Consider the following 245,846-nt stretch of genomic DNA (forward strand, 5'->3'; position numbering starts at 1 on the left):
CACACCTTTCCCATGATTCCAAAAAAACTCCACAGACTCCAGCTGCAAAATCCAGATTCTAACGCACATTTCCAAGAGCCTGACATTTTTTAATTCAGAGTCCAAATATCTTTACAGCGCAGTAGGTATCCAGGCCAGATGTCGATTTCTACCTCCTTCTCGAAAGGAACATTCGGATCTGAGATCATCAGAGATAAACTTATGACACTTCACCTGCAAATCCCAGAGAACTAGAGAAGGGGAGGGAAAAGAAAATAATCCCAGTTTTTCAAGACAAGAATCTGAGGCACAAAGGAAAAAAATACGATGTCAAGCATAAGAAAGGACCGCAGAATTCAACTGTATGTTTCTTAGTTTTTATTAGATTATTCTTTTTCTTTTCCTAGAAATAGGCATTACCACCAGGCAAGCTTGCTGCTGCCTAGTGGTAATACAAAGCCTAGTGGTGAATATAAAGGAAAACTACTAGTCAAGTGACCAAGCTGTTTAAATATGAAGAAGACAAGCCATGTCCCAAAGCATGTGGTAATTCCATGGACAAGATAAAGCAAATGAAAGCTTTAAGCAAGTGACCAGATTACATCTGTATTTGCCATATTAAACAGAGGTAGTTTTTATGCAAAACCGCTCCAAAAAAAGCAAATCATCTGCATATTCCACCACTAATTATCCAGGAAAAGCAAAGATGCTGCTTTACTCATATTTTCAACAAAATATTTTCTCAGTGTGCAGCGTGTCCCATTATTATGTGTGAGACCATATGTGTGGCAGTGCAGGGGGCCAAGTTAAGGTTCTCACGTTCACACCAAGTGCTACAGAGAGTTCACCGCATTGAAAGGGTTTGCTTTGGATACCTTTGCTCACTTGCTTTGTACTTTTTAATTATTTAAAAGCGATTTGAACATGCATCCCCTCTGCCAAGCCCTGTCTTCAGTTTTGAGGTCTCTCCAACAATTGTTTAAAATACCAACGACACCTGGAACTACACTAAAGCAGAGTGCGTGGTTGTGCTCATTTATGCTGACTTACTCTCAGAGTCAGTGCAATGGCAGTTGCAGCAGAAGGCAACGGACCAGAATACAAGCAAAAGGAAAAATCAAAGCACGTTAGACTCAAAAGCCAAAAACTGCAAAAATACCAAGAATTTATTCTCATACTAATAGGACAGAAAACTCAAGTCTGACTGAGGAAATGTCCTTTTTTCTTTTTTTCAATGGAATTGTATGCATTTGGAGGAAAAGAAACAAAAAATAACTAAAGCTTATCACAATTTTTGTGTATTTTTATGATATTCACATTTTTTTTTCAGAAATTCTTGTGCTTGATGGTTAGCTTGTTAGATATTAGATACAAAATATAACTTACAGAAAAAAAAACCAACCGACTTTTACAGATAATCCACTGTCTGAAATGGAATTTAATTAACGAGGAGCTCTCAGGGCAGTTCTTTGCACTGGGGTCAGTTTCATCATAATAGTGAAATAGAACACTTTGATTATGAGGTCAATATTGCATCATTTGTACTGCACTGGTACTACCACTGCACTTATCAACCGCAAAAGGAGTTGCTCCTCCCTTGGAGCATAATGCCTGTGGTACTTACGGAGGGCACAGATTACACACACACACCGAATGCAGCAAGAAGAACCTTAGAACCAAAATTTGTTCTTAAAAAAAAAAAAAAACAAACCACAAACAAAAAGCAACCCTCAAACTTTGACAAGTAAACACACTGCGGAGTTCGGAGACTAGTAGAGTGAAAGAATTCAGCCTGGCAAATTATTTGCCTAGCTCTGCTATTTGCCCAGGAGCACGCTGTCAATGCTTACATAGTAAAGAAATCTAACCGGCTTCAAACAAGATAGAAATCTTATTTTATTGATTTCACAGAACACGTTGGGGTACAGTGGTTAATAGTGAATAGCATCACAGTGAAGAACTGTGGAATTACATGGCAGCTAGGTTTCTTATTCAACAATTATCACTAGTTCATATAACTGGAAGATAAACTACATTAGAAAACAAGATACTATTATACCCTTGATCTCATATCTAATACACATATTACTAGAACCCCAACAAAAGGACACGTATATTTGTGTTAAGATCATGCTTACTCATAAAGTTAATGTAACGATACAGTTTTAGAGTGTATAGTTACCATGAACCTCCACTCATTTCAGCATATGTACAAACACTGCGTGGACAGCGTAATTGTAATAGTGGAAGCCATCTGTTAAGAGCCCTGAAGGCACAGTATTTTTCTTTAGGCATAGACGAGGTATCTTCCCTTACTCAGCCTGTGAACAGAACTCTCTTTTTTTCCGAAAGCGTTTTATCTAAGGCAGAAAAGCCAAGGAAACCATGGCCATCCATTCCCACATCTCCAGCAAGAGCTCTGTAGAGATTAACACTGAAGCAGACGTGCCATCCTCATAGGTCTGGACTGAGCCCTCCTACACAAAGCATCTCCTACACAAGCACAGCAACCTCTGCACGCTATATTTGAGATTGAAAACACAGCTAAAGATTCTCAGTGCCTCATACATCAGTTGCCTGACATAAACGGATTTGCCTGATTTTAAGGCTGCCTTCTTTCCTTGTTTTGGATATTAAGCCTTTTTAAAGGTCTTGGATTCAGTACCTATAATCAAGGGTTACTGTTGAAAATCTTGGCCTATGGTCTCTGGCTAGAGTATAACTATTGATACTAAAAGACTTGAGACTCCCCCACAAAATCTGACTGCTACAGTCCCCCAAACTGGACAGACTTAATCAAGTAACTGACATTCTGATATCAAGATGATTCATATGTAAGCGGATATACGGCTAGGACCACTACGCGGGCCAAACCCTCTACAGCTTGCTCGTCTGCCAGTCAGTAGGACTTTTCTGAATAAGGTGAGCAGGTTTTGGCCTCATGGTGAAGAACAAGATCACCAGCTGTGTGCATTCAGTTTAAATATTCAGCCAGTCTTTCAGTGAAGATTCATTTGTCATGTCCCTTGGCACTTTCTAGTCTAATTATTGAAGGCTATACATCCCCCCCTCCCCACCCAAGAGTCTATTGTTTTTAAAGTGATAGCATACAGCTCAATCTAAATAAAGAAAAATCACAAGATGATCCTAGTTGCAAATAGTTGTGGAAGTAGGCAGAATTTTCCATTTCTAGCCTGCACTTCTGTAGATCAGGGATAAGAGATAATGGCCTCAGGCCTACACAGAAGATGTATCGCACAGACAGCTTTTGCTCCCTAGCGGACAGGGCTGAAGTCCACCTGAAGACAAAATTGAGAATACCCTCTTGGCTCTCGTGACAGAACAGCTTGGAAGATGTACGTGCCTCAGTAGAGATATTCCTTCCAGGGCAGTTGCAGGAAAGGTATTTCTTACACTGTTCATGCTTTTGATTCTCAAACATACACTATGGTATTTTGCCACTCCACAGCATCTTTCGGCAAGCTGTATTTTTAAACTCCCTTCACATATGACCTTCTAAAAAACCAAGCAAACAAACAAAAATCCCAGCATATGCTCAGTCATCTTACTCATATAGCAACATTATGGTCCAGGTTTTCTACAGGTTTTTCACAAAAATAAGTCATGAGCATCCCCATTTTACAGGTGGGAAACTGAGGCTGGGCAAAGAGACAGGTGAGCAAAGAGACACCCCCCAAGGTCATATCTTAAATTGCTGGTGAGTTGGCAATGCATCCTTTCCCTCAACACATGAAATGACAGCCCTTTCCAAACAATTCTACATGTGCAAAGGGGATAAAATACCTATAAGAAAATTTGTTCTACTGGTGAGCTTCCCAGGGGGGTTTGAATGACAGAGCGTACACCACCTTGACAGTGTCTATTTAAACAAAGGAAGCACATTGTACATGTCTCAGACATTTCTCCATAGAGTTCAAGGCAGCAAAGGTCACTGTATACTATACCTTTAAATAAAGTCACCAAGATAAAGGGGAGAAACCTAAACTAGAGACTGCCAGTTGTGAGAAGAGAGAGCTCTGTAGGTAGCTGTCTGTTGCCATCTAGTGGACAAAAAATATATGCCAAAATGAGAGCGGTCCAGAGTCCCCTTCTCAAGAAAATTCAGTATCTTTCCTTTTGGATTATCTCTGAACTCCTACTCCGCTATGTTATCAGCAGCTTGTTTGTTTTTAAGATAAAGAGAATTTCTTCTTGTTGACTGAAAAATCCAGTGAAAGAACAGCTTGGAGCACATCTAGAATTCCTTTAATTAATTTGAAAGACAGGCTGAGAGGAAGAAGGGGGAGGGATGAAGAAGAAGGAGAAAGCAGATGAAACTCTTGCGCCAAATGGCAAACAAAGGGTTTGCTTTGCAATTTCATGGATCAAGCAGTGGTCAAGGGGTGAAAACCCTAACTGAAAAATTTTAAATGGCACTACATGTACATACACTGGCAAGCTGGCTAAAAGTTTTCTTTTGTCATTAACAGTTGTGATTCAAGTTACCTCCTGGCTCTTCCTCTCCTGTTAGTTTACCCAGGGATGAAAGTGTTTAGCGTAATTTATGCAATGCCAAGCCATGGGACTACGTTGACTAATTCTGTAAAATAGGAGCTTTTTATGCCTGGCAGCCCTTTTCAAGTCAGGAGTTCACAAGAGAAAACAGCAAGAGAGGGAAGCGGGAACTCTGCTTGTAGGAGTTGTTATTCCTAATCCCACCCTTTGAGATTTATGCATATTGGCTTAGATCACAAGATCAGACCAGCTCAGCAGTCTGCCAATAAAAACAGCTAATATAGCTACATCATTTGTCATATAATCCAGAAAAAGTCTCCCTGCCTCAGTTTCCCCACAGAAGAAATTGCAACTGATACTTGATTTATTAAACGCTTTGAACTTTGCAAGTGCAGAGTCCTACTAAGAGTTAACCATTATTAACATGTTATCTTTTGTAAAGATCCTCTAAACTTTGGTGCCAACATGAGGTCAAGGAGACGATAATGTCAGTGATAGTATCCATATTAGAAAAATAAGGAATGAGGAAGATATAAGGAACACGCCGCAAGTCAGAGAGCGACAAAAATCCAACAGAGACTCATTCATATTTAAGCAGTCGAAGAAGGGACCCACCAAAGCCGTAGGCCATTTTTGACCCCTTGGGTCAGTCACATAGAAACCCAGCTGCAACGAGTATGCTTTCGAGTGCACGCAAGGGAGAACAAGGAGATTAGCCAAGTAATGTCAAGTCAAGCTGGTATCCATACATGGCATACCTCTAAGCAGAATTTTTAGCTCTCTGTCAAAAACAGGGGGGCTAACGCAGTTCCGTGCCCAAGTCGGGAACATTACCATGTAGATGTAATAATATACTAAAGTAAGTGTGATCTTCACTGGCGGAGAATATCTGTCCCACATACCCATGTTCCGAATACAAACACACAGAACTCCTACGTCTTACCTGGCAGTAGTAACTAGGGCTCACTCATATGGTTTATTTGGTACTTCTAAAGCACTTCTGGTGTAAAAAAGGGGAAAGGCCTTCCTAAGGGCATCACTAGCCTCAACCGACATGCTGGGAATGCACAATACAATATCATTTAATGAAAAATCTTCATTTGAAATGACCAGATCACCACCACTACTTATTAGCCAAATATCGAACACCCACAGATCTCTGAGAATAAGCGTATTGATGTTTAACACTGTTTGTTCTTTAAACAGAATGTCAGTTAAGTAAATTAATGTCCAATGGACAGTATTTAAGGAGTGGGGAAAATGTTTCCCCATTATATTATGTCCCCAGGCAATGGAGATGACAATTTTCTACCCTACTAGGAAGGGCATCACACCGTTAAATTGTGACAAATTAAGTTTTGGGTTATGTGCTTTACCAGTCCCACAAGGTAACTAAAACTTCTACGTTATCTGACTGCAAAACAAATTAGAAACAGTTCTGAGTATGCAGTGGGACAGATTCAGACAACAGTGATTACTCCTTGCTCATTGCTGGACCAGAATCAAGCCTCAAAATGGCTTACACAAGAACACCCTCGCTTACCTTAGTGCCCTACTCTGCAAATATGCCATCAGGTTCAAAGGGAGTACGCACCAAAGAACATGCTATTCAGCAGAATCTGGTTTTTATTCACCTTCCTTTGCTACCTGGCCTTTCAACTAGCTGAAAGCATCTGAAAAAGCCTGGTCCAACAGATAAAACACCAGAGCAGAAGTCTATGGAACTGTGTTCTTCTCTTGGCTTTGCTGTATGATCTTAGGAAAAAAAGAAATACAACATTCTTTGTGTTGCCTGTGTCCTTCATTTCTTGAGGTGCTAAGCTGTTTGGGGAAGAAATGCTTCTTGTTGTATGGACAAAATAACACTGTTCTTCTTCAAATGCAAACTCATTAAGAGGCAGTGAACTACCCTGAAGAAGCCAACTGTAGAACTGGAAATGGAAAAATGGCCTTGCTGTACTGCAGTTGAATGTGTTGCATGGAGAAACTTGAGCTAATAACTCAGATGAACTTGCTGCAGAAACCTGGACAAATAACTAAAATCTTCATTCATACTCATTTGTCTTTCAGCTGGTACTATTTGTGGGGCAACCTAGGCTCTAACTTCTGAAGAGGGCTCCTGACCTCAGATCTAGCTCTTGGTTTTACTGTAGAGGTCTCCAAATATTCACAGAGCAGCTGTTGAACTGATGTAGTTCTCAGCTCACTGTATTAAGATAAATGGGCACTGATTTTGGATTACCCTAATACCTAAGATTAGACAGTTGAAAAGGGAGTTGTCACAGCTATTTCAACTTAAATTCATCAGCCAGCATCCTTACTTTGCCAGAATGGAGTGGATTCCTGGCATGCTTATTTCCATGTGATTTAAGTGTCCAGGAACATTTTCAGCTGGTAAATCAGCAAGGTTTTCACTATTCCCCCAAAGCTCAGGGAGTTCTGTTACCCTCAGTCTAAGCTGACACAGGAGTAGGAACCCAGCTGCACGGCATCTCAAGGGAATGGACCGGTAAAGTAAAATGTCCTAAGGGAAATGTTTTTTGGTGACCCTAGCGAGTTCCTCGTTGATGATGCATTCGATATACGTGCATACAGGGGTCAAATGCGCAACTGAATCCATCAGCATCAAATGAAATAGCCCTCTCTAATCAGGTAGCTCCATTTACACCACTGCAGGATATAAACCTCAAACCTTTTACCCAGGATTTGCACACACCAAAGAGCACTTCAGCAGTGGACGGTGGTAGTTGAGTTCCACCAGTTGACTTCCTACATGCTGGGAAGTACAAGAAATCTAATAAGTAAACCTCTGTGGCAAGATCTCCAATTCAATTTCTGCAGATGTCCTGATAAATATCCAAATGTTTAGGCAGTTCTCCAAACTTATGCGGAATTACAAACCTTCTCAAGACCTGCTCCATTGTTATTCTTCAAAATTCCATCCAATTTGGACAGTGAGGCATTTAAGACTTTTTTTTAAAAGTGCAAAGTGAGTGAAAGGAAGGGGAAACAAAAAGTTAGCAACCCACCCTGCCATATTTATTCTGTTTTGTATCATTTAAAAAATGAGCACTAAAAGGCTGAGTGGAGCTCACCCAACGTTTTTTAATGTACTGTAATTTCTCAGGAAAACGCTTTGTGAAAAGTAAGCAATATATCCTAGTGCATAAGTATGTAACCATAGTTTCCCCCACCATGCAAAACATCTGTGACCTTGCACAGAGGTCATCACTGCAGTAGTGTTTCTCTTTACTTTTAAAGAAATGTCAGGCCATTTTTTATACAAGACTTATGACAGGGTGCTGTTTATTGTATCACAAAGCCACTATAACTCCAGCACAAGGAAACTGCTATTATTTGGAGAGTATATATCTTTCTGACTAGCAGTAAAGATGAAAATAAGAAGGGTCCTTTTTAGAGAGTAAAAGTCAGAGTCTCCCTTAATGACACCAGCATCTTCTCCATGACTGAAAACTGAACCATTACTGGACTGCTCAGTCTGAATAAGGCTCAAATTTTATGCTGGGATTTTCTATTAGGTCACACAGGGTTTGTGCTCATCTTCCACTGAAAATGGTGTCAAATTCCAATTTTTTGAGGTCTCTCACGTGACCATACAATCACTGTAGCCACTAGACTTAAAATTTCAGCTCCCTTCAGCAGAGATGTCCTTCCCTCCCCACACCATTTTCCAGTGAATCAAATTTTTTGTTTCATGTGGAAAGCGATGGAGAAAATGCTAAGGACAATTTGGGACAGAATAAAAATCATTCCCAGTCACCTCTATTTCCTTTTTACCTTTATCATGGAAAATTGCTTGTGGCTTTTTCTGGTAGCTCTGTTCAGTCCTGAACGAGTACACTGTGGGGGCACCAGGCTGTGAGGGCTGCATCTTTTAAATCAGAAGTCTAACTGAGATCCTAACTAGTTGTGTTCATTGAAGGTCCCTCGGTACTTTTCGCAAGACTAACCTCTGTATCCTGGCCAAATTCCAGCTCAAGTAATTACAATCTACTTTCCCAAACACCCTTCTTCTTTCCCTGCAGCACTTTCAATTGCATATGAAATTATTCTATTATCTAATTATAATAGTGCCCACAGACTCCCATCAAGCCTGGGGATTCTGTGAGGTGCTATAGAGAGAACCGATGCATACAGAGCCCTCTGGTTTCCCAGCAGCATAGTGTGCAAGCGTTGAGACCTGTGACTACCTCGCCATGACTCTGAAAGGCCAGACTGAAGAACAGGGTTCAATTTGAACTACAATACAGTAAATTAGTATAAGAAAGAGAAGTGAAAGAAAGAAATATGTAAGCTTAAGAAAGAAAGCAAAAGAAGGACAGGTCCCTGCTGGTGGTGTTTTAGGCTGACTGTGTGCTATTTAATCAGTACCACCCCCCACAGTAGTTGAAAACAAAGCTGCTTAGTGTACATCTATACTGTTTAACAAAGCGCTGTACAGGAATGTCCCAGCTAGCACCACGCGTGCTGGAAGAGCCACCCAAAGTTTCGTCATGTAACAGGTCCGTCCTGCAAGTGGAGTATCCGTGCTGTCTATAAATCATGGATACATTGCTTCTGATTCAGCCGTAATTGCATGGTGTAATCTGTACTCCACACACTTCATATAGCTGAGATTATGCCTTTCACAAGCAGATACGAGCTTGCTTTGCCTATGCTTCAAACAGACCATATGCCAGTACAGTTCCGAGTTCAAGCTAGGAAGCGTTGCCAAGAGGTAGGATACATCAGGTTGGTCTTAACACCACGTGAATGTAACTACGCGCCTAGGTGCTTCACTGAATTACGAAGCCTTTGATGTCTGGAGTGAAGGGGGAGGTGGATTGGAAGGGATCACCTTTCCTCATTACATATTTGCACAAGCAAATGGTAGTGAAGCCGTTAAAGGGGAAAGACTAGATTGTTTAGGAACTCCGTTCCCATTTAGGCAGCCAGATTTTAAAAATGAAGAAAACACAAATGGAAAAATGCCTAAGAAGTTTGAAATATCTTTTCCAGAATATTCAATGAAGTCAACTGCTCACAAATATTACATGGCTTAAATTCAGAGAGATGAAATTTAGGAGTATGGAATTAGATGGGACAGCAATTTTTTTTCCTGACCGTTTTGGGAAATTATCTTTGAGATGTTTAACACAGAACTGACCACAGAACATTCATTTGCTACAAACTGCATCCCAGCACCCAGTAATATGAACAGCAGAGTAAAATAAAGTGATCAGAAAAATGTCATCAGCTCTTTTGAAATGTTTGTTTGTGGTTCATTGTCATTAATTGGAAAAAAAAATATTTGTGGTTCTTCGGGGAGAAGAATCGTTTGTTCGCTTTCTTCCTGCTATCCATCATAAGTCTTACATAATAGCTATGAAGACATTTCAGCTTAGATTGTTGTCGCCTTTGTACCTTTAAGCATAGGTTTTGAAGTGTGTTTCCTTATAATGCTATAACTTAACTTCAATGTTTTTAAATGAAAATGGCAGCAGGATGCAGCCAGCATATGCTATGTAGTCCACAGAGGGCAATTATTAATTTCCCAGTGGATACCTTTTCTTATGGTGACTGGCAGTGGGTTTTTTTGTTTGCTTTTTTATATTATTATTATTACTCATGCCTTTTATTTAAAACATTGCTAGATGTCTGTATCTCAATACACCTGCTGTGCCAGTGATTACACTGTGTTTAATGGCATGTCTATCCTGGGAGAACATAGCCGAGTATAAGAGGGGACTGGAAAGGACAATAAAACAGCTGTTGAATTTGTACATCCCTACATTGCATTTGAGGAGCTGTCACCAACCTGCAAGGGCCTGGCAAGGGCCTTGGTAATATCTGAGCTTCAGCCCTGGTTCTGACACTAACAAACTGTTAGCTGGAGTGGTCTTGCTCAAACCTGTAGCTGTCAAGCAGGCCTGTAGTTAAACGCTGAAAAGTGCAGGAAAGAAACAAATACGAAGTTTTCCAGGAGTGTCTTGTACTGGCCTAATTTTTCTTCTGCTGAAGATAATAATGGACAAAAGGACAATGAAGCTCCAGTAATAACAGCACCATCAGTGCTAACGGAAATGTTTCAACAATATATTTCCAAAATACACCTTGAAGAACTTCCCTAAAAATGGAAATCATCAGTACAGGCCAAACTCACAATTTCACACCTGATCACAGACTCTGACAATCTGTCAACTTGGACTAGGAAAAGACACGCACAATGGTAAAGCAAATACATAACTGCAGGTCTACCAGAGTGGAACTAACTTCACTTTAGTCCATGCTTGACATTTTGATTTTGTTCCTCACCTCAAAAAAGTCAAGTTTGGAGACGGATTTTTTGCTTGTTCCAAACTTAAACTGTCCAGTCCTCTCTAGCTAGATATTCAGCAGGTAGCAGTGGGCTAAAAAATACCATGCAGACAGTACCAAGATCCATGCTTTAAAAAAAAAAAGAAAGAAAGAAAAATCAACCAAACATGTTTTAAACGAAGTGTGAACAGGTCAGTGACTCTACAATACCAAACCACTGCTACCCAAAGTGCTACCCGGGTTTGTGCATCTCTAATGGCTTCTCATCTGCAGGCAACAGAAAAATGCCAACAGAAATTCTGCTTTTTTCTAGGATGCAGCCTCAACTCTGCAGCGAGATCCACGTGGGTGGATCCTTGTATCTACATAGAGCCCCATTAATTTTAACAACCAGTAAGTGAAACAAAAGAAACCACTCCTGCAGATTCACCCAGAACTTTTTTCTGCTGCTCTTGAAAAGAGTAACTCCAAAAGGAGGTCCAAGTTCACACACAGCATGCCAACACAGTGATAAACAAAAAACCAGGGAAGTTTCACAGACTACTGAAGATGTGTCATCAGAGCTGGAAAATAAGTTACATGTTACAGATACCAGCCAAAGAATTGGTGGGAATAAAGATTTGATTCTCATAATACTTGGACAACTCTTTTTTTTTTTAAAAAAAAAAAGTATTCCATTAACTGCATTCATTTCTAAGCGGCCTCTCGTCATACTTGAGTCTGAAGTAGTTACTGAAGAAAGATCAAGGGTTAAGCTGCACAGTGCACAATAGCACAAGACTTTAAAAGAAATAATAAAAAAAAAGCTTCATCCAATTTTTTTTCCAAATTAAATCAAGAACATTCATAATTAGTTTTTACACCGGAGACATCTAGTGGGAAATGAAAGAACTGAAAGAGCCATAAGCTGCCTTCGCCCTTTCATTAATATTTGCTCCCAAATGCAGGTCAAATAAATCTAACTCACAGTTTGAAATGAGTAGCTTTAAAACTGATGTATTACTTTCTGCTCGGATTTATGCCACCCATTTTGGATAATTACTCCCAATGCTTTTTCCCTATTGTATTCAAAGCTTCTTCATAAGAATGAAACGAAGTTGGGTTCCTTGAGATCTCTTCTGCTTTTAATAACTTTTCATTCCCCTCCACCCCTCCCCATCCTCAAAGATTACTTCCACCTTTGCAATTTAAGGCAACTGGATTTGTGCTGGCAGACACCTTGCACTCATTTATGTATGTGTTTTGTTCCCTGCTATGATAAATTGCACTGTCCAGGCACACAGTAAAAGACCATCCTGCCCTGCATCCGAGGCCCTGATCCTGTGAAAACGTACCCATGTGCTTGAGTTTATACACTGAATAAATTTACTGAAGCACATGTGTAAGCCCTGTTCTCGCAAGATTTATGCACATCAGTAGGGTTGCGCACAGTGCATAAAGTTAAGCACGTGTTTAAGTCATTATGAGACCAGGAACAAAACACGCAAAGGGTGAAAGGGAAAATAGATGGACAGAAAGGTGAATTAACTTGCCCTACGTCATGGTAGTCACGTCCGCATGGTATAACGCAACAACCGTCCAGAGATACCTGAACTGGTTCTAAAAACCTTGCTGTTAGAGGAAGCGGTTTAGTCCCACTAGCAAGCCATTCTGCTCAGGCTAATATACCTAGCAGGCAGAAGGGCTAATTAGTCTGAGCAAAGCATCATGCCAACACAGCTCTACAGCTTTTAGAAGCTAAACTAAAACACGTATCACTGAACAGCACCACATTATACTTTTTAAGAGTTCCCAGAGAAAGCCAGTAGGGACAGAACTATATCTTCAGCACCGCTACTTAGCATTTTATTTTTCGGCTATTTTGCTACCTCAGTACAACTGGGGGGAAGTCATTCTGCTGAAATCCACTGCAGGAGTCTGTCTGTACCTCAGTGCAATGCAAGAAAATTAACCAAAAGGGAAGCACCTACCAACTTTGGTCGAAACATTCTGACGTAGAGAGAAACGGAGGTAAGTAGTGCACAACTGTAAGAAAATGCAACACAACTTCGCACCTTACTCAGGGTGTGGTGCTGCAAACAAGGCAAGAAAACGTGTCCTCGTAAATTCTCTAGGCCCATGTAGAAGAGCCAAAATACCTACAGAAGTCCTTCCCTACAGATCTGGGAGCAACACTGAGGCCTTCGAAGTTGATCCATTAGAGACTTTTAAGTTTCCATTTCATTACAAATCAATATGGGAAATAAAGCCTTCTCTGCTGTCTCTCCTTCGATATCTGTAGGCTTTTAGATGTTTCATCAATATTGTACAGTGATGTAGTTAAATCATCCTCTTTCCACAAAAGGCAGTTCCTGTTTATTACTATCTGACTCCTGCATATGCAGAGGATGAAGGACAGGTACGTGCTACCAACCTTTTACAGGCTATATTTGGAGTTAACAACCGCATAACACTGGATCAGCTTAGTGCTTAACCTTCTACTTCATTATTTTCACTTCCCAGATACATATAATTGCTTAGTTATGGCAATTTTTTTGTAAAAAGTTGTTCTTCATAAGATGTGTATCTGCTTGCTTCCCTCCCCTTCAAAATACCAAGTACCCAGGTGTCTTACATCTGAAGTAGCAGACCCCTTTTGCAGCTGGTGATTTGCAGCCCAAAGGGTGGAGGAGCGGGTAGAAAGACAAGATGGTTGCCTGAATTCAGCTTACCTCAAACCCAGCAGTGTGCAGAGAACGTAATGCTACCTAATTTTCCTAGGTCTTATGCTAAAACCCAAATCAAAAACAGGCCTCTCCTTTTGCTCTTTCACAGACAACATGCACCACAGAAGCAAAAATGTGCCCTCTAAGGCCTTCAAAGCTCAAATTCATGTTTGAAATTAATTCAAAGCCCAAAGTCACGTTTGGCTTATATCTTTGCTGACCAAACACCCCAATACACTGCTGTCCTAATTGCAAGCAGACTGAAAAGAGACCTCAGACTGAAATTTGGGGAGAATCTGAAAGTGGATTTGGTGGCTTGCTCTGGAAGGAGACAGCTTCCAGCAGAAGAGACTGTGAACCCAAGGGGAGTTAAACCAGGACTGCAACTGGAGCAAAATGACTGGAGATGAGCCAAGGTACTACTGAGAGACACCCCATAGCTTATCATGGCTGTGGCTAGTATTTAAGAGCATTCTGCATTGGAGTTTTTCCACTGCATGGCCAGGAAAATTTCATAGTTCCTCTGCGACCTTCCAAGAAGGAAATAAGTGTAGGCAGCCTGGTGAAACCAAATGAAACTCAAAGTAGGATAAAGGTAACCCTGCTATCAGAGCTGGGGTCCTTTTTATTTCAGGCATTATTTAGTCAGGAAGATCCCTTCGAGGAACAGATTTCATGAAAAGCCAAAGAGCCACACCATTCAAACCACTTCCAGCACCCACTGAGCGAAACTATTGTGGGGAAGAAGACAAACATTATCACTGTTATCTAAAACTATGACTTTCTTCACACACAAAGCAACACCATATCCCATTCACCAAGTGCAAAGCAGGATTTGCTCTGAGCCAGCTCCGGGGTGACAGTCTGTCCCCCATACAGCACACCCAACAACAGGAAGCTTACAGCTTCTCCCCTCCTGCTTTCAGCTATCAACACTACGTTCATTATGTCCCAGAAATGGGGAAAAGGTAAATATAAAAAGCAATTTGAGGGGAAAATCCTCTCAGAGAACTTACCTTCTGTAAAGCCCAGCGTCACCAGACCCAGTGCTGAGGAGGAGACTGCAATTAGGGGTAATCAAAGGCACCTGAGCCCAGCCTGCTCCACAGGTGACTCAGCAGGTCACAGCACAACTGCCATGTCTTGAATTTCCTTCTGGCCTCACCGTTCCCCTCCTTTGCAAAACGGGTGGGTTTGGGCCATGAAAAGTATCCACAAGGCCATACAGCCACAAATTTCAAGCAGAAAAAAAGGAGAAAACGAGAATATAGTTTGCTTTCTGAATTTTAGCATAACTGGAGTTACAGCCACATCTGTTGTGAAAGGGGGAGTTAAAAACTTGTGAATTTCTTGAATCTGTTTTGGGTTCATCGCAGTCATTTAATCATTACATTATTGATTTCTATGCATGTGTATACATCTCTCTGTGCGCATTACTCTTTGACTTTGTTAAATCTCACTGAAACGGACAAAGTTAAAGACGTCCCCATGTTCTTTTTCTCAATGCATAGTCGCTACTAAAACTTTAAGAAGCTTTTGTCTGCAGAGATGAACTGTTTTGAGGCGTGGCTTTCATGCAGCACATCACAGAGGAAGTGCACACCCTTGGCAATCATGAAAGTTTGGTTTCTGTACTTGTTTATTTCTTTGCTTCCCTTCAGCACATTCAGTAAGTAGCTGTGAAGGGAAAACTTGTCTTCTCCCAGAATTAGAAGCTGCAGGATATTTGAAACACTATAAAGACAAAACAAAAAAAAATTGCATTTGCTTACTTCTCTGGAGAGATTAACTGAAGTCCTGCCAGCTAAAAGAAAAAAAAACTAAAGCGTAAGAAGAGGCTACCTGGAGGGGAGGATAGGAACATACCCTTTATTCAGGCAGACAGACTTGTTCCACCTGCTGCAGAGAGGAAATGAAATTAATTCCGCTTTGTTTTGTTTCTTCCTCCTTTATAGGAGAGCTAATGTCTTGTATTCCCTGTCCCCACCTGCTGGTAGCAGAGGATTACCTATTTTCTTTCTGGAAGAAAATGCTTAAAATGAAAACTCAAGTTGTATGGTGACAGGAAGAAGGGAGAAATTTGAGAAAGACAGAGAGAGATATTAAGCACTTTGGTGAAGTACAGCTTTGGCTGAAGCAGGTAAGATGCATATGGCACTTGGGCTTAATTGTGAGTCAAACTGGCCATTTTCCACAGGCCAGCGTGACTTGCAGCTGCCCTGAATGAAAGCAGGAAATTGCATTTTTGCTATTTATAAACTGTGAGAGTGAAATACCATGAATACTGTATGCCTCTCCTGATCCCCATCTGTGGGGTTTTAAGTATCTTATAAGCCCCAATAGATTGTGCTTCTCATATCTTATAAGGGCATTCTCATCATACCAACCCATAACAGGGTTCAGCGTAATTACACCATTGTCTTTCATTATATTAAGTTGGAGAAATTACCTTTTGGGTCACAGCTCCTGCACAGCTCAAGCTAAAGTGGTTCTCTTTATTGCAAATAGTAGGAGCCAATGTTTTCAGAACAAGATGGCTGTTTGAGCTGCATTGACTTTGTTACCACATGGCTCGTTGAATGACAGTCATAAAATCCTGACAGGGCTACAAGCTTGTTTACAGGGCTTATTTTCTCCTGGACTTATTCACACTTTGTACCTTCATGTATATCAAAAACACAACATAAGAACAAAGCATACAGTCTCAGGCAAAGTCAGCCTAACACGGCAAGGATTATCTCTAAATCAATCCGGTTTGTATGTAGCCTAATGCAAAAAATGTCTCAGAAAAGAAATCTATGTGACACTGTGATATAAATGTTGCGGCAACAAAAATGAATGGGTCTGCTTCCACTGTACGTGTGGGGTTGCCCCACCAGCTAAAGATTAGTAACACGTATCACTTCATGCTGCAAACAAACATTAAACTTAGGCTGGCGTTACAGTAAAATGTATACATACAGATCCGATACCTTGTAAAGGGGGTAGCTCAAGTTGCAAGGCAGACCCTTTATTCTGTAGCATTTCTGTTCATTGCAATTTCCCAGATGAGTCACCTATGAGAGTTTACAACAAAGCACTAACTTACCCAAGTGAGTTGTTCAAACAGATTACGGCTTGTAAAATTTCCCCAAGTAGAGCACTGTTAACTAGAGACTCTGGTGCTGCACTACTTACCAGCTGGGAAAAAAATTTAGTTTCTACTAGATATTGTAAAGTTCAGCTTTTCAGGGCAGGGAAATTCCCACAGGGATGGGAAAAGCTACAGCTGATGAGCACATCCATAAAAATAATGAAAAAGGCACTCGTGATTGTACCAAGATAATGACAGGAAATAAAAAGATTTCATGCACTGAACACTCCAGTATATTTAATCAAAATGCTTCTCCAAAGCGGCCTCCTAACTAAAAACTTGCTCTGGCATTTTGGAGCTTCTGAGATCCCTCCTGTCACTGTCATATTTGGTAATCAACCCTACAACCTATGTAAGTCTCAACTCCTTCCATGTCAGATACTTTTTCCCTGTCTACAGGAGGCTTATTGTCTAGAAAGCAATTGGAAAAGGGACAATGCAGTTTCAGAGAAGTGCTAACCATCACTTCTTTTCACAAGACTTTATCCTTAGGTCCCACAAAATGTGCAAATGTGCTTTGCAAAGCAAACGAAGAGACTACTATCACTTAAACAGATTGTAGGCTAAACTCACACTTTTCATAAACGGAGCAAAATGGGAGAAAGGGACGAAGGAAAGGAGTTACAAAAAGATAATGTTTCATGGCACAAAATGTGCAAGCAAAACTCCCCATCAGCTGTTGTAGGTGAAAATACAGTCCCGAGAGTGTCCGCTGACCTAACCACCATGATGGAGTCCTTTCCCAGAACTTGCTCCCAAGCAAGAACCCATCACCTGACTTCTGTCCTTTTCATTCTGAAGAAATTCTCATGAGAGAAGCCTACAAGGTGTCTACAGTCTCCTTATCTTAGAAAAGGTGTAGATTCCTCTGACAGCATCCAGTTTCAAGTTGTACGGCCATGTAGCAGAAAAGCCCCAGAGAACTTTCATCCCAGGACTCTCAAACGCTGCCTAACGGAACAATGCAGAGGGCCATCAGGCTGTGGTCGAGCATGCTTGATGCACCTTTAAACGGGTTAGATCAAATTAGAGTCCAAAAAGAAATGATCACCTCCCTTCACTTAAACATCTATTCTTTCTTAATAAAGTATCCCAGGCATTGAATTTCAGGCCCAGTGTTTTCAGGGATATACGGGTTATTTCCAAGCCGAGCTATTACCAGTGAATGCGGTGACATTAATATGAGTAAATGCAGGAAAAAGGATGAAATAAAACATATCCTATTGAAGGAAATGAGAGCTCCTTAAGAAAGAAAAACACACATAGGAAAGACGTGGGCATATCAGGATACAAATGGGACACTGGGGAGTGCCGGATTCCACAAGCATGATGTTATTGAAGTGTTTGATACCAGAGTAAGCACCTGCAGATATGAATTACATCCTTGTTCAGACCACTAACATCGGAGTACTGACATCTCAGGAAGTGCTTATGTTATATTTCAAATCCCACTGCCAACTGCATAAATATCAAATAAATCAATCATAGATATAAAAGACATTATCTTAAGGACTTTAAAAAGCTGAACAAGCCACCTCTCTTCTAAAAGCAGTACCACCCTTAAATCATTTGGGCTTTTTCTGTCAGTTGCACCTGAACAGCAATAACATTAATGCTGTTGATCATCAGACATTAAACGTTTCACTGCTATACAGAGATAGAATGGGTACCGAAATAGTTAAAACCAGCAATAGCTCAGTGATTGTGTCAAAGGTTTTGCACACTGTAAATATACTTTCCACCGCCTTCAAGAGGTGGACATCTCATTTTACACATGTAGAAACTGAGGCACCAAACTATGAAAGGACTTGTACAATATCAAGAGAGCTCTAGAAAGCCATGAGCAAAACGAGCTCAGGACTAGGAGTCCTTGCAATGTTTATTAGCCCATGCAGTCTTTATTTTCAGTGTATTTTGAGAAGGTATTCCTGACCAAGATAGGTGATGCAATCTAGAAATGAAATGTTCTTGTGGTAGAAAGACATTTTGTCATCTGCGTGTATCAGGTAAAAGGACTACTAAAAACAGACTACGAACATGGTTCATGCCATTTTAAAGACATCTTGTGATTTAACTGGAAATGTCTATTCTGTGTTGACAAATTCAGGTCTTAAGCTTCTGCTACATTTTTAATAATTTTTAAAATTAAAAGTGTACAAATATCAAAATATTAAAACAAATATACAATAAAATTAATCTGGATTTTAATAATTCTGCGAGCTTTAATAAACTAAGATTTTACTAGTGTTATGAAATTTTGGATTTTAGGAACACTTCCCAATTTCAGAGTTTCCCCATAAGCTCTTATTAGATTAATTTGTTATTTTTCTTTGCTTGCCATGGGAGTCTTAATTACTATTGCTCCAAATACAGCTACCATCCATCTTAATCAAGCAGGGACTATTTGGCCATACCGCTAAATCATCTGGTGTAATCAGTTTTAAAAAGTTTGTTCTGCAGTGAAAAAATGGCTGAGAAAGGAAGCAAAAGTAAATATATCTTTTTACATTTTGTTAACAGCAGCAGGAAGATTAAGTGGCCATTCTACTAAATATTCATCAGAGTTCAGAATTTTTAAACAGAAGTGTATTATGAGCCACATATTCTGGGAGACATGAAAAAAAAAAAAAAAGGTCTGCTGCAAAAGACAATTTTTGCATTGGAATGAGTTTGTGAATTAAAATAAAAGTGTCAGTAGAATCTAAACTTAATTGCTGGTCATAATTTCTCCCAAACTCCTAAGAACACAAATTCTCCAAACACAGGTAATTTCCAAGTGGAAACCTTTGCAGGACTACATGCATGGAGTATACAGGGAACTCCAGTAGAAGTTCTAGTCCAGCCTCACAGCTGATTATGCTGTGCAGGTGACCGAGCTTTATTTTTAGAGAAGCACCAACAATGACGAACACTAACGTGACTTGTCACTTGCTCTGGAGATGGCAGAAGTATTGCAGACCAAACAGCCCATCTGCTGCATTAGAGGCTTCAGAAGCACTGGGAATTGCCAGTGTCAGAAGTCTGCACTGTCATCGACTTTGCTGCATTTGTTCTATGGCAGAAACATCTAAATAGCTGGTTACATCAGGGTTCTGGACAACAGGTCCAAGTGCTGATCTTACAATCATGCCATTTTCCAATAATATAGTACCACTTACATGAGCACAAGAACACAAGTCTCATGAGGAGCGGCTGAGGGAGCTGGGGGTGTTTAGCCTGGAGAAGAGGAGGCTGAGGGGAGACCTTATTGCTCTCTACAACTCCCTGAAAGGAGGCTGTAGCGAGGTGGGGGTCGGTCTCTTCTCCCAAGTAACAAGTGACAGGACAAGAGGAAACGGCCTCAAGCTGCGCCAGGGGAGGTTTAGGTCTGATATTAGGAAAAATTTCTTCACCGAAAGGGTTGTCAAGCTTTGGAACAGGCTGCCCAGGGAAGTGGTTGAGTCCCCATCCCTGGAGGTATTTAAAAGCCGGGGAGATGTGGTGCTTAGGGCATGGTTTCGTGGTGGGCTTGGCAGTGCTGGGTTAACAGACTTGACGATCTTAAAGGTCTTTTCCAATATAAATGATTCTATATGCTCTCATCTAGAACCCACTGCAGCCAGCATGAATATTTCCACTGATTTCAGTATGCTTCACAACAGTCTCTCTCTTCTTACAATCTTGCATTATCTACTCTACACTTCATTATTGAATGATTTCATAACCTGAATGTAGCAATAATATGCACAGTGTAATTAGTGTGTGTTTAATATGATTACATAATTTAAATATGTTTGGCAGAAGTCTTTTACAATCCTGTGCCAATTTCCAGTCACAATTTTAGTGCCAGTCCCTCAGCAGCCGGACCAGCTTAATGGTCCTTCTTGTTATGAACAGTTAAAATGTGCCTGTAATTTTTTTTTCTTTAAAAAAAAACAAAACCACCCTACTTTTTAGAAAGATTAGATATCAAACAGAAATAGAGAAAGCATCTGTAGGGCTTGACCCTCTCTTCGGCCTCTTATGATTGTAGAGTATCGTACCCTTTGAGTGAGAAAAACAAATTCAATTAAGCTTTTGCTTGTTTTTATCTTTCTAAGGAGTGACTGAAGGTGCCAAACAAAAGATCTGGGATACAAAAATCCTCTCTTTGCCCATCAAGCAAATCTGGGGCAGTGGGACATGGTTTGCCCAAAATACTGATGGGACCACGACTCAGAAGTATCACAGGAGGCTCCTTTCTAATTCAGCTCCATGGTCCAATTCAAGCCACTCATGAACTACTAAGTGTCCTGCCTTGGGGCATGTTTGTCCAGGAATTTATTCTTTTAAGTTTTATTACATTGGTATGTATTTTCATTTTATATCCTGTAAGGTAATTGTGTGAACTAAGGATGAACAATTCAAAGCTTTCCAAATCCAACTTGCACCTGGAATATGCTTTTAGGTCCTTAACTGTCTGCAAAACAAAATGCAGACCTTTGTGAAATTGCAAGCTTATCAGCTTTCAAAGAATAATTCGACAGAGTAGAACTGCCATATTAAAAAAAAAAAAATAAAAATCTGTTGATCTGCACTGCTAAATTTAAGGAGTATATTTCTCCTTGTTCTGAGGTTTTCATTTGATATAGGAAACCATATCAAGTGCCTCCATCGTTGATGGGGAACCAATCCATACACAAGAGGAAACACAATACTGGTACAGCTCAGACATTGTTCATATGGCTGCTGTCCCATTAATCCACCCAAATCCCTCCATCCTCTGGTCTTCTCAGAGGTTCCTCTCATTTTAATCCTCAAAAAACCCTAAATGCAGAGTTTCCAAGGAAACTTTCATAATTAAGATTTCATTAACAGTTTGCATACAAACACTAATGCGTCTTTATGCAGCATTACTGTCAAAAATGAGACATTCCATTACCAGAGTTCAGTTCACAAGATACAATAAGAGCGGGGAAAAAATGTAATGACAAAAACAAAGAAGGTTCAAGTTTCCTTAAAAAAGTCTAACCACCCCCCCTTCCCTCTGTTCAGCTGCAGTAAGGTGAAAGGCTAAATGTGGACAGAATAGTAATATGTAAGCGGTTTCTAAGCTTTCTGGTGGGAATACTTAACAGCATAAGTATGTTTCCCCTGGAGACCTTCTCCACCATTTGGTCCAATTTCTTACTCCAAGAACTGAACCAATTCATGATGTAATGCTCCAGGGAAAACATTCCTCTCGAAAAAGAGTATCTTCCTAGGGAGAAGTTTGAAGAAAACATCTTAATATTGTTTAAACAGCTTTTGGCACGGTCATACTAGTTGCGCTGCATTCAATACTGAAAGCTGAAGAAAGACAGGCTAAAAATATGGAAATGGAAAGTTTTAGGATTTAGTTTAAGACTTCTCCTCAACTACCACCCCAAGTCCCTAGCCCTTGCTGATCCTTAGTGGAATGAGAAAAAAGAAATGTTCAGAAGCAGAGATTTTCTTTGCTAATAAAAGAGGAACAATTTAAGGCTTTGGCTATTCTGTGTGTCAGTATGAAACCACATATTTAATTCTGCCTATAGCCATATCATTTTCTTTAACTCTTATACAAAGGTGCAATTCCAAGGCACTGAACACCATGGATCTGGCTGTGACTAAGGCTTTTTGTGGCTCTATTAAGAGGCACTATGCCAAGCATTAGAAAAAGTTCCTGGCAGCAATGCTTTAATTTGCTTAACTTGCAGTATCTTGTGTGTACATACATTCTCTGTGCTACCAACTGCTTTGCTTCCCTTTTTGGATCATCGCTCTGTGAACCTACTTGTCGTTTTTGTGACTGGCAAGAGCCAGACATCGGTGTATTAAGCGAGAGGAAGAAGTAGTGGGAAGACAGAAGCAAGATAAGCAAGGCAGACCAGAAGGCGGCATGCTCCAAACTCGAAGCAGTGGAACACAGCAACGCAGGAAAACTCGGCAAGGTACAATAGACTTTATGTCCTGTGAGAAGCAAGCGACGGGAGAGATGCAAAAGACAAATGTAGAGCAAACATTTGAGGCTTATATTCCATAGCTTGTATTATGTAACGCTTAGCATTCAGATAAGCTACGTGTACATTACCTATTCCTTATATAAACCTTAAAAAGCTATCCTTGCAAAACATACCATGGGTACTTACGATTTTTTCTTGAGGGGAGAGTAAAATGACCTTTTTATTCTCCATTAATATTTGTACCCACACAATTACTTTTTCCTCAATAGCACACATGAGGATACTCAACATATCCAAGTCACAGTTCAAACATGAATTCCCTTACAACCTTAATAGATCTGCATTAGTGAATATTATTTACTACCAAAACTCAGCATTACTGACCTTCTAACCATGGAACTAAGTGCATTTGTTTGTCCAAACATTTGTACGACACAGGCAGGTTATTTATGACAGAGTGAAGCGTGGCTTCAAAAGTATCTTCAGTATAACTCAGTTGATTTAATGGATAGTGATATTAGATCCATATTTTCCACCCTGATGTTAGAAGTGCTGGCAAATAAATGCAAGAAAGAGCAAGGAAACTGAGTAACAACTTAATTCAAGAACAGCACAAAACCAAACCCAGACCACAGAGGGAACAAAAAGCCCAGTTTTCTGATTCCTAGCTTGTTTAGTTTACTACATCGTTAGGGCTTTCAAGGAATGATCACTATTTGTTCTTGCAACTTCTCTTCAGACTTTGAGATACCTTGTTTGTAATCTTTAATGATTTAATCATAATGATTTAAAAATTTGGGCTCATTTAGCTACTTAAAAACATTAAGAGTTTTGCATGTTATTTGTTCAAAGGGATTTTTGCTTGTAGGGTGGGATTCTGAGGAATAAAAGATTGGTTTGCAAAGCAGGGGTTGTCCAGGCACGGTGTCTGTTCTGTTAATTTAGTTTTAGTCCTTTATTGTTACAATACTCAGAGGCCTCTGGACATCGGTCACTAAATTAGAAGTTGTTGTTATTATTATTAATAAATATGGTTGTTCAGACTATAAAACATGTTGCACAACATGAATTATCTTGGTTACAGTGCAAGGTCTTCACTGAACTGATTGGCAATGCTAAAAAACAGCAGTAAGCCTGCACCATAAAGAGGGTATTTAAACTAAACTTTAGTGGAGTTGGAAGCCAGTCCATAGCAGGCTTCTGTCAAGAGGTTTTACTGCTAGTTTGCTGGGTCTTGTGTTTGTAGAATTTTCAGTTTCTTGGTAGACTCTAAACTTTTAAAGCCTTGAATCACAACTATTTATCACCCATCAGGGAGCTACATAAAATGTATTTTCCTTCACAATGACTATTCTCATAAAAAAACTAATTTAAAAAAAAAAAAGACAATTAAGAATATTTTTTAAAAATCTACAATATAGCCCAACTAACAGGGATTCTTAAAACTAAAGACTATGAACCACAAAAATTAATGCCACCTGCAAGCTGTAAATATGTGTATTATTTAATTTTTTTCCCAAGTATTTTCTTTGGCCGTTACATTCAGCTGAACAAGGCCTAAAAATTGTCAAACTAAATTCTTGTTTAAGAGTAGAGCTCTAACTACTGCCAGTTTGAGTGAAACACACATCCAGGTTTAGGGAATATGTTTTGTTTATTTTGGCTGCAGCGCAGGGTAGAACATTTTCCATCCCATCCGAATGCAGTCAAAAAGGTTTTGAAATATTGCACAATAAAAGCCATTCATTATATCTGTCTCCTCTCCCTTCCAAAAACAAATATGGCTGACCAGTTCCAAATCTGTGCAGGGGGCAGGAAGATGGGAGTCAAGGGGTCACTGGAAATAACCCAAGACTAACACCAGGTTTTTCAGGTTTGAGTTAGGGAATATGTTCCATGCCCTCATTCCCAGTGCACACAGGTTTTTCTTCTTCCCCCCTCCACAGCTTGGTTAAAGTAGTTAATTGCTCTGTTATGCACAATTTACAGGACTTAATTACAAAACTAATACATTAGCCTTCTTGTCTATAAGTCACAAGCACAACTTCATCTTTTCCACTGGGACACAGTGAAATTAGACCTTACCCTATTTTAAGTTAAAACATTTTGATTTGCACTGTTTACCTCCTAATTTTAAAAACGTGCAATTTGAAGGAATACCCAACTACACTTCACAGTTTGTTTTTAGATTTATTTCCATTGCTTACCTACCTGTTAGCAGCTTGAAAATGAAATTTCTTTCACTGCCCACTCCTGTTCCTGTGTGCTTTAGCTATACTTGGCATACTTCGATGGCTTTTTTTTTTTTCCTCTCTCCATTTCCTTACACATAGATCTAACAATGCTTTTCTGTTTGCTTCCTTGTGCACAGATCAGTTCGTCACTAAAGTCCTTCCAGGTCTAAGTGAACTATAAAAGTGCTAGAGGATTCAGAGTGAGAAGGAAGAAGAGTAGAGCACCAACATTTTAGTGCATTTCTAAACAGCAACTAGACTAGACAACTTAGATGAACACACAATAGTGACATTTATATACAACCCTTAGGTGTTTCAGCATCCCCTTCTATTGCCCAATTAGTCAGAAGCAAGTAGAGAAAACTAAGCTGAAGACTAGATGAAGCTTTATTTACAACTGATTAAAGTAAAAAAAAAAAAAAAAAAAAAAAAAAGGCATTTACTAGTCTTAGTTATTATCTTTCCCCTGCTTACCATGAGTGTCAGGTTGAAAAAACTATTTTACTCCTGTTAACTCACATGTGAGTTAAACTTGGTCATATCATCTCCACTTTTCTAACTTATATGCATCTTAATTATGGCAAAATATTGGCATAAAATAATTCCTGGAAAACACTAACCTTTCCCCTTTAAAACTTTCTGAAGAATTCAAGTTTAAGTATTATTGTTCTTTGTATCTTCAGCTCACTAACATTAAGCAAATTTAAGCGAAGACCATTCCAACTGTGAAATACTCCTTACTGCTAGTTGTCAGATAACTCAGATATCTGAAAACGTATCAGGACTGCACTTCATAGGATAGTGCAAGCAAAAGTGATATGTAATTACTCTTACTTATTAACGACATCATAATTACAGAGTGGCAAAATAATCAGTCTTTCTAGGACCCACCACTTATCCTCTATGTCAGTCAGAGCATGATAATTACATGGCAATCTGCTAAATGCAATTATTCAGCAATATACACTTAGCGCGAGCTATTACCATACTTGAAGCCATTTCAAGTCTATACAATACGGCACTTAACGTTAGTGAAATACTTTTAAACACAAAGCAATCTTTATAACAACCCTCTAAAGACAGAAAAAGCCTCCCTTTAGAAGAGTAGGGAGAGTAAATGAGAGGTGAAAGAGACTGGCCAACACCACAGATTTATTTACGTGCCACTATAATACACAGAGTGACATGGATCAGTACTGCACAAAAAAAAGTCAAAACGGTGACTTAAATTGAAGGCTACGAAGGCTAGCCTTCACACTGGGAGACTGCATCAGCCGACTCCCCGGTCTAACATACTGCATAGTGAGGCTTCGCTCAAACAAAAACACGACTGTTGTACGCTGCTGACTTTGTGCGCTCTTCTGTCCAATGACTTGGTTGAAAATAAAACTGCAGGTTGTATTAGAGTGACTAAGCTAACCTAATGTGACAGAACACCATTAAAATCTATTCCAGATAGTGCTGCAATTAACAGCTGAAAACTAGAACCACGAACTCAAAATATCTTGACTCGAGACCTGTCTGCACTCACACACAACATACCTTAATTTTAATTCTTACAGCCCCACATGGCAATGAAAACAAGAGCCCACTTCAGAAAGTTCTTCTGTTGATTGAATAGAGATAGTAAAGTTGCTGGCCATTCAAAGGTTAATGTTAACTCAATTTTAGAAAAGCAAATCTGAAAATGGAACGGCATTGTTCACTCTGCTGTTCCCACTTCCTGCACAACAGCATGGCCACCAACTTACAGGTTACGCTCTTTCAGGAGTCCGTAGAGATACTCTTCTGAGGAAGAGCAGCGAGTCACATGAGATCTGAATGTTTAAAGTACTAAGACCATTTTGTTAGCCTTACACAAAGAGCGCTCTCCCAAATTCCCCAGTTCCTTCCCATGCTAAACAGTCCCCAGTGTTAGCAATCCTCTGGCTCCCTACTCCATGAGATTCTATCTCAGGTCTTAACCATTAGGCAAGTCCCAAATCACCTCTTGCAACCCTAATCTCTAGCAATCAGAAAACACAGCCAGAAGAGACCTCAAGAGGCCATCTAGGCCCTATCCTTACCCCTAGGAAGGATCATATGTCATTCCTGACAGATATTTGTTTAATCTGTTCTTAAAAGCCTCTAGTGATGGAGATTCTACAACTTCCCGAGACAACGTATTCCCATGCTCAACTATCTCTGCTGCTGGAACTTTTTCTTAATATTTAACAGAGACAGTTATCTCTAATTTAAACACATTATTTCTTGTCCCATTCAGTACAGATATGGAGAACAGATTATGACCCCCCCACTTAGAACAACCTTCTGCATAATTGAAGACTTGTCTCCTCTCCAGATGAAGCCCCGTTAACTGCAACCTTTTATTTCCCTGTGGGTTCCAACTTCACCCTCATGAAAGCCATGCAAACTGCCATCAAGCACCTACATGTAATTTCCTAACAACCCTTTATCAACCAAGCTGTGGCAGGAGGAAAATCCAAGCGTTTTCTTCTCCTTCCCCTTGCTCTTCTATTTCTGCCTTCACTCACACTTCCCATCTAAAGTGCACTTAGCCGATCCACTAAAGAAACCTCAAGGGAGAATTCTCTTCCAGTGCTGCTGTGACTGATGCATAGGACAGCAACATCACAAAAAGCACATTCTAGACAGCATTTTAGATTAAGCCCTCTAGCATCATACATACTAGTTTATTGCCTCTTCCTCCAGGACAACTCTTTACTTGACCTGACTATTCAAGTCTGGTATTCAGTATCAGACACCCACAGGCTCCAAAGGTTTCACTCACTGCTAGATTTGATATCTAAAACCAGTCAGGTAAACCCTAACATCTCAGCTGCAGCTGTTTAAGAATGCAATGTGATTTCCATATAGAGTCATATCTGAATACAGTGCATAAGCATTTCACTTTTACAGATTAATTTCAGTGCGTAGTTCAGTTGCTGGTTTGATTTTTTTTTTTGTTTAATGTTAGAAGTAGCAGCTATTATTAGTTTTTAATCTCAAGGAGCTTTAGATTTTAACCCTAGCTAGTATCTCTTCAAGGATTTTGTACATGATGATATTATTTTCAAATTCAGTCACAACCATAAAAACTCATGTCAGACTGCCCTCTCCTGGTAAGCCAACATACTGCTATCACAACAAGATTCAACACAAGTAACTCTTGCCATTCTGTTTCCAAACCTAAAATTTTCATCATGACACAAAAGCAAACCCCAAAATAAAACATCAAGGAGACTGTTTTGATAACTTCAGTAATGTTTCTAAAGCAGCATAAGATGAACAGCACTTAAGAAGTGAAGTTTCTTTCAAGTTGCCTTAGGAGTTCTTGTCTTGGGAAAAAATGATGATGTCTGTAGAGAAAAGCAAAACGTGCATAAAAATGAAACTGTTCTGTTTGCTTTTAAGCTTTATAAAAGCAGCCAAGTACATAAAGTATTTTATTCCACATCAATAATGTTAAAAACAAGGTCACAGAAGAGATTGTTTTCAACAGAAAGCTATTTCCTTCAAGCTGGCACAGGTATTTCACTAGGGCTGAAACAGAACAGTATGAAAAATGAAAGCAACAGCAAATGTTTAAGTAGACCGCCTACAGTCATCACTTTTTATTACATTGTTCAAACTAGACATATGAAAACAGTAAGATGACAGGTCAACTACTGAATAATATGCACTGTATTTAGTACACATACACCAAAGATTGGAAGTGTCTAGAAATGAAGTACTGCTTTATTGTATAATGAATGTATCACTTTCCTTAGCCAATTTAATTTTAAAATTGTTATATACAACAAAGATTTAAAAGCGCTTTTTTTTTTTTTTAACGACCAACCTTCACACCAGAGAAGCAGAATTCATTAACTCTTTCTAACACAAAATCTAGTCTTCGTTATAGGAACGCTACCCCTGCTTGTGCCCAGAAGGTAAAGCAAAGTCTTTTCAGAAGATGGTAACAGCTTCCCCGCCTTCTACTCTTCCCCTTCAAGGCAGAAGTGACTTCCTTCTTATTTGCAGAGAATCTCAAGGGGGTTTTTTAGGATATTTTTGAAATCTGGAAAAAAATTCATGCAGATTTCAAAAGCAATTTATAAAGAATGATCAAGCACATGGGAAACATCAACACTTCAAGCAATTCTAGCTGAAAGGGCATACTTTACAACATCATGATTTAACTACTAGAGACAAATTCACTTTTTAGCTACTTCAATTAAACTTCAAAAATGTAACAAAATCTTAAGCTTGGATCCTGTTCTTTCAACAAAAGGAAAGAGCCCTATCAGCAAAATATGGATTAGCATCAACTCCCAATTGTCTAAAAAGTAACTTGTCACCACAGACCATATTTTTAACAAACTATCAAATTTGTTCCTCTTTACTTAAAACAGCTGAGAGTCACACGTTTGCTGACATGTCCCCATTTAGCAACTTCATACCCTGACTGCATTTGAGAGTGGAGCAAACGTAGCAAGACGGTCTACCAAACACATCCATCTAACAATCATGACTAAGTTTCAAGGGCAAAAATCCCACACTGCTGTGCAGGTACCGCAACTGTAAACCTATTCATCTAAACCCAAGAAAATCCCAGACTGTGATAACATGCGTACAAATGCATGCATAAGCGTTATTTAAATTCTGTATATTGTCTTACTGCTGTATCTTGCAACAAAATTCACTGGCCCCTAGAGCAATCCCTCCAGCTGAGAAAAATGAGTCTTTGCCTTCTTGAAATGACTCAACTCGGCGTTGCAGAGAAAGTCGGTCATTTGTCGAGTTGTTTCATAATATTAGCAGTGTTTAATTGCTCTTGCTCTATAGACAGCACTAAATTATGAAAACATGTAAGCAAGGATGTAGACTACAACAAAGAGGTGATGTCAAATTCAGTTTATCATGGGAGGAAAATTTTTTTTATCCGCTTGATTACCTGCCATGACTGTCTACTAGACCAATGCTCTGAGCCAAACTAGGTTTTCCACACAGTTCTGATCTTCAAGCATTTTAGGCACCAAGACAAGGAAAATCAGTTCTAAGTTATCCAGAAAATGAATAAGGAAATAACAAGTACGGAAATGTAAGTGTGAGAGAGAAGAAAACAGCACTTAAGAGAGAGAGAGCATAAGAATCTAATACTGACCTTCACTTTAGAAAATCAGAGGCAGCTGAAACCTTGCTAAATATTAGAGTTATTTTCAAGAGGTATTTCTACTTCTTCAGAATGTTTTTGGTTACTTCTGTCCTTCCTATATAGAGAATTTGTTATGCTCCTTTTCCGGGTCTGAGACCAAGTTCTTGTTTCTTGAGCTGTGGATAGAGACATGCTTTTCCTCCTCCATCTTTTGCACGGACCACCAGCAAGAGCAACAGAGTCATTGTTCTCCTTCCCTGGGGCTGAAAACTGGATGAGATTTTGCTCTTTACGATAAATATTCTCAGATTCTGTAAGGATGGATGTGCTTATTGTTCTCCTGATTTTGCAAGCAGAAGCTAGCAGGGGAGGGCTCTTTTGAATCTCATTGGGTACTTGAATCCATGCAAGTCCTTCAATTTCTGCATCTTTATGTAGTCTCATGCTGCGCCTCACTCTTTTTTCGCCACTGTTACTACTCTTTCTTCTAGAAGGCTTTAAGGAGTCATTTTTTAGCTGAGGAGCAGATAAAACTTCTTCCACATTAAAAGAAAAAGCTGGAATGTTGCTTCCAGTTATTTCCAGTTTTTCAACAGGAGGAAAATAGATGGCACTACTTCTTCTTCTTCTTCTTGGTGGACTACCTCTTATAGAATCTTGTGGACACTGAGTTCTTTGGGCACCCTCACATACACTAGTGTCCTTTTGTTCCAGAAATTCTAGCCCGGTTAGCTGCTCTGCCTTATTTATGAGATCGCCTTGTAATTTCTCATTTTCTATCAAGGAACGACTTTCTTTTGCCTCTTTTACACACGCAGTCTCTTTACTTTGCTGGAAATAGTCAGATGTATCAAAACCACGCTTTGCATCTGGCACAATATTTGAAGACTGGAAAAAAAGACCAAAATGTTTTTGTTTTTAAATATAGGCAAAAGGTAATCCACAAAAAACTGCTTTCAAACAGCTGACAACTAAACAACTGCTAGTGTTTTCCTCACCAAGTCTAGTCATTCTCAAAAAACCCCAACCAACCAACACATAGAACCCTGTATGTTGGCATCTGCTCCAATGTGGGGCCAAACTTTGGGGCCTTGTTCAGTTGAATTCTGAATACCTCCTTCCAAGGACGGAGATTCCATGGCCTTTCCAGGCAGCCTGTTCCAATGTTTAATCACTCTTAGAGTTAGGTTTTTTCTTCCCCCAAAACATTACTTTTTTGATCCAACAGTACCAAGCACAATTCTGACTTATTTTCTAGCAGTATCCTTAAGCATATCAGTTACCTTATGATCAAGGCCAGAAACAGACTTCAGAGCACCATCTGACACCTGAAACACGGTATCATTGGAGCTGCTGGTTGCTACAATGTCCAGGTCCTTAGAGCTTGAACACATATGAACTGCACGGATGTTTTTTACTCTCATTCTTTCAACCACTGGCTTCTGTTGAACATCCTTGTGAGCATTTCTGGATTCGGTACTATCTAAAAACATGTCCTCTGAATTAGAATAAACACACGGTTACTTGACTCTACTTGTGAATTTGTACAAAATCCTTTTTAAAATATTACAATAAAAGCTTTATAGTATTTTACTTACATAAAAGTAACCTTCTAAACAACCATTCCAGATAAGTAGTGTTAAAAAAAAAACAAAAAACCCCCAAACACCAGAAAGCTACTGCACATCACTTAACTATTCATGCCCAACTTACCAGTTTTGAAGATTATGAAAATATCAGTATCCAGTCAAAGTACAAATAGGCGGGGTTTTTTTGTCAGCTTTACACTGGAGGCCAACAAGAGTTACATTTATCCAGTTGGAATTTATTGCTCTATTAGAGCCTCTACATTCTATTATTACAGAAGCGATTAAAAGTAAAAAATGTATACTGGGCTCTTTACCTATGCACAGAACTCAAAATAACTATCAACAGGTTTTTTTTTTTAATATAACTGTTGAAATAAAAAATTAGAAGCAACAGAAAGAGCAAGGCAAAACAAAACTAAAAACCACATTACCTGAAAAAAGTGCATTTGCCTTTGGTAGGCTTGGAGATGAGGCAGAAGAGAAAACCTCTGGAATTTCAGGGATAGGGCTGAGAAGAGGTTTCTTAGAAACCATCTCTCTTTCCCCATATAAAGATTTTTTTACTTTTTTCTTTTTTCTTTTCCCATAGCTTGTATGTTTTATTTTCTGAAAAGATTGAGAAGACTGAATAGAGCACAATGTAATTATAACGATGCTGTACAATATTTTCCAACAACTAAGTGACGCCATTACTGGACTTTGATGGATAACAATTGTTTCCCCTAAAATGAAGGTTCCACTCATTTTGCCATCTACAAAATTAATCTAAAAACTCAAAAAAAAAGGAGAATTACTTCTCAAACATGAGATCTGGTTTTTGTTTCATTCAACCAAATCTAGAAGTCAAAGAAATTAGTCTTTCAGCTCAAAACTACAGATTCTTCAATCATGCTTAGTTTGGAAAGGAACATGTGCTTCCCCTTCCAATACATGAAAGCAAAACTCTTCTAGAAGTCTCACACCTTTACAATACACTTAACTAGCATATAACCGGGCAAGTTCAAAGAACCACTACTGCATACACTTGGGAAGAGAAGAACCATAAACTCATTTTCTGCCCCTGAAGTCTGAAAAACGGCACTCCCCCCTTCACCTCCATAAAGTATCCTTTTTGCCCTACAAGCATTTAAACCCTGCCAGTCAGCCTTAACAAGCAGTAAGAAAGAAGAGTGTGGCAGTAAGTGTAGGAAAACAAGATCGGCACGAAGAAGGGAATGTTGGCAGCCACAGGAAACATAACACCCTTTAGAAAATCTTTACTACAAAGATCAAATTAATCACATAAAACACACAAGGAGGAAGAGACACTTGGACAGAGAAATAAAGGCAGCATTCACCAACTGCAGTGGGCTGTCACTTACTTGCGTCTTTTTTGCAGCAGATGTGGTTATATTCTTTTGTCTTTGAAACTTGGTCTTTTTAGTGTCTTTAGCATTCTTTGTATTTGTGGCTCCTGAGATGCTAAAATCAGTCCCCTCTGAAATGGTGCTACACTGTTGAGGAACATGAATTTTAAGTTGTCAGGGTGCATGTGTATGTGCACATGCATACACTTGCTTTTTTTTTAAAAATACACCACAGTCCAACAGTCCTAAGAATCACATTGTAATTAGTCTCCGTTATTTCATATATGAGGTCATAAGAGCTAGACACTCACAGCTGGAAATTAAGACTTACAGAGCTAGGCTCTTCACACAGTACAATATGGTTCTATTTGTACAAAAAGGACATTCTAATGAGAAAACAGTAAATTTTCATCTTCAGCTATTTTTTTTAGAGAAGATGGGTTACTTTTTTCAAATTACTTCTTTTTTTTTGGCCTTCCCTCTCCAATAAAGCACACCAGAACTCTACGACACTCGCCTGAAAGCAGTTCTTACAGAAATTGTTGTACAATAAATTCTATGCACCTTAAAATTCCAGCAACCAGAAGAGATAAACGTATGATATGCTGTCTGCTTTATGGCTAGCAGACAAAAAGGTTAACAATACTGAAGATCTTTAGCACTGGACTTGGGAGCACAACCACGTTTTCATTGATACTGAAAGTCATCACAAGTTGCAGAATAAACTTCACTTTATTAGCCTCTCTCTCATGTGCCTGTATCTCAAATAAATTAAACCAAATATAAAAATTAGACACAAATCTTTGTTTCCAGTCTCCTCAATTTTCTGTGATTATAACTTTTTCGATTCCCATGAATGAAGCCCCTGATCCTATGAATGAAAGTCTATGAATAAATCTCTTCCAAATTTTGTCAGACTATTTGGGAAAGTTCCTGGAACATTCAATAGAAATAGTAATTTAAGTATCACGCTATAACCAGAAGTGTTTTTAATAACTGGAAAACCACTTTCGCTCAAAAATGAGATTTCCTTAAGACAACTACCTACACTAACACGAGTTATTTCCATATACCTGGACACATACAGTCCTCACACCTGAGGCTGTAAAAACTCTTATAAGCATCAGGAAGTACAAAAGATAACAATTCTTCCTGAAGAAGTTAAAAAAAAAAAAAAAAATCAATCACCATCACTAAAGAAACTTACCTTCCTTTTAGTAGAAGAACGAGTTGTTATCCTATCAGATTTGTCAGTTTCTGCTACTATATATGAAGAAAATAAGAATATTGATTCAGTTCCAACACAAAAAGTTCATCACTTTTTGAGGAAATTATCCACATAATTTCTAATATTATGCACAGCGTGTTTATTCATCTAAGTTTTGAGTAATGTTTTCTGCATAAAGGACTATCAAACACGGCAAGATAAAAAAAACTTAACAGCTTGGTTTACAAAACAGAGGAAAAAAAACTTGTGAGAATTTGGTAACAAAATAATTAGCACTTTCACAGCTTTCAGAGAGATACATACACACACACACAACCCCCTTTCAATTTTTTTTTTTGTTGTCTTACTTGCTATTTTAAAAACAACAAAATTACAATATCAGAATCAAGATAGTAAGTCCAGTTACTTAAAGCAGTAAGTCTGATTAGATCAGCCACTTTCACAGGAAAATACCACAACGTCAAATACCATTAGTTAACCTAAACAACACCTAAATACTGCAGCTACTGCAAAGACCTTTAGAAGAAAGCAAGAGCATTTAAATTTTAGCACAACTGAAATATATCCCCTGTATAAAAGCAAACAAAACAAAAAAAAACCCTCTGTCATCTCTCAGTTTTCAGATACAGAAAGATGCATTAGTGACAAAACTACGAGTTGGGGTTACCTTCCGCATTTGCAACAGGTAAGAGGTCTTCAGCACCAGCAGAACCCTCCAGTAACTCTTGAGGAGGCTCAACACATTCCTTTAAAACAAAAAAGTGACATTTTTTTTAGCAATATACTATACCAGATATATACTGAAAAACACCTTGTCCATTAGTGTTTGGAACAGAAGGCGATTTTATTTTTTTCCCTTAAAGAATGCAGCAGCTCATTTACTCTATATACCGCAGAAAGAAATACAGTATCAAAAGTCTGTGAATAAGCTAAGACAAAACCACTCCACGTGCTACCAGTACTAAACTTTAAACATAGCTCTACACGCCAAAATTCTATTTAGAATTCATAAAAAGTTCTCAATGTCATTCTAATGCTTCAAGCAGACTGTATTTTAATATTTTAGCAATTTCTTTTCAAAGCCAAGCAGACTGGTGAAAAAATTAAACAAAAATTGAACATTCACAGAGACTGAGAGGCTGTTTTTATAGCTTAAAAAAAAAACAACCCAACAACAAACTTACATCATTGCAATCAAAATTCGGCTGGGATAATGGCTCTTCAGTGAGACTTAACCTTGGAGAAGGGCTGTTACATTGTAATCCTGGATGACGGACTGGTGTTGCTCCTTTGCGCAATGGAGTATTTGCAGGCAAAGTTTCGTCAAATATTTCTGGGCTTAGAACCTCTCCAAAAGTAACTCTTTTCTTCTTTGGCCTTTCAGAGCTATGTCTTTCAGTTTCCTCTATTGTAATAAAATACATAGACTGCTTACCGAATTTGGAACTTCCACAGAGCAAAGACTTCTCAAGATCTTTTTATGGGTCTTAACATTCTCTTAAAAATCACCCCCCCCAACCAAACAGCAAAATACCACCTTTACACATCCTCTGGATTCAACCAGGTTTTTCAGCGTAGCTTTCTTACTGTATCAAGAATTTAGGAAGAAAGAAAATAGAAGACTAGAAATGACTAGCTGTTCCACAAGTTCCAGTTGACAAGTGTAAAATTTCTTGAAAAATAGGTGACTCTATTCTGGTATTAGAGGCTTCCTGAAGTTTTAGTGCAGGATTTTTTTTTTTTTTTAATAAACATTATTTTCCTTGGCAATCTTATTTTCCACTTCATGCAGTAGGATGTCACACATGAGCTACTTCAGTGGTGGTAAACTCATATCATTTTTCAGATTTACCACAGAGGCAAAACATTGTGTTTCCACATAATACTTTGCTTATTTAAAAAACAAAAGGGGAATCTGACCTGTTTGCAATGCTTCAAAGATTTTTGCACAACTGGAGACTGAGAGAGATTCACCTCCTCCTCCGCCAACTGCAGCGTTCGAGTATTCCTATCAAATTTAAGTGATACAATCATCTGTTCAATACTGTTTAATTAAAATATTGTCCTTGTTCAAATCAAAATTGAAAATAACTTTTTCTGTAAGCAATATTTAATAATCAGTCCTATTGTTTAAAAAAACCTACTTGTTTTCTAAATGAATAAAACTCAACAACATACATACGGATCTTCTCATAACATGAAAGCTTCAAATACAGCTTCCAAGATGACCAAACAGCAAATAGACGTCCATTGATAACATTAAATTATTTCTGATACTTTTTGACTGATTGATATGTATCTTTAACCACAATTCAACTTCTGGTAGTTCAATAATGACTGCAAAAGTTCATCCTTAGTATTAGTACCTGCACTTAAGTCAGTTAACCAACCTTCATGCTATCCATTAGTTGTTTCACTGGCGTTTTCTTCAATACAGATCGCAGATGGGAGCCACTCTGTGTACGGTCATTTAATGAAATGTTTCCTGTTTGCAGTGGTGTGATAGGTGGCTTGCTTTCATCAAATATTTCCAGGCTCAGTTCTTCCACAAAACTAACTTTCTTTCTGCTTAGATCTGGTGTAACATTACTTTCAATGTCTTTAGTGATGCGGTCAGAACTCAAATCTTTAGTGCAAGTAGACAGATAATGACAATTAAAGACTGCAGTAAAATTGAAAAGACTTTAGTATTAGAAACGTGAACTATAAATGTACACATCTCGATAGATTCTGTGCATCAACATCACCTAGCATCTCAAAAAAAGTCATTAGTCTCTAAATTTCTATTATTGTGCCACATTTCATATTTTGAGAAATTTACAAAACATACAATAGTAAAAAGGGAGAACTGCATGAAGGAAAAGACATTTTGCATGAAGGTTTCTCTCTCATCCATGTAAGGGGGGGGGGGGGGGGGGGCGGGGGCGGGACACGACACGTATTCTCTAATGTACAGAGAGGGACTCTGTACATGAACATCCCTCTCTCTTTCACAGGCATGAACTACTCAGCTATACTTTTCCCTAAAAATGGCCTGACTAACAAAACGCAGAGAAACTCTAAACAATTATTCCCAGCCTGTGTCTCAGTTTGAGCTTGCTTTTTCTATCAGAATGAAACTGCTAATATACCACCCAAGAGGCCCTACCCCACCTTCCAAATATTTCAGCTCCTCTCATAAAAGCTATTTCCTTCCTATGAACTGTGCTTAAGTAAAAACATGTTTAATGCTGTACTGAACGAGCTCTAAATTCAGTTTTTAAACTGGGACTTGAGCATCCTCTGCAGCACTTGAATAGATCATTATTTGCAGTACTTTTTTTTTTTTTTGTTCCCCCATCAGCCTTTATGTCAAAGTTATATCAGCTTTCTACGGCATTATAAATTGTAGACAAGATGACGGACATGGGATGACTTCTTGTGAAACATTTCCTTACAAATAATTCTAAGTATTTTTACTTTCAAATAACAATATAACAAAGATTATAACAGTGATGAATCCTCTTACCATGGCCTGTTTCTAAAGTATCTCTAATTAGAACAGCCTCCGACTCAATAGGATTGCGTTGCTCATAAGCCCATTCCTAGTGAAAAAGTTACAATATTTTATATATATATATACACACACACATATATATAATCTATTCATATATACACCCACGTAACATGATAAAGAAATAACAAAACATAGTCTGCTGAGTTTTTTGTGAAGCACTTGACATAAATCTGTTTTGTCTCTGTCCTCATTACTCATTTGTAATATCTGTGAAGGATACTTTTAAAAGTTGTTCCTCATTACTCATTTGTAATAGCTATGAAGGATACTTTTAAAAGAAGTGTTGCTTCAAGTGATTATTTATTAGCATCACAAGTATCAACTGCAATCAACACAGCAGAATAATACTGAGGTCTCTCAATCCTCAACTGAATAAACAGTTATTGAATAGAGTAGAAAGTATTTTTCACCTGGTTCCTGAACTTTTTAATCCAAGAACACGTAACACTTATCTGACCAAACAAAGAACCTGAAGTTTTTGAAGTCAATCTCAATATTCAAAGATGGGGGTGGTGGTGCTATAACTACTTGCAAATGCTGCCTTTTAAAATCGCATGAACTATGGAGTTTTTTAATCCCATAGGCAAGGACTTCAGGGGTCTCTCAATCACGCACTACTTTAGTTGAATTCATTTTCCCAAAACACCAAGGCTAAATGCTTAAACAGATTAGACTTCAGAAATGAAAAAAAGATGGAATGAAAAAACTGTATGTTTTAATCACGAACTTAGGAAGTTTCTTCCTAACCTCCATACAACTGTTACACTATCATAGCTGTTTTACAACTCAGAAGCTGCTAGGTCCGGCAGCATCAGAGGACACACCTAGCAAAATGGACCCCATCTTCACCGTTTTTATATATGACACTAATTAAAGGATCAATAGAGATATTTATACAGAAGACAAATTAACTCCTCCATCTGTATACAAGTACATCGGGTTTTTTTGCATGGAATATCAAATAACTGCCGAACAGATATAAGGTGAAGATTAAAAAATGCATTCAAAGTCATCCCAATGATCAATAAAGTTGGTTCTGACATCTGGAAAAAGCTGTATTTGCCACATCTGTGAATTTGACATCTCACATAATGACAACTGCAGATTCAAAAGAATGAAGACGTATTTAGATTTTATTAATAGAATAAAACAAGCTTTTCCATGTGGTTATCAGAAAAGAGTATAATCTTATTGACTAGAACAGCTTACAGCACCCACATTGAACATTTGCATGTAAAAGAAAACTGAGCATAGCCTCAGAAGAGCCAGCAGCAGGTATCTGAGGTTAGGCTATGTTTCCTGTCAGTCCAAGTGGATCAGTGTCCATGCCAGATTTTGCTTCCCTTGACTTGTCATAATAAGGCGTAAAATTCTTACAAGGGAGATGTGCTGTGCTATTTGTTTTCCCCATGTTCTTTGCCCACACTTATGTAAGTACCTTTGAAACAGCAGCAGCAGGTTCAGCGATAGTCACATCTTGGTGGGAAGACAAGGTGGTGCATGTCGTGGTATCAGACTTACTGCTGCTGGTCAAATTTTGTCTTAAATTTTCTTTCAAATCAGCTCCGTTGTTGTCTGACATGAACTTTTCACCCCACTGATCCAGGTTCCACTCATTTGTAAAAGGTCCTTTGTTCTGAGCTGCATCAATTAAAAACAAAACAAAACCCAAACAAGAAACCACAAAGACAAACTTCAGATTTTTCAATGAATGCTCTTTTTGTGTTTCTTCACCAAAAGGATGGCGAGATTCAAAAAGCTAGGTAATTTTCTAATCGGGAAAAATACATGCATTTTTTTTTAATTCTACTTTGAAAATAACATTACCAAATCTTCAAAACAAAGCAAGTTATTCTTTTCATATAAATGTTAAGACCACCAATACCAGAGAAGCATTGTAGTTTGTTTTACACTGACATCTTCTCACAGTTAACACAGCACTGCCCTGACTTGCTTTTGGAATACTTACTATTTTCATTAAGAAATAAGGATGTTAACACCACAGTAATGTAATGTGATTTCTAAAATTACTGCATTTAAAAGTTACTAAACAAAAGTTTGCACATCACGGTCAAGACATATAGCAGTTACAACAGCTAAAACCAGTTGTCATAAAGCCCATTCCCAGTCTCATGGAAAACGTGTGAACACACTAATGCTTAGTGAAAAGTAAATTAAAGGCTATAAATCTAGAAAGTAAAACTATGAAAACAGTCACCAAAAAAAATTTTCATTTTTCTTTGAGGGTTATTCTGAGAAACCACTATTCACAATGCACTAAGAAATAAGTTAAGTTTAAACAAATAATAAACCTCAAATCAAACCCAAAAACACTGTGCCGACCCTCATAAAGGAATTTTTTTTGTTGTTTTATATTAAGTGTTTGTAGTTTTAAACTTTTTGGCCTAAAGGAAGACCTGATGTTTAAGATAAATCATTGACCAGAAATAGAAGTAACTTACAAGAGCCTGCTTCCTGGGAAGCATCATCCACTTGTGACAGGCCAGAGAAGCCAGTCTCCTCTTCAGCTTCTTGTACTGATTTAAAAGATGTTTGAAAGGCATCTATTTTGTCCTTCAACGACCTGCCAGTTTCATATTTAAAAGGACTAACCTGCTAAAATAAAATTAACCTCATGAGACTTATTTTTCCCCCCCAAGATGACATGGGCTTTATTAGTTTGTATTTGTACTTTGGCATAAAACAAACTCAGAAAAGAAGCAAATCTTGTATTTGACCTAGCTGCAATTTTACTTGTATGGTAAAAACATGCAAAAAAGGAACTGTATCAAGAAATCTGTTAAGTTGTACTGCCTTTCATAATCTGTCCCTCTAGACCATATCCAGAATTTGTTTTCTGACAGTCTATGCTAGTTTGAGATAGGAACAAGTCTGATTAAAAAACAAGTCACTTATGCTAGTATTTACTTTACTTTGAACTATCAACACTTTAATTAGCCAAAAATCAAGCATGGCAAATGCAAAAAAGTAAAGGTTATGGTAAACAAAAGTTAAAATACATGAGCAAGCTAGACACGGAGAAAAGACTCCAGACTCTACTCAAACAAATCTGTAACACCCCCTTATTCTAAAGTAAGGTGTCCAAGCAAAGGCAACAAAATTAAGGCCATGGTTATTCCTTTTACTGGCTTCTTCCTGAGACTTGCCTTCTCCTTCTGCCAGTATATGTTGATTCCTTGGGGGAACTAAACTGAGACAGACTCTCACCTGTGTAAGAGCTTCTTTTTGCCTGTCGCTTCTCTGTTGGGCAAGGTATCGAATAAGGGTGTTATTTTCTGGTGACCCCCGTACTCCAATTGTTGATCTTCGTCTAAATTTTAATGAAGCTGGAGACTTCCCTGAAATGGGGACAGGAGGAGAGAAGGGGGGTGGGGGGAAGCAAGAAATTTTTTTGGTAAGAATACCTGCAGCTTTAAAATGGTATTTTTTTTTTCTTTTAAGAGTGATTTATGCTATTTATGAAAACATTTGAAGTTAGCTGCTCAGCTCAAGAAACCTTCCTGAGCAAAAGCAGATTAACTTCCGAAAAGCAAGTTAATGTTTCGCTAAGCTATACACCAAGTGAGGAGCTGTCTTTCTTTTACTTTTTCAATTGCTAGTTAAGGAACTGTCTACCAATACTTGCAGAATTTGTCTCACTACTCCCTTGTGAAACTCACTGACACCTAATCAACTGGACAGAAAAAAGTTAAACAGGGAATTGAAGCATCATCCTATCACAGTCCTATCCCTCGACATAGTCAAACTCCGCCAGACAACCTGAACTTGACCTAAATTGAAGCTTTTGAAAAGAGGTTGGACTAGATGACATCCAGATAGCCCTCTGAGAAGGACAACAGTCATTAGTCACTCCAGCCTTACCTACGGATCGTTTAGTAAAACTTTCTTGAGTGATCCCAAATTCAGCAATTGTTACAGTTGTAAAATCAACAGGTTTTTTGCTGTGTGTCTCTGATATTCCACAATCAGATTTTTCTTCTGCTTTGTCCCTACTAGGTGTCAAGTAGCATTCATCCCCCAAAGAAAGAGGTCTACTCCTTGAAAAATTTTCCTTACTGTTCAAAGGCAAGGTAGGTTCACCAACCATATCCCCTTCTAGCGTATCAAAAAAGCATTCAGTAAACTGAAAGCTAACAGCATCCTCTTTGTTGTGGTATGATTCCTTCTCGAGGCCTTCAGGGTATTTCAGGGTGCATTTTTGCAACTGCGCCTGGTTCCCATCGCTTAAATTCTCCTTCTTGGATGCCTTTATCACTTTTGATTTAGTCACTTTGCAAATCTTCTGGTCTTTTGACAGATCAGGGAAAGAGGCCTCTTCCTTCTCTTCAGCATATCTACTCTCATTTTCTTTAACTTCCAGGGGAGCATTTATATTCTTAGATCGTCTGTGCATTGTTAACGATTTATTTTAAGAAACATTCAGTCAGCCTTTGCTCTCCTGTAATTACAGGCACCTTCAAAAAGAGAAAGAGATTTTAATAGGTATTTGGTAAGAGCAAGAGATCACTACCGTATCTAGGATTTTCTGGAACAAGGTTTTTAACAGCGTGGTGGAAAGGCGAAGTCATTGCCTCCCAAAAGCTACACAGAAAGGACGCAAAAGGCTAGCACTATAAAGAAAAAGGCACAGCAAGATAAACCTGCAACACAAGTGTTTCACGAGTAAGGAAATACAAGGTTATGCTTTCACTCTTTATCAAACTTAAACTTCGTGTTAGTATAACATATGTTAAGCACAACCACACTGTCATCGCTTTGCTCCAAGTGTTGCAACAAGTATTGGCAGTTTAATTGGAAAATGTAAGACGCTAACATTTTTCGCATTTAGTTTCTTGGACTTTAAGCATGTAGAATTCAGTAGTGTCACTCTGAAACTTTGGTTCCACAAATACATGCATTTTTCTGTATTTTGCGTAACACGAACGAAGCTGTTAAAAAGCGGGTGAGCCTTTTTTGAGCCCACACTAAAAGCTGATGCCTACACCCACGCGGTTGTACGAACGAGAGACGTGGTTGTGCGAGGAGGGGTCGGTGTCCAACACCGGCCGCTCCCGGGGCGCCCCCCCCCCCCCTTCCCTCAGCACTCACCCCCCACCCTCACCAAGGCCCCTCCTTGTCCTCGCACCCCTCCCAGCGCCCCCCCCTCCTTTATACCCCCTCCCCAAAGCACGCCACCTCCTCCCACCCCCCCAGCACTCCCCCCCTCTCCCCGGCTCACCCCACCTCACCGCGAAACCCCCGCGCCCCTCACCTCCGCCCTCACGCCCGCCCCAGCGCTTCCCCACAGCCACCAGACCCGTGCCCGCCTCCGGCATTCAAACCGCGCCGCGCTACCGCGTATTCCTCCGCCTCCTCGCTCCTCTCCCCGCCCCGCTCCTTGCGCCCACCGACCACCAGGCACCACGGCCAAAGGGCCCACGGAGGGAAAGCGGCTCACCGAAAGCGGCTCACCGGAGCCGGTCCCGTGCTGTCCCTCTCTCCGGGCGCCGACGGGGGCTTCACGGGCCGGGGGGACTCTTTGACTCCCTGCGCGCGGAGGGATCACGAAACGTTGCCGCCGAGTCCAAGTACCATTTTGAAAAAAAAAAAAACAACGGTCCATTCAACGAACCGCGCCCACGTGACAGGCCGCACCAATCAAAGGCGACTCTACTCCAAGTCCCGCCTTATGCTAATATAGGGCCTTATTCTTCCCTTGATTGGCTACCGGCAGTGCCGCTGCCGGCCCGCCCCCCGCCGCTCCGCGGGCATCTCCCCGCCCAACCCCCCCACCCGCCCTTGCCCCGCCACTCCGGCGGAGCGCGTTTCTTATTGGGCAGCCGGCTCGGCGCGGCGCTGCCGCGATTGGCCGCGGCTCATGTCGGTCAGCGATCGCTGCCTTCCGGGTTCGGCAGGAGAAGCGGGCTGCCGCCGCCGCCGCCGCAGCATGAGACGGGTCACGCTGTTCGTTAACGGCAGCCCCCGGAACGGGAAGGTGAGGGGCGGGGAGGGGGGGGGGCGGATCGGATCGGCGGTGCCCGTGTTTCGGCTCCGGGATGGGGCCGCGGCGCCGCGGGCGGGGTTCCCGCCTCTGGTTCGGCGGGAGGGAGAAGCCCTCAGCCGCCCCTCAGGGCCGCGGTGCCCGTGGCTGCGGCAGAGGAGCCTGGCTGCTCCCGCCGTCCCCTCCCCGGGCTCGGTGGTGGCTGCCGGGGCCTGGTGCTTGTGCTGCTGAAGCGCCCGAAAGCCTCGCACGGCCTGCGGGGAGCGGGTGTTACTCACCAGAAAATAACGCTCGGCGGCTGCTGCCCTTTCTGCATGTGAACGCCGAGGGGAATCGCGACGAGCCAAGAACTTCGTGCTGGAGTCGCGGTTAAAGTCACCTTCATAGCGTCATGATTGATTCAGGCCCTGCTGTACATGCCATAGGTAACGGCGGGAAGCATGTCAGTTCAATGCTGCAGGGTGTCAGGTCTCTGCCCTGTGGGACTCGTACCGCGTACGGGCACTTGTGGATAGCCAATGAATAATCTGGCTTAAACTCTGCTCGGTTGTTTAAAACCTGTGCAGTAATGTCTCAAGAGTGAAAATAGTTAAGATCTGTAGGCCCAACCAGTGCACAACTGGCATAGGAAAAGGCCCTGCGGTGCAGTTCTACTAAATGCTGTCCGTGATCCCTGATCTTTCCCATCTGCATCTCTGGAGTGAAGACAGTTTATGTGACTGTAGTTTAATTTTTGGTTTTAGAGAGGGAAATAAATTCGGGAGAGACCTGGAACAGAACAAGTAGCAGTGTTTCTCTAGAGAAATAAATACTTGAATCATAATATTGTTATAGTACCAACACTCATTCTTTCACTGCTGCTGCTACCTCCGTACGTTGAGTCTTGGGCAGGAGGTGTGCGAGTCACCCCATTCTAAGGCAGCTATGTTTCTGACATCAAAGTTCGTCTGTTTGTTTCCTTTTTTTAGTAAAGATCCATACATGTCTTCCTCCTCCCCCCTCCCTGTAAGAAGATATTGATAGCCCTGGCAGTAAGTCTGAAATGGCAGAAACTATATGAACCCAGTGCCTAGAAACTATATGAACGCACACCTCTCTCTTCCACAGGTTGTGGCTGTGTATGGGACTTTATCAGATTTGCTGTCTGTGGCTAGTAATAAGCTTGGAATAAAAGCGACCAGTGTTTACAATGGAAAAGGTGGACTCATTGATGATATCGCTTTGATTAGGTAAGGCTTATCCAATAAAAGTCAAATCACAGATGCGGATTAAGAGACTTACTAGCCTATTAATCCCCTGACCTTAATCAATAACCAGTGCTCTCCTTAAAACCAGAAATTATCATTTCTAGCCAGTCTGCCCAAAGGTGCTTTCATGCCTCAAGGAAAAATAATACTGTCTTTTGAACTTCAAAGCATTTCTATCTTGATGAACCAGAACTTGATACAAGGTGTATTTTATGGCTTTTAACATCCTCCCGTGTTGTTTCACAGTGCAACGTAGGTACCAGGAAAATCCCACTATTCTAGACAGCACTTGGATGAGGTTTTTTTGAAAAGGAGACAAACTCTAGCATTGCTTTTGCTTCATAGAATACTCCCAGAGTGGGGAAAAAAGCAACCATTTTGTAAAACTAAACTGGTTGAGTAACAGAAGCGATCCCTACCTGGTTGATACAGATAACATCTCTAGTGAAGTCAATCATATTACAATCCACTGGAACCTGCAAAAATAAGATAAACAGATACTGAAGTTCTAACTAATGGCAACTGATTATCGTTTACCTGAAACTAATCAGGAGGGGTTCCCACTGCCAATGAGATGAACAAGAAATTACAATTCATCTTTTTTGTTTGTTTGTTTTCTTCTTTCTCTTCCCCCTGCCCTCTCCTCTCTCAGGGACGATGATGTTTTGTTTGTCTGTGAAGGGGAACCATTCATTGGTAAGTCTCTAATTCTTATGTTTAACCTTTTGTTTAATGGAAAGAGGTTTTGTTTTGCTTTAATGCAAATCTAAAATTTTATTTTCTGGTGTTTTCAGAAGATACCTGTTACCATATGGAGGATTCAGAAATATTCACAATTTTTCTAATAATTACTGTGTCTTTCTTATCTGTGTAGATCCTCAGACTGACGGGAGACCTCATGAAGAACTAACAGGGTCACACACAGATTGGTTAACACTCAATGTTGGAGGCCGATACTTCACCACTACACGGTAAAAACGCAACTAGTTGGTTTTGTTCTTAAAGGACTTGATTTCAGTAGAGTAGTTAGAGCAGCTGGTAGTGTACATTCAGTTGGTGAGGCTTCAGATGCTCTTGCAAAAGAGCTAGAAAAATAGCTTATTATGGAGGAGGAGGTCTTTGACTTCTGCAACTTTCTCTGTATTTTGTATCTGCTATCACAATTTCGCAACAAATTAATTCTTGAAACAGTTTACATATGAAGTAAAGCTGGCACAAGGCCTGAGAAGGCCTGGATTTATCCTTGGAATATTTCAGTTAACAAAGCGCTTTGTATTTAAAATACCTTTACGATACCTCAGGTCAGAAACATATTTTGCTATCACACTATATGAAATTTTAAATCAGTACAGTGTTGTAGCTGTTGGAATGCGTATCACACAGCGTTATTACCTTCAGGCTGCGAAGGGCAGAAAATACACTCCAACCAGCGAGTTTGTCTCTTGAACAAAACATTCCATTGTAAAAATAAAATTGCGCTGCCTTTGTTTTCTAGGAGCACTTTGGTTAACAAAGAACCTGACAGTATGTTGGCCCACATGTTTAAAGATAAAGGTTAGTATATTGAAATAAACTTTATTTTTTAACTAACAAATTAGCAAATGGCACTATCAAGTTGAGACTCTTGTTCATAAGTTAAAATACCAAAAGTATGTTAAAGTGTCAAAGCAGAACATATAATCTTTTCTTTATAATTGTTTATTTCTCTGTTGCCCATGTAATGCTTATCATCTCACAAACTGAAAATATAACTTCCAACCATAGTTAATATTTTGGAGTCTTTCATTGTTTGTTTGATTGATTTTAGGTGTTTGTCCTATTGTTGCATCTTGCTCAGTTTTGTCAACAGTATCAATGAGCAAACACTGGACGAGACAGCCTTTAGGAAACAGGGGCAAACTAAAATCTTAATGCTGCTTTTATTCTAGCAATGATTCTTATGGACGTGATAAAATGTTTTAGTTAATTATAGCAGGAGCAAGTTCGTTTTAAGGTGATTTCTCGCCCCCCGCCCCACTCCGCTTTTCCTTCCTTTTCTCTAAGAAACGCCCCTTCAAGTGGAATGTTTCATAATCCTGTACCCTTCGGTAATAAAAATCTGAAACTGAAGCAAATGCTCTTCTATTAATATATCAAATTTAATTATATATATGTTGTGGAAACAGATGCTTGGGGAAATAAGCAAGATCATAGAGGAGCATTCCTAATTGACCGCAGTCCAGAGTATTTTGAACCAATTTTGAACTATTTGCGTCACGGACAGCTCATTGTAAATGATGGCATTAATTTGCTAGGTAGGTATTACCTGTATAACATCTCCTAAATTATTACTTTTTGGAAGTTAAAATTTGCCCTCAGGTAAACATGATAAAGTCAGTAGGACTTCTGTATGCTCGTCTGAATGTTTGGGGTTTTTTCTTTGGTGAATTTATTCTCAAGCATTGCAATTCCACGTGCTTGGTTTAATGAAGATACACTGTTTTAACTTATTTATCTTGAGAGCATTAAAAATTCTCCATACTGGATTAATATCTGGCTGTAATTCTGGATTTGATATCTTTAACCTAACACTGGTATTGGAAACATCCTTTCTGAATTATTTTTTCCTTTTAGCTGCAAGCAAGCTTGCTTTTCCTCTCTGTGGTTACATCTAATATAATGTATGTGGTTGTCAGTTTTATTAGTTCATGCATTTCTTCAAGACTCCTTAAACTTTAACAAGTGATCTATTCATCAGTGTTAGTATAGCTAATATGCATAAAAGGTATAACAAGTAGGGAAAGTCAATTGAATTGATGCTCCTCCAATAGTAAGGATGGATTAATCCAAACTTTTTGGCATCTTCGTGGTGTGACTATACCCTGCCTTCTCCAGTAAGGGAAAAAGAGTGCTCTCTTGTTTAACGACTCCCTGTAAATAACAAATACTGCTTTGTTTTGTTAGGTGTTTTGGAAGAAGCCAGGTTTTTTGGTATCGATTCACTAATTGAACATCTAGAAGTAGCTATTAAGGTAACTCGTTTTCTTTAATACGTGAATGTGTGTGTCTTACTCTTCCAGGCAACATATAATTTAGTCCTATCTGTTATTAGCTTTTAAACAACTCTCTCAACAGAATTCACAGCCAGCTGAGGATCATTCTCCTATCTCTCGAAAGGAGTTTGTCCGATTCCTGCTGGCAACCCCAACCAAGTCCGAGCTGCGATGTCAGGTGCGAAAATGCAGGCTTTGTCTTGATCTGTAGTGTTGGTGTCTGGTGGTGAAATATCCTGCAGCATCATGTGACAACCCAAAATTCAAACTATGTGTGCTTCCCCACCCTGCCTGCTTTTTAATTGAGTTTAGGTTCCAAGCTGTGGCAGAGTGACCTTAACATGAAATTCAAGTGTGCTGTTTGGGCTGCTTTCCTTCTTTAGGTTGAAGGTTTCTTGGAGGAGCGGTTTGTTAAGCTCTTCTATTTAAATGTAAAATGCCCTAGCATAACCAAGGATAATGCTCGGTAGCTTTGCATTTACATTTCATTATCTTATGTAGGAGAATAGGTGGTTTTATATGTGTGTATATATCTATATCTCTGTATATTTATACACACATGCACATGTACACGGTTATCTTAACTATTTTGCGTTCAGAGCTACACCTTCTGTAACCTTTTGGGGCTTATCATTTTGTTTTTAGGGTCTCAATTTCAGTGGAGCAGATCTTTCACGTCTAGATCTTCGGTACATAAACTTCAAGATGGCTAACCTAAGCCGTTGCAACCTAGCGCACGCCAACCTATGCTGTGCAAACCTCGAAAGAGCTGACCTCTCTGGATCAGTGCTTGATGTAAGAATTGCTGCGTCTTGGAAAGTCTGGGCTGTCCTTTAGTTACTTTAAGGGAAGAGGAATTGGAACAAGCAGATAAGTGTAAAACATGTAGTTCTTCAATATTTTCTGCAATTGTTCTAGTTAAATGACTTCAAAAGCTTTTTGAAGCTATCGTAAGTTAAAAAAAGGAAAAAAAGGGGCAGCGGGTGAGAATTACCTGCCTTCCTGATGATAGAGAAGTAATAGTATGGCAAGTTCTTACACTTTCTCACAGTAACAAGGCTGTTGTGCTTTAAGAGGATTCACTTCCAAAACAGAAATGAAAACCATACTTCGGTCTTTTTTCGGTATTGTTCATCTTTGCACTTTTATGAATCTCACTGACCTGTCTATCACTATCAGTGTGCAAACCTTCAAGGGGTAAAGATGCTGTGTTCCAACGCAGAAGGAGCATCTCTAAAAGGGTGCAATTTTGAAGATCCATCAGGCCTTAAAGCTAATTTGGAAGGTAAGAAGTGTTAGGTACTGTGTGGAAACTGAACAGTGTGTTTGTAAGTCTACATGGCAAGTGAAAGGCTTAGCTGTGGTTTGTACAACCTACGTTTTCGTGAGAAGAGGCCGCAAATACCTGACTGAGTGCGTGACTGTCTAATCATTCAATTCCAAGTTCTACCTTGACCTCGATCAATTTGCATGGCTCTGAGGAAGTATCATTCTGCAGCTACTGTGTTTCTGACTGTTTTTCCTCATAAAACTACTCTTTGTGTGTTTTAGGTGCTAACCTGAAAGGTGTTGACATGGAAGGCAGTCAAATGACAGGAATTAATCTAAGAGTTGCAACGCTGAAAAATGCCAAACTAAAAAACTGTAATCTTAGAGGAGCAACTTTGGCAGGAACTGATTTGGAAGTGAGTTATGACTCATTTGATATACTAACTCGTCAACTGATAAAATTTCGGGGATTGCTGGCTTTTGGCTGAGTTCTTCAGCTTCAAACGAGACAGAGTGCACTAGCCTTTTTTCAGACTTAGTGAGATATGGATGATCTAGGGAATCACATTTCATTCTAGCCTCAGTTTGGAAGATGAGTCTAAAATCTTGGATTTGCCAGCATCTCAAAGCCGCAGAAATGGCTCGTATCATCTCAAAAGTGATGCGTGGTAATACTGCTAAACTTCACTCTTAGTCTGAGATCATGCCATCACTGAAGAACTGAAGAGAAATGCAGTTGCCTGGGGTTGGTTGGTTGGTTGTTTTTATTCTGGGACATCATTTGTAGAGTAATTACGGAATCTTACCTGACTGGTGGCACAGGATACACTGCTGTCTCTATTACTTACAAACTAGCTCATTTTGCAAGCTGCGTACATGGCTGTTCTTCCTCAAGTACTAGAGAAGTATTCAGAGTAATGTCTGGTGAGATTGCAAGAGGCAGCTTCTTTCTAGCTTTGTTCAGCAAGCATTAGTAACTCCTGGAACATAATTTGATATAAAGAGTGTAAGTCTAACAACTTAAAGATAAATCTAGCTGTTACTGCGATAAGGAACTACTCTCTTACAAGAAGTAACTAAAACTCTAAACTCGAGTGACAGACTACAAGTTTACACTGAAATTCACAGAAGTATATGTGGTTTCTGTATAAACGTAGTTAGGTAAAGTTTTGAACTACATTCTGGGTATATTCAATTAACATTTAATTTTTCTTTTACCCTTTAGAATTGTGATCTATCAGGTTGTGATCTACAAGAAGCTAATTTGAGGGGATCTAATGTAAAAGGAGCTATTTTTGAAGAGATGCTGACACCTTTGCACATGTCCCAGAGCGTCAGATAGGGAAGAGAATATGCCGAAGAGGAAGGAATCAAAACATTTATTGTGACTTTCTTCACCTCCTCCCCTTATTAAGTTAGAAGTAATGGTTATTAGACAACTTACATTTGCAGTAGTGCCTAAGTAAACTCTTCTTTGGGGGAGGGAGTTTTTGTTTAAGAGGTAGAAACAGCGTCTGTTCTACCTTTGTGAACAGAGCGAGGAAGTGGGCTGGTTCTCGAACCAGAACGTGGGGCTGGTTTGGGGGAGGGTTAAATAGATTCATTGTTTAGCATTGCCTCACTTTGGAATGCATTTTAATTTATAAAGCACAATATATGCAATTCTATTTATTAATCTGTAGCTGCAATATGAATAGAAAATGTTATTCATGTATAGTAGCAACAAAGTTCAGGTTTACAGTTAGACTAGTGTATTTACAGTTAGTTTCTTCATTCATGCCCAGTGTATTAAATGACAGATGTGGTTTTAGATAATGTCCACAGGATGTTTTCAGGTACTCTCTTCTTCTGGGGTGAAAACAGTAGTTAAATAATATATTGCCTTGTAGTAGTTTGAATGCAGGTAAAGAACAGCTTTATCATCATCTAAAACGTGCAGTGGAAGCTGCTTCCCCTGAAGCGATCTGCGTGCACAGCAGATTGCATTAGAACTAAAACATCCCTGTTCAGAAGTTGGATGGCTTATTTAATCCTTCCCAAATTAGTGTGAAATTGCACTATCAATCACAGCTGGTAGGAAAAATTCTCTTGCTTTCAGATGTCCTAGCCACTCCAAACTGGAGTGCCTGTCGTTTTTTCATTCGTTGTGGAGAATTTATTGTCCATAGGAAAATACGGTACTGTCACCAAAGTAGAGATAAGCAGCGGGGCCACAGCACATGCTCCATCCTCCCCTCGCTACTCCAGTATATGAATAAATGGCACCTGTTTCCCCTCAATGTACTATGCAAATACTCTTGTACACTGAATCCTTGAAAGCATGGGCATAATCCTTTTCCCAGCCAGATCTTAGTATTCCACTTTGGGCCTGCTTAAAGTGGCTGTAAAAGCGTCTTGCACAGGGCAAAGTGCCCTTTCCACAACTGCTTTACCTGTGAGCAAATAGGGAACTGTGCAACTTCTGCAGTGCAGAAAGCCTCACAGCATCTCTTTGAGTGGTGGTGTACTTCATCTAATAAGCTGTTTCCACTGTAGTATCAATTTAGTTCTCACCTAACAAAACATTTATTTTATACGCAATCAAAAAGCACATGAAGAAACTATACCAAAAAAAAAAAAGGTGCATCAAGAACTCTTACCTCAGATGCTTACTTAAAACACCCCAAAGTTAAAACTAACCTTGAATCTAAGGAAATACACTGGTTCTTAACTTCCAGTGATAGCTGTATCCCAAAACTGACAGAACGTGACACTGTTAGCAGCGGTTTGAGTTCCACAGTTACTTCAGTGGGTTGCCTTTTACTTGCAGTGCAGATTTGCAGTCCTCTGAACAGAAGTCTTCTTGTCTCAGTAGCTGTTATGCAAATGCTGCTTTGCCATCAATCTCGAAAGATTAGTTCAGGACCAGTATATGATTTGTTTGGGGGGAATTGCAGGATTCTCCCTTATTTTCAAGCTGGGTTGACTCAGGCATATGACATGAACTTCTGGGACTCAAAATCCCATAGCCATGTGGTTCAGAATTGGGACTTTATTTCCTCCTGGTTCCCAGGCCTCTTGATCTGGCTCTAGGACAACACCGTCTTCTTGGTGAAATAGACCTATAGATTCAAGGGAAATATTTCAGCCTGATTTTTGAGTCCTTTCTCCCACCTCATCGCTTGCATTAAGAGTGATGTATATGTTGCAGTAGAAGAAGATTCCTAGGGCTAGAGGAATAAATGAATTATTTTTCTTTATCATATTTTGTAGCTGGCAGAAGTAAAATATTGTATGGAAAAAATTATTTTCATAATCACTGTGTATAAAATATATTTGAACTTTCACTGAAGCACTATGTTTTGAATAATCACAGCACGTGGCATCATTCATTCACAGATGAATTTAAGGTACCTCTTTTGCTATGATAAAGCTGTATGAATAGCCCAAAGTGGCCTATTCAGAAATTGCAAGTTCCAGCCTAATTTAAATTGCATTAATAAAAGTGTGAAATACAAAAAGTGTCTTGATTGTCTTAATTTAAAAAACCAATCTCAATCTTACCTGACTTCTACGGCAAGGACAGCAAGTTAGAAGAAAATGCCATTTTTAACTTTGATAGCTCTTTGTATACAAACTTAAAAATACTGTAGCTATAGTTGGTTTTGCTCTTCGTGAGACCTTGACTGTCACCTTAGCCTGGATTTGTGTGTAACCAGTGCTTTCTCAAATGGACTACTTATTGTAAACTAGGAATTACCCACGCTTGAGTACTTACTTTATGAGAAGACTGAGTTTTAGATGTCTTTGCTTCTGCACAGGCAATTTGCAGTATGGCAGAAAGCAAAAGAATTTTTGCTTTCAAGGATAAAGCTTGCCTGCTAGGAAAAAAAGTAAGCGTACCTTGCGTTGTGGGGATCGCTGCAGTGTTTCTGATACGGTCAGTTTGAGAACTTTCATGGGGGTTTTTTGACTTCTCATTCATCTGCAACACTTCTCAGCTTTTCTTTGTCCCCACCCTTCATAGTTGCTTAATAAAATAGCTGGACTCAGAAGTTAACCACAATTTACGTAGGTCCATGCACTATTTAAAACTCTTTCCACGTTGGAGATGACCATCACACAGCACAAGCAGCTAAACCATGTCTTGCTTAATAAGGAAGTGCTAAAGCACTGCTGGAAGGAAAAAAAAAAACAACTGTCCTTGACTTTGGTCTGTAAAGTGCTCATGATTTCAGTCTCATAAACTCTGTGGCACAACAGTGATAACACAAATACAGCGCCTCTGCCTAAGTGCCGTAGAGCACCCCAAGAACAAAATGGGAAAAATCTAGTTCCTTTTTCAGTGTCTCACCTCCAGTACGCTTCTTTGGGTTAGGAATGCTGTCTAAAAAGCCTAAGAGACTCAAGAGATTAGGATATGCCTTTCCAACACTTCTGATAAAAGAGAGGTCTTGATTCTGGCAGTGGGAATCCACAAACCCAGGTTTTCCTGACAGGTCCTTGACTTCCATGTAGGTACTTAACAGCATTGGCAGGCATTAAGGTTTCTCTCACCTAAAAGAGAAAAAACTAGTGCGCTTGAAGGTCTGGGAGCTCTTCTGAAAAGCCTGCATCAACCACACTCCAGTGTCTGAAAACTAAAGAGAGGCCACGTGATAAAAACCCAGCTTTACGCATTGATTTTTCTTGAGAGCACAAAGCTGGCAGCTGCCTGACAAGCCCAGACTGAAGCGCTCCCAGACCTCGGGTCAGACTTCCATTCAGACTCTGCCTCTGCCAAAATCAGAGTAGTTTGTTGGTTTCTGTTACACGGGGCCATAAAATGTATTTGTGGGCAAACAAAACCAGCTGTAATTTTATTTTTTTTTTAAACCTCCCAGCTCCTTTACGTAACTTACAACCGTGGCCTAGAGTTTAAGAGAAGACACGGAACAGCTCACTACCCAGGGCAGTTAGGTGCTCTTTCTGACGTGCTTTGGTAGGTCAGCTTTGTAGCTGTAACAGAAACCTGTGGAGAAACGTAGTCGTGGAAAGGTGTTAAGGGTACGCTGTCGTTAAACCCAGCTTAAAATGGTGGGTTAATAAGAGGTACAATTATTGGGCTAAGCAGGCCCCCTTCCCTCTTTAAATGTCATCCCTCAGGAGGAACAAACGCTTCTGTTTATCTTTAAATAACCTTAATTTTTCTAGGCTCATCAAGGAAGGAAGCAGTCTTAAACCACTGGTACAGGCAAATCTCCCTTCTGAAGGGATGTGCCTACGCTGAAGTAACATTTCTCCCACTGAAACAAACTATTTTCACAGCTTGATCAGTTTATCAGCTGAAGTTAAATGTTGGCTACTCTTGCCATGAGTAGGAGGAGCATTAGAGGAGGAAGAATTACTCTTTGCTAGAGTCACTAAATCCTCTTTAAATTATTTACTTATTAAATTGCTTTTAATCCATTAATCTCAAAGAGGTCATGGGAGCAGGAAGAGAGGATGTTTGAAGAACACTAAACACGATACATTCAATTGCACATAAAACAGCGCATAGCAAATCAAAATAGCTGCCAGGTGGATTAAAAAAAAAAAAATATCAGATTTCTGCAGTCAAACTTACTGAATTTAACTCCTGCATGCAAATAGCTATCAACCCTTTTATAAAACTAGAGTGCATAAACTCTCAAGAACGAAGAACTCTCAAAGTACTTCAATGCATACGTTAACACACACACGCGTATGTATAAAACGCAAAATAATCTAAGTGTCTGGGAATCCTATTCATGAAAGAGACCCCATCATGACAACAAAGAGGTCCCTTCCCCAGCATATTTACAATCTAATATACTTGTCTATCTGATCAGTTTAATACTACTTTGCATTTTATAGAGGAAAGAATATGAAGGCACTTTAATTTAAACATGAAGGAGAAGGACTTTCAAAGGAGCATGCAAATTGTTCTGTGCACTTGTGCGATCATAGGCTTTTGTTTATGCACCAAACGACTGTTTTCCTTCATGCCTGATATACAGGGACTAAACTGAATTCCTCATTCATGTCAACTCTTGTAAGCCCCCCTCGACAAATTCAAACTCACCCAAGAGTTTTTACTTCAAAATTAGAAGCCAGTGAAAGAAAAGATTGTGTTTTCTCCACGGGGCAACAGCAGTCAGCTAGATTTGAATGTCAGATTTATAGCCTCTTAAAAGAAAGGCTGTTACTTTTATGGCTCTTAGAGAAAACAGCTGAATTTAATAGCTACACCAAGGGTGTTCCAATTATGTGCTTTACTTCTGCTGTATTACAGCAATTTTAAGAACAAAATTGCAGCCTGTGAGATAGAATCAGATAAAGTTACCTGCTGTGAAAGGTCTGGTGTTGGGGTGGTTGTATATAAAAAGTGAGATGACAAGCATACTTGCAGGACATTTTCAAACGGAGAAGAGTTGGAGCTATTCTGCAACCTCTCTCAGCAAGCAGGTAATGTGCTCAAACAACATACCAGATTCCCTTTTTACTTATTCAGTGCTTACAGACGCCTGTATTGGAAGAAACTTGCATTAGAAGAGACTGCAAAGAGCACTTTTTAAGGAGCAAGGACATTGGAACAGAAACCAGCTAAACTGAACACATCTGTCAAGTATCAACAGGGAGCTTCATGGAACCTTTGAGGTCCAGACATTCCTAAAACTCTGAAAGGCTGTTCAAAAATCCTAACTTAGATCTTCATCTGAATTTTTCAGATGTTAAATCTCTTTATAGTGAGCTAAGCCACACTTTGAGAGGCTCAAAATCCAGCTGTGGCTCACACATAGGCACAACGCCACTGGGGTGCAGAAGATCAGAACTGGAGATTCAGAAATGTAACATGTTCATAATTCTATAAGATAAAAATGGAGCTGTAATGTCATTATGATCAGAAACATGTTTTGTTCTCTCACAGGATGGAGAAGTCCAAGAAGATCTTTGTCAGTGTCCTCCTGTTTGTCATGTCTGTGGAAATCTGCTTGGCTCAACACTGGTCTTATGGCCTGCAACCAGGAGGAAAAAGGAACGCCGAAAACCCGGCAGAATCATTTCAAGAGGTTAGTTCTAGACTGTAAAACAACCTTGTCGCTTTAGCTAGGATCCCTTATCTGTAAAAGATAAGCAAAAAGGAGCTGACATAGGCTTTACTGTATATGTGTGTCTCTTTCCCTCCAAATGTACATACATTATATATATATATATATATATATAGACACACACACACTTTTTAAAAGTAGTAATTGGAAAGTAATTGGCATTAGGGTAAGATGACATTTGACAGCCTTCCATAAAGAACAGTGCTGTGTATTGCAGACAGAGAGCTTGGGCAGCCTGCTCTAAAGGAGAGATGGAAGTTTGAGCTCCAGGTTAAACCCGATTTCATCTTCTCCCTAAATTTCAGCCAGTATTCCGGTGGGCTGTTTTATGACAACATTCATCCACTTCACTGAGAATGTCACAATGGGCAGCTGTCATGTGGTAACCAATTAGATGGTAAGCACTTACATGACAAAGCAAATGTGAAAAGTTCTGTCCACCAGTGGTTTTCCCATCCTTTCTAATACTTCATGTGTAGTCCCTCGTAACAGCAATTCTACCATCCTGATTTTAAGTTTGCTGTAGCACGAGCATAGCACCTGGGAACGAGGTGAATTTAAATTGTGCAGTGGAACAGTTTCATCTTCATCTGTAAGTAGGATAGAGTTGCTTTAGCAGAAAAATCTCCCTTCATAAAGGCTGTATCCCTTCCCAATTCAGACTGCAAATGAAATGGAAAAACTAAGGGACGTGCAGAAGACTGAATGCCCAGGCTCCTATCAGCGTTCCAGGTTCAGTGATCTGAAGGAAGCCATGGTAAGTAACATGTTTTTTTCTTTTATCACTATGGGAAAATTAGAGGATCGGTCCAGGCTGGGAAAGTTCAGGGAGGGAAGAGAAAAAAGGTGGTCAAAAAGGAAGAGGCGACATGTAAGTTCAGTTCACATGTGGCAATACTGGCTCTGCCCTTATTATCTGCATCACTCTCAAGTACCTGAGTTACAGCCCTAGGACAGGACTACGTTATTCTTCTGCTCCCGTTGTAGTCATGTCCTTACCCACTAAATTAAAACCAAAATAAAGTCAAACACATTCTACCTTAATACAAATCTATGCAGCATTCACAGATGCTTAACTTCAAAGGCGCACTTTGCCAGCTGAAGGATCAAGCCATATGGAAGCTGCTGCTCCCAAGGTCCCTAGACTGGGAAATGTGTTTTCCATTAGATGCTCCAATGCAATGACAGCGGAGACTTCACACACAAACTAACTGCCACAGAAAGAATACTCTCAAGCAAAAATGTGCTCTTTAATTAATATAGTAACACCTTGATCAGGCCAGATGGTCACCACTTTCTGGAAAGTGTCTCTGAGCAGTCCTAAAAGTTGAAATACTCAATCTCTACTTCATTTTTGAAGCCAAGACCAAAAGTTTCAAGGGAACACTCTAGCCTTTCACTGGGAACCTGGCCTGAATAAAGGCTCATAAACTCAGTAACAGCAATGCAGACAGGTCAGAGTCTGACTTCCATTGGATTTTCATGCAGAAACTACCTAAAATCCATTATTTTTTTTAGGTCATCTTTAATCCTATTTGTACTGAACATAAAATGGAATCTTTGTCCATGACTCTGGCTTCCAATAACAGTACTTGCAGAATGAAGAGCCAGCAACAGTAACTTACTATGTTTAGATTATTTTTTTTTTTACTGCAAGCGACTGTGTTAGGCAGGAAAAGATACCGGAATATTTATCAGGATAGTTGAAATGAGTCCTTGATACTTCTTGCTCACTGAGGGAAACTTGGCCTTTCTTTGCGGAGCTGAAGGCACCCCCACCAATCGGATTCTTAGGTTTGCCCGGAAACTGCTGGTAAACGTGCACATAAATGTAAAAAATTCTAAGCCTCTGCATCAAACACTTCGTTTGCATGTCTTATTCCTGTAGCATAGTCTGAACTACGTCACCTTCTTATTTCTAGCTGCTTAATGACATTGAAAACAAATTAAACTTTTTCCAGATGCAGCTTTTCCAATGTAACCCATTCCTGGAGTTGCTACAGGAATATTATGCAATGAAAGGGGAGGTGTCTGGAAATGGTCCACCTCATGGAAAAACTTTTCAAATTATCTTCACCATTTCCTGGAGAAGCTGGTAGTGAGCACAAACAAAAATACACCTAGCTAAGATACAAAAGGGAAAAAAAAAATAACATATTCAGACAGCACATCTATCCAAAACACCTCAGGCTTTCAACTCAGAGGTAACAACATAAATAAATATTCAAGTAGGAGACCAGATCCAGCAGGACGTGCCACAGGAACATGGTTTCCATTCGAGCAGTGCTAAGGTACACAGAGAATGGTAACAGGGCAACTGTGCCACTCCATAGTGACCCTGTAATACTTTTGCAAGCGCAGCTTTCTTGTCTCTGGTTAACTTGGCCAACTGCTTAAGCTCACAGAGACATTCCACATACTGACGCTTTGTGCACGTTCATGCTTCTTGTCCTAAACTGCTGTCAAAGTGTAGTGTTCAACAGCTGTTGGGTTGCGCTCCAAGAACTGCTGCAGTGGTGGACCCATTAACAGATGTAAATTTGGTCATGCATTTTGGGATGAAAAGGGCTATTATAAGTGTCAGTTACGTTATATTGTATGATCAGATCCACGGGCAGGTGGCAGAGATATCATGTCGGGTCAGATTTGTGTCATTCTAATCCCCCTTCCAATGGAGACCACAATATGAATATTTTAGCATCTGACCAGGCTCTAAAATTCCACCATCAAAGTTATTTCTTCTCTTTAAAAAAAAAATATCTGATGTGTGTTTACAGGAAAGTCTGATCGAAGGAGAAGCTAGACGAAAGAAGATTTAAACCCACAAAGCCAAATGGAACAGTGGACCCAGAATAAAATTTCAAAGCTATGTTAAAAACAATTCCTCTTCAAATGGCCTTTGCTTAGATTGCGTTATGTGAATAAATACTATGAAGTTGCATTTAAATAGTAGAAGATAATTGTTGTGTAGATTACTAGCTTATATGTCAAAGAGAACACATTCTAGTCCACGGCGGGGACTCAGCAGCACAGGGTCCGCTTCGTGTCCTGCAATGAAAACTTGGACGTGACAGCTTTTGTTTCACACATACAGACAATGCGTGGACAAAGGCACTGTCTGATCTCACTAATCTCGGGATAAAACAGTGATACAACTTTGTTAAAAATCAAGAATAAACTTACTGTTGGAATGTAATTCCACTCGCAGTAGTCCATGTACGAAAGACTTTTATATCCTCTTTTTTACTGGTTCACCCATAAAAACTACATATATTTTAAAAAGGTATTTACAAACTTTACAATAGTTAATGCATTTTAAAAAAACAGGAAAATTTATACACCTTGCTTTACAGACTTAGCGATTCGTATGTCATTTATCCAGACAGTTGCAGACTCCCTTTCCAAAGCTTAGCTCCTACTCTTTCTTCAGAGCCAGTTTAAGAGCTGTATTTTTTGCTGATACAATTGCAGAGGACTAAAAGAAAGAAAAAAAGAAGGTATTTGCAGTCTGCAGAGGTGGGTTTTATAACTAAATCATCACATCCAGGATCTCAAAACACTCACAAAAACATGTTACACAACACCCATGTTCTCCTGAATCCAAGACAAACATGTCCCAAGTTTATCATGTCATTAAACCTTTATAATACAAATTGACAGAGTTTTTCATTGTCAATACCATACATACTGGGGCTGAATTTCAGAGCACCTCTGTCTTAACACCTCTGTTTAAAAAAAAGACAAAAATTGCAGACCATGCCTGTGAAAAGCAAGTTCAAAGTATGCAGTCATGCACGTCCAGGGATTTCAATGACAGCCTTAAATCAGAACAGTCAGACCAATACAGCATATATGGATGCTTTTCACCTTTTGTTAAGCATCACTATACTCCTTTGTGTACTCTCTCGAGTGTCCAGCACACTGTCCTAAAGGTGTTTTAATGTTAATAGGAGCAGAATTAGGTGAACCTCATGTGCTTTTGAAAAGCCCCTCTCCTGCCATGCAATCAAGGGAATCACATTATTTGTTTACTTTCTCTTTCTGATATAGTCCTAGGAAAAACTCACCCTGGTCCACCAGATAGTTTGGTCTGCAACAGTAAATATAAGATACAGGAGTTTTTAATTAAAAGAAAAAATTGAAAGAAGGTAGCAGTAATGGGTCAGGAATGTTTTCACTATAAAAAAAAGATTACAGTTAAATTACAGACATCTTAAACTTATTATTTCCATTTACAATTATAAAAATAAATAAGGAGAGAAAATCTGAGCCATTGTCACCACAAGTCGAACCCACTGTTAATCTGTGGAACATACACCGGGCTGCGTAGTGTGAAGGTTATTAGATAGATGCAGTTTCCCAAAACCCACTGCATATACATTACATTATTTTCTGCCACTGCAGATCACAGAGCTATTCTCACTGGAATCGGTGTCCTTTCCTAATCCAATAATCCACTGAAATGGAAAGCTGTCTGTTTCTCTCTTCCCCTGATGTGGATTAGAGCCTGTAACATTTTTAAAGGAATTTATCACAGCATGACAAATTTTAATTAAAAGCTCCAGAAAACAAGTGTTGAGCATATTTCTCCAAAGAAAAAAAATCCTCCAAGACTTGAAATTTAACACTAGCTTTGAACAGCATGGCTATGAAATGGGATTAGATTTTGTCTTCTCTGCAGACTGGATATTTAACTTTGAGATTTGTTTTATTCAAAACTATGAATTGGGTAGAAACGCTGCTGTTTGCTTTCATTTCTGGTATGCAGAGATGACATCATTATGGACTGTTCCCCACTCCCATTTTTAGCCCTCCAGTTTAAAAGACATTAGATGACATTTCCAAAAGCATCTAATTAACATGGAAAGATGATTCTCATTTTGAAAACTAAGTAGTGAGACCTTCAATTGCCTCTGAAAATTAAATCTCAGCATTTAAGTCAGGTAGGTACTGAAGCAAAGAACAGAACACTTAAAAAAAATCAGGGGTCTGGTGGGATTTCTCATAAGACTGTGGGCACTTAATTCCACTTAATTAAAATCAGTCAGGCCCCATGCTTATTCACACACTCAAATGCCCAACTGCCCTTAAAAATCTGACACTTAGAAGACAACGCTTTTTTCTAAAACTGGCACAAAGCCCTACATCATTTAGGCACGGTACAGAAATTCCATCTTGTACCTCTAAGCAAACTACGCTGACTTATATCAGCTAAGAACATAACTCTTCACATACCACAGTCAGTAACGCATTTAAGAAAACTCAACTCCTGTTTGTGAGTTAGTTTGCCAAAAGGCAAGAAGGAGAAGTGGGAAGAGTTTACAGCACTTCAGACTCTAGAAGAAAAATAACGCTAAGAAAGAAAAAAATCCCCCAACCTTAAACCCCTTTTGGCATAGAAAATTTGCCAATGAAAATGCCCAAAATATCTGGGGAAGGGAAATCTCCTCACTCTGTACTCTTTAGGCGTCAGCTGTTCCTTGCCTTCCAGTTAGGGTGATGGCTACAACAGTCTCCAACTGGCCAGACAACAAAGGCAGCAAGAAGAGAAGCCTGAACTGTGTGGACAGCATACCAAGATGAAGTTTAAGGAACCTGCCAGGTGAGACATTGCAATTGCAAGGCAGAGCATACAGGAAGATAATACCTTCACTGCTTTTTAAGGAGCTGGCTCTACAGTAAAAGCCAAAGATCAAAATACAAATGAAAGGCCTGTTTCAGCCACTGCTCAAATGACACAGAGCACTGAAGCTTCCTAGACTTCTGCCAGCACTGGGGTGGGTTACAGCCACCACCCTGCTTGCTCTCCTGACTCTCTAGGTGACTTGGGCACCTTGCTAGCTCAGGTACTAGCACCTAGGATCAGCACACAGGAGAGACAGCAACTGTTCTTATTCCTAATGGCTGGCAGCTGCACGATCCAAGGAAGGAAAGGAAGGGAGAAGATAATTAACCACTTACATGCTAAGTACTCTGTTCAGAAACCTAGTCTACAAAACTGCAAAAAAAAGCAGTCAGAACCAAGTCTCCTCAAGTTAAAGAGCATTATGTAAAGGGTCATTAAAGATCAGCTGAGAAATTCTTCCCAAGGTCAAACTTCCTCCCATGAGGTTTTTTTGCATGGACTAATTTCCTCCTCCAGGAAAAAAACCTGCTGAATGTACGAGGTACATCTACAAGTTAAAGTTATTAAAGCAGATCAAACAGGTAAGGAAATAAGACTCAAAAAAGTCCCCTGGAACCAAAATACACAAACTTGATAGCTAGTTTGTTTACCCACACAGACAAACCATTAGCTGGGATTCCAGCAAAGTCTCCTTTGTTTCTGCTGACTTACCAAAGGAGTTAAAAGCAAACCTGCTCTGAAAAGGAAATGCAATGGGGAAAGGCAAGGGGAAACGTACTTTTCTGCAATTCGGACTGCATCCTGCTGTTCTGCCTAAAGCAAAGTTTTTGCCGAAGACAAAGTTCTTGTTCAAGTGAAGAGCTTCAGAGAGTGCTTTAATTCATGTGTGCAGCAGAAGGAAGACAGTGGTTACAAGAAGAGGAAGAAGTGGACAAAAAATGAAAGACAAGAAAACCCTGAGGTTTTCAAGTCAAGCAGCGTCTACATCCAAGAACATAACGTGGAGCTGACAAGTCCTACAAAGCACCAGAGAGACGGGGTGAACCATGGTCAAGTTGTCCAGAAAGGTTTCAAAGATTTCCCCTGAGAAGGCAACAGCCCAGAAGACAGTTGCATGTGCGCTATAGCAAACACGACTGCGGATGTATGTGATGTGACTGCAGTGCAACTTCCAAAGTGTCTCCAACCTGTTTTGTGATGTGAATCCAATATGACCCTTTGATGAAAGCAATCTGTTTTACAGAGCTGTGCAGGCAGCAAAGGAAACGCAGCTTCTGCAGGTTTCTTTAACTGGAGTCACACTGACGCCAAATGACTGTAAAGTCAATTATGACAAAAAGACAAAAATGACAAGTCAATTATGACAATTGAGACAAAATGACAAAAGAAAGGACTACTTCAGTCCCTAGGGTTTCATTGGTTTTGTTTTTCCCTGAAAAAGGCTTTGCTGAGAAAAGTTTTCATTAGGTTTAACAAACTTCAATTTTTCAGTAAGGTAATGAAACCCATTTAAGTCATGTGAGCAGAATAATGATGCAGTGGCCTGCAAAAAACCCCAACCCAACAGTATTTGTATTTACTACTGTGAGCAACATCCTCAGCAGGGTTTTCAGTGTGCCTACCAAACTTCTATCAGATCATCAGAAGCTAAATGACAGTCACAGGTAATAAGCAAAATTATTTCCTGGAAGAGAGAGCCCATGACGGAATCTTCATCAACACCAGTGATAAATAAAACAGGCCACAAGCTGTAACCAAACAGACAAAGTTTTGTATAGGTTCAGAAATAAACTTGGATCCAAATTCCTCAGCTGGTCCCTCTTTATGATGAGTTTTAAGAAACTTTGAACTTTCCAAAAAGTCTGAATCTGAACTTTGCGGGTGAACTCCCATGTTTCCTGCATTCCACAGTGAAAGGGAACAACGAGTGATTTTTTTCCCTTCCCCAGTAAGCATCAGTGAAAAATAACAGCCATGACGAAAGCTATGTTTATAAATAGTCACACAGGCAGAACAGCACAGCAAAATATTCTGTCTGAATGTGACAACAGAATAATTCTTACAAATCAAGAAAACCCCGAACTTCACTGGCTTTTCAGCTGCTGGGAATGTGGCACCAACAGGCAGCTGCAACTTTGGGGGGGATATAAAGTTTCAATTATGTAGCTTTAGAAGAAAACAGTGAAGTTCTTCACAATGCATTAGTTCTGAAACAGGCCGTTCAGGAAAGTCCTGCGTGACACAGCAAAACAAGAGCTGCTGTAACTATCTTTGGAGTCATCTAGAGCGTCTAAGAGTAGAACAGGGTAGCAATACACTTTGCAAGGGAATTTTACACCGACTTGTCTTCTGGCTCACGTGCTGCACGAACTCCCTGTAAGCCTGCTGCAGAAGAGCAGTCCCCACCCCAGGGTTGCAGCCCTTCTAACAGAGCTCGGAGACAAGTAGCCTTGAGAGGTGCAAAATGGATCTGCCAACAGTAAGAGTATTAAACACAAACGGTGACGTTCTGGTTTTTACCAGCAAGCTTCCAGTGGCAGCTCAGGCACAGAGGAATGCTGTGTCTAAGGCCCATCTGGTCCATAAATAACAATGATATTTGTGTTGAATTTTCCGTCACTATGCAACTGTGAGGACAGGCTATTCTAACAGCCGCCTTCTGCATGGATCACGTGAATTTAAAAACATTAAAACCTAAGATCATGTCCTTTTTTCTCTAGACAAATAGGAAGATTGATGCTGACATCCAGACAGAGCAGGGAATAAATAACTAAAAGAAAAATTAAACAGATTATCCCATCCTCCAAGGAAAGAAAAGCTGCAGAGAGCTGGAGTAATCCAAGCAACAGGAAAGCAAGTGGTTAATTGTCAAGTCTTTCACATGCACCCCAGGTCTAAACAGCTCCTTTAAGTCTAGTGGCTGTTAAAAACCTAGATCAAGGGAGGCTATAAAACAAAGTGCAAGTACTGCCACAAATGGGTGCAGGGGAAGAAAAAAAAAAAAAAAAGAAGAGGATGAGAATTATTTATATTTGTGTGAATTTGCCCAGCCAAAGTAAAGGTTACAGTAACTATCAGACTTTGTGTCTGAGGTCAGGATGTATAACTAGTTTTGCACACTCCATCCTCTCAAAGTTGCTGGTACCAGTACAGCGCTGGTATCAATGCAGCTTCTATTCTTCTCATCTGTTCACAGGAGAGAAGCAACTTTTTACACCCCATTAAAAAGCCCAAAGATGAAATATTGTACCAAGTTCCAGATGCAAGCACAAACCAAGCAGGTAACATAATTCATAATATCAACTGCTCTGTAGGGTTAAAACCAGAATCAACAGTGAAATTATGACAAAGTAATGGTAAACCTAAACTCTCCATTGGGAGTGAGCAACTGCCACTACTCGAGCAGAGACGGTGTAAGGCAGAATGTCTGCACTTCATCTTCAATACATATGATGACTAGCAGAAAAAAAGACTTCTTATTCTGCTAACGATGCTCAGGTCTCTGCCTGCAATCGAGAATCTTAGGAGACTGCACATCATACACCGGCACCTGACATCTTCAGGAGCCGACATTTCACAACTTAGGAATGGCTGTGATCTGTTTCACTTCACGCACATCAGGGCTTGGCTACACTACAGGGGCAGAAGGAGGGATCGGTGCGTAAGTACAGCTGTAAAGCTGTAATGAACTTATGTGAAAATACTGTAGGACACATCTCATACCAGTGTGGCTTACCTTGTTTCAAAAACTGGTGCAAATCACTACTGTGACAGATTTACACTAGGAATGAGCTGCTAAAATTGCATCAGTGAAAAAACTCAGGACAGACAAGAATTCCAGTAGGGTGATTTCTCCTGCTATGTGATTAGTGTCTCAGTACTGGAAAGGTAAACCACAGGTTGGGAGTACAGTCACAATAACAGTTCCTTTTGGTATTTCCCAAAGAAAACTCTAAGGGGAGTGAATGGAACGGCAGGTGAGATCACGAGTCTTTAGGGTCAGAGAACCCCAGCACGTCAGTAAAAAGAAAGCAGTCGTTTCACTCTAGGTGCTTGCGTTACACCAGCAAGTGATGATCCTCACTGCAGTCATGGCTCTGAAGAGGCAACGCTGGATTTTCTGGTTTTTGGGGGTGGAGGGGGAGGTTTGGCTTCACGTCTGCTGGGTAGTGGTGGAGCAACCTGAGAAGATAGAACAAAAACACACACAATAATAAACCATTACTGGCAACTTAAGACATTTTGCTTTACCAAACATGAAATCCAAAAGGTCCTGTACTACTTGATGTTTCTTTCAGGACCAAATCTTTGAATTCAGCCTCTCAGTACTACATGCAATTGATGACAGGGGCAAACAAGGACACATCTCCAGGAGGTAACAGAAGCAGATACATTTTAGTTGCTAGAATAAAGTATATCTGTAACTAAAAAGTAGTTATTTCTGACCTGCAGCCTGACTTCAAGTCAGAGCCATTTGTCCCTCTGTCCCACCTTTTGTTTATCAGTAAAACGGCAATAAATCCACTTCCCTCAAGGTTTCAAAATTCAACTGTTTTTATCTTGCTGGCTTGATGAGTTGCACCATGCCAAAAGGCTATAAAATGCTTCCAAATCAGAATGGTACCGCTAATTCCATAAAACGGTAGCAAGTAAAGTTCTACTAAAGCAAGCCACAGCCTTCCTGCGCAGTGCAGGGGCCTGTAAGGCGTTTCTTGTTCTTGCAGGAGACTGCACCAGTGGGTTCTTTCAAGCTGGCTCTCTGCTTGTTTTAAGGGGCATCCGGTAACCAAATGAGATGTTCACCTGCCTTTCACAAGAAGCTTGTGTGGCTCACCACTTGCTTAGCCAAAACTATCAAGATTTCAGGGCTATTTTAACTGGAGGAGGACAGAGTCAACTTTACAACAACAACAAAGTAACAAAACCCTTCAGAAAATACTTTTACAATCTCTCTTTACAGCCCTTCAAATCCTTTTTATTTGGCTGCAAGCCAAGGTCAATGTTGCAAGCCAGAACATGTTAGTAATTAGTTTTCTTACAAGACTCAAGGGAAGGAGGCTCTTTTATTAATCCTCTTGAACCAGCGACTCCCATAGCATCCCTAGAGCTGGCATATTTCCGCCATTCACACCACCTACAGCAGCTATGCTGCCCCTTTTCAGCAGCACAGTCAATTCTGACCAAATGAAGGGCAAAGTAGAAAACCTCCTATTTATCCCATGCTTCAGGGCTTTATGTCAGTGTCATCTCTCTCTCTAACAGAATTAAGCCATCAGCTGTTTTGTTGTCTCCCCGTGTTGTCAGAGGTAATATATTTTGTTAAGTGCGACCATTCTTTCAGTTCTTTTTGGGCAAATTCCAGTTCATCTCACAAAGGTACTCCGTAAATCCTCTTTGCAAATTGGACCGGGGAAGACATTCTTCCCTTTCACAGTTACAAAAGGATACTTTCTGTTGCTGTGCATGGGTAAGCAACTACAGTCTCATATATTTCAGGAGCAGATGAAATTATTCTGACACAATGACCAGAGTATTTGCATGTTAAGTATCTGCAAGTTTGGAATCCCACAGGGCAAGAGAAACCATCAGTGATACAGAAAAAAAAGTGGCAATTTGATGTTCCTAGAAGGAAACCAACTTGATGAAATTGAGAAAAAGGCTGTGGCTAAGATGGTTGTATAATACAGGCTGGTTTAAGTGACTAATAATGCATACTTTGAAAAATTAGATTCTTCTAAGCTGAGGACTCAGGAGGAGACATTTATTATTTCCGAAAATGTGTGTATTTTTTCTTCCCCTTCTTTTTCAGGACCAGATTACTGTGCTATTTTACATTGATCATGTTTTTGAAACTTTTTAATCCTTGTGCTTGTTTGTTTTCAATATATCTTCCCACCCCCAGACACAGTTTGCCTAACCAAGGACAACATAACTCCCACTTGAAAAAAAAGGGACTGCACTTGATGGCCTTCTCTTGAAGCAAAAAAATTTTTATTCTTTTGTGGTTTCAGGGAGTGAACCAGTAAAAGGATTAGACAAGTTTCAAGTAGCACCACCCTAGAAGCAGCTTGGAAAATTCCACTGGTGTCTCTTTCTCAAAAGCTCTTTTCCAAAAAAGTGTCAGCTCTCATTTCCTTACCTCCACAGAATTCCTCGGGTTGCTATTCTCATAGGGTTTGCTTTTGGGCGGAGGTGGGGGTGGGGTGCTCTGTAAGCTAGCAGTTGCCAATCCATCAGCTTGCAATGAGGGAAAACCTAGAAGCAACAACAATAATAAGAAAAGACATTAAAGTAGGCGGAAAAGGAATGGGAAATGGGATTGACCATGTAGAATTTTAAGGGAGAACCATTTAATATCTTGTGCTTTTGATCTGCTAACAGTTCTTTGCTTTAACAGCTAAACATGAATGGATATGTCAAAGTAGAGTCGCAGTTGTATCTCCCTTAAGTTCAAAATGCCCAGAAGAGTTCTATCTTCATCAAATGAATCTAAGTCTATGTGAAAAATGCATGCCTGAGAGAACAGAAAATTGAATCCATTATCACATCTGCAACGTTCAGTGGGGTTTCCTTTCAGCCTGGGCCTCAACCTGAGAATTTCACTCTGATTTTAACCCCAGTTGATGGAGTAGATAAGTACCCAAACTTCAGAAGAATTCCTGGGAAGCTGTGCTGCTAGTAATGGCAATTAAAACCACTTGCTAAGTAGAAGAGCGAGGTTTCACATTCCTTTCACAGATCTCTCTTCATATAGTATTCCTGCATTTGTTTGTGTTTCTGGTTGTCTCCCCACCCTGCCCCCCACCCCAATATGTATTTTTTTGTTTTAATCCTCTCAGAACAGTTTTATGCTAGTTTAGATCACTATCTTCGCTGGATTCTGAATTTATATCCACTTAAGAGGAAGGACAGTCAGGTCCTACATTTCTGTCCCTCTAAAAAAGAGCAACAGAGGGAGAAATGCAATGGCAAGCCAGGAAGTTGGCAGTGGTGACACTACAGTTGTATTTTTATATCTTAGCCGTATTTATATGTTGCTTCAGAATTAACTACAGAGCTTACTGGATACGCAAGGAAGGTAACTGCACAAATCATTCATTTTGCTCATTCTTCAAGATAAATTCCTTCTTTTTCAGCTGTAACATTTATTAGCTGAGTTTCCAAGCTGCAGAGCAACTTCTCCTAAAACTTTTTGCCATGCGATGGGAGTTATTGTTCGTTAATTAACAAGCTTTCGTGGCTTGCCCAGAAAATTTAGCCATAAACCTGATCAGAAATACCATGCTGGATTGATGCAGTTCCATCCAGTGAATTCACAGGAGATATTCCTCTAGTATGTGCTGTAACCATCTCACTTGATGCATTTACAAGCGTCTACATTGATTGCACGTGGTGTTCACCTTGAGGTTTAATATACCTTCCCACAAGTCAATATAAGAAAGAAATTGAAAGAAATAAAAATTGTTCTCTGGCATTCATCTGATACATATCACTTGTTAAAATTAGTGTAAGTCACAAGTATGATCGTAGTGCTTTCGGTAACACTGCCAAATTCTGTTATCTGACAGAAACATCTACAAACACTAACAGCCCAGAGCCGCTTTCGGTGAACTACCTCAGAGCAGTTCCTCCCTCCCTCTCTCCCTCCCCAGTGAGGTTACCTCAGCAAATATGTACTAATGCCTACTACTGCAGATGCTGCCCTGAAGGATGTGGCAATTGCTCTATATAGAACTTACTTTGGGTTCTTGGGGTTTTGGGAGTGATAGGTGGTGGGCTGCAAGGCGTTGATTGCTGGAGTGAAGAACCCTGAAGCAAAGTCAGTCTGTTGTCTCCTAACTGAAGACTCTTTGGCCTTTGTGCTTTTCCTGACATGCCCTGGTTGAAACAAAGAGTAAACAAAACCTTCAGAAGTCGGCAAGATTGCTGCACACGTATCAGACAATCAGACCTGTCACAAAGACATCAACATGCTCCAGAAAAGTCATGCGTAAGAGAAAGGTGCATTCAGGTGAAACGTAAGAGTGAAACCGCTGCACTGGCTAAGCCATGTCAAAAAGCACACACTGTGCTCCTATGACACATCCAGTTTTCTGTGGGACCTTACTAACCAGGTAGCAATAGTAAACTGTTTTTAACGACCTTTGTGTGTATTAACTAAGAAGGGAAGACGACAAGCTGAAAAACTGCTGCATTTGACTAGCAGTTCTGTGAACAAATCTGGGGGGAAAAAGGTCTTTCCAAGATAAAAAAAAAAAAAAAAAAAAAAAATTGAAATTCTGGGTGCAAGTCAGGACTGCTAGTATCATCCAGCTCCTTAGGTCTGTGAAACAAGTCTACTTCAGGCTTTACAGAGGAAATCTCTTGCATTTGGGACTCGGGAGGTGTTGTTCCAGTTCCTTCCAGTGTCACGCACATCCTCTGTGCTCTTCACTCAAATTGTGAGGCTATCTGAGTACGGTCCCAAGAGTCCAGTGCATGAATATTACGGTCCTTCTCACTGTGCAGAAGGGACCACAGAGAGTACAGTGAATATAAAACTTACAAAGACCAAAGCTGCTGGATGTACAGCAAGCCTTTGGTTCCCTCTGGCTTTCTAGCTCCCAAGCAGCTTAGTCAAGAGCTGCATAAAACCAGTCTGTCCAATTCTGGTGCTGCACTATCCAGCTTTGGAACAGACTAGCTATAAAAAACAGCTTTCTTTGTACTTCGCAATGTTCTTAAGCATGAATATAACCCTTAACTGCTCATTCCCTTCAGTAAGCCGATCACACATGTAATTTGCCCTCAGAGATATGGGGGGAGAGGGCAGGGTGGGTGTTCTGTTTTGCATCTCTCAGCTGTCTGCAATGCCAAGTCTTGGCCAGACATGCCTTACTGTCCTAGAGAACTGGTCGATACAAATGGGCTTTCTCCCAGATCTTGTCCCTCTAGTTTTACTCAATAAAGTGATCAGCAGCTGACATCACAGTTTGTGGGTTAAACCCATTTAATTCTTCCAGAGGCAGAGGGCCAGGCCTCCTGAACCACTAATATTTACAACCCCAGATTTGCCTCTTGAGTGGAAAGCCTGTCAATACCAAATGACATGATTCTAGAACCACAGTTCCCCTTTTTATAAATATTCTGCAGACTCCAACTGCTGGCAGCATTACTCAGAATTGATGAGAATTCCTGAATATATAGCAGCATAACCTGTTCCCGCCAGATTCAGTTGAGATCTTGGGAGGGAAAGGGAAACAGAACTACTCATGTTTTCTCATTATTTACGCAGTCTGTGTTAAGTCAAATTATCACCGAGCCACCGGTTTAAATACTCAGATGCCTAATTCTCGCATACCCTCTGACAGTGTAATATAGTCTTAGCATAAATCAGGATAATACTCCAAGGTCATACAACTCTACTTTTGGGCTGAAACTTATCCGTTTGTATTAGGTGATCATGCTGAATCCCACTGTCAACCTGAATGCCTAACAGTCTCCAATATATTCCTCGTTAAAACACTCCTGTGGGGGTATAGATTCTCCTTTATGCCTCTTTTGCAAATAATTTGCTCAAGGAGTAAACACTCCTGCCCTCACGCAGGAGGTCTGGAGCAGAGTACAGACTGGAAGATCCAGTTTTTCAAAGTCCTAAGCTGGTGACCTAACTACCAGACCATCTTTTTCAACTCCTCAATCCATCAAACTGATCTTCACCTTGCAGTATATTTGATTTGTGCAGTGATGCTGACTGACAGCAGCTGAACATCTGGCTTGCCAGCTGGATTTTTGAGTGGGCTAGCAGTATCTGCTTGCTCCAACAAAAACAGAACAATTCTACATTGTGCTGAGAGCATCACGCAGTCCTCCACGCCTATAAGAAATGAGGGCACTGAGCACCTAAATGAAACATCAGTGCCTCATGCTTCCAGTTTGCACCTTAAGCCAAACTGCAGTTCAGTCTGTGACACAAGTTTTCCAAATAAAAAAGTAAGAATTACTCAGATGACCAAGGCTTTTGGTATTTGAACCCCTCCTACTATTTAATGAAGTTCCCAATGACAAGCATGGCTGAAAGCAACGGAAACACTAAAATCTCCTGCTGTGGATTTTATTATTGCTATTATTTTATTTTTTTTTTTTACCATTTTGGAAGTCAGTTCCATTTCTGGCTCCTTCTCTACAATAACCTGAGATTTGCTAATACTCCAGTCCTTCCTCTTGAGTTTGCTAATCCGGTTATCACCATCGTCTTTCACGGGCAGTTCCTCAGCTCTGGAAGCTGTTGATATCCTTCTCTCCAAGAGAGGCTCCAGAATAGATCTGCAGCCCACACCAAAAGAGTGAAAAAACATGAAACATTAGTCCACCAGACATTTAAAGCGCTGTCTGTTAGAAAGCTCCGAGTTTGCATAAGAAATTAATGTGAAAAACTGAGCTATGACCATGGAATTTTCAGTGAGATTTGTGCTCCTAAGTTACCCCAGGAAATCTGAGTATAATGCCTTACGTACAAGATAAAGTGTGATCTACTTGCAGAAGGAGCCAGACCTGCATTTTATGCTGAACCCTGCCACCGAGTCTGCCGTGTGACCTTGAGCAAGTCACCTAGACTCCCTGGCTATCACAGATGCAAACTAGATGGACAGAGAAGTAACATCAGGAAATGTTTCCGTGTGTGGCAGCTCTTTTTAATGCCATGTATGCAGCTGCAAACAGGTAGGTAGAACAAGTACCATATGACTATGCACCTCTTTGCAGACCACAAACTAAATTACCTTGTAGTATCTTACACCTCTGTTTTCCAGCATTCCTGGGAAACAGAAATAGTGTGCATCTGAAATACACCACATCCATCCCTCTTCAGTATCATGTAGATAATTGGGACCCCAGAGACAAACAGTCGTGGGTTCAATTCCCAGACCTATCCCTACCTGTGCTTCAAACTCCCTGTCCGTAAAACGGAATGACAACATTGGCCTCCATTTAAAGTTTTAAATGCACAGCTATTACTATTGTAATTGTATGGAATCGATGTTCATTTTAAGAGTAACTAATTCTAGCAAAGGCATATCCCTGGTCTTGTACATCACATGTAAAGGCTGATTACTAACCCGTCTGAACCTGGTCTGGAGGAAGTGCTATCAGATGACGTGGAAGATGTAGAGACCACAGAAGATGCCACAGATGTGACAGAGAGCCTTCTCAGCGTGGAAGACATGATATAAGGCAACACGACGGAGCCTGACCTGCTCTGTTTCCTTTCGGTGAGGGAGGGAGGCTGCAGACAAATATGCTTGTGGTAAATCATGTAACACTTAACTCAGTCACAACTGGGAAAGGGGAAAGTTGTGTTTCTTTAAGGCAAAACGCTAAACAACCAGGTACACTTACCAAGGTTATTACACCATACTGCTTCTCCACTTTCTTCTTCAGCTCTTTGAAACACGCTATCAGTCTGTCATGTAGAGGCTTCAGCTGTTCCGTCAGCTTCTCACCATGGATCCTAATCCCTTCTGCCAACAATGGCATCTGAAAGGAGGAACAAAATTAAGCTACGAAAGGGCAAATCAGCTCTCCTGTTCCAGGAAGGAATTTTCTATGCATGTTACGCATCTCAGATACAATCAAAGGCCTTAAATCAATGTGTTTTGAGTTTGCAGAGGCAAAAAAAGCAATTATACAGTAAGGAAGCTCAGCTACTGACTCATAACTTATGACACTGTAGTAACCTGAGCTCTATGTGTTCAAGAAACATGAACATTTTCCCCATCTATACGTATGGTTCCCTCTTCCCTACTCAGATTCCACATTCTGCTTTGGAAAACACAGTATGTTAAATGCTGGAGTATCACTTCTTAGCCCCCAAAGCTGTGTGACTATGAGGTAGCTTTAACAGGGCTCTGTTGTGTGGAAATGTGTAAAAACTGGTCTGCAGGGATGCAATTTGCATTACAAAAAAAACCTAGGGCAATTTTTCATTGCTATGCAGGTCAAAATAGACAAACTTTCAATGGTCAGACTGACAAAACATTAGGTCTGATGATTTCATGAAAAGGTAACAGATATTTCGTTACACTCACGAGGGGAAAAAAACCAAAAAACCAAACCAAACAACTATGCCACGTTGGCAATTATTCCAGAATAACATTTCAGAGCAACACAAGATACATGAAGGCCACAATTTTAGAACATGACAGTTTCCTCAAAATAAAAAAACAACTGTACACACATCCAGAATGTTCTTATAGTATTTATCTGCATTATGTCTCCAAAACAATGATGCTGGAAAAACATCTGCACTCATACATAGTGCTTTCACTTCTTTCCCCATATGATACCTGCAGAGCGATTAGTTGCTTAAGCAGTTCAATTTTATCTTGATCTTCAGGATGTTCTTGAATATACTTCTCTGTGAAAAAGGCCTGAAAGCAAAGAGAGACGATGATAGAGACACTACGTTGCTTTCACAGCTAACTCTGAGTGAAAGATCCTTGTACTTTAAAAGCAATTAATTAGCATTATTCCTCATAGCAAATTTTTTTTTTTTTTTTAATATCTCCGTGACACAAAGCTGAAGGAGAAAGAACCATTTGTTGAGAACTGGGAAAAGAGGCTATTTTTGTAAAAATAAAAAAATAAACAAACCCCAAATTTTACTCTTTTTTGGGTAAAACACTGATATGTAAAAAAAAGTTACTTTATCACAAGGGTTTTCTTCAATTCCATTTCCATTCTCATAAAATAGTATCGATTTGAATAATCAAGGCTACATTACTTGTCACTCAAATGCGAGTAGCAGATCCAGTTGAGTTTTCACTTCAAGGAGTCTCTTTAATTTTTAGCATTCAATGACCTACAGTACACAATGACAGGCAAACAACCTCAGCGGCAGAAAGGTGAACAGGGCATCTCCTGCCTGCAATTTCCTTAAGTTCTATGATTTAAGCCCTTAAGTACAACATTTTCACGTGGGGCTTGTTACAAAGATTCAGTAGAAATAAAGACCATGTTGAGAGTTTGACTCACAGTTTGATTCAACAAAGCACCTTTAGTCTACGCTTCTAATGTGTTTACCTTTAATCAACAGAATCTGGTATCGGTTTAAAGTTGAACAAACACAAGGACACTTTCCGGGACTGAAGCCTTCAAATTGTGCCAATTCACATTATGTGCTACAGTATATTGCGTTGAAATGTATCACGATTCCTGGTCAGAAGAATTTATTTTTTCTTTTTCCTAGATAAAACCCCTAATAATTTTTCATTTGGTTTTAAAACGCATCTCTGATCCATTTCAGTCTCTGCATATATTTCTTCGTTCTGCGTTCCATTAACTGGACTGTATGTACAAGTGTTTATAGGCCTAGCGGTACGACTCTGAAAAAGGCTGATGTCAAGAGGAGGTTAGCCTGTGAAAGGACTGCCGGGTAGCTCCCGGTGGATTTTTCTTGAAAGTGTTTAATTATTGCAAGAAGAAAGCGCATGTTGAAAATGCAGACTTTGGCTTTTGGCTACAATGAAACAATTAAAACTCAAGATTTTAGCCGCCCACAAAAGCCAAATGTTCTGTACTGATCTTCAGTTGGAATAGGAAAATATGAACCAGAAATGAGTGTTTCCAGATGTGGTTACAGATACTTTGTGTTTCCTAGCTTTAACTGCTTTCCCACTTTCGTGATTCTAAACTTTATGTCAACCTTAATTCATAAAATAGGAGGATTTAGGGCCAAATTCAGCCCTGGCAAAGTAAGCGACTCCTCTGGAATCAGCAGAGTTAGACCCCAGATAAATCAGACCCTCTCCCATTTAACTTTTGCACTTCATTTCATGTGACTGGAACACATCTGAGAAGAATTAAATGTGTTTTAACACCGTCCATTCAGTTTATGAAAATAAGCAATATATTTTGTGCTGGGAATACCATCATTAGATACTGGGAATAAACAGCTTAAGATAAACATCACAATAAAGGAAGAACATACACTGTTCAGCTGAAGTCAACTGAATAAACCTGGATAAGAAACACTGTTTTCTTCCTGAAATATATGCTCTTTGCTGCAAAACTCCACAGACAGATTATCTGCTGGAAAGAGAAATCCTTACCATTCTATATTAACACAATGGAGAAACGTTACCTCTTTTGCTTTTCTTTGTTTTTTCTGGGCTGACCAAGAACCTCAATGCCCCCATGAGGTAGGGCCATGCTATTATCACCACCGTATGAGGCCCAAAAGAGCTGGATCACTCATCTCTGTGGCAATGCACAGCACTAAAACTAAACACTAAACCACTAAAGATGTGGGGTTTTTCCACCTTCCAGTCTAGGGGAAATCTCTTTGTTTTTTTCTCCTCCTTTTTGAGCTCTGAACAGACAGATATAGCTACAGAACACACTATGTCTGAGTAACAGCTGAAAACTGAACTTGAATCTCCCACATTTCAGTTCAGGTCTTCAACACTGCAGAGGTCAGACTGAGCTACAGATAAACGTGAAAAAGACCTTTTCATAGTTGGTATATCCCCCCATGACCGCTGGGTCCACAATCCCATTCAGGAGCATAGAGAGAGGATGTACAGGAAGACTCCGGTCCCAGACATGCTGTTGGACAATGTTGCTGATTTTCTCATTGGTTAGCTCCATCGTTTCTATGGCGTTCTCCAAGGGGCTGATCTCTTCCTGACGGAAAGAAGAAACAGAATAAACCTTCATTCACCTCCACTGAATATGAAATTACGTAACTCCTCGTGTATGAACGGCAGCCCAATAGTTTCCAGCAGAGGATTTTGGACTCCCTGTGCTAACTATCTTGCCATTCAGAGATCAGTGCAAGAACGATCTTACACCTTAACCCGAAGGAAAAACAGTTTAGGACTTGGCTGCTGACTGTGGAGTATGTTACAGAATTAACCACTCTCCCAAGCATTATACAGTCAATGTAGAACTTCGCTGCCTTGGGTAGAGCTGTCTGCAGAATAGCATAAAAAGACAAGCACATCAAAGAAGATACACATTTGCTTTTATCTGAAGCAGAAGTTATTGGTGTGCCACATCCAACAGTGGAAGGACTAGTAGTCCTAACTGTTGCAAGCCTCTCTATTCCATGAAAGATTGGAGGGAATGAGACCCAGACCATATGCAGAACTCACCGTTGTAATCTGTTTGACTTCAAACCACTTGAGGATGCCTGGAAATGAATACGCTGTCGTGTAGGTTGTCCTTTCTATCCACATATTCTAGTTAGAGAAGGAAAAAATTCCAAGATGTAAGGAAAATATTGGCCTTGCAATTCAATTCCCTTCTGTGGTAGAGCGTGGAACCAGGCTTTCAGCACTAGCTGGCAGGACTTACACAGTGACTTTCACCTTCACTAACTGGGATGGAACCCAGTGTTTTTGGCAACAAATACCACCTCTACTATTTAAATGGTATCAACATTAGCAGCAGTAGGCTGTTACCCTCCATGTGGACCACTATTAGGAGGACTGTGTTCATGGCATATTTAGCCAGAGTTACATGCAACATGCTCAACCACTACATGAGCAACAGTATGCCTCATAGGCAGCAAGGAAACGTGCTGTTACACTACACCCAAGGCTCCCTCTCCACTGAAAATCTTCGAAGTTGGTCTGAAGTTGAACTGATCCTTCATGGTTAGAGGCTGGCCTCCTTAAGGACAGCTACATCATCCACAATCTACCAGACACACAGGTGCACTCTGTAGGAAGCTGGGGTTAGACAGCACAATACTTATGGATTCTAGATCAAGGATTTTGAGCATTACAACTTCAGCTACAGAGCCCCTTGACATTATCACACTGGCTTTATGTAAAAATTGCAACGCAAAGTGCAATTTTTCTCCTACATTTGAATAGCAAAATTCCATTGCCACAGGTGGAGGAAAAACAATTCTGACAGTGCTGTTCAAAATGCCACCAACAAAATAAATAAATGCACAGAACCATTTTCTCATAGTACAGAAACCCAAACCAGCTAGCATCAAAAGCAAAGGACTCACAGCAAACTCGTTGTCTGGATCTTTTTCTCCTTTCCTGACTGGTCGGGAGTGTGTGAACTGCTGTACCTCGTTTGCTCTGTAGTAGCTAGAAAGAAGCAGAGTAAATGGTGAGTTTTCTCACCTCCCGTCCTCCTTACAGAAAGGTTCTTCTGTTTCCTCTGAAAACCAACCACGCGTAAGCTGGACTATGAAACAGATTTACACAAGACACAAAGGCACTGCACCTTGTGCCTAGGCTAGTTGAGAAAAATACAGAGGACATGTTGAGGGAAAAGGAAAAGAAATTACTTTAAGATCTGTTCAGGAACAGGTTTGTCTTTATAATTAGGTGGCAGGTTCATCACAGGCTTCACAATAAAGCACTGCACATCTGAGCAGCTATAGTTAAGGATGAAAAACTATGAATCCTTTTAGGAAAACAGGAGAGGGAGAGGAATACCCTTCCTGTTTTCAAACACCAGACTTCTCAACAATTCCCTGTGCTCTTGTCATGTTTGAAGAAAAATACCTAGTAGTTCATCAACAATCACAGGCATTATATTGCTTCTTGTAGTTTGTATGCTACTCATGAACTAAAAGCCCCAAAAGATAAAGGGCTATACGAATATTTCCAGCTATTGAAATACCCTGGTGAAAGGCCTGGGAAGCCTGGGTGCTACCCATTTCTACTCTGGGGACAGGAAAACAAGATTCTGCGCTAGGTTCTGTAACAGATGCATCTGTTTCTTCTCTCTCCCTCACCGCCCCATGGTTATTTGTCAGATTCTTCCAGCACGGTGAAGCTGCCCCTCCCTCCCCATTTTTAGGGCAATAAAGCTAACTGAAGAAAGTAGGCTGTTTTTAACCAGTGAATATCTACTTCATCTTCAGCTTTTGCAACTGTGAACCATGACAGAAATTAAAAAACAAAGTTAGTAACAGTATTCCCAAGCACAACAGCTTACAGTGTTGTTCCTCCAGAGTTCTAAGGACTGTACTGAAGGCTTTACAGAAGTAAAAACCTGCGTGGAAAAGGAAAGCATAAACAATATGACCCACATTAATAGATTATTTCTGTGAATCACCTGCCAGTTGCACTCTGAAGTGGCAATGTTTTACTGGCAGGTAGGGTAGCCCCATACATCCTTTATTTCACTGAGCGTAGTTCTAAACAGTATTTTGAAAGCAAAGGCAAGGTCATTCTGCCCGCACTGAAGAGCCAGATGGATGCTAGCCAAACCTGAACCCAAAACCACACAGCCACATTAGATCAAGCACTGAGCCCAAGCTAATATATTCCTTCTCTCAGGAGAGCTTATTAGGTTGGGCTTCATGCCATGCTAAGCTTGCTATACAGCTTCTAGTTCAGAGCTGGTGGAAGACTAGCCTGTTTAACTGTGCGGGCATTCCCTGAGACTGCGTACAGCTCACTCAATTTCACCAGTCCACTATTATGAAATAACCAAGGGAAGAACAAGGCATTTTGTCATAAAAGAGCAAGGAAGCGTATTCTAAGCAAAAGTAAAAAAGAGCCTAAGACAACGGAGGTTAAAAAAGCATGAAATTAAAACTAACTCCAGAACTAGCAACCCCTGCCTAACACAACAGTGATTTGGACACTCAAACTCCTCATCTTTTCCGAAGGTGTTTGTAAGAGTCCGAGAAGAACCTGTACCAAATCCAAGCTATGCAGCTGCTCCCCTTTACAATGGGGCTATGCCAAAGACCCGGAACCAAACACCCCCAAACTTTTAGAAGAGTTCAGATCTGGATCCAAATTTTGCGGTTCAGGCTCATCTTGAGCCAAAAACATTAGAACAAACACAAACAGATGCAAAGGAAGTAGCTGAAACAAAGCAGCAACAGAGGAGGCATTTTTTGATACCAAGTTTGGTCTTGAATGAATTTTAATTTCCTATGTGGATTTAGTGCTTGGCAGGCTTATTGCAAGGGAAGCATCTGGTATCACTGCTTGAGTTGTGCCTTTGTACACAGACTTTTAAGGCCAAACTGGACCATCAGATTCTCTAATCTGGCCTGTATAACACAGGCCAGAAGCCCAGTAACTTGGTTTTTACTGAGGTACATCTTCCAGGAGCACATCTGCTATTGACTGGAAGTCACAAACAAGAATCTGAAGCATCTTCATTAGGTTGCACTTGGTGATGCTCACAATTAAGAGAAAGAGGATCTTAAGCCTAGTGGTGTGCTGTGTCACACACTTTGGAGTTTCACCAGCAGAAAGAAAAAAATTTAAAAAAAAAAAAAAAAAGGGTTGTTCACCCAACAACTTTCATCAACATAAATAATCACTTCTCACAAAGTGACTTCTAGGGAAAAAAACCCAAAACCGAGCCATTTCATAAATGCTAGTTCATCACAAGCAAGAAGAGAGCATATTTCCATTTTCTTTATATCCCACTTTCACTGCCTGTCTTTTACTGCTTTCACCTAGAAATACCCAACTGGATCACATATATACTACAGCAGTCAGCACCACCTGCTTGAGAAGGCAGCACAAGAAATCCTGACCTGCCATCTGTTAAGGTTTCATCCTAACAGCACCTCGTTTAACTCTGACAATATCAAGCTGTCTCTCTTTTTCAATATGTTTAAGTTCACTATTGCAGTTCTGGATAGTCTTATTTTCATGCCCACTGCCTGCCTTCAAAGTCCCCCTGGAGCAGTAAGGTCCTTGCTCATTACTGTTTTTTACAAATTCTCTTATTCTAGGAAAGAGGCAGACCTTGAATGTGCCAAAACATATTAGAACCAAAAGATACACTGTTTAGGAGAAGACTTGATCTCTTCTCCTGGAGGGGCAGTGCTGGTCATCTTCTCAGCACTAGGAAACTGGGTCAACAGCTTCAGGTTGAAGTCTTCCCTTCGTTCATACTCTTTGCCACGGTAGATAAAAATTTTATTCTGTGGGTAGCAGAAGAAAGAGAATTAATGCTAAACAAAGCGATGAGAAAGAGCTTTCTGAACATACATAGAGTAGTCTCAGAGATCTAATTTATATGAAGGGCTGTCTCCTAGCTTAACAGACAGTCAGAAGACATGAAAGAAGAAACACAGGCTAAAGTGACAACACAGCAACTCTCAGGAGCAAGGCCCCGCAACGGCATCCTCATTTGTGTAGAAAATTCATTGTTCCACACACAAGTGTTATTGAACATGTTCATGCTTTCTAGCACTCTAAGAACTCACACATTCAACACATGAAATCTCAGTCAGGGGACTGGTTTTAAGTAAGAGAACATGTGTCCCAAAAAGTTCTTTAATGCAGGGAACTGCATGCTCCTTGCCAGACCACTTATGATACGAGTTAACTGAGGGACCTCTCTATGCACAAAGACATGAGTTTTACCTCTGTTCCCTTGCTGAATCTCTTCAGCTACCATTAACAAAACGGTCAGCTATGGCAGCTTCGCGCTACAGGCTTAACAGTTAGACCATGGCCAATTACTTTTCCAAACTGGCCACCAAGCAGTGGAGGTTTCTGGAAGCGATGGATTTCAAAACATGACCTGGAGGTGAAAGCCTTCTATGCCATCCAGTTCCACAGTCCTAAGTTAACATTTTTCTTTTTTAATGAGCTTGGCCTCCATTTAAGGCCAGTAACTTCAAACAACTCCAGTCTGAAAATGTAAATGTTTCTCAATTTTAAATAATAGTTGGGAATATTTGCTAGTATGCTGCACCCTGCCCATCTGACTCACTTTGGCTAGATTCTTGTATTACAGCTAGCATAGATCCAGAAATGCTTAGCAGCAATCTCAAACAGGAAGCATCTTTGCATTTTAATTCTTCTGCGTGGGACAGACTCTTACTAATGTGCTTGAGCATTGAAATGATCCATGTCCTGAAAATTAGGCTGATTCAGGCTGAAAAGCAATGGGATAAATTCTTTACAAGCTAAACATTTTCTAACGGCAACAATCATATTTTGGAGGAAGTGTATAGGACACAAATACAAAAGGTAGATTCTGTTTAAGTCCGTATAAGAACATACCAATCATCTAACAAACCCTGTTAAAACACTCTGACTTTATTAAAGCTGTTAACACAAAAAAATCCAGTCTCTTACTTGTCTCTTTTTATATGGCGAAGTGTTTTGAAATACTTCAGGGATTTAGATCTCTCAGTATCATTCAAAGGAAAAGGAGTTTGGCACCTGAATTTTCTCAGAAGCTCTGTGAAAGTTGTGACTTTTAGGGTACCCACCACTCCAGAACTTGAGTGCTGAAGAATTCTTACCCGGAGGAAAGAGGGGAAACCCTGACCATAGTATCCAACAGCAAAGTACTCTGGTTGAGGTCTCATTGCCTTCATAATATTCTCATAAAAAGTAGCTCGTTTTTTCTGGAAGAAAAAAAAAAAGTCACCAGCATTTTCACTTTGGAGTATTCAAGGACACTGCCAGACAGTGTCTGTCAGCTCACATTCCCAGTGACAATTCCTCATCTAATATTCTCCCCTACAGAATACTTTTTACAATTGTTTTTTTTTGATACAGTATCTCATACTTATCCATTTACTTGGTTAAATACTTGGTTTGTCTGGGCCAGAATCAACTTCATTTCCTGGTTTGCAGACATGACAGCAATGCCATGTTTTTTAGGATTCCAAGAGGATACCCGAAATCCTTAACTATTGCACCACAAATTAAAAATAATGTTCTGAAACTGAGCAGACACAAATGGTGACAAATGTCAGAGAACTGGCAGAAATAAAACTGGGCAGATGATTCTCATATGAAAGAACATAAAGACCATCTGGTTACATCTTTAACCACTACAAAACATAATTCAGAACCAAGATGATTCTATAGTTCTGTGTTGATACACAGTAGTTTTATCACACAAATAACAAGGTGATGAGATTTATGGAGCCTGAAAATGCACCATGCAAATGTTACCGTATTTGATTAACAGTAAGAATGTTAAACATCTGTACATGATATTGTCATGCTAATTACAAGGTCAAAACCACACCCTGTAAAAAAAATTATGAAAACATTCTTCTAATATTAAGCTTTACAAAACCATGGGGGTTATGCTGGTTTGTCTTTAACATAAATGTATTTTGGATTTATCCTGCTCAACAGTATTAATTTAAGCATTCAGCAGCCTGCTGAAAATGGAGAAAAAAAAAAAAAAAATCTTACCAGGAGATTACCAAGGCCCTCATAATCAAAGACCTTGTTTTCATACATGTCAGCCAACTCTTTGCTTAGCTGAATGGCTTTTTCCCACATCTCCATGGAGGGTGAAGGGAGGCAGGTGGGGGAAGAAGAGCACAAACAAAATAAAAGACTCAGTTAAAAGCATTCATTACCACAGATAGGTAAACAAAAAATTCAGCTGATTTTAATTCAGGCAGTACTTTAATGCACTGCCAACTTTCCCTTAGACTCCATGCTGTACATTTTTTTGCAGTAATTATTATAGTCACACAGCTCTTTTGATTTGTAGATCTGAAAGTGGTTTACAAAGCCAAGGTTTCCATTGTTACTCCTGATAGGGAAAACTGAGGCACAAAGAGGTAGAAGGACATGTCCAAACAGCAAGTGAGAGAAGCCCAGGTGGTGTCCTCCACTAATACTTCATCCCCTGCATCAGGCTTCCTTGGGTTTGTCTCATGTAGCTCTGGTAGAACCATCTATTCAAAGCGCAACTAACACAAGTTCAGCATCAGCCAGACAAGCCATACTCACTGCAATGCAAAAACCCGACAGAAGCCATTACCCAGAAAAAGAAAGGAAAACACCTATAGTTTTCTCATCTACCCAGTGTCTTGAACAGGGTTAGTTTTTCATATGCTCTTTGGCTAACAAGGAAAATAGAAGGATTCAAAGATCACCAGGACAAATAGATACCCTGCTCATATGCCAGTACTGTGGTCTTTATTAAAAAGCATCAAAAGCCCGTTATGGAATCATGTCTGCTTTTAACAGAAGTTGTTTTAACAGCTTCTGCCAGCTACATTCACCAAGCCAAGTATCTACCAGTGAACTGTAGGAACACTACAGAGATACTCACTTTGCCCCTGTCAAAGAAGGAGATAATTTCTTGGTAGAGTTTTTCCTTGAGTTCCTGTTGTGAGTAGACATAGTAGCTGTCCCTCTGCAGGAGATGAGGGACACATGGCTTCTCGGACCACTAGTACAGAGGGAAAACAGGTAAAGTTGAAAGAACTGGAACACTGTTAGATTAACAAGTCCTTACAGTGGATAGACTCACCTTCTGCAGGGATGCATTCAAGACAAATCCATCATCAATGCAAAGGGAGAATGATATAAGCTGAGCTGGCTGACTAACGTAAACTAGGAATGCACACACAAACACTGCATCTCAGCAGCATGGTTAGAATAACAAGTAGCTAGTACGCAGTAACTTCTTAAACCACTCCAGCCAGCTGCTCAGAAAAACATCTGAATATGCTCTCTCACTGCACATCTAAGCAGCCAGAAAGCTAATATTTTTCTACATTAAAAGTTCATGTCAAATCAGTTTAAGAATTCGTCTGAACTTGTAAAATTATTTTAGTCATATTTAAAAATCACTCTAAAATGTTAATAGAAGTTTAATTATATCTGCAAAACTGGCATGATTTTTGGCTTAAGGTCTTACACTGAGACACTAAGCGAATGTGTATGCTTTATTGATCTGTGGAAGAAATGAAAAGGTTGACTTAAATCCAAATTAAGATGGCTTAGGCTAATGCATTTTACACTGTCCACACAGAAGTGGGAAAACACTGTATTACGACCCCTAAAACAGTGTTTTCTCCCAGCTCACTATAGCACTCTGTTTCACCAAGGGTATGTAACAAATCGATGCTAATAACATTTTTGCTTTCATCCATTTAGCTGATGTGCAATCTGCAAAATTGTGAAGCTCCTTAACGACCACTAGAACCCGGGTAATGCAAAGCCACATTAAAAACAAACAAACAAACAAACAAAAAAACCCCAAAGTGAATTGTTTATTCTGAGCTGTTTGCACTTCATTTAAAACCCATATCCTGACAGTGCAAACTAAAATTGGCTTTAATGTAATACCTGGAGCAGCTCTGCATGGAGAAGAAGAGTGTATGCTGCCTCTGTGAAGTTCTCACAGTCTGTGTGCAGGTCCCGGAGTTTATATAGATACCTAAACAAATGAAAAGCAATTCTTACTTGATGTGAAGGACTCCTGTATCAGTGTGCAGAACATCAAGAGAAATAAAGGCTTCTATACAGGTTTATGGAGCGAAACAGACTACCTGATATAAATGTCCTCTCGTTTCTTCTCCTTATAAAAATTCTGCCAAGAATAGGAAAAGAAGTCAAACTTTCACAATGTAAAGTGCCATGGATTTGCATAATCATCTCTAGACAAGTAACTTAAGCATCAGTTTTAGATATTTCAAAGATCTTCGCTGTCACCTTGTCTGCTTAGGTGCATACATCCCTACAACCATCCCTTTAACATAAGGTGGAGCTACTGTCACCTCTAGAGAAGGGGTAAGGCAAAGAAAGCGGCTTGTCTGAAGTTATACAGGCTCTCTGCAGTGGAACAGGGACTTAAGCCCACATGTCCCAAACTATCAGCTACCCATCTTTCCTGCCTGTATTTCAGGGCTTCAGATTACCATGTAGACAAGGACCAGCCATGTGACTTGATTTTGGACTGTACAGCTTTCTATGCTTTATAGCTGTCAATGGCTGATAGCCTGATTTAGGCCCATCATTAACCAGAAATGGCATAAAGCATTACTTAAAATCCTACAAAAAAAAACCCCCTTCAGAATCCACAAAAGCCAGGTCAGTAAAGAAGCACCCGTATCCAAATCCAGCCTTCCCCATACCAGCACATTGACAGTGCAGCTCATGCGGTTCTCCTTGCTTTCATCATGCATGATTGTCCTGTAGTCCAGCAGGTTCTCTAGCAGGCTGCTGACCAGCAAAGCAAACACTTCTCCAGAAGTAGATAGATATTTATGCTTCCGACAGTGCTCCAGGAGGCTGCAGATACACCCAGAGAGACAGAAGGGAATACTCAGTTACAGTTCTCAGTGGTGTTAAGTAGAATTTCAGCGTAAATTACCCAAACAGCCACTCAGCAAACAGAGTCAAATATGTTTCCTGAACAGAGACTCACAGCGCAGAACAGCACACCGCATCCACCGACTTGAGATGCCCATGTCAGGCAGGTCAAAGCCTGCCTTAATCAAAAACCTGGATTCTACTCTTGGTGCTAAATGAAGGCTCTGATTTTGCTTTAACTCTGAACCTGCTGTTCTCAAGCTTTTCCATTTACAACCCCCTTGCCAGTTTGGCACCTGCCTCTAGGCTTTCATCTCCAACTTCAGGGTAGTTGTGCAAGTTGCTGCTCCAGAATAAAAGCATCATTTTAAGGCAATCAGTCTCAGAATACCCATAAAGCATTAAGATTGCTGTCAACTACACTGTCTCCCTATTCACTGGAGCAATGAATTAGGGTTTCTTTGCATTAGAAAAATAGCCAACTAAGCTGTAAAAAAGAGCCTCTATGTCCTTCATAAAACTTACAGTTTCTCCAGCAAAATCTTGTACTGTTCATCCCCTCGGCCACCCTCCACTTCCTGGTCCAGTCTGGTTATCAACTCATTTTCGAACTGAAAAGGCAAAAAACCAAAATCAAATAGACAGCAACTCTCAAGAGCGTGGTCTGAACATCAGTAATGCTTGTGGCTGGCATTTCTGAACTTCCCCGCCATCAGACACTGGTTTTACACGCACAGCTAGAGTACGCTTTCATCGTTGGAGCAGAATAAAAATGTTAAGAAGCCAAGATGACAAGATTGGAGCAAGGAAATAGAAGTCCTCCCTCTCTCACCCTACAGTCATTGGAAAGTCATGCTCTGGGGTAATGCTTCCTCTTCTCCTCCATCCATTAGCACCTCAATTTTGCTACGATGGAGAAGCATCTTAGCAGCCAATTTACAGATGATAATGGTCATTCACTCACCCTGAAGAAACTGAACTACTACCATCAGTTAAGGGAAAATCACAACTTTCTGGGCATCATAAATATTTGTGACCACTAATTAAAGCATCTTCTCATGGTGCAAGAACCAAGTCCTGTGTGATTATCTAGCCATGAAGATATGCCCTTTTATGTGCAAGCAGGTCAACTACATAGTCTCAGTTATAACCGTGGCTACCATATAAATACCACTGGAATGGAAAATCCATGCCACACACATCCTGTTTCCTTCTACCAATTCCAAAAACCCCTGAGATCCTGGAGCCAACCACACCAAAGACTGATGACCCCAAGGGAAGAAAGATCCCATGTGCGCACTGAAGCTGGGGTCTAAGCTGGTGTGAGCATGGTGCTTAGGGAGATGCACGTCACATTTGACAACAGTCTGAAATGCCAAGGTGGCTGCCTTTTGGACAGATGGCTCCTACCTATCTCCAGGGAGAAGACTGTCTACAGCATAACTACAGTGTCCCTGGCCTGCCAGTTGAGATGTTAACGTCTGATATCCCCAGAGGAAAGCTGGAAGAATAAGTCCTTAGAAACTGCAGTGAAAACTTAACCTCAGGGCAAAAGCAAAGATCCTTTTTTTTTTCCTTCCTTACTTTCTGGTGCTTTCTCGGTAGCAATGAAAGGCAACTTCTGGAGAAATTAGCACAGGGTTGGAACTCAGGGATCTGGGTCCTGTTCCCTGCTCTGTCCTTTTACTTGTGTAGCCTCAAGCAAATCCTGCCTGTCCTTTGTATCACTGTTCTCCTTTCCATAATGGTGGCATCAGTATTCACAAATGTGTTGCCAAATTTGAAGTTGATGAGGGATTTAGTCAGTATGTAAGCAACCGCATACTCCCAACACTTGATTGTCCAGCAATTTTCTTTATAGTAACTTACATTTACAGCCATAGATCTGTCTTGGTGGAATTTATATTGTTATTATAAATGTACATAGACATGACTTTTTAGAGTACTCTCTTTGGGTCTTTGAATTGCTTCACAATTTAGATGTGGGTATTCACACATCTGCAAATGCAGAAAGGTATGAAAACAGAAGAATTCATTAATTATCAAAGTCATGCAAACGTACAGTCAGGGACAGAACTGAAGAGTCCTGACTCCTACAAACCACTTAACAATAACTTCTCAAAGTGTTTGGCAAAATGCTTGTTTTGTGTGGGGGTTTTTTTGTTTGTTTTGTTTTTGTTTAGATGCTCTCTTCTCCTTCTTGCCCAATGTATACTGTGGAACATCTGTACTGAAGATACCACGCTCCCTTACCATATGGAAGTTTCTGTTCCCACTGAAGTTAAACTCGCACTGCATCATATCAAAGAAGATGGGAATGGTAGCTTTCCGCAGCTCAGGCTCTGGGACCAGCGTTACCTCCAGAATTGGGCCTACCATTGCGGGAATGAATTTTATTTTGTGGGGACCTGCAAGAAAGTCAAAGTCAGATACATCCTAATGGCAGGATTTGGATATCCAAATGTTTAAGCACATTATTCATATAAAATACAGACCATAAAACACAGACATTCTGCTTAGAACGCACACTTTACACGGAAAATGGCTACTTAAAGTAGAATTACCATGTTACAGCCCCAAAATTCAGGAATAGTCCAAGAAAATTGAACTGAATTGCATGCAATGTTGCAAATCACAAAGGCTCTCTGAAAAATTCTACTCTTGTCCTTCATATGGTAACACATCCTTTGTAAAGAATCTGAGAAATTATTTCAGCAGCTGACGTGAGATCAGCTTTTGCGAGCTATTCACAGAAAAGGGAAAAGAGATTCTGTGCTCTGAAACAGCTGAACCTTAAGTGTATTTCCCCACATTAAACATGAGCAGCTTTTAGAAAGAAATAAAGGGTTTGAAACCCAGCTTGAGAGCTTGCATAAAGATAATTCTTTGGCTGGAACTCACCCAGGTTATACCACATATCCCTTATTTTGAAGCCAATTTCTTTCCTCATGTCCCCGTACCTAGGAAAAAGTATTAGAAAGAAAAAGATGAAGAAGTCCTACACACTGAAATTACCTTTGCAAAGTTGCTGAAGAAATTTAATGGCAAAACCACAGAAATCCATTACCCTCTCCTTAAAAAAACCCACCACACACAAACCTGGATATGCTGGGCACTTATACCAAAGGGTCTCACAGACTATCTTCCGTACTAGGAATCGATCAAGAAGTTCCTCAATATTACTTACCTTGCGTCAGATGTTCACCTTATCTTTTTCTTCCTTACCCTGCCCAGCACTAATGCTCAATGCACAGAGGAAGAGAACGGCCATGTGCCATTATGGCAGAAGACTGCAGACTCCCTGAGAGCAGAATAAAGCTGCAATTCTGCTGCTTCATGCAATTCTACCCAGAATTCTGTTGTATTTGGTGTTTTTCCCTAAAGCTTTAACTGCTGACATCGAGAGTATGCAAGAATATTTAATTATCATGCTTCTTAAAGCCCTCATTATCGCAGAAAAAAGATGGTAAACATTAACATGTATGCCCTAACAAAATTCTACGTCAAGATCTACAAATATATTTAGGCACTTGATTCCAGCTAAATGCAGAAGTAAAAGCTGTTTGGTGTCCTTGGGAATCTGGACAAGGTACTAAAAATTACTGCTTTTGGGTTGATGAATGCCTCTGAACTGCTCTCACTTTCAAAAGAGAAAAAGCAAAGAGGGGACTAAAGAACTGCAGGGCTTTTAGGATTCTTGCTTAACTACCTTACACAATGGCTGAGGAATTGCATAAGTTATTGCTCTGGGAACTATGGCAAGCTTTCTGTTACAGACCTTATAGTGGAAAGAATCTTTTGGCAAGGTGCTTAAACCGACCTCAAACAGCTCAGGATCTGTCTGACCAGACTTAGACATCCACAGTGTAAAGACCTGACATCTGTCCTAGTCACCCCTCCTCCCTTTATCACCATTCCATTCTAAGACTGTATGGGGTATGACTGGAACAGTGCAAATGAAGCTTCTTAAAAGCAAAAAGGCCTGGCAACTTTTTAAGTGTAAACTCACTTCTTGATAATTTTGTTGCGTTTGGCTTGTGAGAAGGTCTCCAGCTGGAGGGATTCATGAGTGAGAAAGGCCACTGCCAAATGGAAATAGTTATTCCAGAGCTGTGGAAGAGAAACAAGTCTAAAATAGGAGAAGGCAAAAGAAAAGCAACAACCAGCACAACAGAGCTACACAGCCCTAAGTGCTGTAGTCTCTCAGGTAAGTGTTAATGAGAAAGCGTACCAACAGTGAGCTGGTAGATGAGTCCGTGTTCTTGGCCGTAGCAGGCAAGCTATGAAGCATATAGCAGCTTAAAATTTCTCACTCTTTTTTAGCTTGTACTTTCCAACTAAAGGAAGCGACAGTGGGTACACCCATACAGTATTTTGTTCCTAACTAGTCAACCACAAATCAGCTATAGCCAGCATGCTGCTCAACTTGACCTTGTAAAGCCTGCAGCAGTTGTATTTGCTTGCAACTTATTGCTGCACTAACCACACTTCTGTAATTCAAAACCGCTTTGCATTCTGCTGCTTTTCTATAAAAGACTACGGACATTTTCCTCAGGCATGCTCCATATCAACAGATCTGTTAACAGCGGAATTTGTTTGTTCTTCCTGCCTTTCAGGACTGCGGTCCATAAGAAAACCCAGAAACAATGGAACTACTACCTGGAGTTCAAAACTTGTTTGATCCAGAAAGAAACGATTGAGTACAGAGGTAAATTGGTTCACCGCCCGGAGGAAAACCCTGGAAGAGATAAAAACATCAAATAAAAGGTGGCTCTTGAAAAAATAACATTGCAGTTCCGTGTTTACGACTCCTACATGTAGGCTCAGGAGACAAGAACAGATTCTCCCAAACAAGACAGGTATTCCTCTATAATGCTATTTCACCGCTTTCCCAGTAGAGGGACATTCAGGGAAAGTTATTCCTCTGTTTCTGAACAAAAGAAACCTTGACTGGAGGCAGACAAAAAACAAAACACTTTTTGGATCATCCAATCTCTTTGACGGTGCAGTGTCATTGCAGATGGTAGTTTCTCTTAAGTTTAGCCTATCCTCACCACTGAAGCATTCAAATAACTTGCCACTTTGACGCCCTTCTCCACACTGCACCCCTACGACACAGCAGAGCTACGCTGCATCCATTTTGAAGATGACTTGCATGACTGTGCCATGCAAACAGGAGTTACACACTTGTTGTTTCTTCATTCTGTCCCCAGTTCTGTTGATAGCGCCTGTGGGAACATTAAATTCACAGGCGTATAGGCCCTGCTGCGTCATGGATAGCAGGTTTGGCCATGCTTTGCTACCTAGCACAGCAGACAGATAGCGAGCCAAAGCCATTCGAATTGTACAGACTTAGCAGGACAGATTGACTCACACAAGGCCAAAGTCCACAGCAGAGGACAGACGTGAATCTGGGTAGTTCTAGTTTGCAGGCCAGCACACTAAACCCTAGACCACACTTACGTCCAACTCTAGCTTTACGTTTGCCACGTGATTCCTCCAGAATTGAAACGAAAAAGGCTTCTCTGATTTACACTGCGCTCTCCAGTAGATAAGTGACTGGATGAAAGACTGCATGGTTTTGATTGTGTGCCTTTAGGCAGCAAAAGGAAGATTTCCAGTTCCATCAAGAGAAACGCACAGGCACTACAATTTACTGAAATCTAATTTAAATCACCCTGAAACTGTAAAAGAAAATAAGCCTATGTAACTCCATTGATTTGCAAGCCTGCTTGTGTGAGTCACCCTCCTTTCAGAACCAGAAAGGCTCCAAAGCAGTAGCAAGACTTAAAATAGCACAACTATATACCTGCTCTGCATCATATTCATGACCATCCAGTCAGTTGCATAGACATTTTTCCCAATCAGATCCTTAAACATAATGAATGTTTCCATCAGGAAGTCCTGTTGGAAAAATAAAAACCACAACCCATCAAGTTGAATATAGTAGTCTTTTATCCACATGAAAAGATAGGGAAATGCAAATGTCTGCAATTGCATCGATTAACGACTGCATTGATTAGTCATCAATACACTGTACCTCCTAAGAAGGTTCTCTTATTGTGTAGGTATATTCCAGTAACTAGATTATTTCTGATGTCTCATTCATTCAGTTACAGAAGGAAAAATAATTCCACAGAACATGTTGATCTGTTTTATTAAACCTGTCTTTACTGCTCTGAATTAAGCTGTGTTGTAGGGAGTTCTGGTACACAAGCTGGATTAAAAAGCAAATCCAATATTCAAGGACTTGTTTCCAAATGTCTGAATGATGACAGCGTAACAGCCCTATGCCGTATCTTCTATAAAGATGGAAATTGTAATCTATTTTCACTTCCCCAATTAGTTAAGTCTTTTCTGATCCAGTTTAAAAAGGATAGTTAAACAGAGGTAGTGACCATGCCGTCAGACACATTGTTTAGACCATGACTGCAGAAAAGACTTTTTGCACAAACACTAAACTGCTCCAAACAAAGCTACGTCACACCTTAAGACTTGGGCAAGGCAAGGTTGAATTGTAGAATAAGAAAAAAGGAAAAAGAGAGATGAGCAAAAGAAGGTAATACCAAGAATATCGATCTCTCTATTGTGGTCGCTACAGATATAAATGCTACCTATGAGCATTTAAATGGATGCTGTTCTCTACAAAGACAGCACATGAGCACTCAAAAATGAGAAGGACACAAAGAAGGTCACATGAGAAATCACCACCTTGCAAAGATCACCAGCAAAAAAAAAAAAAAAAAATTTTGTTGAGCTGAACAGCTTGCTCTAAAGAATTGGCAAGCGACATCAATGGAGAGAGAGAAATGGGCATTTGGTGCTGCCTCAGTAAAAATCCTTTAGGCATTATTAAATCGGAGCTTGATGGAAAGGTTTGGACTTGACACGGGGCACCTTGAAGATACGAATTAACTTATAACAGCGTTAAACCAACCAAGTAATGATGCAATGCCAGGGCTGAAAATACCAAAGCAAATAAAACCCAAGAACAAACAACAAAAATAAAAACAATTATTGCAGTAAAACAAAATGCAGCATTGTATTGGTATTAACAACTACACCACCACAAATGTGGGCTTGCTCCTGTAGATTTAAGAATTTGTAAAAATTAGGTTACAAATTGTTATTTTCAATCAGTATCTGTTTAAATTATGTGCAGGTAGTTTTAATAATTACATAATTTACCCTCTTGATATGTCTTCATGTAGAAAATTTATGTATACACACAGAAACACAAAAGAAACATTCTCCTACTTGAGTCAGAAGATGCAGAGCTATATGGTAAAACAAGACATCTTCAACTTGCAAGCTGAGGTTCAATCTGAAGTTTTATTTCAGGAAAGCTTCTAAGCACCTGTTTAACCTTACCTCAAACTTAAGTTATGATGGTCTCCCACTAGCTCAACTGCTCTTCAGGAGAAATTCTGAATTGAGGCCCACTCAACATAAAATTTGTTTCAATTTTGCCTTGAATCCACCTTTTTCCAAAATCCATCAGATTTGTCTTCCTAGCACCCTTCTTCCTCAGACACAGTATTTCTACATAACCCTGCTGAAAACCTTTTTACTCGTTTACTTAACGAACACTAGCAGAATTCCTGAATCTACTTCAGTTTTTCTTCCTTCACAAAAAATTATTTGGGTAATATAAAAAGCAATTCTAACACTAAATGATGAGTGCTCTCTATAAACAATGCAGCCGAGCAGCCTTTCAGATGCAGAAGTGACAGAAATGTGTGCGTCCTGTAGGTGGCCATGTTGCTCAACAGATTGCAAGCAATTCCAAACACACAAGGCAAGAGAGATCACCTTGCCATCCAAAATGAATTACAGACACCTTCTTGTGGTTTTTGATCTAGCTTTTACAGGAAGAACAGAAGTCCAGGCTCTTCCCCAGCCAGTATTTAAATAAGCAAGAGCTTCTAAGTTGCAAAACAAGGAGTACGGGGACCAAAAAGCCAGAACAGTTGCTGTGTCATGCTTCAGAGACCTGCATAAATACTGGTTTTGGTTCCAACTCGTTCTGGGCAGTCTGGGGAAAAATCTGGACAGAGCTGTTAATTCTAAGGGCCTCAAAAAGAAAAAAAACCCAAAACCAAAAAAAAAAAAAAAACAAAAAATAACCAAAAAGAAACCCTAATGTTTCACCTGGTTTCATATTGGAAGTCCCTGGGGACATGAATTGTACACAGTTTTTAACATGAAGGGAACTATCTGCATTGCTGCCCACTAAAGCAAGACTAAAGTCTTTTTAATTAATTTAATTAAAGTCTAGAGGAGGAGAAAGAATTAGAAAGAAACAGAACAGGATCACAAAGAGATACAGCGAGAGCAAGAGAGGGGAAAATGCTTTTCCTTTCCATCTTCATTCACTCTTCTGGTTCCTGACTTTTTACTTGCACAAACTTAAATAGTCATTAAACGTGTATTTACTCAATGCTACAAATGCTATTCTCAGGCTCTACTGAGTCAGCAAGATCCACTGTGTATACCCAGCAGGGGTGATGTGAATATATCCCCAGGGGCTGTGGTGTTAGGTGCCCATAAGTCATTGCTGATGAATGCAGTATAATCACTCCAAACTGAATACAGGAACTTGAAATGACCTTTCAGAAGCAGAGTGTAATTCTTTATGGACTGAGCTAATCCCCCAGCCAGGCTGACTTACAATAATGTCCTGCCTGGTTTTGAAAGTATTGATGTAATGGTTGTAATGGAAATCATCCATCTGCCTCAGGATGGCTGTCATGCAGGCCACAAAAATGCCCTAGAACAGGAAAAACAAGACATTTGATTATTTTCCTGTATTAAGCACTGTAAGTTCAAAGTGTGGCATATGCTTTCACAGTTCTGCCTCATCAAATATCACTGATCACAATCCTGCTCATCTATGTCCTGACATCAGTCTGTGAGACTGTTTAGTCTTCTACCCTAAACCAGTCAAGACTTCCTAAATTTCAAGTATGGAGTCTGGGTATAGCTTTCTTTCTCCCCAGGGATCACAGTTTGCCAGAAAAACACCTCCTCAAAACAATGGAATATAGGTATGTATACGAACCACTTCATTGTATCTTAAGAGTCTTTTCCAACCTAAATGATTCTATGATTTTCAAATTTACTACGGCCAACTGTAATTCTCACGGCTGACATACTGGCAATAGCATTAACTTGACCTTAGAGTTATCAGAAATAAGACATTGCTATATACACCCAGCTCTTGATTTTTCCATCTTTCTGTACATGAAGTACAGGGTAAATTAAAACACACCACCTTGCTTACACCTTCTAAGATGCCACACAGCAGTCAGAAACGCCCCTTAGACATGCCTCATCCTTCAGCATTTAATCCTATTCAGCCAAGGTGACAAAAGAGCATTTTTCCAGCAAAGACTCGTGTATTAAAAACTGCACTGAAACCAAATTCGCTGTGCACAAGGGCCCAAAGGAACTTGAAGTCGCAGCAAACTGTGACTCAGTTCAAACTGCTGCTGAAATAGGACAATTTGTATCCTAATACCCAGTCTCAGAAAACCACCAAAAGCCATGTTCTAGTGGCACAGAAGCCCTGCAGGAAATGGAAAGATGATTTCATAAACCACTGCTACACACTGAAATCTCCCAGGAGAATCAATTCCACTATAACAAATGGTAAAGTAATAACTGAAGCAAGTAAAAGGCTCTCACAATGTGTGGAGACTGTCTGCTCATTCCAATCACTGTGCGGTTTATTCTCCTTAGCAGGCGTTCCATGATCAGCTGGATGTGGACAGCAGTGGGTCCCTGGGGATATGCAATAAGGAAAATTTGAGACAGTTCTTGATGTATACTGTTCTACAGAGTGCTCCCTGTGTGGGAGAACTGCCCTGACAGTGGTTAATTGTTATTAGAGGATGCAAAAAAGGAGATTTAAAACACACGAGCAATCGATTAAAATACTGTAGGTATACACTTGGTGGACAGCTAGCATAATTGATCTACACCAGCTTCATTAGTTCATCCTGGCACAGCTAAACTGAACAGCTCTTCAGTTCAAACTATTCTTTTCACAGCAACTTAGAATCAATTTCCATGATTAATGTGGCGAGTAACTGTATTCTCCTGACTGAATAATGATCGTTGTCCCTATTTCATAGCAGAGAAAATGAGAAACCAAATACTTTTATGACTTGCTCCAAATAATTCAACAAGCCACCAAAATAGCTGGGAATAACACTTTGGTCCCTAGAAAGGAAAGTAATTGCTTTTTGTACTGTAGTGATAACCACTAATTCAACCTTTCATGGCTGCTTTTTAGACACAGCTACTTTATGTGCAAAGAGGTTCAAAGAACCATACAGCAATGCAACACAATTTCTATAAACATCAGAACTTCGTAATTCTTTAAACCATACGTTGAGAACATTTCTTTGCCATAACTTCTCAAAAGAAGAATTAACCTTAATTTGCACCCTTGACAGTTCATGCTCACCACATCTTTCCGATCCAGGACTTCAAGAACACTGCTAAGTAGCTGTGAGCAGGCCTCATGGTCAGGCTTGTTTGAATTGTCATCCAACTGGCCACTTAGCTGATCTATTAGTAGTGGCAGAAGAGCATCTCTGCATTCTAAAAAAAGAAACAGCACCATGTCTTGTTCGTCTCCAGAAGTTCTTCAGAATTCAGTATATGTGGGTACCACACAGTAGCTTTCTGCTCATAACTTTATCTAGGACACCAAAACATGCTTATATCCACTTGAGTTACCACTAACAGACTAGTGACAGTCATAAATTACCTGTAATCACATGTATTGCATCAAATAGCGTGCACTCACCTTCTGCCTCTTTCTAAATCAACTCACTAGATCAGGATCCTACAGTATTAGGCACTGCATAAAGACTGAACAGCAAAAAAGTTTCAGTTGTTCCACGGCAAGGAATATTTCTAAAGATGGGTTTAATGGTAGACAACCACTGATGACTGACATAAAGGACATGTGAACTTGAAAGACATTTTTGTTATTAAGGGTGTGTGGCCCCATGCAGAATCCAGAGACTTGAATTTGCTACTTACCAGACTGTTTAAACAGATCACTCTCGACTATCTTGGTCATGCAGTTTAGCTTCTGTCGAACTAACTGGTTGTCGGGAATACTTTGGATAAACTTGCTGAAGAGGACACTAGCGTGCAAACCACAAAGCAAGCAGATGATCAGCATTTTCACCCAATGTGATTCCATCCTACGCTTACACTGTCCTGCACCTGGGCAAGTCAAGCAGTTTTGTCACTGTGTGGACACGTTACCTGCAAGTGGTGTCCAGGCAAATTACTATGGAGCCCTAACTTATTTTCAAGAAACTTAGCACAGGACTTTCAGTAAAACTCAACAGTATTCAGAAACTGCAGGCTTAAACCTCTTAAAATGAAGCTTGCAACCCAAGACACACTAGACGTATCACAAAAGCTTATAAATAGACAATACTATCTGCCTTCCAGTGCCAGCATAGGATAATCATACTTACTTTCATACAAAATGAAAGCAGAATTTTGCAAAGCTTCAGCAGACCACTGCTGAAACTGGAAATACTGCTATATACAATTGCAAGAGCATATCCTTCCAGATGCCCCTTTCATCAAGAGTGATGACTCATTTCAATGTGAGATTCCATTAAATTAAATTCCATGTACATTTGCTGTCTGTCTACTGCTTACGAGCAAATTCTTTGTGTCAGAACAAGGAGGCATGGTTGGGAGGTTCTGGGCAAAGCTATGAGCACCAAAGAACAGATATCCACACAGTGTTGTGAATTTCCTGAATAAATACAACATTTGTTTTCCTGACCAAGGCTGAGCCTTTGTCACACATTTTGGTTTACCTCAGAAGCAATCATTAAGAACTAGTGGAAACTTGCATAACATTTCAACATATCACTCCCAAGTCCTCAAATTTTGGCTTTCAGTAAAATCTCAAAGTGTCTAAGAAAGAGCAGTTGCGATGCATAAATCCCTTTGAACTAAACTGACCTCCTTTAAAGCCCTGCAAGCGCTTCCTCAAATTCATGCACAGTACGAGCACCATCATGTCATAATCAGAGTGGCTGCTTTTAGGAAAGTTTCCAGAATCCTTCCCAACAGATAAGCTGGGTTTAGAGGTCAAACAAGCTTAATATGGTTACCTGAGCTCAACAGGGTCAAATACTAGTTTGACATCGTTTATGATACTTGGCAAATACTTTAAAGCTGCACCCTGCAAGAAGAAAAGACAAGGACATGAAACCCACATGGGAACCGGAGTTACACCAGCTAGCTCATTCTAAAAGGGTGTAAAGTCTCAACAACAATGCCCACAGCTCACATGGCAAATCCAGGTTTTGTCAAGAGCAAATATGCAGACACTTGTAGAGAACGGGCTTAAGATCAAATTTATGCATCCAAAGAGCCTCCAGCAACCACACATCTGCAGTGCAGAGAGGAAGAGGTGAAGGAGGAAGGATGTGTAGCCAAGTTCTTTAGTTTTTGCAAACATTCTGCAGTTCCAGGATTAAGCTCCTTATAGCCTGCCATGAAAAGCACTAGTCAGTTAAATTGACTCAGTGTTCCGCATACTTTAGCATGTCCACATACACACTAATAAGTTAAGTAGGTACTAGTACAGCTTTCATAAATGTAGCATCCAGACAACTAGGTGCAATAGCAACTAAAGGTCTGTCTATGATGTTCTATGATTGCTGCCAGCAGGTACTCTGACTGTGTGAGAATCAAAGTTGGGCTTTAAATCACCCAAGTCCTAATTAAAAGTTTAGAATCAATCTTTCCTTCAAACAGAGAAAAGCATGTTGGCTAGACGAACTGAAATAAAGAAAGTAATCTAAATCGCTGCCTTCAGCAATTTAGCAGCCTCATTGCATGGCTGCTCTGCTCCTCCTCAGAGCATAAACAGAAGGTTCATAATCTAGTTGACACCAGAAAAACAAGCAAGTATAAAATCTAAGATACGTTTAGAAACCATTTGTTTTTTCATTACTTTCGTTCCCAGCATTACATTGATTTTTGTAGTGGTTTAACATTGCTATCTCCATTACCCTCAAGCTTGGTGTTACACTAGTTGAAGTGTCTTCCACACTGCAGTAGATTACATCTGCATTGGTTGTTAGCTTTCATCCTAGGTGCTGAAGGGTTTTCAGCAAAGCCACAGCTCTCATCTGTATTTGATAAACTTTGGGGTTTAAATATTCCTTTCCTGCCACACACAGTTCATTAAAACAGACATTCAGAGGTGGTGTGACTCATCTGAATGGGTTTTTATGTGCCTCAAAGCTTGTCCCTTTTTCTGTCCCCTCTCCCCTGCCCCGCGACTGTATCAGTTGATGTAATAAAAGATATTACCTCTCCCTGCAAATTACGCATACCTTAATCTTGACAGCCTCCTCTAAAGGCCGGTCCATGAGGACATTGAAGGAGAGGAACAGCTTGCGTATTGCATCATTAAATTCATCCCCATCTTCACTTTTCCCATAAAACCTACAAAGAACAGAAAGAGCTAGTTATACACATAAATCTAGGCTAACAGTGTCACAGTAGCCGAAATATGAATATGATTTTATCCTGTGGAACAACATCTTAAAGCAATCTCCTCCTACAAAGACATGAGTGTAAAACCGGCATTGGGGATTCTGCAGTAATTTCCTGCTAAAATCTGTTAAAAGGGAAAAGCTGTACTTTTTAAACTGCCATTGCATCAAACTGCTTGGGTTCCAAGAATCAAGTAGCTCATTCAGTATTAAACAAAAAAAGCCAGAATGAACATGAGAAGAGGACTCCAAACATTCACTGTCAATCTTTGAAAACATGTTTTGAGGCTATGTTAGAACTACTGTCATTGACTATATCCTAACTAAACGTGTCACCCTCACCTCGCCTAACAAGTAACCATGTGTGTATTTGTTTCTTAAAGTTTCTTAAAATGAGGAAGTCATTCCATGTTTGTTTGTCTGTTTTTTCATTAGTAACAGGTTCCTTTTCAGTGCTACCATATGCTGCTTGTAGCATGTTACAGGTGACTAAAAGGATTTTTTCAAATTAGGTATTTCAATTTTTACTCAACTTATTTTCTCCAGCTGTAGACAAAGGGCAGAAAGACACTCTTCTTAATAATTCAAGGATAGAGGATATGCTGAAGAATATCCCCTCTAGTGGTGTTGACTGGAAGCAACTTCAGTGACTTCCAAAAGGAGACATAAGGATGGCAATGACCTTGGTCTCACCTCAGGTACAATATCCGTGACTGAACAATGAATCGGAATAGGTACTTCAAGGCTTTCAGAGCAGCAAATAGCAATTCTGTCTTGCTGGAGTCATCAGCATTTCCCACATAACAGTTCAGTACTTTGGTGAGTTTCCTATGGAAATAAAATGAAAAGGAGAATAAATATAGACACAGTTAAGTTTCTGTGTAAGTCCAGCTTCCTTATTCCAGAAAGCAGCTACAGGCTAATAAATAGATAACAGACAGGGATTCCTCTTCACAGCCTATTTCCTTCTGAAGTCTTTGGCTTCACGGGATGCCAGATTTTCATAACCAGTTCATGAATTCTCAGAAAAGTCTACAAATTTGTCTACAAATTCCAACTTCTTGATCCGTTTGGTTTTTTTCCCTTCTTTAAAAGGAAGTTTACAGGAAGCTGGAAAACCCATTACTACTGAAAGTGGACTGACACCTTCTCCACATGTTCGCATTCTCATGCGTGGAGCGCAAAGTTCTGAAGCAATACTTGCCGAATGCTTTGAGAACTGTGGACAGAAGTTGCATAAACACATTATGCGTATTTGCTATCTAGTCTCTGCCAAAGCAGATCAGGATCTTCTGCGAGTGTTCCAGCAGTTAATATTCAGGCAAAATCCTCTTCATTAAACAACTCACAGCACCCAAAGTAGTGTGAGAGTGATAGCCAAGTATACAAGAGCTTTTGCACTTGCTTGCTCTACTTGCCACACTGCCAGCATCCAATCCCCTGCTTTGCCAAATTCTGGCACGTGGAGCACGCCAAGGAGACTATATAATATTATAGTCCACTTGGCATTACGCAGATACCACGTTGTCAAGCTAAGCTGGAAAGAAAGGCAAGGGAACAACAAAGCTAAGATACAGTGTGCTCATTAATCAGACAAAGAAGTTTATTTATAGTGAAGAGAGATAAGAATGATGATTCTTCCATAGGTTACAGGGAAGAAGGAAAGGAAATCATATGCAAGCAGTGATCATGTGGCCAGGGCAGGGAAGAAGGCGGCAGGAGGCAGGGACTTCAGAGCTTTGTGAAATCATGTTTCCTCACAGAATTATCTTTAGGTTGACAGCCATCAAAAGAGGCTGAATACTCAGGACTAGGAATTCATGCGTATCGGTAAAAATAACAAGAGATTTTGAGAGGGGAAAAGGAGTTTGGTTTCTGGTTTTGCCCTCCATATTGGCTCCAGTTTTAACTTTTTAGTTGCTTGTTACCATGAGGTAATGACCTTTGGGTTGAGGGGCACTAGATCAAGGAGCTGGGAAGTCAAGAGATGTGGGTGTTATTCCTGGCTTCTCCACCAACTTCCTGGGTATCCTTGGGCACGTAAGCCATGACTAGCTATAGCACCTAAACAACTGCCTTATTTTTAAGCGCATGAAGTCAACAGGTTGACTGAAAGGACTAAGTTTTCACATGTACCTAAATAAATTCTGCGCATCAGCTTTTTCCTTCCCTGATAAAATAGGGCTAATGATTGTGAGCTGAATTTTTTAAAACTGCTTTGAGTTCCGCAGATAAAAACATTACAGGGAAACAGAATTACTCCCGCTGTCCGTACACACACATCCAAATGTGAAGAATTGCAAATTTCTTCTAAACACATGACAGTCTATGTGAGAGAATTTCAATATGTAAGTGTAATCTCATGTAATCGACATGTTTAAACCCCACCATGACATTTAGCCCTTTTCTGAAGTCTGTGGCCTCCTCAACCTGCCTGGATGTAGGTAGACAGTGGAGGTGAACACCATTCTTATCTCTGCTACCATCAACCACAATGTCGCTCCTATTATTTCAGCCATGTACGGTTCTGCTTCTGCTCCCCGTGACCCCGTTCAAACATACCCCTAAAATAGCACAGAGTACAAAGTATACAGACCATCTAGAATTTTCTTCTGCTCAAAGTAATTCTGGGGTAGGGTGGATTGAAAAGGTTGAGGCAGATACTGGCAAGACAAAACAGTTCCACGAGCAGCAATACCTATCAGACCAGATTTCTTACGAATTTGTGTTCTTTCAATTTCCACCACCCTCCCACATACCGACTTACGATACTTTCCGTTGCCTTCTGCATATACCTGTAACCACCACCCCTACCCCCCTGCCCCCACCAACCTTTTAGCAGCAATACTAGACCAAAGCACTCGAAAGTTATACGGGAGAGATGTACACTGACTGACTGCACGAACCTGTGTTCAATAGGAAATCAGGCTGAAAAACATGAAGAGGCTTGTATAGCACAAACACACACAGAGGACTACAAAGATAGTCTGAACCACAGTCTGATACAGGATTTTCCATGATAGCAGTCTCTTTTCCTTACAGAAAAAATTCTTAAAATAGAAACTTTTTACAGGGTAAGAGTAATTACAGGGTTTCTTTCTCTCCTGAAAGCAGAGAAGAATAGGGCGGAACAGTCATCTGGTCTATGCTGCCTTTATCACGTTAGTGTAGTTTGCCAAAATTAACAGTGAGACACTGCCTGAATGACAGCTTGTGGGTTTGTGGTGACCAGTACTTACACGTATGCCAGGGTTGCGCTGAAGTGCTTATAAATATAAGTTTCAAGTACAGGGTTGAAATGCTGGAACTTGATGTCTCCGATCAAAGAAATAATAAATACCTGCCAAAAATTCAAAAGCAAACAGATGTACAGAGCCGCACAACCTCTAACACGCACAAACATAACTCAGTCTCTAATTGCATGTCATTTATTTTGCTGGGTCATGGTTTTTGTTTGTTTGTTTCTCTAATAGCATTAATGCTACAGATAGTGTTGTTCATATTCTAACAGTGACTAAATACCGTGGGGTGTGTGACTACATCATTGCTCAGAGGGAAGGTAGGCCATAGCAGCGTTTAGATAGGAAATCTTAGAGAGAAAGGGAGCTACTCCACAAAGCAACAACAGTGATACAGGAAGCAGCACTACTTACAGTCTTTGTGTGACACTGTCATAGCACAGGTCAAATAGGCACAGACCTGCTGAAGGCCGTTTTTCAAAGCTAAGAAACGATGCTTTTCAAGCTAGAACTTGAGATTCTGATCATTCATACTCATAGCAAACACTCAGTCCTGTTACTACAATAACATGTACCAGAGCCAGGACATTCTGTCCCCCTATATGCACTCCCCCCACCAATGCCAGCTGGATACATCTGACTTCACATTTCTCTCTGAACTGTCAATTACATATTTGCTGGCCAGCATGAAGCACACAACTTTGTTACTGCACACCAAATTCAGTGCCTTTAACAAACCTACTAAGCAGCCTCTCCAAAGATGCAGAATAATCCTTGCGGAGTCTTTTGCTCAGTCATTACAATCCTTCTATAAAGGTTCAGAGGAGCAATCATCCCTACTGCCTAAGTACCAGGCTAGGATTTAGGGTGCATAGGTTCTATCCCCACCACAGCCACAAATCCTCCTCCGTCATGACCCTGAACAAATCATTTCACTCTGTGCTTCAGACAGATAATACAGCTTTTCTCTTTTGTAAATAGCCTTAATGCAAGAAGTTTTTTGAGGAAATTACTATAAATTATGTAAACAGTTATTACTGTTCTCACTGTGGTCACTAAAAAGCTCAATGCATATCTCAGTCCTAGCTCCTGAAAATGCCTTTAAGAAGTGTTTAAATATAGTTTATTTCTCAGCGCAAAATACCAATCACTCATCTAAAGGAAGCCACCAGGAACAGACTGAAAATGTGGCTGAAAAACAAATACTCTCAATGCACACACACACACACACAAAAAAAAAAAAGACTCACTAACCAGTGCATCAAACACAAGGAAGTCATAGGTTTCATTTTCTGACATTTCCATCATTATGTTGAAAAGTGCATCAAGGGTGTCTTGCAAAAACTAGAGGGGAAAAAATAAAATAGTAAAAAGGCGGGAAAAGACTACTACTTCCGGAATCCTGCAGACGAGCCTACTCTTTTGGATCATTTTTCCCCCTCCAACCTAGCTCAGTTGAACTGTAAAAGCTGTACATGAAAGAACATTTTAAAAGGGATCTTAGTCCTGTATTCATTCACATGCTTGTCATAATCATCACACTATTCTCCCTCACTACAGCAAGGAGGATCTTGTCTTATCAGCTCTAAATGGCCTCACTTTTTCTGTTTTGTGTGTTTACCTAGCAAGAGACCTATTCAAGACACTTAATTCCGTCCATACAGTTTAAGCTTGCACTAGGCCAAACCAACCACATACACTGTACTAAGGCATAACATTTTACGTAAAGACTGGTTTGCAACGACACAGCATTTACTTCAGTTGTTCAGCAGTTAAGTAAAACCATGACCTTGCGTAATCCCAAAAGATCCCCACTTGGAACTACGGGAAGTCTTACCTCCTAAATCCTCCAGACGACTATTTTCTGTGGTGCTTCAGCACATTTCAGGTCTATTCCCCATGGTACTCTGATTATAAGCTCTTTAAGCCTTCTCTGCACTCTGTTCCTAGATCCACAGCAAGTCCCTATCCACAAAGGAGGCCCAGAGCCACTACTGAAAATTAAGTTAGGCTTTGAATGTATCTTCTATTTCATAAGGATGCAGGGGAAAATAAAGTCACCACTATCTCCCCAATCCTGGCAACATTTAACTTTGTAATTCTGGTGAATTCCACTAAGGAGAGCTTGGGGCAAAGCATACTTTTTGTTCTCCTGTTGCTCAGCAGCTAAACCAGCTCTCCTAGCCTATATAGAGAGCTTTTGGGTTCAACACAATTACAACCCTTCGAGGTCAACATCAAGAACGTACAGAAGTGTTTGCATAACAAGGAGACTCAAGTCTCTATGCATACCTTTACAATTTCTCCTCCTTCCACCTCCATTAGCTTCCTTAGGTTGTGAGCTATGTTCTGAGAGTTAGAACGCCAGTTCAACAAACCCAGCAGGTCAACTAGCAAGGAGAGAACATCAGCAAGATGTTAGAAACAGATTACAACAACACAGCTGACTTAATGGCTGAAGAACAATACAGAACAAGTACTAGAGGTTATTTTTAGAATCGGCTTACAAGGAAAAGTCACACTGACGTATAGAATATTACCTTGCGATGGTTCTTTTGTCTTGGCAAGAAAGTTAAGTTTTGCTATAAATGGAAACCTCAGTGTAATTTGATAACGCAAGGCATTTGGTAGACAATTTTGCAGGCTTCTCATTCACTCAAGAGAAGGTATCTCAAGCTAGGAATGTTATTAAGAGTGCATGACTTTTCTTACTAATGCTTGTGTTTACTTTAGAGCAGCCTCTTGGAGATTGTTCTTAAAGTTAAAATTGAAACCTCTTGTATAAATTACATTAAGCTGCAGAGCTGTTTATCATAGTTCTGGGACATCCCAGGACCTCAAGTTTAGTTACAAACTACAGTTGAGGCGTTCAAAGAAGTCTAGCAGGTTTCATACACATCTTCCATGTTAATGAAATATGTACATCATCTCCATTCTGAAACTAAATTAATTTACTACCTTCAGATATAAGAATACATGTGAAACTTAACAGCCTTGGTAAAGAATGCCACATTCAGAAACAGGGGTTACATGCAGGAGAGCAGAAAGATGCAAACGTGCTTCGCCTGCACGTCAGACAGGATAATGAAAGTCGGATTCACTCCTCATGCACGTGGATGTATCAGGATGGTGTTTAACTTAAGCTAACTGGCCAAGCTCAAACTGCAAGCAGAACAACAGCTCATACCCATCTCCCAGCAGCTACACAGGTACACCTTGATGAAGCCACAGCTGGTGTCATTTTCACATTCTTTCCCAAAGTCAGAAAGTACGTTATACCAAGAGCCTTCCAGAGCTACCAGAAATCTCACATCATTTACCAGCACGTACTGTATTCATTCACATATATACATCATCCTTCATTTTGACCACTTTGGCAGCACGCAAAGCAGAGTTACTGCATAACAGCATGCTGAACAGTTCAGTTCCAATTGCGACATTCTTAACAGGCAGAGGACAGAAGATAATTAACCTTAAACATAAAGGATTCTGAAAACACATATACACTGTCACAGACAGGTACCATTTCTATACATGCCGACAAACCTGTTGGATTTAACACTGGTAGTTTGGATAAAATATTCATGTGACATGGTCTCTCGTGGCTTCGTAAACATCTTTGTAGCTTGTAAAGGCAACACGATGCCAACAATGTTGGGATTGGGCTGCCACTGACACATGAAACAGCAAGATTAAAGCTAAAGCACCATGTCCACACATGCTGCAATGCCAAAAAATTTGCATAAGGAAAGTGCCCTCTTCACTTCAAATATACAGCATGACACCGCTAGGCTGCTAAGGCAAGACCTACCATTCTGGGTAAGTTTGGTGGAGCAGATCAAAGTGGCAATCTGGAAGCTGTCTTTTGTACTATCTTTAGTGGGTGTAAAGTTGGCTAGATGGTGCAGATTTTTCCCCGAGGGGGCCTCCTTCTCCTCCATCTCCGTTTTGGTACAAGGAAGAGTTAAATAGCATTTAGCATCTTCCATTTTCTTGTTATCACCCTGTTGGTTGAACACAGCCAAGACAATGGTTATCTCACACTGAACACACCTCATCTGACCTCTTGCAGTTCTCATCTGCAGACACACTTCAACACAGTGACAGCCCGAGAGGGCTTTAAACACCTTTTCACGTCTATAGTTGTTTACTCACATTGTCCATTTTGGGCCTCTAACTTTAGGGAACAGATGTTGCCCATACTACCAATGAACTAAGCTCTTTTCAGAGTGATTCACGCCACAGAGTTTAGGAGGCTTTCTCACTTCATAGCTTTCTGCTGCAATTCATTATTTTTTTCCTCTTACTGTGACTAAAGGCACCAGGTCTCTCTTCCCATCACACACTGATCCTCCAAAGCAAGTGTTCACCAGGCCTGTTTGTTGCATGCCATCTAGGTGAACGATGAGGAAAAACGCTCTATACAGAGACGTACAAGGATGTAACAGATCTGTGTACTTGCACTCAGAAAACCCATTAGTGAAAGCAGAGCTGAGAGTGCCTTATTTAAAAAAAAGTTACTGTCCTATTATCCTAGAAAAATTACTAAAAATTGCTGCAATGATGACGTTTACATTGCTAGGAAAAAAGTCAGCCAAGAGTTTTGATTAGTTAAACAAAAGTGAAAACTGCAAATGCCCAAGCTACCTTGTAAACAATCAAATTGTGTTTGCCATCTTGCAGTGTTGTTCCATCTGCATTCATCAACTTCACAAAGCCCACGCCAAAAGCTCTCTCAGACTTATCCCTAGCTGTAAACAGAAAGAACAATCTTTATTAGGAATAGTCTTGTTTATGCCCATGCTACCCATAATGCAGCTCTCTAACTACATGCAGCTTCTTTATTTAATAGCATCACACAATGATGTGATGGAGCTAGCAAACTGTGATCCACAGTAGAAAGAGCTCTCTTTCTTTCCCCCTCATCTCAAGGCACTTAGTAGGTATCTGCAACTACACAGAAACCTAAAGCATCTCTTGCCACACAATTTTGGTGGTTAATTGTGCTGCTAGATGGACATATATAAAATTGTATAGATATTTTGGTTGGGATTTTGCAAATCTACTTGTGAGGTGTGGATGTGGAAGTATGTCACTGCATCTCCCATGTACCTTGAGAGAATTTTTTTTGAGAGCCTTTGAAGGGCTTAGTCTCACGTTATTGATCTTGTTTCAGGGCTCTTAAGTCATTTGATGAAACTTCCGGCTCTAACTTTCTCATTAGCCTTTCATTAACCTAATTAGAAATCCTCCTATAGGAAGACCAGTAGAAGTCCACCAGGCCTTGCACTGAATTTTGTGAAGACCCTGAAATAAATTAAAAACACCACCATACACTGAGAAGCCAAAGCATCAATAAGCGTTGACAACTGTCTTTCAAGGGGGCTAACGTTGTTCCCTATCTAATTTCAGTTTTGGAACAAAACCAGCACCAAACCTTTTTTAAGGCTGTAAAAAGTTTGAATTCTTTTTCTTTGCTTGCAAGAAAATCCACAACACTGGAAATAAGTAGAAATGCAAGCGCTACACCTTTGGCGGATACTCAGAAAATCTCAATGAGGGTAGGAAGAGTACAGTACTCCTGCAGATCTTCGTTTCTGATACTTACATTCCTGTGATGACCGATGACGGAAAGTGAATCTTAAATGGCAACGACTGACTTCTTCTATTGCAATGGACACCTGCACACGATAACACAATGAAAACCGCAGCACCAGCATTCTCTATCTCCAGTCATAGAATCACAGAATCATTAAAGTTGGAAAAGACCCTTAAGATCATCAAGTCCAACCGTTAACCTAGCACTGCCAAGTCCACCACTAAACCATGTCCTCAAGCACCACGTCCACCCGTCTTTTAAATACCTTCAGGGATGGAGACTCAACCACTTCCCTGGGCAGCCTGGGCCAGGGCCTGACTACCCCTTCAGTGAAGAAGTTTTTCCTAATATCCAACCTGAACTTCCCCTGGCGCAGCTTGAGGCCATTTCCTCTCATCCTATCGCTTGTTACTAGGGAGAAGAGACCGACCCCCACCTCGCTACAGCCTCCTTTCAGGGAACTGTAGAGAGCAATAAGGTCTCCCCTCAGCCTCCTCTTCTCCAGGCTAAACAACCCCAGTTCCCTCAGCTGCTCCTCATACAACTTGTGCTCCAGACCCTTCACCAACTTCGTTGCCCTTCTTTGGACACGCTCCAGCACCTCCATGTCCTTCTTGTAGTGAGGGGCCCAAAACTGAACACAGTACTCGAGGTGCAGCCTCACCAGTGCCAAGTACAGGGGCACTATCACCTCCCTGCTCCTGCTGGCCACACTATTCCTGATGCAAGCCAGGATGCCATTGGCCCTCTTGGCTACCTGAGCACACGGCTGGCTCATGTTCAGGCAGCTGTCAACCAACACCCCCAGGTCCTCTTCAGCCAGGCAGCTCTCCAGCCACTCCTCCCCCAGCCTGTAGCATTGCCTGGGGTTGTTGTGACCCAAGTGCAGGACCCAGCACTGAGCCTTGTTGAATCTCATGCAGTTGGCCCCGGCCCATTGATCCAGCCTGTCCAGGTCCCTCTGTAGGGCCTTCCTACCCTCCAGCAGATCAACACTTCCACCCAACTTGGTGTCATCTGCAAACTTACTGAGGGTGCCCTCGATCCCCTCATCCAGATCATCAATAGAGATACTGAACAGGATTCGCCCCAACACTGAGCCCTGGGGAACACCACTCGTGACTGGTCGCCAACTGGATTTGACTCCATTCACCACCACTCTCTGGGCTCGCCCGTCCAGCCAGTTTTTAACCCAGCGCAGAGTGCGCTTATCCAAGCCATGAACAGCCAGCTTCTCCAGGAGAATGCTGTGGGAGACACTGTCAAAGGCTTTACTGAAGTCCAGGTAGACAACATCCACAGCTTTCCCCTCATCCACTAAGCGTGTCACCTTGTCAGAAGGAGACCAGGTTAGTGAAGCAGGACCTCCCTTTCATAAACCCGTGCTGGCTGGGCCCAATCCCTCGGTTGTCCCGCACGTGCCACGTAACGGCACTCAAGATGATCTGCTCCATGACCTTTCCTGGCACCGAGGTCAGGCTGACAGGCCTGTAGTTCCTCGGATCCTCTTTCTGATCCTTCTTGTAGAGGGGCGTCACATTTGCTAACTTCCAGTCATCTGGGACCTCCCCGGTTGACCAGGACTGCTGATAAATGATGGAAAGTGGCTTGGCAAGATCCTCTGCCAGCTCCCTCAGTATCCTTGGGTGGATCCTGTCTGGCCCCATGGACTTGTGAGCATCCAGGTGGAGGAGCAGGTCGGTGACTGCCACCTCTTCGACAACTGGGACTTAATTCTGCATCCTATCTCCATCTCCCAGCTCGGGGGCCTGAAAACCGCGAGGATGACCAGTCTCACTATTAAAGTCTGAGGCAAAGAAGGCATTAAGTACCTCAGCCTTCTCTTCATCCTTTGTGGCAATGTATCCCTTCACACCCAACAAAGGAGAGAGATTCTCCTTGGCCCTCCTTTTGTCGCTGATATATTTGTAGAAACATTTTTTGTTGTCTTTAATGGCAGTGGCCAGTTTAAATTCTAGCTGGGCCTTCACCTTTCTAATCTTCTCCCTGCATAACCTCACAACATCCTTGTAGTCCTCCTGAGTTGCCTGCCCCTTCTTCCAAAGGTGGTAGGCTCTCCTTTTTTTCCTGAGTTCCAGTCAGTTTACAGGACATTCTGATACTGATGCACCTACTGATTTTAAATTAGTTCCATTTTCTACACAACGGAAGCAAGACTGTAAATTACACTCTTACCTTTACAGTTTCATACCAGCAAGGTTGCTTGACCTGATAATAAACAACAGACTTATATTCGGAGACACCTTCATAACCAGCACCAGGATGGATAGCTTTCTTTGGACAAAAAGACAAGGGGAGGAGGGAAAAGGGAAAGGTAAGGTCTAGAATGAAAGCAAAAAGTATCTTAGGTCAGAAATTTTCAAAGCATGTAACTGTCAGTTACTCAAAGTCTATGCCTCACAGCCAAAGGAACGCAACGTGTGTCACCTCTTTGAAAGTTTTACAGAATCTTTAAAGATTTGCTCACATCTCTTATTAATGTAAAAAAAAAAAAAAAAAGTCAGTGAGTATTCAAATTTGGTCACTGAGATCACCTATAATAGCTCTTGTTCATTATCACACAGTCCTTGCATAGAGTTGATAAATAAGATCCTACGGACCGGAGCTATCATCTAGCAAACACACAGCCCTGTGACCTCCTGCAAAGGCCATCATACCTCTTGGAGATTTCCATCTTCATCATGTACAGACATGGTGACTTCTACATTCTTGGGAGTCTTCTTCTTCCCTTTGTCAAACTCCCCTTGTATCAGGGTGACATAGATATCATTTCGAACATCACCTAAAATTCATAGTGCTTAATGAGTTGTTTTTCTCATACAGACGGTTATACAGGTTAACATTTAACATCCTTGGGTACCACCTTATCCTTTTCTTCTTCTTAGCCTTTACTGATAGTAGGTAATTAATGACACCCAACATCACACCATTTCATCTTCATCTCAAATTATACAAAAAGTCTTTAAAAATGTACCATTCTCCCTTTTTTTAAACCTCTGTCTTTACATAACTTTTTTTTTTTTTTAATGCAATGAGCTCTATAGGGCTAAATCCACTTTGAATGGATTAAATAAAGCAGGGTCAAACCTATAGGCAACAAAAATGTCTCTTGGACGAAGCAGAAATTTTCCTCCAAAAAGTACACGCGCTATCATTTTTCAGGACAAGAAAGGAAACTTACATTTTCAACTTCTTTGACAAAAAAAATAAAAGACTGGCTGGATGTTTCACGAAAAATGAAAACAAATTTTCTGATGGCTTTAAGATAAATCTGTTTATAGCAGAAATTCTAGAATTTCATCTGGCTCTTTCGCTCCACAGAAGCGTGGAGGCATATGGTACCTACCAGGAAGGATTATCTCAGGGAATCCCATTTTGCGAGCCACAGCAGTGGATCTGTCTACAAGGTGGGAAAAATCCTTTTGAACCTGCACTAGATCGCCAGGAAGCAGTTTCAGGGAGACCCAAAGACCTAAGAAAAGAAAGGTAACACTTGTCTACTGAAAAGAAAAAAAAAAAGAAAGTACAAACCCATGAAATTTAAGCCTGTGCTTAAGAGGAACCGTTTCTTCATGTGATCTCCATGCAACAACGCCTTAAATATCCCAAGCTGGTTCTCAGTTGGCCCAGTTCTCTCTCTCCCTAACGCTGGAGAAGACCTTACAGGGTAGATTCTCTGAAGTAAAATATAAACTTTCTGAGATGAATCCGCTCGTGTATTTGAGTAAGGCCAGACACACAAGCAAGAGCAGAAGAATCCTGAGTAATGCAGTTTAAAAAGCCATTTAGAATATGCAATCAGCCATATTCACTTAAAAATATTTTATGTCCATATAAACAGGTTTCTCTTAAAAATATCACATTATTTGCTAAATAAGTCACAGCTAGAGAAGTTCTTTTCACATAAGAACAGCTCCTGTTTTGATTTTTTTTTTAGCTCCCAATGTGCTGGGATGACAGACAGCCATTACAAAGACCACACGTTTGGCTCAGGGAAGGTAGCAAACTCCAGTACGGCTTGATCTCTGGACTTTCAACAGGTTATTTATTTTCCTTTGTAAGCACGGGGAACCCTTCCCCGCACCAGGTTTTTACATTAGCTTCTCGCCCGACTGCTGTACCTTGCCCTTTATGATTTACTTCCTTTGCAGCGATGACTTTGTTGAAGACAGAAGTGAGGGGCTCATTTTCTCCAATCACATGAGAAGTTATCAGTGGGGACATGATTAGCTGTCTCTGTCTGATGTATGTTTCCATGGCAATCCTGAGAAGAACAACAATAGAGACTGGGAAGCAGACAGACTAACATCAAACATGTGCTCTGCAAGAAGAGGGCTGGCCAACAGCTGACTGTTTTCCAAAGACTTTTTTTTTTTTTTAAAGGATTCCATGGGAATTTTTTTTTTCTTTTTCACCTGCACAAACCCAATGGAAATACATTTAAACTCTCAAACTAGGAAATACATCACAGTGCTACTCACGCTTAGGATAAGTAACATTGACCCAAAGACTCCATGACTACATTTGTATCATACTGAAAAAGCAGCCTACAGGACAACCATAAACATAGCCGGCTCTACTTTGTCCTTGTTTTCCATCCACAGACCGACTGCCTTGCCGACCTGTGAGAACAAGTCCAGCTACGGGCTAGCATGCAGGAACAGCTCAGCACAGAGCCTCGTGCTCCCATCAGATGAGCTGAGCCCTGTCTTCAGGTGTGCCTCAGAGCCGCCCCTAAGAGACTATGTAGATTAACTAGGGATACGTTAACATAACTAATGACTGCTGTGAGAACACAAGTGATGAACCTATCCCTAGTCACAAACACGCGTATTGAGCTTTGGATCTTGAACCCGACTTCACTCCTGTACCCACACCCTCAATAATGAACCAAAGCATACACAAAACGAGGTCTCCACAGTCTCCCCATCCTTGTAGAGGTGTTCAGGTTTGGATGTAAACTTAGCCTCATTAGAACAGAAGCAAAATGAGGTGGGGGGGAAGGTAGCAGACTAACATTATTTTGCAAAGGAAAAGACATCCTTCTTTCCAGCCTTCCAGGCCCTGAAAAGGTGGGAGGGAAACAAAGCCCCACACAATCTCCCCTGAAAATACCTTGTAATAGCATACGGCTACACCAAATGGATTGCTATATTTAGGACTGTAACAACACGGCTAAGTCTACCCAAACAAGCTTCATTTTAGTTACTGTAATGTGCCGAAAGAGCAGAGAGCAGGCAGAACACACAAGTCTAACTAGCAATACGGGAACGCAAAAGACATTTGGGCTTGAATTTCTTTCCCAGAAAGAGGGAGAAATCCCTTTCCTATTGTCCTCTGACTCACCCTTAGAAGGTAATCTGGAAAGTTAAGAGGCAGACAATACGCAAGGGTCCTGCACAACAGTGACAAGGAGGAGTTGCGTTCTCTGTGCTCAGGTCTTTCTGAAAATCTTGCCTCTCAACCCCGTAATGCTTTTGAAGGTCACATCCCTCAGACCCCACAACATTATTTTGCACTGTGCTCTTCTTTCTTACCTCAGATGATAATGGGTACCTAGCAATTTCAGCTGCATTGCCAAAACTCCCTAAGCAATTTAGGCTGTCATACAGACTGTAAATCAAGGGAACAAAGGCTTCAGAGGACTGACAAAAATCTTTTCCTTCAAAGAGCTGACTACTGCCATAAGCTAATCTATTTGTAGAGACCTTGGTACACTGCCAGGCTCCCATACAAATTCGTCCTTCTCCAAAGGACAACTGCTTTAAATAAGCCAGATGTGATGAACTCTGAAGTCCAGTACTTACTGCTGAAATGGAATAAAATGTTGCTTTTCCTCATCATCCACCTTTCCGTGTATGATATCAGTGATGTCCATCACTGCAATGACACAAGTTCATCACATAGTTTTGCCAAGTTGCTAAAGAATACAGAGAGAGCTTTCCCCTATCAGAATGGAAACAACAGTTGCTTATTTTGGACCAATGCCACTCATGACAGCAACAGAGAGCACCACTCTCATCTTAACTTTTTAAAATGCACCTTTTCATTGATTCAGCCTATGATAGTGAATGTGAATATACTCTCTGACAATAAACAGGTGGGACGCAGGCATTTCAAGGCAAAGAAATTACACTTAGATTTCAAATGCTGATTATTTTTAAATTGTTTTTCACCACAAACTTCAAGCAAGTCTCTTCACAAGAGATCACAGGAACTGAACAGGAATTGGATGTCTCATTCACCAAGGCTCCTTTAAAAACTCCAGCTTTACCCCATTAGTCATGAGGAGAAAACCCCTCTTTGATAAAGATCTGAAAAGCCTACTACACTGATGGCAGTGTCTTATCTTTTTAGGCGGTGACAAAACAAAAAGTGAACAGTAACAGGGTTTCACCTTCATATACAACTTTCATTAAAAGGTCTTAAAGAGGTACTATATGCAGCTCAGTATCAGAATCTCCATTTTGAAGCCAGAGATGCTGACACTAAGAGATTAGTAGGCTTTGCTGACATACAGCATATATTTCCCAATTCCTAGCCCACTGTCCCAGTCACTGGGCCGTGCTATTTTCTCCATTGATGGAATTTGTCATACCTGCCACACCAAAGGGCCTCCGGAGTCCACAGGTATGTTTCTTCCCATCTTTCAGCTCCATATGCCCCACCCTCACAATCTGACACACCAAGCTGATTTTTGGTCTGATCAAGTCAGAACTGCTTAAATCCTAGAAATTAATTAAAATAAAGTTGTATCAATCTGTTTTATGAATGGAAGAGAAGACGACAGAGAGAGTAAGACTTTTTTGTTAGATTGTACACACATGTAAGAGGAAATCTATTATTTTTTAGAAAGTAAAACCTGCTCCCTTTGAGCCCTAAGGAAAAAAAAAACAAACTAAAAAACCCAAACAGAAAAAAAACCCAACAACAAAAACCTACAAAAACACTAGCAATTTCCACACAGCAATTTCTAAACATCCCATTACTCTTTGATAACACACCCCAGCAACAGTACTGGAAGGAGAGTAAAGGATGTTAATTGCCAAAGTACTAGATCCTGATGACGAGGCAGGTAGTTTGTGCCACCTTTGCTACTTGTCAGAAGTTATTCCATTCATGTGCAGTTCTTCGATTAACATCTTGTTGCAAATAAACTCCAACACAGAAACCAATCAGCAAAGCAATGAACTGAAAAACAAACAACTATGATCTCAAGCTTAGATTTTGGGTACAGTTAGGCTCCAACAGAGAAGTGTTTATTAGGATTTTCAGAAATGCACGGGCGAGCAACAGCCACTGACAGTACTATCGCAAAATAATACACCTTTACTAATGCTTTGGACTGACATACGAAAAAAATACCTTTTCAGCAGCATTCCTCTGAGGCTGCCTATAACATCTTAAGTGTCCATGAAAACACCCCAAAATGCCACTTGTGACCCCTCCCTGCTGCATGGGGAGAGGGAAAGAACCCAAAACTCAGATGTCTGCAGCATGGGGAAGAATTTCCAGGCTGTAAATACAATAACTTACCGTAAAGACTGCGTGAAGGTTATTTAGTTTCTCAATTTCTTTAGGCATTCCATTACTGCCCCAACGAACCAGGTAATTTTCACTGCAAATAAAGGAGGGGAAAAAAAAAAAAAAAAAATATCAACACCTGACATTCCCATTACCTGGCAAAAGCTCAAAAGCATTTTAATCTTTTAGGAATATGTGAAAAATTCTGCCAAAATCTTCTATCCCAAAGCGATTCTGAAATGACTCATTTCAGTGAAGGCAGAAGGCAGGCACGATGTGAATGAGTACTCTCAGTTACTTCCCTATGTAACTCTGACTGCATGTCCACACCTGATAAGCTTCAATGATGGAGGCAGAGGGTGCCTGACACGTACATGCTTCCTTGATAAAGTTCTTCATATCTTCTCCTATACAAGATGCCCAACTCTTAGGTGTGAATTTGCACTGACTTGACAGCAAACATCATGCATATACATGATTTAATGGGAAGCAATTAATCAAATGCATCAAGCCTAGTGACAACAGTAGGAAAATTTAAGAACGTAAAGAGACAATCTGGGATTTTGACTAACGTATCACAGAAATGCCCAGCTTTAAGAAGGAGAGTGCATGGACTCAGAACCTTGACTTCCTATCTCATCTGAAATTAAATAACCCCCTTCCAAATCACCACTGCAGCAGCAACCAACAGAGCTTTAAAACTTATCTGCTGGATCTTCCTTTCTAACCTCTATTGGCTTTTTTAGAATGACCACAGTGATGACTAAATTGGTTATGCAGCTACAAAAAAAACCCCTACCTGATGAATTTGGAGAGATCAGGATCATAGAGGCTCATTAACAGCTCTGCATCTTCCCCAATATTGCAGACAAAATTCTTGAAGTTTACATACAGGCTATATGTATGTGTTGTGTTGAATATTGGCTGCCCTCGGAGGTCCAAAGTCTGTTGCAGGGACTGCAAAGAAGGAGAGTACTCCCATTAAAAACAAACACAGAAGAATTTAGTTCTGCTGCCAAAGAGTAATGCACAAATACAGTGGGTACTAGTTACTTGAAGAGGACAAAGCCAGTGACAAGAGATGTACCTTCTCTTCCTGGATTCTTTCATCAATCCTTTTGGATGCAGTTTCATGGGACTTGAAGAGAGAGATTGTGCTAGTTTCGTCTGGGTCCAAGATGTTCCCATTGTCATCTCGTACAACCAGGTCCAAACCTAGGATCCTGAGTAGCATGCAAGTCATGAGGACGAAAGAAGCAACACAATATTTAAGAAGCAAAGGTGACTGAAAGAGCACAAACCACAGATCAAACTGTGAACTGCACCAAGCACCAATGCACACCAACTCCATTCCTTGTAACAATCACATTGCTAGTTTTCCTGTCCTGAAATACTTACCCCTCACTCCCCATTTTCCCATTAAAGGGAAAAATAATTAGTCAGGTAACTTAATTCTAAGATGACATCTTCTTTGTTCTCTCTTGTTGTTTTTTTTTTTTTTTTTTTTTTTTTTTTTAAAAAAGGTATGTGTATCTATCAAGCTTATGGATTATGGCTAATTATTATTCTTTGCCATAAGCTTTCTTCTTAATTGACTTATTTGACCTGATCAAGTCTGACAGGCAGATAAATGAGTTCTGGAGACAATCCCTGTTCTGTACAAACCAATGAAAGGTGGAGTTTTGGTGGCCTATAGAACTGTATTACTCAGTTGCTGATAAAGCAGTTTAGTTCATAACCAGCATCCAAATCCTGGCTCCAGCAAGCCAGGCACAAATTGTACTCTGTGGGAAATACCATCATGTGCCAGCATTTCTGCAGAATTAAGACAGGTAAGGTTTCCTGCCAAGTCAAAGAGATTGCTGGCATATGAAGAACCAACCGCTACATGCCCACCTGCCAGGCTAGTCACATTCTGATGGGGACTGAAAGCTGTAATTATCCCCTTTTCCAAGGAAAAATGTAAAGCCTAGTTCAGTGTTCCCTCTGCGTGGTCATTTACACCGCTTTGTATTAATAGCCATCTAGAGCCTTTACTGGGATTTCAGATTCTCCCGTGCCCTCAAGACATAGTTTGGAGTTTACCTGTTGCCATAGTCAATCTTAGCAGTGACTTTCTTCTTGAGCTCAGCTAGCTCATCTTTGGGAAGAGTTCCAGACAGTATCTGTGACCGCCATTCTATCAGGCTATAAGTCATTTGTTGGACATGCCGAAACTGTGTTGTCTTGTTATCCTACAGGAAAAAAGGGACAATTTTAAGCTAGTGATAGCCTGAAAACAATGAGCTCAGTAAGCTTTCTGAAATGTACTCAATTGAATCTACCATACAAGCTGTATTTAACTAAAAATATCTGAGAAACTGGCACCATATGACACTACAAGATTAGACCCATGGAACAAATTCTCCAGTACTTTGCACTGCCAAGGTTTAAGTGTCTCAAGATTTGGGGTCTTCACCTCAGGACATTATTTCAGAAAAACCTCACAGACAAAAAATAGACTTCTGGTGTTTCCCAGCACTTAAACTGCTATGATGCGTGCTTTTTATATACAGGACAGAGAGGTGATGTTAAATGATCGCAATTGTGTTCCAGCACATTGAGACAGGAATGCCAACTTAATATCATAGAATCACAGAAGGGTTTGGGATGGAAGGGACCTTTAAAGGACACCTAGTCCATCCCCCCCTGCAATTGGCAGGGACATCTACAACCAGATCAGGTTGCTCAGAGCCCCGTCCAGCCTGGCCTCAAATGTTTCCAAGGATGGGGCATCCACCACCTCTCTGGGCAACCCATTCCAGTGTTCCACCACCCTCATCGTAAAAAATTTGTTCCTTATGCCTAGTCTGAATCTACCCTCTTTTAGTTTAAAACCATTACCCCTTGTCCTATCACAACAGGCCCTGCTAAAAAGTCTGTCCTCATCTTTCTCACAAGCCCCCTTTAAGTACTGAAAGGCCGCAATAAGGTCTCCTTGCAGCCTTCTCTTCTCCAGGCTGAACAACCCCAGCTCTCCCAGCCTTTCCTCACAGCAGAGCTGTTCCACCCTCTGATCATTTGTGTCCCTCCTCTGGCCCCGCTCCAACAGCTCCATGTCCTTCCTGTGCTGAGGACCCCCGAGCTGGACGCAGGGCTCCAGGGGGGTCTCCCCAGAGCGGAGCAGAGGGGCAGAATCCCCTCCCTCGCCCTGCTGCCCACGCTGCTTTTGATGCAGCCCAGGGTACGGCTGGCTTTCTGGGCTGCGAGAGCACATTGCTGGCCCATGTCCAGCTTTTCATCTATCAGCACCCCCAAGTCCTTCTCTCCTCAGGGCTGCTCTCCATCCCTTCATCCCCCAGCCTGTATTGATACCAGGGATTGCCCCGACCCAGGTGCAGGACCTTGCACTTGGCCTTGTTGAACCTCATGAGGTTCACACAGGCCCATTTCTCCAGCCTGTCCAGGTCCCTCTGGATGGCATCGCGTCCCTCAGGCGTGTCACTGCACCGCTCAGCTTGGTGTCACCTGCAAACTTGCTGAGGGTGCACTCGATCCCGCTATGTCATTGATGAAGATATTGAACAGCACTGGCCCCAGTACGGACCCCTGAGGGACTCCACTCGTCACTGTTCTCCATCTGGACATTGAGCCATTGACCACTACCCTCTGGATGTGACCATCCAGCCAATTCCTTATCCACTGAACAGTCTGCCCATCAAATCCATATCCTTCTAATTTAGAGAGAAGGATAATGGGAGGGACTATGTCCAGGTAAATGACATCCATATACGAAGGCTCTTTCTCCTTACCTCTGCCACTCTTAGAATGCGTGACACTGGGCAAGTCAATTTTTTATGCATGTTTCCCATTTGTTTTGCCTATTTAGATTGTAAGACTCTGAGGCAAACATTATATTTGCATTTCAAAGTCTAAAGGTGGTACCAAAACGTAAATAATGTCAGATGACCAACACTGAAGCCCACATAGGCTTTTTCTCATGTCTGTTCCTCCTATAGCTTTCACCAGCCTAAAGAACTCTTCAGCCTCTTTGTTACATATAAAAAAGGCCTCTTGTCACCAGAATACAACACCAACAACATGGTTAACTGGAATCTCTGCCCTCAACGCTGTTTACAGCGTTAGCAACTATGTTTTAAAGCCATAACTTCAAGCAAATTGAATCCATGGACTCATTTGCATGGCTGCCTGCTCTCTTATCCTGTCCCATCATACACTCAAAATCCATTACATTAAAAAAAGGAATAGCAACAAAATGCAGCGATATCTGGGATACACTGCTTCCCTGCCAGTACGCATATTATATTTCAAGGTTCATGTTCTACCTGCTGGTAACTCACACATGGATTGTCGTGTCCACGTGCGACCTCCAGACAAGAGTTTCATGGAAATCAGAGTAGCTCTGTGGAAACACAATGATCTCTCTGGCTGGTGTCTATCAGCAAATAAGGCTGAAGATTATCTGCTCTTCAGAGGACTCATTTTTCTTTACATTTGTACGGAACTTAATGCAACGCATTCTTGACACATCCCATGCTTTTAAGCAGTAGTTGCTCAGAACCCACCATGCCAGAGGTTGTCCACAAATGCAATAAAAATATCATGTCTGGATTCCACACACCACCTCCCCAATCTACCCAGGTACTCGCTCGTGTTTCCTGCAGTCATTACATTTTCATCTTTTGCTATGAATGCAGCACCTGTAATTATAAAGCACCGACTGAACAGGACATCAGAACCTGCTTCGCTGAGAGTGTCCTCCTGCCATTTCTACTGTTATCATCTTTAATTAATGAAAATACTTCTCACGCTATTTACTGGTTCCACCCTAATAAAATGAGTCACACACCTATACACCTCTTTCCTATAGTTTCAGACTCCAAGGCTGATGCTGTAATTAAAAAATAGATAGCTATCTGGTAACCTACTATATTTGCAGCAATACGCACTTAGGTAAGTAATTAAGCCTTTAAAAGTGTCAGCTATACCATTTGCACCATTCAAAAGGGAACCCAGGCCTCGTCCCCTCTTCACCACCACATAGGGAGCCAGTCACTAGGATGATTTTGATTTGCACCGAGTGTCAAGTGCAGCTCGTTTTCGGAGGGTAGTGCCACAAATCAAAGGACATTAAACTTTGATCTACTGCAACAATGTTTATGGTTATGCAGCTCCAAAATGACTATCAAGAGGTTTTTGACTGTATCTCACCCAGCAGCTAGTGGGAATTGGCCAACGGTATATTGCTGGTACATTCAGGCAGCAGCTGACTAGCGTCAGCTCTTGATCTGAAGCTGTTAATGTTTGACTATGAAGCCCAACTGCTCCCACACAACAGAGACTCATTCAAATTATTTCCCCATTCTGGTCTCTGCAAAGAGCATGAATGATATAAACCCCTCAGAATTTGCCCCCTGAGAACACAAATCTATAAATAGCCATCTTCCTTTTAATTTTGGTGAACGCGAAGGGGCTGACAGAGGCTAGATAAATCGTTTAGTTCTTATAGGGAAGATATTAGAGATATATTTAGTAAACAAAGAAAAAAGTGTGTTCTTGTGTAAAAATAATTGCTAAGATAAAGCAACTTGTGTTAGCTTTCATGGAAATATAGAGCAGAACTCAATTTGACAGTTAGATAAAGCTGAATTATCTCTACAGCTGTTTACATCGGCTAACTCCCATTAACTAATCAAAGTTAAAAACTCTCACCCATTTTTATATTTATTTTGCAGTGGAGATATACCCACTGGTGCAATGTTTGCTGAAAGAAACTGAAATTAAAGAAGCGAAAGGAAATGCTACCAAAGAAAAAAATCCCCTGTATTTCCTTTTTCTCCTCAAATACCTCCTTCCTCCTTCAGCTTTTTTTGGTTTTTTTGGGGGGGTTGTTTTTGGTTTTTTTCTTTTTATACATACTGCAGGGGAAAATAAAATAAACTCAAATCCATTTCAAACCACAACATTTTCCAAGACTATTATAAGACTTATGATGGTCAAGCACAGGCACATGAAAGATTTCTGCTCTTAAGAAAAATAGATTCAGGGGAAAAAAAAAAAAAGAAAGAAACCAGGAACAAAACTCTCTTTTCACACAGTAATAACATCACATACAGCTCCTCATTAAAGTAAGAAGGCGGAACAAATTCTCGTGGCTTCGTGGTGCACAAACAAAACGTACTTGTGGCCTGGTGAAATTTTCAATAGAAGAGCTTGCGCTGGGTAAACTGAATGGCTAGAGCTAATTTAAACCCATTATCTCGTCTTAATTAAAGTCTCAGAGCACATACTATGCAGGCTGAACTCACTACTAACCAAAGAAAAATCAAGTTTGACTCTCTTTAATGTGCCTTAATAACCACCTTCAAAAGAAGGCAATTCATTGTGAACTCCAATTGTGTTTCTTTGAGCAAGAATGCATCCACCTTAGCAAAACTATCAAATCCATGCATTACCTTGGCTTCTGACTTTTCTGAGGTGGCTACCATACGGCCAGGCCACTAAACAGATTCAGTAGATGAAAGGTCTCTCCCCAGCCTTATGGGAACTAAATGTGTTATGTGACTTCTGACGGGTCAAATCTTCCCCCACCGCACATGGCCCTAATTCTCTTCCCATCCTTTGTCTACCTTGCCTGTTTGAGCTGTAAGTACTCTGGGGTGAGGATCAACCATTCTATTAAGCACCTACAATACTTCTAGAAAAACACACTTCACACTTGTTAAAGGTTCTGTTAAAACAACACCACGGTTTCTCGCACAACTTTCTCACACAACTGAGACATCTTGCCCTCACGCAGACAGACGCGTGACAGGCAAAGCAGGAACCCTTATTTTACTAGTGAACTGTGACTCACACACACAGCCCCAGCCAGCTGACACGATGCTGAGGGTGACTTGTGCCAGTCAATGCTTCATCAGTGCTGTGTCATCAATTACTCAAGAACAGTGAACACTGTAGCGTAGACCAAACTGCAGTTCTGTCTGTGATCACACATCCCATTCAGTGGGGAGCAGACCATTTTTAGCCTCTCTTAAGACCAATTTTACAATAATGATAGTTTTACAATTCTGTTTAACTTTCTATTCAAAGTCTTAAAGCGCGCTGCAAAAAGCCCAGTCTCATCTCATCTGATCTGAGGTCATTTAATAAAATACCAACCACTGAAGAAACCTTACCACATATAACTTGTGCCAGATAACTGCCCACTCCCTCAGGGTAGAAGTGAGTTCTTGTCCAAGGGGCAATTCACTTGGAATCACTGTTTCATGTTGCCTAGGGAAAAAAAAAGGAGAAAACAGAAAAAAGTGTTACACTCGAGATTAAAACTTAGTAGTAAAACATCCTTTTTTAATAAACGCGTAAACAGAAGTTTCAGAAGGCTGGCTATTCACAAAATTCAGTCATGATGCCAAGACTCTTAAATTGTTCAACTGGTTCTCCAACAGACACGTGCGCATTCATTACCCATGTTTCAAGTTTCTTTCAGTCTTGTTCGTTTCAACTGATCTGTTCCAGAAACATAATGCTAAACAGACAGAAATTAAGTTTGGAAGAATCACCGCTTGCAATGGTAACTTGGCCACAATAACTAAAAACAAAAAAACCCCAACCAAAACCAGAAGAAAAAAAAAAAAAAAAAAAGTACTTTCTAAAGTCTCTTCCTTTGCAACTGCTGTTTTCCTCTCACTCTAACGATCACAGAACCAGCTCTAAGAATCAAATGAGGAGTCATTTCCTTACATGTTTTCCAAGACAGGAAGGAATTCACACTCCTGCTGGCTACTTGGCTGCGAGCAGGAGTGTGTTATGACTTGCAGAAGTCCCCAGAGGAGCTAAATGTAACTTGATTGACCTGCCTCACTACTAACTTGTCTAGCAGAGCTTTCTTATTTTTACAAACAGTATTCTCCTGCACCTATGCCTACAATTGTGGTATCTACGATACTCTGAAAAAAAAAGTTATGCAGCTCCAGAAGTCTAGCGCAGGCGGTATGCCCTGCTGCACGCACAGACCAGTAGCACTCATTACAACCACCACTGCTTAAGTTTCATTTAAAAAAAAAAAAAAAAAAAAAAAGTAACACCATTCCATTGTTCTTGCTACCAAAAGTATACCTCAAGAAGCTCCAACCTACCCCCGGTCCTTCACAATTGCCTCTTTTAAGTGGATATATGTTTCTGGGAAAATGCCCTAAAAATAAATACAGAAATAAAATAAATAAATCACACCATAGGATATGACTTGACAAAAATGCATTCAACAGAAAGCAGGGGAAGAGGGTAAGAGCATGATCAGCAGAACAGTAACTGTGACTGATGTTTACTGTTTACCTATAAAACAGAAACATGTTAGGTCCACCAGTCCCAGTATCACAGGAAAAAAGCCAGTAAGGAGCATCAGGTTGCATGCTTGAGCACTGTATTTGATATTAGCACCTCAGAGAAGTTAATTCCTTGTTTCACTGTAATGACACTCATCTTGCTGTATGAAATGTTGTAAGCTCTTGCAAACTATCAATCATACTCATTTGTTCTTGTTACAAAATACTCTTGGAGTCATTTGTCAAGTTGCCCTGGACCTGTGGTTCTCTAGAAAAGCTCACAACACATGACAGCATTTGTAGGAATTCACCAGTCCCAAGTTTCCATTATTTAAAAGAAACCTTCTAGGAGCGCTACAATCCTTTTCTATTTTCTTGTCATTCCCCTTTACGCCTGAAAAGAGGTGCCAGAATTCCTATGGGAAACCAGATTTCCATGCAGTTTTCAGACTGGTTTCACAAACCTCAAGAAGTTTGGCCGAGGTCCATGCGTGCATAATTTCTTGGAATATTTTCCAAGTCAAATCAAAACTCTAGTCTTACCATTACATATAACTAATACTGGACGTGTACAGGTCCAAGACCATAATAATAAAACAATAAGCTAGCGTATGCAGATAGGCAACAGTCAATTTTGCTAGTTCAAACTACATTACGCATGCTTACAATGGAGGAGTACCCAGTTAATGGTTCTGAAACATTTACCTCAAGGGCATTTATTTCTATCACTAAGGCAAAGGACATAGCAATGAGGAGACCTGCACAATATTAAGACAAGAAATACAGCAGAAGCATAGCAGATTACAGCACCGGATGGGGTCTGGCAAGGTGTGAAATAAAAATTAGAGTTACTGAAAAGTGAGGTCATACCTTCTTAGATTTATTTCGGAGTGTGTATCCTCGGTACCAGCCTGTCAAAGGGAAACAAAAAAAAATTTTTTCTCCTGTCTAAAGCAATTAAATATACGTTGTCATGCTCACCACGATTCTACAACATAGATCTATTGATCTTGCTCATTTGAGATCTACTATTGTGAAGACACATCTGCTCTCGTTGTAGGAGGCTTGGTTCCTACGAGTAGGGCAGAAGGGTGTCTGTTCCTACCATGAACTGACACCCTCACTTCTACTCTGCATATCCATTTGGGTTGTATTGATAGGGCTCAATGGAAAAGCGGGCCACTCCGTGCTGCACATTTTGAAAGGGACAATCCTTGTCCATAAAGCTCACAAGCTATAGACACAGCACAGACCCACTGCTATGATCATTTGACAGATGAGGCGGAGAGACACAGACATGCATGCAGAACTACTAGCCCAAGGTCATATAGCATGTATCTGGCAAAGAGAAATATATTCAAGTGTCCCAAGTCCAATTCCACGCCGTCCCTTCAAAATTTTCTTCTCTATGAAGTGCATTTTCATCCAAATCATCATATAGATTGTGGTTGAGCTCCACATTGTATAGGTTCATTATCATCTTCTATGACTCAGTCTAAAGCCTTCCTTCAAAGGAAGGCTGAAAGAGAATGTTTTATTAGATAAGGCAAAAAAACCCAAACCCCAACCTGCTTGCCCTGGTAACGATATTGTTTCTCAATCTTATCTTGATGAGATCTAGTAAAGTGTAAGATACAAAGTAATAACTGTGATCCCCACGACTCAAAAGCATATGTCACTTTCAGATGTATGTGTCTTCTCTCTTCAGCACCTGGGGTTTGACCAGTATTTTGATTTCAATGTCAATGAAATGCAAGCATATGAAAAAGTCGCTGTATTTCTTGCATCCTCAAGTGAGCCTTGCTGAACGAGCAGATAGGAGAGAAGCAGAGCTGTGGGCCAGTCACTCCCACTCTTCTCCCACCACCTCCAAACTGTGAGAGACAAAGGGATTTTTTCTCTCCACCCTCACCTTCATCGTTTGTCTCAGCAATGGAAAAGCTGTGCATCATCGAGTGCACTCTTTCCACTGGGTGCCTGTTCCTTGCCATAAGCAACAGTTTCCATCACCTTCAGTCCTCCTGAAGTTACTGCACTGGAAATAACAAACTAACCATTTTAGAAGAAGAATCTGCCCTGTTTTGAACACTGATGTGCAGGCATAATGTCCCTTGTATTGTTCTGGGGTAGGATGCAAACTTCCGTTTTCTCACTGACTCTTAGCCACTAAAAACATCATTCCAAACGTGAAGACTCTCTGCGACCCCAACTCTCAATTAACCCTGCTCCTAGAGCACCGTTTTTTGACTCTTAAGGTTCTACTTGCATTGAAACCGAAAACACTGACGCTACCTCTTAGCGACCATGAAGGGTTGCTAATCTATAGATTATGGTCTGCAATGCGTGAATGATGTTCAGGGCTATCAAGACAGACAACATCACTGATCCAAGATGATTATGTCCAGCTGACTGCCAGAAGGAACAGCATCAAGAAGGCAAAGGGATTTAAGGGAATAATCAGGCAAAGACGACAGGAGGGGAGGGTGGCGTTTTGTTTTGGTTTTTCCCACCATATATTTATATATTTAGCAAAGAAGGTTCCACGAAGAACCATGGATTTGAAACCCCTCGACCATAAATTAGAGTTTAGGGTGAGGTTTTTTTGTTTTTTGTGGGGGGTCTTGTGTTTTGTTTTGGTTGTTTTTTTTTTTTTAATCACAGTTTTGTCCCCTTTCTCTAACAAGGAGAAAGCGAATCAGCTTGACCACATAAATCCCAATATTCCTGTAGTAAGTTAGAAGGAAAGACGAAATTCCATTCCTTCCACAGGATGAAGGTAAGATTATACATTGATCATGGACCAATGGATAAGGTACTGGATTAGGGATGAGAAGATTTAGGTTCTATTTTTATCTAAGTTGTAATTAATTGAATGGTCAAGTACAAGTTATTTAGGGTGTGATACAAAGCTCTTGGAATTTAACAAGAGTATTTTCCCAGTGATTTCAATTCCATTTGAGACAGTCTCTCAGCTGTTCGATACCACAACTTCCTCATATTTAAAATGGCCTCTTGGCATTAACCATATTCCTGTAAAATATTTTGCAATCATTGCATAAAAGCATGCTGTATATTATTACGCAAAACTATTTCAGCAAGCATCTCATACAATTTTTTCAGAATTCTGCCCCAATTTTCAATGAACTTATTCATCATTTTAAAAGGAACAAAAGCTTTTGGCAGTGGTCAATTGATTACTTTATTTCTTCTTAAAAAAAAAACAAAACAAAAAAACAACAAAGCAAACAACAAACCAACAACAAAAAACCACCACAAAGCAAAACAAAAAAAACCCAACAAAACCTGCCTAAAGCTGCAGAGGAACGATAGACTATTGAAGTGTTTCTCTTGAGTATTTTCCCCAAGCAGAGATGTGCTAAATGGAGAAAGGCTTTTCAGTTGAAGATGACATGGCAAATTTCAGCTACTACAATACTCTTTCAAACCGAAATCTGATTAAAAACGCAAGGATAGCAGACTGAGTCTTGCAAAGAAATGTCATAAAGTTTGGTTTGCGGGGTTTTGGGGGGGTTGGTTTGGGGGTTTTTTGGTTTTTGTTGTTTGGTTGGTTTTGGTTTTTGTTTTTTAAATGGAACACAGGTCCTCAATTTTATGTTTCATTAAATGGATTTTATGCAGTATGTAAAAGATCAGAAAATCTAAGAAAAAGATATTCAAATTACAACAGTTTAGACAATGAAAAGTTATATACAGTTATGCAATCCCAGGTCACGTGCTTAACCACAAGGCCTTTGTTCCTCTTCTTTCTGTCTCTCAGTACCACAACATACATACCGCTGCACTGTACCGAAATAAAACAAGGGATTGCTTCATTTATCTACGGCGGTCAGAGGAAAGATAGAAGACTGAAACTAGGAACAAATTCAATGCAAACTTATTTTCATCAGGAGAAGAAACTGATCAGAATCACGGTACGTGGGCACATTTTACTTCTATCCACAATTTGGCTATTTCCCACAGCTTGCATGAAATGATAATATACATTGCAGATTAGAAAAGATTCCCCTAAACAGAAACGTATCCTCCCCAGCTCACTACTCAAGGACAGATTCCCAGAGAGTAAGTAAATCCTGCACTGAAGCAGCCTTCACAGTACTGGACACAGCAAGTTTCCTTCTTTTCTTGGATTTCGCAGTATATGCCCAGTCTTTACAATATTTGGCAAACAACAGGAAAAGCATGCACTGCTTACCTTGTTATCAACTGGAAAAAGTAATTCATGCCCTTCTGCAACCAGACAGCCAACCAGAGAAAGGAGGAGAAAAAAAACCACCTTGCTTTGCAGTTTACAAGAGCGTATCATGACCAAGACATCTGAACTAACACCACCATGCTTTGCAGAAGGTATATGTGTATTTGTTTTAAAGGGAAGGTACATCTAAGAAAACTGGTATCTTCCAGATCTTCATGTATAATAAATACACCATGGTGTTTCACAGCGTGCTTGGAGCCCAACTAAGACATTTCAAAAGGTATTTAAAATCAGTCTCAAAGTAAAACACTGAATATGCAAATTTAGACCCTATCTACAGTGCAAATCCTACTTACAATTGCACCCAATGGCAGATTGACAAAGATGCAGTATGCCACAATCTTCATCTTCCTGGACTGAAAGAAATGCCGCATAATCTAGACTACGGAGTTATTCGATCCAAGAGCAAACAGCTCTCAGGTTGTCCCTATACGGATTCGAGCTGCATTGGACATCAGCATGTTATAGTGCGTACTAGAAATACCTGAAACCTTTAGTTCAAACTGCTCAGTTTGCGGTTTCAGCTCTGATGACCTTCACTTCGATGTTGCGTACTTTGTCCAAGTTGAAGCTACTCTTTACAGGGTTCATCAGCCTTTGACGAATCCTTGACATAGGCAAGCTGCAGTCCAGCAGTACGAACAGTCTACCATGTTATCACTCCCTTATCTTCTTTTGTGCACTCACAATCCAAGCCTAACTGTGCAGTTGTAACTGGAACTTATAATACATTAGGCAAAGCATCTGTTTAGAGTGTGAGAAAAGAAAGCTTTGTTAACAGAAGTGCAATGCCAGAGCCTCACCCCAAATTTGGCCAACTTTCCAAGGACTTCCAGCCTTTGCAAGAGGCCTCTAACTCCTGATAGCATGAGCTAGCATAAATGAGCAGGGATTTTGCAATTTAAAGGTGCCTTCTCTCATTGCGAGGCCATTAGGCAGTACACCAGCAGCACCTGACTGCAGGCACTCCACCTTAAGAGTCTGCAAGACACTACGGTCTGTGGCAAAGCCACATAACATTAGAAGTTTGTGTAGCACAGAGGCCTGTACCAAACCACATCCATACCTTCTGGCTTGCACTTTAATTCACTTTATTGCTCTTTGCTTCTCACACACCTACCATAATGGCTTAACTGTATCAGTGTTATGTCTCAAAGCTATTCAGCCAGTTCAGAGTCAGATAACATTCACTCTTAACACCAAAACCCTGCACAAGCTTCAACCTTGCTGCCTCGCTGTCAAGGAACAAACTGTGCACTTCAATTCTTGCAGACAGAGCAGAGCCAGCCAAAACCCCAGATGCAGAATACAAAGAGCTTTCAAGTGAAGGCTGTCTGATACACAGAGAGCCCTCACTGAACACGGCTGAGGAATGAATACCTGCTGTCTTCAACCAGGAGGAAAAAGCAGGCACGTTCTAGATAACTGAAAGAGCGGTAAGCGAACCGTGGTGCAACTCACAACCCACTGGTAACTCACAAAAGATGCTCCTGTGCATCCTGAGGTAGGAACAATAGCAAGCAGCAAGATTTTCCAAGCAGCTATTACCATTACATGAGAGCCTCTGGACAATCCTGAAAAACTCCCTTAATTCCCTAAAGAATGTTACCGATAGCCTAAGGAACGGCCTCAGCCAGGAGCTGCAGGGATAACTCACACCAACTAAAAAAGGACTTCACAAGGCACCTCTGAGCCTTTCTTCTTGCAAAGCCAACGCCCTGCTTAAACGGAACCTTTTTCTAAATTGAGACTTGTGCATCCAGATAAGAACAGCGATTAGCGGAACAAAAAACCCCACTTTTATCAGACTGGAGTTGTATTTGTAAGTATACATCATTAGCATGAGAAAAAACAGAAAAGGCTTCTTGTGAGAACGCTAGTTCTCAAAAGCACAACCCACAGATGTCTGGAAACAAAGCTGAAAGCTGATGTCCCAAAAGAAAGAAAAATTGATATGATAAGACATGAGAATTTCCTCCCAAGCAGACAGAATATCAGAATTTGGAGTTTTTAAGATGAATTTATGGAAAATAAGACCAGACCCACAGCAGAGTTACCATCTCAGAGACAATCCGTGCCTTTTCCTTTAGATTCATAAGTGTCTGGCCTGAATTTTTGGCTGGTCTTTCCAGGAAAAGTATTTAGTTGTACTGCAGTAATTCCTAGGTGCCTCAGTCACAAACTAGGATGCCACACTGATGGCTCAGCGTAGGAAAACAATCAAAACACCTTCCCAAACAATTTACAATCAATCCTCTTAGGCTGAAGTTCCATTTCAGGTAAAAAAGGGATGCCATTTGGGTATTCATTTGTATTCTTGACTGTCTCTCTGTTAAAACAGCTGATTACAGACCACGTAGTAGGATTAAACAGTGATGCTGCTTTAAAAAAAAAAAAAAAAGAGAAAGGAATACCTAAACATTTTGGGAAGTACAAGATGCATCCCCTTCACGAGGACAATTTTCATCCCTGACGCTCCCTTATGAACTAGTTTTGCAAAAAGACACAAGTTAGTACTCTCACATACGGATTTTTTCCCCTTTCTCCCTCTCTCCCCCTCCATCAAACACACTCACCACTATCACACACATCAGTGTAAAGAACACACATTGGCAACATAATCTGCTTTGACATGCAGGAACTGGCTACCTGTTTCCAGTGACAAGGTCAAAGAGAGGTGGAAAGAGAACAATTGGCTAAGAACGAATTGCTAAACAAGCAGCTTGACGTTCCCAGCAGAGATACTAAAGAGGCTTTGTACGCTGAGTCTTTTTCAATCTGATGCTGCTTGTAAAAACGACTGAATTTATATTTTGGAAAGAGTATTTGAATTTTGGAGAGCCTTCCAAATGAAGCAGTGACTACTACATTCTTTAAAATAATTAAATGGCTGTGTTCCATTCCTACTATTGAAATCTTCATTAAACAGTCTAGTTTAATAAGTAGATATGAAACACACAAGCGCAATTTTCATCTTTTTTAAAACAGGAATTTTGTTTTCCTTTCTGCAAGATGTTTTACATTAAGGTATGTATTATGAAAAACTTCCCAGTAAAGTACGGGGAGAAGCAGCCTAAAAAGGGCATGGAAGCTCCAGAACTGGAGGCTTTTTAAAACATACAATGCCAGTTCATGATATTACAGCTTAAACCAACATTACTTTTGAAACAATTAGACCTGCCCTCCCCTTTTCTTTCATCCACTGCCTCTGTTGTCTCAGATCAAAGACCTTATTCAGGTTAAAAGCTGTATTTTTTTTAATTATTATTATTTTCCAGCTGGATCAGTTCATCACATGACTATGCAAGCGCTGGGCCTGACACAAGGAAGAGCCAAGGTAAACAGGTATGGTGTGAAAACAGGAATGAACAGCCAGAAGTGTTTCTTTCTCTTGCAGCACTGCCTTGAGATGCTAGTGAAATCTTACCTTGACAAACCTCTGCCAGGAACAGCGTAGATATGATTGCCGCTTCTGTATTTTATGTATTTTTAATACCGTTTTAAAAGTCAAGTGCATATAGCAAACACTACATAGCAAGCTTTGTGCTTTTGGGCATATCAGAAGTTGAAAATCTAGATCTGACATTTGTATTATTTAAAAAAATAATCTTTATTTGTTATATTTGCTTTCAAAAACTATTGCAAAGTACTTGGAAGCGATTTGCAACCTACCTTCATACATCTCCAAAATGTGAACGGTATCGCCAACTTGCAAGGAGAGCTCCACATCTTGGACAGCGTCATAATTGTATATTGCTAAAAAGAGGAAGAGGGGGGAGAGAGATGAAAAACACAATCATGAAAGCTGTGAGGTAGTCTGATTTTGAAATCTGGTCTCATGGCACCTGTCAAAGGCAGAATATGACTTTGAAAAAGCACTATGAAGTTACTAAGCTATCCCGTGTATATAATACACTGGAAAAGTGTGTAGCGTATCTATTTCCAGATTCTATCATCAGTTCCTGCAAGGATAAGAAATATTATTCTTAACAGCCAACAAAGTTTGTCTTTTACCTTTAAGAATACAGGCCTGTGACACTATATTAAGAAGCTGCATCTTCCCCCTTTACTGACAACGTGCCCAGCAAAGGTCACTATTATCCCAGGCAGAGGTTATGGATCAATTAGGTAATTGTCATTTTTTATTAGTGTTTCACAGGACTAACTGCAATGTAGCACTCAAACACTGGCAAAACAACATAAATTAGATGTCATAAGAAAAAATGCCACTGTTCTGTATTAAATGCCTCAGACTATTTGCTGCTAAAGGCTCTTTCCAGACAAGAACAATCTTAGCACAAAAACTTGAGATTCCCTGCAAATTTAATCCCTACCAAAGACAAAGCTAATCTGAATGCTTATCGGATTTCCAGTAGGAATAGGATTAAGTCCAAAAGCCCACACTTCTAAACTGCCTTTCCTCTGGAACTTTCCTGAGGTGCACAGTTTCACTGGGCAAAGCAGAAGAGCCCTCCTTAGAGCTGCTGGAGGCTTGTCGAGATGAGAAAGTTTAATTTGAATTTGCTTTCAAACCAAGGCAAGTAAAAAGACATAAAGCAGTCAGGAAAATGCTTTGCTATGGTTCAATGAATTGATCATCTAAGTCAGAACAGACCACTCCTCAACCAAAATGAGATTATCTTATTTATTTATTTAAAACACTGGTTTAAGTACAGATCACATCTTAAATGCAGCAATGCAATCTTCTCACACACGCAAGTGTCATATTTACGTATCCAAATCTGCTCCGCAAGCAAATGTATTAGTGAAGTAAGCACAATGTTTCTTTTTAAGAAGGCAAATAAATCATGCAAACATTTCCAAGGGGCTTTGGGAAAATTCTTCAGAGGGTTTGTATTTGAAGAACTCTCTCTGAAAATTAAATAAATAAATAAAAAATTGAGCTCTTATGTCAGGAAATTTGCATCGAATGCCTAGCATTTCCGTCAAGATGAGGTATATTGCCTCCTGGCAAGGATCCAGTATAAACAAATGACTGTGGCTTACCACACCGGAAATTCTCTCACATACACTAGGTTTCTTTAAAATATTCTAACTATAAATAATCCAACAGAAGTAGGCAGGCAATGCGAATTCCCTGCGGTATCTGAAATAGACCCTGATCACAAACAGATACTTATTTTCTTACGCTGCAGAGGCAGTGTTTGTTCACGGTGGCCCTAATTCATGTCTCCCATAACTTCAGTGCCTGCAGAGATACACATAGAGCGTGCATTGAATCTATCACATCGTTTTCCAGAGGGTAACAGGAATGTTACTGGACTTTTGCTCCTAAGGCGCTAGCTGCTTCGACATCCAGCTTCTTCTCCCTCCCCGCAACGGTGTTGTAAGCCAAGATATTAAAAAATGACTGGTCATCTGGATATTCAGTTTAGACACCTTAAAGGCTCCAGAATAGGCCCAAAAGTAAAAATCCCATCAACATTTTTGCAGAAAAATTTGGATAATGTTTATGGCCAAAAACAAGGACGAATATACACAGGAGTAGATAAGAGTAATCCATTAAGAACTACCTCGTATTGACAGACGCCACGATCGTAAATTGACAGAAGAACTGGTTAATATTGTATTTGATTCAGTTAAAAAGAAACCGTTCTGCCAGATACAGAAAATAATTCTGCAAGGTTTTGCAGAGGTCAGCCTAAAAGCGCAGCGCCCAATCCAAAGGAAAGTAAACTCCCTGCGGCCATGCCTTCTGTTGCAGTAAACCTGCCAAATCACTAATGTTAAGCAGGGATGTTGCAAGCCATGACTTGGATGGGACATCTCCAAATCTCCCCAAGGTGCAGCAGGAAGCGGTGGGGATGGATAAAACAATCCAGGCTTCCTTTGGAGTCACTGCTGAACTGCTGGCCCACAACGTGCTACGGGGACACTGCGCTACACAGGAGGTGTCATTCCTCAGGTGAAGTCCAGGCATCAAGCAGTCTATGGACATTAATAATCCTATAGCCCTGTCAACAGACTTAGAAGATTTAAAGCACAGTGTCTTAGCCAATTGCTAACTTGGCCGATTACATTCTGTCTACTGAAGTTTCCTCCTGTGGTTACAGCTGGACTGCCTTACTTTCTGTCTTAAAATGCTGTTTGAGATTCCCATTTCATGCCTGTGCTCACCATGAGAAATGGCTGCTGTTTAGAAATGCATGTGTGCTTATATGTATAGGGATTCCTACATACAATTTCTAGATGCCTTGGGTTTCTTTGGGACAAACAGACATCATGTAAATACCAGCCTGTATTTTTCCATAAAATGCCGCTTTAGCTTCAGACAAAAGCGGTCTGAGCAACACCAAGTGTCTAACAGAAAGGTGGGCGGGCATCAGACACGCCTTTCTTTTGAGAACACAGACAGTTAATTCAAAACCAAAGAGCACAACAGCCACAAGAAGAGGGAGAACTAAACACTGCAGTTCCCCTCACCAAAGATCACAACAGCCACAAGACAGAGAACTGAACGTTGCAGTTGCCTTCCCTTCTCTTTCCCTGCTTTACCAGAAAGGTTTCACATCCCAACCTGCAGCATTTACAAGCTAAAGGAACACGCTTCTGCCACTACACATCAAAAAAAGGCAAGATTTGTACCATCTTGCTTTGCTAGACTGAATTGAGCAAGAACAGAGGGTCACTGTATATAAAATCTCCTACCCAATGGTTATGCACAAGGTTATAAAAGACAAATTGCTGGCATATTTTCCCTGGGAGCTTTACTGTTTGCAACTGGTGCTTCCTGCTGCTTGAAGTCAGTCCTGTCCGAAATAGTCCATCTGCAGTTATTTGAACTGCTTAGCCTCTTTTTCATTGTGTGTATTTAATCTGACCTCTTTCAGACTTAAAAGAAAAAGGACGCTGCGCATAACAAACATGGTCACGGCATGAAAAAATAAAAATAGTTCATATAAAATCCTGACAGAGCAGCAAGAAAGGAAGAAGGAAAAAAAAAATAGAGACTTTTGTCCCCAAATTTGCAGGAATATCGGAAGTTAAGTCTTTTTGCTTCAATTTAAACTTCAGCTGAGATTTTGTCCTTTGAAATTCACTTTAGAATGGTGATCCTGTTCCTTTTATCAACCCGAATGAAAAGCAGCACTGAAGTCTAGCAAATTTAATCTAAATAAAGAGGCAGAGGTAGAAAACATGATCCAGAAGAAGGAGATACTGGGTTTGTTTTAATGACCATATTCTTTGAGCATAACTAGAGGCAATGTATCATATTATTTAATTTACAGTCCCCCAGTTTGATCAGTGGAAAGTTTAAGAAATGTTTTTTTCAACAGTGCATCCAGCCTATGGAATTCATTAGGAGGGAAGGTCAGAGGAGTCAACGCTGGAGCTGGTTTGAAAAGGGCAACAGATAACTTCATGACTGATGACAGCAGCCTGAGTAATGTAGGTAAAGATAAGGAGAAGCAATTTTCATGCTTCAGGGCAGAAGGTGATGCCTCAAAACGGATGGAGAAGGAACTCCAAAGGCATTGCACAACTGGGCGTGCACGGTGGGTGTCGGGGGATACGCTGTTCTGTGCTGAAGCATCACGCAACGGGCATCACCAGAAACAAGGACTACCCGAATGGCAAAGGAAACCTGAGATAGCCTGGGCTTTCCAGGGTAGCAGGGCTCTGAGTAATAGCTACCGGTGAGCTGGAAGTTTCTGAAAAGGCAGAGTTTGATGCGGGCTGGCACAGGACAGTATTATGATGGGGAGAGCAGGTTTAGTTATGTCACTCCCTCGAGTTGTATGAAGGCACAAGATTAATCACCGGACACATTCCTGATCTGTGAAACACCAGACAGCGGCACTTAAAACAGTAAGAAGCCTCAATGTCACGCACGGGGCGGAAAATGAGAAGCAGCACAATTATATCACAAAAACACACCCAAAACACACTTTGAAAAGCCACAAAGTTTCACTTTGTCCAAGAGGCCTGGGAGAAACCTTAATTTGCAAGAGGTCTGTCAGCAACTCATTGAGCCTGATCTAGCTTCTAGTGAAACCAGTGGGAGATGAGGCACGTTTCCATGAAAGCAGCGTCAAGCTTATTTCTTCAGTGCCTACCAACAACATTAATTTGTAAGGAAGGTGATGGTGCAGTCAGCTCCAATGCCACGTACACATCTGGCTGCACTTTAAAGAGCCAGTGCACATCTGGACAAGTGATCTCCTGCACCAATGCAGTGTCTTTCACACAGTACCACCGACATGTATTAGAAAGGTAGCAGTTGTTCTCTTTTGCATGCAGAGAAACTGAGGACAGAAAAACTGAACGTCATACTGTTCATCTGCAGCATATCCAAAGATGAAAACCAAGCATTAATTCCTAGACCCATTTTATCCACAAGACTGTAACTCATTTTCAAGAGGGTTCTAAAAGTGAAACGCAGGTAAAATGTCCGAAACTAACGTGAACGAGGCAGAAACTGTCACATACCATTTTGTGCGTAATTCTAAGCAGAATGAAATGGAATCCTTCCCTCAATAACTTGTTTAAATGCATTTGAAATATGGATTATTGGCCTGAAAAACACAGCCACTGCAAGATGCGTTATCTCTAACTTGGCTCAAAATAACCACCCCTCCACCCATTACAAAGACACTATAACCGCTTCTAAATACCATGTCCCACTTGTCTGAAGTCTGCCCTCACCACTATCTGATAGGAGAGGGCTGTGCCTTGCTTCCTCCGAACAAAGAATCACATTCAGTGCTGTTGCAATAACCAGACTTCAATCTGATTACATCTTTCAACTGAAGAGTCGAAAACTATTGTACGGAAACAGAAATATGTGCTTTTATGCTGCAACAACCCTGTATTAAGAAATGGCATTTATGCCGGACGGCCCCATTTGGAGAAGCCTGGTATGCTATCTGTTGCCAAGATATAACCAAAAAAACAGTGGCTTTATTTAAAAAACAAGGAACTGCCCAAGGAATTAATTCTTAATAGGAACAAAGGCTTTTTGATGTTTGAGCAAAAACGTTCTTGTAACTTCCCAGGAATTTGTGTCTGAAAAATTGAGAATAGCATAATTAAGATTTATATGTCAGACTACTACTTCAAAAACAAAAAAAAGTAAGTCATGGTTCAACACTGTGAAACATGCACATTAACTGACTGTTATGAAAAAAATTACTACTCCTGAACTGGTTGATGCTGACATTCAGTCTCAATTCTACAAAGTTCCAAGTGATTGCTTAGCATTTTGAATGCAAATAATCCAGAATAACAGGATTATGTGGATGGGAATGCTTTAATTAACAGCCATCATTAGACTTCAGAGTCAAACATCTGATGAGCCACAGCTAGAGGTGGACCATTAACATCTTGTGTATTTATTGTTTCAGGCTGACCTCACATACAGGAATACACCCGGAAGGACTTTTACTTATCCTTAACATTTTTAAACTGGGTTATCTTAAAAATGGGCCTTAAATCAACTGAGAAATTATACCGACTCCCTGTGCAGGAGGATACGGCACGGCCTTTCTAATTTGGATTCTGTAACTGTCAGTTTCTATATTCACTTCTTTCTTTTGAGAACCATGAGAAAAGCAGGAGGATCCACTGTCCTAAACATGCTTCCAACACCTGCATTTCCAGCCTTAGACTATACCAATAACCAAACCCAAATAAGGCTGTGACCTGCTCACCTGCCGAGGACAAGGAAGTGTGTCTGCCAGACGCACAGTTGATCAAAAGTCTGCTAAGATTTTTCTTATTTCCTCCGAATAACAGAATGTTATCCTGGAGATGGGATGGACAAATAGTCTAAGGTTTTGCAGAGTCTGTCCTGCACAAACAATCTAAATCAAACTAATTTCCAAATTTAGAACTGGGGAAGATTTTCTCTTTCAGTCGTGCCATCATGAACTTTTGGATATTCCTGGCTCTCTCTCTCTCCATCATAGATTGGATCAGATTCTAGGATCAATGGTTTAATCTCTTAAAGCCTGGATTGCTTTGGAAAAAAACAACTTAACAACCTCAGCCCATGGGAATATGGATGGCTTCACAAGCGTTACACAAGTGCTCCAACTAGATGATCTAATGGTCTCTTATGGCTTTAAACTCTACAGACTAAACCCACAGTCAGTTCCACAACAACGCTCTGGAGCAAGTGGCAGACCCAATGACAAATTACCCCATGTATTTTAATTAGAGCTTCTTAGTAGATTCAGATCAGGCAAACTGAGATGATTCAGAACTGTTGAAGCAAGAGACATACTGATTATAAAAGAAAAAGAAATAATCTCCATCTTTTCATGTCTGCAGAATTCCCATTAGTCATCTTCCCCTCAAATATTTACTGCAAAGTGTTTATACCACAGTAGCTGTATGAAAATAAAGGAGACCCTGTTCTCAGAGTGCATCTATACTGCAATAAAGGACAGAGATATACATCCTAAACATACACTGACTGGGATACCAGTAATAACGTCATCATAGCATAAACTGTTTTGTGTCTCTGTAAGTGTGCTTGGGGTAGAAGCGGCCAAACTGTAGCTGCTTCTGTGACCTGAACTGCACAGAAACCCTCTGTTATACTGATGAGACTCTAGAATAAGCTTTCGTGATGACCAGTGGCTTTCCTAGACTTAATTTTATGTCAGTGGCTAGCAGAGCAAGGCTACAGTGCATCGGTTATAGCATTATGGCATATTAACCCAGACTTTGCTGTATACGAGCAGACAGACACTTGAAAAAAATTTGGAACCTCTTTCTGGCACATTTTTAAGTAGCTCCACATTTTAAAGCTCCCAGAGCTTTAAAGTCTCGGCTTCTCTGCCTCCTCCTCACATGGAGGCCATGGAAACCAATGGCAAAGAAAACTTACAGTGCAAAAACGACCAGAAAACAAGTCTCTCCACATACGCTTAGACAGGAGGTCATATGGACACCCTCGGCAAAATCCTGCTACGGTAGAACCCACTCTGCCTTCCCCCACTGACTAAAGAATCAACTCGATTCAGAGCTTCTAGGATTCACAATAACCCACTCTGACCTCAAAAGTTACACGAATACGCCCCATCTCCAAAAGTCCAATTTTCCCTTCTACCCATCCCAACGTGGAGTTTAAAGCTCTGCTGGTTTTTACACATGCAGTGATTTTCTAAACCATTTTCCTGAAAGCACGTACCAGAATAATGCATAGCAGCGTCACAGTACATAATAACAAGTATGCATTTTATTTTACACATGGGTAACACATACACAAATCGTTAGCTGTGTAATTTTCTTCACTAGGCTCTCTACTTCCTTTTATTATTTTCACTCTAAAGGGCCCTTAGGGATTTTAAGCTCAGATAAAGAATTAATCTACATTAGCTGTCTCAGCTTAGGTCTGGAGTAAGAGGGAGTGCTGTGAGCCAATGGAGGAATAAATCAGTACTAGCAGTGTAGGAGCCAAACCACTCTTGAATATGTACTACGCTCAACTTAATCCAGTGCTTGATAAAAAAAAAAAAGAAAAAACTAAAAAAAACTAGACCCGCAATTCCAGTTTCCTTGCAACATCATGAAATGTCCCCTTTTGCAGATAGACAGATGAAAAAAGAAAATAGCCTAGCCGCTCTTCTTGAAGATTCACACTTCCGTGAACTTTTATCAGGCTGCCTTGATACATTTTTTAACAACAACCATTTAAGGTTGTCTGAAAGATTACCTAGGCTGTGGTTTAGAGGAATGCCCTTGGCTTTTGTTCCCACTGCATTGCCAGCCTCCATCTACTTCCTGCCGTCAGTGAGAATGGTGCCCGCCTAACCGTGTTCAAACATAAAAAGGGAAGATAAAATAATGAAGTGTTAGCCACAGTGTAAAGCAGTTTTTAAGGCTACAGTCTGTTTCAGGTCTGGTTGATTCAAACTAAACAACATGCAATAACATGTCAGTCTTCAAATGGAACGAACAGATGCAGGAGTACCCAACTTGGAACTCACGTGCCAAAAGCAGCTTCCAAGTGCAAAAAGATGACAACACACTGCTTGTTGGGCCTGGAAGGCGGTCCTTGACTTAATGGTTCTCAACCCAGCTGCTGGAAGATCTTGCAGTTTCATTGAGCCAACCTTCCTTCAGTTGACACAGAAGAAAAGAAGCCAGTGACACCAAATTGCCATTCCTGTTTTAGTGGTACTCAGTTCTGAGCAGCCTAAAGTTGGCTCAGGGAGGAAAGGTGCAGCAACAGCTGCCAACGTTGTTATTACTACTGCGCCACAGAGAAACCTCAGATCCTGGTGCTATCAAAGCTGCACTTTTACCAGCTCTAATTTCACAAAACACATCTACCCAGCGCGTTTAATTACTTCATTCATTTACCAAGATACACATTCAACTGCTTTCACCGTGACGCAGCGACCTTCTCAACATGCACGATACAAGACAAGACAGCTCCTTTTCATCTACTGGCGAGGCTACAAGAACTAGATACCATAATGACAGGTGGCTTATAGATCTCATTAGGTTAAAGGGTGCTTGATATTATTGTAAGGTGCGTATCTTCCAAGCCCTGCAGCATTATTCTGCCTCTTTGAAATCCGAGCAGTAACATCTAGCCTGAACGATTAGTATTCTCCCAAAAATATATTAAATCATAGTCTTGTCCTTCAGAGCAATCGTTCTAACCCCGTAACACTGTTTCAACTATCATATGACCACAGAAATCGACAGTTTTGCCATTGGCTTTAGCTGAAGCAGAATCCGATTCGCATTCAGGTTAGCCTATTGGTATCACGAGAACTCAATAAACTTAAAATATTATGCATCTTCTCTGTATTATGCATTTTGGAGAGAGAGACTTGGAAGAAAATGGGCACATAAGCACTCTTTGGGTTGTCCTCTACAAAAGAAAACCAGAATGTAGGTACGAACCCCTTAACAACTGCATATACCTACCAGAGGTTTGAAATCCAGTTGTCAAAGGTAACCTCTGATTTTGAATGTTTCCATTTTTATGGCTCTTCTATGTGAAGAAACAGATGCCCATTTACAATACACATACAATTGCAACTGAATTTTACCAAGCCTGTCTGTAATCACCTTTTTTATACTCCAAGCCTGCAAATGTGCAACTTGTGTTTGGATACATTAAGTACAAGAGTAACTTTTGCAATTAATTTTCAAGCAGATTTGTAAAAGCAAAAAAACCCAAACTATCACTTGATAAATTGGACTACTCAGCTAATTCCCAACTTGAAAGCGTGTGGCACTTTCAAAAGAATTAAGTGAATTTGCCACTGGCTTTAAATTACTGTCCTAGTTCTTACTGGGCAAAACATCAAAGGAAGTAGAAAGAAAACTTGGAAATACTACTGTACAGAACTGTGAGTGTTACTATCTAATGAGTTCTGCTGTATGCATTATTGCTTCCAGAGGGAGTGAGGGTGGAGAGATGAGAGGAGGTCTAACGAGTAAAACATTTGAGCATGGAGTCCAACTGTGCCTACAGGCTAGCCTTCACCATGAAGTTCACTTGAGTTAAAACTTCAGTACTGTCTCTTGCTAGCATCACACCTACACGTATCAACGCCAAACTCAAGCTGATAGACCCACAGAGAATATAAAGCTAAGGCATCCCACTTCATCAGCTGCAAACATAACCCACCAGAATTACAGCCATAAATTTTTGTACAAGTGTTCTCGGGCCTCCAACACCTTCCCCTTTCCATCCACGTGCTCAGAAAGAGGCAGACAAGCCCTCCCACAATTTACACGAGAAGAATTCATTGCATGGCTCAACCCACTGCATTTTAAGAAACTTGGGGTATGCTGCCAAGAAACTCTTTACCTCCACTGGATAACACCTCTATGGAAACTAGCGCTTGAGCTAACTCGTGCTGGCAGGGCTAACACAAGTAGAATTTCTAATATGCATAACCATAGGGATTTCAGTTGGCCTCTGTACCTTCAGTCCTTCTCATTCAACACAGGCTTCATAACAGATTACTCTCCCAATGGATGCCTGTGGTTTCATTGATTCATGTTTGCAAAATGACACAAGCCCCATCAGAGAACTGGCACTGCATAGCGAGATACACAGTTAGTTTCACATTTCCACAGACCTTTAATTCCAAAGCGTTTTTATCTTGCCACCTATCTCAGGTAACAAGCAAATGGCAAACAGGGGAATAGTGTTGAAACGAGGAACAGGAAACTTTGGCTGGGAACTAAGGGTCTTAGTCTGGAATGAAAAAAGCCAAACAAGAATATTGATCCCTTTGCTGTCAAGAAGAATGAAGAACAAGCTACTTCCAAATTTGAAGTAAGCAGATCAGTTTTAATTAAACTGCACAAGATGCAAGGAGATGAAGAATTTGGAACCACGTACCATGCGCTGTAGCCTTCCCTTCATTTTCTAGAGCTACTTTATTCCTTTACATTAAGCTCCATCTCTCTGCAGCTTGAAGCCCCCACTACATCGTCAGAGCAATGATAATGGAAGCGCTGCAAGAATCAGGTCTCCAATATTTAAACTAGTTACTCTTACATTTAAAAAAAAAAGAGAAAAGAAAAAAGCGCTCTTTCAGAACTAATTGGCCACTATTTGCCCATGACATGGTGAAACAGCATTAGAACTTGAGAGCCGAAGTTATAAACTTTTATTATTGCAGAGGATCAAAGTACCAAGCTTCCCACGAGCAGAAAACTATTATTATCTCCATTGTATCTCAATGAACTTTTTGCCCAGATTCAGCACTTTCCAGAATGAGGTCCACTTTTATTGCAGCAACACCTCCAAAAATATTGAGAGTATAAGAAGTGGCCAAAGAATAATCTCCACAGAACAGTTACTACTTTTTTTAGACACATTCTGACAATGTGCCAGACACCTATCTGAAAGCTTCAAGAGGCTGCCAGAGCAATCCATCCTTTAAACAGTGCTCCCCCCTCTATTCCTGGGAGATCTTCCTAGGCGGTACAGTCTGTACTGTACCAAAAAGACATTTTTATCATTTAAGCAACTGGTCCAACTAGCACTCTGTAACATCTTCAGTTTTTGAAGGCAACCAGGAACTGGCCACCTAGAAAGCTGTTTAGTAATTCATATTTATGTTCCAGTTTTATTAGCACATGTTTCCTGGCAAATGCACCAAAATTCATTACAGTATTTTAGGCATTCAATCATAAGTTAAATGCATTGGACCTGAAAACATAGTCTCATTCTGGTAGCAAGGGGATAAATGCGTTTATGACTTTGAACCAAGGTAGTTTTCAGCTTGGCCACGGTTGTCTCTTTAACATGCTAGCATAAATAGGATTCCCCCCCCCACCCCAAAGCACTAATTGAAAGAAATGTCCTAAGAGTCAAGTTATATGCAAGTTAAATAGCAAAAAAAAAAAAAAGTTGACCTTCAATTAAAGGAGCTTTGGCAAGCTTGCATGCAGAAGGGGTGTACATTTTTCAACTTCTGAACGATGGGGAAAGATTGTTACACGTTTACTGCTTCTTAATCAATATGCTATTGGTTTAAGTTTTTTCAGTTCGCAAGCTTTTATTATTTTGCTTTTAATTTTCACAGGTCCTATCTGCATTTGTACTAGCAAATACAGTCCTATGCCAAAAGAAGAACCACAAGAATATGCAAGAGATTGGTGCGAAATTCAGAACTGGTCAGCACACCCAGTTCTAGCAGAAGCTGGTACTTACAGCCTCTTGATACCTCTGAACAATTAGGCCCACATCTAATCAGCAGGAGACAGCTCAGCCAAAACTCTAGAAGGCGACTAGCCGTTCTGGGTGCCTCAAGAGAGGATTCAGAGCCTCCATAAAGGGACCTGACTGTTAGTAAGATGAACTGTATGATAGTTCACAAACATCAGGACTGTTGGTGATGTTTCAAGGTGGTACCCAAGAGCTAAAGCACCCAGAAGTCACAAGACACTTCTAGAAATATTACTTTTCAATATAAGAATAAGAATTGTTACAAGTCTTGTTCATGTCAGCAACGCCTTTGAAGTCCACAGGATTAGTTTCACAGGGAACTACTCAAGCAGCAGAGTAGTAATCACCAAAAGTAAGAGAAGAAAGACTCGGGCCAGTATGGATTAACAGAAAATAGAAAGGCCTGTGGAAGAAAGAGGTAGCACAGCCAGCTTTCACAGCAAATAAACGGCAGACACAGCAGCAAAAAATGGGGAACCAAATCAGAAATAAAGTGTCATACACTACTCTGAAGATTCCAAAGTTTTTGCTGTCAATAATGCCAAGTTTTTACTTTTCCCTGTTGAAAGTTTTGTTGGTATTGCCATCACCGTGACAATTTTTAGACACAAATCATAATAAAGCAAACGGAAGGAAAAATGAGTAGTTGTAGTATGTTTCTATCAACAGAAGACAGTCACTTCTGCAGTAGGAACGGGCTCTTCCATCCTTCTAGAGCCCGCGTCAGGAACCTGTTGCACAACAGCGGACTTTAGTTTCACGTCAGAAGCATTCTGCAGGAATGGTAGGCGTAAGGCAAGCAGCAAGTTGAAACAAATACGAATTTTGCTCTAATTTGACATGATGTACTCCTATCAGTACTGTGAAACTCCTTTGATCACAGACCGTATTTCGAGACAACTTTGCAGAAGATGTATGTGGTTTGAACATGAAGTCAAGACCTGATGGCCCAGCATATCAGAAGTTATCACATATCAAGTCGTTAGTAAGAAAATCTTATTCTGCAGCACTCTCTTCCTCCCTGATCCTTTGCATTTCTGCTCGCATAAATCACAAATGTAGCTGGCAGGCACGGGTTTACATTTGAAAAATTACTGCCATTCCTAAGACATGATGCAGCTGATTGTAAGTCAACCACCACACGGTACTTTGACAAAGTAAATACTTCTTTGCAACAAGAACAGTCCTATGCTCCGGTCCCTCCAGCAGGGAAAAACATAATGGGTTTAAAAGGCCACCAATAACTATTAGGGGTAATTACCTGTCAGTTTACCAAAAAAAAAAAAAAATCATCTATTTAAAAATAAAAAAACCCAACAAAATAAAAGATGATAGATTGAAACTCAAAGGCTGCTTTTTGCCACTGTAACAAACAGTTTCTTTTGGTAATATGGCTACGGTATTTTAGCCATAGCAAGGGGCCACGCTTCTTTTGGAGCCTGATCACATCGAGCCATTCCCTTTCAAATAGCCACCCATGTATCCGCATAATTGAAGCGCAAAATGGGCATCCCTGGAATGGGATGTGAAGAGGCAGGGAAAGCTTGGGAATTAAAGCTGCCCAAAAGTTTCTCAACCTTTCCCTCCCAGCCTTCTGCCTTTAAAAACGCACCAGATCAAAACACCTTCCACAGAGTGACTGAACTGCTTTGGTTAATTAGCTTCTCTTCAACCCGACATTGTAAGCCATTTTCTAAAGAAAACATGACTCTGGTTTTACTGAGAGCCTATAAAGATTACTAAAATACAAACAATGCATTGATATACCTCACTGACCAGTGAACTTTTTGTGGGCTCATAATAACATTAAGCTATACATTTAACAATTTGGAGAGATCACAGGCAGCAAATACTGCTTAAGCTTTCACTTGTTCCTTCTAAGGAGGAGATCACAATTTGTGGCTTTCAGCGTTTTGCTGCAAGCTCCAAGTTTGTTGTTGGGTTGAAGCATTTTGTGGTTTGTGGCGTGAATGGTCCATTACGGCCTCCAACTGCAGAGGACCGGCCACGACAGTCTGCCTGGTCCTTCCCCAGTCCTACCATACGAGCTCTACGAAACAGCCACTACCCCAAAAATAAGGGTAAATTTACGTTTCAAGAGATAGTCGTACCAGTGCACCCAGGGGCAAACCACCATCTTCACCAAAACACAAACTGTTCTGGACCTCATGTCTCAGAGCTCTTTCAATAAAGTTTCAGTTAATAACTTCTTATTCTGGAAGACCAGATTTGTGGATTGGCTGAACAACAGGTGCGTACGCAGATCAAACTACCTAATTATAAACAAACACTTCACATCCTGTTAGTTCACAGTCAAGGGTGACATATAAAGCATGTGCGTACCTGAAGCATCATTACAGTCACCTGGAAACCATTCTGGCTGAAAACTCAGCCCTTTTCATTTCTGAATTGGTTTTTGAGCTGGGTCAGTTCCCTGACCCGGTTTACCACACTGCTATTGCCTGCAGGAAGGAATCAGAAAAAGGGGTCCGATTGCTTGTTCTGGTAGCGGCCTGAATTTACACCCGAATAGAATAGCTTATGATTCCACAGACTCCAGATTCTCTCATACTTGGTACTGAAACCATTAATACAGTCTTTCCCAGCCCACAAAGGACACTTACATATTAAGAACAGACAACGACTAAAGAAAGAATTGCTTTTTCAACTGAAGTGTAACACTCGAGTTGAAGTTAATGCAAGCCCATGTTACTGCCAGCAGAAAAAGAAAACAATTACATTGTCGATTCCTTACGCCCTAAGTTATTAATTTAAAATAAGCAGATAATAATGACAGTTAAAAATCGTGGGGAGTCATTCAGGTATTCTTTCCTTCAGAGCTTGCTCTCTCGACTGAAGGGAGTCTGCACAAAAGGCATTCTGCAAATGACACCTTTTTGAGAGAAGCACTTGACCAAGAAGAGGTTACTGCATTTAGTTTGGCCCTAAAACTGACCAGCTTTCAAGGAAGATGCACCAGATAGTGTCTTTCCTTCCCATATTAGAGGTGAAGCACATTGCAAGGAAGCTTTGTGAGACCCAGAAAATCCTGCTCCTTAAAGAGGCAAGATGTTGCCCATCAGATGATCAGCAGCGTTTTTGCCCCTTCACAAGGCTGAAGCTTCCACAATCCCATCTGTTACTGGGTTGAAAATTCATTGCAAGCGAGAAACTGCAACCCATTTGTCTCTCACGTATGCTTTCCTAAAAATGCTACAGTTTCCAGCCTTGCACTCTCTACTGTCTGCCATTTCAAACTCAGCCCATATGCCATCTGTATTACCCATGCTAAAGGTAGCAACCTCCAGGTTTAACCGATTGAGGACAAAACCAGAAGGCAGCAAATCAGTTTGAACCCACGATCAACAAATCTGTCTAATATAACCCAGGGCATAAACCACTCTGAACCGAAATGCAAAAATCAGACAAGTGACACTGAATCACATTGTTTACTTCTTGGAATTTCTTACTGCGTTGGTATGATCTACAGGGTTGTGTTTAAAATAAATGCAAATAGTTCTATATATTAGTTTCCAAAGCACAGATAACAAAGAGCCACAATGTGTGTTCTTTCTGAAAAGAATGAACTTGTATCGTTACACTTCACAACTATCAACTTACCCATGCTACCAGTGAATTGAGGTTGTTACCGTCTAATGGCCTGTATCATACAAATCAGTGGCATTAGCCTCGTTACAACCACCTTCGTAATTGGTGCTAACAGGCACCTCGGTCAGCGGGCAGATTAATGGCCCAAGAAGCTCACACTTGCCTCTCAATCCTCATCAACTTCTTCAAATTAAGCACAAAACCGATGAGGACTGGTACCTGAGCGCAAAGCTTGAACACAGCACAGGATGCAATTGTAGACAGGAAACCGACAAGTCTGCAAACATCAAATTGACAAAATTACGGTTCCATTAACGCCATGTATCAAACGCTGCCTGATAAAGCTAGTCACTACATAAATAGTCCTGTTTACTGCCTGTGGATTAACCCTATCAGTTCTGGTCACAAATTAAATGCAAGAGCTGAAGCTTTACAGACTCTGCGTCAGTTTGGTCCATGCGTCTGCACACAGGGGAAGTAAGTCTCTTTTTCACACAGCTGTCTGAACACACAGCAGTAAGGGGATACTTCCCACCAGCACACTTTTTGATTGGTAACCTAAGGGAAGAGGCGGTTTTCCCCTCCACCCCGCTTACTCACAAGCCAGTGCCCTTTTCTGGCAGAGGAGCTGTCATAATCAGCAGTTGGCTCAAGCCAGCACAAAAAACTCACCCCGGAAGCTAATAAAAAGGTAGCTGGAGGAGTGCCTCTGATTCATCCTACTGCCCAAGGCCATTCTTGAGGTAGAAGAGCCTCGCTCGAAAGTGTGCTTAAAAAAACCCCACCATAATCTAGCACAGCCAATCATACCAATACCATATTACTTGATTATAATACCAAAATTTTTAAATTCCTGATGCTCAGAGTAACCTCACCAAGTCATACGTACAGGCTCCCATATATAAATTGCCTGGGCTGTTACCTACACAGAAATAAGCAAAGTTCAGGGCGTACAATACTCCACACCCTCCCGGTTACCGGAGCAGAAACTAGATAAGGTTGTGCTGCGTATAACATCTGCGAAGCTTAAGCCACAGTCCTGCAAGAACTGGGCTGCCTCTCTGCAAAGCCACTTTGAAATCAAGTAGGTATCTTATTTCAAATCCACTCTGTGAAAAACTGGGCAGGATGAGGTTCTTCACCTTTAAACTCGTGGGCTGAACTTGAATGAACAATCTCACAGGAGCCGGGGCAATTAACACTTTGCAAGCATGAAATTAAAAATTTCTCTCACATCAAGAAGTCCACTGTGGAACGCAAGGGGCACAGAAGATCACTCTTCATTAAAATAAACTATCAGAAGTTGTTTGTGTCATTAGTGGTTTCCTGCCTATTGTTCTCTGCCCAATTCTCACAAGCAACCTCAAAATCGTGTGGTTTTCAAGTAGTCAAACTCTCAAGAAAAGGAGAGCTTATCAGCAACACCCTTGACTATGTTCCTCCTAGAGAAAAGTGTGCCAGCGTTCAACAATCTCCTTTTAAAGATAAAGAAGAGGACAGGGCAGAAGGTATGAGGTGTCAGTCCAGCTTCCACCATTCCTCACCCTATGTCAAAATTTCCACCCCCTGCAAAGATGTCACCCACAGTCCTGAATTTGCCCATTACAACCATCTTACGCTGTCATCACTTTTTCTATCCACATCTCCATTTCTGCTGCTATGTTAGAGCAGTCTTCACTGTAAAACATGCTGGAGAGGCAAAATTTCAAAGGTCAGCCCTAAACTTGCAGGGTTCCAGTAACCCAGAGCTCCCAGGGTGTGAACTGGACACACACCACTGCCTCCATCCTTAAGGGTTCAAAGAGTAAACACCCACTGGCTGAAACCTGAAAGTGCAAGAGAGCACAAACTGGGAAAAGAATTAAGAAAGCGTGTGGAGAAGAAACGAGCCAAGGGTGTGCAAAAGCAAAGGAATGACTCTAGACGGGGGAAGCGAATGAACGTGTGGCGCAGGGAAACCGGGGGCTCGGCAGCGGCGGAGCGGGGAAGCCGAGCGCCGTGAGCCGGCGAGGGAGAGGAGGCTCCCGGGGAGGGGAGGCAGGGCGGGGGGTGGCGCGACGGCAGGAGCGGAGGGAGGGGAGGGGAGGGGAGGGGAGGCCCGGCGAGCGGGGAAGGGGCGCGCGGGGCGGGGGTGTCCGAGCGGCCCGGGCTGGCACTCACCGACCCCGTACTTCTCCCGCTTGGTGGGGATCCAGCGGGCCATGCCGGCGGGCGGGCGGGCGGGCGGGGGCTCCCCCGCGGCTCGCCTCGCCTCGCCTCGCCTCGCCTCAGCGCGGCCGCTCGCCCGCCGCCGCCCCGCCGCGCTGCCTGGGGCCGGCCGCCCCGGGCCGCTCCGCCATGCTACGAAACTTCCCGGCAGCCGCCCAACTTTCCTGCCTCCCCCGCCGCGCCGCGCCGCGCCGCGCCGAGGAGAGGGAGGGAAGAGGGAAGAGGGAAGAGGGAGGGAGGGAGGCGGCTCTGCCCGCCCCGGCGGGGATCACCTGCTCCCGGCCCGCCCCGCCCCGGGGAGCGGACCCCCGGCCGGCCGGTGCCGCTGCGCGGTGCCAATGGGGCACGGGGGAGAAAGGGGGAGAAGCGCCGGAGACAACAGGAATGGGGAGGGTGGGCGGCTAGGGTTCGTGGTTCCCGTTATTGCGACTTGATACACTGATGCATAAGCGTGCAGACTTTTCCCCGCTGTTAGCATACATTCAGATTTTTAAAACTGCATTTCTCAATAACTAAGAAAACAAAAGGGCTATTTTACAAGTACTCCAGGCATCTGCAAAAATGGTCACAGGACTGCACTTTGCAAAAGACGCAATGTTCTTGTTTGTAAGATTGACCGGGCACTCAATGACGTAAACCTCCACTTGATTCCAGTGTGGTGAACTGGGGCTTGATAAGGTGTTTCAGATGGGTGATAGGGAGGCACAAGCTGTGTACGTACCTGGATCCTGCAGCGCAGGTCTGACGTTCTGACCTGAACCAGACTGGCTGGCTTCTGTAGTTATGTCAGCTGTGGTGCGGCAAACTGTCTGGGAGACGGATATTCAGTTACGCCTACTACTTACGCCCTTAATTAAGCAGCACCATTGCAAATCACAGCGGCAGAATCTTCACAAAGTGTTAGGTCCAGCCTGAGGAGATCCAGGTTCTCATCGTCTCTCTGGGGCTGTAAGTAACTAGGATCTGATTTTTATTAGCGCCTGGTCTTTGCTGGATGCCCATCTCCCATGGAAGGCAACGAGAACTGTGATTATTCAGAATTTTTTAAACCTAACCACCTGTTGAATTGCGCTAAAGCATGAAAATGTGGGGAGAGACTCTTTTTTCTTATTTTACATTAGAAGCGAGAAGCACTAGGGGTAGCTCTGTTCCTCAGCTGCCGTGGTGCCCCGGGCAGATCAGTCCATCTGACTCCCAGCCTACATCCCTCTCGCGTGTTCGGAGCAGCTTTCCATACTACAGACTCTCCCACTTGCGTTTCTAATAAGTTTAATTTGCCTTGATCTTCACTGGCGCCTCTAAGTGGCAGAGTAATATAAATAAGAATTAATTACTGGTAATTTGCTCTAACAAATAGATTTGTTCTTTGCAAGCCAGAATTTTAAACGTCAGGACACTTGATATCACTATTAGCCACAGTATTATTGTACCGTATACTGGTTTTTTAACAATAGGTGGTGATCTGTCATCTGTCAAGAATGCGTGGCCCATGGATTTGTTACATACACAGTGCGTTACTCATCGGGCTGTGATGCACAGTAATGTTACACCCAGTTTCCACTAGACAGCCAAACCCTTCTCTAAAATGATGGTTTGATCTTCTCCCAAGGGCTGCTCATGACACGACCGAGATGCTCCCAACTATATTCAGATGTGTACATCTGAACCACTGAACATGAGAACACTGCAGCTTAGAGATTAAATATGGACGTAATATTAACTTAAATATTTAAGTTTTCAATACTTAAATGGCACCTGAACCTTCAACACAGAGTATGTCAATATGTAGGACAAGTTTTAAGAAAAAAAGAAAAGATTTGCAAGCTGGAACCGGTTAACTAATTTATTATTTATAAAACACTAATTCAACCCAGCCACCCATGATCAGATGTTGCACTGGCACATCTCTGAAGTCATTGTTCTTATGCACAAAAACCTCTAGCTAAAGATTTAGTAGTGCCACTAAGCGTAGTCCTTGTAGTGTTTTTGTAGAGAGTTGCGGGCTCACAGAAAGTAGAGGGCACTGCCTGGGGCCGGTCCCCTCACCGGGTATCCAAACTTGTATGAAGAGCAAACACTTAGATATTTTGCAAATTCTTTTACTCTGGAAGATTCACCCGGACTTTTTTTATGGAAGCTTAATATTGCAAAGTGCTTTGAGACCTTAACACAAAGAGCAATGTAACTAGGCTATCAAGACAATTAAACAGGGTGGTGGTTGTTCTAGGCCTCTCTGCTCTGACCTTGGACTGCCTGGGTTCCAAAATACTCCCTGCTACGAATGGGATACGGCTCTTCTGTGGCCCTTCTGCAGCGTACGGCAGAACAAGCGATGGAGAGGAGACCGCTTTTTTGCATCACCCTGCGTTCCCTTCTGTCCAGGGAACGCTCCATCCGCCCCCGGAGGGCTGCTTTAGCAATGCCTGAAGTGTTAGTCTTGTAAAAGTTTCAGTGCTTCCAGCTAAACATTCCTCGCTGCAATTCAAGGTGCTATGTGTGTGTTAACATCCCAAGTTAGTTAAAATGACCCTCCTTAGAAAGAGAAAAACATCTGTTTCTTTTCTGGTAAAGACGGTTTGCTTTCTTTCCATTTTCCTTATGCTTAGCCATGGCTTTCTGTAGCATCATCCCAAATAAAGAAGAGAAACAGCTTGATGAGAAGCATCTTGTAGATGACAAGAGAGGGACTGTGGAACGTGCCTAGATCTGAGGCCAGATTATTAAAGAAGAAAAGTATTGATGAAGATGCTGAAATGAGTTTTTGAAAGACCACCTGTATTCTGACCACCTGTATTCTAGCCTTTGGCTAGAGGTTCTCTAATCCAGAGTCTAACTGACAGCCGAGAACCTTGATTTTACTTTAAGATTCTTGATTTTGTAGTTAAGCTGGCTAAGCTCTGCCAGTATTTTCCAACCCAGGTAAAGCAAATTCTTGGCAGCAAATGAAAAACAGAGCAAAGCATGAAAGATAGACAAGTAGTAACTAGAGTAGCTGGTTTTATTACCGAAGTAGGGAAAGTTTCATTAAATATAATGATTTGCAAATGTCAGGGGCATGTGAAGGAAGCAATCTCGGCTATCACTGAAAGCAGGTTTGATTTCAGAAAGCCTTTTATTTAATTTTATAATATCACCAAATATATTTTTTCCTTCTGTCTTTCTTTCTCTTAATGTTCAAGTGTTTTTTAACAGGGCCATTAGTGGTGAACATTCTGGACCCTGGTCTTCTCTGCCCCACACAGGAGCAGGATGGATAGTTAAATTCTAATTGAGGCTACATCAGAGATTAACTCGGTTTACGTAAATACCACATCAAAACCACAATAGTGAGGTCATGTCACAGATCAGAGCTGGAGAGAATTCGGGTGACTAAGGTTCCTTCACATCTTTAGCGCACGAAGAAAGCCATATTACTTCCAGGTCTTTTACTTCATAGTTGAAAGAACAGCATATTTGCAAATTATCAGACTGCTGAAGTAAAAACCTTTATCTAAACGTAGCGTTTCAAAACGTGAAGTTAACAGAGTCATTAGAAAGAAGCCCGTGTCTTAGAAACATTTCTAAAGTACTAACTGCATCTTTTTAAGGCAAACCTGAAGTTTAAGAAACGTAATTCTAGTGCCCTCCTGTGTTCCCAGGAAGAACTACAATAGCTGAAGAATATACCCACCTTCATCGAATGAATGGAAAAGGGAAGAAAAAAAGGGGTTTCCTGTGGTAACACTTAAGAACTCTTCTGGAGCCTGGATCCTATCTAGCTAGGCTCTGTGCATATACAAACAAAAAAGATGGCACTTGAATCAAGCGGTTTACATTCAAAGCAAGAGAAAGGACGTGGAAAGTGTGGAGAAAAATGTAAAATAAAACAAACCATGCCGTTCAGCAAATTACTAAGTGGTTTTAGCACACCAACTAAAAAACTACTACTACAGCTTGTATCGGGTTTGCATGGCAAGGTTTTGGTAGCGGGGGGCCTACAGGAGTGGTTTCTGTGAGAAGCTGCTAGAAGCTTCCCCTATGTCCGACAGAGCCAATGCCAGCCGGCTCCAAGACGGACCCGCCGCTGGCCAAGGCCGAGCCCATCAGGGACGGTGGTAGCTCCTCTGGGATAGCGTATTTAAGAAGGACTTGTGACCCCGCGGGGGACCCAGGCTGGAGCAGTCTGTTCCTGAAGGACTGCACCCCATGGAAGGGGCCCACGCTGGAGCGGTTCATGAAGGACTGCAGCCTGTGGGAAGGACTCACGCTGGAGAAGTTCATGGAGGACTGTCTCGTGTGGGAGGGACCCCACACCGGAGCAGGGGCAGAGTGTGAGGAGTCCTCCCCTGAGGAGGAAGGAGAGGCAGAGACAGCGTGTGATGAACTGACCGCGACCCCCGTTCCCCGTCCCCCTGCGCGAGCCGGGGAGAGGAGGTGGAGAAGCTGGGAGTGAAGCTGAGCCTGGGAAGAAGGGAAGGGTGGGAGGAAGGTGTTTTTAAGGTTTGGTTTTATTTCTCATTACCCTACTCTGATTTGATTGGTAATAAATTAAACTAATTGCCCAAAGTCGAGTCTGTTTTGCCCATGACAGTAATTGGTGAATGATCTCTCCCTGTCCTTATCTGGACCCACGAGCCTTTCGTTGTATTTTCTCTCCCCTGCCCAGTTGAGGAGGGAGAATATCTGATAGAGCAGCTTTGGTGGGCACCTGGCATCCACCCAGGGTCAACTCACCACACAACTAAAGTCATCTGTTCATTAATTTAATAAGTCAATCCCTCTAGCTGATGAGTGATCAGGTCTGGTTAAGAATTGGACTCTTATTTTCCGATCACCAGCAGAAACCACAAATAAAAAGCAGCAGAGTAAGCCAGATAAGCAATTAAGTATGCAAATAAATACATACACACACCACAAATAGGAGAAAACAGTGGTTTTATCCATCTGCCTGTACATGTTTTATCATGGAACAATATTTAACATATTATCTGAAAATCTCACAGGCCAGATACATTATAGCTGAATATTTCACTGCACATTTTGTTACCCAGATAAGGCAAATGCTTGTAGGATAATGCTTGTTTTGTTACTTAGTTTGCGTTACCCTATTGTCAGTTCAGTTTGTTGTTCTGTTAATGTAACAGGGATACTTCTGAACAATTTTTCAACAAAACCACTATTTACCTGCCACCAATTTCACTGGCACTCTTTTTTTTTTTTTTTTCTGGATTATTCTGCACTAGCACAGCTGTGAGAAAGGGCAAATATTCACTAGCGAAACTGAGGTTTACAGCTACCATGACCCACCTTTTGATTACCACATGGAGCTAAGGTATGACAAACTTGTACAGAAGTACTTTCTCCTGTTTACAGCTAAAGAGTAAGCAAAGGACTGTGTAACCAACGCCAGCTCGTGCATTATTGCAAGATCTCTCTCTTCTGCAAATACATTTCAGTATGTTCCACCTTCCTGCAGTGATAGAAGGAAACAATTTCTTCACATATAGCAGCTCTGTGCACACCTCATTAACCCAAGGACTAACATGAATGGGTGTTCACTGTTTCCGTGTTTTATTTATATACAGTATAAATTGCTTCTTAAGGAGGGCATGTAGTATTTCTCTGAATAGAACAGACTAGCAAATTCCCTGGGAGGCTAACTGCATATGATAACAGGCTGTTACCCTGCACGGTATTCTAGGCTGACAAACAAGCAGAACTGTGGGTAGACAATGTTTCTGAGAAGACCGGTAATGGAGAAGATGCTATGTAAAAGTTGTTGCTTTTGTGTAAAAATACCAAAAGCAATTACATGATTTGGACAGGAGATTTTCTGTCCAAAACAGATACATGTCTTGGGGACAGATTTGTAAAGGTATTTAGATGCTTAATGATGCTGAAAGGTGCCTAGTAGGAATTTAAAAGTGTCTTAAAAGCTAATTCCTGTTAAAATTAATGTAGGAATGGTAAGTTTCTCAGAAAGCCATTCAGGCTGTAGATTTGCTGGTGTATGTCTAAATTAATAAAGACCTGACGTTGCATGTCCTCAGCACTGTGCCACGCAAGCTTATCAGCTCAAATTCAGAAGCTGTGTAGATACCGTCTTCACATGGCTTACTCAGTTGGGTTCAGCAATGTTCAAAATCTCCCAGTTTCAACGACTTCGAGATCTGCATTCAAATAATTGGCAGGCACAGATTTCTTGGAGAGGTCAAGAGGACTTTACTTCCCCTTATCAGCAGCAACTGGCATGACTAGTATCCCTACCACGGGACATGTTTGCACGCACAGTGCTATGTAGCTCCCCTGGATTCCCTCCCAGTCAGCCCTGCATTTCTTCAGTCCTCATGGGGTAGAGCTGTTGATTCCAATACAACTTTGCCACTGTTGCGTTGGGGTGATACAGTGCTGAGTAGCATAATAGTTTGTTAGACAGGTTTATCACTTTTTCTCAAGAGAGATTCTAGATGAAATGTAATCATGTCTGTTTCATGATTTTGTGCAAATATTTCCAAAGCCCTCCGACTACTGAAACCTGACTCCTTTTCCATTAAACAGGAATGGGGACTATAACAGCCCTTAGGCAGCTTTGAAAGCTTCTGCCTTGATGTATCCTTAAGTCAGATGAACAGGTTCTGAGTAATCAGTTAGTTGGCGTTTGCATTTTAATAGCTTTGTATTTTTATGTCTGAGTTTATTAAAATTTCAAAGCTTAGCTTCTCTACCCTTCCTCCATCTGTTTCTTTTTAAGGAAAGACAGAAGAATCTTCCCATCTAGTCTGCATTTCATCCAGATGGTGATCTCCCCCTTTGTTCAGGCATGAATTCTACCCATGCAAATCAAAGCATCAATCATGCAATCAACTTTCGCATTAGTTGCAAAGCTCAGTAGGATGTTTGCTTCATTAGAAAACGCAAGGTGTAACACAACATCTGCAACACTTAGGAGTATGTTCAATGCCGCAAATGCCAGCATGATGCATGCATTCATTTACTTATCTGCACCAACTCAATGTGAGAAGGCCAAAACCTTACTCCTGTAGGTACTGGTAAGTCCCAAATCCAATATTCCTGAAATAAAACACAATGGGAAATGATACCTCAAGTGGTAGAGCATTCACAGATCTCACTTGTAAAATTGCTTTTAACTATCTTTATCATCTTTAATTCACTTGAGTCCACTTATTGCTGCCACATGCACTGAGAAAGAGCCTCATGGGCCAGCAGCAAATTCAACTCTTCAGCTCATGAATGAATAACTGCTGGAAGTCAGACTTTATTATTCATATTAGTAACTCATTCAGTGGTCATGATCCTCAATCGATGTAAATCAGCACAGCCTCATTCAAAGAAATTGTTTTGCTTGCTTTTCACATTTCATGCACCAAATGTTGGTCTCAGTAATGTCAAAAAGGGTTGTGACATTAATTTCAGTTGGAGATCATCTGACTGATGTATTTCAAGTCGTGATGCCAAGACCTTTCCCAACAACTGGATATTAAATTGCCCTATCTTCCTTTTCAGCTTCTTTTAAAAAGGTCAGCAGAAGGCATAGGCAGAAGTTATCGTGCAGTTCCCTTTGTCTGAAAGACTGCTGCATGTTTGATGAAAGGTTTTGCAAGTCAGTGGCCTTGGGTAAAATCTCATAATCAAAATTGCTGGACTGGAATTTGTGACTATTGCTGAGGAATAAAAGAACTAAAAAGTTTGACAGGAATAGACCTTTAGTACTTCAAGCTGTTATTACAAAATCTGTGAAGTAAGATAAAGATCTCTGTTACCTTGTCCTGTCAACAACTGATCTGATGAGGTATGAGCTACCCAAATGAAGCCTGCCATAAAATTACGTGAGCAAAGTCAGCGGATTCAAGGAAACAGCAGAATACACATGGTCAGCTGCTGTAAATGAGCAATTCTCCACCAATGTCAGTGTTTCTGTGACGATTTACATTAACTGAGGTTCTGATCTGTTGCCAGAGGGGCAGACACGATCGCTTTAGTAGGTGGCGGAAACAGACCAGAACCTTCCACAAGAAATTACCATTATCAGCTCATCAGGAGACCATTAGAGAAGGAAATCTGTATGCGGCTGAGTCTTCTATCTAGTTAAACTCTGGGTTATTTAAAACTTCCTCAGCTACTGACTTGAGCTTTGCAAACTAAGAATGACGAAAAGCAAGCAGCAAGTAACTCTTCCTTCAAAAATACTGAAGTCATTTCCTTTCCATTCTTCACAGTAAATCAGCCTAAAGAACAGGCCCAGGAAATTACAGAAAATGGGCTTAAAAGGACTGATTTCACTGTTTTATAAAAGGACACTCGGAACCCGTAGAAGAACAACAGTTGAGGTGGCACTGCTGTTTAAAACGATATCATTGTATTTTATTCTTTTGCTATTTAATAAAAGAGAGTAAAAGAGCATTTCATGCTGGAGGAAGACCTCTCTTTATAAATCCAAGAAAGGTCACTTTCACAACTGGTGGGCTGATTTAAACTCCTCTCTCTCTCAAACTGGTATTTGTCTATGAAAAAGCCGTAATACTGATGGCTTTTCTTTCATCTAGTTGTTGATTTCTACAGAACTAAATGGTCACAGGGTTAGGTTTTCGGCCCCTTGTTCCTAACTATATTAAAAACCATATTCACACACTTTCTAATATTGTTTTCTATGTAAGCAATTACACATAGCAGCTCCATGAATGGTTTGGAACTGTGAAAAGGAAGCATAGAATTCTGCTAGATTTGGAACAGCAAGAAAATGTCCCCAGGGCAATATCTGTTTTACGACACCATTCACACCATGAATATGCCTGGGCCCCCTTGTGCTATCTGACTGAATAATTATTGTGGAGATAAATGTTTTGTAGAAATGTATGGCTGATAAAATACTTAATTTCAATGCCAACGTACTGTGGGGTTTATTATGTTATATTGTTCCCATTTACTATGGAAAATTAAACTGGTTTTATAATCAGTGAGAGACAACAGAGCTCAGTTAATTTCCTGATAGAAGAATAAACTTTGTTATTGCTGCTATTGTGGCACTCTTCACCTACCCGTAAGAGACATTTCATTGCAAAAGACTAAAGGATAAAGGAAAAGATTACTGAATACATAATTACTCTATATTTACAATGCATGGAACAGCAAGGAAAGCTGTGATGAAAGTTTGTTTTAGCACTAAAAACAGATAGAAAGGTGTTTTGCCAACACTTGAGGAGCTGAGACACAAAGTCAGTAGTAATGCTCAGACTAATAAGATAAGGTTGCAGGAAAATTCTTGGTGTAACATTCTGAACTGCGAGTAGTGTTAATCAATGAAGAATACATTTTGCTCTAGCCAGTAGTTTAGTATCTTAGACAGAAACTCTGCTTATTTACACCAGTATGAACGCAGGTTGAGTTTTTCTTATCTCTTTCTTATTCCTGCTTCTCTGCTAGGCCAAAACCCTCAACTGGAGCCACCATGGCACAACTGCAATAAAACAACGGGTACCAAGAGACTTGCAAACTCTGAATTTATATTTTACTTTTGTGCCAGTAAGCCTGCTCCTCCCTCCTTTTTGAGATCATGTGAAAGATTAAAAGGAGGAAGTGCTGGCAGGCATTTTCATTAAGAATCACTGGCTAATTCCAAAGTGCCTATTAGTAGAAGCCCTCTTGCAATGCCTGTGGTATCTATCCATCACAGCTGAATCATGGATATCGACTATTTTATATTTAATGTATCTCTTGCATCTTTAATATCTGAAGAGCTTGTTCCCGAAAGTGTCCTCAGCAGGGGGTAGCGTGGTCAGATTTAATCAAAATTTCCAAGGCTGGAAATGAGCTTCCAATAATTCTTAGGAGTTGTCTTCAGCAGACTGCAATCAATAATTCCTTTTTTAAAAGCAGTACTCTCTTTCTTCTGCTGCCCCTGGGAAGTCTATATGAAAAGAATTACTACAAAATCACGCCTCTGATTTCGGCAGTCAGGATACCAAAAAGCTAAAAACACCTATTTAAGTTGGAAGCCTGTTACACGCAGGACTAGAGTGTTTTTTTCCTAAGGAGTTCAGATGCATTTTATAAAAAAACAGTACTTGTTTTTGCCTTACTTCAGAGGCTGCTTCCTTACAAAACAGAAACATTTGGTTGGTGATAGGGAGATGTAGATTCAGATGGACAGACAGCAGCAACAGTGGAAGGATCTGACTCTGATCTCACAGGAGTTTGATAGCTGCTTGTCTCTACTGTCATACATAATTATTTCTCAAATAATAGAATCAATGCTGATAAAAAGAAAAATCAAATCAAGATCTTAGAACTGATGAGCTCAAGCTAAAACTGCAGTTTCTAGACCTAATCACAAACAACAAAGGTACCCAAGTAGTCACCCAATCTAATACCCAGATACATACTTTGTGGCTCAGACTAATCTCCACTTAGTACGGACCTAATTTATAAAGATGTGGAAGTGCTTGATTTCGTTGCAAACAATTAATGGTTATATGCAACTCTTCCGAAGTCCTAACTGACAACTTAAGGGTTCTGGATACAGCATATTCTTTGCATCCTCAATAAAGACAAACCCTCTGTATTTACTTACAGGGCTTGATTTATTTGTATAAGCCGCTTAGAGATCTTTATAGGAAATGCTCTGAACAAGCACAAAGTCTTATTACGTGATGCACACTTCAGAATAAAAAAATAAAGACTGTATGCTTCTTATGACTCAGTTCCATTTGCATAGGAATAATGAGCCCATGAATGATACATTCATAGCCCTAAGAATTTCTCCATTCATCTAATACTGACTCTTTTTATGAGTTCTATCTTTCTAATTGTTTTCTTCAACTTTCTTATTTCCCTTTTCTCCCACTGAAAAAGAGGAAAGAGACATATTCACAATATGGAGAACCAAAATTGAGAAACAATACCAATACAATAATCGCTTTTTCTAGGGTACTGCCTGATGCACGCGGTACTGCTGCTAAGAGACTGTCTTCAGAGCTTTAAATGTCCTCTGTGGAAGTCAATTCTCTCTCGCTTGAAATAGGCTTTCATTTTTAAAGGAAATTTATTGTAACGGCTCATTCAGTTTTGATTCTCCAGAGGTAGAATACTTCTCCTCCTGGGAACCCCTCCATTCTAGAAATAAAAGTTGAGATGACATTCAAAGTTTTGCACCTCTCTTGCATATGTAGACCTTCAAAAGAGTACGCGGGCCCTGTGCAGTGCATCAGTCACATGATACAACAGAAATGTAGAGCTTTTTTCTTTTATAAAGGGGACCAAAAAGAGAAAAAAGGAAGCAAAGTAGGCTTGGCTCTCATTGCTTGCAGGAATGGGGTGGAACAGGCAAAATAATGAACACCTATGAGCAGTCTGGGGGTTTAAAGACCTCTGGCATTAACCCTTAAGATATCTTTTAACTTACACCCTGCTTCTCACGGCTGTTCCATGTACTGCCTTCTTCCTCTCCCTTTCCCACACAGACCTCACAAAAGGGGTACAGAGCTTGAAGACAGACTTTCTGCCAGTAATGTTCACAGACACCTTCTCTGTTGTCTTGATGCTCCGATTGCACGAGATTTGTTCTAACAAAGAATCCATTACGTTGTTTCAGCCCTCCAGAAAAGCAAAAACTTTTACAACTGTAGCGGGAGGGAAAAATCTCTGCTATGGGGAAATGGAGATTAGTACTGAGGGCTGTGGAGATCCTAAATTCGTAAGAGTGAGAATTAATGACAAATATATCAAAGTTTAAGAAAAGACTCACTAAGTACCAAAATCAAAGGCAAGCACTGGGAGGTAGGGAGAAGGAGGGTATTAGAAACGGTTTTTTTAAAAGGTCTAAGCCTACAGCCCTCATGTGGGAGTGACTATTCTCCCTAAAAAGAGATCTACAAATGCTTTATCTCAGGGGAAGTCCTCAAGGTTACTGCAGCCCCAACGTTTGCGAGAAGACGCTATTACATGTGTTAAACACTAGATGCCACTAAGAGATCAGCATGGGAAATAAAAGTGCTGGCCCAGACTCAAGCAGGGAGTAGTTCAACTTCGGGTAGGAGAGAACGCTCTTTGCTGCAGAATGGTAACAGCTCCGGACCATTTTATGGCAAGGCTACAACACAGTTTGTGACATTCGGGATCAATGGGCTGGTTCCTTGGCAGCAGCAAAAGAAAAGCAAATGAAAACAGCTCCACATAAATCCATGAAGAAGGAGCAATTTGCACTGAAGAGTTAGCATGCAGTATTTCAATTTCTGCAAAGTTATTTCCTACTAAAGGCCCTGCCTGCCTCAAATATTTCTACAGCAAACATCAACAACAAACAAGAAGAGATTTAATTTTCTTCCACATGAAAAACTACCTCCTCCAGCACAGGGACATAAGATGAGAGAAAATTGTCATGCAGTTATGCTGTTGGTATTTGCTGTGCGAGAACAAAAAGTGCATTTGCAGAGTCACGCTCCATAAGGATTCTCTATAGATGTGCACAGGAACTACAACTCAAAACATCTTCACTTTACAAAGGCATAAGCGGCCGTCCAAAATTTTAAAAGTAATTAAGTGGCCATTGGATTTTTAAAATCCACACTGAAGACAAACTTCATAGCAACGTTAACAAACACTCTCTGCAGGTTTCCCTCTGTATACTATGCCAACCCCATTTGATTTTGAAGATGTCATATGTATTTTTTTTTTAGTAAAACTTCATCTTCTGAGTAACCGTGGGAGCCCAGAAGAACCAGGAGTCACTGAGACGAGATGCTGCCAACCGGCTGAGTGGTAACTCACTGCAGGAGATCGCTCCACAGGTCCTACGGGAACTGGGAACCACTGCCTTGCACGGAATAGCATTTTGCTCTGTGGAAGACAGTGGCTCTGCCGCTTTGCTATGCACAGGATTTGTCATCAGGTGACAAGCATTCACTTGCTCCTGCAGGGAAACAGCTATTGCTGGGCTCAGATCCCTGCCCTCAGCAGGCAGCAGGGACCACGCGCCCACCGCCAGCGCTGTTTATAACCCCGCTCTCGCCAGGCCAAGCATCAGGTTTTCACTTCCCGATGCAGCAGGAAATCTAAGACACAGTATATCCCTGCAACAGCATCGTGTAGCTCACTCGCAAGGAGAACACGTTGACAAGGCACTCTATTTCTGTTGCTCAGGAGTGTGCCCGGACTGACGTCAGATCACTGTTGCCAGGCATTTAGAAATACATGTACTGCCTGTAGCAAAGCAGAAACAACAAACCAAGGAAAAGAAAATAAAATTACTTGCTGGCAACTGGTAACTCTCTGTAGTAGGTAAGAAAAAGCTTCCCTCTGTCTGCCTATTCGTCTGGATTTTAATTAGTGAGTTTAGTATAGACATTGAAGAGGAACAGATTGTCGATACCCTGCCCAAGGAATTCAGCCCAAATAATATTTATCTCTAACACAGCAGTCTAAAAACATTAACTAATTTGTCCATCAAAACTGCACCACAAGAAAGGCAAGAAGACTTGATTATATTATTGTTTTACTGACTTCAAAGACTAATCGGAGTAAGACAAAGTGCTTGATCCAACACCAGCTTTGGGGGTGGAGGATTAAGCACTGTGGGATTCCAGAATGAGGCACACATTCTTTTATAAGGCTATGCAGTAACAGAAATAGAGAGGTGACAGCCTTTAGCCTGGAACATTAGTTCAGTCTTGAGATATAAATTAGAGACACACTTAAACGGAAAAAAAAAAACCACAAAACTGCACAAAAAGGATGCAGCCTTTTTTCCTAAGAGAAAATATGTGCATTTCTTATGTCTGCTCGTGTGCAATTACTAGTCCAAAGTCTGCATTAGAAAGCAAATGAGAATGCTGGATCTCAGCTGCTGTAAATCAGCACCACTCTGCTGCCTTCAATGACATGCTGACACTGTTCAGGCCTTTGAATGTTTCTCACATCTTAAGATATAAATCCATCAATTAAGGGACCAGCTCAGTTTGGTGATTCAGCTCTCTTTGGTTTCAGTGAGTCCCAGATGGGATGACTGATTCATAGGTAGCAGTTCAATGTATTGTTTTATGGGAGGGAAGGCAGAAGCAGACTTGATCTGCAATTTGATGAAGCCATCCCCAGCCCTGTGAACATGGAAATGTTTGTTTCAGCACTGCAGGGAACAGGCTGATCTCCTGGTGAGGCGCATGATCGTCTTGCCTGAGCTAAGGGACTCTGCATTCTTTCTTCTAAGATAGAAAAGGAAAATTCATAGACCCTTATCTATCACTTGACTACTTCCAGTTTTTGCCTACTTCGGAAATGTCAGTTAGATTCATATGCAGGTAGTGATTAGAAATACACCATAGGGAACAATTCTTCACCAGGCTGGAGTCCCTATTCTGAGAGGGATCTCCTGCAAAAGACTCAAGGCTATCTACTCATATTGCAATCAATAGGTTTAATTTCTTATACAAGCATTCCACTCTTATTAACAGTACTGCTGTAGTAGTACAGTATAATTAGCCAATATAAAATCTTCCAAATTTTGTTCGAAAGAAATCAAGGACTAAAAAAAGACCCAACTCTTAGTAATACACTACCAGAGATGGTGCAATTCAGTAAAGCTCTACTAATGGGAAGAGAACAGCAAGAGTTTGTATCACCTGAGCTCTAAAACCCAGGCATTGTTCCCTTCTCATAACACAGCAGAAGGAATGCAGGACAAACCTGGATCACCTTGAGTGGTACAGAAAAAAAAATACCAGCACAGTGAGTCCTGGCAGATAGAATCCACTTGAGAATCAAAGAAGAGTATATACCTAAAAATGTTCCAGCTCCCTATTTACGTCAGTTCTGGCAAGCTTGTTTCTCTACGATTACATAAGATTAATGCATTCATACGATGTATTGTCTCATCCACCATTGCTTTAAGGCTGCCACAATTTCGTACTAGTATCCCTTCTCCTTTCCTTTTCTTTTTCTGTTACCTGCAGAACTAGCATTTCAGAGGCCCACAGAATAAGGTCCTTTCCAGCTCTTTCCCTGTACGCAAAATCCAGCCCAGCAACCTCACGTTGGCTTTCAGGCCACTCCTTCACAATTCTGCTGAATCTCTGGCTTGTGAGGAAAAGGACATGATCACGAACAAAGCATCTGGTACTTTTTTGGCCTAAACTGCACTGTAGGATCTATGTCTGGTATATTAACTATTGAATCATTGTTTCTATCATTTCAGTTAATAAACTTAAGCTCAGAATGTGGCTAAATCCGTTATTAATTGCTAAGCTGCAATAAGTTTTAAGGCTTTAGAAGAATCCATGCTGTAAATCCCAACTTCAAGCCTTCATATTTCTATGTTTCAGAGATTATTTCAGCTCTAATCCCACCTGCTGCAGATCACTGCATTCCCTGAAAAAGATGAGTTGGAAGTTGTCTGTGTCAGTCAGGCAGGGCTGTGCACTGGCGCTTGGTGGCACTAGAGTTCATGTAAGTAAAGATACAGATGAATCAGCAGCATTTCACTGTTCATATAGTTGATGCACAGTGTCGCCTAAACGGTTTGCTCTGTAACATCGCTCAATGAGCTTTGAAGTCTGGCTCTGCACTTTCTTTGAAAATGTATGTGCTGTATAATTCTAAGTGAAATGCTATCCGCTTACAGTTTTCTGCAATCTTCTTTGAAGTCTCCACAGGATTTAGAATTGTGAATTCTCATGACATCAGAGGAAATTTAACAACTTTTCTCATTTCCAGTGCCAAAAGTACAGTGAACACTTCACAGACAAGCAGAAATTATGTCTGCCATGTTATAATTACAGAGGCTGATCTTGCAATCAGTCCTTAATATTAGCAGGAAGCCTGATCAGTTCTATCTGGATTCCACACATTCTGCAGGAGCCCATGCATACAAATGAGCAGGCAGCATGAATCTGTAAGAATGTGCAAGTTGCTATTAAACCGATATCCTAAATTATAGTTTTGTTTCGGTTAAATATTACCTTTGGATTTAGGTTAACAAAACATCTGCCACTGCTTCAGTTTCTTAGAAGAAAGATCAAGTCTTGGATGAATATTATAATCAAAACCTCAATTAAAAAAGGATGCGATTTGAGCATGAAACAGCAAGTACATTTGGTGACATCGGAACTCTTCTTCTAGCAGCACTTTGTGTCAGAGTAGTAATAAACTACAAAGTAGGCTAAGAAAGTGTCTTCTTTTTACATAAAAATAACTGCAAACACTGTCTACCAAGTTCGTAATACGCAAATTCACAAGATTTAAATATGTTTCTGTTAAGGATGGATGTTTTTATATAAAGAGAACAAGCACTCAGGAGACTATGGAAAGCTTTGTATAACTAAACCAACACGCCATCCATGACCGCCCAGCACAGTATAGCTAGCACTGCAGTTGTGAAGGCAGAGTATACAATTTCAAAATTACTTCTGTCTTTTAAGCCTCGAAAAACTGCTTCTTGGTACTTTTAAAAGCCAGAGCCTCTTATGACTACATGTAAAAGGAGTTTAAGGGACTGTTAAAAATCTCAAGGAAATCCAACAGCCTAATAATCTCCTTCTTGTAAGTGCCAAATTGATTCAGCAACATTCAGCAACTGCTGCAGAAAATGTTTGATGACTCTGTGAAGTTACTAAAAGGGTAGCATGCTACAGAGTGCTGAAATCCCTGGCTAGCTCCTTTTTGTATACAACAGAACCTTTTAACTCACTAAAGCACAGAATCAGTGAAAAAGTTTTTTTGGACTAAGTCAAGTCATGGGTGGCTAAGATATGGGGGGGTATGTGCTGCACAAAGTTTCCCATCCTTCACGGGCTAATTGTTGGTTTCAGATCAACGGCCATCCTAGCACTATGTCTGAATATGATCACTATCTCCAATTACCATTAAAGAAGGAGGGTTAACAAGACAGACAGTCAGAGCCCAATTTAAACCTCACTGCAGCAGAGACTGCAGCAAGTGGATTGGACACACCCTATTAAAGATGCAGTACATCATTTCTGCCCTTCAAGCTTACTTCATCCCCTTTGCTGCAATGCTGTCGACAAACACAAAGCTTAACTCTTTTTAGAGTAAACTGCCTCAGAAAAGCAGGCATCAAATTGTGCAGTATTTAAGCTAGAAACACAGGATATAAGTGATCTGTATTCACTATAGATAACCTCTTTCCTCAAAATTTCAATATATATGTGTGTGTATACGTGTAAAGAATATTTTGGTTTGTTGCTTTTCACATAGCGAGTGTTTGCCGCAGAGAACAGGGTTTGCAAATGCCTGCCTGAGAATCTTAATTCCTGGATCTTCATTGCAAAGATCCAATACAAGGTAAGCATGACGGTGCAATTTTCCCAAACCCATCTGGGTTATATGGTAAACTGAGGCACGGGTTCCACACAAATTCTCCTACAGGCTTTGATTAAACTCTTGATGAAAAATCAGCTATTGTAAATCCAGGTCAACTTCAGTAAACAGTTTCAGTCAGAATGAAGGAAAAGTGGAACTTTGCTGAAGCTAAAGCAGAGAAACATTCTCTAAAGGAATGCCTTTGACTTTTAATTTCACAACTGACCTGAATTTCTTTCCAAGATCAAAATTTTGTCTGCATCAGATTATTAAACAAATCAATCTATTACACACAAATACTTATCTTTGATTGCTGTTCTTCCTTGCCATTGAATAAAGCTACTGTGCAAGGATCTGAGGAAACCCGGACAAAATATTTTGTAGTTCATCTATTCTAGGTTGTCTGTCACTGCCTTGCAAGAGAGCTGCTGTAGACAATAAATTAGAGCAGTCCCAGAGGTTAGACCTATTTGAATTTGGGAAGTGCCAAACCAGCATTATCCTTACTCCCCTGTGAAGGGCAGCCCAGATTCTGAGCCTGAAAGCACGTGGTGAGAAACCTATGGGACTTTATTAATGACTATGCAGTATGGACAAGAGGGATGCGCTGCAGAATCATATGGCTTGCTGTTCTGTTCCAGAGCCTAGATTTCTGCCTTCCTCCCATCCCTCATCACAAGTAACTATGTTAACAGTCTAATTGCCTGAGGCTGCAGGAAAGAAAAGAAAATCAAGACAAAATGCAGTACAGTGTGGAGGAAAGCAGTGAAACATTCCTTTCAGAAAGTGTCCAGTTATAGAGGCAAGAAGAAAAACAGATGTCCTGTGAAAATGCAAACAAGACTGACATTGAGCCCTCACGCATAAGCCAGGCACACGTACCTAATGGAGAAAACTATGTTCTTTTGTATTCACATCAATGCATAAACCTCCCATTAATAGAAATAAAAATCTGTCAGGAGCTTTTCAGTGCTCTTGCTTGCCTGTAGCGGTTCCAAGGGTGGTATCTACTGTCTCACTGCTGACAGCTGAAGCACTGAATCTTTCTCCCTTCAGTCAGAATGAAAATAAAGTACAGTGGTTTCTGCTAAGCAGGTGGGTCTGATTCTCCTTTTACACTCAGGTAATTTAGCAATGATTCAGTCAAGCCAGTGGAATCACTGGTGGGTATAAAGATACATATTTATATATATTTATATATATGAGAGAGAGATTCAAAGCAGTCCGTGTCATATAAGACTGCTGTACAATTTTTAACCTGTATTTACAGCTACCTTTCTCAATAATTGTGCCAATGCAAGCAAACCCCTTGTCTAGTAATAGAGACTACTGGATATAGGACTCGATGTTGTAGGCTGGATAGTAAGGAAACAAAATGAGGGTTCCTGGAGCACTCCAGCACTTGCAATCCAGGCTACACATTTACTTTTGTATATATAGATCCTTTACAATTTACAGACAGAAAAATCAAGGTTCAAACTGACTCAGAGTTCAAGGATGGCTGCAGCGAGTTATTTGGTACTGACCAACATAAACTTACGGTGCAGAACCAGGGTTTTGTCCTAGATCTTCAAGCTGGTAAAAACAGGATTTCTGTAGAGCTTTCCTAATTCACTGCAGCTGATGATACATGTTATACATTTAGTGATTTATAGAAGAAAGCAAAGATAAGGTTATGTTTCTTTCATCTTGTTTTATTCCTTCCTCAAAGGCTCTCTGTTACCAGTGCCTCCCCTCTAGACCGCACTGGACAAAGCTAACTGGACGAGAAACTGGTTTCGTCCTACTGTCGACACTATAAAAATAGCATCCTTAACCTCTGCTAGCTAAAGATGCTCTGCTTGAGACCCTTATTTTGCTCCATTTCAGTTGTTGACTGGATACTCGAAAAGCTGGCTTCCATTACTAGATAATTCACCTCTGGGCATCCAGTGCGAGTACGTTGTGGGGTTGACCACTGGAAATTCTCGTCACTTCACTAGCAAGTTGAATGGGAAAGGGGTCTATCTGAACACAGATCTAATGTTTGGAGGAAAGAGACCTAGAGATCAATATTCCTGGTTTCTTTAATAAGCTTTGGGAGTGCAAACAAGTTATTAGGGCAGGAACTATTGATCAGCTGAGTTAAAAACAACTTCTGTACACTTTGACCTTGTGATTTCCATATTTCTGCCTAAATGTCTAGGATGTATTTTGTAAGCTACAGCATCTACTTGGCTCCCAACCCAGTTTTTCACCTCCAATCCTTATCTGAAGTTTAAATGCCAGAATTTATGACTACCTGTCTGTTAATTCTCCCGGATGCGATTAGCTGCTCTGTCAAAGTAAGATGATGCATAGGTGTTCTTTCAAGACCAGTGAAACTCGGGTCCTAATTCATTTAACGCACTGTAAATCATGCTAGCAAGAAGCACAAAGGTACTGGCACTAAGGAAAGAGCCCAGATACTCCTGATCCTACTCACTAGGTATGTCGTCTGCCTAGTATTTTCTGAATAATGTGTTGTAGATGCCTTTCGAGGCTGAACTCCTGAAGTCTCAGATATGCAGGCTCTTAGGCATTTTAGCCTTTTCCTTACTTATCCTTGTTCCAAAAAGAAAACAAAAAATCCCAAAGAAATTGCACGACACTGTGTATTTCAATTGAAAATGGGAACTGTTCAGGAAGAGGTCAGCTAGTATACTGAGGCGACTGGTACAGAAAGGAGTATATAGCATATAGGACAAGTATCACGAAACAGAGAATGTGGTAGGGAAAGTGAATCTGCATTGCACAAAATAAATCGTCCTTTTTTCTGTAAGTCTTTTGTAGAGGAATAAAGGACATCTAAAGGCAAAGGATTCTGCTCTAAGATACCCCAAGGTTAGGTGACGTACTAAACCACTACTGGACTATTGGTCTCAGAACCTGGAATAACATGCAGCAGCCCTTGGCTTCTCGTCCTCAGAATAAGCACCCAAAACTGGAAGATTTGTAGCTTGGTACATGAAGACTATCTAAATCAAAACTGAAATGTCTACAATACACACCATTGGTTCTACCTACTGAATAAAGAAGGGGGGCAGGCAGGGAGAGGAAAGCAGGAAAGACAGAAAGAGAGAGCAGTTACTTTCAAAAGCAGCGAGTTGCTTGGTTTATTGACATGCGTGATACATAAGGTCAATTTGTTTGCTGTTATCTGCCAACGCACAACAGTGTCATGTTCCGCTGTCACTGTTGATCGCTAGACAACTCACAGACACTGGCACTTCTGCAGACATGCCACAGCTAGGCTCGACAAAAATGATCTTGTGAAAGATAAAAGGCAAAATCTCTCTTGAACCTATCCCTACGAAACACCCTTTGGCTAAAATAGAAGTAAAGTAAGCAGGATTTGGCCCACGGTGACTTGATACTAAAAATTTAAATCCTATAGGATGATTCTTGACTTTTCATGTAACATTTTATAATCTTACTTACAGTGGTTCTGTGGTCTATGGTCAGATATCCCCTTCCTTTAAAAATCACGGGATCTATAAAAAGCTCAGGCTGAAATGTAATGTATACTGGAACACAGTGGTTCAAAGCAGCTGTGGTTGAGAATGAGTATATTAGCAGCCTCGTAAGAAAGAGACAACCCTCTCTTCCTCAAAAGCTTTTCCTTTCATGTTTGTTAACCCACCTGTTATTAAAATAAAGATTCATCCCAGCTACAGACTCTACTCAGAATTCTCTCCACACAACAGTTTCTGCCACTGTTTTGCATTTCAAAAGAACACATTCGTTGTAAATGTGAAAGAGTAAACTACAGGAAGTATTAGCTGTGGAAAAGAGAGTAAGTAAGGATACTTCGGTATTCAGGAATAAGCATCACTGAGCACCTAAACCCAGTATTTAATAATCAGATATTTAGAACACAAGGTTAGTTTAATGTCTGTGGACCACAGCCACTGCTGATACTGACTTTAAAAGCACTGGCATGACAGCTCAAAATTTTCCAAGCAGTTATGACCCTTCCACAGGGGGAGAGGGGTGCACAGAGACGTCCCCCATTCCACAGCAAGTCTCCTGCTGACTTAATAAGAAGTTAGGGGCATAAATATTCTTCTGAACTGGGCAGAATTGTTGACAAAGCTTCCAGTAACTCTAACAGATTCAGGCAGGTTTGTGTGAGGACCTAATCAGAAGTCCATAGAAATCAATAAAAAGAGTCCCACTTTCTTTAGCTACTTTAGGATATTGTGACATATTAGGACAGACTGCTGATGAAGTTAAACACTTACGGGTGAGATCACAGTCAGCACTGGAGTCTGCTTTCGTATATGGATACTACATTATTACGTGGGATTGTAAGGAGGGACAATAGCATCAGTTAATGGATAACTGAAAATACCAGCCAGGTTCAGATTGCTCTTCCTTACTGCACTGTGCCATTTGGGGCAAAACTTCTTCCACTATTTACTTACCTCATTATCTCTGTGGGAATCTGTGCTTGTACAGTTCCTCCTACAAAACTTTCACAAATCTGTTTGTTTCATTCTCAGCTTTTTAGTATCATCTTAACACTGGAAGGACCCTTAAGAATATTATTAGAATATCAAAATGCCACATATAAGAACGTCAATAAGTGACAAAAGAGAGACATATTGACAAAAATAAAATGTACGCTTTTGCACATCAAATGAAAGGAAAGAAATCATTATTATGGCATGTTAAAAGATCCACTGAATTGCTCATCTCCATTACAAGTGTACTGAGTCAACACTGCTTCCACCTAGTCCCTTCAGGATCGAAATCAGGCAACATAATGAGAGTTAATTGCTTTGCCAGTGTATATTAGGGCACTGTGTCCAATGATATTGATCAGTGAAGATGGGCTAAAGTAGACTTTTCTGATGTGAAATTCTTTTTGCCTTGTGCAAAGAACAGAATAGTAAGAAAAGCTGAAACAAATTTCTGGTTGTGCCAGCCTCATCACGTAAAAACGTGTTTAAACAAATGCATTCTAGCAAAAGATTGAGTGAACAAGTGAACGGGCCATTTTTGAAACCAGAGAGCTGAGATGCAGGGAGACACTGTTTTATTTTTAAATCACATTTGCATGCAAAATCACAGCTTGCAGCCACATCTGCTGAACCTGCAATAGCAGTTGCCCTGGTAATGTGATCTGCAGACTTTTAAAAAACAGCCCATTGATTAGCTGCAGGACTGCAGGATGTCATTCTATTCATTTATTTATTTATTTGTGCCTGGAGCAGCACACTTAATCAATGAACACTGGCAAAAAATTGATAGGGGAAAAAGCAGCAATAATCTAGTATCAAAGACGACTTCTGTGCACAAACACTACTAATCAGATTGGCCTTCATGACTACCTAGAATGAAATTTAACCTTAAATATGACTCCAAGTTACTAGAAGGACTGCAAGTAATTATGTTCTAGACAGCTTCCTTCTTGACATTATGTATTATTTCTACTATGGAGGTACACTAGAGTCTAGTCCTAAGCCAGCAAACCGTAATGTGAGATACTGAATACCTCTAAAAATAAAAGCAAGATAAGGTGGTCTGAAAAGAAGTAATCTAAACTGGACTGAAACACTCCAATAAAAAGCTTTTGAAGGAAACAGTATAATCAAATAGCTAGAACAAGGGTCTGCTGGTATAAAATTCTGGATTTTACTCCCAGCTTTTGGAAGGTAAGGGCTAATTAGAGCAGCCTCAGAACCCTTTGATTATGTTTCACTCTCTGGGCAGGAAGGTAGACTAGTAATTAGGCCACTACGTGGGAGAAGCGAACTGAAAGTCATTACATCTGATGAGTATTTCTCAAGGTGTAACTGCACAGCAGTCATTTTAGAGCAGAGGATAAAATGTTGTAACCCTAGCTTACCTTTCTGTGAAGTAGTGACAAGAGGATGTGCAAGTGTTGTTACTGGTGGCTTTGTATTCTTAAAAAGAACAGCAGCAAAACTGTGCACTCATGGCATCACCCAATGTCTGATATTGGGCGTTATTCTGCTGTCTTTCCAATCAATGGCAAAATTCCTGCTGGATGCAAAGGTGGCAGATTGGGCTCATTAAGTTTTGAGTAAATTCACAGCAGCAAGCTCAGCATGATCCTCTCTCCTCAGCTATTGTTCATGCTGTAATCAGGCATATCCATCACACAGCTTTGCATCTGTCTGTGTCCTCTTTCCCTCGCCCAAACCTCATCCCTTAGTCTGCATGAACAATGGATGTGATGACCCTATAAGTCCCTTTCATATGAGGTAACCACAAATGGGAATATGCCTTTGTTCATAACTTATATTATAGTGCGGACAAGGCTGAGGTTAGCATATGGCATTTGCTAATGGTCCCTCCTATCCCACATTTCTCATAGGCAGATAATTTAATAGAGCTGATGTCTATATCCCTTAACAAATTGAATTTAAAATGTTGCAGCAGCTGCACATGTAATAGAATCTACATGCTCTTCAGCAACCTACTTTATTATGGGCTATTGTTTTAGGCAGTCATAGAAGGTGCATAAGCAAAGACATGCAGAATTTGGGGCGATGGACAAGAAGACACCTGCCTTTCACTATGATACCATATATAAAAACAGTTAAATGCACTTACCTTGTCTCTGTGATGAATGTAGCTATGCACACATTTGTCTTCTCTCATTTTTTATTAGAACCATTCATATCACAAGAACAGGGTATTTCTGGGGTAACAATGTAACTAAATTCAGGTTCCTGCTCTCCCATGGACATCCTCAGAAAAATCACTTACAGCAATTACTACAAAGACCTTTAGGAGTACAAAATTGCTAAAAGACGCATTTGGGACTCACAGGAATGCACAAAAGCATGTTACGTGACTAGCTCTTTTTGAAAGTCCCTAAATATGTGTGCCCTTCCCAACTGCTAAACAGGGAATGGTGTGCCATTAGAGAGACATGTGTACAGAGGATACGTGCACTAAAGTTTTGTGAAGTTCAAATACTATAGAGATGGGAGCCAGCTGGTTCGCACTCTGATGAAAAGCGTTCATTAACAGTTTTACATTATTTTCTAAAGGCAGGCTTGTGCTTACACATCTCTTTAAACTAGGATGTGCGTGACAAGCTATGCTGCCAATATAACACCAGATTCACAGAGACAGAAGAGAGAGAAAAATATACTTGTTATACCCAGGTAATAACAGATCCTCTATGACAGGATCCAGCAAATTTCCTCTTGCTACAATTTCAGCTAATACGTGACATCCATGTAGGTGGTCAGCCTATCCTTACAACAGCTTGTAACCAACTCTACTACTGCTGATGCATGTGTTTCGTAAACCATTTTACTGTGCTCTATAAGTGAAGCTGCATACTCATGCATTTTTCTCCCTTCATCAAAGCCTCCAGGACAACAAAGAGTTGGCGTAAATAATTCACAGTATGTTACCAAGAAAAGCAGCAAAGCTGCAGCACTTACCTATCTTCTTACATGCAGTATTAGGCCAGCGATGTGACTTCTAAGTGCCAGATCTTGAAAAACACTGAGGTTGGAATGGTCTCATCATGGAAGTCAACATTTGAAGAATCAGAAGACAACCTGTCTGAAACAAAAACAATCATGTTGATTCTCTGTCTTTGAATTTCTTTATTGCTATGACAATAGTAAATTGAAAGATTTAGCCAGCGCCCCAAATGAACGCCCAACTTCTGTGAGAACTAACGTACAAGTGTCTGCCAGAATCCTGCCATGGCTGGGTCGTGAGGTCTAGCAGCAATGCTTACGTCCCTCTGAGGGGGGTGCTACTGTCTGGAAAGCCTCCCTACATAATGCTATTCCTAAAACAACTATTCATACTTGCATTTTCTGAGGAAAACGGGTGAAGATTTGGTCTCACTACTCAAACTTGTAAAACTGCCTGTTCAGTGAGTGCCTGATGAACGGAAATAAATCTTCAATAACACCAACCTTGGGACCAAGTTCATTACCTTGAACTACTTACGCTGACATCTTTGGCTCTGAAGCTCGCAGATTCAAATTTTAGCCCTGAGCAAGGCAGCAGGTAATAACAGACAATGTCATATCCATAACTTATAGATACCCTTAGATGTTAATAAACTAATGCTGTCTAACACGCTGCTAGACAGACTGCTAACTTTGTATTGTTAGTTCATGCTTCCTTCCTTTCCAATGAAGTAATTACATTCAATCACCATGTGCCTCCTGATGCCCATTTATCAACTCCCTGATTGATAACCTGTATCACGCTTTCACACACAAAACATCTGGGCTCCAATCTGAATCCTAGCACCTCTCTGAATCTCCTCAGTTGCTCTTCTGTATTATCTCATACAGATAGAGCACTGTAATTAAACCTGTCAGATCCAAACACAAGCAGTGAATAATTTTAAAACACAGTTCCTAGAGAGTGGGTCTCTGGTGTGTGGGTTGCAGTGGTGGAAGATAGGGAGAGAAACGTTTCACAGGGTAAAGTAACTCAGAAGAAATCCAGACATGGGTTAAATATTACTTAGGTCCGTGTGCTAAACATTTTATGATATTAAGCTAGGCAATATTATCCTGATAAAGAGCTAGGGTGGGAGTGAGCCATACCTCAGGTAAATTTCGTATTCTCTTTCCTTCCTGACCATAATAATGGAAAACAGAGCTGCTTTTTATTATTGAAATTAAAAATTCATGTAATGAAAAGTTATAATTTCTATATTCTTGTCCCATTTCCAGACCTCTGATCCCATAAAGTGTGAAGGGCAGGATGTTACAGGTACATATAGCATCCCCCCCGCCATAGTTGATCATATATATACTGTTCCAGAACAAAGGATCTTATGCACACAGAATCCTCAGACCTCAACAGAATATAAAGGTTTTTCTAAGTTGGGCTGATAGAGGCTAGAATAAACATGGCCTGTTCTACCTCCTGCTCACGCCCTGTTCATGTCTGCCTGTTCTGCCATACAAGTGCACTGGGCATGTTCAGGGATTTTGATGAGGCCCATCTGTAATTCCCCAGCCCACAAGGCAGTTCAGTCTCTACATGCGAGCACTTTTAACACAGAGTCTGGCCAAACCTTGCAAATCTCAATCTGTATGAGTGGCTGCAGCAAGGGCTCAGATGGCAGATATTTATTCCAATTATTCATGGGATGGCAAGCCAATTTTGTGCCTTGTTAAGTAAATTACTCCTTTAATAGGATGCGTTTACATATCTGGTGTACTAGCCTGGGGAAATAAGAGTTTTCATTTTGCACATAATCATTCCGACTGTTGACAGACTGCAGGAAAGACACAGCTAGTATTTTCCATTCGGAAAGACACTGATCAGATTCTTAACCAGAATCAATAATCAAATGTATTAACATAAAAGACTAGCAAAAATGTCCTCATTTTGGCTTCACTTCACAGTGATGTAATTTTGGAGCAACTCATGAGAAGCCATTAGGTGACCATGGTCTTCATAATGAGCAAATGCAATAGGACCATCTTTAGATAACATTGCCACTACCACTTAAACATTCTTTAAGTAATACTTAGCTAGGACAATCCAAGTCTTCTTTGAAGGTAAGTGATTAGTATTTGTGATGCATCTTGAGATCTGTAGATTAAAAGCTCCAGAATAAGACAATGTTTTACTCTATTATTAGTCAATCAAATATATAGAAACACACATTGAAATTAAATCACTGGAAAAACCTTGATGCTTCCTCCTTTATTTTCCTCCATCCTTTAATTCTATTTCTTTGATAAACTATTACACTTCAAGAGCCTAGTCTTTAATACTACTTTTATAGCTACACAAAGTGTGTAACTACAAAAGAAGATTCATAGGCATCAGTTCCAAATGTTCTAAAGCAGTTTACTAGCCTCAGAGACTTTGATGATAAGTGTGGGAGGAAGACAGAGACACACAGAGAAGGGAAGACCGACAGTCTTCCTACACAAACTCTTTATTAACTTGAGTAATCCCCTTAAAGCTATTCAAATGAAATCCTGAAGCCTGATGTAACTGATGTTGCAGGCAGACATATGGATACTTCTGTCTACATAAATAACTTCAAGAACATTGCAGGACTTGACAAAAAAGATTTCCTAATTCCAAGCCTCCACTCTAACCCTCTTGTTTTTCTACAAGAAAAATAACTTATTCATTATGTAACATCTGCATACCCCTAAAGACGTGCCGCTAGGAATGGCTGAGCTAAAAACAGATTTGAAAAAGGAAGCAATGAGTATGTGAGCGGATTCTGGAACACAGGCTGAGAAAAAGGAAAAGGTTTTTCCTGCATCTGACCAGCAGCTCACTAGAAGCCAGAATTTCAGATCTCAGAAACAAGTTTTCAAGTTCTTATCCTTCTAGCAAATTCTCCCCGAAAGTCATGTTCCCAAACAAGTTAGCGTTAGGACTCAATGAGATTTAGAGCAGGTCTGTGCCAAGGACGGCTGGCAAGATTTAGATTTGTGGCTAGCAGTGGCCACTGAACTAAAATAAATGCTAGAGTTAGAAGCAGCAGGGACTAATGACCAAGATTTTTTTTCATGTGTAGCTAATGTACCCTGCTGGTCTCATGGCTATTTTTAAGCCTATGGTTAGATTTCAGACCAGAAAGAGCCAATGAGACAGATTTATTGTGGGACTGGCCACAACTGGCCTTGCTTCATCCTAAAACTTGGAGGAGGAGGAACTGGCTTTCAATGGTTTGTTAAATGGTAAAATGTTTCTTCTTGCATATATTTCACCATTTTGTGCATTTTAGAATTAGTTACAGTGTGATCACCACGGGGAAAAAAACATATAAAAACTAAAGGTACTCCACACAGAATTTGGATTGCATGCTGTAAGCAGTACACGGGGTGAAACATTATAGGAAGAGGATTAAAAAAAAAAAAAGTATATTAATATATAAACATTAGTTTACTGTATAAATCTACAAGTGTTCTGGAAAGAACTGTGCATGATCACTTAATTAAAAAACTTCATCATAACGAAACAAGATACGACTGTGCAATAATGCTCACCATTATTAGATTTCAAGACTCTGCTTTGAAATATGGGAAGGCAAAAGAGCTTCTAAGGCAAAAGTTAGGCTTTGTTTTGTTTTTTCAATATTAAACATACAAGTTTTGAACAAATGAAAACGGGATTTTAAAATAGGAAGTACGAGCCAATCTTAAAATATACGCAGTGCTAACATCTCTTTGTAATAATACGGAGGAAGTAAAATCATAGGATAGTTCAACATATAGGATAGTTCAACGTAGAGCTGTAAGCACCAAATCATCAGCCGTTGACAAGAAAGCTTGCTCAAACAAGTATGTTGATTTTCAGGAGACCGGGACCCTTCATTTAATAAATTCCTATCTGGTATTGCAGATGTTAACTGCCACTAATGTTTGGAAAGGACAAACAGTGAAATGTTGATGGCAGTTTTTTTCTAAGCCAGCCGTCAGTGTTCAGTCAGCACCCGTTTCTCTCCAAGCCCCTGTCTCTGTGAAACAAGCACAGTCCTGCACTGAGATTCATCTTTCACCTTCCTCTTTTCCTGCAGAGCATCCTCCCCAAAGCTGCACTCTGGGCGATTTCTAAGAGTTTTACTGAGATGTTCTGCAGCAATCCCTGAGGAAAAAGGAGGTTAAAGGAATAGCTTGTACAGCAGGCAGTGGAAAGAGCAGTACAGAGTGGTTTACTGCTGCCTATTCCAGCAAAACACACCAGAAAAAATCATGTTTCCCCCGCCCCAGCCCTTCTTCCAAGAAATGTCTGCCCAATGGATAATCATTGCTGATTCAATGCCCAGGAGGGCTCCTTTAAAGAAGAAAATTGCTGCAGCATTCACTGTATTCATCAAATATTATTGCTGCTCTCTAGAGGAACAGGAAGATCCATTACCAAAGAAGAAATAGATTCAGCATCACCTTATGTAGCTACAGTGATAAATTTTAATTTTAAAGCAATTTAAATCTTTTGGTTGGGACCCAGAAAGGGACAAAAACAGGAGAGCAAGAGAGAGAAAAGAGAGAGAAAAGACAGGCTAGAGGAAAAGAGGAGTCTGAGCTGTCTCCATCAGTTTCACTGCAGGAGACTAGGAAAGACTGGGAAGTTCAAAAGGAGGAGCAGGCGCTGCAGGAGTGACTCAGCATCCTTCTGCGGCAAAAAGGGAGCGTGTCAGCAGCCACCGCCCTTCCCTGGCTGCGAGCACAAGGCCTGCCCTTCCCCATAAGCAATAGCTGCAGGAGAGACACTGCAGCCATGCCAGACCCCCTCTCACGGAGAGCTGGTCTCCTTCTGCCAAAAATCTCCCTGCAAATAATTGCAAGAGCCACAGCTCCCTCCATAGCCATTGCCCTCCTCGAGCACCCATAGAGCCCACTCCCTAGGGCCTGGCTCCAGGGAGACCATCAGCAAAGCTGCCATACTCCCATCTCCCCACTGCAATCCAGAGAGACCACCACACTCCCTCGGAGCCGCAGAAATGCTATTAACTCCCACTCTGCCATATTCACCTCCTACTCATTGGGAGCAGCAAGGCAGCTGACTCCTCTTCCTCTCCTGCACGCCATCTAATTGTCACATAGCTATATACCACTGACTTTAATAACTTTAATAACAGAAAAGGACCAAAAGGGCCAAATAGTACTGCATGTCCAGACCCACACAACTGAAGCTGCTCTGCTACAGGACGAACACACGAACGTGCATGTGGTAAAGAAGTCTCGTGCTTTGTTTTGACAGTCACCCAAGAGTTGCCCAGTGTGCAAGGGCAGGCAGAGAACTTGATCCCCTCATGCTGACCCAAGTTGGAAACTGGGCTCTTCCCACTCCCACTGCAGAAGTGGGCCCAGTCCCTGCAATCTGGACTTGCGGGGGGAGAAGCGCTTGGTGTCCACAAACACTGCCTTGTAAGTTAGTGCTCGGGCAAGGCTGTAAGGAAGCGAGGGAGAAGAGACCTACAGCTGGTACAAAGCCCACTCTTGCTTGCTCCTCAGCTATTTGCTCATATTCTGCTAGGTTTGTCCTAATTTCCTATCTGTTTCCCTCCTACCTTTCTATTCTTTATTTAACACCTTCCTCTTGAGTGTTCTTTTTTTTTTTTGGGGGGGGGGGGGTGTAAATGGACTTTTTTCTCCTCCCTCCTCTCACCAAGTTTTACCTGGTCCCTTCTCTCAGAACACTTAGGAAAAAAACCACCTTCCCTGGGAGAAATACCCCAATCACCTTATTTTGTTGCATCATTTTTGGCTACTTGGGGAGAGTTTTATGTAGTATAAACCACAAACACTAGCTCTTGGGGTGAGGTCTGGAGGCGATAAGGCCACTGAAAACCTAACTATATGAAAGCTGGGGCAAAGCAGGCATTGCTGCTGACTGGGAAAGGGGAAGCTTGCTCTTTCTGACTCTTTTCTTGCTTGCAGCAGTTAGGCTTCTGGCCAAAGGGAGCCTGGGACATGGTAGCTCCTCCTCTATGCGGGACTTATCCTCCTCTCTCCCTCCCTTCTCCTCTCTCTTTGAAAGCTGGTGCAGTGTTGAACTTTTGCCAGAAACTGGACCTGCTGCAGACGCAGCAGCTTCCCAGCGGGAGGAGGGAAGAGGCAGTGTGAGTAATGCTTTCTCTAAGCTCCACTTGACAGCAGCTAGTCAAACAATCCCTTCTCCCTCTTTCTTCCCTCCTCTGCTTACAGCAAGCCTCTCTCAATCCATAAACGCCCACTACAGGGAAGGCAGCGCGGGGTCCTACCATCATGTCCCTGCAGTGACAGGCAGAGGACACTGCCAAGGACTGATGCAAGAGAGTTTGCTCCCTCCTTTTCCATTTGCAAAAGGTCAAATCCCCCCTTAACCATGTCCCATCCCTCCCTAAGGAGGCACAGAGAAACTTCGCTTCGGTTTTTTCCTTGGGCTGCACCTGCCCCTGTTGCTATCCCTGACAAGGGATTCTAGGCCCTTATTAGACCTCATGCAGGCAGATTCCATCTCCATCCCTGAAAAGCCCAAGAAAAAAAATTTTCTGCTCCCTTTCTGCCCTCCCTTGTCCCCCTACATTGCAGCTCCACGGGGCAAATTCCCAGCAGGAGGCGCTGGAGGAGTACACGGAACACCAAACGACTGCAGTCTTCCCCCAGGGAACTGCAAATCCAGAATTAACCCTTCCTGCAGCCTTCTCCTTTCCCACCGTGCGCAGCATTTCTCAATCCACTGCAGGCTGCTCTGAGGCATGGCAAGCTTCCTGAAGGAATGATTTAGGTCAGATTATATGGATAGTAACTCTGCCACTCAAGGCAAGCCCTAGATGCAGTTGTACAGTCTTAGCCAGCCTCAATGAAATCTGCAATGTGTTTTTTTTTTGTCTCTGAACACAGCAGCATCAAACCTTGGGGGGCACTGAACTCAATAGGTTGCCTCCTGTCTTACTCATCAGGCTCCATTACTATAAGAAATAACTCCTCCCTTTCTCTTTCCTCCCCCTCAGCTATCCCACACATAAGCACCTTGAGGAGACAGCCCCAAAATGCACCTTCACCTCTCTCTGACTGTGCTGTGTCTACAAATCAAGGCATTTGCTTCCTACTGGCTGTGCAGTGCTGCAGAAGCAGCTGTTTCCAGGGCTGCAAGCTGACAGAATGGCTTCTCCTTCTTCAGCAAAATCTGCAGACTCACGGCATCTAATCGGTTTTCTGAACATCTGATCTCCAGACTTACTGGTCTTAACCCAAACTTCAGATGTTACCAGATTTAAAGTTCATATGAGTTACAGGAACAACCCAGGTTGTGCCACTTCTCCTTTGCTCAGATGAGTGGAAACAAGAACACTGCCATGCTCACAAATCACTTCAATAAATACAACAGAATGAGCATCCCAGCCGTACAGAAAGTTGCACGTGTCCCTAGATGTTGTGGATAATGTGACAATTTCCTCTTTGCTATCTTCATGTACACACTCAAAAGAAAGATTAAAAACAAGTTGCACGCAGCCACTCTTGAAGTAAAAAACCAAAAGGAATTAATGAAACTACTTCCATGTTGAGTGTACAATGGGTATAACAAACAAACTAGGTATCTTTTCCTGAAATCATAAAAAGTTATCTTGAAATCTTTTTCCCAGTACTTCAAAAGCACAAGTACATATTAGAGCTTGTACAAATGTCTTCACTGAAATCTTTTCAAGCATATTCCTCCTTATGATGACAAACCACTGTCTTAACTGATCAAGAAGTACTACTTCTATGCTTTATTTTTATTGATATTGCCACACATTGTAGAGCCACATCAGTCTGCTAGATACCATATGTATCTAAATTCAGAGAGAGAGTCTGCTCTTAAGCACTTGCAATGTAATTAGGCAAGCAAAAGCTGGAAAGGAAAAATGTTAGCTAGAAATCTGACGCATTGAAGACTCAGCCTCTAAGCTGTTGCTTTCCAGAGCGAAGGAGATGCAAATGCACTTCAGGAGTAGTGCTTGACTCGCCCAAGATTACACAAAGCACAAAGACTTCCTTCAATCTGGTTACAACCATTTTTGGTCTGTGTCTATGGACTGTGCTTAGATCTGTTTTTCTCATGACATGAGAGGGCTTTTTAGCCCGTGAACATAAAGAAAACATTTCCCAACAATACAACAAAAATGTATGCACACAGGATTACTCCTCTAAACACAGCAACATGGCATATAAACTACTCATACCATTTCTGAGGTGTCGCTGAAAGATGTAATACACTCTGCTTAATGTTACAAAATGTGGTGCAGGAACACAAAGAGGTTAACAGTGTTTTATCCTGTGGCTTTATCTTTTACCAAGAGAAAATCTCCAGGAATTCCAGTTCAAAGCATGGAACCAGAAGAGATAATCTCGGTTGGATTTATAATGCATGAACTGATGCAAGCGTAGCAACTCAAACCGGCACAAAAAACTCCTGGTTTGATGGTTTAGTGAATTACATACTTGAGAACCCTTTGCTACAATCTCTTGTCTTCTGGTCATTTCTTGTTCCCATCCATTTTCCCGTACACCAGAAAAAAAGCGTTGTTCAAGGACATATAACCATTCTACTGGTGTGTTGTAGGTCAGAGAGCTCTCTCAGCTTTCCCAAAGGTCAGCCCACCTGCAACCAGGCACGAACCAGGAGGCAATGAGAATCCATCCATAAAACCCTTGACTGCAAACAAATAGCTTTTACACTGCTGCCCAGCTGAATTATTCTGTAGTGCAGACCGCTGTATTGAAAGGTGAAACACGACCTTTCACGTTTGGCTTCAGTATTTGAAATATGCTTATTATAGCTTCACAAACATCCTCTTAAGGATTCCATCAACAGAAGCAGAAAAATGAGAGATAAAAGGATCTATCTGGCTACCTCATCTTTTCTAATCCCCTGTCTACTCAGAGCTATTCTCTACAGCACCATCTCAACCGCTTTATCCTACCTTATAATAAATGGCCAGGTTATTCTCCTTGAAAAGCAAAGTTAATACTATTTCTAGTCAGTTCTGATGGTTGTGTTTGTGAATCAGCAGACCCTTGAAGATTTATCTCTTTTTTTACTGTGGAGGCCTAGAAACCGCACCCCTTTCAGCTGCTGCAGGAATTTCATCCCAGTTGCAATGGACCAGCTTGGTAAACCAAATAATCCACACCCCTGTCGGTTAATTATTGGGGCCAGTGTAAGTGCACATTTCACCATTTCTGCTGCCAGACAGGAAGCAGACAATCACTTAGAAGGTAACATTTATAACCATCTGCTCAACAGCCACAACACCCCTTTGAGACTTCGGAGTAACTAAAATAAATGACTGAGTAGCTTTTGGCAATGCCAAATAAACAGACTAAGCCTGGTTAGTTATAGATGCTAAGTGCTTCTGAAGTTGTTATTTCAATCATACCATTCTCTTATTCAAAAGCCAAATTCATGCTGCAAGTTTCTACTAACCTGAGGGCTTTTAAAGGGTCTAAGATAGTGACAATGCAAGTGCTGAAAATACTAAAACTGAAAGCCCTAAAGGTCCAGATCTCCAGAAAAACATAGGCTCCCAACTCCTGCTGGCACCAATTAAGTACAGAGGGAACATACCCTGGGAATAGGATTAGACAGAGGGTAAGATTGTGAAAAGAGTTAATGAATGTACATTTAAGAAACAAGAAAAATATTAGTAAGATGATTAAGCCAACTGAAAAGAATCAGTAAAGATTTATTCATGTAAACATTTTGCAAATGCTTAGAAGATACAAACAAAATGTCTGGAACAGCTACATTTAGCTCACCGTTTAAGCTTTTACCGCTAGTCACAGAAAGGGCTAAGAGCTTATCATCAGAACAGTAGATATTTTAAAAGAGTGAGTATGATAGATCCTGATCTCACCAAGCCTTGCCTTCTGTTGTAAAGATCATGGAATGCCTAAAGGTAGAAGGCATTGCTTAGGACCTGCACAGGGCTCCCTGAAACACATAGCATGTTCTCGCTACTGACAGCAAAACAGAGACTATTCCCAGGCTGAGCTGATTCTCCCACACTGTGGGACTAACTATATTTTAGGCTTTGTAATCATAGAAGGCAATGGCTGTCACATAACTTTATAGCTGTTCAGATGTAGTAACGTTAAGACAAAAGCCTGGGAACTTGTCAAAACTCCAAATCCTGAAAAACTATATCTTTTTATTACTCAGCAATGAAAGACCGTAAGATCTGCCCATGACTTAAAGTGTCGGGGTTCCAGTTTTGAGCAATTCCCTTTTCACTCCTCCACACTCAAAAAAAAACAAAAGAAAAAAAGAAAAAAAACAACAGCAGTTTTAATGGAAATATTTCTATTTCCCTCAATAAATTGCACAAATGAAAAGAAAAAACAGCAACTTCTCATCTACCCTTATTAGTAGTATCAAGAAAACGCTTGAATTCTCACAGCTAACATATGCCCTGAGAGCCTCTCAATCAGGCGGTATAATTTATAATTTAATCTATGCATTAGAGTGGTGCAAAGCTATTTTCTCTCTAGGAGGAGTAGTGCCAGAGATTAAACCCCTGCAGACCTCTGCAAATGTTTCAATTAAGTTATATTAGCGTAAAACCAGAATGATAGGCTGCATTTCATATTCTATCCCACATATGCATACATCCTTGACTATCATCCTTAATAACGACATGTAATACCAAGAATCTGATGCATGCAAGAAGATCTGACGTAGGAAATCAGATGCACTGGCTGCAGAAGTTTAGTAATTTTTATTCATATACTGCAGAGCTGAGCAACCTCAGCTCGCTGCTGTGAAACTTAACCAGTCAACACACTGCAGTACAACAGTCAGACAGTTTTATTGCTCACTTTTCTTCTGTGTTTTATGGTCAGCAGTACCTGCCAGACTATTAAATAATGGGATGCTTATATCTTCCTAAGAAATGCTTGCACATGTGCGTGGGGGAAGATTATACACATACTAAAAGGCAGAGGTGGCTTTGTGTACACCCCACGTTCATTTTATTGCTGCATATGCAGCAAGGACAAAAATCTCTCAAAGGTTTAAAGAATAATTGAGTTATAGAGAAAGTATTCCTCGACTGTTCATCCAGATTCTGCAATCAAAGGAAGAACATATCCTGGTAAGCAGGAATTCAGACTAGGCTTAAGTTCCCTGCAGAGCACAGATATAAGATCTCTCTGCCTTTTAATTGTGCATGCAGTCCACAACTAAACACTCTTTTTGACCCACTTTTTATCTTTATTGCTATTCACACTGGAAAGTTTTTGGAAGGAAGTAGAATCTGACTGCATTATGAGCCTTTCATATGCTCTCAACTGTATTCTAAATGCAGTCTCCTCTCTTCTACACCAACAGAACTAACTTCAGCTGGCGCAGCCAATATGCGGTCAGAAGAAATGGGAAAACAAGGATATACTCACACTGCTTGCCTCTGGATATTGCTGCTGCTATGAGTATTCACCTTCAAAAATATGAGGGATATTAAATTTCTCTTATTGTTATCATCTACAGTTGCTCAAGCACATGTTCTTCCAGCACATGTCCCTCAAACAAAACTACATATACATAGTTATTTTCACTGAGCATTTAGAACTTTGCAGTAGTCATGGAGCTGGTTTCCCAGAGCAACTCTTTGGGCCATACCAACGCTTAGAGTTCACTTTGTCTTTGTTCCTTAATGTTCCAGCAGTTCACTGTACTGATGAGAACATCTCAGGTCTTAGTTAACTCAGTCCATTGCTTAACATGAGTACAGACCATAAGTGGAAAACACCACTGCATAATGGCATAGGGAAACAAAGGTTTGTAGGCATACCTTTTCAGCTGCCCCTACAGATAAAGACGCATGACACAAAGCATGTAACTTTTTCTGCAAAAACAACTCTAACAAGCTGTAACTTTTCAAGGGAGTTTGAAGGAGTTTCGTGTCCAAATTCCTTTGGGATTCCATGGGAATTGGCCATTTAGAGACATGTGAAAACTCCTTTTGAATCATTATGCTTGGTATATATTAGATACGTAGGCAGAGCACTCTGCTTTCAGTCAGCTGAAACAACTGCATTCACTTTAATTTAATATTACTTTGAGAAGGAATCGGGTAAGAACAGTAATTCAGAAACACTGAAGACTGAAAACTATTACAACCACACTGTGAAAAACATTTTAATGCGGTGAAAAAGGTTTCCAGAACAAAAATGAAAAAATATAAGGAGTGACTTAGATAAGCCATGGGAAGGGAAAATAACATGCTAAAGGTTACAAATGCCAGCAAGGTAAAAAGACAAGACATTGATTCTATTACTTTCTTCCAACCCCAGCATGTTACTGCCATGGCATGCCTATACAACATGCCTATCAGTTGCCCTATGATGTACCATAAGATCCGATTGACTGATTCCAATCTTGCACAATCCAGTGTAAACTGGATGTTACAACCATTAAGATTGATGAGTTAATATTAATGAATACAGAAAAAGAAGATCGATGAGTTAATACTAACGAATACAGAAAAAGAATTGTGTTCTGTAATTCACCAAGTCGGGGGGGGGGGGGGAAATCTCTGTTGCAATTCATCAGAAGTTGACTGAGCTGACAACTACCACAATTATTCTTTTGTACTTTATGGCATCATAAAATACCATTTTTCAGGTGACAGCTTTAAGACAGGTAAGATCACTCACAAGGAGACAAAAGGAAAAGATGAAGTTCAGATTGTCAGGTAGCCTTAAGTGGCAGGACTTCAGTGAAGCCTACAGCCCAGTGCCAACTTACAACAAGCTTCTGATGTGGCTCTTGGTCTCTTGAGTCTAACCCCTTACTTCTCACGTCGGCAGAAGACCCATTCAAAGCAATGAGACTTTGCAAATGAGTAAAGGATCTCTTTCCAAAGGGGCTGAGCGGGTTTTTTCAAACCACGTACCTTGCTCTGCAGCTGGTGAGGTAGGGGATTTTTATCTTATTTGTCCAAGAACCTTTTTGTTACGTTTAATTGCTGGAATCAAACAAAAGCAGAACAGCTATTTAATTGATTCTGGGAGTTAAGAACTAACCCTTGAAACTGCAAGGAGGAATCTGCCATCAGATTTTGTGGCCTAGTTTGGAGTCCTGATCCAAAGAGTAAACAAAGCTAATGAATCTTCTAATTAAGCATTCATTGATAGAGCTCAGATGAAAGAAGTGGCTGGCTGTTTCCTCTAGCTCTTGTAATCACGAGACAGAACAAACTCAAAGTGAGCAAATTAATGTTACTGTGCGCAGCAAAACAGAATTGGTGTAAGCAATAATGAAATAATGAAAGCTGCTCAGGCACTTATAATGGCACAGACAAAGCAAATAGAGGTTCAAAAGAAATAAATTAAATACTTATTAGCATTTCTTCTGTGTCTTCCAGATACTGTATTTTAGTCCTTGCAGACAAAATTCCACATGGGCTTTGACAATTCATGTTAGTGTTGTCCCATATTAAAAGGGCTGGTTGGAATATAGGAAGCAGACTTCCTAAAATGTAAGATTCATTCCCATTCATAAAAGAAAAATGCAGCAGGATTAAGACAATCCAAGTAGAACAGAGTATTTTCATTTGCACATTTCAATTCAACTCATTCCGAGATTGTGATTTAATTTTAGACGTATACATAAGATCTGGGTTCCTAACTTCAGGACAAAGGAAAGAAAACAGGACCCATTACTCCTGCTTGTGACTTTCAAAATATTCCCCTAATAGGTAGAGTATTAGTGACAAACAACAGCAATTTTCAGGTGTGTTCAGCATAGGGTCAAAACTTAAAAACAGCCCAGACAGATGTAGAAATTCTAGCACGCATGCAAATAAACCCCAAAGAAAGTTCTTCAGGGTTTCCCCCCCCCCTCCTAGAAGTTTTAAAGAAAGAAGTAGCTATAAACACAGAAAGCATTGTAGGGCAACTTCAAAAACATGAACCAGACTTTTCTCAGATGTAGTTCCCAGGGGCTTCAATGAGAATTCTCTTCTTCAGTTTTTGCAACACACCTCTCTGTGGTAAGATGGATAAACAGACCTGTAGGGACAGCTCGGCCATAGCCATGCTCTACTGCACTCCCATAGCACGAAATACTGGCACAAAGCGTTGACTGCTACAGTGGACCTGTTCCAGCTCTCCCCTTTCTCCTTCAGAACTGCTTTGATCAATCTTACCAATAAAAATCAATCAATCCATAAAACATGGTGCCACTGAATGTCAATATGTGGATTTTTTGAATTTGCAGTAAATTTATTAACAATTACAGAAGACTGGGAAAGGAAATTGCTTACTCATACTTTACTATGTATAGTATCTCTCAGCTGCCCGTTTTGTGAGTATAGGTACCACACATAGATCAGCTCTTATCATCTCATTTTATATATTGCATAAAAAATATGGTGTCGCACAACACATCAGAGCTATGTAACATTTTCAATATTGGGAGTGCCTGATTCCCCACTCTCTCAGAGCTGTGCCTTCCTAGAGTAGAAACAATAAAAAACCCCCAAACAAGTACAAACAAGGCTTTTGCTTTTCTGACTTAGGACTGCTCAATTTCTGTGCAAGTTCAAACTAAGCCGGTACAACTCTTTTTATGCTTCTGAAATAAGACCAGGAGCAGACAATGAAGACTTCATTCTGCCATCCACCTCAACCCCAAACATACCTTTCTGCTGGGGAAACCACCCTGTGATGGGGGAAGAAGGAAAAAAATAAAAGGCAAACCCCACTAGGCTTCAATGCCCAGGTGTTTTGCAGCATAGGGGAATTTTCACTGACCCTGGTTGCATTCAGGTAACTTCTTGGTGCTCAGTGAGGCCCTAGCACAGGGCTTAGACCTAAACTCTTCCTTGAGGAAACGCCATTCCTAGACTGAGTCCATGTTAATCACATAGTACGTAACAGAGGAAAATGTACGAACAGGAATGTATTGTCATGGAGTTGCTTGCTTTTGCTTATGCAGCAGTAGTATGTGACTGCATAGCTGCCATTTAACATGTCATTACTGTGATTTCTGTATCATTCATCAGGATGATCTGCGTTATTTAGGTCAGCCAACCAATCTAGGGGAGGTTTTCAAGGGGTGAACCTGGCCTTCGGATTCTTCTACCGAACGTTTGTTAGATGAAATCATGAGACTCACGTTTAACTAAAACGGTAAGAGAACAGCTTTAGCTTCAGCAGATGGAAAGGGACATAATGCTAAGCTGCCGGGTGACTCAGCTCATCTCCAGTGACTGCCTGTCTGCTTTTTTCAACGTGGTCTTAAACAAAGATGAGACAAATGGCACAGACCATTTCATTCCAGTTGGAAGCCAGTCTTCATCCTGTTCCTCTATTCACTACTACGTCAATGATTTTTCTAACAATAACATATCAAGGGGCTAGATTATACTCTGCATTATGGCAAAAAGCAACAAAAGGGAGACAAAGAGAATGGGGAAATCAGTCAGCACTACTCTGTACCTGGAAATACAAGCTTCCGAAGTCGGATGCCTTCAGTAGTAGCTTTCTTTTCCTTATAGTAACAAAGCTTCATCCTTACCTCTGAGTCACACTGAAACTCAACACTGCAGGGCTGTCTGCAGACACACTTTCCCATCTTCCTGGCACACACTGCTGGCAGAGAGGAAGGGGTTTTCTGCTCATTTTTCCTCTCTAAAAAAATATGAGAAAGAATATTAACAGCCTACAATTACAAAGCTTATTTTCCTGGGATACGAAGTGGAGTTATTTTTAGAAGCTGAGGTATATTCATTTATTAATACATGGCACAATAAATGATACCATCAATAATTAAATCTTAAGCTCAAACTGAATGTAGGGGAGATTAGCATAATCCATTGGCATGAAACAAGGTATGCCAGTTTGCATTAGTTGAGTATCCCAGAACAATTTGCATTTAGAAGCTCGATGAATCTCTGACCAAGCCCGCTCTGAATCGTTCCATCTGCTATAATGTCTCTATTGCTCATTTCTTCCCTGGGTGCTCTGCAAGCTACCTCTTTTGGGCAGAAGTCAAAACCAATCTCTGTTAAAGCTAAAATGTATTAGCACATAAAACTATACCTGTGCTGCTGTACTTTGCATATTCAATGTCTGAATAATGCATAGCTGTTCTACCATGCATGAATGCAACTGCTACTGAAATTTAAATCACAAATTTTGAATAAAATTCTGAGTAGAAGCCTCACTTGCGGTGCTTGTAAATCAAGAGCAATTCCATTGATCTTCATGGGGACACTTTAGATTTGCAAAATAAAATCTCTCATCAGCTCTACTGCGATGAAGTGACGCATAAGCCTTTACTAGCTCTTAGTACAGTTCATTCCATCTAGCGTGAGCTCAGATGAAAAGAGACTTTGTACCTCTGACAGGCCACTGCCCTTCACAGCTTAATATCCCTTATATTCAAGTACCCTGAAACCTATGGAAATGATACCACACAAGTAGTAACGTTGTGTTTGACATCACTAGAAGATAGTAGGAAACATGATTAAATCAACCCTGCTCTACCTTTAGTAGATGACTGGTATTAAGCACACGTATCTTTGTGCCAGAAATACTTAAGTACCATTGCAATTAGTGATAGGCATGCAGATTAACTTACGTATATTACTAAGTCTCTCCCCTTTCTTTAGGGAGCAACTAAGCATTTTTGTGGCATCTCTCTCTTAATAAACATCCCCCAACCCGTGCCTACATTTATTCCTTCCTCAAGAAAACTTTGAAGAGTTTGTTTTGTAATATATTTGCCCTTCTGACTCAGAGAGACAAATTATCATTGCCTTTTTGAGCATCCAGTCAAGTCTGCGCTGAATATATTCCTAGCTTACTTCTGGTAAATCTCTACTACATAAATACTGTTTTGTTTTAATCAGCCAGCAGCTAATAATGTGGGTCGGAGGTAGCTGCAATGCAGCTGCCCAACTTTAGTCTCTGTATTAGCCAAATTACAGAAGAATAAATATTCAGTCCCTATGGTCCAAGTCTCAGACAGACTTGCCTCTAGAGAATCTCAAGGGAAGAAGCAAAGCTAGATAACCAGATATTAATGTATTCTGCTAAGACTGCACACCATGCCCCGTATTTGTTTCTTCATTCACATAACTACCTGGTTATTAGGAACCACTAGTAACGAAGAAAATGGCGAGGACAGGAGCTTGAAGAGCACACACGCCTTGCAAAAACTGCGAACTGGAGGGAAAAAACCTGCTATTTATGCGTGCAGTCTAAGGTTTTGAGGTGCAGTGAGGGCTGCACCGAGGCACTGGGCCTCCATAAGACCCCAGCCACAATATGGGGTTTGCAACAACCTCCCCAGGGTTTCTGCCAGGGCGGCTTGTGGGGAAGTGGAGGACGGGGAAAGAGGGGTGTTACACACAGCCTGGACAGGCTGGGGGGGCCTGAGGGAGGCCTGAGGCAAGGGGGGCCCTAGGTGGGCCCGAAGGGGGCCCGAGGCGGGCCCGAAGGGGGCCCGAGGCGAGGCGGGTCTGAAACGGACCCGACGGGGCCACACCAGACCAAGCTAACGGGGAGCACGGACCACCCCAGCCACAGCCCCCGAGCCGGTGGCGAGCCACGAAGAGGCCAGGCGAACCCAGGCGCGACGAGGCGCAGAGCTACGCGAGGGGCGGCCCGGACCGTACCTCAGCGCGGCGGCGCTCCTCCGCTCTGTCCCGCCCCGGCCCGGCCCGGCCCCGCCCGGCCCCGCCCGGCGGCTGCGCCTGCCCGCCCTCCCCTCCGATAAATAGGGGCGGTCGGGCACCGCCGTTCCGCAGAGCAGTCGCTGGCCCCCCGCAGTCATGAGCTCGTACGGCTACGACCCGTTCTTCCCCTCCTACAAGCGGCGGTACGCCGAGAGCCCGCGGCTCCATGTCTCGGCGATGCGCAGCAGCGGCGGCTACAGCTCGGCGCGCTCGGCGTACTCCAGCCTGTCGGCGCCCGTCTCCTCGGTGTCGGTGCGGCGCAGCTATGCCACCTCCAGCGCCTCGGGCTCCCTCCTGCACTCGGTGGACAGCCTCGACCTGAGCCAGGTGGCGGCCATCAGCAACGACCTCAAGTCCATCCGCAGCCAGGAGCGGGCGCAGCTGCAGGACCTCAACGACCGCTTCGCCTGCTTCATCGAGCGGGTGCACGAGCTGGAGCAGCAGAACAAGGTGCTGGAGGCCGAGCTGCTGGTGCTGCGGCAGAAGCACGCCGAGCCCTCCCGCTTCCGCGCCCTCTACGAGCAGGAGATCCGGGAGCTGCGCCTGGCCGCCGAGGAGGCGACGAGCGAGAAGCAGGCGCTGCAGGGCGAGCGGGAGAGCCTGGAGGAGACGCTGCGCGGGCTGCAGGCGCGCTACGAGGAGGAGGTGCTGAGCCGGGAGGACGCGGAGGCGCGGCTGCTGGAGGTGCGGAAGGGCGCGGACGAGGCGGCGCTGGCGCGGGCGGAGCTGGAGAAGCGGGTGGACAGCCTGCTGGACGAGCTGGCCTTCCTCAAGAAGGTGCACGAGGAGGAGCTGGCGGAGCTGCAGGCGCAGATCCAGTACGCCCACCTCTCCGTGGAGATGGACGTGTCGGCTAAGCCCGACCTCTCCGCCGCCCTGCGCGACATCCGCGCTCAGTACGAGAAGCTGGCGGCTCGCAACATGCAGAACGCCGAGGAGTGGTTCCGCAGCCGCTTCACCGTCCTCAGCGAGAGCGCCGCCAAGAACACCGACGCCGTCCGCGCCGCCAAGGACGAGGTCTCCGAGAGCCGCCGCCTGCTCAAGGCCAAGACGCTGGAGATCGAGGCCACCCGCGGCATGAACGAGGCGCTGGAGAAGCAGCTGCAGGAGCTGGAAGAGAAGCAGAGCGCCGACATCTCCGCCCTGCAGGTGGGGGGGGGGGGGGGGGGGGTCGGGGTTTGCGGGGGAGGTGGTGGGGGGGGGGGGCGTCCTGGCAAGGGGGGGGGCATCGCTTCCAGCTCAGGCTGTAGCCAGGTTGCATAGCTAAACTGTAAGGTAGCATAAAGTTAGAATGCAGAATGCCACCGAGCTATAATGCACGATACATCATTTATCTATGTGCCGATAAAGCCTTAACTATATCACTAAAAAAAAAATACCCTTAAGCAAAAACTAGAAAAAGCACGTAGAGGCTAAAAACCAAAATGAAGCAATACACAAGTTTCATGCGTGCTCTAGTCCTTGGATGGCAGAAAATTGGGCTCTTAACATTACGTAGAGATGGAATGATAGGGTGTAGATACAGGGGTGGGAAAGCCCTGCCAGGGAAGGTGGGATTTGGTAAATGGTGCCTTTTGACTGAGGGTGGAGTTGGAGCCGATCGTTTTCTCTGTCTGCTAGAGCAAGATTAAGTTAATAGGGTCAGAGAAATTCCTTGCAACCTATTACTGCCAGACATGGGAGAATTAAGAATTTTACGCTGTCAATATCGTTACTTCCAACAGGATACAATCAACAAATTGGAGAACGAGCTGAGAACCACGAAGAGTGAAATGGCTCGGTACTTGAAGGAATATCAAGATCTGCTTAATGTGAAAATGGCCCTGGACATCGAAATTGCAGCATATAGGTATGATGGGGGGAACGGTTTAGTAAGCCAGAACTCGGATCAGGTTCCCGTTCTCTCTTCAAGAGAAATCATTTTATTTATCATTCGTCCAGCAGAAATTTCTATAGGTAGTTGTCAGAGCTTAATCTATCGGTCTTCTCCATTGTCTTGCTATTGGAAGAAGCAGTGCTTTTGAAGTAAAATATTTGCTTAAAGCAAAAGCTAGTGTAGCTAACTTTAGTGAGTAGAGTAGTATGTATGCATACGCATACAGAACTCTGAGCTCGGCAGTATATGATCTCGGTTCTCCATCTTTACAGATAAAAATATCTGTTCGGTACTTTCAGTGAAGAGATTTTGTATCAGTGGAACTTCTTAATACAGGTGGCTTTGTTCTCAAAATTGGGAATCCCTTACATGCTTTTAAGAATGGGCTTTGTTTCTAACTCACGGAAGCAATCACCTGCAAAGCAAATATTTTACAGCAGAATTGCTGCTAAATAGCTGCTTAATGTGTTGTCCCAGATACTGTTAGAAATGGCAAATGCCGGAACAGAGTTTTCTATGAATGCCACAAGGGGGAATATTGAGAAAGTGGCTATAAACCTGGTCTAATATCTAAACACAACATCAAATTGTTACATCTGCATTGTTCTCTGCAACCCTACAGGCTACCAAAATGCACCTCTAACTTCACCTGCTATAGGAACCTAATCCTAGAGGTTTTTTCCCCATTATTTCTTCTAACAAGGAAAAGTGTTAATTCACCAGTAATGCACACTTCTGAAACTTTCAAATTATTCCAAGAAGATAGGGCAGCATTGCCACATAGTTATTCATTATGGGCTAGTTTTTGCACTCCTAAGTATGCTGTCTCTAGGGCTTGTGCTGCTCAAAGCATAATAGTGTCTTGGTCCATAGCTGAATCTGCTGAATACTGCTGCAGCATAACTAAGTAATTTCTGTTTGCTTTTTCTTTCTTTGAGGAAACTGCTGGAAGGTGAAGAGACCCGACTCAGTTTCACTAGTGTGGGAAGCATCACCAGTGGCTACACCCAGACTGCCCCGACTTTTGGCAGGTCTGCCTACAGCGGTCTCCAGTCTAGCTCCTACTTGATGACAACCCGGTCCTTCCCCACGTACTACTCCAGTCATGTCCAGGAAGAGCAGATTGAAATAGAGGAAACAATTGAGGCTGCTAAAGCAGGAGAAGCCAAGGCAGCCCCTGCAGAAGAAGGTGAGGAGGAGGAGAAAGAGGAAGGTGAGGAAGAAGCGGGAGGTGAAGAGGCTGAAGAAGAGGAGGAAGGTACTTACAGTTACTTTCAAATCCCTCTCTTTCATGCTTCACCCTGCTCATGTGGGGTAAAACCCAGAAAGGCTGATAGCCAAGTCTAATGGTAAGACCCCTCTCATTGTCTGCTCACATAAGCAGAGGATCATGGTATTAAGCACACAGCATTTAAGCAGGAATGCCTGAATATTGAATGGAAGATAAAGCAAATGTTCAATATCAGGCAGGTTATAGGACTGATTATGCTCCCTTGGAAATCACTGGGTGTTTTTTCCATTCACGTTTCCAAAACCAAGAATGATAATACTTTTAACAGCGTGTGATGTTATATTCATATGGCAGCAAACAGTACTTAGCTATTACAGACATCCTCAAAAAGAAGGAACAAGGACATCCTGAGTTAAATACTAATTCCCAGAGTAGCCTGTGATAATAGGAATATCAGCTGATGTCTGTGGATGTAACTGTTGGGTTCGGTGGATAGCAACATCTGTTGCCTGAGGTCTAGGTAGTTTTCTTGTTCAACCGAAGTATACGCCACTTCTGTGGTGCCCCGTAATTTATTTACCAAACTCACATACTGAAGAAAATGTAAAAGGAATGTTATCCAGAGTTGTTTACCCCAGCTTCAGTTGCATAGCTCTGAAGGATTTAACCTAAACATATCTGAAATGCATTGGTTACCACTGAACTATTTTAGGAGTTTATTAGTGTAAAGATTAATTATAATGAAATGATAGGTAAAGAGCCAATCGGAGAGCAACGGCAAGATCCCTTTTTGAACTCGAGCCTTTGGATAAGGCTTAAAGCAATGAGTCCACAGCCAATATTTTTCAAAGCCATGATTTTGAAAAGACCTGTAAAGTGTTTCACTCCCTCTGAAATCTAGGGTAAGTTGGTTGTGTAGTTTTGTTGTTCTTCCTTGCAAGTCCTAGATAAATGTCCCTGCTTTCATGCAAAATCTGTTGCCAGCCTCATCGTGCTTAGCTGGCTGCCATCCAGATGTGTGGAGTTGAAGGGTGCAGGTATGCTGGCTCCTGCTAAAATGGGATTAGGAGCAGTATGTAGATGTGAAATATTTCTTTTTTGTCTTTTAAAGGTGCTAAGGAGGAATCTGAAGAAGCCAAAGAGGGTGAGGAAGAGGAAGGAGAAGGGGAAGAAGCAGCAGCTGAAGAAGGGGAGGAGTCTCAGGAAACTGCTGAGGAGGCTGGTGAGGAGGAGAAGGAAGAGAAAGAAGCAGCAGGAAAGGAAGAGAGCGAAGTGAAGAAGAAGGCTTGATTTTTAGGCAGTCTAGCTTTCTCATCAGGTCAACAGAATAATTGATAATTGACTGAGCTAAAATTGCAGTCTCACATATTTAATTCAGTGACCACTGAGGTTTAAAGTTAATGATCTATGATGTTTCTCTCTGTGCAGAGTATCAGTATGCTTGCAGAGCACCCACTGGCTTGCTCCCTGAATGCCGCATGGTCTACACGTATGAATTCAGGGGTTATGTCTTTCTTGGGTGGTTCAGAACCTTAAAATTTAAAATGGGGGAAAAAAATACGTCACGGGAATGAAAGTATCTTTAACTTGCATTTAAAATAATTATGGAAACCTTGGGTGGGTAAATTAATGGAGGCTTCAATAAGTATGTGCAATAAAGCTAGTCAATAAAGTTACAGAAATGCTTACACAGATTCCTTGTATGTGTCATGTGTCACTAATGCACTTAAAAGGTTGATCAAGTGGTGTATCACACTCGTCTTTCATGCCTGGGTAACAAGATACAGGGTACTGGTTTCTGTCTCTATCTGATATGCTTGGGGGACTAATAAGTGGACAAAGAATTTCTTGGTGGGGCTGTAAAATACCACATGAAAGACTTACAATGGTAAAAATACACTGGAGTCTGAATGTGGTGTTAACTTTGTGATGGGTCTCACTGGGCTGTTGTATGCACACAAGCTCCTTTTTGAGGAAAAAAAAAAAAAGGAAATTTTAACAAACCAATACAGAAGCAAAATGCAAATGTGGCTGTTAAACATCGTTAGGAAATGGTCCAATATCTGACAGATCAGTGAAGGATGACTGGGGGTGTAGCTGAGGCTTAGAGCGATGTCTCTATAGTTAAAAAAAAAAAAAAAGGGGGGGATGAGGTGTTAGAGGGAAGGGTAACGTGCAGGTGAGCTCTCTCTGCTGCTTGAATGAGCTGCCTTTCCAGGGTGCTATCTTAAGTCAATCCACTATGGATTGAAGAGGCTTGTTTTCTTCTGAGAATTTGTCAGGGCCTTCTAAAGTTTTGAGCGTGAGCTAAGAAAGGCCTAATCTGTGATCAGGCACAAAATAGGAACAGCTCAAACAGCAACAAAGCCTGGCACTTCTGAACGCAATAGCAATGTCCTGTGGTCTGAGCCTATTTATTTTCAATTAGCTGAAGTTGATGCATAAAATTAAACCTTGTGCTAAGGGCAAGCACTAGACTAATGCTGCAAATTAAACCATTTTAAATAAACCAAACCCATGTTAAAACAGGCATTAACATGGCTGCGCTAAATCTTTTCACAGTCACATTTAGCTAGATAGATTTTTGCGTAGGATTTTGGGGTAACTTAATTTTGTACGCTGACTTCATCGGTTGATTTGCATTGGTTGTCCTCAATAACTATGTTCAGAGAGAAAGGAAGCATCTTTTTATACCAATTTTAGGGGCATTCCAAAAGCATCTCCCTTTTCAGTGTTGAGTTATAAAGAAGATGATGATGATGGATGAGGTAAGCACTTAATTCTTTCTTTTCATGTTCCCAGGAAAAACAGCAGCAGAAAGAAAAAGCAGCTTTGGTAAAACCCTTCAGGAAACAGAGCTTGTATGCATCTGCAATAATTCCAGTAACTCCTGGTCAGGGAGTTCCAGTATCATTTCCAAACCCTTCATTTCCCCCCCCCCCCCCCCCCCGCTACTTTCTTGGGGTTTTTGATGCTTTTGAGAACCAGAAGGCAAACACATAAATTAATTTTCCCTTTCTTCAACAACATCTCTTTTAAGTCATTCTTTTCACATTTCCCTTCTGCTTTTAATGGAGATTTTTCCACATGTGTTTATGCAGACTTATTCTTACAAAGCAGATTTTACTTTCTATCTCTGGGAAAGCAGTGGTAAGTGCTATGGGGTACTTGCAGTACCACGGGCCGGAGACTCGACCACGCTGTTCGCTCAGCGCTTTTAAAAGCTATTGATGGGGTTGCAGGAGACCTGCTCCGTTTGGTACGCAATACCCTTAGCTCAAATAGCAGAATATTGAGTCTAAGAGATGGTACTTGGAAATTCACCTAAGTGCATGCCCTATCAGAAAATGCTTGGCATGGCACTACAGCTGGGAGAGAGGTTCTGCTCCTACGGAGCAAAAAACACGTTACGTACCAGATCAGAACTCATCACACCATTAAAGCCAAACATCGGTATATATTAAAACCCCTGCCCCATCCTGCCTTTCTCCAAGCACTCTGAGCTCCTTTTAACTTTTCAACACCTAATTTTTCTTCCTCTTTCATGTCTTTTTTTGCAGATAAACTCCTCCTTCATTCAGTCCTTTGTGTCCCTTTCACTTCTGGGAAGCAATACAGCTTGCAGCTCTCCAAAGTGTTGCAGCCAGGCTGCTAGGGATGCTCTCAAACCGGCACATTTAGAGATATACCAGCAAACACATTTCTCCTTGCAGCGTATCACAGTCTGATCCCCACTCCTTATGTTATTTTTAATGTATTGCAGCTAAAGGAGAGATTTCACGACTCTGCAGGAAATGTGTGAGTCACAGCCATGGCGATGAGCTGCAGAGAGTGACAAGCTGCAGTGACCGTCCAGCCTGGTTTGCCACCCCCAGTCCTGCCTTGCTGCTAAGGTAAACTGGTGGGAGGGAGGATGGAAGCCTGCGTTTATGGGCCGAGATGCTCTCAGGGTTGTGGGGATCCTGCTGGCAACCCTTGTTTTACCTTTGAAAATCCAGGAACTCGCTTTGACGCAATGCAGTAAAAGCTGGCAGAGGGAGACAGGATAGAAACTTTAACCCAAGTTGCAGCTGCAAGTAAAGCCACGAGTCTGTCCCTGCGTTTTCTCTTGCTGTTTGGGCAGACGGGATCTGGATCAGGCTGGGATCCCATCACAGGGAAGACAAATACAAGGAGGTCCTGACTGCTTTTCTTGAGGTACACACACTCCCTCCCCTTCCATTCGGCAAGAGGAAAACTTGTAGAGATACATTATCCAGATTCTAGGAATTTACCTTCTAGTAACTAAATAACTGACAATTCATCATTTGCTGCCTTCCTAGCTTAGTTAAGGGTAGTTTAATCCTGAACAGAGAAGGAAGAAAGCACACATGTGAATGGGAAAAGCACAGACCCTGGTGCCTGGAGAAAATTCTAGCGCCTGACTCAGCTCCCTGGCAAATGCAACCTGTTTGTGTTTTGTAACACTTCCCAGTTTGTCTCCACCTGGAATTTAGTTCTGGGATGCTGAAAATCTCTTAATCATAGCTCCTCCGCAAGTCGGTACGGTAAAAAGATCCTGTTTTAGAGCCCTCCAGCTCCTGAAGTCACAGGCGTCTTGATGGTCCGCCTTAAGTAACATGCATAAATCTTCACAGTAACTTCCTTTAATTATTGTTTTTCCCTTCATAGAGTCTTTCGTACTGATCAATGAACTTTTGTGTTTGAGAGTAATTAATCCCTTCGCTGGTTACGCACAGTCTGAAGAAGCAATTGGTGCAGAACAGGCAAATAACATACTATTTATGCATCTCTGCCCTGGAATTACGCTATCTTTTGAAACTGCTTGATTGCAGATGTCAGTAGACAAAACCTCTTGGCAACATTAAATATTAATCAGTTCTTATAGTTTTATAAATATTTAGAAATGTGTTAACCAGTTGCTTATTCCTCTTAGGATTTGATAGAAACATTTGCAGTGGGAAATAGACTAAGCTCACAAATTTATTTTGTGTGTTAGAGCAGAGACAAAAAATGCATTTGTGGGTAATAACTAAAGGCTGCAATATGTTTTGGGTAGAAAAGGGGGGCCAAATGAGGATATTTTGAAATACACCATGCCAGCGGGTAGCCCAGGCGTTTCCCTCCCACGCAGGTTGCGGAGCGAATTCCCAAAACCGTTCAGGAAAGTCGATCTACGCTGGGCAGAAGTGTTGCTACAGCCCCCTTGTAGGAGAAACTGCAGTCCTGGTTGGACTGCCAATGTGCAAGCCCAATCAAAACAACGCAAATAATAATCTTTAGGTCCTTGTACCTGTATCCTACCAGAACTGAAAAGAAAGCATAACATGAGGAATAGGAAGCCAGCTTGGGATCCCACCTGCACCTGCGTAAACCCACATTAACAACATGTTCTTGAGCCTCCCACTGACATTGACGTTTAATTCACTGTACAAGGTGACCCTTCTTCATCTTGATGCTGAAGATGCCTGACTTTCTATGCGGAGGGGTGGTAGCCCACTGGCTTTGCAGTTTGCGACATTTTAGCAGATTCTAGAACTTATTTGGAAGCACGTAAACAGGAAGTTTTATGTTAAATATTGGTCTCTGGTTTAGTTTTTGTTTTTAATGGCGGTGTTCTCTTGAAAATTTTGATTAGACCCAAGAGTAAAATCGTTTCAATGCTCACAAACCGTTAGGCATTTCGATATTCTAACATAACTTGGTGCAAACATTTACTGACAATAGGCGAGTGTGACTGGGCTACTTCTTCTTCATAAAGGTACAGCTATTTTTATGGCACATACACATGCAACTTTCACAAATAAGCTCACTACAGAGAAGCTGCCATTTAATTTGCTAACTCTGCTTTAATTAAACGTCACTCAACCAGCAAGCTGTTGAGCACAGATTTCCATTACTGGTATCAGCAGGAGAAACATTCATTACTTTGCTAAACAAAGACGTCCCGATTTATTTGAAAGGCTTATCAGCTGCAGACTTTTTACAATTTCTCCTGTGAAGAACATGTAGAACCCTTTCAATTAAAAACTACTTGATCTTCAATTATCGATAGGGCAAAGAATTGGAAGGCATATGCAAATCATAGATTTTGATCAGACCCTCAATTAGTCAACAGATTTCAGGACAGTCCATGTACTGAAACCAGGCTTAGAAATGATTTGCATTTCTTTGCTAGTTATGGGAGGTAAGGCAGTAGTAGCAGTGTTCTTCGTTTTCCTTTTGAAATGTGATAAACACAATATTAACCCCATAAGATGACATATCAGTCCCCCAAACTGGAGTTGGGGCCCTCCTCTTTTTCCCTTTGTTCCGTCTCCATTTATTTTCCATGTAGTGGGATTTTAGAGGGCACTTAATTGGCTTTCTTCCTAAGAAAGCCAACTTGGAAGTGGCAGTAGACGTAGGCCAACGCTTAGGAGGCCTTTCTGTTGGAAATTTAAAAATGCTTTGATTTGGTTTTATCTGTCAGTCATACCAGGCGTAACCTGAGCCCTACCCAGCCTCAGTTCAGACTCTGGAAGGGTCTCATTTCTACAGCTATTTTCAAATGGACAAATACGTTAAAAAAAAAGAGTTAGGGATATTGTTGATACATGATGCCCAGTATCATCTCTGGGACAGTTTCCTTTTTCTAGGAATTTCTTTGCTCTCAATTTTGGAATTTTGTGTTTAGAGGCAGATTGCGCCTGTTGATCATTTGAGACAGAGAATTGATAAGGATGTTCCCATATAGTTAAGGCAGGAAGGGAAAAAATAATCAGAAGCTACCCCATTTTGATGAACACATGATATCATGGCTAAGATTACTTAATGGGTCTTTGCACACTTAAGGGACAAAGTAGTGTCACAGAAGATACCACGACCAGTTGTGGCTCACAGACAGGCTGTCTTCACAGGAAAAAAAAAAAAAATCAAGGAATGATCTAGAAATTGCCACATCTTTAAGGCTCTCTTTACACAGTGAGACCAGCGTGCAGGGAGGAAACTTTTACTTGCAACAGAGTTTAACACTTTCACACTTGGTACAAGCAGGATCACTCAGATAAGCAACGTTAGCAGCCACGGCTGAGAGACCTTCCCATTGCTAGCAAAAGCAATTGCAACCCCTCTAAGCACCTAAAGGCCAGGCAGCAGAATTCAGTAGATTCCCAGAAAGCATGGGATATGGCTCTTAAGTATTTGCTTAGACCAGCTCAAGTACTTGTGTTATGTTACAGGAAATTTGTTCATCATATCCAATTCAAATTTGTTTTCTAAATCAGGACACTAAGGAAAAAGTCAAGCAACTTCTTAACCCATGCAACCGTGTTCCTGTTCAGGACAGAGCATCAAACTTCAGGGAAGGATTTGAGTCGGAAAAAAAGTCACCAGACAAGCCATGTTTTCAGTATTGACCTTTATTGAGCAAGAACTGCTGTGACTGTTTTACATCAAACAACAAAAGGTTGCGTACTGTGCATGTCAACTAGGTTCTCCCATGAGCAAAAGTCCACCCTAATTGCACCAGTGAGGTAAACATAATTATTTATAAGTAGCTTTTTTTTAAGGCTAGGAGAGTTCTGGTTCTCATGAATATTCTATTACTGTTTTCTGTTTGTTTTTGGCTCAGTTGGTTCTTTGCATAATACATCTTAAGTCATCCCTCAGATATGTCCCTCCAACAGCTCAGGAAATTCAAAAGCTTCCTTTGCACATTTCGTCTCATGCACTATTATTAGTATTATTTTTTTAGATCCCCAAGCTCTGTGGAGGGAGCACATCTTGAGCCTGCATGCATTCCCCCCCCCTCCCCTATATTGCACAAAAAAGTAAAATACTGTGTGTCTGGAGCCTCCATGAGAGAACCCGTTCTGCTTTGAAGCCGTCACTCACATGCATTTTGCAGCTGTCATATGGCTTAACCTTTTGCACCGACCCAAGCTCTTTAATTTTTTTAATTTAGCTATGATTTATTTTATTCGGTCTCTTTAATCTCTTTTACTATGGCATGTGAAGTAACTTTCTCCACTTTCTTGGTGGACACTAATTTCTCCTCAAAGCTTTCTTCATGTTCCTCTACCTTCTGAGTGACTGTCACCGACTTTGTGATATATGTGGTTGTACTGTCCCCACCTTCACCAGTGATTTTCTCTGCTTTTTTGGTTACTACAATTTTCTCACCCTTATCATCAATTGGGCTCACATCTAGGCCATCGGTGACAACTCCCTTGTCTTCCTCCTCAACCTCCTTCTCTTTGGATTCCTCCTTTTTCTCCTCCACCTCACCATTCACTGCAATGTCTTCTTTCCTGGACTCCTTCTCTACCTCTGCACTAATTTTTGTTACCTTTGTGACAGTGATGGTCTCCTCCACCACAGCCTTTTCATCTTTGACCGGGGAGGCCGGCTTCTCTGGAGAATGGGGCTTCTCCGGAGTCGCTGGCTTTTCTGGAGAGCGGGGCTTTTCCGGAGTTGCTGGCTTTTCTGGAGAGCGGGGCTTTTCCGGAGTCGCTGGCTTTTCCGGAGAGCGGGGCTTCTCTGGGGTCGCCGGCTTCTCCGGGGTCACTGCTTTCTCTGGGGTTGCAGGCTTCTCCGGCGTCGCAGGCTTCTCCGGGGAGGTTACCTTTGGTGTCGCTGGCTTCTCTGGAGATGCTGCTTTCTCTGGAGATGCTGCTTTCTCTTCCTCCTTGGCTGGTTTCTCACCACCTTTCTCCACCTTCTGTTCTTTTCCTGCTTCTGCAGGTGTTTCTTTCTGGGCAGCCTTGGCCGGCTCCGTTACAGGGGATTTAGGGGGGGATTTAGGGGGTGACTTTGAGGGAGGTGTTTTGACCTTCTCTACCTTTGCTGCTACCTCTTCAGCTTTGCCCTTGGCCTCAGCTTCTTCCCCCTCTTCCTCAGCCTCCTCCCCTTCTTCCTTTTCCTCTATTTCCTCTTTTTCGGAGCCTCCTTCTTCCGCTGCGTCAGATTTTGCAGCTTCTTCCTCCTCTGCTTCCTCTTCCTCCTTCTCTTCTTCCTCAGGTGCAGCTGCTTGTTCTGCAGCAGCCTTCTCAGAAACAACTTCTTCCTCTGCAGCTGCTTCCTCTGCTTTTTCTTCCTCCTGTTCTTCTTTCTGGGCCTTGGCTGCCATTTCTTCTGCAATAGCTGCTAGGGCATCTTCCATTTCAGACTTTTCATCCTCTACCTTTGTCTCTTCAATGATTTCTTCTACAAACTTGTGCTGGACCTTCAGCTTTGGTGGTTCAATTTTTGTTTTCTGAATTTTAGTGGATGCTATTGTGACAGATGGTTGTCTGTGTGTGAAGATGGGTCCAGTAATGCTTCCAGAGAAGGCACTGAATCTTGTCTCTTCACCCTCCAGTAGCTTCCTAAGGGAATCAGAAGGGGGGGGGGGGGGAGACGGGAATATGAGCATAGAAACCCAGTGTAAGGGACAACTATTAGAATATTCCCCTGTCAGCAGGATGAAACCAGTTTGTATGTGGAATATGCTAGAGCTGATCAGCATAATCCATTGCTTACTGCCCCAGTTCAGCTTTCCTTGAGTCAGCTCTTTTGCAAAATTCATATTCAGCAAACAGCTTTTAGCTTGGTTTGCATGTGGTAAGCATAACACCTTTGGCTGATCAGCTGAAATCCATCCTTAATGCCAAAAACTTCATTACGGCATAAGTCAGGACAGAGTACGGAAAAATAATTGACTTCATAGGATGCATTATAACTTAGGCAAACTGAGAATTTGACACCGCCAACAGACCCAAATCAAAGATTATGGCCGAGACATTCAAAGCCAGTTAGAGCATATGTCCTAGTTCAACAGTCTGGGCATCCCCCTTTCTTGTGTGGCTATGAAAGCTGAAGAGACTTTTGTTCAGCTAACTTTGGCAGCAGCTATAGGCCCTAGGGTATCTGTGCGTTTCTCTGAACAGCCTCAGGAATTTGAGCAGATCTGGAGATGGGATTTTTGTTTTTACTTATATTCAAATGCGTGTTTTTCATCTGTGACCCAGAAAAATCAGCAGTTCTCCGATGAGAGTTCTAAAGCGATGTGAAGGAGACTAAAAAAAACCTGCCAGGTGATGGCAATAGCAAGCAATGTTCCTGCTCCAGATAAGAGTGGGTGCCTTTAAAGGAAAGTTGAGCAAGAAAAGCAAAAGTGCTTGTGACAAGCAGATTAGCACTCCCTGCTTGAAACCATGATCAAGCAAGTGCACTGTCTCTCTCAAGCAATAAAAGGGAATTCAAGTGACAAGCACCGCTTGCTTGGCATATGCAAAGCAAAGAGGAATTAAAAACACGCTTGTCTTTTGCTGCATCTTCTGCTTTTGTAAACAAGGGCAGAATGCGGCACCAGGGTGCCGCTGCACTGAGTCACGCTGCCCTGTGCCCACCGAGCTCCCTGGCAGCTTCGCCACTCATTACCGGAGCGCCGCTCCCTAACGAGCTCTGGGTTCTCACTGCAGACTCTCCATGGGCTGTGCAGGTTTTGAAACGGGTGTGATAATTTAGTCAAGCTCTAATTTTACTTGTGTTTGCCGCAGGCAGCTATTTCTCATCTGTGGTAAAGCTTCCCAAGCCAGCAGCATCTGCAGTGCTATTAATATTCCAGACATGTCCACAATGATCCTACTGTACCTGTATGCAGCAATTTCAATATCCAGGGCCATCTTGACATTGAGGAGGTCCTGGTATTCCCTCAAGTGACGTGCCATTTCCCACTTTGTTCCTCTAAGCTCGTTCTCCAGCTGATGAATCGTGTCCTGCAACGGAGACGCACAAAACCTCTGTGACCCAGACACGGGCTTCACCCAGAGACAGAGCGGCAAAAGTTCTCCAAAGGGACTTTCAGAAACTCTCTCCGCCCCCCCCGGGAGGCAGCGCCAGGGCCGGAGCGGGACCCGCCCGGCTCCCACCGCCCTCCCCACCACCACCGCCCTCCAGCTCCCCCCTCCCCGCGGCGCGGACGCCGCCACCGCCCCCCCGGGCCGGGCCCAGCCCGGGCCCCCTCCCCGCTACCTGGTAGGTGGTGAGGTCGTTGTTGTGGCGTTCCTCGATGTCGCTGAGCTGCCGCTCCAGCGACTCCTTGGTGCCGCGCACCGACTCCAGCTCGATGCTCTTGGACTGCAGCTGCCGGCGGTACTCGGCGATCTCCTCCTTGGCGGAGCGGATGGCCTCCTTGTTCTGCTCGGCCGCCTCCGTCAGCTTGGCGTAGCGGCACTTGAACCACTCCTCGGCCTGGTGCATGTTGTGGTCGGACTGGCACTCCAGCTGGGCGCGGATCTCCTTCAGCGCCGTGGTCAGGTCGGTCTTCAGGTAGTCCTTCCTCTCCACGGTGGCGTGGGACGCCTGGAGCTGCGCCAGCAGCTCGGCCACCTCCTCCTCGTGGTTGCCCCGCAGGAAAGCCACCTCGTCCTGCAGCGACTGCACCTTCTTGTCCAGCTCCGCCCGCATCAGCGAGGCCTCCTCCATCTCCTTGCGCAGGGCGCGGATGGTGGCCTCCGTCTCGTCGCGCAGCCGCGCCTCATCCTCGAAGCGCTCCCGCAGGCGCTGGATGTCCTCCTCGATGTGCTCCGAATCCAGCTGGATCTGCGCCTTCTCGTGGCTCACCTGCTCCAGGGCTCCGCGCAGCTCCCGCAGCTCCTGCTCGTAGGCGTCGCTCAGCTGCGCCCGCCCGGCGTGTTTCTGCCGCAGCGCCGCCAGCTCCGCCTCGATCTCCTTGTTCTGCTGCTCCAGGTAGTGCACCTTCTCGATGTAACCGGCGAAGCGATCGTTCAGCCCCTGCAGCTGCTCCTTCTCGTTGGAGCGGCTCAGCTTCAGCTCCGCCGCGCCGTTCAGCAGCGAGGACTGGCTGACGTCCAGGCTCTCGGCGGAGCTCAGCACGGTGGAGCCGTAGGCGGCCCGCGGCACCCCCAGGTTGGGGCGCTTGTAAGAGGAGGAGACGGTGCTGCCCGAGCCCCGCGACCACGACTGCGAGCGAAAGCCGCTGGACGGGGAGGCGCTGGCGCGGCTGTAGGTGGCCCGGGTCTCGGTCACCCGGCGGTACGAGGGGTTGCCCAAGGGCTCCATGGTGTAGCTCATGGTGGGGCACTCGGGGGCGGCGGACGGCAGCGCGGCGATGCTCCGGCCGCCGCCGCCCCTTATATAGCCCCGCCGGGCGGCAGCGGGGCGGCCCCGCACACGTGTGCGGGGGGCGGCCCCCCCCGGCCCGGCCCCGGCCCCGCCTCCGCCGCTCCGCCTCCCCCTCCCCCGCCCCCGCCCCTGCCCCGGCTCCCCCTTCCCTTCCCTCTGCTGCTCCCCCTGCCCGGCCCCCAGCCCCTGGTGCCCCCCGGGTGCCCCTTCCTTCCCCCTTCCTTCCTTCCTTCCTTCCTTCCTTCCCCATTGCCCCTTCCCCTTGCTTTCCCCGCTCCCTTCCCCCCTTCCCACTGCTCCTCCTTCCCCCTTTCCCATCCCCTTCCCCCTTGCCCCGCTCCCCCCATTCCCTTCTCTCTCCCCCCTGCTCCCCCTTTCCCCTGCTCCGTCCCTCTTGCCCTGCTCCCTTCTCCCCCCTTCCCTAGGCCATCACCCTCTTCCTTTTCTTCCTTTGCTTTTTCCTTTTTTCCCTTGTCCTTCTTTTCTTTATTTTCTTTTCATCCTTTTCTTCCTCATGTTTCCTTACATATTTTCTTTCTTTCTCCCTTTCTCTTTCTTTCTCTTATTTCCTTTCTTTCTTTACTTTCACTTATTTCCTTCCTTTCTTTACTTTCACTTATTTCCTTCCTTTCTTTCCTTTCTCTTATTTCCTTCCTTTCTTTTTTTTCCTTCCTTTTTTTACTTTCTTTTCTTTCTCTTATTTCTCTTTTCTCCCCCCCCCCCCCCCCCCAGCAGCGGCCATGGCGGAGCGCAGCGCGGTGCCGGCCCCGGGCCGCTGCCGGGGGCGGCGGAGCAGCGCCCGGCGGAGCCCGCAGGGTAGGGCCCGGGGCCGGGGCCGGGGCCGGGGCCGGGGCCGGGGCCGGGGCCGGGGCGGCGGCACCGGCGGCTGCAGCACCACGGGCAGCTCCCGCGGGGAGCGGGGCGCGGCGGGGGCCGCCCCGCAGTCCCGGGGCGAGCGGGGGGCAGAGGGGTCCCACGATGCAGCCCCCCGCCCCGCAGCCCCCCTTCCCCCGGCGGGGTCTGACCCGTGAAGGTCAGGAGAGCGGGGAGGCTGGGGGTCCCCGGGCTGCTTTGCGGCAGGGAGGGCTCCCCGCAAAGGCTTCGCCTCCGCTCGGGGCGGAGGACGGGCGCGGGAAGGGGGATCTGCAGCGGGAGCCTGGATGCAGCCGTTGCGGTGCTAGAGCAGCCGGGCGGTAAACGAGAGTTTGAAGGACCCCCCTGGCATCCAAAATCCTTGATCCTGATTCTTCCTCCCCTCCCTTTCCTCCTCTCTTTTCCTCCCACCCTCACATTTTAATCTAACGCTTGGCGCATTGCTTAGAAATAAATTCTTCTTTGAAACCTTGTTAAAAATTCTGTTTACATGGTACGGTATGCTTTGCACGGGTTGCATTACAGTGACTAGCTAACATCCAGACTTTGAACTCCTCTTGGATGGCTTGCAGCTCCAGAGGCAAGCGATTAGTAAGCTGCAAAGAAGCAAAAACCTGCTGGTGCTAGAAAAAGCCCTGCTACGGCTCCCATTGCAAAGCGGAGGAACGCTGAGGGGGGAGATTTTAACTCCTCATTCAGAAAGGTGCTGAAAATGGGTGGCTGCCTGTGCTCAGCAGTCTGCGAATTTTTAAGTGGGTGGTCTTGTTAAGGGGCAAAATCCTCAAAACTCGCCTTCTTGCCTTTAACCTGGGCCAGACGCAGTTCCTGGGTTTGATGCTGCCGTGTCTTCACGGTGGAGAGTTGGGCAAGTCTGGGGACAGGGTTAAACTTTGCAAAGCACATGGAGCATCGTACCTCTGCTGGCTCATTAATATGATGCTGTCATAGGACTGCAGCACTGCAGTCAGCGGAGAAGTCAGAATTATCCAAGGTATCTGCTGAACTGTATTTGCAAACATAGGCAGTTAGATCCACTGGTTAACCTCTCTGGAGTTTTATATGATCAACACAGAGAAAAGGTTTTATTATAATTGCAGCAGTCAGGGATTCTAAATCTTGTTCCATTAATTTTGCTGAAAGTTTTCTCCATAGGCAAAAAGCATCCTTCTGGATTTAACTGGAAGTCAAAACAAAATTACTGTCTATTCTGGCATTGCATTTGGTTTCCTTTTAGGGAAAAAGATACGTTAGGATCTGGTCTGTTACTGCTTTTTTTCCCTGTTAAGTAGAGACTGGGAGGGGGGAACAGATCATGGTTTTATACATATGGAAAACAGACTGGAAAAGAAAACATATGGTTAACAGAGGTGCTTAGGAGTTTTTATTATCCTTTTAATCTTCTGAAAACGAGGGAACGGTGTTGAACAGCAAGTAAGGAGGGGCATGGTGAACTTTGTCATAGAACTCCCTCTCATTAAATACCTTGATGCATGGATTGTTTTAAATCCATTTACCCAGTATGCAAAATAGACTGTTACTTTATAATCAAGCAGCGATAGCATTTGACTTATTTCTTTAATGGTGCAATTCAAGCAATACAAACTTGTATAGAATACAATAATTTTTATAATATATGTTGTTGACCTTAAAAATCAGAATATTTAGATGGGAAAAAGTTTGCATTCGCAGAGGCGTTTGCAAGCGGGTACAGAAATCCTTCTGAAATAAAAGACGGTGTTGCCATTTAAACCACATTCTTGCAACGTGCGTTTCTGAGCTGTAAGCAGATGCAGGGGGCCGGTACTCCTGCTCCGTTCTCCTGAAGGTGATCTGAAGGTTAGAATGAGTCAGGGAAATCAGGCTAAAACATTGCCTTATTCCCGATGAGCAACTAATCCCTTTTTCCTTTCTCTCAATATCCACTCTGGAGATTTTGAAATGCAGAATATTTCTGCTTATAGAGAACTTTTTGCTTCGAAGTTTAACAACCAAGCATTGCTACTTTGGGAGCAAACAGCAACCTGAGGTCTCAGGCTTTGAAGCAGAAGGGAAGGAACAGGCACTCCCACAGAGTCGAAAAGCAGCGGCGTTGATTTTAATCCTGATTATTACACTATTGACAAACCTGCGTTAAAGAAATAGTACAGGAGGATGAGACCGAGTCCTGCAGCTTCCTTAAAAAAAAAAAAAAAAAAAAAAAAAGGAAAGAAAATACAGAAGGTGGAGTTGCACAACAGCCTGGCTGCTTCCAGGTAAAGGAGTTTAAAATATATCCAATGATAATGAGTGAACTTGAGTATCTTTTAAAAAATTATAGAATCAGATGAGTAGAAGAAAAGGGGGTTTGGGGTGGGTTTTTTAGTGTTATATAGGGAGAGTAGAATGAAGGCAACTGGACAGATAATACAATGCAGTTGGCTGGAACTACTGAAAAAATTATTTATCAGCTTAAAGGGGGTTTCTCTTCCTAAGCGGCTGCCTGTTTTTAATATAAGCCTGATTTAAGCTTAAGCTTAAACAATTTAAGCCTGAATAGGTCTTAGCGATATCCATACAAGGAGGGCAAGCAGTAACATCAGAAGGAGTTTTGTCAGAGTGAAAAAAGAGTAAGGAAATCAGAATTTGGTCCACTTTTTATATGCCACACCACAGAGTAAATTGGTGTGGCTCTCCAAGCCAAGGAAGCTGTACCGATTTATGTCAGCTGAAGACCTTGAACCTTATTTGGTCACCATAAACTTATAATAAATAATGGCCCAGATAATCAGCTGGCATAAATCGGTCTCATTCCAGCAGAGTCAAGAGAGCAAGGACGAACGTTTCAGTCCAGCTGAGGGTACGGCCCAATAATATTTACGTAGCGACAGCTATGGAAGAAAACACTTAGATTTCTGCACGAAGGGCCTAGTCCTGTTGGATGCTTCTTGCAAAAGGCTTTAGGACCTTAATTCCTAAGGAAGCCAAGAAGCGATCAGCACGCACAGACGGAGTGCACGGCATGCTGCAGGATTGGGCCATCACATGAATGCGCAGGGCTGGCATCCAGCTTCATGGGAGGCTGAACTTTTAAAAGGATTTACTTTTTTTGTTTGTTTTTGTAATTTGTTTAGCATCTTGAGATTTGAAATATCAGATTCTGGGGGGGGGGGGGGTTGATGATGGGTTATCATGGCCATTCACAAATTATCTTCAGCATCATTTGGGGACAGCTGGTAAGATGAAGGAAAGGGGACATAGCGGAGGGGAGGGGGCTGAACCGTGGGAATTTCACCTCTGTCTGTCTCAAACTTGCTGGGAGCAGTGGCAAGGCCGGGCAGCCTGACTAATGCAGCCGCGCCAGGCTTTTTGATAGCATGCCACAGCCTAAAATACAACGGTCCTACTGGGCAATGCTTGTGCTTTGAAAAATTTCGATGTTCATTTTATTCCTGTTCTAAACTAGACTTTCTCAAGACAGAACTGTAACACAATAACATTTTCCTAACACGTCCCGCTTTCCATCATTCCCATTCAGCCAGGTCGTATTTCAGGACCTTAAATCAAACGTTTCCAGACACTTGCATTATTTTCTTCATGCTGAAATGCTTTCTGTTGCATTTGAAGATAATAAATTCCTGAAAGCACAGTCCTAAAGCAGCATTTACATTCTGTTTACCAGTGAATGAAAATTTCTTGCAAATTCCTACAGACCATCCCTGAGCTCATTGCTGTTATTCGCTGATTTATTTGCTGCAAGATAAACGTACAGACCTAAGTTTCCTTCAGTATCAATACCAAGAATGATTCCACAGCCACAAGCATACTTCAGTCACTTACTAACTTCAAAAAGCTAAACATTTACCGTACCGCCTACATTTTTCAGCGGTGTTTTCCTTGCATTTTTAAAACACTGCACTGCACACTGATTTTATAACGGCTGTAATGCAATGTTCTCTTTCATGGCCACCTCCTGCCTTGGGGCAAAGGGCCGATTCTTTAGCTTGTGTGAATGCACAAAGGACCAGCGATGCTGAATGACTCCAGTGAAGGACTTAGCCTAGAGTCTTATGATTAATAATAGAAAGATATTCAAGAAAAGTTTCAGATCCCGCTATAAGTTGCTGCAGCTTTCTCTGGCATTATATGGGATAATGGCACTTGGGTGAGAGGGAAAGGAAGATTTTGTGCCTCCATCTCCATGACAGCTATTCATATCTCCAATTTTCCACAAATATATTCAAGCAATATACTGAGTTCTTGGCCAGCAAAACCCCTGTCCATGCTACTTGAACTGGCTGTTGAACTCAGTTCCACTGCTTCTTTAAACTGCTCTTTGACCAATTAACTATACATGGGCGATGAACTTGCTATGTGAAAAGCCGATTCAGCACACAAACAAACTGCGACCCTTCTTAATGACAGCATTTCTGAAGCGATGGCCATGTACATTAGACAGATATTGGAAAACTTGGTTCCTACCAGAGAATTGCTTTGTAGATTCCCGTATCAGAGAAGCCAAAACCTGACAAAGCAGAAATAAGACTGCCTAGAACAGCTTTTTTTAGGCAGAAAGAGTTCGGAGGTGAAGGTTAATGAAATAGTCAGAAGCAAACTCGCACCTACTCAAGAAAAGGAACGAGCTTCAGTGAAGATGCTGAGCCTCAGTTTCCTTTCTGCTACTATTCTTTTATATCATCAGTTGAACGGAGATGCACCTCTGATGCTATGGCCCTGTTACAATGCCAGAGTGATGTAAAGGGGTTTGGGTGCAGCGTTGGGGTTAGATCCTCTGCCTGCGTGTCAGAAAATAATGAAAAAAATGTAGCAGCCAAAAGACCACTTGAAGGACTTCAATCATAATGATGCTTGGTGCCTTTCTGTTAATATCACTGTCTTTTAGCCATAGCAGTACCATTTCATCACAGCCAGCTTTATCCAAGTACCTTAGCAGAATTAACTCCCATGCCGACCAGGAGGACTGGCTCCAGGTGCGGCATACGCGAGGGTGGAGAGCGTCCCCATGCTTCAGGTGGACATTCAGCCCCAGTGAACACCCAACACTGCCTTTGATGAGACAGAAAGTACTAATTTATCCCTGGACTGAAAAAAGGGTTCATAGCAGAGATACGTTGGCAGAGTTTACATGTTTTAAAACTAGTTTCAGTGGGTTGTTGCGAATCAATTTGTCAGAGAGAACTGGAGTGGATGAAGGGGTACCTGATGGGTGAGTCAGGGTATTACTGTACATTTAGAGGTATGTGCCTGGGGTTGGAATAGCACCGGGTCTGGACATCGCAGCTGAGGTCCATTAGCTGAAGTTGCCTTGCCGGTTTGGTTAAAATTCGAGGCAGAGTTTCTTGATCCCATGCCGAACTACATACTGAGTTTCACATCTACCATCTTCTAAAAGCCGTGACTCTAACAGGAATTGTATGCTGCTGAGGAAACGCAGTCTGCAGTAACCTGTCGTCTGTGGTCCTAACTTTGAGTTATAGGATCAGCAGGATGGCAGAGGAGTGAGGTGGGATCATATACTGAGGTTCTCTAAGGAATGGCTAGGAAATGGTTGATTTCAGATTTTCTGGTCTCTCTTGGAAAATTTATCTGTATTCAAGGTATTAAATCACCCAATTCTGCCTTTTGAAGAACTGGCTGATTCGGGCACACAACAGACCAGGCACTGCAAAGGATCAGCTCTGAGCCACAGCCCAGGCAAAGAAAAACTCAGATTTAATTGGCTTAGATGAAAAGCAAAGGAAGTAACATGGCTTTGTTCCCGTGGTGCTCCTATGCCCTGCTTGGTTTTATGGCTCACTCGTCATTTTTCCTACGCGTACTGTCTGATGTTTCAAACTGAACTATCCTGAAAGTTGCCATCCAGAAAATAGCACAGGTCAGGATAGCAATCTTTTTAGTGATAAAGTGATCAAAAATAGCTCTTCCTACCTCGTTTTGAGAGGTTTTTTCCTAGCCCTCCCTTTCTAAAAATATAACTTTGAAAAGTGGCCACAATGCTTCCTTTTATGACCACTTTTCCTGGAGTCGTACATGCCATATGACAACGCTGCCACAGGGCAAAACTATTTCTAGAGTCCTGCTTCCCAGGAAAAATGGAGAAAAATTGCTGCAGGCTGGAAATCAGAGAGAGTTAGCCACAGCAACGGCTGACTTTGACATCAGTTATCGCAACACATACGTCACGCTAGCAGTTAGAGGGATTATTGGGATAGAAGTCCCATTTTTCAATACAGTGGCAGCACACAGACGGGGAGGTCTCGCCAAGAAATCCTGCCTGCTGTTTTAACCGCAGGGTTGATGTGCAAACCACGCCTATGTTTAGGATCAGTTTTTAAAAAAAACCTCCTCTCTGGACTAGCTTGCTCAGAATATCCTGGGCCTGACACATAACCTGAAACTCAGTGGATTTTAACACAGCGAAACTGCTGATAATGTAAATGGGCTGGGAGCCGTGTCTAGCATCTAGGCTCGGAGGTGGGGAGCTCCTGGGCAAATTGAAAGCAAATATAAATCAGGTTGCTCTACTAATTTCAGACAGATGCCTACATTTGCTCCAGTTGGGAATAAACCCTATGATCTATGAGGATTTATGCATATAAAGGCATGGACCTAACTCTGCAGGCAGTTACTCGACGATATATGGCAGCTGTTACTAATTTGTTTGTGGGCTTGGCTCCTCCATATGCATCGTGTTTATCTCCCGTGTTTACTGTCACCCTGCTTTTGCACTCAGCTTTACTTCAGTACTTATTACTCGCAAAGCAACAGCTGCATCCTCCTTCTTCCCTGTGACATTTGAATTTTCTTTCTTTCATTGACTTGTTTTTAACTGAGGCAAAAAAGTGCACTTAAATATGGGTGATTCTTATTTCTAAAATAAAAGGCCTGTTACAAGGAAACAAGTTCTCCCTGCTAGTCTAATTGCTATCTAGGTTAATTGCTCTCATGCTGGATGTTTAACTGATTTGTGTAGAGAAAGCCAATGAAAGGCTGCAGCTCAGTGATGGCTCTCCATAACTGCAATGACTCCTTCTTTTTCTTTTTAATTAGTGCCGAGGGAAGAGTCTACCTTGCAGAAGGCTACTGAGATTTCTGAGGGATGAGTTATTATTTAGATGCTGTATATAAAGATAGTTTGTTTTTCTGATGTAGACCTCTACAGTAAATGTTGAACAGAGCTGAAGAAATTTTTCAGGTAAGAATCTTTTACAGCAACTTTAAGAAAGAGGGGAATATTAAAGTAGTCCTGCTTGGAGGACTTACCTCGTGCGAAGGCTTTATGGGTGAAAAATCTGAGAATTTTGTGATATGAATTATCAGTTTAGTCAAGGAGCTCAAAGGAGCCTGGGCAACGTAGTCATTCTGTTTTTCTTTGAATTGCATTAGCATGGTGGCATTTCATCTCTTAGGACTCCTTGCTGTGACCTCCTTCAGCTTTTTTCCTAAACAAATGCGAGATTCAAATGTTCTTCCAACAGCTTATCAAATGTTGCTGGATGAGAACCACGCGTTCAGCCGCAAATGTAAAATTGCGTGAGGGCCTTAGTTACGTACAGGTCGCTCTTTGTAGCCATCGGACCAACTTGCTACGTGCGGGCACAAAATACAGCAACAGAGTCCGTGTTTTACTGCATCTTCTCTTGAAACCGCCTGTGGTCTGAGACAATTGCCCTATGGTTTTTGTGACAGAAACGAGGACTCCGTGTATCAAGCTTATGATCTCTGCTCGAATTGGATAAGGAATTATGGGGACGGGCTTGCTTTGTAAGATTTTCCTTATGTTTTTAAATCTACATACAGAAATCTGAGCTGCTTTTTGGCTGGAATGTCAGTTCAATTTCTCTGGTCTTATAACATCTAAAGAATATTCTTAGTAGAAAAAACTATAAGCTGATTAGGAGGGAAGCAATAAATACAAATCAAATTGAATCATGCAGACACTCATGGTAGAAAAATCAATAATTTTAGTAATACATTTTGCAAACTCATTTTATTGTAAAAAAAATATCTATAGCTCCTTTGAAGTCTTGATTAAGCAGGAGCTATAAGTCTTCCTTTTGTCTCAAGGTCCTCAGCTGGAGTAAAATTCCAAAGTTTTGAAACAAGTTTAAAAGCAATGGTGTCAGATTATGCCAAGTAAAAGCTGGAGCGTACAGAACATGCAGACAGGACAGGCTAGGAAGGCCATCCATCCTGAAGGGCTGAAGTAGAAGAGAGATGTTTATAGGGAGCTGCCTGTGGCAGTTCTGAAAGGATTCCATAATGTGATTTAAAAATGGAAAGAACAAAGGTAATTTTTTCGTGGGCTTTTTTTTTTTTTTTTTAAATCAATGACTGTTCTGGACAGCTGTACATTTGATTATATCAGTGACTCTCTAAGTTTGTGATAAGACAGGAGCTTGTTTTCCATTTGGAATGGAAGGAAAGGTCATCAAAAATGTGTTTTTCTAAATTTGCCAGTATAAAAGGTAATTCTGTATTCCTTGAAACAATTACATTCATTGGAGTCCTGTAGGCATTTCATTGCTTTGAGACTCCAACATTTCTGCTTTGTAAGTATTTGTCTAGCTAATACTCTATCAGCACGTTCACCACTCACACTTCTTTCTTTCCTACCCCCATCAAAGGTGAGTGTGAGAAAGACCTACAGGGGGAGAAAAGATATCAATACAGAGAAATTCAGGTGACCTTCAGAAATGGTGTGGTCGCAGTGATGCTGCAAGACCATGACATGCAAACCTGGTGGAATTTGCTGCATTGCTTTTTTTTTTTTTAATTTCCAAGCTTCAGATTAGCACTGTCTCTCATCAGCTAACTCCATGTCCATTAAATGCATTTAGAAAACACTTGGAGAAAAGAATTTAAAAGTTATCACCTGTAAATTTCAAGGTCAGAATATTCTGCATCGTCGTTTGCAATGCTCCTTGCCTTGGCAGCGCAGGTTATGTCTGAAATTTTGTCAAACGTAAAGTCTGTAGGTTTCAGAATTAAAAAATAAAGCAAACAAAACTCCCCCAACTGATCTCTTAACCTGATTTGCTTAAATAGCCGATGGGAATTATTCATTGTTTGGGGAGAATGAGAGGAAGCTTTATCTAATAATCTCATTTCTTCTGATATGCCATAGTCTGCTCCCTCTACATCAAAGCATCCATTTCCCCTATGTCTCTGCCTCCCAGTGACCTCTCCATCATTATGCCAGCAGTCAAGGTTGCAACAGACTTGTTCCAGTTGCCTCACACTGCTTTTTCTACTGATTTTTTTCCTATTTCAATGCAATGTCCTCTCCTATCAATGGCAGAAACAACATCCATTCTGTAGATGCTGCTGTTCCCTCCTAGTGCCTCATAAAGCATAATCATGTCCTACTATTTTAGCTGCGTCCAATAGTTATAATTTCATAATATGAAACAGAGATCACACTGTGATCCCGGTTTATAGAAAACTCCATCCAGCCTGACCGTGACAACATTTTCTCATCCACGGCTCTCCCTGGATCACCAGCTCCCCTGCTTTGTCCTCAGCGTAGTATTGATTGCCCAAGTCAGCCAGACAGCGGGCACGAACCGGGCAGCCTTGCACAGCTTTTCCTTCGACTGGAATTCAATGGGAGTTTCCGTAAGGTCAGACTCGGGCAGCTAGCGAGATTTCGCTGGGATTTTAATGATCCTTTCCATCAACAAAACTCACTTCTGATATGACAGACCTTTCACTGCCATAAATCAGTCTCCTTAACTAGCTTTCCCTCCTGTTCAAAAGATTCTTCTAAATGAAATTATCTATTCTGCTATTGCTGTCATTGGGGGAACACAATCTTTGCACACTATTTCGTTAGAGGCGTTAATATAATATCCCAGAGCAAGCGATAACAAACCCTTCAGGAAGGGACGTGGTACGTCACACCGTGCAAAAGAGCAGTCACAAATGGACCTGACTTTGGCACTGAGGGTGAGAACAGACTCTTCCTGCTCATCCCAGGGAAAGTCAGGAGTCAATTTATGCCCTTGCCAGGAGTGACACGCTGCAGAACCGCAGTGGAAAGAGAACAAACTCCCAGGGGTTGGCTGTTAACGTCAATGGCACCGGTGCAAATGAGAGCAGCCTCCTGCCCAGGTGGCTGCTTCCAGGAGCGCGGGAGCCTGACGAGTCAATGATATGGAGGGAAATGGCATGCCCTCGTTAGTCCCCTAATGAGAAGGAAAGGAAAATAACTTTCCTTTTTAAGCCAGGTTTGGATGAGGACCTTACCCTGGACACACCACATAGTTTACCTTCCCCAAAGTGCTTCCCTATTTTTTCCACTACAGCCCTTTTTCTCCCCATTGGATTGCGCCGCCGCTTGCTCTACGCTCCCACTCATCACTTCGGCACCGAGAAGACCGAGTGCCTGTTTGCTGCACGCACGTGGGGGCCTGACTCGATAACTCTGAGCACAGTCGTGCCGTGGGGTGGGTGTGGGATGCGGGGAGCCTACCCGAGCCCCACGGATAAGCGGTGGTGGCAGCGCTGGGGGCACCAGCCCCTGGCTCTGCCCCGTCAGGTATAGCAAATTACGGCCAGTTTCATGGTCTGCAGCACTGCACCGGCACCCAGAGCCACCCTTCCCCATCAGCAGCTGCTGAAGCTGGAAGAACACCCTGTCTGGTTGCGATGCATAGATTAGTCTCATCTTCCATATATTTTGTCTACTAGGGAGAAGTGGTACCTGCACACCGTAGCTGCTTAATTCCAGCACCCACCGTGGCCTGTAATTTGGCCTAATTGCACACTTCCTTCCATCTGTGGTATGAGCGTTATTTGTATAACATAAATGCAATCCATGGCGTGTTTTTTATGTGCGTGGTGCAAAGTAACTGAGCCTGCTGCTTCTTCTTTGGGACTTTGAACTTTTTCTACAAGCTGCTGTTATTTCAGTAACTCTAGTTCTTGTTAATAAAAATCTTTAATCCAGTAATGAGGTAGCACGGTTTGTGGGGCCTCCGAATACGGCCCCTCTTTCCACCTCTGCCACTCGTTCACTGGGGAACCGTGGCTGCAGCATTTCATCTTGCTGTGCTTCTGTTCCTGCCTAATGAATATGGAGATAATGAAACTTCGTTGCAATGCATTTGACATCCACTGATGAGAATTACCAGATAAAAGGGAGGTGGTTTTTTATCATCTCTCAGTAATGAGAACGACTCATGTCTGAAATTCTCTGCTTTAAGTTGTAGCTCGGTCTCAGCTTGATCCTCTACAACAAAGTCAATTTTACTCTCTCTGAGTAGGGTTTGCAGAACTGGCTGCCATGCCGGTGTCCATTCTGGTGATTAAATGCCTTTCAATAAACCAAGGATAACTTAGCATGGTGTTACTAAAACAGAATTTTATGGGCCGTAACCTGCCATCATTCCGTATGCAGAGCTCCCGCTGAGTTCATCAAGACATCCCTGCCCAGCGTGATGGTGCAGGCGGAGTGGCCTTCTGGTTCTCCTCTGCTCGCTGATCTGACCTTTCTCTGGGAACTGAGTTGTCTCGGAGAAAAGCAACCACATGGTCTGACTGCTAGACGTGCTAGAAAGGCGTTTGTAACTATGCCATTCGGCTAAGGCTGCTATATGCAATCTAAAAGAAAAAAAAAAAGAAAATATTTAAAATATTATTGGATTTATTAGATACATTCACAACCCTAGCAATTTTCCTTTGGAAGAAATCTCTCTTTTCTATCCTGTCCCCAATGTTGCTTTCTTATGCCGACTCAATTACCCATCAGAGGTGCTGCCTTTTGCATAACTTGCTCGTAGAACCACACGAACGCAGTTATGAACAGAGACTGGTGTTCCCAACGCTTCTCAGCTTAGAACAAAAAAGATTGCTCAGGATCCATTGGCTGTGTAAAATAAAGTCGGTATTTAAAAAAAACCAAAGCAAAACTTTTTTCTCTTGAATATTTTGGGAACGTTACTACATCATCCCCACTGCTCCCATCAGAAGTAGGGACGAACAGCCGTCTCGTTACCTTACACGAAAACCCCATGGTACAGAAAATCTATACTTAAAGTACAGATTCAGTATAGCTTCAAGCTGGCCACGAGAAATTGCTGCTCTGTTATTCTGCATTCCCAGCAGCGCATCGCTGCCCCGAGGCTGCTGAGTTAATAACTCCACCGCGCAGCATCCAACAAAGTAATTTGTTTACTCTTGTGTGGTGCATTTATTAGATCTTAATGTTCTCCACCTCTTTGCTAACCCTAATTATAGCAATATTAAAAGAAAGTTCTCCCCGTGAGTTTAGTGGGTTTGGAAACTTTTGTAAGAGGGGGATGAACAAATTTGTTGGATTGAGTTTTTAGTGCATTTCCATCATAAGCCAAAACCACTCCTCCTAGTCCCCGATTTTAATTTTTTCAGCTAATTGTTCGAACAGGTCATGAAATCAAAAGATGCAATATGAAATTTTCTGTCAAGATGAAAGGCGATAATGAAAAGCTAATGATTCTCATCAGTCGTCTGGCTTCTCTGATGCTTTGTCCTGATATGGGCTGGTCTCAAGGAGAAATAACTCTGGGATTAACGCCAAAGCATTTTGCCTTTTCCAAAAGAAGCCTTATTAGCATTTTGTGTTGGTCAGGTTGATTGGCTTCACACCCGAAGTGTGTCTGCTGCCTTCAGTTCCCAGCTTGCGACCAACACGCTGGTACAACTTCACTTTTGCACTGAATCCTGTTTATAGTAATAAATTAATAGTATTTATTCATTGTCTGGAGGAATCCCTATCCTCTTTCCTGACAGTTCTTGGCGCTTTCCTTAATCCTATATCTCTTGCTGTTAATAAAAGAGAAAAAGGTGATGGCTGGCACCATTTTAAACATTGCCTCTGTCCTAGATGCAGCTGTGGTCCTCTCCACGTGCGGCTCCGGCAGAGTCCCGGGGCCGCCTGCCCTGCAGAGATAACCGCTGCTGCCTTCGACGGGGAATTGTGCTGAGAGATCCCATGTTTATTGACACCGACATTGTAGACTAAGGCTGAGAATAGCCACTCTCAGCGTTAAAATATGAATGCCAAGAACCGCTTTTTTTTTTTCTTTCCTTCTGCAGAAAGGGTTGGGTTCTTTTCAAATTGTTATTTTTCACCCACAGGACCTGCATTACCTCCTTTAAACATAGAAAGGAAATGTGCTACATGCCAGATCTTATCTTCATTTGCTGTTTATAACATCCTTGTGTACTAGTGAAAAATGCCTTTTAATTAGGATGAAGATGTTTGGGAAGCAATACGAAAAGGAACAGAGGCAGGTTCATCTGGAGCAGCTACGTGTGATAACTCGGGGGGGAGCTCGCTATAACCTTCAAATGCTGTTCTGCAGCGGCGGAGGGATATTCTGTAAGCACAAATGGAACCTAATTTCTTTTACAGAGCAGCAATCAATAGGTTCCAGAGGTCAAGGAGAAAACTTATGTGCTTTTAAAATTTTTCTTTCTAAATAAATAATGTGTGTGAGATCAGCAGTGACAAATGCAGGGGGGTGGGTAACAGCCCCCCGTGCTGGGTGAGCTCTAGGTCCCCGGGAGCCAGTGCCAGCTTTATCATCGCATCCCACATCTGGAGCCTCGCTGTTTTACGCGGCAAACCACTGCACTCCTGTGGTGCCTGAGGGACTGCCAGTCCCTTAAGCAAAACAGCGGTGACTTGGCAGTATACCATGCTCTTGGGAAGTTTTTAAAAGAATTGCCTCGCTTTCTCCTTCCTTTTGTCACAGCAGAGCAGCACATTTCTCCCTCTGAACACTGTGTTAATTTTTTTATCTGTACGTCAGGATATTTTAATGGCACAGTTGCTAGCAAAGCCCCCTTACAAGCCAGCGTAATCAGAGATGCATTTCACAGATGAAGCATTTCCCTTAGCTGCACATCCAAAAACTCATGCACTTGATGGAAGTCTCGGAGGTTAAGTGACCTGACCGAGTCCAACCAGTAAGCCGGCATCCATGGCCTGAACACTGGATAGGGATCCTGCTGTTCACCCTGGTTGTCCTCGGGCTTTGCTGGTTCCCCCCTGTTCTTCAGAAGCTGGGAGCTCATTTCTGGTTTGTTTTTTTTTTTTTTTTTTTTTACCTTTATTAGACTCTCCCAACATAGTTCCCTTTTCAGAGCAATTTTCTCTTGCAGAGTCATTTCCATTTGCGCCAGGTAATTGTGCTACCTCAGCGGAGCGCTCGGGAAGGGTTTATTGCCTTTTGCTCAGGCTGGGTGATTTTGGAGCAAATTGGGTGCTTAACATGGCTGGTTGAAAAACAGGATTAAAATGTGCTGGCAAAAGGATCGTTCTGCATAAAACTGAGGACCAGAGAAGTTCATGAAGTAGAAATGTGCTCTGGTGGGAGGTTGGCATCCTGCAGGAGTTGGCAGGACGGATGGGCTTCAGGCTTGCCCTGAGGCTTTGCCCGACAGGTTCAGCTAGGAGATATGATTTTTATGTCCCCGCATGTGACATGTCAGAGGAGCTCACTTTCTGGGAGGGTTTGAGTTCCCTACTCCCCCTACCTGAAGATACCTCTGTATCGGGCCGTTTTAAGGCAATTTATGTTTAACGTCAAAAATAACTAGGTTTTATCTGTAGAGGGCGAGTAGGAAAAAAAAAAAAAGGACTTTTTACCAAGGTTCAGGTCAAGGGACACCCCCAACAGCAAGAAACCCACTTGATTCCTTTCTATAGCTTTGAGCGTTGCTGTCACTATGGATGGGTATATGGGTCGCTCCTCTCCCTCTCCCGTGCGTGTCTCTGCAGGTATAAGCCTGAAATGCTCTTAAGCCAGACTCGCGTGAGTCAGCAAGACAGTCTGCGCTGGAGCTTCTCCTTCCAAAAATTTCAGCTGCTGCTTGATGAATTAAACATGGCCAAGTGTTCGTCTCATCAGTGTGCTCTTTACTAGACTGCTTTCGAGGCTTTTTTTATGTTCCACCTTCAGAAAACTAGACAGAAACTGGGAAATCCTTGACGCGCAGCTTGTGAACATGGAAGTTACAGGGAAATGCTGATTTCAGAAGAAAGGCAGCTATGTGCAGAGGTGGGCTGGCGGGGGGGGGGGCATATTCTTCAATTCCTGATTACAGGAGGGGATTTTGTACATTTTATCCTTAAGAAACTGTGAAAAACTCCTGACCTGAACAGCTGAGTGGTGCTGCCGCACATCTTAGACATGTGTGAATCAGAAGATGGTGAGAAGAGAGGTGTGGAGGATGTTCTGGATGATAATGGATGTCTAAGTGATAACGGGCTTGAAGCATAATTAATGTTAATGGATAGCATTTATATGTAATGCAAAGAACATGTTCTGAAAGACAGATACAAAAATAGATCTTTTTTTTTTTAAAGTCATGAAGTTTTAAGCTCTGAGGACTAGACATCGGAGCTACTATGCAGTTATTTTATGCGTTTCATCTACGGGAAAACCTTGGTCTTTAGAAGCTTGTGGGGACTGGGAAATGCATGGCCTAATTTTTTTTCACATCCTGGCAGTGTCATTAAGCTGATATGGCTAAAATGTTTAAATTTTTTGTGCATTGCAATCCAGCAACCAAGATGATCGGAGCCAGAATAATAAAAATAAAAATGAAGAGGAGTTCTGCAGAGGGTATGAAATGTCAGGGAGGAGGTAGTAACCGACAGCTGCGAGGAGGGAACCGGTAAAATGAGCTTGTGTGACTGCAAGTACTCATCGGTTCGTGCCCTTCTGGCGGCGCTGGTTGTGCCGCTTTCCCAAAGAGCGGTCCCCTGAGGATTCAGTCTATGAAGGGATCAAGGGAGAGGAGCCTTCCCTCTGGCTCAGATGGCAGATGGGGATGCTCTTGGGGCTGGAAATCTCTGATGCGGCACTAGCCCTGATTCATTACAGCAGTCGTTAGACTGGAAACATAATTTTCCCATGCGCAGTGATGTTAGAACTCTTCGGAGCGATTGTATTGGAGTACCTCCGCAGTACTGCCGTCCTTGCTGGCCAGGGACCGCCAGGTATTTATAGATATGGAATAATTCTTCTCTGGTAACAAGACATGGAGAGAAAGATCTGTGTATCTGTATCATGAAATACTTCCAGCTAGACTGCACAAATACTTATTACTTCCCTTGATTTGTATTCCTTGGGTATAAATTTATTAATGCTCACTGTATATTTTCCACCAAATATTTCATGGCTAGCAACTTTCCATGAATATTTACCATCCGTATTCCAGACTATTTCCCTTCTATGGCAAACATTTCATTGCATTACATTTTGCTGTCTAATGTGTAGGGCTAATGATTTTTTTCAAAAGAAAAATGGGCATGGAGCTTTATGAGACCATTATAAGGAATGGGCTTTTTTTTGTTGTATTGAATTCTTCAGAACTTTCATTTCATATAATTTTAGAAAAAACAAGCTCGGGTGCTAATCATTTGTACCCTTGCTCAAGGAACTGTATGCTAGCAAGCAAGGGTTCCTATTTATTTATGGAAGGACTATACAAATAGGGCTGAAGAGACTTTTTGTTGTTGTTTTTTTTTTTTTTTAATTGAAGAACAGGTACTGAGTGCTGGTCCCTCATGCACACAATGTGCCCAAAAGAGCTTTTATTACTATGCTATTGCATTGCAGACCACAAGCTTGCATTTCTTCCTCCCGTGCTCAGTCAGCCCCCCTGGGGAAAAGGCACTTACTAGGAGGTGCAGAGTCTTCCAAACACAGAGGAAGATTAGGCTGGATTGGTGAGCTGCTATTAATACGTATGGAAATTAATGTGTGAGACAAATAATTAAAGGCTAAAGTAGTCCAGGAAAAGCAGGCAATACGAATAACAATAAAGGTCGTTTTTTTCTGGTGGCTGAATCAGACTCCTCAGACCTTTTGTCTTTCTGTTGATGGTTTCTGACCATTAGCATTTTACAGTCCCCTTCTGCAATGACCCTAAAGACCAAAGCTTGAGATGGGATTAATAATAGTTCAGATTTAGCACCAGCTGCATTAGATGACTTCAGTTTTGCAGAGCAAATGCTGATTAAGTCCTTGGACCTGGCAACATTAATGGCATACCTTCCTTGATGTAAGCAGGAATAGAATTACCTCAAGCATTAGAGTGGGTGATTGATCCCTAAATGTTGGAGCATGGAAAGTTGTTGGGTAGCTGTCAAGAAAAATGTCAAAAGCCACAAGGTTTGCAGCAGCCCTACATCTTGGAGTCCCCCAAGGAGCAAAAATCTCTTTCACTGCCTCTAAGAGTAGCTTGCTTCAACAGTGCTCCTGAAACAGGGCTGTGATATGAAAATATGAGCTAACCCTCACTTCCAGAGGGTGTTTTTAGCCCAAATGTATTCCCTCTTTCTCTCCTTTTTTCTTCTCCCAGTTACAGCCTGTCCTGTCTCCTGGCATGTCTCTTCAGTTCTGTGTTAGGGAGACTCTGGCAACAAACAATCCCAAAATCCGGGGGAAGAGCTTTAAATCAGCGATGCTTTGCAGGGCACGCTCCAACAGACCCTGAGCGAGTGACGTGGCCGTGTACCCACCCCAGGTGACGAAACGGCCGTGGGACGCGGAGACCTCTGCGCTGCAGAAGCAGGAGAGAGCACACAGCAGCGCGGTGAGTGGGAGGGATGTGACGGGGACCGCATGGCACCGGGAGCCGGGTGGCCCCCGCATGTTAGCAAGGCTCTGCTCTACCCTTTCTCCTCCGCGTACGAGATGTTACTGAAGGGGAAACTTGTGTCCTAGTTTCTGCCTCTTGGCTTCTTTTCAGTGCATGTTTTCTTGCAGGGAAGGTGCAGACCTTTCTGTTTTCCCTCTCTGAAAACTCAGTGATGCTCCTGGCAGGGGATGTTATTTGCTCATACAGTGACCTTTTTCTTTTCTTCTGCTTCTATACTATATTGCTCTGGCGCGTTAGCACTAAAATTTCTTCCCTTCCTTCCTGCCTCCCTGTAAGAAAATCTCCTCTCTGTTTATCACCGCTATTTTTGCTAACTCTGTATGCTGTCTTTCTCTCCTACCTTTATAGCGGTGCTCAAAGCTCAGGGGACCTTTATGCTATTGCTAAGTGTGAAAAACATCACACTTAGAGGAGCAGGGAGAAAGAACACACATTTATGTATTACTGACTATGCCAATTAAAAAAGCACCACGAGCAGGGACTGCTAGCCCCAAACTCCCAGTAACAGTCACAGTAACGCACTGCATCACCTCATTTGCACATGGGTCATAAAACATCCATAAGAAAACGGACTCCCTAATGCATCACATCATGGCATTGAGGCCTGCACAAGGTCCCTAGCAGACGCTGCCCCTTTGCAGTGGGGCACATTTAAGCTAAAATAGCGAGTTGCTCATAATTTCAGGATCCATTTCTTAGCATTGCTGGCACCCACTGATCCTAACTGCTCATGGTACTTACCTCCTTCTATTGCATTTTTCATTACTCTGTCTCAAAGAGATTTAAAAGGAGGGACGCTATCTTTAAGCCCCTTCCACCGACACAGAGATGGAGCTAAGTGAAGAAGGAGAATAAGGAAAGAAATGAGCTTTACAAGACTCGTGCCCTGCCCATTAGGAAACGCTTCCATCTGTTTTACGGGGAATCGGCCATAGATATTCAACCAGATAAGCTGTTCTGATTTCTTTTGTCAGTGCTGGCATATTTACAGTACTTTGCTGGCACATTGCTTGGGAATTACAGGCAGATCCTCTCCAACATAGTGGGAACAGGCACATCACATGCTACATACTCCTGTCTAGAGGCTGTTGGCAAACGACAACTTGTAGTCAATCAAGGCAGGATTTTATAACCACTTCTACCCCCACCCCCTTCTCACATCCCATATTTTCATCCTTGCTCTTCAAAGCAGGATGATTCACATGTTATAGTAACCTACATTTGGCTTGGCACCACTTATGGGCTATATATAGATGACAGAGTCACCCTGTTCTTCCTCGTTGATTCATTTTGGGTGTTTTTTTCAGACACGGAGCAGTGCTGGCTGCCCCGTGGGCTCAGAAAAGAGCTGGGAGGTTAGAAGAGATGTCCAGCATCACGTTTGTCATCTGGGTCTGGTCCAGGGCTAAGGTGGCTGCTAAGATCAGGTAGGTGCCTTTTGTGGCTATTGAAGAGGTCTGCATTTTAGAAAACCCCAAGTGCTCTCCTTCCAGCAGTTGTCTCTCTCTGAGTTATTTCAAATTGAGAGCCTAAAAATAAAGACAAATGAAACCACAGTCATTCTGCGGTAGATAGTGGGCAGCCTGTTCCCATCGGTGGCTGTTGGTGGCTTGCGCGTTTCTGTGTGGGCGTAATGGTTCTGCTGTTGTCTTTTGCACCTCTAGAACCAGACTATCCACAGAAGTGTGTCTTTTTTCTTTTTTCTTTTTTTTTAAAGCAAACTGGCTCAGTTCTTTCTTTCATCTGAAACTGCAGGAGCCTCCTTTGTTTCAGTGACTGCCCATTGGGAAATACCGCCCCGTGTGCCCTGAGCCTTCCTGCCCTGATAGAAAATGACCCACTGACAGCACCGCAGAGGAAAAGAGCCCAGCTGATCTCCCCCTTTCCCCCCCGCAGAAAGAGCCTCGCTGCTCGGCGGCCACCGTCCGGGGGGATGGCAGCTGTGCTGCTAAAACAGCTTTATTGCCGCCTGGTGCGATTAGCCAAGGGCCTGCCTGGCTCCTGGACATCGCTTATCAACGGCCTCTCCCATACATCCTAATAAAGGCTCTGTGGCCGCGGGGACCTAGATGAGGAGCGCAGGTGTTCCCCGGCCCCTCCGCCTGCTCGGCGATCGATACGGCATTGCAGGGAGGGTCTTGATGAGAAATCTATTGGTAAAAACGATGTTTCGCTAATGGCAAGCACGGTACCCGCCGGGATCTTCAAGGGGAATTCAACCTCTGGCTTTTAGCTGGGTAATATTAATTTCAGATATGGGGAAAGGACAGGATGAGATATGTGTGTATGAACAGTATCTATTGGATTTTTCTTATTTCTGGCAAGGTCTTTAAAGTACTCAGACACAATGGCAGGTGTAAAATGACATTACCGTAGATGAGGGTCAGACCCAGTGGACTTTGAGCCACTCAGTGCTTGTGTTTTGCCTGAAGGCAGCTCTGTTTTAGCTCTGTTGTTACACCAGTCATGAAATGGGGAATTGGAGACGTTGCATCCCACCCTGCAGACCCTCAGTCTCGGTGCCAGGCCCTGCTCACCCTGCAGGCTTTGGTGGCCCTGCTCGCCAGGGGATGCAGCTGAGGAATCAGACCTTGTGTCCGGGAAGGCATCTTCCCACCAACCCCGTGACGTGCTGCTCATGTTTTGGATGTGAAGGGTCAAAGGAGATGCAGGAAAGGATGTAAAGTTTGCTCACAGCTTGCTCGCCTTCTGCTTTCTCTGCAGGCACCTGTCGAAAGATGGATGGCAAGTCTCTAGGACACCAAGCTCTGGTTAAGGAGACTGAGCTTTCATTCTCTGTTCTGCTCAACAACTTATTTGGGATAAACCTAAATTCTCTGCCTGTAAAAGGCGGGTAACAGTAATTCTCTCCTTAGAGAGTTACCAGGAGGAGAAATGCATTAGACAGTGTTGGACCCCAGATGCCCTGGAAGGCGCTGAATCCTACTCGCTTTTATAATGAGTTCCCTACATAGCCCATCACAGGTTTACAGTATATCTCATTCCTGTAGATTATCACCACTTGAAATATTATAGCATGTGTCAGGCCAAAACTTGCTTTCCTGGCTCAGTGTTTTATTGCTTTCTTGAGCAGACTCTACCCCTGTCCCATTAATCAGAAATGTCTTACTCATCCGCAGCGTGCTGACCACAACGAAAAACCCGGCTGCGGGAAGGCTCCAGGACTGGCACAGGCTCAAATAAACTTTGTCTGCCTGTAAGTGCACAGGGACACAAATCAATGACCGGTAAGTTCGGGGAGAGGATGAAACAGGCACAAGATTGAAGTCAAGGCAACAGAGTGTTTCTGTCTCCCTTTTGCAGCCCGGCTTGCATTGTACCATCTGCATCTCCTTTTCCACCAGGTGCTGAGCACCACGTGCAGCTTTCCTTTCTTCAAACTTTACAGATTTTTTCGTCTTGCCCTGGCTGTACTGCTGGGCCTCATCTTTTACTAAATAATTGGTATTGAGAGGGTCTGAGAAAGCCGTTCTTCCCACCTCTGACTCTTGGGTTCCCCCTGTCCAGTGCTGTCAAGGCACTGCCTTGATGCGATACGGCTCTCTGGCCCTTTGGGAGGTGAATAAGACTACTCCCATTATAACAACAGCTGTGCAGAAGTGAGAGGTCAGTGCTTTTAGCCGTTGCTAACACCCTCCGGGCACTTCAACAGCCAAGGGGTGGGGAAAAACCAATTTTACAAACTTTTTGATTGACTGCATGGTTTTGTGTGCAAATCTCAATGCTATTCACTGACAATATTGATCTTGATGTCTGGAGCAGATGGGCACAGCAGGTAAGGTGTTAAGATGAATGCAGGAGACAGACCAGTGCCCTGATACCGGGGAATGACTGCCACCTCAGAAACCCCCTATGGATTTAGGGTCAGATTCCCTGAAAGCATAAATTTGCCCGGTTCCTCTGAAGACAGATCTGCTGGAAGTAGCAGATGCTTAGCTGGTGCAAATCGGCTTTGATTTGCAAATCTATTACGGTTCCAAGGACTTCCCAGTTTTATGTCAGGGGAAGATCAAGCCCACATGGACCAATTTCTGTGAGCTGCCAGTCTCAGTGAGTCTTAAGTTTTGGATCAGGCTCTGCATCCATAAAATCCCTAAGGAGAGCAGTAGCCAAGCTGCTACTGAGGAGCTGCAGCTCAGACGTCACCGCCCAGCCTGGTGGCAGGTCCCCAAAAGAGCTGCCGGCTGCAGCCAGCATCATTCATCATCCATCAGCCCTCACCCAGGAACAAACATCCCTCGGCTCCCTGCCGCCTTCCTGGCGTGGGCTGTAACGAAAGCAAAAGCCTCCTACACAGGAAAAAATTTCTGTTATTAAAGGTCTCTCCTGCTCTTTAGGCGTGCTGCCCTTTCCGAGCATTGCTGCCGAGGTGATGTATTATTCTCATTCCCCCTCCTGCCCCGACATGTCGTTGGCAGGTAGTTTTCTTTATTGTGCATCGCTCCATGAGAAAGTGGGGCTTGGATGTGCATCAGCTCTCATTAATCAAAATAGTTCAGTGTCCTCTGTGCTGCAGCCTGGTAGGTGATTGCCATTTGCTTTTTTTTTGTACGCTATCCAGAGACGGAGCCTGACAGGAGCCCTGGGGACCCCCTGGGCTCGGGGCAGAGCCCGGTGAGGCAATGTCTGCTCGGGGCTGTGTCAGCGTGCCCTGCGCTGGGGGACGCGGCCGTCACGCCACCAAGGACACTGCAGAAAGAGCAGAGGCATCTGCCAGGGAACACAGGAGCTCGGCAGAAAAGGGGTGTTTCCTTTTTAATGTGCTCTTACTTGGTTGTGGAGCAGATTTTTCCTTTTAAAGGGACAAACCCAAGCAAATAAATAAATAAATGCACCTTTCCTTTTCTGTAAGATTAAATGCTTTTGTGTAATTGTGCATTAACCTTTGGTCCTGCATTAGGCTGCTGTTGCTTTGCACCCTTGATGCTTTTAAGCCAGGATTGCAATTAGCCAAAGTGGCTCTTGACAGCCTTCCAGGCAACCCTGTACTGGGGGCCACATTCCCGAGGGGAGATGGATCACCGCTCTCACGGCTCACCGGAGGCGCCTGGCCTGGCGGAGGCTGGAAAAGGAGGCACCTTCTCTGCAGGCTAGGGCTAAATGGAGGCTTTTGAGTGTAGGGGGGTTCAAGGTGGCTTTCAGGCTGAAAAGCTTCCTGCTCAGATGCATTTCTTTGCTCAACTCCCACTCCCACAAATTAGATTACGAGAGTGCAGGGACCCTCGCCTGGGTCTTGATGTGCAGCAAGGATATTTATAGAAAAAGCTTTTTAATAGCCTGAGTTGAAAAATCTGGTTTAAAACAAGCCCATCCCCAGATAATTAAATAACCCAGCTATGCCTAAGAATATTGATCAGGCACTCGAGCTTCCTCCCACGCTCACTTCAGCGGGAGGCAGAAACCACGCACCCGAGTCGCCCGAATTTGGGAATTACCACCGCCCCCCACGGCAGGACGGCGAGGCCCAGGGACTGCCCTGGGGAATGGGCAGCGGGTGCCCCCTTTGCTCGGTGGAAGCCTTGGCTGGCCAGGCGCCGAGCAGCGACCTGAACCATAGCTGCGGGGGCATGGCGTGACCTGCGAACACAGCTACCCGCTCCCGTCTTTCGTGGCCCTAAGGAAATGTTCATGGGGGAGATTTTCCTACCACTCCAAAGCATTGCAGTGGATGCAGCACTGTGCCCAGAGGCATTTACTGTGGCTGGTTTCATCCATTGACTTTTAAAATAGTCTAGTTTGACTTAAACCTCACATTTTCTGCTTAAAACATGTTTTTAAAGAAATCACACAGGGATTTTTATGGGATGTTTTCTTCTGAGATATCATCTCCATATTCGCTAGTTATTCTGGAGAGCTGCTTACTCCCAGAAACCTCAGCTTCTCTGAAAACCCACGTAGATAAAAATAAGTGAATAAGAGTAAAACATTCCAAATGTTCTGTTCAAAATGTGTTTTCTTTTTTATTATTATAAAACCTGTTTGAAATAAAGCATTAAAGTTGCTCCTAAATGACTTTTCTCTTTTAAAATTTTGCTTCGTAGATTTATGCCTAGTGAGAATGTTAAAAAAAAAAAACCAAACTCAAGGTAAAAGATTGTTTGCAAGTAGCAGTTCCAGTTCTCATACAACTATTTGCCAGGTTAAATTAACTGTCAGCTTTACATATTAGACTCCATATCCTCTGGTAATCTAAATTTTTATTTGGTACTAAATGTTAATCACCAGAATCGATGTTCACATTTTAATATTCCTTTTCATTATATAGCCTCATGTATGTGCAGTTGCACAGAGGAATCCTATATTTCTACTGGTGTACAATGTGGCGTAAACACTATAATACACTTTATATTATTTAGGTCACATATTTGCAAAGGATAACACATAAATGCAAACCTGTTTTGTCAAGAAACCCCGTGCTTGGTCCAGGTACTTCTGACATCAATAAGAGATTTTTCATAAATATTAATGCAAGTTGGATTCAGTCTTCAGCATGAGGAGCATATAAAGCACGAAAAAATAAATGTGTTTGCAAAATATACAACCTAATTTTGGCTCTGGTTGTTGAAAATACAGGGATTACTGTCAGGAACAGAAAGTGAGTATAAGTGCAGCGAGTTCATACCTATCATGAAAAAAATGTAATCTGTACTTTGGAGCCTGCGTCTATTTTTTCCATATCACACATAAAAAAAGAGAAAATGTATGAAACCTGTTCATCTGCAGCTTTGCATTTTAGGCTTCCAACAGAAAGGACCCTCTTACCGGTCTGTTTTCTACAGGCAATGGTTTCCAGCTGGTATAGAAATAAAGAGATTAGAAAGTGTTTGTGTCAGGCTTTGTGTTCCTCGATTTTCTTTTGTGTGCAAAAATATCTCTGTTTTTCCAAGAAAGAAGGCTGGGTCAGAGGCACCTTGAACTCTATAGAAAAGAATTGCTTAGTCCATGCGTACCTCGCTTGGAAAATCTAATGGGAAAGGCTGACGTTCAATCAAAGTAACCATTTACCTTGGTCCCAACCACAGTAAGATCTTGAAGGTCAAACTGCAGCTTGCTACACTGCTTTTTATTTTTTGTAAAGCCAGAAAACAAGCAGATCACGGTGGAGCCACGCTTCCCTGCGACTGGGGGAGCAGAGGGCGCCGAGCAGGACGTTTCTGAAGGCAACACAGGTTTCCCACTTGTCCCCTGTTGCTACATCAGTCGACAGCGGGTTTTCTGTGCCGTTTTCTGTGCTCTTCTGATCACAAAGCTTCACGAGCCGTCTGCATTTCGCGCCACTGGAATATGAGCTCTTTTGAAGCAAAGTGACTAAAAACGCTGTGCTGAAAATCTGGAGCGTAAGAAATGTCAGCGTGTGGCAGAACGGGGAAAGTTCCTACAAGGAGTAAAAGGCACCTCAGGGTTGTTTTTTTTTCCAAATGTCTCAGATCCCCAACTGGTGTTGTACAAATTTGGGAGCATCTGTGGGTCCCCGCTAGACTTATGGCTGATAGAGAACCGCTCAGTCACAGAATAACTAAAATGCAGGGCAAAGAGTAGATGTCATCAAGGCGATCTGACCTCAAAGGTGGCATTTTCAACAAAAGCAAACCAAAATTCCACGCAGATCCCCTCACTCTTGAACGAAGTGAAAGCGTGTGCTGAAGCCCTCTCCCAGCACCTTCCCAGGCACGCCCGTGGTTGTACACGTTCTGCTGGTCACGCCAGAGCAAAAGGAAACCACTTATTCAACACAGGTTGCTGGAGTAATTCAGCGCCCATCCTGAAGTAATAAAAAGTCCTAACAGCGCTTGGCACCTGCTGCTGGTGCTTGGACATCGTCTGCTTATTCTCTGACCTTGGGGAAGGCAGATCCCCTTCTTGTGCATCAGCTGTTCTGTTTGCAAGCACTCCATCATATTTGTAGAACATTTTGGGACCAGGAGCTGAGAAAGCTCCCGTCAGCAGTGTTAAATTGCTGGAAGCCATAGCCAGGCTGCGGGAGGTTGTGATTTCCAAACCAGGCTCCTCACCCAGTCTTCTACTGAATTTCTATTTCTTAATTTATTAATTCAAATTCTTTTTGCTATTCAAAATCAGCTTTGTTAACAACATCACTTTCAGATGGAATTAGAGTTTTAATTGACAGCCAGCCACTTAGTGGTTTCTACTATTTGGTAAAAACCTCCCAATTAGTCATTTGTCCCTTGATGTTTCAGTGATTATAACAGGGAGAGAAATGTTAGCTTTCCCGATGACTAACCGTCACACTAGTGATTAATGGAGCATCAGCCTTGCTTTTCAACAGAGGCTTCATAGGAATATAGGAAAGTATTTATTGTCTTCATGAAATGAAGTTGAAGGTAAAAATGCTACAGCTTTCAAGCTGCAAGGATGTTTCAGCAATTTATTTCTCAGCTCTTGTCTGATGGGTTGAATTCAGGAGGCAAATAAAAAGCAGTTGGAAGTATTTTGGTACACACAGGACATCTTGAAAATTGAGTTGTAAGTAGAAGCGTCAAAGGTTAGACACCAAAATCTCACTCCTGCTCAGGAGACAGAAATTCAAGCTGTCTTTTCTTGCTAAAGCATCTGCAGAATAATCTCTGTGCCATGCTACAGCGATCAGATGTATGCTGACCTGCGCTGCCACTTAATTTCCATGTGGCCCTTTCTCTAAGCCTGCTGGCATCTCAGATCATGTTCAGGGGCTGCAACTGCCCATGGTGGGCCTTTTCTTCGTGGTTATTTGGGGGATTATACCATAATCGCTTCTCTTTTAGCACAAGGCACCGAAGGGTAAGAAAACCCATATGGAGTTAGAAGTAAGAAGTCGCCATCAGGAGCTTGTTCGTGGGTCTGTGTTCGCAGGTGATGAGTTTGGCCAGAGGCTGGTCTGTGTTTGCAGAGCACCAACTGCAACGTGAGCCCAGGACCAACGGGGGCCTTCGAGGACAGGGGTGATCAGGAGCCCGGCCGCAATTTAAGGACCGCATGTTACAAAACCTCACTCAAGCTCCCTGTTGAGGGATGCTGGTCTGGAGGTATTAATTTCATCCTCCATGAGCAACCCTATTGAGGAAAAAGGGTTCATTTTTACAGTCGCTTTCCCAGCTGTAACTGCACTCTGACTGCTATGAAAATTTAGCTCTGAGGGTTAGATTTATGGCACTTTTTGAAGCTTGTAAAATCATTTGCTTCTATTAATACCATTCATCGCCCCACTGCCATTTTTATGATGGACAAATCTGCAAGTCCAGATGGAGAAAGACCAGAAATTAGAATAATCTGAAGAACCTGATTTCAACCCAGACAAATTCAACTGGAAAGCTGGAATGAGAGCCCAGGGACTTTCTAAGAAATGCATTTACCCCTGACTGTTTGGGGCCACAGCAAAATCATCGCTGACAAGGGGGGGTGAGGCTCATAACCTTTTTCTGGAGATGAAAAGAAGAAATGAACAGGACATGAAAAGCAGAAAAGATGCAGACGCACTTTCTCGGCTGTTTGAGACAAAAAGCCCAAATCTAGTCCTTGGTGGGCTTTTAATGTACTATTGGGTCAGTATAAGGCCAGATCAGCCACCCCCTGAACAGTCATGTGGAGTTTGCCAGAAAGCCTTAAGTGCTCCTTGCACTTAATTTATTATTCCAGGTGACTTTCAGTTGAATTTCAGTGTCTTTAAAGACTCAGATTCTTCCTAATTCTATGGAGAAGCCTTGGATATCTATCCCATGATGAATTAACCATATTAATCATCTGGAAAATGCAAGTTTGAAAACATTTCGTTTCAGGACTGTGGAAATGCAAATCAAGCTAAAGACCCGTTTACTCCTATTCTGTCCACACTGCTCTTTATCCAGCAAGCCAAAATCCTTTATTTTAATATTAAACTGATCTTTCCTGTCTGCCAAGATTCAGCTTTCAGTTCTGAGTGGATTTGTTTATTGTATCCAAGTTTTAAGTCCACGAGGAAGCAGTATAACAAAGGAAAACCTGACATGCACCATTGGAATGAAGAGAGATTTACAAAGCCTGCATTGCTTTGTACCTACTGCATTTATTTTGTTTTCTAAACTAATCAAAAGGAAATAAAGCAGAAAGTCAGCTGCAGTCTCCTCTGTTTATTTATTTGTATGGATGCCACTTCCCGAATGTAGCTTTTTCTATCTCCTCTCTTGTTTGGTCTGGCTTAAAATACAATGTGTTTTGACTGAGCCATGAAAGCTTAAAAAAAAGTGATTAGAGATGGAGAAGAGAACAAAGCTCACTTCTGAGGAGGTTCAGATCATAAATGAACTTCTGACCTTGATAAAAAACCTGCTCCAGGATCAAAATTTAAATTTTGACTCTAAGACACATAAAGGACATTTCTATTTTAAAGCAATTTAAAAGTGTTCATACAAAGCGCTCGATATTCTTTGTGGTTTACTTTTCATAATCCTTTTAGTATAAAAACTGCAATCCCAACTTCAAATGCATTATACCGATTTTTAGCATCTGGGTGTTTAGCCCCAGCCCCGTGCTAGGACAGATACCTCCGACCCATCCTACGTTACCACCTGCATTTATTCTTGCCCAGCCCTACCTGCCCAGCGCCCTCCCTGCCGGCAAATCTCGCTCAGCCGCACCTCGCTCTCGGGGGATTTAATCCCCCTGCATAGATAGGAGCTTATTTGTTTCTGTGGCTTCAGGAGCTCTGGGTTTTTTGGGGGGATGCTGCGCAATCAGTAAGCGTGGTCAAAGTTTTCTAAGATGATTCCCTGTGTTGCCCGAGAAGAGTTACAATGCCTTAAAGCAGCCTGGGTTTTTAGGCAGCGCTCTGCAATTTAGGAGGCAGCTAATTGCGAAGCATCCCTGAGGGTTTTGCTGGCAAGGAAGGAGCTGCCTTTGTGCCTTGGGGTGTTTGGGTGAGCTAGTGTCTCTGGGTAATCAGTGGGTAATTTTTATAGTGTAAATTTTGAAGTCGAGTTTGAAATGTTTAGCCTGATCTCTAGCTTGGTGACATTCATAACCTGGTGGGTTGTCATCAAGGGAAAAGCTTGGAAACAAGCAGCAGCCACCACTTCAGCAGTGCCCAGGTAGTGGCTAATGGTCATCTCTGATTTCTGCAGCAGGAGAACAGAGGATAGTGGAGCTATGGGCTTATCACCTTGAGGAATAACTCACCCTGCTAAATGCTGGGGGTATGGGCTCCTTAAGGGCCAAAAAATTGATCAATACCACTTCCAATTTCACAGCAGGACCCAGAGACTTCTGTCTTTATTTTGCTTTCGTGGCCCAAGACTTCCTCTGCTTCTAACCGTGTTAGCCCTAGTAAATGTGCTGACAGTGCTAGCTTAGCTACAAGGCGTATCGGGATGCTGTTGTTAACAGGCACGTTAATACTAATTTCAGCTGTAACAATCAACTCACAAGCCTGTGTTTAGGGCAGCTGTGAGCAGCAGCCTATCCACAAGTGCTGAGCAATTTTGAGATATGTGAGGGATTTCCAAGTGTTAATTAAGCTTCCTTTCACAGGTCACCGGGGAAATGCTTGCTGTCTGTTTTAACTTGGCTTTTTCTCTCTTTACCAAGACAGAAATCAAACAAGAAGAAATTAAAAGATGGTGGAAGAAAGATATAATAATCAGTCAAATACTTTCGCAGGCAGGAGCGACTGACTCTGAGGGAAAGTGAGAAAACAGAAGCAACTTCGTTCCTAGATTAAAGGTGAAGTAAGAAGACCTTGTTAGCATATTTTAATGAGCTTCTGCCCTTTTGGCTGAGAGGTGGTGACTTCCATGTGTGCATGGTGCAGCTTGTTGAGAAGGAGGGTGGCTTTTGTACTGTTGTGGGCTATCAGCCTGCAAATGGAGACTTGCTGTGCCCCAGTCGTGGGAGCTGTAAGCCTCTGAAAATGTGCTAATGTAATCACAGCAGTGTCTGATCAGGCTTCAGTAAATGAGGGGTGACCAAGCAAGATATGAGTAAGTATAAAGTCACTGGATTTGAGACCAAATCCAAACTTTCCTAGAGCTTTGGCTTGCTATTGCCCTGACAGAGCAGCTGTGAAGTTTAAGACTGCCAATACCTTTGTGAAGATGCCTTGTGTTCTCTGCCTCTGGTGCTCACCTCAGGTGAGGCATCCTGAAGGCTGAATAAAATTGCTTTGATTTATCTGGTAATTCTTTCTTTTTACCTGCCCTGAATCTTCTCACAGTAACTTACTGCAGAAGCGATTGGCATGGCTTTGGGCTCAATATCTGGGAGAGATATTAAAAAGTAGCCATGGGAGATAAAGGGTGGTTATTCACAGTGTGATCTAAAACGGGTCCTGCCTGAGACTAGCAGTCATCTAAAAATAAATGATCCCTAAACAGATGCTTGACACACACAAGCAACCTGTCTATCTGGAGATTTATTCCATTTCTTCAGTTTAAGATAACCTTCAGGAGTCTGTTTCATAAATCTGTTTCAAGTTCTTTTGGGGGGGGAAGGTGGTTTTTTTTCTGGAAGCCAAGGGCTCAAGGATTGCCTCGCTGCGATGACAAGTCTCTTCTGCACTTCAGCTCGGCAGGGTGGTCTGAGATGGTACCAGCTCAGTAGGTATCAGTTGAGGATCTGGTGGTCAATTGTATTTTGGTGACAGGTTGTAAATAATTCTCCCACTGTTTATGCACACTGTCGTTCTAGGGGAGCTTGCTTAAAAGCAACCTGCTTTATTTTGTGCTAGCAGGATAACTTGCATTGATTTCAGTCTTTAAACATGCTTAACGCTCCAGTTCAAAGTAAAAAGCCCCAACTGTGATCACAACTGCTGGATATGGCTCTTTAGCAAAGCAAGCTAGGGGGATTTCACAAGCCGGCCCTTCCTTTGTCACCATCTCAGCTAGGATATCATACAGGAGTGTTTGGAAGTGTTGGCCCTCCAGAACAGACAGCTTTACTGCTGGCAGTGCAAATGAGGGCTTTCTGTTGTCGAAGCAGTTGATTAAAAGCTCCTTGTCAGGAAAGATTAGTAGCTATGGAAAATGCAAAAAAATCTCAGGCTTGAGGCATGCTGATAAATGTTTTTTTTTATTTCTGGATCATCCATCAGTTTGTTTTCCTGATCATACTGACACAAAGGATGGATGAGGTGTTTCTCAGTTTGCATATGGCGAGTCAAGCAAAATGTTCATGTGTAGATACCGGTCTTGGCTCTCAAATGAGGCCCCAGACTAAGAAAAAGGTAGTAAATTAAAACTAGCAACCTATCCATGTTTGGGTACCTACTCATGGATCTGGAAAGGAACTCAGCTGAAGTCAGGTGTAGATGATTTGTATGTTTGAACACCAATCTGCCCTAGCTTGGGCATTGGTTGCCTAGAGGAGAGCCATGAAGATGGTGAAGGGTTTAGAGGGGAAGCCATAGGAGGAGCGGCTGAAGTCACTTGGTCTGTTCGGCCTGGAGAAGAGGAGACTGAGGGGAGACCTCATGGCGGTCTACAGCTTCCTCACAAGGGGGTGAAGAGGGGCAGGCGCTGATCTCTTCTCCCTGGTGACCAGCGATAGGACCCAAGGGAACGGCAGGAAGATATGCCGGGGTAGGTTTAGGTTGGACATTAGGAAAAGGTTCTTCACCCAGAGGGTGGTGGAGCACTGGAACAGGCTCCCACGGGAGGCAGTCATGGTGCCAAGCCTGACAACATTCAAGAAGCATTTGGACAACGCCTTCAGACATATGGTGTGAATTTTGGGGTTGTCCTATGCAGTGACAGGAGTTGGACTCGGTGATCCTTGTGGGTCCCTTCCAACTCAGGACATTTTATTATTCTATGGTTGTAGAATTAGGTACTTGAACAGAATGAGGCACATACTGTTCAAAATGCAAGCATCAATAGTATTTTTCTCACTTGAAGGACCAAACCTCTTTCATTAGCCAATAAAAAATATATTATACATAAAATAGGCTGCTGCGGTATTGCTGAAAACAGTGAATGGAACTGCAGTCTTGATTTTGTTTTTTCCTCATGAAAGTGTATGTCATATTTGGCACCTGCAGTAACAGTTGAACACTCAGATAAATACAGCAATTCATAAAGCAGACTATTTTTAGTTTGTGGCTTGCTTCAACTGACTTACAGTTGATGTCTTCATTTGACATGGCCTTCAGGAAGGATTTCTTTAATTCATTTATAAATCTCAAAGTGTAAAATTGATCTTTTCTGGCTGTTTCTGCTACTTCTGAGCAAACAAATGCCTTTTCCCCCAGGAAAGGGCTTTATATACTTAGGTTAATGGTATGTGGAGTAACAGGAACTCTTCAGTCAGCTTTCTAAGGGATAAGTCTTGAGATAGTACTGTTTCCTAGCTTATTGGGTAAGGAATGAATTAATTTTATTGAGGCAAACAAGAAGCATCATGTTGTGATGTTTATCTCAAGTAGTGCTGTGTATCTGGATGCTGTTAAGTGATTTAGTTATCTTTTTCTGTCTTCTACCTGCAAACTGAGGTCAAATGCAGTATTATGGGAGCCAATCCAGGCTAATTCGCTATTGGACCATTTTTCAAAGGTTATTTGTGAAATTGCAGCTTTTCTCCTTGTCACAATAGGAAGCACTACACTGTTTCGAGCATTCTGGAGTCCCAGAGCATGTTATTTCTTCAGAAATAACTTCAGGAGATGCACAGTCCTTGATCTCTGCAAGAGACTCGGCAATGCCTACTCTTCTGGAAAAACCTGAAGACAGGACAGGTAATCCAATACAGTCCATTATAGTAATTTGTATTTGAGCTGCAGCGTATTTCTAATTACAAAGTGTAGCTAAAACATGTAGCCCTTAATTTATGCTAACGTAAAAAAATGAAGTCCTCAAAGTCCCAGACTCTCTAGTCCAAACAGCGACGGCTTCATGCTTCCCTACACATTATGGGCACTCAAATCTCCAGTGAAAAGCTTAATCTTGCCCATCAGAAACTTCAAATACGGCCAAGATGCCTTGGACAACTCCAACTGAGGCAGGGTCTCATGTGGGCTGGAGTGTTGACATAGAAATAAGTATTTGATGGAATAAATCCATACTGCCAGAATGCAATATGGATTTGTTTTTTTCTGGATGGATTTGATCTTCCCTTCTGCAAGAACTGTGAGTGGCACATATAAGCAGCAGGAAAACACTAGACAGCAGGATAATTCTTCTAGGAAAGAGAAAGAAGGGCAAGTCAACTCATGTATTTTAATTGCAGTTCTGAAAGATGCTTCAGCATGGCAAGCAGATAACGTGTCAATAATGAAACAACAGAAATAAACCCTGCATGGCAAATACCCTTGCCCCTTGCTAATTAGCAAATCTGCTAGAAAATGTCAGGCATGAGCTGTTCCAGGGAGTTTATGTTGCTGTCATCCAGAGGTGTCAGCAAGGTAGTGGAGAATTTCACATGTACTGTGCAGCTAAAGAAGAATTGAAACAGATTGCTCATCTGGACATTATTACAGCTTCTGGAGATGGCACTAAGAACTAGAGGATTCTAAGCGGCAATATTTGGGTGGGGTTAGACCCTATTTTGCTGTCTTCCTTCACTTCTTCCTACCTGCCAGCCTAATCAGAGGCCATGTGAACTCAGTTGTGATTTAAACCGAACGGGAATGGTTTGTTAAAACTTCTGTATGGGGATCTGGGGATTGGCATGGTCCGTATCTGTAACGGACTATCTTGTTTGTTCTCTGGCCACTGTAGTAGCCTCAGAACAGGACAGTAGTAGCACCGAAAGCCATCAAAGCCTGCTTACAAGCACACAACTCCAAATATTTCCATAAAAGCACGTGCAGCAACAATGAGCCCCTGAAAGCCCTCAGTTGGAAAATAAACTGGAACACAACTGGCCTCGGATATTGTATTTTTAATACTTGTGCAGATTGTTCTTGAAGAAATCTTACGATATATGGAATTCAGCATCTACTGAAGTCTTCAGAGAAGCTCTCACTACTGGAAAAACCCTTCTTGAAGTCTGGTGACTGTTTTCAGTCTCTGCTATGTGAAGCCAAGCTCTTAAAGCTGATCAGGCACCTGGCAGGCAGAATTCTTTTGTAAAACATATGAACCGCAAGAACTGTAGTTAGTTTACACAGATCCTGATGTCTTAAGTCTTACTCAAAAGCTCTGGAGTCCTTAATAACAATATTCTATTTCATGTTCTCTATGAAAACACTCAGTGCCACCACCCAGCTAATGCAAAAATCCAAGGGGAGAAGATGCATTGGGGAAGCTGCCAGTGATAGTGCTTCTGTATCCTGTACCTCATCTTCTATGGGGCTTCAGTTACCAAAGAGAAAAGTACACAGATGACTGCACGTCTGCTAAGAACACAGCAAGGGTCACCTTTCTGCTTTCTCATCTTAAAGAACTGGTTCAACCAGAGCAAAATCCTCATGTCCTGCCTCATTACGTATTTACTTGCATGCTATAATCAAATGTAACAACCTGATGTATGAGGTATCTCAAGTGTATAACACATATGGATTCTCGGAGCTGGAATCACTTTTTCAGGCTCTGGCAAGACAGCCTGTGACAAACCAGCTGTGTGTACAGCAAACGATGCGAGTCACTGGAGTAGTCATTGAATAACGCTGAAGCCGCCGCAGAATTGTGCTCGCAGTTTAAGATAACCTTGGCTTCCAAGTTAAACTCCGGGAGTGCTTCAGTCTGGAGATCTGATTAAAAGTGACTGGGCTGGTAGTGCTCACGAAAATTGCAGCAAAATAAATGAGATAGCAAACCAAGGCAGGAAGTAGCATTGATTTTTCTTCTTTAAATAGCTTAATAAGGATTTTCCTTCACAGACTTTACCCCTACATTTGCAATCAGCTGAGAGTTTGGTATAACCATTTAAAATTGTTTCTCCGTGGCTTAGGAACTTCCATTTCCAAAAAACCTGAATATTTTGGGGGCAAAAGTGTTATTTAAGGGGCCCAGTAGTTCTCTGATGTGTCTTGATGAGACCTCCTTAGGAATCAGCAGAAAAAAGAATGTTTTCAATGTGCTGCTTGGTTAAAAATATAACTCACAAGCCTTTTAGGAGCAGTGCCCGGCATTTTCTGGAAATCTAGCTTTGAGAGAATGCTAGAATTGGTCAGCCAAACCCTCTTATTCCTGTGAATTTGGAGTATTGACAGGTGAGGCAAGTCCTCTAGGACCTAAGGACCATGGTAGTACAGTCCGTACCCCTGTGAAAGAGCTGGTGGATTCTTCAAATCACAGGCTGTGTGGGACTTGCTGTTTGGAGTCTGGTCTCTGCTACTGTTCCAGCTGCAGCAAAGCCCTGAAGTCTGAACAGAGACCTGACTGGAAAATTCACTTGTAGCTCGCGTAAACTGGGAGTGTTCGGTAGGCAAAAGGCATGGAGGTAGCAGAATTGCATTCCCTTGCAGTGAGATAGGAAAGAGATTATCAAAAATGGTTTTTCTTTGTCTTGCGTAACTACAATAGAAATGTTCAGGCTGCAGGACCATAAAAAGAAATTCATTTCATGAACTATGCAAGGAATTATGATGAGATTTCTAGCTAATGGCCTTTGACAGATGGAAGGGGTAATAGAAATGCAACTGTATATTCAATCAAAGAAGCAATGAAATGAGTTTTTTTTAAATTATAAACCTTGTCACACAAGCTATCTACTTGTTCTGCAAAGGAAGCAGTTTCTGACTGAGCAGGAGGGGGAGCTGGGAGGTCAGTGGAGCAAACTTCAGGGAGGAAGGCAATTAGGGGTGAACAACCTCAATTTAGTGTAGTAAAATTATTGCTTTTCACCCAAAATGATTGATATCTATGTAAAGATGTGGTATACTGCTATGTAGTGCTGTCCCAGCTTAACTACACTTCTGGGTAGTGCTGCATGTATAAAAATCACATGCTTGACCACTTTAGCTATAGTGGAATAAACCCACGTGCTACCTTGCTGCTACACAACACGTAGGGTACGAACAGTTTGCAGTAGGAGAAAACCAGAGCGGAGTTATTGTCTGGAGTGGGAGGTTGAGTGCTGGTGGGCAAGAAACAGAAGCGAAAGTACAGGGTGTTTTTTACAAGTCACTTCAAGGCTTTCAATATCAGATTTTCCTATAACCAGACATTAGCTGCCACTAGATTAACCTGTGTCTGATGTAGGGGAAATAAAAGCCCTCGGAAGGAACAGTGAGGAGCAGGAAAAAAATTATATATAGTGATAGAGGCAAATGGTGCCTTAGGGAGTTAGCTCTCAAAAGCAATGCCAAAAATGATACTTCTAAATACATGAGTTTTTCCTGCCTCAGCAACAAGAGATTAACAACAAAGGCTATTAGATTAACAGGAGAAAAAAAAAATGCTGCTGAACAAGTAACATTAGTGAAGGATTCATTTTTGTACTCCTGTGAAGTCACAAGTAATTTTGCAATTGTTTTCCAGCGGATGCCGACTCAGACAGTAATATTCTGCTTCTTGAAGAGTTATCACCAAAGCTATGCATGGGCTGGACCACTATTACTCTGGGTGTCTTTGCAGAGAGCACAGCAATGTGATAAGTGTGTTATGGGTGACTCAGGCCTGATAAATCTTCAGACCCAGGACACAATTTACAGGAAGGAAAAATAAACCTTTTGAACCACAAGATGAAGAAAAACCCTGGGTCTGTTGCTAAACATAGCTCTGGCTGTGAAAGCAAAATTTGATTTGTAGAAATTTAGTCAGGTAGGAAACTGCAAGACTGAATGTAGAGTACTTTAACAAGGTAAAAGTCAGCAGCATGCATACAGAATGGCAGAAAAGGAGGATGAAGACAGAAAACAGACTGCTGCAAATTTTAAACAAGCAGGACTACACCATGCTTTTAGCTCAAGCTTAAAGCCTGAGCTGGTGTGTTCGCTGCAGCAAGATGGCAGCAGCCATGGGAGGCATTTGAGTTTCAAAAATTTTCATCTGTATAAAACATCTATTGCGTCTTCCTTACCCTGGGGTACAACAATTTTTACTGCCTGAGTGTCTGAAGTAATACCATGTGTTTCACTGGAGCTGTGCTTAATTCATGCCGTTGAAGTGGTATGCTTATAAGTCTGGCCCAAGGGCCAGATCCAGAGCTTACGGATTTTGGTGCGGTGTCAGTAGTCAGAGATGCTGTATCGGCTGAACAAGCTTAATGTTTCCTGTATATCACTCTGCAAAACCACTCCACACTTGCCAATGCTGGTCCTGAACACCATATTTACTACAAGTTTTGAGGCTGTTACGGCGTACGAATAATGATGAATACTTTCTATAGGTGCCACAGAGTGCTGTAGAGAAAATTGGTAGCACAGGTAGGAATAAATCTTGCTTTTCTTCTTTTTTTTTCAGCAAACTATGTAACTTTTAAATGTACACAGAAGATGAAATATTTGTCATAAAAAGAAAAATATCAACATAAATTGAAAATAACTATAACAAAAACAAGTCTTAAAGAGAGTAGTTTAATGCTGTCTAACATGAGTAATTGTGTTGAGCCTGAAATTTTACAAGGAATAAAACTTGAAACTGTTGCTTTATGACTGATTTTTTTTTTTCTTTTAGTGAAGTCCATCCTGAAGATTGAGTTCTGTGAATCTGGAAGACTTAGTGCTAGAAATCCCACTACTTTTTTTTTTTTTTTTTTTTTTTTTAACTGAGATTTGGTGTGTG

At 41.8% G+C, this 245,846-nt stretch overlaps 6 protein-coding genes and 1 long non-coding RNA gene across 18 annotated transcripts; 4 read left to right on the forward strand and 3 right to left on the reverse strand.

Moving 5' to 3' along the window:
* Positions 1-28,052: 28,052 nt before the first annotated feature.
* CDCA2 (cell division cycle associated 2) lies at positions 28,053-45,567 on the reverse strand. 8 transcript variants are annotated; one of them, XM_087763120.1, is made up of 18 exons: positions 45,350-45,567; positions 43,962-44,093; positions 43,141-43,229; positions 41,565-42,157; positions 40,911-41,041; positions 40,145-40,298; positions 39,121-39,323; positions 37,635-37,710; positions 36,517-36,752; positions 36,047-36,134; positions 35,311-35,531; positions 34,794-34,872; positions 34,106-34,161; positions 32,914-33,045; positions 31,984-32,158; positions 31,247-31,461; positions 29,973-30,851; positions 28,254-28,886 (listed from the first exon to the last, which is right to left on the reverse strand). In XM_087763120.1, exons 4-17 carry the CDS (start codon positions 42,094-42,096, stop codon positions 30,009-30,011), a joined length of 3,141 nt encoding a protein of 1,046 aa, XP_087619246.1. In that variant the 5' UTR covers positions 42,097-42,157; positions 43,141-43,229; positions 43,962-44,093; positions 45,350-45,567; the 3' UTR covers positions 28,254-28,886; positions 29,973-30,008. The 8 variants fall into 8 exon arrangements, with proteins under 8 accessions (XP_087619248.1, XP_087619246.1, XP_087619247.1 ...); XM_087763121.1 differs by lacking the exon at positions 45,350-45,567 and having other exon boundaries at positions 43,962-44,107; XM_087763122.1 differs by lacking the exons at positions 28,254-28,886; positions 43,962-44,093; positions 45,350-45,567 and adding an exon at positions 28,053-28,185 and having other exon boundaries at positions 43,141-43,329.
* Positions 43,508-53,049, forward strand: KCTD9 (potassium channel tetramerization domain containing 9). 2 transcript variants are annotated; one of them, XM_087763127.1, is made up of 12 exons: positions 43,510-43,677; positions 44,791-44,912; positions 45,583-45,626; positions 45,805-45,901; positions 46,426-46,484; positions 47,096-47,224; positions 47,874-47,941; positions 48,045-48,140; positions 48,608-48,757; positions 49,142-49,247; positions 49,514-49,647; positions 50,457-53,048. In XM_087763127.1, the coding sequence occupies exons 1-12, from the start codon at positions 43,561-43,563 to the stop codon at positions 50,571-50,573; spliced, it is 1,239 nt and encodes a 412-aa protein (XP_087619253.1). In that variant the 5' UTR covers positions 43,510-43,560; the 3' UTR covers positions 50,574-53,048. The 2 variants fall into 2 exon arrangements, with proteins under 2 accessions (XP_087619254.1, XP_087619253.1); XM_087763128.1 differs by lacking the exon at positions 47,096-47,224 and having other exon boundaries at positions 43,508-43,677; positions 50,457-53,049.
* DOCK5 (dedicator of cytokinesis 5) lies at positions 52,194-149,992 on the reverse strand. 3 transcript variants are annotated; one of them, XR_015705994.1, is made up of 55 exons: positions 149,935-149,992; positions 132,162-132,245; positions 125,087-125,127; positions 124,031-124,086; positions 123,071-123,167; positions 117,978-118,126; positions 116,980-117,115; positions 116,692-116,849; positions 115,905-115,986; positions 114,967-115,096; positions 114,176-114,248; positions 112,490-112,632; positions 111,715-111,840; positions 111,026-111,150; positions 110,544-110,642; positions 108,357-108,429; positions 107,396-107,499; positions 106,560-106,752; positions 105,041-105,138; positions 104,003-104,092; positions 102,749-102,849; positions 100,203-100,337; positions 99,348-99,459; positions 98,115-98,185; positions 97,012-97,118; positions 96,428-96,564; positions 95,644-95,739; positions 94,628-94,726; positions 91,766-91,860; positions 90,616-90,694; positions 89,966-90,066; positions 88,858-88,916; positions 88,210-88,364; positions 86,482-86,567; positions 85,779-85,935; positions 85,194-85,234; positions 84,991-85,081; positions 83,969-84,088; positions 83,095-83,184; positions 82,185-82,289; positions 80,708-80,849; positions 78,234-78,315; positions 77,946-78,030; positions 77,077-77,163; positions 76,430-76,606; positions 74,269-74,352; positions 73,322-73,459; positions 73,042-73,208; positions 72,073-72,250; positions 69,685-69,823; positions 68,085-68,200; positions 65,682-66,127; positions 53,565-53,767; positions 53,114-53,386; positions 52,194-52,332 (listed from the first exon to the last, which is right to left on the reverse strand). XR_015705994.1 is itself a non-coding variant. In XM_087763117.1 (52 exons), exons 1-52 carry the CDS (start codon positions 149,975-149,977, stop codon positions 66,035-66,037), a joined length of 5,625 nt encoding a protein of 1,874 aa, XP_087619243.1. In that variant the 5' UTR covers positions 149,978-149,992; the 3' UTR covers positions 59,531-66,034. The 3 variants fall into 3 exon arrangements, 1 of the variants encoding a protein (XP_087619243.1); XR_015705993.1 differs by lacking the exon at positions 53,565-53,767; XM_087763117.1 differs by lacking the exons at positions 52,194-52,332; positions 53,114-53,386; positions 53,565-53,767 and having other exon boundaries at positions 59,531-66,127.
* On the forward strand, positions 55,629-59,395 carry GNRH1 (gonadotropin releasing hormone 1). The gene is made up of 4 exons (XM_009472790.2): positions 55,629-55,675; positions 56,139-56,280; positions 56,981-57,076; positions 59,097-59,395. Exons 2-4 carry the CDS (start codon positions 56,140-56,142, stop codon positions 59,136-59,138), a joined length of 279 nt encoding a protein of 92 aa, XP_009471065.1. The 5' UTR covers positions 55,629-55,675; position 56,139; the 3' UTR covers positions 59,139-59,395.
* Positions 149,993-192,501: 42,509 nt separating the features above from the next.
* On the forward strand, positions 192,502-197,252 carry NEFL (neurofilament light chain). Of its 2 annotated transcripts, none has more exons than XM_087763130.1 (4): positions 192,502-193,600; positions 194,176-194,300; positions 195,266-195,585; positions 196,670-197,252. In XM_087763130.1, the coding sequence occupies exons 1-4, from the start codon at positions 192,548-192,550 to the stop codon at positions 196,846-196,848; spliced, it is 1,677 nt and encodes a 558-aa protein (XP_087619256.1). In that variant the 5' UTR covers positions 192,502-192,547; the 3' UTR covers positions 196,849-197,252. The 2 variants fall into 2 exon arrangements, with proteins under 2 accessions (XP_087619256.1, XP_087619257.1); XM_087763131.1 differs by having other exon boundaries at positions 195,266-195,516.
* Positions 197,253-202,940: 5,688 nt separating this feature from the next.
* NEFM (neurofilament medium chain) lies at positions 202,941-207,660 on the reverse strand. Its single transcript, XM_009472793.2, has 3 exons — positions 206,554-207,660; positions 206,173-206,297; positions 202,941-204,905 (listed from the first exon to the last, which is right to left on the reverse strand). Exons 1-3 carry the CDS (start codon positions 207,613-207,615, stop codon positions 203,516-203,518), a joined length of 2,577 nt encoding a protein of 858 aa, XP_009471068.2. The 5' UTR covers positions 207,616-207,660; the 3' UTR covers positions 202,941-203,515.
* A 7,961-nt stretch (positions 207,661-215,621) lies between these two features.
* On the forward strand, positions 215,622-230,938 carry LOC148055014 (uncharacterized). Its single transcript, XR_015705907.1, has 5 exons — positions 215,622-215,731; positions 226,008-226,128; positions 227,502-227,621; positions 229,335-229,442; positions 230,777-230,938. It is a non-coding gene; the product is annotated as an uncharacterized LOC148055014 (long non-coding RNA).
* The last annotated feature ends 14,908 nt before the right edge of the window (positions 230,939-245,846 follow it).

The sequence above is a fragment of the Nipponia nippon genome, unplaced genomic scaffold (assembly GCF_047370975.1).
Source record: "Nipponia nippon isolate SJK-2023a ecotype South Korea unplaced genomic scaffold, ASM4737097v1 scaffold_27, whole genome shotgun sequence".
Classification (NCBI taxonomy): Eukaryota; Metazoa; Chordata; class Aves; order Pelecaniformes; family Threskiornithidae; genus Nipponia; species Nipponia nippon.

Excerpts from the sequence above, each read along its gene's own strand:
- NEFL (XM_087763130.1), top strand. The coding sequence starts at position 192,548 with ATGAGCTCGTACGGCTACGACCCGTTCTTCCCCTCCTACAAGCGGCGG. Across the intron at positions 193,601-194,175 it reads CCGACATCTCCGCCCTGCAG|GATACAATCAACAAATTGGA; the intron begins GTGGGGGGGGGG and ends TACTTCCAACAG. Across the intron at positions 194,301-195,265 it reads ATCGAAATTGCAGCATATAG|GAAACTGCTGGAAGGTGAAG; the intron begins GTATGATGGGGG and ends TCTTTCTTTGAG.
- DOCK5 (XM_087763117.1), bottom strand. The coding sequence starts at position 149,977 with ATGGCCCGCTGGATCCCCACCAAGCGGGAGAAGTACGGGGTCG. Across the intron at positions 97,119-98,114 it reads TTTGACCCTGTTGAGCTCAG|TGTCCTCTTCAGCAAGTTTA; the intron begins GTAACCATATTA and ends TTTGCACGCTAG. Across the intron at positions 73,209-73,321 it reads AGTATGGTGTAATAACCTTG|CCTCCCTCCCTCACCGAAAG; the intron begins GTAAGTGTACCT and ends ATTTGTCTGCAG.
- NEFM (XM_009472793.2), bottom strand. The coding sequence starts at position 207,615 with ATGAGCTACACCATGGAGCCCTTGGGCAACCCCTCGTACCGCCGGGTG. Across the intron at positions 206,298-206,553 it reads ACGACCTCACCACCTACCAG|GACACGATTCATCAGCTGGA; the intron begins GTAGCGGGGAGG and ends TCTCCGTTGCAG. Across the intron at positions 204,906-206,172 it reads ATTGAAATTGCTGCATACAG|GAAGCTACTGGAGGGTGAAG; the intron begins GTACAGTAGGAT and ends TGATTCCCTTAG.
- GNRH1 (XM_009472790.2), top strand. The coding sequence starts at position 56,140 with ATGGAGAAGTCCAAGAAGATCTTTGTCAGTGTCCTCCTGTTTGTCATG. Across the intron at positions 56,281-56,980 it reads CGGCAGAATCATTTCAAGAG|ACTGCAAATGAAATGGAAAA; the intron begins GTTAGTTCTAGA and ends TTCCCAATTCAG. Across the intron at positions 57,077-59,096 it reads GTGATCTGAAGGAAGCCATG|GAAAGTCTGATCGAAGGAGA; the intron begins GTAAGTAACATG and ends GTGTGTTTACAG.
- KCTD9 (XM_087763127.1), top strand. The coding sequence starts at position 43,561 with ATGTCGGTCAGCGATCGCTGCCTTCCGGGTTCGGCAGGAGAAGCGGGC. Across the intron at positions 45,902-46,425 it reads CGATACTTCACCACTACACG|GAGCACTTTGGTTAACAAAG; the intron begins GTAAAAACGCAA and ends TTTGTTTTCTAG. Across the intron at positions 48,758-49,141 it reads TCTCTGGATCAGTGCTTGAT|TGTGCAAACCTTCAAGGGGT; the intron begins GTAAGAATTGCT and ends TATCACTATCAG.
- CDCA2 (XM_087763122.1), bottom strand. The coding sequence starts at position 42,096 with ATGCACAGACGATCTAAGAATATAAATGCTCCCCTGGAAGTTAAAGAA. Across the intron at positions 34,162-34,793 it reads ACCTGTTGCAAATGCGGAAG|TAGCAGAAACTGACAAATCT; the intron begins GTAACCCCAACT and ends CTTCATATATAG. Across the intron at positions 31,462-31,983 it reads GGCAAATGCACTTTTTTCAG|AGGACATGTTTTTAGATAGT; the intron begins GTAATGTGGTTT and ends ATTCTAATTCAG.